The 252716-nt window shown below is 44.0% G+C and overlaps 1 protein-coding gene across 1 annotated transcript; it reads left to right on the top strand.

The window, feature by feature from the left end:
* The first annotated feature begins 10996 nt into the window (after positions 1–10996).
* On the top strand, positions 10997–241473 carry SAMD4A (sterile alpha motif domain containing 4A). The gene is made up of 13 exons (XM_082848456.1): positions 10997–11195; positions 12403–13042; positions 162373–162891; positions 192548–192811; positions 203922–204031; positions 206197–206283; positions 214256–214589; positions 216845–216930; positions 221821–221939; positions 226267–226468; positions 227821–227947; positions 235616–235699; positions 241397–241473. The coding sequence occupies exons 2-13, from the start codon at positions 12847–12849 to the stop codon at positions 241423–241425; spliced, it is 2157 nt and encodes a 718-aa protein (XP_082704582.1). The 5' UTR covers positions 10997–11195; positions 12403–12846; the 3' UTR covers positions 241426–241473.
* The last annotated feature ends 11243 nt before the right edge of the window (positions 241474–252716 follow it).

Below are 252716 nucleotides of genomic sequence, written 5' to 3'. Positions count from 1 at the left end.
CCTGGAAGAAATGGACAAATTCTTAGAAAAGCACAAACTTCTGAGACTGAACCGGGAAGAAATAGAAAATATAAACAGGCCAAGCACTGAAACTGAGACTGTGATTAAAAATCTTCCAACAAACAAAAGACTAGGACCAGATGACTTCAGGCGAATTATATCAAGCATTTAGAGAAGAGCTAACACCTATCCTTCTCAAACTCTTCCAAAATATAGCAGAGGGAGGATCACTCCCAAACTCATTCTATGAGGCCACCATCACCCTGATACCAAAACCAGACAAAGATGTCACAAAGAAAACTACGGGCCAATATCACTGATGAACATAGATGCAAAAATCCCTAACAAAATAGTAGCAAATGGAATCCAACAGCACATTAAAAGGATCATACACCATGATCAAGTGGAGTTTATCCCAGGAATGAAAGGATTCTTCAGTATATGCAAATCAATCAATGTGATAAACCACATTAACAAATTGAAGGAGAAAAACCATATGATCATCTCAACAGATGCAGAAAAAGCTTTTGACAAAATTCAACACCCATTTATGATAAAAACCCTCCAGAAAGTAGGCATAGAGGGAATTTACCTCAACATAATAAAGGCCCTATATGACAAACCCACAGCCAACATCATTCTCAATGGTGAAAAGCGGAAACCTTTTTCTCTAAGATCAGGAACAAGACAAGGATGCCCACTCTCACCACAATTATTCAATATAGTTTTGGAAGTTTTAGCCACAGCAATCAGAGAAGAAAAAGAAATAAAAGGAATGCTAATCGGAAATGAAGAAGTAAAGCTGTCACTGTTTGCAAATGACATGATATTATACACAGAGAATCCTAAAGATGCTACCAGAAAACTACTAGAGATAATCAATGAATTTGGTAAAGTAGCAGGATACAAAATTAATGCACAGAAATCTCTTGCATTCCTATACACTAATGATGAAAAATCTGACAGAGAAATTAAGGAAACACTCCTTAAACACCACTGCAACAAAAATAATAAATACCTAGGAATAAACCTACCTAAGGAGACAAAAGACCTGTATGTAGAAAACTATAGACACTGATGAAAGAAATTAAAGATGATACAAATAGATGGAGAGATATACCATGTTCTTGGATTGGAAGAATCAACATTGTGAAAATGACTCTACTACCCAAAGCAATCTACAGATTCAATGCAATCCCTATCAAACTACCACTGGCATTTTTTCACAGAACTAGAACAAAAAATTTCATAATTTGTACGGAAACACTAAAGACCCCGAATAGCCAAAGCAATCTTGAGAACGAAAAACAGAGCTGGAGGAATCAGGCTCCCTGACTTCAGACTATATGACAAAACTGCAGTAATCAAAACAGTATGGTCCTGGCACAAAAACAGAAATATAGATAAATGGAACAGGATAGAAAGCCCAGGGATAAACCCACGCACATATGGTCACCTTATTTTTGATAAAGGTGGCAAGAATATACAATGGAGCAAAGACAGTCTCTTCAATAAGTGGTGCTGGGTAAACTGGACAGCTACATGTAAAGGAATGAAATTAGAACACTTCCTAACACCATACACAAAAATAAACTCAAAATGGATTAAAGACCTAAATGTAAGGCCAGACACTATAAAACTCTTAGAGGAAAACATAGGCAGAACATTTTATGACATAAATCACAGCAAGATCCTTTTTGACCCACCTCCTAGAGAAATGGAAATAAAAACAAAAATAAACAAATGGGACCTAATGAAACTTAAAAGCTTTTGCACAGTAAAGCAAACATAAACAAGAAGAAAAGACAACCTCAGAATGGAAGAAAATATTTACAAATGAAGCAACTGACAAAGGATCAACCTCCAAAATTTACAAGCAGCTCATGCAGCTCAATATCAAAAAAACAAACAACCCAATCCAAAAATGGGCAGACCTAAATAGACATTTCTCCAAAGAAGATATACAGTTTGCCAACAAACACATGAAAGAATGCTCAACATCACTAATCATTACAGAAATGCAAATCAAAACTATAATGAAGTATCACCTCACACCAGTCAGAATGGCCATCATCAAAAAATCTACAAACCATAAATTTTGGAGAGAGTGTGGAGAAAAAGGAACCCTCTTGCACTGTTGGTGGGAATGTAAATTGATACAGCCACTGTGGAGAACAGTATGGAGATTCCTTAAAAAACTAAAAATAGAACTACCATACGACCCAGCAATCCCACTACTGGGCATATACCCTGAGACAACCATAATTCAGAAAGAGTCACATACCACAATGTTCATTTCAGCTCTATTTACAATAGCCAGGACATGGAAGCAACCTAAGCGTCCATCGACAGATGAATGGATAAAGAAGATGTGGTACATACATACAATGGAATATTAATCAGCCATAAAAAGAAACGAAATTGAGTTATTTGTAGTGAGGTGGATGGACCTAGAGACTGTCATACAGAGTGAAGTAAGTCAGAAAGAGAAAAATACTGTATGCTGACACATATATATGGAATCTAAAAAAAGAAAAAAAATATGGTTCTGAAGAACCTAGGGGCAGGACAGGAATAAAGACGCAGAAGTAGAGAATGAACTTTTGGGACACCGGGAGGGGGAAGGGTAAGCTGGGACGAAGTGAGAGAGTGGCATGGACATATATACACTACCAGATGTAAAACAGATATCTAGTGGGAAGCAGCTGCATAGCACAGGGAGATCAGCTCGATGCTTTGTGACCACCTAGAAGGGTGGGATAGGGAGGGTGGGAGGGAGATGTAAGAGGGAGGAGATATGGGGATATATGTATATGTATAGCTGATTCACTTTGTTATAAAGCAGAAACTAACACACCATTGTAAAGCAATTATACTCCAATAAAGATGTTAAAAAAAAAGAGGCTGGGCACAGCATATTGGATGGAAGGAAGAAAAAGCACAAAATGAAAAAGAGCTTGGGTGGTAGAGGGAGAGAAAAAGCCTATGTGACTTGAAGTGAATAAACGCGAAGGAGCAATGTGGTTGGGTTGGAGAGAGGGCAAGTGTTGTCATGGGCAGGAGTCAGGATAGTCTTTTGTGCAGTGGGAAGACCTTGGAGGGCCAAAGAAGGGAGGTAACCTTGTCCATGTTGCAATTTTCAAAGGCTGAGGGGGAATGCATCTTGGGGAGGGAGGAAGGGGGCAGAACCAGGAGTTCAGTTTTAGTTGTTAGAAGTTTGAGCTGTGTTGTTAAGCCTACCTTATTTGTTTTATTTATTTAGTTGAACCTCCAGGCATTTACTCTCCTCTCTTTTTTTTTTTTTTTAACATCTTTATTGGGGTATAATTGCTTTACAATGGTGTGTTAGTTTCTGCTTTATAACAAAGTGAATCAGTCATACATAAACATATGTTCCCATACGTCTTCCCTCTTGCGTCTCCCTCCCTCCCACCCTCCCTATCCCACCCCTCCAGGCGGTCACAAAGCACCAAGCCAATATCCCTGTGCCATGCGGCTGCTTCCCACTAGCTATCTACCTTACTACGTTTGTTAGTGTGTATATGTCCATGACTCTCTCTCACCCTGTCACAGCTCATCCTTCCCCCTCCCCATAACCTCAAGTCCGTTCTCTAGGAGGTCTGTGTCTTTATTCCTGCCTTACCCCTAGGCTCTTCATGACATTTTTTTCCCTTAAATTCCATATATATGTGTTAGCATACGGTATTTGTCTTTTTCTTTCTGACTTACTTCACTCTGTTTGATAGACTCTAGGTCTATCCACCTCATTACAAATAGCTCAATTTCGTTTCTTTTTATGGCTGAGTAATATTTCATTGTATATATGTGCCACATCTTCTTTATCCATTCATCCGATGATGGGCACTTAGGTTGTTTCCATCTCCGGGCTATTGTAAATAGAGTTGCAATGAACATTTTGGTACATGACTCTTTTTGAATTTTGGTTTTCTCAGGGTATATGCCCAGTAGTGGGATTGCTGGGTCATATGGCAGTTCTATTTGTAGTTTTTTAAGGAACCTCCATACTGTTCTCCATAGTGGCTGAACCAATTCACATTCCCACCAGCAGTGCAAGAGTGTTCCCTTTTCTCCACACCCTCTCCAGCATTTATTGTTTCTAGATTTTTTGATGATGGCCATTCTGACTGGTGTGAGATGATATCTCATTGTAGTTTTGATTTGCATTTCTCTAATGATGAATGATGTTGAGCATTCTTTCATGTGTTTGTTGGCAGTCTGTATATCTTCTTTGGAGAAATGTCTATTTAGGTCTTCTGCCCATTTTTGGATTGGGTTGTTTGTTTTTTTGATATTGAGCTGCATGAGCTGCTTGTAAATTTTGGAGATTAATCCTTTGTCGGTTGCTTCATTTGCAAATATTTTCTCCCATTCTGAGGGTTGTCTTTTGGTCTTGTTTATGGTTTCCTTTGCTGTGCAAAAGCTTTTAAGTTTCATTAGGTCCCATTTGTTTATTTCTCCTCTCTCTTTACTGTAGCTAGGTCTTATGGAAATTCTGCAAATCCGCCCCAGGCATAGGACTGAGTCAGTTAGGTTGGGGGAGGAGGAATAGCTGTCAGATACTTTCCTTGCTCTGAGCGCTTTGTATTTGTGCCAACAGTTAAGCTATTGCGTCTCAGCTGCAAACCCACCCTTCTACAACCGGCTTTGTGATGCTGGGGTAACACTCCGCAAACCACATTTATGCTTTGCCAGTGGGCTCCCTATGAGGCTTTGCAAACTGGAGCAATAGAGGGAAACTGGAAGACAGGAGGAAGGAGGGATTCGCTCCTTCCTGTCTGTTTCCTGTGGGCTTCATGTTGGCTTCCTGTTCCTGTGAGCACCACCGGAGCCTCGCTTCTTTACCTTGGTAATGGTGGTTAATTCCAGGAGCAGCAGTTGAATCCAGATTGCAGTTCTCCCAACATTTGCCAAACCTGTCTCCTCATCCCCACCTCAGGACGCCAGCCCCAGCCTAGCAACACCCCCTCCTCAGAGGGCTGAGCGTTCCAGCTCTGAGGGCCCGTCCTCCAAACTTCTAAGTTTTTATAATTCCAACTTCATTTTGTTTCCCTAGCCCTGTGGATGGTAGCTGCTTCCTGCAGTTGCTACCTGTGAGATACCTTAATGTTTTCCTTTCGACTCTTCAGTTACCAACTCTTTATATTCATGACCTCTGATAAAATAATTGGTGTTGTCTCTCTCCTGGCTACTCTAATTGATAGCAATTAGATCTTACCTCCTATATACCTGGCTCAATTTACTATGGTAGACAGAAAACTGAGACCGACTGAGGTTACATAGCCCGTATCACACATCTCCTACATGGTAGAGTTAGGATTTGAATCCAGTTCTGCTTTGTTTTGTTTTGCTCGAAGCTTGTGCTCTTAATCACTAGTCACCTTCCTACATTGTATGAAAAGCACATGGTTTTTCAACATTGAACTGTGGGTACAATTTTAAATTCTTTCATCATTTTTATTGCTTTTCTTGAACCCATTATCACACCTAGCATTTCCCAAAACATATCCCAGGCAACACTATACTACAAGACCTAGGAAGAATGTGTTCTGGGCTCAAGTAACTTTAGGACCTGCCATATACTGTACTCTCCCGGAGAGCAGAATGAACATTAGCATAATGAAGGCTCTGAGAAATCTTGCAATAAAATTTCAATGTATAACCAGGCAGTTTCTCATAAGCTTTCGGAATGGGGATATTCCAAGGATGTGGAAAAATGTGGGATTAATCAATATTTAACGTATCCTATGCAACAATAGTACCTGGTAAAGAGAAAGTTGTTGGTGCCAGCAGTCTTGGAATATTCTCATCACAGAGGTTGCTTTAAAGAATACTGGAGAAGGGGAGTCTGATCTTTGTTTAGATTATAGAAATATGACTTTAGACTTGTACATTTAAAAACTTCAGCTATTTAAAACTGTGGACACATTTCCATTGCACTTTCAGCTGGAAAAGATACTGGCAATCCTTTAATCAACAACAAAGATCAGAATTAGGATTTGATGATTTCTACAATGAGTAATTTTTACTTTCTTTCTGTCATGCCAATCTGGGACAACTTATCCCTCTAAAAGGTCTAAGCTCCTACTTTTGTAATCCTGACCTATACAAATCCTATAAATAGGAGTAGTTTTGCAGCACTTACATTTAACCTTTTGACCGTATTTATTTGAAAATTTATCTATGACGCCTTATAAGTTGTTTTACTGTAAAAAACCATAATTTAATATTTCACACATTTGCTTATTTTTAAAAAGTGTGAACCCATCTGCATTTGTCTTTGAAATTGTGGTTCAATTCTTGAATTTATATTTTATTTAAGTACCAGTTAATTGGTTTGGATTATACTCTTTAGAAATCAGTCAAAAAGACAGTGTACCTGACTAAATGTTCTAAAAACTGGAGTTCACCTTTCTTATCTAACTCCATGCTAGAGAAAGCTGTCTCAAAAGTTTTCTTCGTGTAATATTAATCAGCCTTAAAAAGGAATAAAATTCCGATACATGCTGTAACATGGATGAACCTTGAAAACGTTATGCTAAGTGAAAGAAGCTAGACGCAAAAGGACAATAAATACTGTACGAGTCCACTTATATGAGGTACCTAGAACAGACAAATTCATAGAGACAAAACGTAGAATAGTGGTTAGCAGAGACTGAGGGGAGGGAAGAATGGGGGTTTATTGTTTAACAAGCCCAGAAGTTCAGTTTGGGAAGATGGAAAAGATCTGGAAATGGACAGTTAGTGATGGTTGCACCAACAATGTGAATGTACTTAATGCAACTGAATTTTAGACTTAAGAGTGGTGAAAAGGGTAAACTTTATGTTATACATATTTTACCAAAATTAAAAAAAAAGACCTTTTCCCTATGGATTCAACATGTCCATCCAATTCATATTCTTGTTTCACTCCTGAAGAGTAACTAATCACACCTGTTATGGCCTTTGGGTAGTGGCATTCTATTTACCTAAAACTGGGTTTAAGAATTCTTTCTTTTCTGGAAAAATTCCCTAAATTGAGGAACTGAAGAAAATTTGAAAACTATCCTTAGAATGGTAAGAACTTCAGTGAAAAGTGAAAGCAGATTCCTCAGGAGTCCCAGTGCTTTCCCTGAGGCTTGCCCAGCCAGGTTTACCCTGGGCCAGTTATCAGTCACGATCCCGTCAGTATAAAAACGTGCTAGGGGTATAGGAAATTGGTGCTAGCCATTAGCACTCTGCCCTGGGCTAACAGAACACCAGCTTCCTATCTGAATGTGTGCCCCTCCCAACACTGAGATATTTCTGAACTTCTTCTAATGAGATCTGAACTCAAGTTTAGTCTCCCTAAGCCATGGCTCCTGGCCCTCACCCAGCTTGCCTTTCACTGTTGCTATCTTAGCAGACCTGACTCCTGATTTACCCTTCCCACATTCCATCTGTCACCAGTTCTGCAGTTTCTTCCTCCACATCTCTCTCTTCATCCCCTTGAATCCTGATTCAAGCCCTGGCAATCCTGTCCTCGGCCTTATTATCTGGCTTTTGAGAGGGCGTGTCTTTGAAGAATGAAACAGCATGCTTCTATGTGAGGCAGACCCAAGATGTAAATTAGGCAAATTAACATACTCTAATTTGTACCTACAAAGAAGGAAAACTAATACTTATCAGGTACCTCCTATGTGCCAAGTAATGTGCCAGTTATTTTCAGACCTTATGAGGGCAGGCATTACAATTATTTTTAAATGATATTCTTAACACAGAAACTACTTTACTGTAGCTGTGCCTGCTCTTCAGGAAGCACACTAGATCCCAGTGGCAAATATTACACAGATAGAGTTCTATCTGATGCAGATGCCAGTTTGGCTCACTTTCAATCAGTCTTCAAATTTCCTCACTCCTGGGCACTTCTGTTCAGTCACCCAAGTCTAATCTTTTCTTTTTTAAAAAAATTAATTAATTAATAGCTGCGTTGGGTCTCCATTGCTGCACGTGGGCTTTCTCTAGTCGCGGTGAGTGGGGGCTACTCTTCGTTGCAGTGCGCAGGCTTCTCATTGCGGTGGCTTCTCTTGTTGCAGAGCACGGGCTCTAGGCACGCAGGCTTCAGTAGTTGTGGCTCGTGGGCTCTAGAGCGCAGGCTCAGTAGTTGTGGCACACGGGCTTAGTTGCTCCGCGGCATACAGCATCTTCCCGGACCAGGGCTCGAACCCGTGTGCCCTGCATTGGCAGGCGGATTCTTAACCACTGCGCCACCAGGGAAGCCCCGAAGTGTAATCTTTTCATAGTCAATTCCTTCTCTACGTCTTGGCCTGAGTAGCCTACTCTTGCCTCCATGCTCATCAGTGGTTTTGCACCTTTCCTGTGTACAGAGTACGGAGAAGCACCTGGGCTTGTCTCCATTAACCAAGAAATGGTTTCCCTGCCTGCCAGCCATGTTTCTAGCTCACCTAAATCCCATTCCTCCCAGATTACCGCCTAATCAACTGTTCTTTGGAAGTTAGAATTTGCTCTAAAACTCCAAGTCATGTGGAAGTTAGAATTTGCTCTAAAACTCCAAGTTTGCTCTAAAACTCCAAGTCATGTTAGTCACTTTTTTTTTACAAAAAAATTTATTGGTTATCCATTTAAAATATAGCAGTGTATACATGTCAATCTCAAAGCCACTTCTTAATTATCCATAAAAACTGGGTAAAGTTTCGAATAGGAAAGTCCATATTTAGACAAAAATATATATTTAGTTGATAGTATTACTTTCCTTCCTTCAGTCCTGACTTCACTCTGTGAGGAATAGTGAAGCAGCATCACTGGGTTTTATCTCCACTCCCTTTCCAGTCAGGGAAAAGGCCCAGAGGTGAGGGAAATCACAAGTATTGTGAACCCACAAAAACAAGGCAGGATGGCAACTCATGAGTCATGCTCCTCTTTGTATTTTTAAAAAAATAGCTCAAAAATTAGCTAAATCAAGATCTTTTCTTAGGTCACAGGCTGCTGTAAGAAGTACACTTTTCCAGTAGGTGGCAGTATTTTCTTTCTTCAGCTTAAGCGGAATTCAATTTGCCTCAAGGTTTTGTTGTTTTTGTTTCTTAGTTTTACTATTCGCTTAGTAAACTGCAGGTGACAATAAATAAGTTAATGAAACTGATTTTTTTCCCACTTTCTTTTAAAAAATCACTCTTGGAGGCTTCTAAAATCCCCAGGTGGGGAACTTCTGCTTTGGCTGCAGTTGATAGCAAGGTATATATTGAGATAGACCATGCTCTAACCATTCTCCCCATTTCTTGATAGAAGTTATTACTAAGTACTAGCTAATGATAATAATGTTTTGGAGAAAATATTTCAAGATTTCCTGCCTCTGTAATAATAAAACAAAACAAAATTAAAACACTGACTCTAGAATTTTTTTAGGACGAAATATTCAATAAATTATGCAGATACCTTTCCTGGCTGGTTAATGATGAGCTTAAGGAAATTATCCATCCACACACCGTCTATTTTAATGGTAACACCTATATTTTTGCAGCTCCACAAGACCTTTCAATACTCCAACAGATGGTTAGGTGCTGTCACATGTTTCACAGGAACTAAGCGGTGCAGTAACTTAGGACGGAAGGAAGAAATGATTGAAAATCCAGGAACATATGCTGGAGTTAAAGAAGGAAGTGGTAAATCAGTGGAATAATATCTCAGATACTTTATCTTCAGAAATCCTGTATTAGCCAGAGTAGGGGAGGCAGGACTTGAAGCATAGGCTTCACTAACTTATCAGAAGTACTCTTATAAAGAAAGCCTCAAGTTGCTGGAGAAATGTTCCAGGGCTCACTGTTTTCACTGAAAACACAGAGACAGCCTGGATTTGGTCATCAAGTCCTCCTGTGAATATTCGATTACTATTAGAAGGCACAGCGATTGTTAGGTTTTAGGTTATTTTAAACCAATCCTCTACTTTCGAGACTACCCGAGGGCACTTTCCCAGCCCTCCCTGAACTGCATGGCCTCGGCGCTGCACCTCCACCCCCATCCTCTTGTGCGCGGCGAGGACCTCTGAAGCCCCCTGCCCGGCCTCGGCCTCGTGCACTCCGCAGGGCCACATAAAGGCTGCCCAGCCCGGCGACTCAGACGCGCTGACAGGTGGCCTCGCCCGCCTCCCAGCCGCCTGGGGCGGCGCTCCTCTCCGCTCCAGGCCCGCAGCCGGAGCCGCAGCCGCAGCCCGAGCGCCAGGTGTAGCTCCCCGGCTGGCCCCAGAAGTCAGGCGGCTTCCCCAGGGGACAGCAAGGCCGGAGAGGGGTGTGGGGCTAGCCGCGAGGCCGCCCACAGGAGCAAAGGGCATCCAAGGTCCGACCCGGGCGAGGGGCGAGCAACCCGGGAACTTCTCGCGCTTCTCGGACCCGGGCCTTCCGGCGTCCAGGCTCTTCCAGCACTGCGTACCGCCCCTCGGCCTCCTCCGCCCTTCGCGTCCTCGACCCCCGGAACCCGTCCACGCCTGCAGCGCCCTTGACCCCAGGTCTCTGTCACCCCCGGGCCCCAGTTGGGCCGAGTGGTCACCCGAGTCGGCGAACCACATTCCCAAGGACGAGCAGCCGGTGGCAGCACCGTCCCCGCTCAAGCGCCCTCTGGGTCCCCTCCGGCCCGCACTCTAGCGTCTCGAGCGCCCCGGCCCCTCCGGAACACGCAAGCAGCAGAAGGCAGGCATTCACTTGGACCCCTCCCCTTCCCCAAACTTCTTCCCTCCGCGAGGCCGTTCCTCCAACCCGACCCCTTTGCGCCATCCGGCTCCTCCCTCTCCGCTCCCCTCCCCTTTTCTGGTCCCCACTTAGGAATCCGCCCCCCCACCCCTGCCGCAGGCCGGGCCCGGGGATCCTCCCCCGACTCCCCCCGCTTGCCGCCGCTGCCGCCGCCGCCCGGGTTCCTCTCCCCCCTTCTCGGGCGCTCCCTGCCAAGCCCATGATGTAATGGTGTATGTTAATCAGTAGCATGTGGGGAGCTCCGGCTCGGGCGGCTCAGTCCTCCGCGAGCCGACACTGGAGGCGGCAGGAGCGGCGGCGGCGGCGGCCCGGATCCGCAGCGCCGCACTCTCTCAGCGCCGCCCGCCCCGACGGCATGGCCTGCAGCCCGCGCTCCGGGCGCCCCCAACCTCGCTGAGAGCCGCTGCGGTCCCGGACCCGCGCTTGGGGCCGCGAGCAGCCAGGATGAGCCGCTCCCAGGTGAGCGCCCTGTCTCTCTTTTGCCCCAGTGGGTCACTGGGTCCCCTTCCCGGAGGGGAGAAGTTCTGGGAGCCGCGAAGTTCTGGGAGCCGGGAAACGGGGTGCTGGGAGCGAGCCGCCCCTCGAGGGCTGGCTGAGTCGCTGGGCTCTCTTCGCCGTCCGCTGGCTGCCACCCGAACAGGGTTAGGACTGGGGGAGCCCCCGAAACCGAACTTTTCTTCTTTGCGGTGCTTCGGGGGCGTGTGCGGGCGACGCGGAGCCGCAGTTCCCGCGGAGCCGCCCTGCCCGCCGGGGGAGGCAGTGCTGTAGGCTCGACTGTCTCCGCGCTCGGCGTTCGCCCATAGCCGTGCTGCCTTCGGCCTGGGACGCGCGGGCGAGGCGGTGGGCCGGACAGACCCGCCCGTAGGCGGCGGCAGCGGGGGCAGGATGCCTACAGCACACACACGCGTACACACTCGCATACACACAGACGCATACGCACGCACACATCTGATCGCTCAGGGCGAAACAGGCCCTCGGAGACCTCCCGGGTGGGCTGGAGCGGCGCGGCGCTGGGTAGCCGGGGCTCCGGCTGCGCCTCCGCCCGCTGGACGCTGAGCTTTGGGTGGGGAGAGTTTATTTTTGTCTCGAGCTGTTGCCGCGGCTGCTCAGGGCCTAAATCCAGAGGGGCGCCTGGCGGTGGAGATGCTGGCTGTTGCTGTAGATGGAGCTGCAGCCGTTCGGCTGCTTCTCCGGGAGGAGGAGGTGGCGGAGGAGGAGGCGGGAGAGGAGGAGGAGGAGGAGGAGGAAGGAACTCGGGCTGCTGCTGCCTCCGCCTCTGCTTTGCATTAGCCCCCACCCCCACCCCCGCGCCCCTCCGCAGCCGCATTGCAAGTTTTCTGCGCGAGAAAGATCTGTTGCTGGTGCGGGCGTTTGCAGGCACAGTCCCCGAGGCCACCCCGGGTGGGGTGTGTGGGGAGCACTAGCCGTTCGCAGCGGCAGCAACAGGAAGCCGGGCGGTCTCCTCACGCACCTGGGAAGGAAGCTTCTTGCCTTTCCCAGAACGGGAATAGCTCCTCTCCAGCATCCGGGTGCGGAGGGGGCGGCCGGAATTTGGGGGACCAAACCCCCCGCGGGGCGCCCCCCTCCACCCCCTCTAATGCACTCGTTTCCCGCGCGCGCTCCCTCGCCGGCCGAGGTCTCACTGCAGCCTTTTCTCTCCTTCCAGTGGTGATCGCCACTCGGGAATGCGGGTGTGAAGGGTCCGAGCTGCCGCCCAGCGGGGGAGAGACCCCGGGACGCCGGAAATCACCATCCCGAAGCTGCGAGAAGAAGGCGGGGGAGGGGGGGAAGAGAGCATTCTTCAGTTTGTGTGCCTTGTGGGGAAAAATTTTTTTTAAATCGTTATTTAAAAACAACAACAACAAACATTTCCGTGCTACTGTCTGTCATCATCTCTGGGGAAATCAGCCAGAACCACCAGAACGTAACTGAAACCAGACGAGAGAGGCAGGAGCCGAGGCAGTACCTGCAGCGTCCGGGCACCAGAGCCACCTTGGAACGGGAACGCGTCTCCGGCGGCCGCTGGGCTGCGGCTCCGCCAAACTTTGGGGCGGGCGGGGCGGGCTGGGGCTCGGAGGGGGCTTTGTAGACCGAGGGCCGCCCCCTAACCATGATGTTTCGCGACCAGGTCGGGGTGCTGGCGGGCTGGTTTAAGGGCTGGAACGAGTGCGAGCAGACTGTTGCACTGCTGTCGCTGCTCAAGCGCGTGAGCCAGACCCAGGCCCGCTTCCTCCAGCTCTGCCTGGAGCACTCGCTGGCCGACTGCACCGAGCTGCACGTCCTAGAAGGCGAGGCCAACAGTCCCGGTAAGTGCGCGGCAGCCGCCGTCCCGCTGTCCTGTCCACGCCCTCCCCCCCTTCCCAGCCTCGGGCCTGGCCCCGCCCCCCGACCGCTGGTCCGCGGCGACAGAACCTCGAGGCCCCTGGGTCCTTGGCGTCTCCCGCCACCGGCCCCCGCCCCAGGCCCTGCCACCCACTAACCTCCGCTGGCCGCTTCGTTTTTTTTGCCCACTGTCAACTCCCTCAGTCCATTCCATGTGGTAGCTACGGTAGCATGAATGATTGATTTTTCTCTCATGCAGTTTCCTGGGAAATAAGTAAGTCAGGTCACGTAGAGTCTGGATTTTCTGGGCTCTTCCCCCCCCCCCTTTCTTCTTTTGGGCAACGTGGCTCTTCGGATTTCAGCAACACATGAAGAAGCCTGGGACTGCCCTTCAGAAGACAAGCTTTGATGAGGCTGTATGAGGAATACATGAAAATCCAATTTTGTGTTCATTTTTCCCCACGGATATTCCAATTTTAGAGCTCTGTCTTCAGAATAATTTGTAGGTGATGCTATAGACTATTAACATATTTGCAGTTAGTATACTACGTGGTTATACTTAACTATCACGACATTATTTATATTGATATACATCTTGTAGAAAGGGTCTCATAGGGAGCAGGCATGAATCAGGGTCATTAATGCTTTTGTCAGGAAACTTTATTGAGCATAACAGAATTGTTTCCTATTACCCTGCTAGTGTATTTACAGACACCTCGACTCGCATAGAAAGTGAATGTACTGAAAGGTTCAGCAGTTTGCTGTTTGCTAGCATGGGTGGTGACAGACTGAAATTATATCCGGGCCTGGGGGTGGGAGGTGAGGATGGGGGATGGGGAAAGGTCTGTTGGTTGTAATGTTGCATGGGGAAAATTCTTTAGTTCATGCTGCAGCAGGAGGGTGAACAGAGCCCCCAGTGTTTACACAGAGAAAAGAATGCAGGGTCCTCTTCCAGCTGTTCCATGTTAGAGCCGCCAGCCTGCAAGACTCAGCAGAGGGCTGGGCTGCCATTTGATGACAGGGTCCAGTCCAGGGCAGCAGGGCCTGGGAGTCACGAAAGTGAGTGTGCCGGCAGCACAGCAAGAGGAGGGCTGGCCTGCTCCTCCCTCCTCCTCCCTGGTGTGGTGCCCCTGGTGCTGGAAACACTAGGATGGGATGTTTCCATATATAGAATCATAGGCTGGCAGTGACTGCTGGAAATCCTCACAGCCCTTTTCCTGACCAGACAGGACTGCACCCAGAGGATCCGGTGCTGCCTAGTGTGGTGGGCCATCCTGAGGGAGATCCCACGGGTCCCACTGGGATTCAGCCTGAGCCGAACAACCCACCCTGTTGGTTACTCACAAGGGTGGCAGTGGCAGGGCCCCCTTCCCTTTCAGTTCTGTGTTTATAAATAGCTGAAAGGCCAGTCTCCTTCATAAGGGTGTGGAAACATAACTAGGGTAACTGATGACCTGCTCTCTTTACTTCCATTATTATTATTATTATTTTTAATATTTATTTATTTGGCTGCGCCGGTCTTAGTTGCCTCACGGGGGATCTTTGTTGCCGTGTGCCGGATCTTATTTAGTTGTGGCATGCGGGATCTAGTTCCCTGACCAGGGATCGAACCCCGGCGCCCTGCACTGGGAGCTTGGAGTCTTAACCCCTGGACCATCAGGAAGTCCCTCTTTACTTCCATTCTTTTTTTTTTTTTTTTTTTTGCGGTACGTGGGCTTCTGACCATTGTGGCCTCTCGCGTTGCTGAGCACAGGCTCCAGACGCGCAGGCTCAGCAGCCACCACTCACGGGCCCAGCCGCTCCGCGACATGTGGGATCTTCCTGGACCAGGGCACGAACCCGTGTCCCCTGCATCGGCAGGTGGACTCTCAACCACTGTGCCACCAGGGAAGCCCTACTTCCGTACTTCCATTCTTAATGTGACAGGGTAGCCTGGATCACCTGCTTGATTTTGCTTTTTCAGGTTTGACAAGCAAGGTTATATAAACTTTTGCGTTTTATAGAATGCACAGAATTTAAGTACAGTGATTTATGTGGATTCTTGACCTCATTGCTTGTAGGGGCTGTTTAAAACAATGATAATTAATCCTTAGGTTACTCAAATGTTAGAGGAACATTTTTTCCCTTTGAGTAAAGGAGAAGACTTTTCCCAGCATAGCAGCCATCCGTTTAGTAAATGAAGCCATTAGATGTATGGAATTAAAAAGAAGTTGCTTAGCTTAAAAATCTTTTACTTTGATAAACCAATAAAAAAATTGAACTTCTATGAGTTTAACAACATAATTTGGTTATTTTTCCCCTCAAAAAATCTTTTTTAACCGTACTTATTTGTGTAAGCTGCCTACCTATTCATGATGCTAAATGCTGTAGATATGTGAAACCATAACCATTATGTAAGATAGGGACCATTTTCCAGTTTCTGGATTAATCTTTCAACCTGGATATTTTGCTTCCTTGGAAACTTTGCACTTATGTGGCCAGGACAGAAGTTTATTAGTGAGGTCATGTGATGGTTTGGTTTACTTCTGCATTAAGGGATCACAAGGAACGTCAAGATTTGTCGTAGAATGCCTGTCTGGAGCACAGCTCTCTTACGTATCTGGAACCTAGCCAAGAACCAGGCACGGGGCAAAAATGCCTACTCAGTATTGGAATAGATGGCATAAAGTCTGGGAGAATGCTTCAGATGCTCTTTCAGAACTTACTCTTATTTTAGATAACAATCCTAACTTTATTTTATTTGAAAAATGATCCATAGAATATATGGGGTAGCACATTTAGAATGGGGTGAGGAGTTGCTGTAACCAATGGTGAAAAGTGACCCCTGACAGCTTGACAACTAGGAAAGAAACAGAAAAATTATAACTTTAGATACGAGAGTTGGGAACAGAAGCCCTGAAGGTTTGGGAATATTAAGGTAGGAACCCTCAATCGGACTTGCAGACATTACTTTGTAATAACATAAATCCATAATTGCTATTTACCATTAATGAGAGTGAACTACCAAAAAAGATAAATTTTTAAATACACTCTTTGAGAAGAGAGGGAAATATGCCATAAAACGTTGGAAATATTAACACTCAAGGTAATTAACCTCCAGAGCTCTTTTGGCATGTGAAGCTATTACCCATTCAGAAAACTAGGCTGTTTAGAATGACTCATTTATTGGCTGGCTGAGGTTTCCTATACCAAAATCATCATGTGTGACTTACTTTATTTTGTAATCATCAACTAAACAAACATGTATTTCTTCTGGTGTTCAGAGATTTTAAAACTTGGTGCATGAGAACGAAATTCATATCTGGGGCTTGACCTCAGTATAACAACCAAAAAATTACTAATAGTGCAAACTTGGCTCTGTTTTCTACAGGACTAACTTTAAATAGATAATCCTTCACATTAAACATGGTTTATTTGAGATCCATGGGATGTATTTTGATACTAACTTTTTGTTCTCTTAAATTTAGCATTTACTGAGATTCTAGTGGTTCACTGGTTCATCCTTTGCCTCAGGTTCATGGTCATCTGAGATCCAAAGAACATGGTTGAGTTAGTCCTTGTGGATTTGTTTGTGTGTTGTGTGTGTGTTTCATTCCGGATTTGGTCGGTGGGTACTGGTCATGCTCAGCTCTGTAAAGTAGAGGCTTGTTTCCAGAACGCTCATAACCTTAGATACGTGCCCTTCAGCCACCAGCCCAGGTTAACATTGAGATTTCTGGCCAGTCTCAGTTTGTAGCTGTCTGTTTTTGGTGCTAAAATGTCATTTGATACCTAAAGATGGAACCCGCTGAGTTTACTTGGAAATCTTCAAAGAAGATTGTGTGGCACTAGTTTAGGACTTTTGTCATTTGAACTTGAAATATTTTTTCCAGTGGAGATAGTATAATAAATGGAGATTCACAAGTGAATCCACAAGTTTATTAATTCACAAAACAGTGCATATTTTGTGGGGAAACTGCGTATGTTTGTAGTAAATAAATGGCAAAGAGATTGTTACCCTACTTATAATTAAATACAAGAGAAAGGATTATCTGAAATGGTAGTGTTAAAGACAGAATTAGTTGTGGAGATTGAAAAGGGCTTGTGGGTGTATTTACTCTCATTAGAGGGCAAAGATGTGGGTCCTATGTTTTTATGGTTTTTGGTTTCCATGGTATAGGTATGCCATACCTTAGTTGATTTTTTAGATCATAAATTGAGTAAAAGGAAAGCAGAAGAGTATAGGCTTTCCTGATGATATTTCCTGGATAAGATCTTGTTTGTAGTTCTTTCTTTCGCTTTTTCTTTTTTCTTTTTTTTTTTTTTAACATCTTTATTGTAGTATAATTGCTTTACAATGGTGTGGTAGTTTCTGCTTTATAACAAAGTGAATCAGCTATACATATACATATATCCCCGTATCTCCTCCCTCTTGCGTCTCCCTCCTACCCTCACTATCCCACCCCTCTAGGTGGTCACAAAGCACCGAGCTGATCTCCCTATGCTATGTGGCTGCTTCCCACGAGCTATCTACTTTACATTTGGTAGTATATATGTCCATGCCACTCTCTCACTTTGTCCCACATTACCCTTCCCCCTCCCCGTGTCCTCAAGTCCATTCTCTATGTCTGCGTCTTTATTCCTCTCCTGCCCCTAGGTTCTACAGAAGTATTTTTTCCCCCTAGATTCCATATGTATGTGTTAGCATACTGTATTTGTTTTTCTTTCTGACATACTTCACTCTGTATGACAGACTCCAGGTCCATCCACCTCACTACAAATAACTCAATTTTGTTTCTTTTTATGGCTGAGTAATATTCCATTGTATATATGTGCCACATCTTCTTTATCCATTCATCTGTCAGTGGAACTTAGGTTGCTTCCATGTCCTGGCTGTTGTAAACAGAGCTGCAGTGAACATTGTGGTACATGACTCTTTTTGAATTATGGTTTTCTTACGGTATATGCCCAGTACTGGGATTGCTGGTCGTATGGTAGTTCTATTTTTAGTTTCTTAAGGAACCTCCATACTGTTCTCCATAGTGGCTGTATCAATTTACATTCTCACCAACAGTGCAAGAAAGTTCCCTTTTCTCCACACCCTCTCCAGCATTTACTGTTTCTAGATTTTTTGATGATGGCCATTCTGACTGGTGTGAGGTGATACCTCATTGTAGTTTTGATTTGCATTTCTGTAATGATTAGTGATGTTGAACATCCTTTCATGTGTTTGTTGGCAATCTGTATATCTTCTTTGGAGAAATGTCTATTTAGGTCTTCTGCCCATTTTTGGATTGGGTTGTTTGTTTTTTTCATATTGAACTGCATGAGCTGTTTGTAAATTTTGGAGATTAATCCTTTGTCAGTGCTTCATTTGCAAATATTTTCTCCCATTCTGAGGGCTGTCTTTTCATCTTGTTTATGTTTTCCTTTGCTGTGCAAAAGCTTTTAAGTTTCATGAGGCCCCATTTGTTTTTTTTTTGTTTTTGAATTTAATTTTATTTATTTCTTTATACAGCAGGTTCTTATCCTGTCATCCATTTTATACACATCAGTGTATACATGTCAATCCCAATCTCCCAATTCATCACACACACCCCCACCCCCCGCTGCTTTCCCCATTTAGTGTCCATACATTTGTTCTCTACATTTCTGTCTCAAGTTCTGTCCTGCATACTGGTTCATCTGTACCTTTTATCTAGGTTCCACATATACGCATTAATATCTGATATTTGTTTTTCTCTTTCTGACTTACTTCACTCCATACGACAGTCTCTAGATCCATCCACGTCTCTACAAATGACCCAATTTCGTTCCTTTTTATGGCTGAGTAATACTCCATTGTATATATGTATCACATCTTCTTTATCCATTCGTCTGCCGATGTAGGCCCCATTTGTTTATTTTTGTTTTTATTTCCATTTCTCTAGGAGGTGGGTCAAAAAGGATCTTGCTGTGATTTATGTCATAGAGTGTTCTGCCTATGTTTTCCTCTAAGAGTTTTATAGTGTCTGGCCTTACAGTTAGGTCTTTAATCCATTTTGGGTTTATTTTTGTGTATGGTGTTAGGGAGTGTTCTAATTTCTTTCTTTTACATGTAGCTGTCCAGTTTTTCCAGCACCACTTATTGAAGAGGCTGTCTTTTCTCCATTGTATATTCTTGCCTCCTTTATCAAAGATAAGGTGACCATATGTGCGTGGGTTTATCTCTGGGCTTTCTATCCTGTTCCATTAATCTATATTTCTGTTTTTGGGCTAGTATCATACTGTCTTGATTACTGTAGCTTTGTATTATAGTCTGAAGTCAGGGAGCCTGATTCCTCCAGCTCCGTTTTTCTTTCTCAGGATTGCTTTGGCTATTCAGTGTCTTTTGTGTTTCCTTACAAATTGTGCAATTTTTTGTTCTAGTTTTGTGAAAAATGCCATTGGTAGTTTGATAGGGATGGCTCTGTATCTGTAGATTGCTTTGGGTAATATAGTCAATTTCACAATGTTGATTCTTCCAATCTAACAACATGGTATATCTCTCCATCTCTTTGTATTATCTTTAATTTCTTTCATCAGTGTCTTATAGTTTTCTGCATACAGGTCTTTTGTCTCCTTAGGTAGGTTCATCTCTAGGTATTTTATTCTTTTTGTTGCAATGGTAAATGGGAGTGTTTCATTAATTTCTCTTTCACATTTTTCATCGTTAGTGTATAGGAATGCAAGAGATTTCTGTGCATTAATTTTGTATCCTGCAACTTTACCAAATTCATTGATTAGCTCTAGTAGTTTTCTGGTAGCATCTTTAGGATTCTCTATGTATAGTATCATGTCATCTGCAAACAGTGACAGCTTTACTTCTTCTTTTCCAATTAGGATTCCTTTTATTTCTTTTTCTTCTCTGATTGCTGTGGCTAAAACTTCCAAAACTATTTTGAATAATAGTGGTGAGAGTGGACAACCTTGTCTTGTTCTTGATCTTAGAGGAAATGGTTTCAATTTTTCATCATTGAGAATGATGTTGGCCGTGGGTTTGTCATATATGGCCTTTATTATGTTGAGGTAAGTTCCATCTATGCCTACTTTCTGGAGGGTTTTTATCATAAATGGGTGTTGAATTTTGTCAGAAGCGTTTTCTGCATCTGTTGAGATAATCATATGGTTTTTCTCCTTCAATTTGTTAATATGGTTTATCACATTGATTGATTTGCATATATTGAAGAATCCTTTCATTCCTGGGATAAACTCCACTTGATCATGATGTATGATCCTTTTACTGTGCTGTTGGATTGTGTTGCTAGTATTTTGTTGAGGATATTTGCATCTATGTTCATCAGTGATATTAGCATTTAGTTATCTTTGTGACCTCTTTGTCTGGTTTTGGTATCAGGATGATGGTGGCCTGATAGAATGAGTTTGGGAGTGTTCCTCCCTCTGCTATATTTTGGAAGAGTTTGAGAAGGATAGGTGTTAGCTCTTCTCTAAATGTTTGATAGAATTCGCCTGTGAAGTCGTCTGGTCCTGGGCTTTTGTTTGTTGGAAGATTTTTAATCACAGTCCCAATTTCAGTGCTTGTGATTGGTCTGTTTATATTTTCTGTTTCTTCCTGGTTCAGTCTCAGAAGGTTGTGCTTTTCTAAGAATTTTTCCATTTCTTCTTGGTTGTCCATTTTATTGGCATATAGTTGCTTGTAGTAATCTCTCATGATCTTTGGTATTTCTACAGTGTCAGTTGTTACTTCTCCTTTTTCATTTCTAATTCTATTGATTTGAGTCTTCTCCTTTGTTTTCCTGATGAGCCTGGTTAATGGTTTATCAATTTTGTTTATCTGATCAAAGAACAAGCTTTCAGTTTTATTGACCTTTGCTATTGTTTCCTTCATTTCTTTTTCACTTATTTCTGGTCTGATCTTTATGGTTTCTTTCATTCAGCTAACTTTGGGGGTTTTTGTTCTTCTTTCTCTAGTTGCTTTAGGTGTAAGATTAGGTTGTTTATTTCAGATGTTTCTTGTTTCGTGAGGTAGGATTGTATTACTATAAACTTCCCTCTTAGAACTGCTTTTGCTGCATCCGGTGGGCTTTAGTTCCTCGTGTTTTCATTTGTCGTTTGTTTCTAGGTGTTTTTTGATTTCCTCTTTGATTTCCTTAGTGATCTCTTGGTTATTTAGTTGTATATTGTTTAGCCTCCATGTGTTTGTATTTTTTACAGATTTTTTTCCTGTAATTGATATCTAGTCTCATAGCGTTGTGGCCGGAAAAGATACTTGATACGATTTCAGTTTTCTTAAATTTACCAAGGCTTGATTTGTGACCCAATATATGATCTATCCTGGAGCACTTGAGAAGAAAGTGTATTCTGTTGTTTTTGGATGGAATGTCCTATAAATATCAATGAAATCCATCTAGTTTAATTTATCATTTAAAGTTTGTGTTTCCTTATTTATATTCATTTTTCATGATCTGTCCATTGGTGAAAGTGGGGGGGGGGTTAAAGTCCCCTACTATGCTTGTGTTACTGTCCATTTCCCCTTTTATGGCTGTTAGTATTTGCCTTATGTATTGAGGTGCTCCTATGTTGGGTGCATAAGTATTTACTTTTGCTATATCTTCTTGGATTGACCCCTTGATCATTATGTAGTGTTCTTCTTTGTCTCTTGTAATAGTCTGTATTTTAAAGTCTATTTTTTCTGATGTGAGAATTGCTACTCCAGCTTTCTTTTGATTTCCATTTGCATGGAATATCTTTTTCCATCCCCTCACTTTCAGTCTGTATGTGTCCCTAGGTCTGAAGTGGGTGCCTTGTAGACAGCATATATACAGATCTTGCTTTTGTGTCCATTCAGACTGTCTATGTTTTTTGGTTGGACCATTTAATCCATTTACATTTAAGGTAATTATCGATATGTATGTTCCTATTCCCATTTTCTTAATTGTTTTGGGTTTGTTATTGTAGGTCTTTTCCTTCTCTTGTGTTTACAGCCTAGAGAAGCTCCTTTAGCCTTTGTCGTAAAGCTGGTTTGGTGGTGCTGAATTCTGTTAGCTTTTGCTTGTCTGTAAAGGTTTTAATTCCTCCATCGAATCTGAATGAGATCCTTGCTGGGTAGAGTAATCTTGGCTGTAGGTTTTTCCCTTTCATCACTTTAAATATGTCCTGCCAGTCCCTTCTGGCTTGCAGAGTTTCTCTGAAAGATCAGCTGTTAACCTTATGGGGATTCCCTGGTATGTTATTTATTGTTTTTCCATTGCTGCTTTTAATATTTTTTCTTTTTATTTAATTTTTGATAGTTTGATATGTGTCTTGGTGTGTTTCTTCTTGGATTTATCCTGTATGGGACTCTCTGTGCTTCCTGGACTAGATTGACTATTTCCTTTCCTATATTAGGGAAGTTTTCAACTATAATCTCTTCAGATATTTTCTCAGTCCATTTCTTTTTCTCTTCTTCTTCTGAGACCCCTGTAAGTTGAATGTTGGTGCATTTAATGTTGTCCCAGAGGTCTCTGAGAGTGTCCTCAATTCTTTTCATTCTTTTTTCTTTATTCTGCTCTGCAGTAGTTATTTCCACTATTTTATCCTCCAGGTCACTTATCCATTCTTCTGCGTCAGTTATTCTGTTATTGATTCCTTCTAGAGAATTTTTAATTTCATATATTGTGTTGTTCATCATTGTTTGTGTGCTCTTTAGTTCTTCTAGGTCCTTGTTAAACGTTTCTTGTATTTTCTCCATTGTGTTTCCAAGATTTTGGATCCTCTTTACTATCATTACTCAGAATTCCTTTTCAGGTAGACTGTCTATTTCCTCTTCATTTTTTTGGTCTGGTGGGTTTTTACATTGCTCTTTCATCTGCTGTGTGTTTCTCTGTCTTCTCATTTTGCTTCACTTACTGTGTTTGGGGTCTCCTTTTCACAGGCTGCAGGTTCATAGTTCCCATTGTTTTTGGTGTCTGCCCCCAGTGGCTAAGGTTGGTTCAGTGAGTTGTGTAGCCTTCCTGGTGGAGGGGACTAGTGTCTGTGTTCTGGTGGATGAGGCTGGATCTTGACTTTCTGGTGGGCAGGACCGCGTCCAGTGGTGTGTTTGGGTGTGTCTGTGACCTTATTATGATTTTAGGCAGCCTTTCTGCTAGTGGGTGCGGTTGTGTTCCTGTCTTGCTAGTTGTTTGGCATAGGGTGCTCAGCACTGTAGCTTGCTGGTTATTGAGTGGAGCTGGGTCTTTGTGTTGAGATGGAGATCTCTGGGAGAGCTTTCGCCGTTTGGTATTACGTGGAGCTGGGAGGTCTCTGTGAGACCAGTGTCCTGAACTCGGCTCTCCCACCTGAGAGGCTCAGGCCTGACACCCAGCCGGAGCAGCAAGACCCTGTCAGCCACACGGCCTTTGCTTTCTTCTGCCAGTTTTCCCCAGGATTCTGCAGGCCTTGGAGTGAGTGGGATGTCCCAGGTGGTCTTATCCTGGCCACCAGAAGGTCATGAAGAGGCAGAAAAGTAGTTTTCCGTCTTCTATTTTTAGTGAGTGCTTGGCCAAGAACCATTTTTCTCTAGGGCACCTCATAAGTTGAAAAGCTTATCCAGGTTAAAAGTTCTTGCAGTGGCCACTGTAATTCACGATTATCTTGGGTAAGGTTAACCTGCTTGTTTGGCCTTAAAACGAAATTTGTTCACCTGATGCCTCACGCTGGGCCCAGTCTAGCTTCAGTCCGGCCCAGTCTCCTTTCACTTTTTCATTCAACAAACATTTACTGACTGCCTACTACTTTCCTGGCCCTGTGTTACGCAGTGGGAATACAAAGGTAATTTACTGTATTCCAATGCCTGGTGCATAGATACCGAGTGTTGAGTAAATGACTAATACCATATCACAGGTACAGAAGCATAGATATAGGAATAAAAAGGGTAGGGGAGAGGTTCTGGGAGCATTGTGAATGTACAGCTAATTGCCTGGAGGAGTCAGGGAAGCCTCCACTGCAGAGGAGATATGTTTGAGTTTTGAAGGGTGAATAGGAGTTGGTTCAGTATGTAGAAAGGATTGTAGAGAGCGGGCTTGAAGGTGTTTTCCAAGCAGAAGAGAGAGCATTTATAAAAACATTGTCTTATGAAAGGGCCTTGTTGTGTGCAAGAAATAATGAGTTCAGAGTGGCTCAAAAGATGTAGAATGCTGGGATCTAAGAAAGAGAAGTTAAAACAGAAGTCATGTGTGTGCAGGACTTTGCCAGCTAAGGAATTTGACTTAATCCTGCAGAGATGATAGAGAACCCAAGAAGACTTTTAGGCAGGGGTGTGCTGAGAATGAGGAGGGAAGAAGAAGAAAGTTAAAAGATGAAAAGGGTGTGTGTGTGTGTGTGTGTGTGTCTGTGTACACTTTTGGGAAAGCTTTGTAATATATGCATGATTCTCTGAGAGGCAAAAATGGGAGAAGTGAGGCAAAGTTTGGTTCAGACAATTTCCATTTTGGCCACATGATGGCATCATCAGCCAAAGGCAGCTTTGTTGCTCTCAGCATTGCTGTATGGGGGAGAAGGAAGGACTGAGATAGGAAAAGAAGGTCTTACCAGGTGACCATTTATTTATATCCGTAGGAGGGGATATGTGTAGAGGATTCTTAGAGTATGGATTTTGAATTGGGCTAGTCACTTAATTCTGAGCCTTAGTTTTCTCGTCTGTAGAACGGGACTAATGAAACCTTGTTATTGGCTGGAAGCTACTTGTTAACAATCCAGTGAGGACCTATTCTGTCCCCCAGGTTTAAATTTGCCTCTAATTAATATGAAATTTATATAAATAATGTTTTCCTAAATGATAGGGCATCTTTTTTTAAAATTTTATTTATTTATTTTTGGTTGCGTTGGGTCTTCGTTGCTGCGCGGGCTTTCTCTAGTTGTGGTGAGTGAGGGCTACTCTTCATTGCGGTGCTCAGGCTTCTCATTGCGGTGGCTTCTCTTGTGGAGCATGGGCTCTAGGCACGTGGGCTTCAGTAGTTGTGGCACGCAGGCTCAGTAGTTGTGGCTCGTGGGCTCTAGAGCACAGGCTCAGTAGTTGTGGCGTACGGGCTTACTTGCTCCATGGCATGTCGTGGATCAGAGCTCGAACCCACGTCCCCTGCATTGGCAGGCGGATTCTTAACCACTGCGCCACCAGGGAAGTCCTGATAGGGCATCTTTTATTTAAAGGATTATCTGGAAGAGATTGAAGATGACTTGGAATCTGAAAAGATATGAGTCTACTTTGCTCCACCTTCTATATTTTAGCTGTATTACTCTATTTTATATCATGTTGAGTCCTAAAAAACACAGCCCTGACCCAGTTTTCCCAAATAACTTGTCAACACTTTTTACCTTCAGTTGGTGAATGTGAAAAAAAGAAATCATTTGAAGGAATGAAATATCTAGGGACTTCGTATCTGAAACACTTTTCACTTTGGGTGTTGTAATTTTCTTTGGGTTGGTCTGGGATGACAGGTAGCAAGTCACACACATTTGTGATCTTTGTTGCAAATAAATTGCATTTGGTTGCTTAGCTTGGATGCTCAAAGGCTTTAGCAACTGAGTACGTGTTATAAATAGGTCCCATCAAAGCAAGTAGAAGGCAGACAAACATAGCAGTCAAATTGGTTTGTTTATGTATAAATAAACAAACTGAGAGTGAAATGAGGGTCAGAAGGGCTGAGAAGTAACTGAAAGCTCCCCAGTATATCCTGCAGAAGCTTAATTCTAATAAGAATTGACAACACCACGGAAGAGAAAATACTCTCCTCCTTGACCTGAGGAAAATTTGGAGGTTTTCAAACACGAGGGAAGTGGCTTACATAAGTCATTTGCTAGGAAAGCTGTGGTGCTCATAAAAATCCTTTTTTTTCTTTTAAAAATATAATTACTACTTTGAATTTTTAGCCTGTTCCTTTCTTTCCATCTTTTCTAATCATTCCTTCCAAGGCATTACTGAGTTCATCCAGTTCACGTAGATTGAGATGCAGAATCAGACGTCTCCTCTGAGCTATTTTTTGCTTCTGTGGAAGCCGCCTGAGGCAGGAATCTCCCAAGGAAAGCAGAACTTTCAGAAGAGGAGCGAAGCTTTCTCTCAAGGTTAGCTAGTCAAGGCTTGGGCTTTGCTCTGAAGCCTGCACTCCAGGAGCCAGCTGGAGTTCAGAGGAACCTGCTGCTTTTATTATATGTAGGAGCATTTCACTCCTTGGGACTTATAAGCTAGTTCTAGGGTTTTGTTCTCACCTAGGTATCATCATTTTAATACAGTTTTCCTTGTCTTGGTTTAGCAGGGAGAAAAAAATCAAACGATTCAGTGGTTTCTTTTATGCAATAGGTAAGACTGTTAAGTGGTACCTGGAGAAGAGTATCTGGTAAGAAACTGTGGGATCAAGTTCCTCACTACTTATTAATTCACCAAGTCCTGCAGCCGAGAGCTGGGAGCTGTGTCCAAAGGCAAAGGAGGTGTGATGATTCCCCTCAAGGAGCTTACACTCGAGTTGTGGAGGTAAAACAGCATATATACAGGTGATCCCTGACTTACGGCAGTTTGCATTAGACAGTTTTTTGACTTTACGATTCCAAAAGCGATATGTATGCTGTAGAAGTCGTTCCTGGAATTCTGAATTTTGATCTTCTCCCAGGTTAGCAGTCTGCCCCACGGTCCTCTCTTGTGATGCTGGGCAGTGGCAGCCCCCAGTCAGCCACACAATCACGAGGGAAAACAACCGATACTCTTAGAAGCATTCGGGACCCATATAACCATTCTGTTTTTTACTTTCAGTACAGTATTCAATAAATTACATGAGGTATTCAACACTTTATTATAAAACAGGCTTTGTGTTGGATGGTTCTGCCCAATTGTAGGCTAATGAAAGTGTTTGAGCACATTTAAGTGGGCAAGGCTAAGCTAGGTGGGTTAAGTGTATTAAATGCATTTTCAACTCATAATGGGTTTATCAGGAGGCAACCCCGTTGTAAGCTAAGGATGATCTGTATGTGTAATAATTAGACTGTAAAAAGTTGCTAAATGCTGTGTTTCCAGTGAGGGAACAAAACTGGACTTGAGTGAAGGGGAGAGAACAGGATGGGTTGGGTTGTCCAAGAAGTAACGAATGGAAGAGGTAAACTTGAGTGGGTCATTTGCAACAAGTGCTTTAGAGCTTACAAGATTCTTGCCTTTTTAGTACCTTTAATGAAAGTTTTGTCAAGAAAACCACACATATAGGGGAGAGTCTGTTGGACCACGTAAGGGGCAGGCTTCCAGGCCCCCCCCCTTTTTAAAAATAAATTTATTTATTTATTTTTGGCTGCGTTGGGTCTTCATTGCTGTGTGCAGACTTTCTCTAGTTGTGGCGAGGGGTGGCTACTCTTCATTGTGGAGCACGGGCTCTAGGCCCGTGGGCTTCAGTAGTTGTGGCTCGCGGGCTCCAGAGCGCGGGCTCGGTAGTTGTGGTGCACGGGCTTAGTTGCTCCAGGACATGTGGGATCTTCGCGGACCAGGGCTCGAACCCGTGTTCCCTGCATTAGCAGGCGGATTCTTAACCACTGCGCCACCAGGGAAGTTCTTCCTGGGTCTTTGAAAGATGAGTACGTTAGAAAGAGGGGAGCATGGTGCATATTGTCCATCAGGAATGAATTCTTGAATGGAAGAAGGAGCAATCCAAACACTCCTCTGATTGCTAACATGTTTAAAGGAGGAAAACAGCATATCAGCTCACGCCAAATTTTTTTCCCTAAAATTACCCATTAAAATTATGAGACTTAGGGCTTCCCTGGTGGCGCAGTGGTTGAGAGTCCGCCTGCCGATGCAGGGGACACGGCTTCGTGCCCCGGTCTGGGAAGATCCCACATGCCGTGGAGCGGCTGGGCCCGTGAGCCATGGCCGCTGAGCCTGCACATCCGGAGACTGTGCTCCGCAACGGGAGAGGCCACAACAGTGAGAGGCCCGCGTACCGCAAAAAAAAAAAAAAATTATGAGACTTAGTAGTAGTTCTCTCTCTTGGTTCCTTTTAGTAGAATACTTTCATGTGTTACTTTGATTAGAACTAGTGTTAAGAAGAAACATGTTAAACACTAACAGCAGGGATCCCCAACCCCTGGGCCACGTACTGATACCAGTCTGAGGTCTGTTGGGAACCGGGCTGCACAGCGGCAGGTTAGCGGAGGGCGAGCCAGTGAAGCTTCATCTGCCGCTCCCCATCGCTCGCATTACCGCCTGAGCCATCCCCCCCCCACTTCCCCTCCCCCAACCCGTCTGTGGATCTTCCACGAAACCGGTCCCTGGTGCCCAAAAGGCTGGGGACCGCTGCCTTACAGAAAAAGATAAAAGTGTCTTAAACTAGTTTTCAAAATTTAATATGCATACAGATCGCTTGGGGATCTTGTTAAACCGAAAATTCTTACTGAGGAGGCCTGTGGGGGGCCCAGAGTTCCTGCATTTCTAATCAATTCCCAGGTGATGCTGCTGCTGCAGGTCTGTGGACCACACTTTGAGTAGAAAGATCATAGGCTATTAGAGGTGGAAGGTAATTTAGAGGTAATTGGTGCATGGATGAGTATCGCAAGGTCTTTGTTTGCAAATGAAAACTTAGATGAAAGCTTATGGTAAGTGGATGGTCCCCCTCCCACCAAACCCCATCTCCACCCCCCAACACTAACTTTCCAAGGAGAGAAGTTTGAAATCTCTGTGATTTCCCCAGGCTTGGAGATCGTCACAGCCTGAATGGAGGCTGGGATTGAGGAAGGCAGATCTGGGCTATGTTGTAGCATTTCCCAAGCTTTTTGGCCTTGCCCCTGCTGGAATTTCCAGGCATTCTAATGATCAGTGTCCCATGGAAAATGAGGTTCCAGGAAAGATTTCTGTGTGTGTGTGTGTGGTGTGCTGACGCTATGGACTGTAAAGTTGAGCTGGGAAGAGCAGGAATGTTAACTCCAGAGACCGGATGGGAGAGATCTCTTCCTACTTCCCCAGCGTCCTCCCATAAAATGCAACATAGGAACTTCTGAAGCAGCTTATCCTGATTTGTCAGTAGAATTCAAGTGTGTGTGTGCAGCACAAATACATATAGAATACGTACTTTCATTGTATACGTTTATATCTGAGTGAGTATGTGCACCAAATATGTGATTTAAATACGTGACTAGAATGGCGATGCGAAACCACTTTTGAATTTCTCAAGAGTTGTGAAGGAATACTAGAGGTACCATCAGAAGCCTCCATAAATAATGATGTCTCTGAGAAGGCAAAAAGGAGGGGAAAAGTAAGTTCTGTCCCTTGTAAGGATATGCGAGGTCACCAGTGATCCTGTGCAAGATACCAGGAGAGTATCTGAAACCTGATATATGAGAATTTGGATGAGGAAGTAGGAAGCAGCCTGGTTTTCCTAAGAATGGGAAGACTGGGTCATGGAGAACTAATGTCATTTCCCTTTTGATGGGGGAATAGGAAAGCAAGGGAGATAGCATTGACGTTTACAGAGAGTCTTCTGTATTCTGGGCAGATTACAGGAATTCTGGTAGGCATTCCATATCTAAGTTTCAGCACAGCCTTTGACAAAGCCTCTTATTTCTTTCTTTTTTTTTTTTTTTTTGCGGTACGCGGGCCTCTCACTGTTGTGGCCTCTCCTGTTGCGGAGCACAGGCTCCGGACACGCAGGCTCAGCGGCCATGGCTCACGGGCGCAGCCGCTCTGCGGCATGTGGGATCTTCCCGGACCGGGGCACGAACCCGTGTCCCCTGCATTGGCAGGCGGACTCTCAACCACTGCACCACCAGGGAAACCCAGCCTCTTATTTCTTGATGAGTAAAATGGAGACATGGGAGGGCTGGGTGAGAGTCACCCACCCGTAAGAGGGCTGGGTGGCGTTAGAGTGACTTCTGCCGCTGTCAGCCTTAAGGGAGGTCTTTGGTGCTGTGCCTTGGGGCTCACACGTCCTACATCATTATTCATGTTGACTGCGACTTAGCCTGGGGTCCCCAAGAAAGCAGAGCGTGAGGCAAGGGCTGGCGTGCAGGCGGTTTATTTTTGGCAGTGATCCTGGGGAAGAGGAAAGGGGGCTGGGGAGGAGAGACACAGGGAAGGAGGGGAGGCCAACACAAGCCGATGTGGTTGAACTGGTCACTGTCGTGGGCACTGGGGCTCAGTCCCATGGGACCCTCTGAGGGGCCATGCAGACTGTGCCTCAGAAGGGATAGACACGGTGGGCATTTATCCACGGGTTCCCCTCTCCTCTTAGTCAAGGGTTGCCCCAGGGTGCTAAGTCCCCATACTTCCAGGTTTGCACATGTGCACGTGCTGCTCCTTTCCACAGTGTCCCAGGCATGGTGTTGGAGAAGCCCCAGGGCAGAGAGCTAGAGAGAAGTGGCGTGATGGAGGTGGGGTGCTGTCAGGTTTCCCCTGCCTGAAGCTGGTGGCCACGGCAAGGAATGGGGTGTAAACTGGACTGAGAAGGTGTAATTATCAAATCTGTGTGTGAACCCAGAGGGACAGCCGAGAGCTTGATGACAGAATCATGATCCAAAATATTTCAATATAACAAGATGACTATTAAACCACTAAAAGTGTAGCCTCTACTTTTGCATCCCCTAGACCTCCTCTGGGGGAGACATGGCTTATTAGTAGTGTGCACGGAAAGGATTTGAGAACCAGGGGGAACATTCAGGCTGGAAAAAAAAATGAGCAGAGAACAGGACAACTGTCATTGGTTCCCTGAAAAGTTAGCTTGGAGTTGAGGGGTTCCATTCCATATCTGTGTAGAGGGCAGTGTGTGGAAGCCAAAGGTCATTTAGCTTAAAGTAAAGAAAAACCTGGCGGGCTTCCTTGGTGGCGCAGTGGTTGAGAGTCCGCCTGCCGATGTAGGGGACACGGGTTCGTGCCCCGGTCCGGGAGGATCCCACATGCCGCGGAGCGGCTGGGCCCGTGAACCATGGCCGCTGGGCCTGCGTGTCCGGAGCCTGTGCTCTGCAACAGGAGAGGCCACAACAGTGAGAGGCCTGCGTACCGCAAAAAAACAAAACAAACAAACAAAAAAAAACCTGGCAATGGTGAGAGCTCCCAAACAACGGCACAGTTGCTTTAGGAGGCAGAGGCTTGAGTTTCACCAGAGGTGGACAAGCATTCAACATCATGCAGGGCACAGAATAACTTCTAAATTAAGGTTGGCCCCTATTTCTTGAGCACCTGCTCTGTGCCAGGCACCTTACTGAATTCTTTGCGTACATTATCATTTGTATATATTCATCCCAGCACCCCTTTGAGATGAGGTAGGAGCTGTCATTTTTCTGTTGGTCCGGGAGGAAACAAGCAGCTCGGCCTCAGAACGCCTCCATGTGCTTCTCCACTGCAGGGAGACAGTATGTATTTCTCTAGGAAAGAAGCGTGACCTCTTAGTGACCTCCAAAGTCCCTTCTAACCTTAAGATTCTATGATTTCTGTGAATCAGGAATAAAGATAAAACTTATCCAGAACTATCCAGAGCAGAGGAGAAAGAACGAGAGAATATGAATAAATGAATGAAGGAGTGAATACATAAGGGCGGGTCTTAAAAGTCTTCTTCAAATTATTTCCAGCGTATTCTTCCTGTGCTTCTTAGCCTGTCTGGGCTACAGATTTGTGGCACTTTGTTTAGGAAATATAAAGTAGAGTGATTTTCTGTGCTTTTTTTGAAGTAGGCAGTGTGGTGAGGTTAAGTCACCATGAAGACTAGGGCCACCACATTTAAGAAGAGATGTAACCAACCGAATGCAACCTTGTTTCTTTTGAGTCACACAATAGCAGTGATAATCTCTGAGTGTATCAGTCATTTATTAGCAAAGGTAAATCATAATTGCTATCTGTGTCTCCAAATCTTTTCTGTTCCCTCTGTGTAGTTCTAAAAGTGACTATAGGGGAGTTCCCTGGTATCCTAGTGGTTAGGATTCTGGGTTTTCACTGCCTTGGCCCTGGTTCAATCCCTGGTCGGGGAACTGAGATCCTGCCAGCCACGTGCTACGGCCAAAAACATAAATAAATAAAAGTGACTATAGGATCTTCTTTATATATGGTAATAGATACCTTTTCTCCCCTCCCCCCTTTTTTAGCGTTTTGTAGTGTCGGGCACTGTGCAGATAGCTACACACACACAACTATCTTCAATTATTGAATAGATGAGTGATACGAAGAGGCAGAACTAATGGTTGTAAAAGTTAATGCAATATATTGCAATAATTAGATAATGTGCTTATTATTACCTAGAGTCTAGCACATAGTACGTTATTAATAACTGGTTTCTGAATTATGTATTTTGTGTGTATATATTATATATGTGTATATAAAGTAAGGTAGCATAATACTATGTAGATAATACAAATAGTATAATAGTATGTGCATAATACAAAGTAGTATAATAAATACTGTGTATATAATAGAAACTATATATTGTCTCCATTTTACAGATGAGGAAACTTAGGTTGAGAGTGGTTGTAAATGTGCTGAGGTCACCGGGGTGTTTGTGATTTAAAGCCCATATTGAATCTTCGTCACTGTAGAATGCTGCAGATCTCTTCCAGTTCTTGGGTAAATAAAATGTTGGTGTTTAAAAGAAAAGTACTTAAGGATATTTAGTGGTAGTTTGAATAACATTTTATAAATTCAATCTTGGAAGAATTCTTTTCAGCTTGTCTATTTTAATGTCCCTCTTATTGATCACATTTTAATCCTATGTAGCTTGACATGGCTTGGCTTCTTTTTTCCTCTGGCATTAAAAAAAATTAAGTGAAAAGCATTGATTCAAACATTTCCCTTCCTATTAGGGAGATTCATGGGACAGGAGGCTTCTGCCGCCTCTGCCTGAACAGGCAGGACTTGGTGAAGGAAACAGGCTCGAGCAAGCTGCAGAGAGGAAAGAATGAGGAATGTGTTATCTAGTAGCTCGTGGTATCCTTGACTTTGACAAACTAGCAATTGATGATCCTGGGTCAGGATCTCCTTAGGATTTGGAATTGGGCAAAGCACCAACTTGAGGGCTGTAAGTTAAAACAAGCTCTCCCGTTGTTTGTAAATGGTGGAAAATTTCTGAAGATTAGTTTAGGAGAACATATAGTTGGTCTAAGAGTGAATTCTACTTATTTCATTTTCTAGCAGCATAAAAATTAAGGAGGTGGAAGAGGGCTTGTCTACTCTAGCCCCTCTTTTGAAGATTTGAGAAGACTGAGATCCACTAAGGGTACCTGCTAGTAGGGAAGGGCTGGTGTTACACCCAGTTGCTTCTCGGCCATCTATGTCCTAGACCTTGATCTCCCACAACTTTCACATGGTTGACTCGGCCACCATGGTCACCACATTGAATGACTGTGCTGGGCATGGGAGATGTTCTGTTTACCTGATTGTCAAAGCGTTCATCAGGATGGTCTCCTTCCTCGAAGTTGTTTCCAGGACCCCCCTCCCCCCTTTACCCACAATAAAGCACAGATCTGTTTTCACTGGAGAATGATTAGCGCTCATATTCTGAAATGACAGAGAGCTATAGCATAGGAGGGTTGGGCTTTATTTTGGCATGTTTTAATCACAGTTCCAGTAATGTCCTCTTGGTTTACGCAGGATCTGACTCAGCCCCTGGAGTTACCCTCAATCCCAGCAGAGAACTGGGTGTCATTCATGACTGCCCCTATGGCCCCCACGGGAGGGATTGCATTCACTGGCTGGTGAAGCAGTTCCTTTGCATGGCGGTGTGGTGGAGCAGCTGAGACTCCTCCTGAGAACGTCCCCTGACCCCTCAGGGCTCGCTGGCACTCTGCAGGCACCTCCTTTACGGCATCTGTCGCAAGACCTTGTCATTGTTCATCTTCCAGACTAGTCTGTGTTTTAGTCACTTTTGTCCTCCAGCACTGAATATTGTGCCTGGACTCAAGTGGTTTTGGTATATTTTTGTTGAAAGAATGGATGAGTGAATACAAAGAAATTTAACTCATGGCTCTTGTCCAGACGGGGCTTACATCTCGGATGTGAGAAAAACCTAACTGCATAAAGACTGAGTAATAAAACAGGACAAGATGATAATCCTAGTGCTGTTACCAAGAGGTATGTGATAAAGGCCAGATGAGAGACATAGATGTGTTACTTTTCAGTCCCTTACAGGAGACGTGGGTGAGCTTAGCATCATCACTTAGACATGTATCACTGTGTGAAAATGATTTAAACTCTCTGAGCCTCAGTTTCCTCATCTGTGAAATGGAGTTACCTCTACAAGAGTCACAGGGCTGTTACCAGGATGAGGTGAGATCACCTATGTGTAAAGTACTTTGTAAGCTGAATCATGTTGTGTAAATGCAGGATGACATTATTTTCAAATGACCAACTGAAACAATGGGATAAAAAGTTCGGGAATGTGGGTGTTTAAGAGGTCCAGGAAAAGATAACCATGGGTTCTTTTTCAGCACTTCTGCTTGTTAGCAAGAGCTGAAATAAACGCACAGTTCTAGTAATGAATACCAGCCACCTCTGGGCCTGGACCAAGGCCTGGATCTGATGATTCAACTGGGACTTGTAGCTAATGGCCCGGAGTCCCCACAGGCTGGCCTGGCTGTAACTTGTCAAAGTTCGATTTGTGTCCACTTTTATCCTTTTAATTGAGTGCATTCTCTTCCAGTTTGAAGGACTTCAGACGTCAGTGCTAAAGAATTTCTTTTGGGGGAAAGTTACATGAAATGCTGTGTGGTGACCACTATATCCCTGCCTGCAAATATTCTGGTATGAGAGTTCATAGAGCCATTGAAAGCATGCCACAGGGATTCTGTACATTAATTGGCAGGTCTGGACTCTTTAAAAACTTGTGACAGTTAAGTTTTTATTTAAGCTTTATTATTAAAGAGGTAACTTTTTCATAAAAGTTATTATCCAGCTTAAAACATGCAGTGGGAAACCTTTGAGTATTTTTGTATACCTCAGCGAAACAAGAAAATAATTACGCTCTGCTTTTTATTCTTTAATATTATCTTCACCTTTACCTTTCACTGAACAAGCGTTAGTTGGAAAAGGAGAACAGTCTTTTGCCGTTGTTCTTGTTTGTTGTTTTTTTTAAACAAAACTTGCTGTTCTCACATTTTTCTTTTAGTGGCAGAATTTCAGTGTTAGCAAATTTTCCAGATTATTGTGGTAGTTGCAGATGATCTGAGCACAGTTAAAATATTGAAACTGTGAGCTGTTAGATCAAAGTTGGATTTCGTGTGTGATTCTGATATTAAGGTGCTGATGAGTTACACAAAAATCACCGCGGTGCATATAGGTTTAGTTGGCAGTATTTTCGGTAGGAATAATCTGGACAAGAATTGCTGCTACTGGCGCTGCTGTTGGTTTTCTTTAAGATGCTCCCCCCTTTTCATTGAGAGAAGGATTCCCAGAGTTAAAATAGGAAATGCTGGAGTGTTTTGTTGAACTCCACAGGAAGTCAAATGGTGAGTGGTGTTCATGAGCTTCTCAGTCCTTGGATAGAGCAGATGTGTGTGTCTGTGTGAAGACAAATCAGGAGGGGACTTGCCGTCCCCGGGGCTCCCACATCCCCCTCTGCACATGACCAGCTTGGCACTTAGCACATTGGGTTGCGATTACTGTGTTAGCTAAGGAACAGTTCCAGGGTAAAGGAAGCTACAAAGAGATGACAATGAAATGCAACATGGGGCTCTGGATTGGATCCTGGATTGGGAAAATAAACATTGCTGTGAAGGACAGTATTAGGACAATTGGTGAAATTTAAACGTGGGCTCTATCTGCTATAGAGGATAATACTATATCAATTTTAATTCTTCTTAATATTATCCTTATGCCTTGGTCACATCAGAAAATGTCCTTATTATTAAGAGATGCATGCTGAAGTCTTTAGGGGTGAAGGGACATGATGTCTGCAACTTATTCTCAAATGGTTGTCATATGTAAGGTGACAAAGGTTAAGAACTGGTGAATCTTGGTGAAATGTATAAAGAACACATTTTTTAAAATAAAAAGTTCAACATGTTTACCTTTCTTAGTTCTTGATATCCTTCACTGAAATGTTGGCTCCAGGAAGGAAGGGCCTGTGTTTTTTTATCACCCTCGTGTAGGTTGCCAGATAAAATACAGGATACCCAGGTAAATCTGACTTGCAGATGCACCATGAATAATGGGACATACTTATAGCACTTATACAGAAAAACAAAAAACAAAAAAAACCTGTTTGGTGTATCTGCAATTCAGAGTTAACTGGGGTTCCTGTATTTTTATCTGCTGATTCTGGCAACCCTGTCCTCAACCAGCAGTGCCCCCAGTAGCAGCAGGGATGTATCTAGGAAATGTCCCCCCTGTTACGGGGAATGAGTGACATGGCTTTTCAGAATCCTGATCTGAAGGCTCCTATGAGGTAAAACCCATCATGTCTGAGCACGGAGCTGGGACTTCACCTGTTTGGACTTGATCTCCTCCCTTCCTACTCCCTGTGATGGATCTTTTCTCTTTGAGCTGATGCGAGCGTTCTCGCATCGAGCTTTCTCATCAGCTTTCTCCGTTTCTCCATTAGTTGGTGGAGTCAGCTGGGTTACATTTTATACTAAGTTACCCACATCCTGACACTCCTGACAGCTTTAAGATCTTCTTCTAACACACTTGAGTAGAATGGATGCTGGAATCTGTTTTGACAGCTGTTGAAAACCTAGACTGTTGCTACAGCAGGTTAAAGAGGTTATTTGTAACACTGGTATGATTGTAACACTGGTATTATTCAGTGAACCTTTTGAAAAGAGGTGCACCCTGTTAAGGCAAATAGTATTTTATAGAATTTAAATGATTTTGATGTTCACGGTTAAATTATCAAATATAATGCTCCTAGGGATTATACACGTAGTAATATTTTCCATTAGTTTTCCCCACCAATGTAGTAATACTACATTACAATGATCTCTATTATCAGTGCCTTTTAAAATGCAGGTGTAGAGTCTTAAAATACAGCTAGTCTATTGCCAGCTGTCCCATTGATAACCTTCCCTTTAAAAGTGACCTTTGAGCAATTTATAAAGAATGAATATTTATAGTATTTTCTTGTTGAGCTGCTAAAAGAGGGGTCTATGCAAGTAACAGGTGGCTTCAGTTGGCCTGTGTTCACTGAAATGTGATTCAAATAAAGCATTGCATTATTTTACCATTGGAATTGTGATTATGTGCTAGACTGACTTCATTTTTGGCAAATCGCATGTCAGTGTTGAGGTTTGGGTTTAGGGTAGGCTGTCTTGCGTGTGCAGGAAAGGGAGAGCTTTGCGGATGAGACATAGCAGCTGAGGGATGCAATATCCAGGATCTTCTTTATGAAGCAGAGGAATTTTTACCAGAGGAGCTGGTGTTCTACTGGGCTGTAGGGGCAACTGTTCAGGTGAACCCTTTCGACTTAAATGTCCTTTGGTCTTAGGAGAGGGCTCTGTCAAATTAATTATCAGTGCAGTGCTTAGCACACAGTAGGCACTCACAGTAAAATTTGTTCAATAGAATGAAATAGTTATGTTTAGGTTGTTATTTAACTTTTTATATGATTTAATTACTTGAATTAGATCTTTCCGTTACTGCCCTTTACTCAATTGCTTGGCAACACACTTGTTAACATGTTTTCTGATTAAAATAAATGTTCCAATCTAAGTTTATTCTAGATAATATTATAATATAAGGAATTAGAGGCATTAAATGGATGAAATGGAATTTGTCACAAAAGCTATTTCTGAGAAGTCTATTTTAGTAAGCGTACTTTCTCCTGTGTCTGAAAAGATTTATCACTTTGTGCAAATCAGGTCCTAGCAAATTGGGTAGAAGGGTTTTTTTTTTTTTACAAAACAACATTCTTATAAGAAGAATTACATTTCTATGGGGAAAAACTGAAAAAGATCACATAAATAACCCCTGTAATATTTTTTTTTTTTTGCGGTACGCGGGCCTCTCACCGTTGTGGCCTCTCCCGTTGCGGAGCACAGGCTCCGGACGCACAGGCTCAGCGGCCATGGCTCACGGGCCCGGCCGCTCCACGGCATGTGGGATCTTCCCGGACCGGGGCACGATCCCGCGTCCCCTGCATCGGCAGGCGGACTCTCAACCACTGCGCCACCAGGGAAGCCCCCCTGTAATCTTATTTCTCATTTTATCGAATATATTTGAGTCTTCTTTCCTACCATCAGTACACAATTTTTTTTACACACATACACAAAATTAGGACCATGTGAACATATTGTAGTGTTTATATGTAGTGTATACATGTGTTTATATGCTGTTCTCTGAAAAAATATATTTAAACTGCCTTTTAAAACTTAATATACCATTCATATTTTAATGCATCACCATTAGTTTTTTTACAACAGTATTTTTAATGACTATAGGATTTCATGGTATGGCTGTGCCATAATTTATTAAACCAAAGCCTTATACTTGGTCATTTAGGTTATTTCCAGTTTTTTATGATGCTGTGATAAGCGGCCTTTAAAGCATGGTTATTACTTTGGGATCCATGCCCAGAAATGCAAGTTCTGGGTCACACATCCTTACAATTTTGTTTATAGTATATTAACCGTATTGTCCTTCTGAAAGTTTGGGCAAATGACTGTTCCTGTGAACATTTAATTATTTAATTCTTGTACACTTTTTTTCTACAATGGATATAATTAAAAGCAAGCAAAAGAAACCTATTTTTGTTAGGTTCTTATTTTCAGGTACATTTCTTTGATGATTTTTTTTATATTTATGGTTCAATTATAGTTTTTATCCTTTCTTTCTATCTCCTTTTCCATCAGGGCATTTGTTTTTACTTACTAATTTATGATCACTATCACATATATTTTTTTTTTCTTTCCAGTTTGTATAACGTGATTTGATGTCTGGAAGTTTAAGATTTTGATGCAGTCAGTCTATTGGTAGGAAAAGGATTTTTGAGAGCAAGTGATATTTCTATCAAAAGCTTATTTTCTCCTCCTGTGTGGTATCATTTAGTTTTCCAGAAGGAAGGAAGAGGTAGCTGCTCAGTTTTAGTTTAATTCCTTCAGAAGAGTTTTAAGTTACTAAAATGTATACAACTTATATATTAAGAATCAAGATATGTCTGTATTTGCATTGTTTGAATAGTATACCCAAAAGCTCAAATTAGTACTTTCATCCTAGAAAGTTCTCATTTTGGAGTTTGGTCCATTTTATATCAAGACACATTAGAGGTGGGACAAGAGTTAAAATGGATAAGTGATTCATTGTGTGTGAAATTTTCTGAAGACAGAGTAATTTACATACTCATCTATCAGGAATGCCCAGACTTGGGGATGGTAACAATGACTGCTATAGGCCTGTCACAGCTGATGACTTTCTGATTCATAGACACCTACTGGGTCAAAAAGCCTCATGCTTTTCACTCCAGGGATGGAATTTTGTAGCCATATGTGGTATGAATACTTTGGTTAGATTTTCCACGTTGATATTTTTCTGTCCATTCTGAATCAGATTTGTGCTGCCATATAAGCAGCAAGACTCAACTCTATGTGAAATTATTTCAGAAGCCAAGCGATATTCACATCAGTTAAGCCAGAGATTCTCAATGTGGGGAGTATGCGTGTCCTTCCAGAAGGTAATCAGGTGACTTGTGTCATTCATTCATTCACTAATTTTATTTTGTGCCTATTCAAAACTATATTTTTGGTAAGAGGCGACACCTGTGGTGTTAGAAGCTGCGATCCCGCAGTGTACGAGACATAGCCCTTTCCTTAATTTGAAAGCAAAGTCCATTGCTTTGATTTGTTTCAATCATGATAGCTTCATTTTAATTTTCAAAGGCAGGGATTCCCTCTTTCCCTAGATGTCTGTGTGGTTCATTTCTTCATTTCCTTCAGGTCTCTGCTCATATGTCTTCTTCTCAGAGAAACCTTCCTGACCACCTTCTCTAAATCTCTTACCCTGGTTTCTTTTATTCGCCATGTTCATCACCATATGACATATTAAATTATGTATCTGTTTATCATCCAAACCCCCCTCTAGAATGTAAAGTCCATGAAAGAAGGGCGTTGTCAGTTTTGTTGACTGCTTTCCCACCCCAGCATCGGAAACAGAATGTGGAATATAGCAGGTGCTCAATAAATATGTGTTGAATAAATTAATTCACTGAGTATTTGCATGGCTGTGATGTGCTGGCACTGTAAGTGGTGATAAATGCTATGAAGAAAAATAAAGCAGGGTAAAGAGACAGAGAGACCTTAAAAATGTCTATCTTAAAAGCGTCTGGGTTATAAGGTAGGAAGACACTGATTAGACAGCCTTATCTTCCCTTTTCTTTCTCCTGAGTGGCTTTGCGTCCTCCCCTCTCCCAGCTGTGTCATGGCCACTCTGTTAGTTGTGCCGAGTCTCTCTAAGGCGTGACGTTACATTCTTTTCATGCCTCATTCCAAGTGGGCCTTCCCACTTGAGTAACATGAAAACCCAAATGTGGTCAGCTCTTGAGTTTGTATTTCCCAGACCCTCAGGTGACATGCTTTCCAGCAGCTAGCTTAGAAGTAGCCAAAGGTTGCCTTAGGATTTGAGAGAAAGTTAAATGTTAGTAAGTGTTCAAGGGTGCTTTTATTATAGTTTTCATTTTTTGCATAATAATCATGTGATTCTGAACCTAAGTTCTTTGAGAGATGCATAATAGAAAGACTTGCAAGTTTTAAGTCACAGTTCCTTATCTCAGGCCTTCCCTTTCCCCAGTTGCTTCTGTAGCTTGTCATTCAAACCTTCTAAGATCTCAGCTAGTGTCTCTCAAAGGCGCAGTGGTAGCACCCAAAGAGGATGGATGAGGGCTGTTCTTTGGTTATCACCATGACAGGATTTTAGCACCCATGATAGGGTTACCCAACATCCTGCAAGACATGAGACAGGAGACAGTTGTGCCCATGAGAAAAATGTCCTGCCCAGGTGCCCCTAGCATAAATGCTGATTCTTTCCCAGTCCTTCTCAACAAGGGTGGTCATGGCCTCTATGGGGCTGTGAAATGGTGTTGGTTTTCACAACATTAGGGGGTGGTACGCTACTGACATTTAATGGGCGTGGCCAAGGAGGCTAGAAGTCCTGCAATGCATGGGTCAGATGTCCACCTTGGAGAATTTCCCTGCTTCCCACTTGACTTTCCAATGTCCCCAGGCAACAGGGAAGTGAAAAACCCTACTGATAATTATCAGAGCCTACAACCAACTCTATAAGCAAAAGGTACTTTTGCACAAATTGGCTGGAGGTCTGTATTTTTTTTTCTTCTGGACTTTACCTAGAGTCACCTTCCACACTGGTTACTTGTGGTTTGTAACTGGCTATCAGTTGGTGTGCATAGCTGTTGCATTCATAGTGATTGTAGGATAGGGGCGAGGATCTGACCACTTCATTTTGTCTTCTGGAGATCTCATGTCTGAAAATGTACATATTGTAATGTATATTATACCATTATAAATTATTTTATGTATTTTATTTATTTTATGTATTTTATGTATAAATTATTTTATGTATATTATACCATTATAAATTATTTTCCTTTTATTTCTCCTTTATATTGCAGCTAGGTCGTAACATTGATTTATTAGAATTGCCTGTGGGTTACATTATATTACCTGTGATTTTCATTACAGATTATAAAGGGGGCATGGGGTCTGATGAGCTTGAAAACCTTCACTCTAACCTGACAGAGGTTATATTTCTTACTACTCCTCTACATGAACCCTGTTTCAGGCAAAGTTATTTGCTCTGAGTCCCACATTTTCTTTCCCTCCACGTGTGCCTCAAACCACCCCTTCTCCTCCAAGTTCCTTCCATCTCCCCTTCTATAAACCGTACCCACCCGTCAGAGCCCAGTTCCCTGGGCAGCCTTGTGAAGTCATCATTCCTCAACTACCACAGCTCAGTGACTTTCTATTTTTCTTAACTACTGTAGCACTTGTAAGAACTCCTCATTCAACGCTTGTCTGCAGCCCAGTGGCATCAGATATCTTTTTATGTTTAAGTTATCTCCTTGAATAGCTTGCAAGCTTCAGATGGTCCACTTGACTCAGTCTTTTCGTCCCATGCAGTGCCTAGAAATGCTTGATGTTTCGCCAGCCCTCGCTCATGGGCTGCACTCTCTTGTCTTCTTTCCTTTCTCAAACATGAATTCTTTCCTGTCTGTCATTTTGCTCGTTACAAAAGTAAAGCACGTTCATTGTTAAGACATTTATGGAAAAGTAAAAGAAGAAAATAATCATTATTGCTAATCTGTCACCCAGAGCCACTCACTGCCTATCATTTTAGAGCATTTCCTTTCAAGCTGTTTTCTCTGTGTATGTCTATGTTTTTAACAAAATTAGAACCATGTACTTTATATGGTTTGTATTTGGCTTACCCCCTGCTTACTTCACTTAATGCTATATCACGAGAATTTTCCTTCGTTACTAAATAGTCTTAGGAAACATATTTATGTAAAACAGGTTTTACTGAAAATTTTAGACATACAAAAAATAGAACAGTAGGATAAATTCCTAGATACCCAGCATTCAGCGTCAGTAACATCAGCATTCTGCCATTCTGAATATGTGGTTTTTAATGAATGCATACCATCCATTGTTTGGATGATACATAATTTATTTAAGCATTTCTCTGTTATTGTAAATTTAGATGATTTCTAGTTTTCTATAATTATAGAGGCTTACGTTTTTATTCTTCTTGTCATAATTATTATTCGTGCTTCCTGGTTAACCTAATTAATTTCTTCATGATTAAGTAACTATGATTATTATTAGTTTTGTATTCTGGGATTTGTATTATATTTCATACTGTGGCTGGTTTCATTGTCATTTTTCTTTTCTCCATCCATCAAATATTTCTTGTTCTAGCCAGAAGGAGTCTAAAATGAATTACAGTAACAAGTTATGTTTCTCTATTCATTTCTTTTTAGAGAAAAAATACTCCTGAAAACTGGCAATGTAAAAGAATGGTATTTACTTTCTAGATAATTTAAGAGACAATCGCAAGAAGGAAAGAGAAAATGGTTTCAGGAGAAACAATGTCTGGTAAATTATAGTCTTTGCCCAATGGAAATTCAGTTTACAAATACTTCATTTTGATTGAAAAATGGCCCCCTCTTATAGGCTGGAATAGTGACCATCTACCTAAACTAAGGTGCACTTGAACCAGTATGTATAAGTGTTTTTATCCAGCTGATTTAAGTTTGTATTTTAACAAGTATATTTGGTATTAATTAAAAAACCCAGCATCTTTAAATGGAGAGGACCTACATACAGCTGCTCTTTAAAAAGGTAGTTTCTCAGGCAGTGGAGAGAGATGGTTTTCTTAGATCTGTGGGAGAAGGAGCAAGTGGGAGACAATTGGATGGGTGGTAGGATTACTAGTTCCCTGTGAAAATGAAGGAAGGATTACTGTTGCCCTAGTTCTGATGGGATTTCTTCTGCAGTATCTGCTGAAATTTCTAGACCAGACCATATACAGGAAGATGACTTATGTACCTACCTACTCTAAGAAGATGACTGTTTCTTGTATTACAAAGTAAAATACGGTTGCTGTAAAACAAAAAGATTTTCAGATTTTTATAATAGATATGTATAACATAGAAAGCAAAAGTCTCCCATAACCCATACGTCTTGCCACTGAATGACCGTGTTAGCAGTACTGAGTATGCTCATCTTGATTTCTCCATGCCCATATTAGCATATATTGTATGAATAATGTACAGAAAAGAAATGCTACCTTTTAAAATGCTTGTGTTAATTTGGTAATCAGTAACTGTCCAGACCTTTGACGTATAGAGACCACATGCAGTTTCTCCTGGTTAGAGGTAAGATACTAAGTTCAAATAACAGGACAGGGGCTTCCCTGGTGGCGCAGAGGTTGAAAGTCCGCCTGCCGATGCAGAGGACACGGGTTCGTGCCCCGGTCCGGGAAGATCCCACATGCCGCGGAGCGGCTGGGCCCGTGAGCCATGGCCACTGAGCCTGCGCGTCCGGAGCCTGTGCTCCGCAATGGGAGAGGCCACAACAGTGAGAGGCCCACATACCGCAAAAAAAACCAAAAAAAAACAAAAAAAAACAAACAAACAGGATAGAACTTGTTAGGTATAGAAAACTATAGCAGAAGGGAGAACTTCAGAAAAGGAAGGAGTTAAGAGCCCAATATTATTATTCAGAGGTTAGATTTTTATTGCTGAATCAGATTTAATTGGTGGTTGTACTTTTTCCCTTGGGAACACATTATAATAGTCACTATGACAAGATGACTAAATCATGAATGAATTGAAAATATTAAGCTAGTCTCAGTCATACTAACACATCAGCAACTTGTTGGAGCTTAATTTTTGCATTGCAGTTTAAGTGACAGGAATGTACATTGCCAACATTAGGACTTTTAATTTTGGGAACACTGCAAATAATGAATTTCTCAAGGTCTATTTCCAGTTTAGGGCCAACCATGAATGATTATATTGCTACTCTAACAGGTGTTTAAATAATGAAAACAGTAGAATTTCTGTATGTGAAATACCACTTTGTTCATTCATTTTAAAAAAAGCCTACTCTGTGCCATGAGCTACACTCAGTATTAGAGAGAGAAACTTGTAAGACTTGCCCCTGTCACTCTTTGGTGTCTTGCACATGCTTTCCCATCCAAAAACCTTCCTCTCTTCCATCTGGCAACATCTCCCTCATCCTTCATGTCCCAACACAGAGGTCACCTATGATGTCCAGCCCTTTTAGCTCTACAGACTGACTTAGCAGATTCCTCATTGATGTTCTCACATTTGGACACATCCTACTAAAGCATTATCTCATTGTCTTGTAAATAACATAGATACTGAGTTCTCTGAGGTCAGGGACCTCATATCTCATAGCCTCAGAGTCAGAATGGATACATAGTTGGTGCTAAATGTATATAGATTAATACATAGTTACTGAATAAATGACTGAAAAGTTCTCTAAAAATGAAATGAAAAACCTAGTAATGTTGACTAAAATCTTTACATTCCTAACTACAATACAAGGAGTCAAGAAACAGTCTTGAGAGGAGTAGTGTCCCTCTTAATGCAGATCTTTAGTGTATGATACTTTTTTAAATTAATTTTTATTGGAGTATAATTGCTTTACAATGTTGTGTTTCTGCTGTACAGCAAAATGAATCAGCTATACATATACATATAGCCCCTCTTTTTTGGCTTTCCTTCCCATTTAGGTCACCACAGTGCATTAAGTAGAGTTCCTTGTGCTATACAGTGTATTCTCATAAGTTGTCTATTTTATACGTAGCATCAATAGTGTATATGTGTCAATCCCAATCTCCCAATTCCTCCCCCCACCCATACATTTGTTCTTTAGTGTATGATATTGATACGTGAATATTAAGATAATTGGATTAAGCATTGCTCGTAAAAGTGTTTTTGGGGGGATCTTGGTTCCCCGACCAGGGATCAAACTGCGCTCCCTGCAGTGGAAGTGCGGAGTCCTAACCACTGGACCACCGGGGAATTCCCTGCTCCTAAAAGTGTTTAATGGGGTTAAATGGGAAGAAAAGGTTCAATATAACATGTCTTAATGACACATCTCTTTCAAAATTATTTAAAAATTATTAACCATCTTATGTGGGCATTTCAAGAAAATATCAGAAAAAGATCTTTGCCCTATGGAGCATATATGATTTATAAACTTTATTTTTAGTGGGAGGATACCATTTTTTGCCTTTCCTGTTACCTGTTCCAGAGTGGGACTGGTAATCTAAGGATTTTAGTAATTCAGAACTGTGATTTAGAAATTAGAGTTCATGTAAGGTTCAAGAATTAATATCTTTTAAAGCTAGAAAAAATAGAGTCAAGGTAGCCTCGCCTCTTTCCCCTGTGGAATCAGACTCGTAGGTGTGGAAGGGAGGGATCTTGATCTTGTCTGTTTAATATCATAAGTACATCATGGTGTGTGATATGGGAAGATGTGCCGGTCAGGTCCTGGCAGGAAAGAGATTGGCTCCCTCAAAAAGGGTAATGGAGGAAATAGAGGGACTCCTAACAAAATCTAGGCAGAGGTCAGGGAGATCAACAAAAATTGGCCAAGCATTCTAGAGTTAACAATAGAAAGCCATTGCCACTCCTTGGTCCTAAGGAGACAAGGACAGAGAGAATCTCTTGTAACTTGTAAGAGGTTTAGCTGTAGGAAAGTGCTGCCTGACAGGAGCTGTGGGCTTTCAGGGGAAGATTGCAGCAGCAGGAACTGGGGGATAAACACCCCAGCCTTTCTCTCTTCCCTCCCTTTGGTTTTCTGCTGGCCATTCCACTGGATGACCCAAGTAAACCCCAGAGATCAGGGAGCCAAGAGGTGTAGTCTGAGGAGGGTGGCCGCCTCGGTCACAGAGCAAGGTAAGAAGGAGGGGGGCGTGGATCTGGAGGGGCAAATGGAGAATATCCAGCCGGAGAGGAAAGTCTTTAAGTTATAAAAAGTAGCCTTCCCTGTTCATAGCATTCCTGTGTTCATTTGAAGGGTTAACTGGTGTGCTTCATTTGTTAGGATTTTATTGCTTGCAGACTAACCTCTAAATCAGATGTCACGAAAGGGAGCCCCATGTGGAAGAGTTTTGTTTGGGTCACAGTATTTTCTTTTAAAAAAAAAAATCTATATTGTCTTTGGGGAGATCCACATCAAAATCTGAGTTTTGTACTTCTTTTGGCAAGTGGAAAATTTGGGAGCATTGAACATGCAGTCCTGTATGGAAACAATCTGCTAAGCCTAGTAGTAGCTACCCCTTTAGACAGGTAGGAACTCTTCACTTTGCCTCAATCCCCACCATTCCCTATTGTGGTCTTAAACCCACATTGCTTCTGCCTGGTCCCTGTAGACATGTGAGTTCATGAACCTGGCTTCAACAAAGCAATTTAGAGAAGGAAGGACAGATGAGTCACACAATCTAGAAAGAGAATGAACTCTGTCTTGGAAGGCACACTTCTCTACAAAGGAAATAGAGAGACAGGGAGAGCAATCTTGTCCCTAGAGACACAGTCTGAGTGTTAGACTAACTAGGAGAAGGTTTTTCATAGATGAATGAAGTTCAGTTTTACTCTTTTAGGTCAGTCTCTAAGTTTTCTTTTAAACTTTTCATTCTTTTCCATAGAGCAACTGTTGTTGAATGCCATGTGTTCCCAGCTCATCCCTTATTTCAGAACAAGGGCATGCTAGGGAAAGAGAAAGGCTGAGGTGGGGCCCAGGGGACCTTGAACCAGAGGGAAGATGAGGAGACTCTGGAAATGGGGAGAGGAGCCTTTTTGCTCTTTGGTCCATTCTTTTCTCCTAACTGCTGCTCTGTCCCTTCACGAGAGCTGGGAACATGCTGGGGCCCGAATGAATGGACTCAGAGTTCCCCTCTCCTTAAGCCTAAAGATTGTCTATGTAATTTTTTAAATTGTGGTAAAATATACAGAACATAAAATTTACCATTTTAACCATTTTTAAGTGTATAGTTCTATGGAATTAAGTACATTCACGTTGTTGTACAACCGTCACCACCAGCCATCTCCAGAACTCTTTGTCTTTCCCAAAGGGAAACTCTGTGTGCATGAAACCCTAACTCCCCAATCCCTCCTCCCCCAGCCCCTGGCAACCAGCATCCTACTTTTGTCTCTATGAATTTGATTACTCTAAGTACCTCATATAAGTTGAATCATCCGATATTTGTTCTTTTGTGTCTGGCTTATTTTATTTAGCACGATATTTTCAAGATGTGTACATGTATCAGGATTTCCTTCCTTTTTAAGGCTGAATAACATTCCATTTGTATGTACATAGCACAGTTTGTTTATCCACCCATCTGTTGATGGACATTTAAGTTGTTTCTACCTTTGGCTATTGTGAATAATGTTGCTATGAACATAGGTGTACATACATCTGTTCAAATCCCTGCCATCAGTTATTTTATTTTTTTAAAAATTTAATTAAATTAATTTATTTATTTGGCCACGCCATGCAGCATGCGGGATCTTAGTTCCATGACCAGGGATCGAACCCGTGCCCCCTCCAGTGGAAGCATGGAGTCTTAACCACTGGACTGCCAGGGAAACCCCAACTATTTGTTATTTTAAACATTACATAAGTAATCCATGTAAAACCCACACAAACTGTAGAAAACTTGGAAGATACAGATAAAATATAAAAGCAACCACGGATGACCCCAGCATCATCAAGGATGATGATGATAGCATGTGTGTGACCCTCACTGTGTGCAAGGCACTCTGCTAAATAAGTGCTTTACCTTTTTATTCCTCATAATGGCCTATGAGGTAGTCATGATTGTTCTTCTCATTACAAATGAGAAAAGTGAAGCACAAAGAAAGTTAAAATGTCTAAGATTATACACGGAAAATGGCACATCCAGTATTCAAACTCAGGCAGTTTGGTTCTGGAGTCTTTGCCTAATATAACCATTATGTTATCCTGTCCACCAAGGCTAATTGCAACATAGCCACAGCCTTCTAAAGTTTTCCTCTGCGAATATACGCATATAGCCATGTGCATACACACAATGAGGTAACACTGTATACATCCTCTTTTATAATTGGCTTTCTGTATTCAGTAATAAAAGCAAACGTCAGCATCTTTAATGACTATGTAATGGCCAATCTTATGAAGATATCATGATTGTTAAATATTGTTATGATAGAAAAAAATTTAGTTTTGTCTCAGTTTTTCACTATTATAAAATACTGTGCTGTACTTTTTTTATGCACATATTTTCAAACACTGATCCTAATCTTTTCCTTAGGAAAAACAGGTTTACTGTGTCAAAACTTATTTTTTATCTCTCTCTCTTTATAAAAATTGCTTTATTTTTCTGATTTTAAAAGAAACACAAGCTCATGGCAAAAAATAAGTAAATCAAGACAAAGCAGAGAAGAAAATAAACAACCTGTATGTTAATATAAACAATACTGTCAGGAACATCCTGTTACTCACACTTTTGTGTACTTACCCTGATTTCTTTAGCATAAATTCCTGGGAGAGGAATTGCTGGGGTAATGCACATTTTTAAAATTTTATTTATTTATTTTTGACTGCGTTGGGTCTTCGTTCCTGCGTGCAGGCTTTCTCTAGTTGTGGTGAGCGGGGGCTACTCTTTGTTGCAGTGCATGTGCTTCTCATCGTTGTGGCTTCTCGTTGCAGATCACGAGCTCTAGGTGTGTGGCCTTCAGTAGTTGTGGCACATGGGCTCAGTAGTTGTGACGCACGGGCTTAGCCGCTCTGCGGCATGTGGGATTTTCCCGGACAAGGGCTCGAACCCATGTCCCCTGCATTGGCAGGCGGATTCTTAACCACTGTGCCACCAGGGAAGCCCCTGGGGTAATGTACATTTACATTTTTGATAGATATTTCCAAATAACATACCTATTTTTAAGGTGTTTAATTTCTATTGTCATATTGACCTATATTTCTGGAGTAATAGCCACTATTCAAAGAAGTGAGGTCTCAGATATGGACATACATAAGCCAACATAAAGTCAACCTGTTACGTAGGTCAACCTGTAGTGTGACAGGAACACACTACATTTTCATCTACTAGTGCCATCATTATAAATAATCTCAGCACCTTAAATTATCTTTTTTAAACTATAGGTGGGAAAATTGGAGCCCATAATTTTTAAAATGTTTAATCTTTATTTTTACAGATTCTTCGAAGTAAAATTTACATGCCATAAAATTCACCCATTTGAAGTGTACAATTCAATGATTTTTAGCAAATTTACAGTTGCATAATCATTACCACAGTCCAATTATAGAACATTTTCATCACCCTGTAAAAGATTCTTTGTGCCCACCCTTAATTCCAGGCAATCACTAGTCTACCTTCTGACTCTATTGTTCTGTTTTTTGTTGTTTTTTTTTTGCGGTACGCGGGCCTCTCACTGTTGTGGCCTCTCCCGTTGTGGAGCACAGGCTCCGGACGCGCAGGCTCAGCGGCCATGGCTCACGGGCCTAGCCGCTCCGCGGCATATGGGATATTTCCGGACCAGGGCACGAACCCCTGTCCCCTGCATCGGCAGGCGGACTCTCAACCACTGCGCCACCAGGGAAGCCCTGTTCTGTTTTTAATATAAATGGAATCCTACAATATGTGGTCTGGTTTGTTTCACTTAGCGTAATGTTTTCAAGGTTCACCCGTGTTGTAGCATGTATCAGTACTCCATTCTTTTTTTAATGGCTGAATAATATCCTGTTGTATGGAAATATCACCTCTTGTTTATCCATTCATCAGTTGATGTGGAGCCCAAAAATTTTGCGTAAAAAAATTTTTTTTCTTTGTAGTACGAGCAGATTTTTTAAAAACATTGTAGAGCTTGGGTTGTATCAAGAGAAATGGGCTCCAATTTCTATGATAAAAGATTTAGAGTTAGAAGATTGAGTTCTAATTCTGGACCAGGTATTTCTCTGTTTATATGATGTTGGACAGGTTACTTGGCTTGTCTTAATTTTCTCCTCTATTCGGTGATGAAGAATGCCATAATTGACTCCCAGTATTATCATAAAAATTAGATGAGTTAATACCTAGGTGAAAATATAGAGTACTTTGTAAACTACAAAGCAATATACAAATATACCGATATCATCAATAACAGCAGTAATACTATTCCTAAATTTTCCGGGTAGCGTTCCTTCTGATTAGTCCTCAAATTACAGGTTAATTAGTTCAGTGGACATCCCATTAAAACTCTGTGCCTCTTTTCTTCTTAAACACTGGGGTTTCTCCATTCGAACTAAAAATTTCAGGGGAATTTATGGACTTGTAGTCTTAGATCTTGGAGAGAAGAGACATGTACTCCTGCATACTCCCAGATCATTAATTCTACTTTTATTCTACTCCAAACCTTGTACCACATCATTTCCTAATGCCAGACTGGAGTGAGTAATAACAACCTTTTGGCAGATCAGATTTCAATGTTAAAATCCAGGAAGCAAAGCCGTGTCCTGGGCCTTTCTTCTTTTTAAATTATAGCCAAATGTTCCTTTTCTGTTTTTAGGCAAGTGAGATGCCTGGTTTCTGGCAGACCAAAGGGGAGCCAGGCCCCTCCTCTGTACACATCACCATCATAAACCCAGGCAGACTGGTGAGGCAGCTACTTATGAAATAATATTGCAGCATGAACTGCCCACACCTGAAATTAGGATCTTTGGAAGACATTTTCCAGGATGTTGTCACTCTTATTACGGGTTTCGTTTTTCTGTTTGTTCCTAAAAAAATCTTTATTAAGTTCACCCGGTACTTACATTGACCTAGCTGCTTGGAATCTGGTGAACTATCAACAGGATGTGATTTCTCTCAGAATTTGTTATTCTGCTGGAACTGTGCTGTGGTGTTGTTGTGACTTGAGTTAGCCACCAGAGAACCCCTGCTCTTTACTTTCTAGACTAATGTGATTTCTCTCTGTTGCCCAGAACTTTGGGCTGGTATCTCTCAAGTAACTGGTTTAGCATGTGAAGCTTATTAAAAGCATGCTACTGACCAATAATATGGGTCTTGCCTGGAGGAGCTATTGTAGAGCCCTTTTCCTGGTAAGATTTCAAGGCAGTGTCCTTCATTTTCTTAGCAGAACATCAGCCATCAGTATCCACACACTGCACTTGAAATGCTCGTCACAACCTTAATCCTTCCTTGAGGAAACAGTCTGCAGGGCAGGTTGGTCATCAGTTACTCCAGTTCTCCAAAAGCTACCATTTTACCATGTTAGCACCAGAGACCAGCTTGCTCAGACTATGCTAACTCAGCTGTGCACAGATCTGGGTTTCAGCATCTGGGCTTTGGCTTCTTCCAACAGTTCAAGGAGGACATGGCCACCTGGCTTCAGCTGAAGTCCCCCTTCCTTATTTTATGGAGGGACTATGCCATAAATTCCTCTTTGAGCTCAGCAGTAGAAAATGGACTGTCCCTTCTAACAAATCCATCTGCTTCCACGTTTACAAAATTGAGAATTCCTAACCTATCATGTTTCCTTTTTAGCTGTGATTTCCTAAGCTGAGAGCCAAAATTAGTGCTTCGTTACAATAACTCTCATCTCTATTTCCTGGTAGTTATCTCCCCTTTCTTCCATGTGGATTAGCTCTTCTTTCCTTTGCTCCAGTTATCCTGTACATGTGTTTATTTTAAGGCATTTAAAATCCTTTATGGAAGTAGGTAGTTCAGATTATAAATAAAATGGCATCGCTCGCATTATTGTCACAGTCACATTATTGATTGGTCTTTGGTGTTAGTCTCCTGCTTCCCTCTGAACTTCTTTATCCTTTTTGGTTCATTCACATTTGGATAGAGATGAAAAACAGGAATAGGGGCAAAAAAGGAATACAATCCTCAACTGAAGCTGGGCAACATTTTTATAGTTTAAAGTATAAAGTTTTAAAGGCTACTGTGCAAATATTTTTATTTTCATGTAAATCAAAGAGCCATCACTTGTCTTAGGTACAGTATAAGGGTTAGAGTAATTGGCTGGTAGACTTTGTTGAGGTTAAATAGTGGATTTCACAGCCCAGGGCTCCCCTGGAGCCTTTAGGGTTAGAATTTATAAAGCATTTTTTAGTTGAATCGCATGTCTGGGTGCAGAGTTGTTGTTTTAAGCAGAAACCAAGGCTGATGACTTGGAGAAAAAACTCAGACCCCCTTATGTTACTTTCCATAAGAACTGTTATGGGTGCTGGGGTTATAAGGCTACAGTCTGGCTAGAGTGACTTAAAGACTTTAGGATAAGATGATGATGCTAGGTCATTGGAAAAAGGAGAAAACTCCAAAGGCATCTGGCAAGAATGATGGAGAGAATATCAAGGAAAACAATATAAAAACAAAGGGGAAACAAGACAAAGACAGCAGGAGCCTGGGGATCCAGGTGGTACCAGAAACTTCTTCCTTCAGAGTCTCAGCTGGACCCAGGGAGGCTTGTGGTTTAGAAGGGGGATGTGAGAGTGAGTGGTCATAGCTTAGGTAACCATGGAATCAGCAACCCCTTTACTTGGAACATCTTTCCAGGTGTGGACCATTCCCTTAGGATTAAGTGGAAAATCGCTGTTCAAAGGGGAAGCACATCCGTGTACTGCTGCGTTATTTTCAACTGGAATAATGTATTTACCTATTGCTAGAAGATGCCCACCCCACAACACCCCCCCCCCTTTTAAACCAGAATGGCACCAACAGTGGCTTCAGGGATGAAGGTACATCCCTTTGTGTCTGTCCTAGTCAAGGCTCCTCTGGTTACATGAAACAGAAGCCAGCGTGAGCTGGCTTGAGGAAATGGGGCTCTATTGCAAGCATACAGATAAGTTCTCAGGGGAGTGGCATGAGACTCCATGAACAGGAACCTTTCCAGCCTCAGAGGGGCTAGAATTGAGATGATCTGGGCCCTCAAGACAGCTACTTGCTGGATTTCTGTCTCAGTGCATCATGTCTGTCAGTCCAAATGTCTAGGTCCTTGTTACTTCAAGTGCAGACTGGGGACCAGCAGTATGGACCTCATCTGTGATCTTGACAGAAGTGCAACCTCCCCATCTGAATATGCATTTTAACAAGACCCCCGGGTGATTTGTTGCCCATTAGAGTTTGAGGAACACTGGCGTAGGTCACTGGCTACTTACAGAGTAGTTTCTTTTCATCGAGTGCCCACCCTAATGTCAGCATCCCAGATGAGGGGCGGGGCAGGGCCATGTGACAAGCATGAACACCACCGGGGCTTGTAGGAGGGAGGGGCCAGGCCAGGCACGTTGTATACAGTGCCCAAGACTCTTGGACTTTCCTTTAACTTGTAGCATCTCTGTCAGGGCCATGGTGGTTCCCAATTGCTAAGACAAAGTTGATAGAGAAATCTAGTGATTTACTGAAAAAGAAATAAAACTGGTTGTAGTGCCATTACTACTTTAAAGTGTCATTGTTTTATTTATCTTACTTTCATTAGCCCAAAGATAATGAAACCTGAGAACACTGTAGAATACATATAATTTAGTTGTACGAATATGAGTTTTGAACTCTGACATAAATGAGCTCTTGGGTAATTTAACAATAGCTACCTTTTGCTTTGAGCTAGCAGAAACTAATCAGTGCTAGTGTTTACAAAGCTGGTGGTGCCTAGCTCTGTCTGGAGTCCAGTGTGCATAGCTTGGCTCCCATAATGCCCGTTAGCCTGTGAAATTGATTTTTTTAATGGTTGTATGGGCATTTGGCCTATAGCCAACTGTATGATGGAGCAAGTGTGTCCTGTTTTAGTATTTCTCTATGAGTAAGTAGTTGGACTCTTCAAGGACTGGTGTATGTGGATTAGTCATTCCTAGGGACACAGGATTCTTTTGTAATTTGGTACATTTGGTACATAGAAGGCATCTTTTAAAAAAGGGAGATCTTTTCTACTTCCATTATTTTATTTTAAAGAATTTTTTGCTTTCTTAAAAATTAATTTTATTTTATTTTTTTATTTTTATTTTTTTTGCAGTACCCAGGCCTCTCACTGTCACGGCCCCTCCTGTTTTAATTTTTTATTAAGACAATTTTTTAAGAGCACTTTAAGGTTCTCAGGAAAATTGAGGGGATGGTACAAAGGTTTTCTGTAGGCCCCCTGCCCATATATACTATTATTATTATTATTATTTTATTTTGAGTGCTTTATTCCCTTAGCTCACCCTTGCTGACCACAGTTGTTTAAGGTATGGTTAGCCGTTTGCTCCTTGCTTGGCTGTTCCAGTTTTTGGTATTTGAAGTTGCTGATTTCTCCCTCTTTAGTAACTGTTTCAGCAAGAATGGCAGATTTCCATAATGCCTTTTAAATAGAATATGTCTCTGTAAGGCACATGGTACATTTCTCTCTGAACTTCTTGAAGACACATAAATTAAATCTGTATCTTTATTGAAGCAATTCAGGTGATGGGAAAGCGTCTCCTGAATCAAGAAGCACAGGAAGAACCAGGGCTGGTGGCAGGTAATGGAGAGACTTAGGCCCCTCTTCTGATGTACAAAGTGAAGTTCCAGTGCTAAGAAAACTCCCAGTTCTCTGAAAATACAGTAAACTATTAATAAAAATCATTTTTCTTAAAAAAACCTCCCAGTTCTGAGTAAGGAGTTTATGGTGTGTCTGCACAAGATGGAATTTTATTTTGGGAACACTGTTGGAAACCCATTAGATTAGGTGGTCTTCAATCTCTTGTAGTCTGAAATTTTATGAACTCTTACAAACGTTGTTTATCAATCCTAAATGAAGAGAAAAAGAGCTCCCTGCCTTAAATTTATATTCTATCTAATATGCACTTTTAAAGTTTGAGTTTCCATTGCACTTCTGATCTTCTTTTAAATCATGAAATCTATCACTCATACAAAAGAGTATATCATATTTATGTGCCGTTAAAGATTAATAACCGCCCCTGCTCCTCAACTGAGAAATAGAGCATCACAGTCTTTGAAGCTGTCTCTGCTAATGTGCATTTCTAGGCCGCTTTACTGTCTCAGACCCGTGTACTGCAGTGTCTTATTTGTGAGCAGTAGCATCAGTGGGTACCCCGTGACAGTGGCCCAGCCATTTGTCCTCATGTCCAGACCTTTTCAGGTTTGCAATCTGTCTGATTCTGGACTTAAGAACAGTTACGTTTTACCACTTAGAAACTGATCTTTAGTAAGCTAAGTAGCCTGCTGAAAAATAATAGCATTGTTTGTGATTTTAATTTTCCTGCTCACATGACAGTTACAGTGGCGGTAGCTTCCCTGAGCACAGGATGAATATCTGTCAGCTTGAGGTTCTGCTGCAAAGAAAGCAAGGAGCCGGGATGCTGAAAATCCACCCCGGAGAAAGCAAAAGACCAGGAGAGCATATCTAATGGAAACTATCTTTAACTCATCAACATTAAATCCAGATAAGTTGGCATTATTTCCTAGGTGCATGCTAGGGGCATTGAAGTCAGTCACGCTTTCATTTGTGACCTGGATTTTCTTTGCCATCTATAATTCCAAGGAGGCAAGATTGGATGCATATATTTAAAAAAAATATGTGCTTTGGTGAAAAGCAGAGTTTTGAAAAAAGGAGAGTGAAGGATATTATTACATTGCAGTGAAGTAGCTATCACGTTGCTATTACATTGCGTCGCTTAAAATAGGAACGAAAGCCCCACAGTGATGCAGATGTCTCACAGGACAGTTCTCAGGAGGCCCTGTGGATTGCCCATCCTGCTGCAGGTTTGGGCCCATGGCCAAACGTGCTGGTTCTTTTTTTTTTCTTTTTTTTTTTTAACTTATTTTATTTATTTTCGGCTGCGTTGGGTCTTTGTTGCTGCGTGTGGCCTTTCTCTAGTTACGGCGAGCGAGGGCTACTCTGTTGTGGTACGTGGGCTTCTCATTGCGGTGGCTTCTCTTGTTGCAGAGTACGAGCTCTAGGTGCATGGGCTTCAGTAGTTGTGGCTTGCGGGCTCTAGAGCGCAGGCTCAGTAGTTGTGGCGCACGGGCTTAGTTGCTCCGCGGCATATGGGATCTTCCGGGACCAGGGCTCGAACCTGTGTCCCCTGCGTTGGCAGGCAAATTCTTTAACCACTGCGCCACCAGGGAAGTCCCTGGTTCTTTTTTAGAAATGACCAGAGCTGACACTAAGTGAGCTTAGTGTGTGAGTGCTTGCCATGTGCCAGGCATCTTGTTCAGCACTGTGTTTACATGTATCATCTCACAACAACTCTGTTGAGGAGGTGCCATTATAAATGAGGAAATTGAGGCCCAGAGAAGCTGCAGCACCTGCCAGGGTTGCATTACTTTAATCAGTGTCCCTGCTAGAGTCTTGTAGAGAGAGCATTGCACGGGGTTACAAGGATGAGTTCTGGGGCAGACCATCTGGGCTCACGCTGCACTCAGCCACTTACTAGCTCTCTGACCTTGGGCAAGTTCATTTAACTGCTGTGTACCTCAATTTCCTCATCTGTAAAACAGGGATAATAGGCTTTCCTTCCTCCTAGGGTGGTGCTTAGGACTAAGAAGTAAAGACTGTAAAGCACTTGGTCAGGCCTGGCATATAGCGCATGCTTAGGAAAGAAGAGCTAATTTGCAGAACACGGAGAGTCAGTGTTGAGCATTTCTTGAAGCCTGAGACTATTCAGCTATTTTAACATTTTAGAAAATAACTCACTTTTTATTATAAGCAATAATGTTTATAATAGAACGGTTAGAAAATATGTAGAAATAAAATAGGGAAAACACTTTATACCACTATCCAAACACAACTTCTGTTAATACTTTGTTTTCTTCTGTGCGGTTTTTAATATCGTTGTGATCATAATCATACTCTATAAACAATTTTGTACCCTTTTACATTTAAAATGATAACATAATGATGATGAGTATTATCATTGTAATATCTTTACAAATCTAATTTTAATGGCTCTGTAACTTCTATACTCCTCCATTGCTTGGTATTTGACTATTATAATTAATTTTTTTCATAAAAATCTTTGTGAATAAACTGTATTTTCCTAAAATAACTACACTTCAGAAAAAAATGGTTAAAAAATAGATTGGGTCATTAAGAACACACATATATATATAACTTTAAAAATCTAATTTTCACAGTAATCACTTTCCACCATGACTGACTTTACAAGTAGACTTCTTAAGGAATTCGTGTCTTTAAAACATCCTTGTTAAATAGTTAAAAGCAAGTTATCCTCATTCTTCTGACTCTCTGGTAGAGAAAGAGTAGAGCTTAACTTAGAATAAAGCAATAATGAACTCAATTCAGTGTTTACTAGGTGCCCATTATTTTTTTTAACATCTTTATTGGAGTATAATTGCTTTACAATGGTGTGTTAGTTTCTGCTTTATAAAAAAGTGAATCAGTTATACATATACATATGTTCCCATATCTCTTCCCTCTTGCGTCTCCCTCCTTCCCACCCTCCCTATCCCACCCCTCCAGGTGGTCACAAAGCACCGAGCTGATCTCCCTGTGTTTTGCGGCTGCTTCCCACTAGCTATCTACCTTACGTTTGGTAGTATATATATGTCCATGCCTCTCTCTCACTTTGTCACAGCTTACCCTTCCCCCTCCCCATATCCTCAAGTCCATTCTCTAGTAGGTCTGTGTCTTTATTCCTGTCTTACCCTTAGGTTCTTCATGACATTTTGTTTCCCTTAAATTCCATATATATGTGTTAGCGTACGGTATTTGTCTTTCTCTTTCTGACTTACTTCACTCTGTATGACAGACTCTAGGTCTATTCACCTCATTACAAATAGCTCAATTTCGTTTCTTTTTATGGCTGAGTAATATCCCATTGTATATATGTGCCATATCTTCTTTATCCATTCATCAATGATGGAAACTTAGGTTGTTTCCATCTCCGGGCCACTGTAAATAGAGCTGCAATGAACATTTTGGTACATGACTCCTTTTGAATTATGGTTTTCTCAGGGTATATGCCCAGTGGTGGGATTGCTGGGTCATATGGTAGTTCTATTTGTAGTTTTTTAAGGAATCTCCATACTATTCTCCATAGTGGCTGTATCAATTTACATTCCCACCAACAGTGCAAGAGGGTTCCCTTTTCTCCACACCCTCTCCAGCATTTATTGTTTCTAGATTTTTTGATCATGGCCATTCTGACAGGTGGGAGATGATATCTCATTGTAGTTTTGATTTGCATTTCTCTAATGATTAATGAAGTTGAAAATTCTTTCATGTGTTTGTTGGCCATCTGTATATCTTCTTTGGAGAAATGTCTATTTAGGTCTTCTGCCCATTTTTGGATTGGGTTGTTTGTTTTTTTGTTATTGAGCTGCATGAGCTGCTTATAAAGTTTGGAGATTAATCCTTTGTCAGTTGCTTCATTTGCAAATATTTTCTCCCATTCTGAGGGTTGTCTTTTGGTTTTGTTTATGGTTTGCTTTGCTGTGCAAAAGCTTTGAAGTTTCATTAGGTCCCATTTGTTTTTGTTTTTATTTCCATTTCTCTAGGAGGTGGATCAAAAAGGATCTTGCTGTGCTTTATGTCATAGAGTGTTCTGCCTATGTTTTCCTCTAAGAGTTTGATAGTTTCTGGCCTTACATTTAGGTCTTTAATCCATTTTGAGCTTATTTTTGTGTATGGTGTTAGGGAGTGATCTAATCTCATACTTTTATATGTACCTGTCCAGTTTTCCAAGCACCACTTATTGAAGAGGCTGTCCTTTATCCACTGTACATTCCTGCCTCCTTTATCAAAGATAAGGTGACCATATGTGCATGGGTTTATCTCTGGACTTTCTATCCTGTTCCATTGATCTATCTTTCTGTTTTTGTGCCAGGACCATACTGTCTTGATTACTGTAGCTTTGTAGTATAGCCTGAAGTCAGGGAGCCTGATTCCTCCAGCTCCGTTTTTCGTTCACAAGATTGCTTTGGCTATTCGGGGTCTTTTGTGTTTCCATACAAATTATGAAATTTTTTGTTCTAGTTCTGTGAAAAATGCCAGTGGTAGTTTGATAGGGATTGCATTGAATCTGTAGATTGCTTTGGGTAGTAAAGTCATTTTCACAATGTTGATTCTTCCTATCCAAGAACATGGTATATCTCTCCATCTATCTGTATCATCTTTAATTTCTTTCATCAGTGTCTTATAATTTTCTGCATACAGGTCTTTTGTCTCCTTAGGTAGGTTTATTCCTAGATATTTTATTCTTTTTGTTGCAATGGTCAATGGGAGTGTTTTCTTGATTTCACTTTCAGATTTTTCATCATTAGTGTATAGGAATGCCAGAGATTTCTATGCATTAATTTTGTATCCTGCTACTTTACCAAATTCATTTATTAGCTCTAGTAGTTTTCTGGTAGCATCTTTAGGATTCTCTATGTATAGTACCATGTCATCTGCAAACAGTGACAGCTTTACTTCTTCTTTTCTGATTTGGATTCCTTTTATTTCCTTTTCTTCTCTGATTGCTGTGGCTAAAGCTTCCAAAACTATGTTGAATAAGTGTGGTGAGAGTGGGCAACCTTCTGTTGTTCCTGATCTTAGTGGAAATGCTTTCAGTTTTTCACCATTGAGGACGATGTTGGCTGTGCATTTGTCATATATGGCCTTTATTATGTTGAGGAAAGTTCCCTCTATGCCTACTTTCTGCAGGGTTTTTATCATAAATGGGTGTTGAATTTTGTCAAAAGCTTTCTCTGCATCTATTGAGATGATCATATGGTTTTTCTCCTTCAATTTGTTAATATGGTTTATCACATTGATTGTTTTGCGTATACTGAAGAATCCTTGCATTCCTGGAATAAACCCCACTTGATCATGGTGTATGATCCCTTTAATGTGCTGTTGGATTCTGTTTGCTAGTATTTTGTTGAGGATTTTTGCATCTATGTCAATCAGTCATATTGGCCTGTAGTTTTGTTTCTTTGTGACATCCTTGTCTGGTTTTGATATCAAGGTGATGGTGGCCTCGTAGAATGAGTTTGGGAGTGTTTCTCCCTCTGCTATATTTTGGAAGAGTTTGAGAAAGTTAGGTGTTAGCTCTTCTCTAAATGTTTGATAGAATTTGCCTGTAAAGCTATCTGGTCCTGGGCTTTCGTTTGTTGGAAGATTTTTAATCACAGTTTCAATTTCAGTGCTTGTGATTGGTCTGTTTATATTTTCTATTTCTTCCTGATTCAGTCTTGGCAGGTTGTGCATTTCTAAGAATTTGTCCATTTCTTCCAGGTTGTCCATTTTAGTGGCATAGAGTTGCTTGTAGTAATCTCTCATGATGTTTTGTATTTCTGCAGTGTCAGTTGTTACTTCTCCTTTTTCATTTCTAATTCTATTGATTTGAGTCTTCTCCCTTTTTTTCTTGATGAGCCTAGCTAATGGTTTATCAATTTTGTTTATCTTCTCAAAGAACCAACTTTTAGTTTTATTGATCTTTGCTATCATTTCCTTCATTTCTTTTTCATTTATTTCTGATCTGATTTTTATGATTTCTTTCATTCTGCTAACTTTGGGGGTTTTTTGTTCTTCTTTCTCTAATTGCTTTAGGTGCAAGGTTAGGTTGTTTATTCGAGATGTTTCCTGTTTCTTAAGGTAGGATTGTATTGCTATAAACTTCCCTCTTAGAACTGCTTTTGCTGCATCCCATAGATTTTGGGTCATCATGTCTCCATTGTCATTTGTTTCTAGGTATTTTTTGATTTCCTCTTTGATCTCTTCAGTGATCACTTCATTATTAAGTAGTGTATTGTTTAGCCTCCATGTGTTTGTACTTTTTAAAGATCTTTTCCTGTAATTGGTATCTAGTCTCATAGCATTGTGGTTGGAAAAGATACTTGAAACAATTTCAATTTTCTTAAATTTAACAAGGCTTGACTTGTGACCCAAGATATGATCTATCCTGGAGAATGTTCCATGAGCACTTGAGAAAAATGTGTATTCTGTTGTTTTTGGATGGAATGTCCTATAAATATCAATTAAGTCCATCTTGTTTAATGTATCATTTAAAGCTTCTGTTTCCTTATTTATTTTCATTTTGGATGATCTGTCCATTGGTGAAAGTGGGGTGTCAAAGTCCCCTACTATGAATGTGCTACTGTCAATTTCCCCTTTTATGGCTGTTAGTTTTTGCCTTATGTATTGAGGTGCTCCTATGTTGGGTGCATAAATATTTACAATTGTTATATCTTCTTCTTGGATCGATCCCTTGATCATTATGTAGTGTCCTTCTTTGTCTCTTCTAATAGTCTTTATTTTAAAGTCTAGTATGTCTGATATGAGAATTGCTACTCCAGCTTTCTTTTGGTTTCCATTTGCATGAAATATCTTTTTCCATCCCCTTAATTTTAGTCTGTATGTGTCTCTAGGTCTGAAGTGGGTCTCTTGCAGACAGCAAATATATGGGTCTTGTTTTTTTATCCATTCAGGCAATCTGTGTCTTTTGGTGGGAGCATTTAGTCCATTTACACTTAAGGTAATTATCGATATGTATGTTCCTATTCCCATTTTCTTAATTGTTTTGGGTTCATTATTGTAGGTCTTTTCCTTCTCTTGTGTTTCTTGCCTAGAGACGTTCCTTTAGCAGTTTTTGTAAAGCTGGTTTGGTGGTGCTGAACTCTCTCAGCTTTTGCTTGTCTGTAAAGGCTTTAATTTCTCCATCAAATCTGAATGAGATCGTTGCTGGGTAGAGTAATCTTGGTTGCATGTTTTTCTCCTTCATCACTTTAAATATGTCCTGCCAGTCCCTTCTGGCTTGCAGAGTTTCTGCTGAAAGATCAGCTGTTAACCTTATGGGGATTCCCTTGTGTGTTATTTGTTGTTTTTCCCTTGCTGCTTTTAATATGTTTTCTTTGTATTTAATTTTTGACAGTTTGATTAATATGTGTCTTGGCGTGTTTCTCCTTGGATTTATCCTGTATGGGACTCTCTGTGCTTCCTGGACTCAATTAACTATTTCCTTTCCCATATTAGGGAAGTTTTCAACTATAATCTCTTCAAATATTTTCTCAGTCCCTTTCTTTTTCTCTTCTTCTTCTGGAAGCCCTATAATTCGAATGTTGGTGCGTTTAATGTTGTCCCAGAGGTCTCTGAGACTGTCCTCAGTTCTTTTCATTCTTTTTTCTTTCTTTATTCTGCTCTGCAGTAGTTATTTCCACTATTTTATCTTCTAGGTCACTTATCCGTTCTTCTGCCTCAGTTATTCTGCTATTGATCCCATCTAGAGTATTTTTAATTTCATTTATTGTGTTGTTCATCGTTGTTTGTTTCATCTTTAGGTCTTCTAGGTCCTTGTTAAATGTTTCTTGCATTTTGTCCATTCTATTTCCAAGATTTTGGATCATCTTTACTATCATTCTGAATTCTTTTTCAGGTAGACTGCCTATTTCCTCTTCATTTGTTCGGTCTGGTGGGTTTTTATCTTGCTCCTTCATCTGCTGTGTGTTTTTCTGTCTTCTCATTTTGCTTATCTTACTGTGTTTGGGGTCTCCTTTTTGCAGGGTATAGGTTCATAGTTCCCGTTGTTTTTGGTGTCTGTCTCCAGTGGCTAAGGTTGGTTCAGTGGGTTGTGTAGGCTTCCTGGTGGAGGGGACTAGTGCCTGTGTTCTGGTGGATGAGGCTGGATCTTGTCTTTCTGGTGGGCAGGTCCACGTCTGGTGGTGTGTTTTGGGGTGTCTGTGGACTTATTATGATCTTAGGCAGCCTCTCAGCTAATGGGTGGGGTTGTATTCCTCTCTTACTAGTTGTTTGGCATAGGGTGTCCAGCACTGTAGCTTGCTGGTCATTGAGTGAAGCTGGGTGCTGGTGTTGAGATGGAGATCTCTGGGAGATTTTTGCCGTTTGATATTATGTGGAGCTGGGAGGTCTCCTGTGGACCAGTGTCCTGAAGTTGGCTCTCCCACCTCAGAGGCACAGCACTGACTCCTGGCTGCAGCACCAAGAGCCTTTCATCCACACGGCTCAGAATAAAAGGGAGAAAAAGTAGAAAGAAAGAATTAGTAGAAGAAGAAAGAAAGAAAGAAAGAAAGAAAGAAAGAAAGGAGGGAGGGAGGAAGGCAGGAAGGAAGGAGGGAAGGAAGAAAAAAGATAATAAAGTAAAATAAAATAAAGTAAGATAAAATATAATAAAGTTATTAAAATAAAAAAATAATTATTAAGAAAAAAACGGACAGATAGAACCCTAGGACAAATGGTGGAAGCAAAGCTATACAGACAAAATCTCACACAGAAGCATACACATACACACTCACAAAAACAGGAAAAGGGGAAAAAAATAAGAAATCTTGCTCTCAAAGTCCACCTCCTCAATTTGGGATGATTCGTTGTCTATTCATGTATTCCACAGATGCAGGGTACATCAAGTTGATTGTGGAGCTTTAATCCGCTGCTTCTGAGGCTGCTGGGAGAGATTTCCCTTTCTCTTCTTTGTTCTCACAGCTCCCAGGGGCTCAGCTTTGGATTTGGCCCCGCCTCTGCGTGTACGTCACAGGAGGGGTCACAGGAGGGCGTCTGTTCTTCGCTCAGACAGGACGGGGTTAAAGGAGCCGCTGATTTGGGGCTCTGGCTCACCCAGGCCGGGGGGGGAGGGAGGGGCACGGAGTGCGGGGCGGGCCTGCGGCGGCAGAGGCCGGCGTGACGTTGCACCAGCCTGAGGCGCGCCGTGCGTTCTCCCGGGGGAGTGGTCCCTGGGTCCCGGGACCCTGGCAGTGGCGGGCTGCACATGCTCCCCGGAAGGGGTGTGGGTATAGTGACCTGTGCTCGCACCCAGGCTTCTTGGTGGCGACAGCAGCAGCCTTAGCGTCTCATACCCGTCTCTGGGGTCCGCGCTTTTGGCCGCGGCTCGCGCCCGTCTCTGGAGCTCCTTTAAGCAGCGCTCTTAATCCCCTCTCCTCGCGCATCAGGAAACAAAGAGGGAAGAAAAAGTCTCTTGCCTCTTCGGCAGGTCCAGACTTTTCCCCGGACTCCCTCCCGGCTGGCCGTGGTGCACTAACCCCTTCAGGCTGTGTTCACGCCGCCAACCCCAGTCCTCTCCCGGCGCTCCGACGGAAGCCCAAGCCTCACTTCCAGCCCCGCCCGCCCCGGCAGGTGAGCAGAGAAGCCTCTCGGACTGGTGAGTGCCGGTCGGCACCGATCCTTTGTGCGGGAATCTCGCCGCTTTGCCCTCCGCACCCCTGTTGCTGCGCTCTCCTCCGCGGCTCCGAAGCTTTCCCCCTCCGCCACCCGCACTCTCCTCCAGCGAAGGGGCTTCCTAGTGTGTGGAAACGTTGCCTCCTTCACGGCTCCCTCCCACTGGTGCAGGTGCCGTCCCTATTCTTTTGTCTCTGTTTCTTCCCTTTTTCCTTTGCCCTACCCAGGTACGTGGGGAGTTTCTTGCCTTTTGGTAGGTCTGAAGTCTTCTGCCAGCGTTCAGTAGGTGTTCTGTAGGAGTTGTTCCACGTGTAGATGTATTTCTGGTGTGTCTGTGGGGAGGAAGGTGATCTCTGCGTCTTACTTTTCCGCCATCTTCCCGGAAGCCTCCATCTTAATCCCTAGGTGCCCATTTTTACCTTAGGACTGTTCTAAGTACTGGGTTGGCCCAAAAGTTCATTCGGGTTTTTCCATAAGATAGTACAAAATTCCGAACGAACTTTTTGGCCAGCCCAGTACTAGGAGGGAGAGGAAATTGTAAAGATAAGTTTAAGAATCAGCCCCACCTTTTAGGAACTAGAAAGCGTGTCCTTTCTACTGTAAGGAAAAGAGCTCAGACCTCTACATGGCTTAGTTCTGGGGTGTGTGTGTGTGTGTGTGCGTGTGTGTGTATGTGTGTGTGTTCGCACGTGCTTTTGCAACATTGCTTCCATGCCTCAGGCAGGCTCACATGTAGTTTCCAATAGTGAGAGCTCAAGACTGGAGAGCACCTTGCAGTCCTGGTTGCCCATCACAGATTGATAGGACATTACTGTTTACAAGCTGCTGGCGGAATGTTGCTTGGTGCTCCTTAACCCGTGGCACGTGTCTGCTTCTAATGTGTCCGTTTGTGGGAGGCAGAGCTGAGCCCTGACAGAGAGTATGGCCCCTGCGTGGTCAGGCTGGCGCAAGGCTGCTTCTCTGAGGCAGGCACGGTAACCTCGGAAAGGTGAAGGGCACAGGCCTGGTTTGGTCTCCGTCCTCTAGAAATCATCATTAGACCGTCAGCATTCATTCAGCACATTTCTTGAGGGTTTTCTGTAAAATGTCTTTTCATAATGTCTGTTTGAAAGGCTGTTTTGAAAGTCCAGAGAGATTTAGTGACTCAGCAAGTTCTTCATTCAAGCTTCATGATACCTGGCACCATGTATTTGATACCCGCCTCTTGTAGTCCTTTAGTTTGGTGGCTGAAGAGAATCTTCAGTTGGGTTTCTTCCTCACTGTGGAAATGGTGAAGAAGGTGTAAGGGTGGTTGACACATCTTCATGTATTTGCCAATGTTGTCTTTGGTGCTACCCAAGAAGAGAGAACATTTGAGCCTACTTTCGGGGGAAATTCCTCTCTGGGCTGTATATTCCTTCTTGCCTGGTGGGACGTGGGGGTCAGAGGGTAGCCTGGCCAGTGGAGATTCCACAGAGTCTGAGGGGATGACTCTTACCCGAGCTGGGTTACCATTGGAGTCATGAGAACACGAGGCCTCGACAGAGCAAGATATAAAGGAGAGACAGGAGTTTAGTGATGTCAGTGGTGGAAATAGGGAATAGAGCTAAGGCCGGGGAATGGAGCAGAGGGCCTGGGTTACGTCATCCCAGTGGACATTCCTGATGGGCAGGTGGAGAGAGCTGGCGGTGGAGCTCGGAGAGCTCTGTGTCAGAGGGAAGTTCCTCACGGGGATAGGCAGTCATGGGAGGTAGACATAGTTTCCATTTACGAAGAGGGGCTGGTTCAGGCTCTGAGAAGAGAAAGGAGTATTGGGCAGTGCCCATGGTAGGAGATGGTAAGAAGTGTGTAGGAAGAAGGAGGGCTTCAAAGTTACGAGAAGCAGTAGGGCATCCTGCAAGCCAGGCAAGGAGAAGGGCTCTCAGTTAATAGCATAAAAATGACAGAGCGCAAATCATTTGAATTAAAACCTGAATCTGAGTCCTGGACTTTGCCATTTACTGTGTGGCCTTAGTCAAGTTACTAAAGCTTTCTGGGGAATTTCACACCAGCCAACTGGGGATGATTAGAACACTTTCCATACCTGACCAAGTCGTAGTGTGGATCAGAGGAGATAATGTATTGGAAAGCACTTAGTATACTGAGGTGTCTCATACAAAACTTAGAAAATCTGCTTTGAGTCCCAGTGTCTCAATCCAGACCTTCACCTGTCATGATAACTATTAATTTTTGTTACACCCTGCCTGATTTTATAGATTCGCATTGCACCTGTGTTTTTATCATATGTTCTCAGATATGTATTGAAAAGAAGTGGGACATAAATAGTAGAAAATAGCTTTCCTCTATATCCCGCCAGCAAATATAGGAAAATGCTAAGCTAAGCCCAGGTAGGGCACGGAGTATGTCTCTTTTGTTTAATACTGGACTTGCTGTGCCTGGCACACAGTAGGTGTTGAGTTAATATATGTGAATGAATGAACAAATGTCTTGCCAAATTCTTTGAGCTGTGAATTTTGCATTTAAGCTAGCTGGAAGAAGAGAATCGTACTCAGAGCCACCCGACGTTGTCTTTTTAGTGGGAGGTGAAGGCTATATTTTATTAGGTGAAAACATGGAAAGAATTGTTAGTCATAGAGTCACAGATTTAGAGGTAGAGGGGACAGCAGGAGAAGCAAGATTTATTATTACCACTTTTTTAAAGGTGAGGTGCCTGTAGAGTAACTCTGGCTGGACAGTTTGTAACAGAAGAGAGGCAGAGGAAGGTAAAATGTTCGTCTTATTCTTTGTGCCTGTAGGAAGCAGAATAACGGCCTCCAGAAAAGGTCCGCGTCCTAATCCCAGGGACGCGTGAAAATCTCATGTTACGTGGCACACATGCAGATGGCATTAAGGTTCTTAGTTTAACCTTAACACTGGAAGATTCTTTTGGACTATCCGAGTGGGCTCCATGTAATCACAAGGGTCCTTAAGGGGAAGTGAGAGGTGGAAGAAAAGTCAATGCCAGAGAGATGTGATGGGAGGAAAAACTGGATCAGCCGCCGCTGACCTTGTGGATGGAAGGGGGCCGTGAACCCAGGAATGTGGGTGGCCTCTGGAAGGTGGAAAAGGCAAGGAAATGGATTCTCCCCCAGAACCTTCAGAAGGAACACAGCCCTGCTAACACCTTGATTTTAGCCTAGTGAGACCCATTTTGGACTTCTGACCTGCAGGACTGTAAGATAGTAAAAGTATCATTTTTTTAAGCCACTAAGTTTATGATGATTTGTTACAGTAGCCAACAGGAAACTCATACAGTTCCAGTATGGTCTGCCCCTAATGTTTCACCTCTGGAGAATAATGTGCTTTTTGGTATTCAGATGCTTTTGTGCAGGGTTAATTTATGCATCTGGAGAGGAAGGTGAATTTAATAGGACCCAGTTTGAGAGAAATAGCTGTAATTGACTAATAAATCATCACAGGTTCCTCTTGGCCACACTGCACTTCTTTTTTTCTGCCACATGATTATTCTGAGTGGACCTTTCTTGGCTGTCAAAGAAAGTGCGGTTAGTTAAGTCCTTCATGAGTCAGACTGACAGCAAAAGTTAGCAAAATCATTCAGAATATCTTCTTGGAGTGTTAAAACTTGCTTGTGGGATCTTGTATTGTTTAGTCTTTGAAATAACAGTAAAATTACCATCTCTTTGTGGATTTCTTTCCCCAGTAAGGAATTTATTTACTCTCTGAAAAATGGGAGCCTATTATGACTTTTAGAAACCGCTTTTATTGGCACCGCTGATTTTTAGTTGGAGTATCACAGGTGATTCGACCTACGTATGGTGTGTTTCTAACTTTCAGCTGGTTAGTGAATTCCTTTTGTCTTTCCATCTTTCCACAACCTGGTTTTTGTTTTTCTCTATAAATATGACCCATCCCTTCCAGAGCTAGATTACTTTCATTCAGTTCTGAATATTTAATAAAAGTTTCAAAAGGAAGCAAGAGTTTTTGTAGCATTTTCTCTTCCGAACAAGCTAGGGCTCAGTTCTTCAAATGAGAATGAAACTTCAATGTGGCCGAATCAGCATCGTCATTTGAAATGATGAGAATGTATTTCTACAAAAATATAAACTGAACTTTACAATGTAAAGAAGGAACAAAGTCATCTATAGAAAAGCAAGTCCAGGCCCCAGAGCTCACAGAGTACCCATTATAATCATTCCAGAAAAGCGTTTTCTTTACCGGAGAACTTACCAGCTAGCTCAGCCTGGCACAGCGACAGGCTGACACCAGCTTTTACTATTCTCTCCACTCGGTGTCTGAAAAGTATTTATTTTTTTAGTACATTTCTCTGGCCTTTGGTTCTGTGCCTCTACAGCTGGATATTGCTTACAGCTAAATGTTTTCTGTGATAAAGTTAATTTCTGAAGCTTTCAATTTTTTTTGAGCCAAGTTGCATGTAGCACTCAGTCTCTGTTGACAAAGTCTTACTACTATAAAAGTCCATTCTGATTTTTTTTAAAAAGTCAGGCAGTTTGATTCTCCTGTGAAATAGCTGATAGTCAACGATATAATAGTTTGACTCTGACACAATCTCACGATAGCTCAGCTCTAGTGCATTTTTTAGGAACGAGTGTGGAAAAAATAAGCTAGGAAAAGCACTCGTAGCCAGATGGAAAAAGAGGAAGTTTTGATTCTTTCTGTCTCTGAGCAGCAGATATGCCCAAATATTCAGAATTAAAATAAGAAGCTGATAGGGCCCATGATAGGCTGAAATTTTTCTAAGGTTTCACCTAATAATAATGATTAAAAACCAGCATGATGATATCTAGAATTTATAGCACATTTAATTTGTACATTAAAAACCATATTAATTGTGATTACTCAAGGCTATATATAATAATGGCACAGAAATATAGTGCTTTAGCCAAAAGGAAGCCTTTGACTCTTGGCTGGGCATACGGGTCTTAAAGAAGAAAAAAAACCTAAAAAACCTAAAAACTAAAGAAGTAATAAGGGGAAATTGATGTTAATAATGTCATAGCTCACTTCCCTTTTTATTCATAAAGCCCCATTTATTAATAGTAACAGCATCAACAATAACGAGCATATTCCTTCTCTGCCCTACAAGTGGCCTTCGAGGTTTCACAGAGCTCTTCATTCTGCTCGGTGAGTGTGCAGTGCTCAGAACACTGGTTGCCTTCCAGAGTGGGCCGAAATTCCCTAGGTAGCCCCAGGTCCCAGCAAACCATTTGATCAAGCTTTACATGGAAATCAGCATAGAGAAGGCATTTGAAGTAGCTCTTCCTTATGTTAGGCTTTTCCCCTCTGGTTTTGTCCCCTGGCTTCCTCTAAGGTCAAAAAGAGAGCCTGACATACTAGATTCTAGTAACATACTGAGTTTGATGGGAAATAAACCAGCAAGAGCTGTTGTTATGGCTAATAATTAGTGTCAACAGATCTCCTCAATCTGGATGGAAACCCCCAGATGGGCCTTCCCTTGATCGACCCCCCCAGATGTGCAGACCCCTTGCTGAGGTCAGCTGGGTAGGTAGTAGTGGGTTCCCTACACGACAGGAACAGGGTTTCTGTTGGTTTCCAAATTGCATCTCTGAATAGCACAGAATTTGAATTATTACTTAAACAGTTGGTTATTTATATTTGGAAAATAACAACTGAAAATTTACCTGGAAAAAATTTTTATTCAGAGAAACTCCTTTCCATTAGATTGCATATAGCTAGTCAGTTTCATCTAATTTTCCTTTTGTTTTAGCCTATCCCTTAATGTCCATATTTTCATGATAGGATACCATCACTTTTGTATTCACTTGAATATGACAGTGTAATCTGCATGTCTCCCAGCCTTCTTTGAGTCATTAGAAGCTCTTTCCTGCTCCATAGAATTTGGACTGTTATTAATTTTACCTCTTATTTAAAAATCTTATCTTTCTTTGAATGTAAATGTCTTCATTTTCCCTAATGTCTATTCCGGCAACTCTAATTGCTGTTTCTTCAGTCTAGGGTCATCTTCATTAGATTAATTACTGTGGAAGCCTGTTTCCTAAATGTGCTAATAGCATGAAAATGACTTATTTCCGTATTCTCTGTTGCACTATGCTAAGAAACAGACAAAAAGAAAAATTTGTACAAGAAGACTGAAAAATATCTGTTTTCTTGAATGGCCCTTTTGAGGGAGCTGCACCCACTCATCTACCTGGGTATCAGGACTTGAGTGTGAGGGGCTAAGACCAGTGTGGAGGTTGGAATGGGGTGCTACCTGAGACAGTCAGTGGTGGAAAGAGACACAGTCCTCCTAAAGAGGAAGAGCCAAGGAAAGCAAATATACTCGCTGATTCTAACAGCAAGAACAGGATGCATACCGGGGGCAGAAGGCTTGGCTTGGGAGCTGGGTGGAGATTGGAGGGAGGTGGGAACAGGTTGGGATGACATGAAGCAGGTAGCAGGCATTGCTATGGCCAGGACTGGGTGTTTTTGGTTTGCCTCTGTTGGTAGTAGGTTATGGTGTATGTATACTAGGCTGGTTTAAAGGTCTGTGGCTGGTTGTGAGCAGTCATGATGCAATAAAAATGTCTTTACAATGTGCCCAAGGGTTCTCACATATTGTTGAAAAGGTCACCCTGTCTGAGATGTTTGGACCATTATGGTGCAACTACTGTTGCTGGGTTCCAGCTGGGGCTCCTGCCTTATAACGCCTGCTTTTCAGTTCCCACGTCCACATGAAGGTGGACCAGGGGTGACTGATTTGTTTGCACTTGATCTTTCTTCCACACTGTGTTCCTTAAGTTTCATATAGTATATCCCTCATTCTACCAGTTACACATCATAAGACAGGTTGTATCTTTAAAGCAGAGGTTCTCAAAGTGTGGTCTGGGGAAGCCTAAGATCCCTAAGACCTTTTCAGAGGATCTGCAAGGCCAAACACATTTTTGCAATAATACTAAGACATTATTTGCCTTTTCACTCTCATTATCTCATGACTATTTAGAGTACAAGTTCATCAATAAAGATTCAGATTCCATGTTGCAAATAACCTTTAAGGAAACGACCAGTTGTGACGTTTCAGTCTTTATCAAAGAAGAATATCACAGTTATCTGAAAAGGCTATTAAAATACTCCTTCCTTTTCCAGCTACATTTCTGTGAGGCTAGATTTTCTTCATATACTTTAACTGAAAGAACATCACAACAGATTGAGTGCAGAAGGAGATATGAAAATCTAGCTGACTTCAGTTAAGACAGACATCAAAGAGATTTGCAAAAATGTAAATACTGTGGCCTTTCTCACTAAATTTTTTTTCTGGAAATCAGTCATTTTTCATAAAAAGATGTTATTTACTTTAATGTATAATGGGTTTACTTATTTTAAAATAAATTAATGAATAAATATTTTTAAAGTTTCTTCATTTCAATTTACAATATAGTTAATCTGGATTTATAATATAGTATATCTGGATAAATATAATCTATATAAACAAAAGTTCTTTGGGGTTTTCAGTAATTTTTAAGAGTGGAGCTGGATCCTAAGACTAAAAAGTTTGAGAACCTCAGCTTTAAAATAAGCATTTTATGGATAATGCAAAAATTTGGTTGTTAAATGACATAAATATATACCATAAAATCAGATATTGATAATAGAAGTGACTTTTAAAAGGCACTTGGTCTGGATCTCTCTTGTCTTCTGTGCCAGTGGTTAGTGTGTTTCCCTCTTCATCCTTCCCCTTACACACCAATTGAATCCCCTTAGCTGTAAAACCTGATGTAGGCCTTGTATAAATACGTGGGAAACAGTTACTATTTATTCTCTTTTCATAAAATGTTTCTAGTTGCAAGTAATACTTTAATAAAAGCAAGCAGTTTTTGCCCTTTTTGCCTAAGGGAGACAGAGCTTTACAACAAAATTTCATTGATTTTTCAGTTATTTATCCATTAAAATAAGAGCCAGAGAACAGCCTCCTAAGAGGAAGACTGGAGAAGCCACATTATTTCCCCCCAATTTAAAGAGAGAGAGCTTGTGAAGTGGGAAGTGGCTGTGTGATTGTCTAACTAAGTCCTAGAGTCAGAGTTGAGGCCAGGGTCGGGACGTGGTTCTCCGGAGTTCAGCTCAGTCATCTCAAAATGTACCATTATTACCGTCACCTTTCTTTGGTACTCTGCCCAGTGTGTGTTCCATAAAGATTAACTGCCAAAAGTGTAAGTTAGATGCCACATGTAGTGCAGAGGGAGATGGACCAGAAGTCAAGGGCCCTGGCTGCTTCTCTAGTCTTCTCACAAGCTCACCTTGCAACCTTGGACAAGTCACCCAGCCTCCCGTGTGCTCTGGGTCATCTGTCAAATGAGGACTTACCTGCCAGGAGAGGAGGGAGGTAGTTTTAGAATGTAATTTTCTGGTAGAATGTAATTTCCTATCTCATTGAATGCTCACAGCAAACCTCTGAAGTAACTAGGGCAGGTGTCATTACTTTCATTTTGCAGTTGAGGAAATACCTGAGATTATGTGATGAGTAAATGATGACACTTTACTCTTTTTCCTAACAATACAAAAACATGAACCAGTCTCTTGACCCTTGAGAAACACCTGTTCAGAGCACAGGAGATGTATTTGACTTTTCAAGTTGGAACTCTGAATTATTTCATATAGAAATATTGTTACCTGTGGTTCTTCAGGACTGGATACTTTAAGTACTACATTTCAGGGACATCCTGGGCTACATAGATATTTGTGGGTTGACCTAGGACCCTCATCACCTCTTATAGCATTGTTTCTTGAAAAAGGTGTTGCAAGTTCTGTATAACCTGTATATAAATAAGCTTTTAGAATACAAAAAAATTCTGCAGCTAGGTACTGTCTGTTCTCTATTTTAATGTTTATCATTTTTATTTTGTGACTTATTTGAAATCACAATATGGTATTACTAATAAGTAAGAATATTTTACCTGAAAGTGATAGTGTTAAGAATATACTATTTCAAAAAGCTTTACTCCATTATTTTATTATATTACATTATTGTTTAATATTACATAAAACAATATTAATAATTACAGGAACTTTTTTGCCCACATGGAAGGCAGATTTAATTATATAATAGAAGTGAGTGGGGAAAAAATTCTCTCATCACAAATTTCCTGTGTAAGAATAAAATTTCATTGTACTCCATCCTCTTTCAAATAAAATTTACGTGTATTTATAGTTGGCTGTACAATTTACAGTATATCCCGTGAGACTCTGTATCAACCACACATTATTTCTAGAGAAGATAACTACCATTAAATAGCTGCCTCTATTTAAGTGTAGAGAATGGAAATATAAACCTTCCCATAGGAAAGGTTATAAACTGCCTTGCTCCCTCTGCTCATGCACATTTTATACCTGTCTTTATTGTTCTCTTTAAAACTATTCAGAGTTACTCCACACTTTCTTATATTCTGGGGAAAAATTTTTTCCATAACTCTATTGAATTATGTCACAAGGCCTAGTTTTTGTTTTTGACTCTTTAGAACTTAAGTCTTTGATGAACAGACCCATCTCCCAGAAAGATTACATACTAATCTATCATGCTGTTTTGCTCTTCTTATCCCATTAGAAGCCTATTCTGCTGGTTAGAGCTTTGTGCCATTGTAGAAAGCTGCATGTCTTGGTGGTTGTGTCAGTACTCTTTAAAGCGTAGGGTCTGCGCGTGGGAAGGCTCTGGTTGAGGTCCCAAGCTTGCTGATTGAGGCAAGGTGATATCTCAAATCATCCAAAACAAATCGCCCCATCCTTACATAACTGGATATAGTCAGCATAATCTCTCTCATTGGCTTATTCCAGAATTTAATAATATGGAAACTTGACTTGTGAATTCCTTTGATGAAACTAAGCTTTTATAGAATTAAACTTACTATTGTTGATTTATTATTGCTAAATTGATGTAATTATTTTGTTTTGACAAATTCAGAGCCTTTTAATGCCTATCTTGTCACCGACCTTGTTTATTTTTCCTGAAGTAACAATGCACACTTCAAGAATTCTGAACTGTCAAAAAAAAGTGAAATTGTATTTTATAAGGTAGCAATAAAGAAATAATTCTCTTTAGTTGAGAAAGGAGAATTTTGAATGTGAGCTAGTGAAAGCTGAAGCCAGACCTGGAATTTGTTTCCAGTCAACTTACCCTTGAGTAAAATTTATCCTTGATTTACTTATGTGTCAAACAAGTTATTCAAAACCCTGGTGAGTAACAAAATATATATTTACAAACCAAAGGGTTTTTTAAAGGTACTGAAGCTATGTACTTAATAAAGTGGAGGTGTTTAAATATGGTACCATTTGTTGCAATTCTCTGAGAATAAAGGAGGGAAGGTGAAAAGGTCATTCATTTCCTTGAGGTAATATATTCCATAGGATATTTCTCCATATGTATTTCTTTCTCAACTGTACATGAAAAGATTGTGGCTCCCCAAACACAGTAGGCTCTTTCAATCGGAAAGAAATAAAACCGTGCATTAAAATACATAAATGATCAGTAAGTTATAATATAAGAACATGCAAATATGAATTACCATATCAGTAATTTTACTGAAAGCAATAAACCATTTTCTTAAAGACATGAGCTCAGGCTTGGTTTGTTAAAATTATGTGAGGGGGCTTCCCTGGTGGCGCAGTGGTTGGGGGTCCGCCTGCCGATGCAGGGGACGCGAGTTCGTGCCCCGGTCCGGGAGGATCCCACATGCCGCGGAGCGGCTGGGCCCGTGAGCCATGGCCGCTGAGCCTGCGCGTCCGGAGCCTGTGCCCCGCAACGGTGAGAGGCCCCCGTACCGCAAAAAAAAAAAAAAATTATGTGAGGAAGAAGAACCTCACAATTCAGAGAAAAGTGGTATAGGAAGATAGTTTAGGTGTAGCCTGTTCCCTGGTGGATTCACATTTTGGTCTTCTTTGAAGTTGAGAAAATGAGCAAATATCTGGTATCCCATACTGCGTGTAGTCATTCTGATGAGCCATTGGATTTCATGATTAGTTTTAAGAAGTCATCCTACCTCTTTTTCCATCAGAGTTGTAACTACCACTACTTGCACATTATCTATAGAATTAATAGTCAGGCATTAATGACAGTAACTTTAAACTGGACCTGGATCACCATTCAGTGAGTGTACCCAAAACAATTCTTTTCTCTGCAACTCATAACTATGCCTCGCTTAGAAACTTCTTGAAAATTGGGTACCTGATTTTTTTTGGGGGGGGGTACCTGATTTTAAGCACCATGTAAACTATGTTTTCACAAGTTTATTGATGACTGCATTGTGTGGGAAAGACATAAAGCCTTCCTGACATCAAGATAGATGATACCTTTTAGGCCTGGCCCTGGGTTATTGGAGGAGATTAGTATGAGAGGATTTGTTCCCTAAGGAGCCATTCCATTCATTACCCTGCTTTTCTTCAAGGGTGTGCAATTGATTGTGCCCCCAAATTATTAGTCTTTTGGTGACAGACATCATAAGAATAAACAATTCAGTGCTTTCAATTTGGATGAGGTGGCTTCTGGTACAACTCAGAATAAACTTGGCCTAGAGCTATATGGTATCGCTGATGTACTTTATTTCCAGTGGTGTACTAGCGTCAGCTCACACCAGCTCCCACGAGCTGATTGAGAACAGCTCTTCCCAACTGCACTTTCAATGACATCACCTAGGTAGTCTGAAATCAACCATGTTGGTAGTCTTAATACCAGGGAAATTGGCACATGCTATAAATCCTGCCTTTCACCCTACAGAGAATCCGTTGTTAAAACATTTACTAACATACTACTGCTTCAAAACCAAGAGATAGTACATTTTGCAGTTTTGAGGTTTTAAACAATATCTACCAAGAATCAATCATAAAGGAAATACCAAATAAGTCTTTTGACATTGAGAAATCACAGATTTAGCCAAACTACCTCCACCCAAGCATTTATCAAATTTATCTCCCTTCAAACTTGAAAATGATCTAGAGATTTTAAGCCTATGTTAGGATAGATAAATATGTCTTCAAATATATTTTTAAATGTTAATTTGATTTAATAGATCTTTCCGGGATCTTTCTCTAGTGTGGAGAGAGCCAGGTACCGTTACTAAGGTATATTCCCTCAGGGCTGCTAATCTTGACTGGTACTCACAGAAGTTGGCCAATCACTAAGATGCTTTCCTTTCCTTTTTTTCCCCTTTTCTTTTGTTTCTTTTATTTTTATTTATTTATTTATTTATTTATTTGTGGTATGCGGGCCTCTCACTGTTGTGGCCTCTCCCGTTGCGGAGCACAGGCTCCGGACGTGCAGGCTCAGCGGCCATGGCACATGGGCCCAGAAGCTCCGCGGCACGTGGGATCCTCCCGGACCGGGGCACGAACCCGTGTTCCCTGCATTGGCAGGCGGACTCTCAACCACTGCGCCACCAGGGAAGCCCTGTTTTATTTTTAAGCTAACACTCGTCCTTTGGAAGATTACTTAGAGGTGTCTTGGGCAGGAAAGAAAAATGTTTTATTTCACTATTTATTGGACCTATATAAAGTAATGTACTTTTTCCTAAGGCTAACTATACAATAGGGCTAGCATTCTATAAAAAAGTCATGTCTTTTTTTAAATGCTGAAAAAATATATAGTTTTCATATAGGAAGATAAGAAAGCACCCCTTTATGGATCAATATGTCACTTTAAATATATTTTGAGAGTAGGTTTGTAGAATATTTTCCAACGTGAATACAACTGCCATCATCTGTTAATGATTTAAAATAGCATGAATTATAAATGGAAAAATTACTAAGAATGATAATCCACTTATTGATATAATTAATAGGTAATTATTTCAAGTCAGAATGTTAATTAGCTAAGATCAGTTTCTGGTATTCAGATATAGTTGTTATCAAGACTTTGAAAATGATAACAACTTTCTTATCACTGCATTCTAAATTATATTTAAAATTATTTAATTCCTTGAAGGCAGGAGAGAGAATCTTGAGATCCTGCCTTCTCATTTACATTTTTCTTTTCTGGCTGTGTCTGTAAGACACACCTTAGCACTCAGTGCATTTAACATAACAGGTGTTCTTTCCCTACATAACATATACTTGGAGAAATGACTCGAACTAATTTAATCTAGAACATGTTAAGAAATCGGGAAGGAGATCATGCTTGTGGCTAGGGATGACCTTTTTTGTTTCAGCTGGAAGACAAAAACAAAGGTAGACAAGTCAATCACTTTTAAAAAATATTGTTCTCCTTTGGACTTGGGAGATGTTTGTCTTTTTTCATTGATCTCAGGAGAACTATCATGTGGATGACCTTAAATTTAGCCACACTAACCACTGACAGCATCTCCCTAATTCAGCCTCACCTGTGATGTGAGGTGATGCGTAGCCATGAGACGGTGGTGAACACCTCTTGCTCCAGGCATCCAACTAATATGGAAGGCTACCACTCAGTGGGTACCATATATACTCCAGGCCAGTGTGGAGAGCCTTCCATACATCATCTCACGAGGTTGACAGTATTATAACCCTCACTTTTCAGATGTTGAAGTGAAGGGTTTGGGAGTTTAACTCATCCTAGGAGTCACAGTTAGCAGCTATCAACCCCAAACTTATCTGTAAAAGGACCTCACATCAGTGCCCATCCCATAGGGTTGTTTGAGGATTAAAATAATTAGCAAATGGAAACTGCTGAGAACAGTGCCTGAAACAAGAATAGGCACTGGTTAAGTGCCGCCTCCTTCATCATCATCATCATCATCATCATCAAAACTAGGTCAATCTGATCCCCAAATTGGGGCTAACAGCCCTGCCTAAAGTGCCAAGTGAATAGAATAGTCAGTGGCATTCTCTCTGCTATGGTGGCTGTGGTCTACCCAGAGGATTCCCAAATGGGGCAACGGATAAGTAGTGCAGATTTGTATGGCATTGGCCCTGCCTTCCCAGTTTAGGAACAGCTTCTCTTGGTATAAGGTGGAGTGATTTTGACTGTTTTTAGATCTGAGCTTGTGTTTTGTTTTGTTTTTTTAATTGGAATTAAACCAGGTAGGAAAGAAGTCTCGAGGAATATGGGCTAAAGCTATGGGGTTTTATGAGCAAACGTAGGAATTGAACCTGGGGGGAAAATCAGTGTTCCATTTCTTTTTCCTTATGTTCAACTGAAGTTTCATATGAGATCAGGTGACAAAGGGAGAAAGGAAGAGCTGAATTTGAGAGCTATTTTGAAGGTGTGACCTCTAGGGGAAGGTTTGGTGCATTTCAACTCCCAGATTTCCTGTTTGAATTTTTAAAATAGCGACTCTTGAACCCAAATGGCACAATCACAGAATAGCCTCCACTTGCTAGCACTCACCAACACAGAGAACCCAAGAAGGCTATCACCAAGCAAGACCCTCAGGGTTAGAAATGCCTGAAGGCTGTTCAATTTGTGTTTATTTTCAGATCTCCTTTTTGAGAGACAGAAGCATCCCCTAGATTCCAGATCAGATTCTTTCTTTCTAGTTTCGTCTACGCAAAAAACCCAAAACAAACAAAAACAAAAAACAAATCTATTCCCTAAAATGTACAGAACATTGACGCTTTCTAACCCATTGTCTAAGAAAAAAAAAGGGGAAATCTTCTGATTTTGAAAGTGCCCAAATACAATCAGACTCACTTTTGATATGTCAGTGAAGCAGAGGAGAGCAATATTTTGGAGGGAATTCTGCAGCAATTAATCTTTTAAGAATTATTTTTATTCATTCATTTAGTTCTTCTGTGTTACTCATAATCTATGAAATTTAGGAATAGAATGATGAGTATTTCTTTTATGAAAATTTTCCTCTGGAGGAAGAGAAATATTTCATTGATTTTTCATGTATAAGAATGTGCTACCTGTGTACAATCTTTGTGATTTTGACTTAGAAAACTAATTTTCCTTAATGGGAATAGTTTTGTGGTAGTGACACTAGGATACAGCTTGTTAGTGGGCAAAAAAAGCTTATTTCTTTATATTAATATTCTGTTGTTTTTGTTTAAATTAGAAGTTAATCATTTAGGGTTAGTTATTTTGTTACATCAATTCTGATGTTTTACTGAGAAAGGAATAGTTATAATGTCTCTCTTCCACTTTGCCTTCTCATTGTCTACTTCTCAGAGAAAAATTTTCTCAAATAACCAGGCAACTGGTGGAGGCACTGTTCAGGGTCTGCCAGGGGAGGTAGGATGTAGGATTATGATGGGCCTCAGATGTGCACTTGTGACGTTCTCTTCAAATGAACTTACACGTAAAGTTGTACTTTGTGTAAAGGCTTTGGCGTGATAAATGTAAACACTCACAATAGGCCACAATTTGGGTAATTCTGCCTTGGCATTAGGAACTTCAAACAATGGAATCAGCTCAGGCCTCTGCAGACAGGCTTTGCTGATTTGCTCTTGAGTGTCAGGCTGTGGGAAGGCTCCTGGCCCTGGACCGGCATCTAGGCCGGTCTGTCTCAGCCTGGGCTGCCCGTGGGATCATCCTGGAGCTTTCAGCATTACTATTCCTGGTCTCAGTCCCCGAGACTCTGATTTCATTGGTCTGTCATGCAGCCTGGCTGTTGGGATTTTTGCTCCTCAAAGCGGGGTTCATAGATCAGCAGCATCTCATCACCTGGGAGCTTGTTACAAATCAGAATCTCAGGCCCAACGCCAGCACTACAGAGTCAGAGCCCGCATCCCAGGTATGTACCGTCAATTCTGAGGAGCACTTTTTACAGCCCTCCTAGGCCGATGGGTCTGAATGGCAGCTGCAAATGGAAGTGGTTTAGTTCTGTAGCTGAATAATGAATTGATTTAGAAACTGTTGGAACCTATTGGATAGTGTCTAGAATAGATTTTGTTGTTTTGAAAACAGAAACATCACGGCTGCTGAGACCATTTCTATAAAGGCAGACTTTGTTGAGGACAGTTGGGATCATTGGGCGTCACATGATTCTACTGTAGACTGAGAACTTGGCAAAGTTAAGTGAAAATATGTCAAGATATTGCCATGAATGAACCACACTCCTGGGTCCAGTCCTTGGTCTGATGTGTCAACATACCTGGAGGAGATCCATCTCTAGGGGCAGACTCGGTCTCCAAACTCATGAGAGTAAAGTGTGAAAACAGGCCATGGAGAATTTACAGTGAGAAGTATGACTGCCACAGGGCAGTGCTTTTTCTCCTTGCAAGCAGACCTAGATGAAAAGGCAGATCATACCAGAAGGTTGCTTGGTGAGTAGGGGATCAGAACAGGGAAATTGGGTGGATGGAAAGGATTATGTTCTAAGTTTGGTTGTTTTCTGTCCCGCCACTAGACTGCGTTCAGCCTAGTGAACGCAGAAACTTGTTCTGTTCACTGCTGTTCTCCCAGCTCCCAGGAGCGTGCTGGCCTTGCATGGCTTCCGTCAGTGCTTCCCCCAGTGACTTTCCATACGCTCTGACCCCGTGGCTGGCCAGCTTCTTTTCTTTTGGCGTCTTGATGGCCTGGTTGCTCTTTAGTCCCATTGGGTGTCTTTGCTCACCTACACGCCTGTCCCAGGTATTGCTCCCATGTTTTGTCTCTCAGAGGCTATCTTACTTCTCCTGTTTCTAGCTTCTCAGCAGGACCTCGGTGTAGTCCTTGTGAACTTTCCAAATTGTTTTTAGTATCATAAAGCCCACTTCCATTTTTTAAAGACCCTGCGCAGGTGGGAGAACATTTACATTCACAGCTAAGTCAAGTCCATATCAGTGAATATTGGAGCGTGGGGCAGGGGGCCCAAATCTGTGGATATTAACTGTTAACTATGATGGCAACTTTGTTCAGAAATAGCTTGGCCATTGGTGAAAAGGGAGGAAATGTGTAAAAGATGGTTCCAAAGTATTAATCACTGGACACTGGGAAAATGATGGCTAATTTCATTGGTGGAAATAGAGAAATCAAGGTGGGGATCTGTTTTGAAGGGAACAAGGATGAACTTGATTTGGACTTGTTGAATTTGAGTTCAACAAGTTCAATTTGAATTTGAGTTCAACTTGTTCAATTTGAGTTCAAGTTAAGCTCAGCTTAACTTGTTGAGTTAAGGGAGGGTATCAATGTGGAAATGTCATGAACACAGTTGGAGACAACATATGGAAGCTCCCAGTTGTTACTGCATTACCTCCTTTAGAATCTCTTGGTGTGGAATATTCTCATTCTTTCTACTCTCCCTGAACTGTTGGAAGGAAATGGACTATGGCTGCCCAGGGCCCTTCTCCTCTAAGTTTGCAACCAGGAAAAATATGAGAAGGATATTTCTGTCTTCATAACAACTTATTGTGAAGAGACAGTCTAGTGGAACTGGTTTGATTTCATCCACTCCTATTTAATTTCTATGATGTCTTCTCTAGTCTCATGGTAACTTACACATCACTGTGCAATGTGAGAAGGACAAAGACATCAAATATTACTGAATGACTCCATACTTCTCTTCCAGAACCACTTCCATTGACTCTTACTACACAAACCCTCACTGAGCCAGGGATCCCAAGCATTACTGATCTAAGACCTTTTGGAGCCCACCTGCTTTGACATCTATTTCAGTGCTAGCAGGAAATTTCAGAAACAGCCAATTTAACTGAGTGCAAATGATGTGCTCACTGAGGTTTGGTAAAAAGCCTACAGTTGAGACCTAGAAAGTAAATGCTGTTTTCCTTCTGAGTCACTTGTGACTTTTAATAGACTGAGAACTGACAGAACTGCTAGGAAAGCAAATAGTTTTATTCATATGACTGTACAATTCCTCTCAATTACTGCATCCAATTGATGAGCACCACAGTTACTTTGTAATATGTAGGACAACCTGGGAAAAGAGATTTTATTTTTGTGGGGGAAAGTGACCACAAATGACTAAAACTTGAAGCATACAGAAAGATATGCAGTAGTTTTTCTTAAAAAGTATCAGAAAAATCGGGCTTCCCTGGTGGCACAGTGGTTGAGAACCCGCCTGCCAGTGCAGGGGACACGGGTTCGAGCCCTGGTCTGGGAGGATCCCACATGCCGCGGAACAGCTAGGCCCGTGAGCCACAACTGCTGAGCCCGCGTGCCACAGCTACTGAAGCCCACACACCTGGAGCCCGTGCTCCACAATGGGAGAGGCCACCGCAATGAGAAGCCCACGCATCGCGACGAGGAGTAGCCCCCGCTCGCCGCAACTAGAGAAAGCCCGCACACAGCAACAAAGACCCAACGCAGCCAAAAATAAATAATTTTTTAAAAAGTATCAGAAAAATAAATACAGCTTTTCAGAGGGCATTCCAAATGTAAGGATTTTGTTGGCTAATCGAAGTCTTTGGAACGCATATCTGGAGTTGACAGCCATCGTCAGTCTGTTTGTTCTTTAGGATGAATAGTGACGTGAGTTTGGGTCCCCATGCTTTTTCTGAACACTACAGTGCTGCGGCAAAAAGCCCAATCATTTCTTTTCTAACACAGCATTTTTTGGTGGGTGGCTTCCCTTGTTCCTCCTTCCCCAACCCTCCATCCCTTGCAAAAAAAAAAAAAAAAGCTTTCAGGCAACCCAAAGAAACTGCCAATGATAGTGTTCTGCTAATCCTATAAATATTTCTGTAAACCTGACTCCAGTGAGACATAATTCGGCAACTGGAATAATGGGCTTTCCTGCTGTTGCAACCAGAGTGCAAGTGCTCCAACTTGCTGAGCAATTACTCCCACGTTTCTGCCTCCCCACACTGTCATTAGTCTTCCCTATGCTAGGTGTGAGATTGTAGGGAAAGTAAGGTAAACACTACCTTCTGTAATTAGCTGGCGCAAAGTTCAGTGGCAAAAATAGCAAGAATACGGTTTCCTTCTAGAACCTGCAAAAGCCATTTTGATTTGTTTGTGAACCCAGGTGGGGCTCGTTTATTGACAGACTGTTACTCTTCTGATCACCAGGTGATGTTTACACAATGAGATGTTAAATCCCTTCACACCTCTTTAAAAATCTGTTTCCACATTTGCAAGTGTTCTTGGAGAAAGGACCCCATAGTTAGGTGGTTGCCAGTTTGAAATGTAAAGTACTCAAGAAGTACTTAAGGAATAGAACTTTATAATAAAACAATTTAAAACATAAATTTGCTGAATTCCGCTGTGCTGCGTTGTTCATTGGGCCTGTTCAGATGATGACTAACGGTCTCCCTGGCCTTCCTTTCTTCATTTTCTTTCCTGCATCATTTCTTTATACATCGCACCTCTAAATGATCCCACTCTGATTTGATCTCTCTTTGAGTTCTGCTTAATAACTTCTAGTTGTTTCTGAAACATGCTAAGCAAAGTCTGTTTCAGACAATACCAAGGTTTGGTATTGTCACACTGGATAGCAGCTCTACTGCTAGGTGTTTGTACACATACGTGTGTGTGTGTGCGCATGTCTGAGTTACTTTGTCCTTTTAAACACAAGTTTCAGGAACTCAGGAAAGGTAGTAGCTCTACTTTAATTAACGTCCTCTTTCAGCACCTGATACAGGGTCGTTAACACACTAAATGTTAGAGTTCATCTCCTTTCCATCAGAATTTAACTTCCCACAGGATACTATATTTCTTTCATGCTAATCTATATTTTAATGGCCTCTAAATTGTTAATTGGAGGGTAATTAGTTCTAATCTAGTGTTAATGCTATGAACGTAGAGTAAGAAGCTAATTGACATGGCAGGCTACCAGCTAGAATTTTATGAACTAAAACTTTTTATCTCTGGCACAACAGTGAGTGAACTCATCACGGAAGTGCCACTCAGGAAAAGAAACTGCTTTGCCTGCGGGTGTTCTGTACCTTGTGGCTGCATCGCTGATTTCTGGGTGATGGCTGACTCCTTTGATTTTCTAAGTAAAACAGCTTACCTTTAAACCAGCTTTGGGGAAGTTGGTCTAAAAAACTATATGCATATTTGGTTGGCATATTTTTGTTTTCAATTGCATTTTTGTCCCCGCTGGATATAAGGAACTCCTGTGGAGGCTGAAGGATGTACAAAGCAGGGGAACATCCAGTAAATCTAGATTCTAGATTATTATTCGAGTCGAAATAATCATACATTCACTGAGCAGTACCTACTAGTTTATAAAAGGATTTCATGTATGTGATTTCATTTGCTCCCCAATTTGAATTATTGAGGTCAAGGCAGGTATTTTTATACCCATTTTATAGTTAAAACAGCCAAGGTTGCGGAAGTTTAACTAACTTGTCTGTGATTATGTGGCTGTTGTTAAGTGATAGAGCCACGCCAGGGACTTGAGTCTGTGACTTCTGCTCCAGAGTTTTTTTCCTGATCACATCCTGCTTTTCTCAGCTGTTTATGCATAAAATCTTATTGTGTAATTCTAAGCAATCGCCATTCCCTTAGAAATTCAGAGAAGTTACATAATCATAACCAAGCTAACTCATCATCTTTTTACCTTCCCACTCCCAGACCCCTGAGTTAACAAATTCTACTCCAGTACTGACTCTGTTCCTCACTCAAGCTCAAAAAAAACCTGTCTTTGAAAAGGAGGTAAAAATGATAGAAAATAAAGGAAATCAGGTCAAGGGGTGCTTCTGACCCTTTTTTCTTTTAAAGAAAATTTTAACTGCTGCCTAAGATGTCAGTTCTCAGTTTAACCCAGAGTAGTTTTTCAAAGACAAAACGTGTTAGTTACATTTGCTGTCCTCTGGCTGGTCCTAGCCTGAGCTAGTGTACCAGAACTTTATTTGGTCGGTTTTTAAATTTTATTGACTTATAAAGATTTATTTATTATTTATTTATTTTGGGCTGCATCGGGTCTTAGTTGCAGCACGCGGGATCTTTCGTTGCGGCGCTCAGATTCTTTGTTGGGGGTGAGCGGGCCTCCCTCTAGTTGTGGCCTGTGGGTTTTCTCTTCTCTCGTTGTGGTGCACAGCCTCCAGAGCGCGTGGGCTCTGTAGTTTGCGGCATATGGGCTCTAGTTGAGGCACGCGAGCTCAGTAGTTGTAGCGCGCAGGCTTAGTTGCCCCACGATATGTGGGATCTTAGTTCCCTGACTAGGGATCGAACCCATGTCTCCTGCATTGTAAGGCAGATTCTTTACCACTGGACCACCAGGGAAGTCACTTTGGTCAAATTTTGATTACTTAGTGCCTGCATATCTGGTACACAATCCGTGGTTTGCGTTCATGTGTGTGTTTGACTGAGATTTACCTTTTCAATCGTTTACTATTCCTTAGAAGCTCCACCAGAATGTAGCCAGGAAAACAAAGACAGGAAAATCTAGTGAGTCAGCTCTGCTGTATGTGAGCGGCTCTGTCACAGCGTGGACAGCATAGAAGTTGCTGGAAGATGAGGTCTCAGCGTCCCAAGGCAGTTTCTTTCATCCTTCTCTGCCCTCCCCCAGCTCCTCTAAACCACTGGGAGATGAGAGGGCCCAAGTTCTATTTGTGTCCCTCTGTTAGTTTATTTGTAAACTGCAGGTCAAAAATAATATTATGTATAAAATCCAGGCTGGACAATTGCTCGTTTCATGCAGAGAGAGAGCTTTAAAGGAAATCAGCTGACTTCCTGACTTGCTGAATGAAGTGTGAGTTTTAGTTTCTATCCTGTTAGGAAATGACATGTGAATAGAATACTTGTATGAGCAGGCTTTTATTTTTGTCAATGGCTGGAAACTTGTAAAAAAAAAAAAAAGAAAGAAAAGAGAGGTCTGTTTATTTTAGCATATCAAGATTCATTTCTGTGAAACAAAGGCAGAAATGGCAGTTTCTGAACCTTTGGTGGTCTCCATCCTGAGATTCCATTTCTTCTCTTCTTCTGGCCAGAGTTGTTGGGTTGCCATAGCAACATGACTCCTCCCCCACAACCCTGTAAGATTAACTGGATACAGATTTAGCAGCAAGTGAGGCCAAGATCAAAATCCAAATTTAGGGCACTGCTCACAGAAAGTGGGAGGTCTGAGGCCAAGGACCACTCTGCATCCCTCTGTGGGCTGCACGTGATGTGATGGGCGTTCTGCCCTGATGGCTTAGGTGGCACTGCTCAGAGACCCTGTCAGCCACGGAGAGCTCAACTGCCACACTGCAGATGGGATCACACCCAGGATGAGAGTTGGATAGCTGTGTGGAGGAGTATTTAGTGCAGTAGTGTAACCCTATATCAAACGAAATTGCTGGAGCTGTGAAGTCAGGCATGACACTCTTGGGCAAGGAATGATGGAGAAGGGCATTCAGTAGGTGCTGCAAAAATAAAGGCACTCTGTGCCCAGGAATGCTTTCTAGGGGTCTTCGAGATCCTATAAATGGTGATAACCATGACAACAATTGCTCACATTCATTGAGCACTTAGGATGCCCTAAACACTTTGTACCTCGTTTAATCCTTCTGACAGTCTGAACTAGATGCTGTTATTTTAAAATAAGGAAACTGAGGCAAGGAGAAGTTAATAAACTTCCCCAAGGTTATGCAGTTTGTAAATGGCTGACTGGGATTCGAGCCTTTGCCGTGTGACTCCTGAATCCAGGCTCTTAATTCTTGAAATACTGCCTCTAAAGTAGGGGTCCCCAACCCCCGGGGACCCATGTTAGGAAGTGGGCTGCACAGCAGGAGGTGAGCGGCAGGCTGGCCAGCGCAGCTTCATCTGCTGGCCCCATCGCTCGCATTACCGCCTGAGCCATCCCCCCTACGCCCCCGCCACCACTGGTCCGTGGAAAAATTGTCTTCCATGAAACAGGTCCCCGGTGCCAAGAAGGTTGGGGACTGCTGCGCTAAAGGATCTTTACTTATCCTCTTGAAGGCTCATAGGTAGAGTGTTCAAGGGAGCTTAACTGTAGTTTTTTTTAAATTAGTTTTTTAAAAAATCTTTTTTAATTGAAGTATAATTAATTTACAGTGTTATATTAGATATGGTATACAGCAAAGTGATTCGGTTATACATATATATACATATTCTTTTCCATTATGGTTTATTACAGGATATTGAATATAGTTCCCTGTGCTATACAGTAAGACCTTGTTGTTTATCCATTTTATATACAGTAGTTTGTATCTGTTAATCCCAAACTCCTAATTTATCCCTCCTGCACCCACTTCCCCTTTGGTAACCATAAATTTGTTTTCTATGTCTGTGAATCTCTTTCTGTTTTGTAAATAAGTCCATTTGTGTCATATTTTAGATTCCACATGTAAGTGATATCATATGATATTTGTCTTTCTCTATCTGGCTTACTTCACTTAGTATGATAATCTCTAGGTCCATCCATGTTGCTACAAATCGCATTATTTCACTGTTTTTTATGGCTGAGTTGTATTCCATTGTGTGTGTGTGTGCGTATACCACATCTTCTTTATCCATTCATCTGTCGATGGACATTTAGGTTGCTTCCATGTCTTGTTGAAAAATGAGCAGAAGACCTAAAGAGACATTTCCCAAAAAAAGACATACAGATGGCAGATAGATACATGAAAAGATTCTCAACATCGCTAATTATCAGAGAAATGCAAATCAAAACTCCAGTGAAGTATCACCTCACACTGGTCAGAATGGCCATCATCAAAAAGTCCACAAACAATAAATGCTGGAGAGGGTGTGGAGGAAAGGGAACCCTCCGACACTGTTGGTGAGAATGTAAATTGGTGTAGCCACTATGGAAAACAGTATGGAGGTTCCTTAAAAACTAAAAATAGAGTTGCCATATGACCCAACAATCCCACTTCTGGGCATATATCTGGAGAAAACTCTAATTAGAAAAAATACATGCACCTCAATGTTCATAGCAGCACTATTTACAATAGCCAAGACATGGAAACAACCTAAATGTCCATTGACAGATGAATGGATAAAGAAGATGTGGTATATATATATATATACATACATACACACACAATATAGTTTATTTAAACACAAATATTATTATAGTTTGAATTGTGTCCCCTCAAAAACATTGAAGTCCTAACCCCCAGTGGCTATGAATGTGAACTTGTTTGGAAATAGGGTCTTTGCAGATGGAATCAAGTTAAGATGAGGTCCTTAAGGTGGGCCCTAATCCAATATGGCTGGTGTCCTTATCAGAAGGGAAAATGCCAAGTAAAGAGAGACACACAGGGTGAACGCTGTATGACGACAGCAGCGGGGCTGGAGTGATTGAGGCTGCAAGCCAAGGAACACCAGGGAAGGATAGACAGACACCACTAGAAACTGGGAAGGGACAAGGAAGGACTCCACCCAGAGTCTCAGAGGGAGTGTGGCCCTGCTGACACATTGATCTCAAACTGCTAGCCTCCAGAACTGGGAGAGAATAAATTTGTTATTTAAGCCACTCAGTTCATTACTGCTGCCGCAGGAAGCTAATACAAATATGTTCTTATTGTACCAGGTTCAGTCAGTACAGAGGCACACACACACACACAGTGATGCACGAACATTCCCATTCTGCTTCATCTCCCCCTTCCCATCTTACTGACAACTGCTGATGACAATTTGTCTCCTTTCTATGCATGTATATTTACGTTCATTTTTATATAATGGGACTGTATTGTATGCATTTTACTGCAACTTTTTCTTTTTAAAGCTTACACATGTATCTTAGAGATCTCTAAGTCTTTAGCTTTTTTATTTAATTGTAAAATACATGTAGCATAAAATTTACCATTTTTAAGTGTGCAGTTCAGTGGTATTAAGTACACTCACATTGTTGTGTAACTATCACCACTAGCCCTCTGCAGTGCTCTTTTCATCTTATAAAACTGAAACTCTGTATCCATTAAACAAAAACTCCCCATCTTCCCCTAACTCCTATTGCTGGGCAACTACCATTCTACTTTCTGTCTCTAGGAGTTTTACTACTCTAGGTACCTCATATAAGTGCAATAATACAGTATTTGTCTTTTTGTGTCTGGCTTATTTCACTTGACGTCTACTCAGGTTTCATCCATGTTGTAGCATGCGTCAGAATTTTCTTCCTTTTAAGGCTGAATAATATTCCATTGTATGTGTATACCACATTTTGTTTATCCATTCATCTGTCAACAGACACTTGGGTTCCTTCCACCTTTTGGCTATTGTGAATAATGTTGCTATGAACATGGGTATACAAATATCTCTCTGAGATACTGCTTTCAGTTCTTTTGGGTGTATACCCAGAAGTGGAATTGCTCGATCATATGGTAATTCTATTTTTAATTTTTTGAGGCCTTGCCATACTGTTTTCCATAGCAGCTGCATCATTTTACATTCCCACCAGCAGTCTACAAGGATTCCAATATCTTCACATCCTTGCCAACACTTGGGGTTTTTTTTATAGTCGCCGTCTTAATGGGTATGAGATGACACCTCATTGTAGTTTTGATTTACCTTTCCCTAATGATTAGTGATGTTGGGCATATTTTCATGTGCATATTAGCCATTTGCATGTCTTTGGAGAAATGTCTATTCAAGTCTTTTGCCCATTTTTTGTAATAGGCTTGTTTAAGGAGCTCCTATGGATGGACATTAAGGTTGTTGGCAGTGCTTGTCTATAAGAAGCAGCACAGCAGTACATAACCCTGCAGTATATATCATTTCACACATGTACAAGTTTATATTTAGAATGAGTTCTTAGAAGTAGAATTGCTGGGTCAAAGGGCTATGTATGTGCCTTTAGGTATTGATGGATATTGCCAGCTGTCTGTCTGAAGAGATTGTATCAATCCACAGTCCTAATTGGAGTATATAAGGGAAAGTATGTGGGGTAGAGGGAGGGGTTACTTTAAATTGAGTGGTCAAGAAAGGTCACTCCTTGGATGTGACATTGAGATTAAATCTTAGATGATAAGACAGAGCCATCCATGTAAGATCTAGGGTCACAACAGCTGGGGCTAAGTTACAAGGCAGAAGTGGCCCTGGTGTGTCCAAGGGCATGAAAGCAGACCAGTGTGGGTGAAGGCTGGCAGGGGAGGAGGAGGGTACCAGGCTGTGAGCTGGACAGGAAGACAAGGTTCGCATAGACTCTACTCAGGAGTGTGTTCTATTGATACATGCAAGGGAAGCCAGTAGAGGGAATAAAGTTTGGTTTTATAAGATCACTCTGGTTGTGGGGTTGAAAGTAGACAGTTGGGGGCAAGTGGAGGGAGGCAGGGATCTTACTTAGGAGCTACTGCAGTGACCCATGTAAGAGAGAGCATGGTGCTTGGATGCCTGGGGTGGTGGTAGAGATGGGGGTGGTGGAGCCTGGGAGCTTTGCTAATGGATTGGACACAAAGGACTAAGGGCTTGGATGTGGGGGGCAGAGGGGAGGAAGACAGGGAGAGAGAAGACTCAGGATGATGGTGGCTTCTTGGTCTGTCACTCACTAGAGGTATGACCTTGGGGAGGTACTCTCACCTCTCTGTACTTCACTGTTCTTTATACAATGAGAGTAATTTCAGCATTCTCATCTGGTGGTTATGAATAAATGACAATATGTGTCAAATGCTTTCAGTCTGGGACATATTGAATTTGAGTTGTTTATTATATCTCCAAGTCCAGTGTTGAATAAGCAGTTGGATATACAAGTCTAGAATTCAAGAGAGTGGTTAAGGGTGGGGATATAAATTTGGAAGTTGTTTGCCTTAAATATCATCTATAGGGCATGAGACTGCATGAGATCACCAAGGGAGAGAGGGAAGATAGAGGAGAGACAGGGACTAAGAATTGAGTCATTTCAGTATCAAGAGTCAGAGAGGGGGCTTCCCTGGTGGCGCAGTGGTTGAGAGTCCGCCTGCCGATGCAGGGGACACAGGTTCGTGCCCCGGTCCGGGAAGACCCCACGTGCCGCGGAGCGGCTGGGCCCGTGAGCCATGGCCGCTGGGCCTGTGCGTCTGGAGCCTGTGCTCCGCAACGGGAGAGGCCGCAACAGTGAGAGGCCCGCGTACCGCAAAAAGAAAAAAAAGGAAAAAAAGAGTCAGAGAGAAGTGTAGGAAGCCAAGGAGGATGAATTGGAGCCAACAGTCAGGTTGGCTGAAAGCCAGGAGAGCATGGAGTCCTAGAAGCCAAATGAAGAAGGATCATCAAGGAAGAGAGAATGATGTGCTGTGTCCAGAGCCGCTCATAGGTCAAGTGAGAGTCTTCCCTTCTTCCACATGGAGTAGAGATCTAGCAGTCAGCACTGTGTGTCAGCATAGAGGAGACTGGGAAGAGACCTAGTGGATGCAGAGCTGTCAACAGCATCCTTAGGAGAAAAGGGAAGCATCTTCCTCCAGCAGTTCTGGCTTCTCAAGAAGAAGGGAAATGAGCAGGGATGGAAGGTAGGTTAGTGATACAGTGATGACTTCTTGACCCTTTTTTGACACTGGTTGTCTTAAATTGGTTCTAAATGGCCCTTTAGAATCCCCAGCAGATGAAATTTATTTCCCTTTTGTTTCATGTGCCACTGAGGATCTCTTGAATTCTTGAAATTTTTATTAAGAATTCCTCATACACCAGTAAACAATGCCCAGACTCAATAGCCTCTCTGCTAACACATTGCGCTTATGTTTACGGAAGGTCTTGGGCAACAGAACAGCTCAGTTATTGCACAGAGACCTAACATTGGTAGCTTTTTGCCAAATGGTCACCATCCATACATCGTTCCTTCCTGAAGGGATGTAAATCCTCAAGGTTATTTTTGCTACAAGGAAAATATGACACAACATATGGAGTCTTCAGTCTCCAGGAGCAGAAGCAAAGCAGAAGCAAAGTCTTGTCTTTGCTTAAGCAGGCCACTTGGTGAATGCCACAGGCTTAGGGCAACTGCGATCCTCGTGACTCATGGGTGACTGTACCAGGGAGCCACATCACAGAGCAGCTGGTCTGAGGAGCATTCTAACCTGATGTTTCCCATAATGTTGTGCATGGAATTTGCCCCATTTGTCATGCTAAGATGGCTGTTAATCCTACCCAAATTTCTGTGTACATTAATATTTTACCTTGAACCTAAGTAATAGAATTCTAGAATATTGCCATTCTGAAGGCTGAATATTTAGTGATGGATATTATAAACTTTCAGTCTTATGGATATTCCCTCTTAAGCAGAATAAACGTGAAAGAAGAAGAGGAGTTATAATAAATTATCAAATAAGCTATTTTTTAAGTTTCCTGATTTAAAAGCAGATCCGTCTATAAGTAAAACAGTTTCTACCAACAAGGACCTACTATATAGCACAGGGAACTATACTCAATATTTTGTATTAACCTATAGGTGAAAAGAATCTGAAAAAGAATATATGTATATATTACTATATATAACTATAACTATATATATATAACCGAATCACTGTGCTGTACACCTGAAACTAACACGACATTGTAAATCAGCTATACTCCAATAAAAAACAACATCAACAACAAAAACAACCAGTTTCCGCTACTATCTTTGAGCAGCAAGAAAGATTTCTCTAGGAGATTAAGCTAGTCACTTACTGTTTCAGCATAGATTATACTTTGAGTTATAATAGAATCCTGAAATTAATTTCTGTTATCATGAAAACTGTAATAATTTCTAGCTAAGCTAGAAATTGAAAAGTTAGTTTTATTACCTGGATCCAGTGTCTACTGATGTTCTAGGAGAGTGGACATGTAGCCAGTTCTCTTATAAATGCTGTCGTTGAAAAACATTCCTCCTTATATTAGACAGGGTTGATTTTGCCTTTTGGCATTTATTATTTGTTAAAATCTGACCAAGTTTAGGTTTATTAACCTTAGAGCACAGAATCCCATTTATCTCTCTAAATGGCTGAGCAAGGTTGGCACGCTAGAGGAAGGGACATGGCTTAGCAGTTCTGTGGACTGTGCCACTTGGTCCTTATTGATCCCAGCAGTGACTTTAACCTCTCTAAGCCTGTTTCTTCATCTCTGTTGTGGGGTAGATAATCTGCCTCACAGAGTTATCGTGAGAACTGGGTTAAATACTTTATGTGAAGTTCTTAGCACAGTGCCTGGTGCGTAGGGGCATGGAATACATGGCAGCTATTATTATTATTGTTGTGATCTCCTCTACCCTGCAGTCTTGAAGATGTAAGAAAAGAAACATGGTGCTTGAGCCTTGGTGGACTATCTCAGCATCTTTGTTTCTCCCGTGTGTGTTACATGCTTGTCTAAAACACCTTGCTCTCATCTAGCCCCACCTTCTCTTCCAATGGAGGCATCAGGGTCGGGAGTGAGGGGACAGAGGAGGAGGTGGGGGGCGGCCAGCCTCACAAGTGGCGGCCGCCCCTCGCAGCCACTACCAGCTGGGCCACATGAAGCAGCAGCAGCCAGGGTGACCTGTGTCAGTGGTGGTGTCAGTGGCTCCTTCCTTGGCCCTCAGACAGGCTCCTCTCGCTCTCAGAATCTCTCAGCATTTCTCTGCAGAGCCTGCTTCCCCATGTTCAGTCCCGCGGTTTTTAGGCTGTTTGTCCTTTGCTTTGGGATTTCAGACAGGCCAGCTCATATCACTGCATCCATTTCCTCAGGATGCTAGTGGTGCCTGCTACTTGCCTACGTTGATTAGATGTTTTGAATGTCAAGTCGGCGTTGATTAGAACACACACGCACACACACTCACACACACATGCTTACATGCTCCCACTTTCTAGTTCTAATACATCTGACTCACTGATGAGGATGTAAAGAGGTCTAACATTCTTCTATTGACAAACTACTCCCTGTTGAAAGTGCCAGTTCCTTGCGATGGTGTTTATTTTCATTGGATCTGTTTGGCCAAAAAGTCTGCGTAAATTGGCTCATTAGAGTAAAGTACTTGTGTCTGATTAAAAAAAATAACCTTGGTATTTTGTTTTCCGTGTGCCTTCAAATCACCAGTGCAAGCCTTTTACCCAAGCAAGTCACGGCAGAGAGTGGCTTCTGTTTCCTTCCCCCAGTTAAACAAGACCAAATACCCTTTCCTCAGAAGTGTTTTCTCTTTCCTTCTCTTCTTTTCTCCCTCCCTCTCTATCTCTCTCTGCCTCTCTGTGTCTCTTTCTCTCTTTCTCATAACAGGATCTGGCAGTTTTTGTGCCATGGATTTCCACGTTTTACTCTGGTTTGTAAATTTGTTTCGTGACCGTAAAGATCTGTAGCTAATCCCTGAAATCTCCTAACCTGTGTTTGGGATGTAAGAGGTCCCAACTGACACAGAATCAATTATTTATTGATTTAGAAGGAGAAAAATACAGAACAGCAAAGACACTGTCAGGATTTATAGATCTCATTTTGGTTGATGGTCTCTAAGCCAAGCCTGTCTGGGGACTCCACTGGGGGAAACTGTTCCCAGCAGAAGGGGCTCCTTTTCTGAATTTAGACTGTTCCGGGTGGTCGTGAAGAAGCTGGAGGTTTTGTTTGCAGACTTTCTGGTTTCCTTAGCAGTCTCGTGGTGACAGCTAGCTCTAGCTGTTTCCCCTTGTCATTGCTCATGGGAATGGTGCTGAATGCTCCGAGGTGGCACTAGGCTTTGGGATGGCAGCAGCTTCATCAGTGTGCCCTCACCCCAGTCCTCAATTGTCACAGCAGCAGGTCGTGCCTCAGAGAATAACACCTGCTAATTAGTGTGCCTGGTGCATTGGGCAGGCCGTGGGGGAAATGCCACAGTCTGGTCTCTGTTGATTTCCCAACAGTTACATTCTCCTCCTTGCTTCCTACTGGCCTTCGCCTTCCAGGCAGACCAGGTTTTGTCTTCCATCATAAAGAATTTCCTTTTGGTCTTTTCCACTAGGTTCCTCCCAGGTTTCTAATCAGGGTCTATAACTTCATTCCACCCCTGCTCTTGAACGTCACCACTCTGGGTTTCAACCTTTCAGTCCTGATGAATAAAAGTCTGCTTTTACTTCCTGATGCTTTTCTCCTCTCATTCAACAGTCTATTGAAAAGAAACATACGTGCTCGGAGAGAATTGCGCTGTGTGATGAATTAAACTCTCTGGGCCTTTGTTTCTTTTCCCATCTGTAAAATGGAGATAATAGTATTACTTACTTCTTAGGGTTATTGTCAGTGTGAACAAGATAGAACATATAAAGTGCTCAGAATAGTGCTATACGTGGTCTTCACTCAGTAAAGGCGTCATCATCATCATCATCTCTTTTTTCATCACCAACCTCACCAGCAACTCTGGGTCTATAGGCAGGTACCCCTTGTAATTTGGATATTATGATTATGTGTTAGGCCGTACAGATCACAACCCAAGTCTCCTCTGGAACTCATTTCATGTGGTACTAATTTCCCCTTCTATCTTATATTTTGGATTTTCAAGGACTAGTCTTCTTGACCCTTCTTTTCTGTTCTGTTTTCACCTCACTCATTCATTTACTACATCAGATTTAACAAAGCTGTTCTATAAATTAAACTGTGTTTAATCAGTATAATAGCACTATGAGATGAGGGCATTACCCTCTCCATTTTACATGTGATAACATTTCAGATCAGAGAGAGTACATCTTTTGCTTACGATAACCAGCCAGTAAAAGGCAGACCCAAGATGCAAACCCGCATCTTCTGACTCCAAGTCCAGTGTAGTTTCCGTATGGAGCCATTTATTGTGTGTGGAGGAGCAAAGACATTTAATTTTCTATCTAGACTTTAGCTAAAAAATCAGTAAATTTTAAGTTGTTGGAAGGTAGCTGTTAGTTCTCAGTCTCTTTCTAAAATGCATATATCTAGTCTTCTCCCAGCACTACGCCTTGAACTTACTTACCAGGTTTCTTTCCTGGCATCACACTGAGGACTGAAGTCATGACACTAGGGATGAGACTTTGTCTAGGCTGGAAAGGTAGTCTTAGTGGAGTATGATACAAGGGCTCTCCATTCAACAAGAGTGGCACCAGGTATACTCTGAGAATTGGAGGTGGATATACTGACACAAAAACAAGATGTCTGCAAACCTGACATAACTGCTGCCCTCAGATTGGCCTGGCATTGGCTGTAGAAGAATCCTTTTCTAATTCATCTGGTGCTGACCTGGCCCCAAATCCAGGAAAATCTTTGCTCCGCTACCTGGGCAGCAATAGATACCAAGTTCATTCATTCATTCAGCAGACATTCACTCAGTACCACCTGTGTGCCTGGTGCTGTGTTAGTCCCTGAAATAACAGGGATGAAAGAGCCTGTGGAGTGGATGATCCAGCTTCCTGGTTCCTGGGTGGGGGGTTGGGGGAAAAGGGGCGGAGGAAGGGCAGAGAGTCAGATGAAGAGAAAAGCTTTCTGAATCAAGGGGGAGGCAAGTCTGCTGTAACCATACCTGCAAACTCTCCATTTCTGAACATGGTGTCATATGCCGGTGAGCACTAATAAATACTAGGAGATATATCACACAGTGTTATTGGCCCGCCAGAACCTCTGAATGATGGAGAACCCAGCAGTGAATCCAACATGCAGTTGGAAAGCCCTGAACTGTAAAGGAAAATAACTTCCTTTCCTCAAAGGTCTCAAGGCAATTTACTGATTCAACTGTATCTTTAGTTCCTCTAATATCTGGGTACGAAGGCATATGTTCAGTAAGAATAAGGTATTGAATCAGCAAGCAACTTGGTAAAAATCATGTAGACAACAGGCAAGAGCAGGGGAGTTAGTTAGAACCTTGCTCCAAGAACTCCATGCCTTAAGGAAGATGTACATATTAAAATGGAGTGTTATTCAACCTTAAGAAAGGAAAGCCTGCCATTTGCAACAACATGGATAGATATTGAGGGCATTATGCTAAGTGAGATAAGTGAGAGAGAGACAAATACAGTATGATCTCATTTATATGTGGAATCTAAAATCAAACAACCAACCAAAGAAAAAACAAACAAACTCAGAAAATGAGATCAGATTTGTGGTTACCAGAGGTGGGGGTGAGGTGGGAGGAGTGGGTAAAATGGGTGAAGGTGGTCAAAAGTTACAAACTTCCAGTTACAAGATAAATGTCTTTACTATGGACTTAAGGGGGGTGTAGTGTACAGCATGGTGACTATAGTTAACAATATTGTATCGTATATCAGAAAGATGCTAAGAGAGTGGATCTTAAAAGTTCTCAGAGCAAGAAAAAATTTGTTACTATGTGTGGTGATGGATATTAACTAAACATATTGTGGTGACTGTTTCCCTGTGTGTGTATGTCAGTTATACTACATACTAAATCATTATGTAGTATAACTGAAACGAATAAAATGTTATATGTCCGTTATATCTTAATTTATAAAAAAGAACTGCATCCCCTGCTCTGTTGACTTTGCTTCTACCCCTCTTCAACAAATCTGATTTTGAGAAAGAAGAACAATAGGAAAGGGAAAAAAGGAATACACCCTTCAGAATTGTTTGCCCTAATTGTGAAACTCACTGAGTAAGCTGTTATTGGTCTAACTCCACGCAAATGAATTGGCTGTGAACCTTCTTCTCAACCCAGTTGTTGGTCACAGCAAGTGCATGCCTCACACCCATGATTGTTTGGTTTCAAAACCCAAAGCTGCTCCTTTGACTTTGTTGCTAAACCAGACGTTGGCAAATGTCTGCCCTTTAATGGAAGTACCAGCCTGGAGCTAAGAAGTCTCCTTAGGCCCGAAGATTTACAGCCGGAGCTCTCAATAGGTTGTTTTTATCATATCCAGTAAGCATTTTAAAATATCCCTGAAATGCCTTGACAATGGGCTTAGAAAGTTTAATTTCCCTTTAAGCCGGTAGGCAGGGATTGGTATGCTGTTTGAAGTTTTGTGGTGTTATAAGACACTCAGAGAAGTCTGTGTGGCAAAGTATTCCAGGTATGTTTAAATTGTCAGTTATTGCTTATTCTGTTGTGCCTTCAAAGAGTGTTTTTGTTAAGGAGGTCACAGGGATTTGACTTCTTCTTTACTGAAGAGAATAGTCGAAAACTGCCTTCTCCAGAATTGAAAAGAAACGAGTCACAGGTTTTTTGTTTGTTTGTTTTTTGTTTTTCACTTTTGGCTTAGAGAAAAGAGCCCTCTCCACCAGTGGGAAGGAGAAAAGAAGCGCTCTAATGGATGGGATGGGGGGTGCCCAGGGAAGAGGCTTCACACAGCGCTGGGAAGGCAGGCAGGCCCACGAGAGACCTATTAGGACAAGCTCTCATTTTGGTGGCGAGCTGGGGACACAGTCAGAGAGACTTGAGAGCAAACCATAATGACCAGCCATGATGCGGGGGTGGCTAAAAACAAAGTATATCTTCTGTTTAGAAAAATTTACCATTCTGTAGAGTTTTCACACATATTTATTAAATTCGAGCTTCTCTGTCCCACTGCTGGGAAGAATGAGACAGGGAGGTGTGCCTTTTCTGAGGTTACTAACTTGTGGTAAACGCAGATCTTCTCAAAGATGAGCACTTATAATCAAATTTGGGGGAAGAGGCTATGGTTGTAATAGATTGAAAACAGGAATTAGTGTGGAAGGTTCTAAATTATACCTAGTTTATGAATTTAAATTTTGAGTGATGATTAACTTTTATTGAGCACCTATTATATACCAGGCATTTGGCTAGGTACTTGACATAAACGATTTCATTTAGTCCTCACAATTCCATTAAGTAGGCAGATATTGTTTTTTGGGGTTTTTTTGCGGTACGCGGGCCTCTCACTGTTGTGGCCTTTCCCGTTGCGGAGCACAGGCTCCGGACGCACAGGCTCAGCAGCCATGGCTCACGGGCCCAGCCGCTTCGCAGCATGTGGGATCTTCCTGGACCGGGGCACGAACCCGTGTCCCCTGCATCCGCAGGCGGACTCTCAACCACTGCGCCACCAGGGAAGCCCGGTAGATACTGTTTTTTATTACGATATTACAGATGAGAAAAAGAAGGCATAAGAGGTGGCATGCAGGGACTTCCCTGGCAGTCCAGTGGTTAAGACTCCACGCTTCCACTGCAGGGGGCACGGGTTCGATTCCTGGTCAGGGAACTAAGAGCCCTCATGCTGCTTGGAGCGGCCAAAAAAAAAAATAAATAAACAAACGAACCATTCATTAAAAAAAAAAAAAGAGGTTACATGCAGTTAGTCACACAGTTAGGAAGTGGAGGAGTCAGATTCAGGCAGAAAACTGCTGAATCCCTGATCTTAAGTCCTCCCATCACTGCCTGCATACAGGTCCTCTGCACAAGGCCATCCTTAAGCTCAGGGTTTAATTGCAGTGTACAACTTTAGTTGTAGAGAAGTTATGCTTTTGTAACACTGTAGTAACTTCATGATTATGATTCAGACCTTCGATTAAGCCATGAGTGGTGCTGTAGAACCTGTGATGGGCAACACGATATGATAAAGAAGGAGCATAAACCAAAAAGCCCAAGAGCTGAGGGTGAGCCTTGCCTCCAGAGTCAGGCAGTTTGAAGCAATGGGCAAATCCTTTAACCTCTCTGGATCTCAGCTTCTTCATTTGCAACTTGACTGAGTTGTACCAGTTGAGAGCCTCTGTCATCTGGTGATCCCATACTCAAATTGTAGGAAAAGTTAGCTGAAAATGCTACCTAGAGTTATTAAGTAACAGTCAGTGAAATGGATACAAAAGGTTAATGGTCCAATAATATGGATTAATTATTTTCAAGTTAACTTATTTGATTTCTAACTAGTACAGTTAAAAGAACTATACAAAATAGGTACAAAAATAAATTTGAATAGGCCTCAAGGATTTAAAGTGAAAAAGTAATAGTCTTTACCAAATGTAAAATAGATAGCTAGTGGGAAGCAGCCGCATAGCACAGGGAGATCAGCTCCGTGCTTTGTGACCACCTAGAGGGGTGGGATAGGGAGGGTGGGAAGGAGAAGCAAGAGGGAGGAGATATGGGGATGTATGTATACATATAGCTGATTCACTTTGTTATAAAGCAGAAACTAACACACCATTGTAAAGCAATTATACTCCAATAAAGATGTTAAAAAGAAATATAAGAAAAAGTAATAGTCTTATTTCTCTGCCTCCCAACCCCCAGTGGAACCCCCAGTTCCACTGCCCAGACATAACTAGCGTTAGAAATTAGCAATATATATACAACTATGCAACTATATTGCATATAAAAGAATACAACTATATTCTTTTATGTGAATTTATAAAAGACTCTGCTAGTTTCTTTAAATTATCTTAATTATAAAAACAATATGTGACTGTATGCACTTGGTAAAAAAAAAATTTCAAACAAAACCTGTTTGTTTGTAAAAAAGCACAAGACTTTAAATTTATGCATATTGAATTTTATTTCCTTCCACTGAAAAGAATAAGGCACTCTGCTGGAAAATATATTATATTAGAATTGAGAAAATATAACTGTCAACATTATGGAAGCATCAAAGTATTAAAATAAGCTTTCCTTTTGTTTTAGGTCTTTTAAAAAATGACAACAAAAGTCATTTAAGGCATTCTTACTCAAAAAAACTTTCTCATGGTGATTCAGGTTTTGAGAATCCAGGATACTTCTCCATTTCCCTCTAAATGAGTTTTGACTGTTAAGAAGTATTATGTTTTGAAAAACCTCTGGAGAGGATTTCCTGTATCTTTTTTGTTTTTCGTATAGCTGGTAGGATTTTGTTACATAATTCTGTGATTCTTTTGTTTTTCACAATGATCAAAAGTAAAGAAGTGTCGGGGGCTTTCCTAAATTACTTGCAGTACTCCATCCTTTGTATTGTTACTCTGTGTCTCATTGTAAATCAGTAACTCTTCCTCTGAAGTCCAAGTAAATTGAATCGTGCGATTTGGGGCTGTATGATTTTGACTCCATTCTCTGTGTAGATAGAATGCACGGTTCCAGGGTTAGCTTCCTCTACATGACCCAGCTTAGCTTGCTGGTGCCTTAGAGCCACAGGAGTCCCTGCTCCCTGGGTTCTGTTCAGTATCATTAATGACTTCATTAATTTTCACATCAGAGAGTCAAGTTTTAGTGAGGGAGGCTGAATCCAAATCCTACAATTATACAGGGGAGAGCTAGTTGAAGACCTTTTAATACTACCTGTCCAAGAGGAGGCCTAATGAAAGGCTTCTCTGCTTGAGCTACCCCACATTCAGGGCCCACATCTGAATTTCAGCTACTGAAGACAGGGAGAGAGATCTTAATGCTCCAAATGCATGGAATGTGTGTACCCACTTTATTTGTTCACTGGGATGATGAACCTTTAAGCACTCAATATAAAATAATACCCACATGTGCTTTCAATTGTAAGTCTTTCTTCTCTCTATTATTGTTTTGTTTTTCAGATTTTTAAAAAGACTAGTATGATTAGTTATATCCTGCCCATTTAACCACTTTCCACATTTCACTTTTAAAATGAAATCATCCTTCTTGCATTAACTAATGGAAAGTTGTTTCACTTGCCAAGCAAGGTTCCACTGTCCCTGAAATAAATTTTCCAAAGAACTGGAAACTCTATGCAGCTTTTATACAAGAAGCAGAATGGAAATGTTCAAATTTATGTTACTCTGATACAGATTTTCCACAGTTTGATATTTAAGTAATATCCATCACATTGTATGTGAAGATATTCATTTGACTCTCTAAGAAGAGCAATTGTATTCAGGATTTCTCTTTCATCTTTCTTCCAACTTCCTCAAGTATTGAAGTTTATTTTGTTTACAACTATTGAAAATAACTGATAGCAGCAGCAGCAGCTGATACAAGCGAGTGGTCGTCATGTATCAGACATTGCTAAGAGATGAACAGGTCTGATCTCATTTGATTATCACAACAACCCTATGAGGAAGACAGTTATTATTTTCTCTATTTTACAGATGCTTAAACCAAGAATGATGAGGGATTAAATAACTTACCCAAGGTCCCTGGCTAGCAAGTGGCAGAAAAGGAACTCCGATGCAGGGTAATTCCAAAGCCTAAGTGCTTTCCCACTATGCTATTACCCTTATTAAAACGTACTTTTTAAAGAGCTCTCTATGCTTGGCATCATTAAATATTGGCCCTGCCCCCAAGAGCATTGAGTCTAAAATAGTAAACCTTATTGAGCAGATAGTAAGGGCGTAACAGCTGAGCAAGCATTGAAAAAGATATAAACTGAATTAATATTCAAGTAATTGAATAACTGTGCTGTTTGACAGGGTACCACCAGTCACATGTGGCCACTGAGCACCTGAACTGTGACTAGCTCAGCTGAGGAGTTAAATTTTTAGTTTTATTAAATTTGAATTAATTGAAACATAAATAGCCACATGTGGCTAGTGGCTATCATACTGGAGAGCATAGGGACAGTAGAAGGCAGTAGAAGGATTAAGTCATAGGAGGCAGGAATTGAGGCTGAGATGCATGGACCTAAACTTGAGTGTAGAGAGAAGCCCTTGTCAGCCCTCTGGAAGGACACTTGTTACAGCAATATGAGGAAGCAAAGGGGCAACTGGAGGAGGTGTGGGATTTCAGACATGAGATGAGTGGGGCAGGCACAAGACTGAACAGAGGGAACAAGAGGGACGGGCCAACCGGGACTTCTGTGGTGGGGAACGTGGCAGGATTTGGCAGCTGACTGATTGTGGGTTGAAGTACAGTGGAGGCTGGCAGCTACTTCAAGGCTTCCAGCCTGGTGATGAAAAAACAGCTCCTTTCTGCACTAATTTCTGTTGGCAGAGGGACATCTAGCTTGAGATGCCTTATAAACAGAGTATGTATCCTGAGGCTATATCTGAGAAGCAGGTTGGTAGATGGATAAATAGATTTAACATTTGCATAGTGATAATATTTAATCCATGTGCATAGAAAACATTCAGAGTTATTGTACAGCATTTAAAAAATAGTAGCAAAATCAGTGACTGGAGTGGAGTGAGTGAGGCAAAGTGTGGTAGGAAATGAAGTTAGAGGCATAGCCTTATAGGCTATGGGGCTACCAGGAGCCGTACGGTCCATGTAAAACTTTGGATTGTATTCTATTCTAAGTGTGATGGGAAGCCTTTGGAAAAGTTTGATAACAATGATTTCATTGGACTTTGTAAATGACCACTCTGAATGTGGTACAGAGATAGACTTTAGTGAAAGAGTAAGTGTGGAACCGGGGAGCTCAGGTAGGTTACTCCAGTATTCCAGGTGAGGGATGCTGATGTCTTGGACCAGCATAACAATGGTGGATGTGGAGACAAGTGGGTGGGTTCCGGAGATAATTTTTCAAGGCAGAATCAACAGAATTTGTTGTTAGAGGAAATATGTGGTGTGAGAGACAGAGAGGAGTTGGGGGTGATTCTAAGCTTTTGCGCTAAGTGAGTGGTACTGTTTATTGAGATGGGGACCATGGAAGGAATACTGGGGGTTTACAACCAAAATCAAGAATTCAGTTCTGGACATATTAAGCTAGAGATGCCTATGAGACATCCTAGTGGGGCTGTCAAGTGGGCAGTTGAACATGTGATCCTGGAGTTGTCTCATGATTTGATGAGTTGTGGTTTATTAAGGTTTTTAGGGGAAGGGAGGAGCCAGAAGAGAGGAAGAGAAGCTGACTGACAAGAGTGGGAGACGTAAACACCCCCCCCAAGTCGTAAACCTGGGTCCCAGATGTAAATCTGGGTGGAAGCTGTAAGCTGGGCCACAGACGCTGGCCGAACCCCCTGATGCTGAGCTGTGGAGCAGAGGAGGCGAGTACCCCAGCACCCCGCATGACTCAGACCTGACACCCGGACCTCAGGCGACTGCACCTGACAGGGAAGCCCCTGACAGGAGGCCGCCCCTCAGGCGTCTCCGGGACCAAGGAGAGGAGCCCCTGACAGGACGCCTGGCCCTCAGGTGACTCCGTGACAGGATGGATGCCCGAGAATTTTAAAAGTTTCTTTGGAGGCTAGAAACCCACACATTTTAAGACTTAACCAGGAGGACCTTCCAGATGGTGGAGGAGTAAGATGTGGAGATCACCTTCCTCCCCACAAATACATGAAAAATACATCTACATGTGGAACAACTCCTACAGAACACCTACTAAACACTGACAGAAGACCGCAGACTTCCCAAAAGGGTCTTGGTGCTCCGGCCAGCTGTCAGGCCTGAGCCTCTGAGGTGGGAGAGCCGAGTTCAGGACATTGGACCACCAGAGTCCTCCCGGCCCCACATAATATCAATCAGTGAGAGCTCTCCCAGACAACTCTGTCTCAACGCTAAGACCCAGCTCCACTCAATTACCAGCAAGCTCCAGTGCTGGACACCCCACGCCAAACAACTAGCAAGACAGGAACACAACCCCACCCATTAGCAGAGAGGCTGCCTAAAATCAGGCTAATATCACAGACACCCCAAAACACACCAGCGGATGCGGTCCTGCCCACCAGAAAGACAAGATCCAGTCTCATCCACCAGAACACAGGCACCAGTCCCTTCCACCAGGAAGCCTACACAACCCACTGAACCAACCTTATCCACTGGGAGCAGACACCAAAAACAACAGGCACTACGAACCTGCAGCCTGCAAAAAGGAGACCCCCAAACACAGTAAGTTAAGCAAAATGAGAAGACAGAGAAATATGCAGCAGATGAAGGAGCAAGGTAAAAACCCAGCAGACTAAACAAATGAAGAAGAAATAGGCAGTCTACCTGAAAAGGAATTCAGAGTAATGATAGTAAAGGTAATCCAAAATCTTGGAAATAGAATGGAGAAAATACAAGAAATGTTTAACAAGGACCTAGAACAACTAAAGAGCAAACAAACAATGATGAACAACACAATAAATGAAATTAAAAATTCTCTAGAAGGAATTAATAGCAGAATACCTGAGGCAGAAGAACGGATAATTGACCTGGAAGATAAAACAGTGGAAATAACTACCACAGAGCAGAATAAAGAAAAAAGGATGAAAAGAGCTGAGGACAGTCACAGAGACCTTTGGGACAACATTAAATGCACCAACATTCAAATTATAGGGGTCCCAGAAGAAGAAGAGAAAAAGAAAGGGACTGAGAAAATATTTGAAGAGATTATAGTTGAAAACTTCCCTAATATGGGAAAGGAGATAGTCAATCAAGTCCAGGAAGAAGAGAGAGTCCCTTACAGGATAAATCCAAGGAGAAAAACGCCAAGACACAAATTAATCAAACTATCAAAAATTAAATACAAAGAAAAAATACTGAAAGCAGCAAGAGGAAAGCAACAAATAACATACAAGGGAATCCCCATAATGTTAACAGCTGATCTTTCAGCAGACTCTACAAGCCAGAAGGGAGTGGCAGGACATATTTTATATAATGAATGGGAAAAACCTACAAGCAAGATTACTCTACCCAGCAAGGATCTCATTCAGATTCGATGGAGAAATTAAAACCTTTACAGACAACCAAAAGCTAAGAGAATTCAGCACCACCAAACCAGCTTTACAACAAATGCTAAAGGAGCTTCTCTAGGCTGGAAACACAAGAGAAGGAAAAGACCTACAATAACAAACCCAAAACAATTAAGAAAATGGGAATAGGAACATACATATCGATAATTACCTTAAATGTAAATGGATTAAATGGTCCAACCAAAAGACATAGACAGGCTGAATGGATACAAAAGCAAGATCTGTATATATGCTGTCTACAAGGCACCCACTTCAGACCTAGGGACACATACAGACTGAAAGTGAGTGGATGGAAAAAGATATTCCATGCAAATGGAAATCAAAAGAAAGCTGGAGTAGCAATTCTCATATCAGAAAAAATAGACTTTAAAATAAAGACTGTTACAAGAGACAAAGAAGGACACTACATAATGATCAAGGGGTCAGTCCAAGAAGAAGATATAACAATTGTAAATATTTATGCACCCAACATAGGAGGACCTCAATACATAAGGTTAACAGCCATAAAAGGGGAAATTGACAATAACACAATCGTAGTAGGGGACTTTAACACCCCACTTTCACCAATGGACAGATCATCCAAAATGAAGATAAATAAGGAAACACAACCTTTAAATGGCACATTCAACAAGATGGATTTACCTGATATTTATAGGACATTCCATCCAAAAACAACAATACGCTTTCTTCTCAAGTGCTCATGGAACATTCTCCAGGATAGATCATACCTTGGGTCACAAATGAAGCCTTGGTAAATTTAAGAAAATTGAAATCATATCAGGTATCCTTTCCCACCTCAACGCCATGAGACTAGGTATCAATCACAGGAAAAAAAACTGTAAAAAATACAAACACATGGAGGCTAAACAATACACTACTAAATAACTAAGAGATCACTTAAGAAATCAAAGAGGAAATCAAAAAATAACTAGAAAAAAATGACAATGAAAACACGACAACCCAAAACCTATGGGATGCAGCCAAAGCAGTTCTAAAAGGGAAGTTTATACCAATAAAATCCTACCTCAAGAAACAAGAGACATCTCAAATAAACAACCTAACCTTACACCTAAATAAATTAGAGAAAGAAGACCAAAAAAATCCAATGTTAGCAGAAGGAAACAAATCATAAAGATCAGGTCAGAAATAAATGAAAAAGAAATGAAGGAAATGATAGCAAATATCAATAAAACTAAAAGCTTGTTCTTTGAGAAGATAAACAAAACTGATAAACCATTAGCCAGACTCATCAAGAAAATAAGGGAGAAGACTCAAACAGAATTAGAAATGAAAAAGGAGAAGTAACGACTGACACTGCAGAAATACAAAGGATCATGAGAGATTACTACAAGCAACTATATGCCAATAAAATGGACAACCTGGAAGAAATGGAAAAATTCTTAGAAAAGCACAACCTTCTGAGACTGAACCAGGAAGAAATAGAAAATATAAACAGACCAATCACAAGCACTGAAATTGAGACTGTGATTAAAAATCTTCCAACAAACAAAAGCCCAGGACCAGATGGCTTCACAGGCGAATTCTATCACACATTTACAGAAGAGCTAACACCAGCAGAGGGAGGAACACTCTCAAACTCATTCTACGAGGCCACCATCACCCTGATACCAAAACCAGACAAAGATGTCACAAAAAATGAGAACTACAGGCCAATATCACTGATGAACATAGATGCAAAAATCCTCCACAAAATACTAGCAACCAGAATCCAAGAGCACATTAAAAGGATCATACACCCTGATCAAGTGAGGTTTATCCCAGGAACGCAAGGATTTTTCAATATACGCAAATTAATAAATGTGATACACCATATTAACAAATTGAAGGAGAAAAACCATATGATCATCTCAATAGACACAGAAAAGCTTTTGAAAAAATTCAACACCCATTTATGATTAAAAACTCTCCAGAAAGTAGGCATAGAGGGAACTTACCTCAACATAATAAAGGCCATATATGACAAACCCACAGCCAACATCATTCTCAGTGGTGAAAAATTGAAACCATTTCCACTAAGATCAGGAACAAGGCAAGGTTGCCCACTCTCACCACTATTATTCAATATAGTTTTGGAAGTTTTAGCCACAGTAATCAGAGAAGAAAAAGAAATAAAAGGAATCCAAATCGGAAAAGAAGAAGTAAAACTGTCAATGTTTGCAGATGACATGATACTATACATAGAGAATCCTGAAGATGCTACCAGAAAACTACTAGAGATAATCAATGAAGTTGATAAAGTAGCAGGATACAAAATTAATGCACAGAAATCTCTTGCATTCCTATACACTAATGATGAAAAATCTGAAAGAGAAATTAAGGGAACACTCCCATTTACCACTGCAATAAAAAGAATACAATACCTAGGAATAAACCTACCTAAGGAGATAAAAGACCTGTATGCAGAAAACTATAAGAGACTGATGAAAGAAATTAAAGTTGATACACAGAGATGGAGAGATATACGATGTTCTTGGATTGGGAAAATCAACATTGTGAAAATGACTGTACTACCCAAAGCAATCTACAGATACAGAGCAATCCCTATCAAACTACCACTGGCATTTTTCACAGAACTAGAACAAAAAATTTCACAATTTGTATGGAAACACAGAAGACCCCTAATAGCCAAAGCAATCTTGAGAAAGAAAAACAGAGCTGGAGGAATCAGGCTCCCTGACTTCAGACTATACTACAAAGCTACAGTAATCAAGACAGTATGGTACTGGCACAAAAACAGAAATATAGATCAGTGGAACAGGATAGAAAGCCCAGGGATAAACCCACGCATATATGGTCACCTTATCTTTTTTTTTTTTTTTTTTTTTTAAACAGCACACGGGCCTCTCACTGTTGTGGTCTCTCCCATTGCAGAGAACAGGCTCCGGACACGCAGGCTCAGTGGCCATGGCTCACGGGCCAAGCCACTCCACGGCATGTGGGATCTTCCCGGACTGGGGCACGAACCCGTGTCCCCTGCATCGGCAGGCAGACTCTCAACCACTGCGCCACCAGGGAAGTCCAGTCACTTTACCTTTGATAAAGGAGGCAAGAATATACAGTGGAGGGGCTTCCCTGGTGGTGCAGTGGTTGAGGGTCCGCCTGCCAATGCAGAGGACACTGGTTCGAGCCCTGACCCGGGAAGATCCCACATGCCTCGCAGCAGCTGGGCCCATCCGCCACAGCTACTGGGCCTGCACTCTTGAGACCATGTGCCACAACTACTGAGCCCGCGAGCCAAAACTGCTGAAGCCCACACGACTAGAGCTGGTGCTCCACAGCAAGAGAAGCCACTGCAATGAGAAGCCCACGCACTGCAACAAAGAGTAGCCCCCTGCTCACGCAACTGGAGAAGGCCCGCACGCAGCAATGAAGACCCAACGCAGCCAAAAATAAATAAATAAAATTATTTTAAAAAAAAGTATACAATGGAGAAAAGACAGCCTCTTCAATAAGTGGTGCTGGGAAAACTGGACAGCTACATGTAAAAGAGTGAAATTAGAACACTCCCTAACACCATACACAAAAATAAACTCAAAATGGATTAAAGACATAACTGTAAGACCAGACACTATCAAACTCCTAGAGGAAAACATAGGCAGAACACTCTATGACATAAATCATAGCAAAATCCTTTTTTTTTTTTGCGGTATGCGGGCCTCTCACTGTTGTGGCCTCTCCCGTTGAGGCGCATAGGCTCCGGACGCGCAGGCTCAGCGGCCATGGCTCACGGGCCCAGCCTCTCCGCGGCATGTGGGATCTTCCCGGACCCGGGCACGAACCCGTGCCCCCTGCATCGGCAGGTAGACTCTCAACCACTGCACCACCAGGGAGGCCTGCAAGATCCTTTTTGACCCATCTCCTAGAGAAATGGAAATAAAGACAAAAATAAACAAATGGGACCTAATGAAACTTAAAAGCTTTTGCGCAGCAAAGGAAACCATAAACAAGATGAAAAGACAACCCTCAGAAGGGGAGAAAATATTTGCAAACAAAGCAACTGACAAAGGGTTAATCTCCAAAATATACAAACAGCTCATGCAGCTCAATATGAAAAAAACAAACAACCCAATCCAAAACTGGGCAGAAGACCTAAATAGACATTTCTCCAAAGTAGATATACTGATTGCCAACAAACACATGAAAGGATGCCCAACATCACTAATCATTAGAGAAATGCAAATGAAAACTGCAATGAGGTATCACAACACACCGGTCAGAATGGCTATCATCAAAAAAATCAACAAACCATAAATGCTGGAGAGGGTATGGAGAAAAGGGAACCCTCTTACACTGTTGGTGGGAATGTAAATTGATACAACCACTATGGAGAACAGTATGGAGGTTCCTTAAAAAACTAAAAATAGAACTACCATACGACCCAGCAATCCCACTACTGGGCATATACCCTGAGAAAACAGTAACTCAAAAAGAGTCGTGTACCACAATGTTCATTGCAGCACTGTTTACAATAGCCAGGACATGGAAACAACCTAAGTGTCCATCGACAGATGAACGGATAAAGAAGATGTGGCACGTATATACAATGGAATATTAGTCATAAAAAGAAACGAAACTGAGTTATTTGTCGTGAGGTGGATGGACCTAGAGACTGGCATACAGAGTGAAGTAAGTCAGAAAGAGAAAAATAAATACCGTACGCTAACACATATATATGGAATCTAAAAAAATAAATGGTTCTGACTCACCTAGGGGCAGGGCAGGAATAAAGACACAGACGTAGAGAATGGACTTGACACAGCAGGGGAAGGGTAAGCTGGGACGAAGTGAGAGAGTGGCATGGACATATATACACTACCAAATGTAAAATAGATAGCTAGTGGGAAGCAGCCGCACAGCACAGGGAGATCAGCTCGGTGCTTTGTGACCACCTAGAGGGGTGGGATAGGGAGGGTGGGAGGGAGACGCAAGAGGGAAGAGATATGGGGATATATGTATATGTATAGCTGATTCACTTTGTTATAAAGCAGAAACTAACACAACAAAGTAAAGCAATTATACTCCAATAAAGATGTTAAAAAAAAAAGAATCAATGAGAAAATGAAGAGTGGGACAGAGGTTTTAGGAATTCGTAGGGTCCTGTTTTGGGATGGAGGTGTTGAGCAGGAGAGGAACGTGTAATTCTGACTGTGATGTTGTTGAAACAGAGAAGGTGTTTTGAAGACACTGGCGTAGTGTGGTGGCGATCACCGCTGGGAGGCTTTGGTATGGTTCTCAGGGAAGGGGGAAGAGAGGGAGAGAGAGTGGGCAAGCGGAACTCAAGGTTAGTTTGGTGCCAGCACAAGGACGGGGTAGAAGTCAGGCTAGAGCTTGACTTTGTCATGGTGCAAGTCAGTTTTTGCCTGCTCCTTGTGCATGAGAGCATTTTTAGGCTATTGAATAAAATTTTTATGCCTCAGGGTAGAATAACAGAGTGGGAAGTGTTGACTTAAATTGTTTTTTGAAGCAAGCATAAATGTCAGAATTTAGGGGAATTGTACTCTGGCAAAAGATTAGTTTAGAAAGGGGAACTTTTTTCTACTTTTTCTCATTTGACTGTGAGTATTTGTCACACATAATCATCTTGCCTGCTTTTATAATGTAGGATTTCCATGTACACGAATATATATATTTCATATTTTTTCCCATTAAAATGGCCAGTGTTGATATACTCGGTATTAGTTCCTAGTCCATTCAGACTTTTAGCCATTGGAAAGAATAGCTATTAAAAAGGAGGAGAAGGTTTTCTGTTATGCTTACTGGCTTATAACGTACAAATAGGGTAATGGGAGGGGTTATTGAGAACTCTTACTGAGGGGATGATTGTTCTAGAGAGAGGTTTCTTGTCTTCCTACTTACCTCCTCTCTAGTAGTTCACTGACAAGTTGACAGAAGTGAATGAAAGTGAATTAAATCTGTCAGACTCACAACTTTTATCAGATAAAAGACTTGGAATAGAGGGTTTACATATTGTTTATAGAGAAACCTTTGCATCCCTTATTGACTCACCAGTCCATCCTGTTCCTAAACCTGTATAAGTAATTAATAGTTGCTTAAATAGATAGAATTCCTTCCCCAAGTCCTGTTGTTAGATGAGGATCCCCCTGTTGCTGGCTGGTGTTTTCCCTTCTTGCATTTGTTGGCACGGTCCCATTGTCAAACTCTTGGGGCACTAATCAGCACTGACTCAATCTTGTCCCCCTTTGTCTCATTATAGTAGCTCCTGCGACTGGATTACAGTTCTGTGTCTTGTGGGTTGGCAGTAGGGAAGAGGACTTCCTTCCGACACTCGCGCTCAAGCAGCTGTTTCTCCCAAAACACCAGTTTCCCCAGGCCCCAGCTGGTTCCTCCCCGCTGAGAAGCCAGAATGCCCATGTCACTGCTAGACCAAGTTCATCCCATGAGAGTGCAAATGACTGCGATGCCTTTTCCCAGCATAAGCTTTTATCCTCTTTGTCAAGAGTTTATTTTGTCATCCTCCTTCCCTTCCCCTATAAATCATCCATTTTCCCCCCACCAGACTCACGGAACAGAGAGAGGCATGCCCATGTCATATGCCTGCACTGAGCATTCTTTCTGTAGTTTTTACTTGCTTGGCCTGTTAGTTCTTTTCTTTCATCCCTATCAGGGTCTCCAGACTGAGGTCGTGGAAGGTCAGAGTTAAAACCGATACCGAGTGCTTTTCATCTGAAAAACTGAGCTCCGTGCTTTCTGGATATCGCAGAAGTTTCCCCCGTCTGCAGCAACCCTTGCCATACTTGTGCTTCACTATTTCCGTTTCAAGGTTTAGAGGCCCTGGTGATAGGGAGGAACTATGAATAAGAACAACCCTGAGCGTGATAGGATGAGCTCAGATGATCCTTAAATTTTTGGCCTTTCTCTTGGTTTAGAATTCCTTAAGACCTATTATAGTGACTTATTTCACTTGACTCAGAATACTCAGAATCCCCTTTAGAGCTCCTACGTCACTTACAGAAAGTGACATATCATGGCTGTGATATCTGTCAACTCACTGCTTATTGAAATGCCTTCTATTATAAGGCTCAAAGTAAAGAGGGGGTGAAGTGGACACTACCTTAATGATATTTTACACACGTACTTAATTGCCCTGAGGAAGTTCAGTTACATGAGTTGTAACATAAAATGACTAAGTTCTCGACTCTTCTTTTGTTTGACAAGTTCAGTTGTCATTTAACAGATTTTCCTTATGGGAGGTAAGCTTATGTTTTCTAAGGATGGATGAATGCCTTGCAACTAAATTGGTATGTTGGAGTTTAAGCATATTAAAGAGTTGATTCTTTTTCAAAACTTCCTAGTAGAAATGCACTACCCACAAAGAGATTTTGTAAATAATCTCTTCTGGATAATTAGTATGTATATGTAGTCATGCTGATAGCTTATTTGAGATATCCATGATATAAATATTGATGTAATATCCTTAAATAAGGAATACCGTACATTATATGTGTATACATATATATTCCAGAGTGGTAATATATTCAACTTAATCTTTATTTGACCTCTGAAGGCCTCCCAGATTTGGAAGGGCCATCGATATTTCCTCATAAACAGAGTCCTAGGACTTGGCTTCTGTATAGACATCGGAGGAAATGCCCAAGGACTTTTGTGTGCTTGTTGTAGTAATTGTCCTCACTGTCCAGAACATTATTCCTTCCGGCTAATTCATCTTGCTCCTTTTTGCCTCCTTCCTTCCATGTGAGGGTTTAGAAGATAAATTATACTCAGGAGTTAAAGTTCTCTGCAAGTTCACACCGCAAATTGTAGAAAGAAAACCAGAAATTTACACTCCTACCCTTTATCTTAATTCCTAGCCTGTGCTAAACTCTTAGGATCCATAACCACCTCATATGATGATCTGGAATTCTCCTGGTTTCAGTGGACCAGAGAGAACTGTGGCAGTCAGACCTCCATTGCATATTTCCTGGCCATACAGTCAAAATGGTAAAAGAATGAAATGGTCAGATCTCTAACCTTTCCATTTCTTTGCTTTATAAGTGAATCACAGTGATCTACGAGTGAAAGAATGTAGCTCACCAGTGTCATTTGGGATCTTCTAAAGTAGTAGGAAACTCTGCATTCTTCAGACCAACTTGTGGCATGCCAGCACATTCCTCTGCGATGAGGTGGAGAAATACTGGTGGCGGTCTGGGATTTGTAGGGCTGGGTCGGAGAGCTGCTGTTTAAAAATACATTTAATTATATTCCTTCTCTGCAGTAATATTGATACCATTTTTAGCCCATTACAAATGCTGTGATTTTCATTTAAATCATGTCCATTATCTTATTGACCTAGTTTTTATTTTGTAATCAAAATGTTCTATTTCTGGATAGCTTAGGCCAGAATCTTTTTTTTTCTTTTTTAAGGCTATGGACCCTTTGTGGACTTTTTCTTCCATATCTGTGTGTGGATGGGCTGCCTCTGCGTGCACTGAATTACAGAAAATGATACTATCTTGTTCTCTTTAAGGGTGCAGCTTTTCTCTACTTAATTTGGCAGGATGCCCTGGGACCTCACATCTGCTGACTTTTTTTGATGAATGGGTGATGGGAGAGTTAAGAAATTCTACTTGTATTCAAAACGAGAGGCAGAGGTCTTGATTATCTTTTTTCCTTCTTTCTTTGCTCTCCCTCTGCTCTTCTGCCCTGTCTGTATTTTCAGCTTTCTCTTCTTTCCTCTCCACTCCTCCCCCATATGCTATCAACCTCTTACAGAGTTGTACTCATCTGTGCTCTCTCCTCACATGCTCTTTGATACTCATAGGATCCCACTTATTTTAGGCCTTTGCCTTTTCTATGTTTCTTTCCCTCCTATTGGCTTCCTGCTCTCTTCCTTACCTTCTCTCTCTTGGTCTCAGCCATACAGGCCCTATTCTTCATTTCTCGGCTCTGATTGGAAGCTTGTTCCGGGGAGAACCCCTCTGGAGGTGTTCCTGGGGCTTATCTTTCATCGGTGTCTGATCAGGGCCTTGAGACCCCTGAGGAACTTGCCACTTTACCTTCAAGGTTTTTTTTCAGTATCATTTCTCACAATCCTTCTTGACACATGAAGGTACTTTGTTCTTTTCTCCAGACAATGAACAGAATCAGGGAATTTTAGGATGCAGAGTGACCAGCCATCTTATTTCGCAGGTGAGGAAGTAGAAGACCTGAGAATGGTTTCTCCTAAGATTCTAAGGCAATCAAACGGCAGAACCACTCAACTACCCCATTTCCTGACTCCTGTTTTGGGGTCTCTTCTCATCACGCTCTTCCTTAGCCAGGAAGTCGTGTAGATGTTTTGTCTGGTTCCTGTTAGCACTCATTTCTCTCAATCACCATTAACCTTCTCAAATATTGTTTGGCTTAAATGACATTTTAGAGTAACTGAGTCTTAAATGTGTCACTTTCTTGTCAAAAGAAGACACAAAAGATGAAGTGCAGTGACAAGTGTCTCTCTCTGAGTTGTTGGGGATTTTCTCAGGAATACTCTTTTGCTCCAGGTCATTTCTGTTGATGTATTCATTCCTAAGAACTGGTAGATGACTATGACATATAATATTCAAGCTTGAACTCCTTCCTGCCTAACTGGAGTCTCTCTGCTAATCAGGAAACCACAGTTAAAGCTGTGTCCTGAACTCTGCCCAGCACATCAGCTTGGCCAGGAAGGATAGGGAAGCCCTATTGGTAGCAGCCACGGGGGACTAAGGGAGTAACTGGAGGTCAGCTAGGAGCTTAGCAGGGAAGACATCAGCACAGGGGACATTCCAGCCACCCAATTGTCTCCTTGTCTTCTAAATTTTCTCTGTGGTTGAGGTCAAGCAAAACCCAGGATGTCAGCCCCCGGGCTAGCAACCCTACACTTTGGTATTTTATGATCTAACAACAATTTTTTTTTTTAAATTTAGGAGCCTCAGTATAGGCTTGTTAGCTTTCATCTTGGGAAGTAAGGATATTAAAAACAGCAGTAGAAAAATTGTCATATAATGTTATAATCTTTTCATAAAAGAAAAGATATTTCAGCACCAGAAGTAGGAAGAATATAATCTCAGAATAAAGGAGAGTCTTCTATACCACACACATAGAGCTTCCAGAAAAACTCATATTGGGTTGTCCAAATTTTTCTTATTAAACCACAGGCCAGTATAAATTTTGTCCTAGAAGCAGTGTTGACCTGTGATGCTTGGGAACCGCCAGCCTTCACTCCATGGCTAGTAGACCCCTGCCCCCTCTCCGGGGAGAGCACAGAAGAATGCACGAGGAAGAACGGCCTGTGAAATAGCTCCTCAGTCATAGGAAGTGTTCAGTAAATGGTGTTTATTTTTATTCTCTCTTGGAGAAGTGAATTAGGCTATTCATTAGAATGACTATTTCAGGTTGGGCTTCGAGGGACACTGCTTTTCTTTGCTTCTTTTCTTTGTAGACTGAGGTCGGATCTTCAGCTTTGTAGATCTGAAGGTTGATTTGATCAGTTACCTCATGGATGATCTGGGAGGACTTACACTTCCCAAGTTCAGAGGAGGCTGATCCATAAACAAAAATGCCGGCTTGTTGCTTTACATGTAGAAGATATGCTTTTTCAGAGACCACATCAATGAATCAGTCTGCCCAAATCCCATGTCCTCCCTACAGTGGGGGTGAGGGGGGATGGATGCTGGTGTGGGAGAGGGCAATCACGGCGTCCACTTTCCTCGGGGACGACAGACTCAGAGTAGCAGGAACTGGTAGACTGAATTTATTCCAGCAATTTAGGGAGCCCATTGTATTCACTGCCGTTGTTTTTTTTTTTTTTTTCTCTCTCCTTTGGACATTCCTCCTCGTTGAGAGACAGTAAAGCAGAGCGGTTAAGTGCAAAGGCTCTGGACCCAAAATGTCTGGAAATCCAGGCTTTCCCTCTTACTAGGTGTGTGACATTGGGTAATTTATTTGACCTCTCTGCTTCAGTGTTGTCATCTGTAAAATGGAGTTATTAATAGAATTTGCCTCATAGGTTTGCTTTGATGAGGAAAGGAGTTGATACATGGAAAGTGCTTAGGACTGTTTGGCATATAATAAATGATCAATACGTACGTATTATTATTATAATGAATATTATTGAGGAAGCTAGTGGACATGGAAAAATGAATACAAATTAGATGGGCAGAATTGGTTAGATTCTTACCCTTTAACTTTCCTTACTGTAGAATTCAACTCTCTGGCAACCTTTGGTTTCGGTTTTTACCCTTCACCATTTCAGTAGATTTTCATATCATGTCACGCTGTCTAGATTGTTTTCCACTGTGTACTGTTCCCTGCTGACATGGAGAGATACTCTGATCTGAAGCTGTCAAGTCTTCTCTTCCCAGCGTGCACTTTTGGAGAGGCTTCTGTTCTCAGTGCGGTGGACTCCTGTCTGGGTCTCTTCCATAGATCACTGTTTCCCGGACTTTCCCCCTTGAGTTTGAACTTGCCTTATCTGGAGGTGGTAGCTCTTGACATACCAGATGGGCATGAACCTGTCTGCTAAGATAGCGAGTGATGCTGAGACACTTGTGTAGATGTGCTTTAAAATAAGTAGCAAAAATAATTGTAAAGCTGATTCTGTGACTAGCTTTTCATGTGCTTCCTCCTATTTTGCTAAGCCCACAGGGCAAGGTGACAAATAACCTGATTATATTCCATTTCTCCATCCCCTGGAGAAACTTAACAACTATTTTCCAGGGGGAGTCAGTGCCAGATTGACTGGTATTCAGCATGCCTTTTATAGGAATGCATGCATTCCATCTAATCTATAGATGTGTTTAGCACCTGTAGTGTGATCATTTTTCAATTTCCTCGCTAAACTTACAGTGATAAATTACAAGTTTTAGCCATTAAAATATTTTACTATAAAATATTCCAGGTACATTGGCCACTGAAGCAAACTAATCCACTTACCACCTATCTGTGGTGTAATGAGAAACTAAAACTGATAATCAGCTAATCCTTCTCTTTTTTTTTTTTGAAGTATAGTTGATTCACAGTGTTGTGTTAGTTTTGGGTGTACAGCACAGTGATTCAGTTGTATATATTCTTTTTCAGATTCTTTTCCCTTATAGGTTATTACAAAATATTGAGTATAGTTCCCTGTGCTATACAGTAGGTCCTTGATGGTTATCTTTTTTTTTTTTTTTTTTCCTGCGGCACGCGGGCCCCTCACTGTTGTGGCCTCTCCCGTTGCGGAGCACAGGCTCCGGACGCGCAGGCTCAGCGGCCATGGCTCACGGGCCCAGCCGCTCCGTGGCACGTGGGATCCTCCTGGACCGGGGCACAAACCCGTGTCCCCTGCATCGGCAGGCGGACTCTCAACCACTGCACCACCAGGGAAGCCCATGGTTATCTATTTTATATACAGTAGTGTATATACGTTAATCCCAACCTGCTAATTTATCCGTCCCCCACCCCTTTCCCCTTTGGTAACCGTAAGTTTGTAAAACTTTCCTTCTGTAAGTAACACTATCAGTTCACGTAGATACTTTTCCTCACTACTCTGTTGTGTTCCCATCCCTGTAAGCACAGATTTTCTCCCTGACCCCTTCCTTATTTTCCAAGGCAGCTAGAATTAGCGATGTGATTGGGCTGTTGGTCTTGCTTGTTCATTGCCAGTTGAGAAGTCAGATGCTAGGTTTTCAGAGGGGGAGAGTTGAGGTCAGCTGGAAGTACTATTTCTAGTTTTGTGGTCAAGATATTTTGTAGAGAGTGTTGCAATCTTGCTGTCAAAGTTGTGCTGGGTTCTCTACTAAGGCATGGGCACCTGTCCATCCTCTGCAGTGGTGCAGCCATGTAAAATGACCACCAGCTCCTTCCTAGGGGCCAGCTGCACCTGTAGGCCAAGTCAGCCATGTGCAGTAAGTGACAATGTCAAGAAACTTCATGTGAAGACTTGAAATCGGGCAATGAAGAGCCAGCCTTTTTCCCATCTATGCCTTGGGCATGCGAATGTCCTCTTTGGGTTCTATTTTACAATTTGGTAGACATGGATAGTCTGAAGACTGTTCCGTTCATCCCAGGAGCTGAGGCTCTGCGCGGTAAAGATACCCTTAACAGCCCAGCTCAGCTTTAGATTCTAGGATCTTGAGGTCAAGAATTTTCTTACATTGAATCCTACAAAATAGATGTGAAAGGTGCTTAAAGGGAAGGTGTAACTATCTGTTTTCTAATTCATTAGAAATTTTAACCTGGAGCTGCAGAGCTCCCAGACCTCTCACAGAGGCTCAGCGACACCCCACATGGTCTGGATCTGGGCTATATTCTCCTGCCAGGCCTTAGCCAGCCCCAAAGTTTCAGCCTTTCTTCTCTGAGCAAATGACTGCCAAGTCCCATCTTTAGATAGCCCCTATCCCAAGCCTCAGACCCACATTTCCAAAAGCTTGTATGACATCCTGCTCTGGGTTGCCATGGCCCTATCACAGCCTGCCCAACAAGAAGAATCTCCTCCTCGCCCAGTATTGCCTGCCCTCTCCGCCATTTGTGATGCTCCCACTGTGGTGTCCACTCAGTCTCCAAATGAGGGTCAGTCCATCTTCACAGGCTTCCTCCAAGGAACTCTTCCCAGCATAATGTCCTTACTTTTCATTTTTGATTCCCACTCTTAATTTTATTCGTTAAGATTAATCTTAACGAATAATCTTTTAAGATGATTCGTTAGAAGAGAGGTCAGATTGGGGAATTAGGTGCAACTCGTGGCTGGGCATGTCCTACACACTGTGCAGGAAGTAGAGAATGAGCAGAACTGGGCCAGTCTGATGCTTTGAAAACGATGGCTCTGGGCAAGTTGCTTGGCTTTTCTGAGGCTCAGTTTGCATACCTGTAAATTGGGGATGCCTTGCTCACAGGGTGCTTGTGAAGGCCTGATATCATAGGTGAGGAATCAGGCAAGTATTAATGACACTTGGGAATGTAGCATCCATCTTATCTCTGGCTCTGTACAAAAGAGAGATGTTTAGGATTGCAGTTCCACACGGCTGTGGCTGGTTCTCAATCCCTTATGTGCCCAGGCATGTGAGAAAGTGCTAACATTTGTTCAGCACGCTGGGGTCACCCAGCTACCCTGGGCCGTCCCTGGCTGCTCGAGGGCTGAGGGGATCGGTATCTCCACAGCCTATGGAGATGCATTTGAGACATGTCATGGTTGAGAACTGTCTCACAGTTCACAAGAGACCTGCCACCTTCCCTGGCGGTATCCATTTTTATCATGGCTATTTAAAAATTTTTGTGTAAGCGTTTATACCATTTAGTCAGAGACGTGACAGAGTGGAGCCAGGGTCAAGGCTTTACCCATTCTCTTGCTTCACACAGAAGGGTGTGTGATCATAGAACATATCGGTGGAGACCCCTACTGGTTGGGACACTTACTGATACCCTACATTCTCACCAGGGAGGATCCTGAAACCACTTTTCTGCTCCCTCCACACAGGATGTGGAGCTGCTGACAACCCTGTGGGTCTCCACACTCCATGCATCCCCCAGAGAGGTTTGGCCACCAAAGGGGATGCCCTGGGAAGTTCGCCCAGGATTTCCTGTGCTGCTGGGGCGGCTTCCTGCACTGGGCAGCAAACCAAAGGTCACAGACTCTGCAAATGCACCGCCTTTGTTGCTCAGTGGAAGGCCCGGACCACAGGGGTCCGAGTTAATTGATCACACTGGGAAAACTACTCATTGAAGTTGGACGTAGCAGTATGACGGAGAAGTGACTGAACTGATTTAGGACGGGCTTAACTGAAGAGCCACGCTGCCTCAAATCCTTCATGGAAGTAGGCAGGATGTAAATAATAAATCATAAATAAATAAAACTCCAGAGCTAAATAAAACCCCTTTAAATATACCATCCCTCACAGCTGCAAGTATTGCAAAGTGGAATTAGCCAGGATGGACGATTAAGGGCTTTCACTCCTCAACACTGAGACTGGATTCAGCCTCAGATACTTTTCATCCAGAATATTTTTATCCAAACCCTGTATAGTAGCAATGATGAGTAAAATGATAGACTGAGATCTGAAGTACTGAACCAAGGCAACTAAGTCGATTTTTCAATCCAGCTGGAATTTTAGGGATTCAAGTTTTCAGTCAAAGGATCTTAAGATACAGTGTGAACCTCCACACCTCATAAAGCACCATCAGATAAGTATACACACACACACATAATGTATATGCCATAGACATCTGTATATGCACTTTTATATATATAACATATACACGTATATAACTAAAAGGCAGTATATTATATATAATATATAGACAGGTATATATACTTTAAAATATATAACATATATACTTTTATATATAACATACTAGATATTTTAAAGTGTGTATATTTTATATAATAGATTATATGTATTTAAAATATATAGCATATATACTTTTATATAAATACAGTAGTTACTTTTAAGTATATAGTATATATTATAGAAAGTATATAGTATACATATACTTTAAAATACATAGTATATGTACTTTTACATATAATATACTATATATTTAAAAGTATATACATACCTGTATAGTATAGACTTATATATTTATATACTTATATAATATATATCCTGTCTTTTCATTTTTCTTTCTGTTTAGCCAAAAGCACAGCTACTTTTTCTTTCTGTCCTGTTTACAGCAGTGTTACTCATTGCATCTTATGAGGAGGCTTATCCAATAGTCTGTAAGATAAAAATTAAGCAAACCAAAAAAAAAAAATACATCTTCCAAATGGCAAAAAAAAAAAAATATTAAGCCCAAATTATCCTTCAAAGTCTTAGGAAGGCATCAAGTTAGAGACCGACCTACAGTTCCTCCCTAGGTCCAACTTGGTCATTTCCCCCCCTCCATTATTGGAATAGATCATTAGCTGTTTCTTTGGTTGAGCCTCTGGTGAGGTACAGAGAAGCCCATTGGATCCATTCGGCCATCAAGCTGTGCTCTTTTCCCTCTGACAAGTGCCAGATGTCTGTGGCATGCTGGGGTAGTCAGCTGCTCTCTTGTGGGCCCTCCTCCTCCTCCAGTCAGTTCAGTTGGAAGCCAGTTGAGAGTTGCTTGTTGCCAAACCTGTTTATGCCAGTTGTACTTTTTCCATTGAGGACATGTAGCTAAATATTATGTAAACAGATATATATGAGTGTGAAAAGGAGCGGTGTTTCTATGAAAACTATACTGTTGTCTTGAACAGACTTGTCAATGATGAATTTGATTTAAAAAAAAAACTGTAGCCAAATTAAGTGTAAACAAGATAATTCTAAAAGATTAGGGGAAAATTTATAGAAATCTAGGCAGCTTCCCCAGTCCGATTGCTTTTCAGTTGTTTGGGGTTGTTTTCTTCTTTAAGAAACTAAACCTGAAAATCATAGTAGATCTCTGGTTTATACAGGAAAGACAATTGGGAATTCCAGACAGTTGGACCCATCATCAAAGACAAGGCATTGCTCCTGTACCAAATTTGTGAATGAGTATACGCTCATATATTTAAATATCTATGAATAAATGTCAGTTGATATATATAACAAGAGTATCATTTTTATGATTCCATGCTTTAACCAGTTTTTTTTTTTAGATTGTCAACCCAATCCAAGCTACTATATGTGTTGGATTAGAGAGTTTCTTTTTTAGTTGCGGCATGTTGTGTAAAATATACATGTCTACTGAGCATATCAAGATGCTTACACTATGGGATTTACAAGAGAGCTGAGCCAGGCTGAGGAGAGAGCAGACACACCTCCTTTAGCACCCTCATCCAAGGACACATGCTAATTGAGGGAAACTGTAGGCTGAACCCTTTGCGCAAGCTCTCTGGAGCACACTCACTTTCTGTCTCCCATCCTCTCTCCACTTCTTCCTCTCTCCCCTCTCTACCACCTCCTGTTCTTCCTTCTACTTCTCTCTCCCTATGCAAATGTAGTTGAGGTCAAAGAACTCTGAAATAAATAGGGGAGAAACCATTTGGAGTTGAACGACAATATATTTCAAAGCACTTGTTCCAAGAAAGATAGGATCTTTGGCTTAAAACGGTTTGAATATATGTTTATTTATGTGAACTCAGCAGAGAGAGAGAGAAGGAGAGGGAATTCCTTTAAATAACGAGCTTTGATTTATTACAATGTGGCTTACGTTAGATGGTTTAGGAATATACCTATTTCTCATGAAGTGAGATCAGGATATAGTGAAAGAAATCTTATTTGAAGTGTCCTAAAATCCAGTGTGTTTTAAGTCATTTTTTATCCTCTTTGGTCTAAAAACATTGTGGAAAGACCTCCCTCTATTTCTGTGCTGTGTCTAGACTCTGTATCAGAGCGCAAACAACTGCAGGAAAAATGTGAGAATGCCTGTGGATTCCGGACATGTTAACAGAGGTATCTGAGAACCTCAGGAAGAATAATATTTTACAGTGAGGTGGTTGTCGTCTTGAACAATAGAAGCCATATGAATGTGCTTTAATTTATGCTAATGTGGAATGCTTAAAATCATAAAACGGGTATGACGATTGGGTTCCTGTTCACCCAGGGAATGCGGCTCCCAAAGATAAGTACGCCAGAATATGAGCTTCATGGGAAAGCATGAATCCACCCACTTCCAACAAGTAAGAGGCCGTCCTTCCTTTCAGTATTAGCTCTTAGCGGTTTGATTTTGATAGATTGTGAGGTATTTTATTCTAGAGCATAAACCAGATGCTTCTCTCAAGGTAATGAGGAACAACTGATGGCTGCCAGATAAACTAGAAAAGAAATGTTTCTCTCTGCAGTTCTGGACAATAATGCAATTTAATGGCATTTCACCTGAGTGGACTTTTAAGATGGATGGAGTTTTCTTTTGCTTCTCAGGGCATAGGTCCAAATTTGGAGCAGATGGCGGAAAAGATGGATGGCCACAGAGATCTCCAGGTGAAATTGGTTGGATTTCCTCAATCCTCAGTAATTCCTGTTTGATCATCGTCCATGTCCATCTCTCTGACCCTACATAATGGGCCCTGGTTTCTGAGGATTTTCTGTGTCCAGAATAACGAGAATGTGCTGACTAAACTCTGAACAGATTGAAAGAACTCCTCACCTGACATTTCAGGCTTTTGGAAGAAAGGGGCTGTCTCAACCTGGAATCTTGTTTTCCTTACTTCGAGTAATAGTGGATTTTCTTTCCTCGCAATAAGAAGACACAACTGGGCAGGGTGTGAACCCTAAAGCTCAGGGAGTGAGTTTAAGAGACAAATTGCTTCCACTGGTGTTCAGGTGAAACCTAGTAAAAGAGAGACTTTTGGCTTCTTAGATTAAGTCTGGTGAGAGACTCGAGGTCCCCCGTAACTAAGCAAGACAGAGAGTTAGAGGTTACCCCAACTGTGGAATAAGGCATAAGAAGCAGCAGATGATTGTGGGAAAACCCCAGAAGTGTTGTTCTGGGCCACTGAGGTCAAGAGGGGACCCTCAAGATCAATGGAAGGAGGGACCTATGGGAAGTACTAGGGACAGCGATGCTTTGTGGATTTAATTAAAAAAGGTCTTTGTGAGGTCCTTGATCGATGGCCTGATATTCTCATTAACTTCCGTGTTAAGGTAGGCCTAATTGACGTAATTGTTTTTGCTCATACTGGAGACTCTCCTGCTAACCCATTTGTATTTATTATTTTTCCTGTGGTTGTAATTAGCCTCCATTCAGAGCCAGATGCCTCTGATTTATAAATCGTGTATATTGTCAAAGGCACTTAACTAGAAGGACAAATGATTCCCACTTAAGATGAGAACTTCTGTGTGATTGACAGAGTGAGCACTAGCCTTTTGGTTGCCATAGGCCTGCAGACACATATGTGCCCCCACATGGTGGAGGAATGGAATATACCAGCAGACTAAAAGCTGGCAAATCACAGGTGCTTAAGACCCTGGAAGAAAGTGCCCCAGAGGTGTACACTTAGTTTTAAGCAAAGGTAAATAAGTGTGACATTTTCGATGGGCCTTCTCTTCACTTGAGCAGAATGACAATATTTTACTAGTCAACCAAGAGATAAATCAAGATTTAAACCAACTTCTCACCTATCACGCAAAGCTTAACCTCAGTAGTTATTAAAAATAAATGGGATTTCAAATAGATGTAGAAGCACCTATTTTATTTCCAATTTCATGCTCTTGTATTTTGCAGTATGGTTTTAGATCTGTTTGTGAAGGCTGAATGGGGTAAAAACAGCCTGAGAAACAGCTGGGAGGGGAACAGGCTTTCAAGTCCAAGACAAAGTCCAGGCTCCGGGTTCAGCTGTTACCAGCTCACCAAGTGACCTCAGCCCAATTTCCTCACCTTGAACATGGAAACAATAATGCTTACTGTCTTCTTATGGGATGCAGTGATATCTGTGACTGGCATCATTAGTGGCTTTGTGCTGAGAGATGAGGGTAGAGCCCCTCATCTCTTCCTCAGGGACCATGTGTGGAGATCAGGGCTCCAGGGCCAGGAAGGGCATTGGCTTTTATCCTCTCCCTAGTCTCCATGGCAACTGCAGTATCGCTACCCCAGGTCATTCTGATTGAAGAGTCAAGGAAAGGTGCATGCCACGCCTCCACATCCTGACATTCTGCTGGATGACCTGCTCTCTTGGTCATCTTCTCCCAGCCCACTGTGCTGGTGACTTGGAGGAAGTCTCCATGGTCCCCCTCTTTCTTGCTGTCACCTGCTATTTGTTTCACCAATAACTGTGACTTCCAGGTGAATAGTAATTCTGCACTGACAGTTTTTCTCACATCCATCACTTTATTTTCTAGGTAACGTTTACTGAGTCCTTACCACGTGTAGGCACTGTGCTTACACTTCACTGCGTTATCATTTTGTTAACATGAGAGAACTGTGGATAAGAGAGGTTAAGAGAGCCCCCCGGACCTGACAGCTGCTCCATGGGGGCCCCCTCTCTCCCGAGGCTGCAGACACCCCTCACCCTGTGTCCTTGTGCCTTCTTGGTGCAGTTGTCCTCCAGCTGTTCTCTCTCCACCCGGCTCCCTCCTGTGGCCACCAGCAGATGGATCTCCCCATACCGTACCATGATCTTCAAAAACTGCCACTTGTTTTTTCACGCACCAGCCCTTCAAAAGCTGACCTCGCGTGTCTTCGCTCCTGCTTTCCCCAAACCAGTTCTCAGCAACAGCTGAAATATTCTCTTTCCTAGTTCCTAAATACTCCTGTGCGCCTGCACGTGCGCCTTCCTCCACCGGAAACAGCCTGCCCTCATCTCCATCTCCCTACTTCCGCCCCATCCTTCAGGGCCGAGCACGGATTGGCAGCCTGTGCTGCCTTCTGTGACTGGCTGGACAAGAAACAGTTTCTCTTCCTTCTGAGTTTTTGTGGTACTGGCTGTGTAATCACTCAGATGACATGAGGCCTGGCTGCATACTATTCCTTTCTCTGCTCAAGATCTCTAGAAGGATCTTGTCCACTGGCGAGAAAGCCATAAAGAAGTTACTGGCAGTGTTAGGGCTGGAGTTCAGTTGCCCCAAATCCCAGACTGGTGATTTTTTTCCTGTGATAACTTTTTACCTTCTGTCCTTCCTTGCAGGGCACAGACTTTATCCTGTCTATATTTAAAGTTCATGTAGCGTCCAGCGTAGAGGCTTGTATCTAGGAGATAGTCAGTAACTATTTGTTGAAAGAAAGCAAATGAAAGAAGATAGGAAGAAAAAAATAATAGCTAACACTGACGTGCACTTCTATTTTAATTTTATTTATTTAAGTTTCTTTTGTTTTCTTTTGTTTGTTTGTTTGTTTGTTTTTTGCGGTACGTGGGCCTCTCACTGTGTGGCCTCTCCCGTTGTGGAGCACAGGCTCCGGACGCGCAGGCTCAGCGGCCATGGCTCACGGGCCCAGCCGCTCCGGGGCACGCACCCGCGTCCCCTGCATTGGCAGGCGGACTCCCAACCACTGCGCCACCAGGGAAGCCCTCTTTTGTTTTCTTTTCTAAAATTTTTATTGGAGTATAGTTATAGTTGATTTACAAAGTTGTGTTAGTTTCAGGTATACAGCCAAGTGAATCAGTTATACATATACAGGTATTTTATTTTAATTTAATCCCCTTTCTAGTTTACTCCCTATAACATCCCTATGAAATAGGTACTGTTATCATCAGCCCCATTTTACAGGCAAGAGAGGTAAGTAACTTGCCCAAGGTCACAGAGCTGGTGAGTGACACTTAGCAGGACCTGAACCCAGGGAGTCTGGCCCCTGAGTCTGTGCGCCTCCCCTACCGTGTTCCCCTGTAGGGTCAGGGAGGACTGACAGACAGGGAAGGATACAGAAAGAAGCAGGGAGCTCAATTCAGTGTCCAAGATGACTGAGCAGAGGAAATTTAGATTAGGCTGCTGTGTTTCATCTTCCTTTAATTTAAACTGAAAAGAGGCACCGCTTACAAGCCAGGGCAGTGGCCAGGCTGCTGAGTCTGTAGCTGCTGCCTGGACCCCTGTTGCAAGGTAATTACTGTGAAACTCCCCAAACACAACTCCACATCTTCTTCCTTATAGTCTCTTCATTATAGGATACTTAGTCCAGGGTCTGTTAAGGAGTCTACATGCCCCCAACTCAGAGTCCCTTAGAGAGGGGAAGGTTGGCACTTTCTCCTCTGAGGCTCCTTCTAGAACAGGGGTCCCCAACCCCTGGGTCCTGGGCTGCTCCCCATCGCTCGCATGACAGCCTGAACCGTCTCCCACCCCTCCAGTCCGTGGAAAAATTGTCTTCCCTGAAACTGGTCCCCGCTGCCAAAAACGTTGGGGACCGCTGCTCTAGAACATGTGCTTTCCGTGGAATGCTTTCTTAAAGAAAAAGTCATAGACTTGAAATCACCACGACTAGAAATGAGTAGCTTATATGTCAAATTCAGCGAAACAAGCAGATGAAGAATATTTAATGGGGGCTTTTATCGTTAGAAGCGACCTTGACTCTTTTATTTAAGCCCACTGTTAATGTGGTTGGTTTTGGGGTTTTTTTTTTAACATCTTTATTGGAGTATAATTGCTTTACAATGGGGTGTTAGTTTCTGCTGTATAACAAAGTGAATCAGCTATACATACGCTTATATCCCCATATCCCCTCCCTCTTGCTTCTCCCTCCCACCCTCCCTATCCCACCCCTCTAGGTGGTCACAAAGCGCAGAGCTGATCTCCCTGTGCTATGCGGCTGCTTCCCACTAGCTATCTATTTTACATTTGGTAGTGTATATATGTCCATGCCACCCTCTCACTTCGTCCCAGCTTACTCTTCCCCCTCCCCGTGTCCTCAAGTCCATTCTCTACATCTGTGTCTTTATTCCTGTCCTGCCCCTAAGTTCGTCAGAACCATTTTTTTTTCTTTAGATTCCATATATATGTGTTAGCATACGGTATTTGTTTTTCTCTTTCTGACTTACTTCACTCTGTATGACAGACTCTAGGTCCATCCACCTCACTACAAATAACTCAATTTCGTTTCTGTTTATGGCTGAGTAATATTCCATTGTATATATGTGCCACATCTTTTTTATCCACTCATCTGTTGATGGACACTTAGGTTGTTTCCATGTCCTGGCTATTGTAAATAGAGCTGCAATGAACATTGTGGTACATGACTCTCTTTGAATTATGGTTTTCTCAGGGTATATGCCCAGTAGTGGGATTGCTGGGTTATATGGTAGTTCTATTTTTAGTTTCTTAAGGAACCTTCATACTGTTCGCCACAGTGGCTGTATAAATTTACATTCCCACCAGCAGTGCAAGAGGGTTCCCTTTTCTCCACACCCTCTCCAGCATTTATTGTTTGTAGATTTTTTTGATGATGGCCATTCTGACTGGTGTGAGGTGATATCTCATTGTAGTTTTGATTTGCATTTCTCTAATGATTAGTGATGTTGAGCATTCTTTCATGTGTTTGTTGGCAATCTGTATATCTTCTTTGGAGAAATGTCTATTTAGGTCTTCTGCCCATTTTTGGATTGGCTTGTTCGGTTTTTTTTGATACTGAGCTGCAACGTGGTTGGTTTTTAACTCGACCCCCAGTAGCTGTTAGTATTTCTGCTTGTGATAGCACCACTTTTTTCTCACACACAGAAAAGTCTAACTTAAACTTGTCATGAGCTTAAGAGCACATTAGGGGAAGTAGCCTATCACTTAGGAGATTGGAAAGCTGATTTCACAAACGTTTAAAGAACATTTTGCACCAAGAATCCTAAAGTGAATTGAATACTATTGCAGATGTGATGAATCAGAGCGGAACCATGTTTAAGTGTGTGCTGTATTTTGAGGGATTCCCTCCTGCCCCGCCCCTGCGAGATGAAAAGCACTGCTCTTCCTATATGAGGAAAAATAGTTGTTTATGCCCCAGACCAGTAACATGATTTTGTGGCGAAGTTCTGAACGCATTGAGTGTTTGTTGTGGCCCAACTAAGACAACTTTATAGGTTAATGAAAAGTGATTTATTCTTTCTTCTGAACAAAACATTTAGTTCTCTCTCTGCCTCTTTGACTCCAAACAAATCTGTCTGGTCCCATCCCTTGCCCCCCGTCCCCACCTGCACCCCCCTCTTGTAGATGTCATGGTACATTTTCGTGACTCTGATCCTGTCTGTTCCTAATAATTAAGGGCTCTCTGAGCAATGTGAAGGTAGGTTACTGTTCGTCCGGTTTCTTGTGAGAACTGCGCATGTGTGAGGGTAGCTTTTCACCTAAAAGACTAAAACACAGAGAGAGTCCAGGAAGCAGGGAATGAACAGGCCAGGTGACTTGCTCTTCTTAGCTCCTACAGGAGCCCAGATCAACCCTGAGGGAAGCAGAGCTGGGTTTACGACTCTGTACTCTATGGTTTACCAGCTTGTAACCTTGGCCAAAAGAGTGAGCCTTTCTGAATCTCGGTTCCCATCTGTAAAATAAGGATGATAAGGCCTAGATGCAGGGTTATTGAAAGGATTGCAAACTCTGGATAGCAAGTTCCTAGCACGGGTATACGATAATTGATAGGAGTTTTTGTTGTTGTTATTGCTGATCTTGCCATCACTGTCATTACCGCTGCCTCTGTAAGCAGCTCTCGTGCGTTTGGGAAGAACAAAGGAGAACTTGACTGCTGATGCCTCGCGTGCACATAGCGCACAGCTTTAGTCTTCAAAACTACCTGCCTTCCCTACTGCAGCAGCTGAAGTTGCTCCAAAAACAACCAAAGTAGGGACTTCCCTGGTGGTCCAGTGGTTAAGATGCCACACTTCCAATGCAGGGGGCGCGAGTTCAATTCCTGGTCAGGGAACTAAAATCCCACGTGCTGCGCGGTGCGGCCAAAAAGGAAAAAAAGAACAACCAAAGTAAACATAAAAATCACAGCCACATAGGGATGAAAACAAAGAATGAGGTGTTTCCTCACTCTAGCAAGGGATCCCTTAGCCGAGTGGGTCCCTTCTTCCCTCCTTGTCTGCTCTCTTCTACCTACAAACATGCAAATGTTGACAGGCACCCACGGAGCATGTGCAGGGTTTGGGGGCGAACTGTAGGGGCCAACGTTGAATCAGACATGGATTCTGTCCTCAAGGAGCTTACCTGCTACCAGGAAAGAGGAAACGCCCATAAACATCTTGAAAGTTAGGAAGAAAATGGTAGGACCATAAGAGAGAGAGCACTAAAGGGCTATGGCATTTAGGAGGAGAGAGAAATTTTAGCTGGAGTTGGGACATGCAGGTTTTATGAAAGAGGCAGCCTAGCATCATCATTAAGAACGCAGATTCTGGAGTTGGATCACCAGGTTTGAACCTTGGCATTTTGCTACGTGGTTGCGGCTCCTTGAGTGCTTGGCTAGGTCACATCTCTGTGCTTCTGCTTCCTCATCTTTAAAATGGGGATAACGATGGTACCTACCTCTCAGGGTTGTGGCAAGGATTAAGTGAGATAGGTAAAGGGCTTAGCACAGCGCCTGGCACACAGCGAGTCCCCTGTTAGTGTTTGTTAAATGAATTTGCCAAAGGACAGCTGTGGATTTACCCTTCAAGGGAAGGTGGGTGGTGTTCTTCCACATGGAGGGTTGCATGAGCCAAGGCAGAGTCCACACTGAGGCACGGGCTTGGGGAAGGTGAGAGAGGGGGAAGGCAGCTTGGGATGAGACCATGGGGGCTCTTGAGTGTCAGGCCAGGAACCTTGGACTTTACCGAAAATGTGAAATGTACTCAGTCTTCCAGAATTCAGTGTGCGTGAAAGCCAGAACCTGAACCTGTCTGAGGGCAGGTCTCCACATCTCAGTTCCAGTGAACCTGGCGATGAACCAGATGCCAGTGGCCGTGAAATCGAAGCTTGGATTATCAGGCCTGAATTGACACCTCAGGGAAGATGTGCAGCAGAGCCCCGGCAGGAAGTTAAAAGTCAGGGACAAAGAGGTGGGAGGTGCAGAGGCATGGCAGGGTTGGGGAGGGGGGTGAGGGCAGGAAACATTACACGTTGCCCCCAACTATTGCTTCCTTTTCGGATTACAGATGTTTTTTCTCTAGCGTATAGTCAGCTGTTTCGTTGTTGTTTTATTTCTTTTAAGCCTTGGGATGCACACGGCCATCTTTACTCTCTTTGCTAGGGTGGCGGGGAGGTGGGAATGATCAAAACCAATCGCAGGGTACTTTGTTTTCAGTCATCTGTGGCTTTTTCGCTGTGTGCGGGCATGGAATCTGTCACGCTCTGCCCCGTCCTCTCCGCACTCATAGCGGAGTCAGTAGGACTTCAGAAAGGGCTGCAGAAAGTCACAGAGCCCCTGAGAGGATGCCTGTCATCTTGGGATTTGTTTTTAAGTGAAAAATTGGAGGGTTGGAATGCCTTAGGTTTGATTTGCTTTCAACTTTAGCTGTGTAAAGGCTACATTCAATTTTTAAGGAATCGTCCAAGTTACAAGAGGATAATACAGTTAGCCCTCTGTGTCCTCGGGTCCCGGAACTGCAGATTCCAATCTGAGGATGCAGAACCTGTGGATAGCGGGGCCGACTGTATTGTTTTTTAAGTGTTATGGGGATGTGGGAGCAGTTCCTAAGACCACATGTAAGTCATTTAAAATTCTTTTTGGAACAAGGTAAAGCATGATAAATCTATATATGTACCAAATCAAGATCAATTTCCATAAAAGTCTGTCTGTAAAGTGGGAACAATGAAATGATAAAGTGCAACTATAAAGTCATCTGTGGTTCTGAAACCTGCTATGCATCTTCCCACAAAGTGACTGAGAGTGAAATATCACCGTATTAACTGTTGGAAGAGAGATCTTCTGGCCCAGGCTGCATCGTGCCTGCAGCCGTGGTGCACCTGAGATCTAGAATGATCTCCAGGGAGGCGCCTGGGGCCATTGCTCAAAGGTTCCCTTGCAAGCTAGGAAGGTAGACATGCACATTCAGGAATGGTGGGGAGTGTTTGCTGATGTGAGCTTTAAAGGCATCTTTTCCATCCTCCTCTGGTGGCTCTTTTTCAGAGCATTGTATTCTGTTCTTGGAAACCACTGCTTATCCATCACATCCTTGATGAAGAGTGAAGTTTGCCCCCAGCTGTCTGAAGGCCAAGTCACATCAACTTCAGTGGGAGTGACACGTGTCCAGAGGCAGAATTTGGCTCTTTCAAACTTAGGCCTAAAGGTCCTGATTAATATATTATGTAAGAAAGAGTGAGGTCATAGAAACATTCAGTCTCCTACCTTGAACCAAAAGTTATCCTTATTTAGTGCTTCCAAAGTTAGAAAACAATACAGGCAATAGACGCTCCCTCAGGATCCGTGAAGAAATAATGGCTGTCTTGTTCTTGACTGTGGGTTTTGTGATGGTGTCAGCAAAGCAGGCTGCCTGTTGCTTTTAGCACTTGAAGTTTGGACTGGTTTCATTAACCCTCATAGCCTGCTTAGAAGGAACATTTGGGAAGTCCATTGAATCCCCACCTGCTGTCAGGGTGCCCAGGCATCACTGGGGGAAGCTCTACAGTGGGGCCCTGGACCCTGGGGTGAGGGTGGGTGGCTCTGTGGCCCTTGGGAAGAAGCAGCGGCCTCTCGCCTGGCAGCCCTGCCACTGTGCGGGCCCTTCAGCAGCTGAGTCTAAGAAGAAATAGAGTAACGCTTCTCTCGGATCATCATTTTGGCTGGGCTAAAGGTAGATCAAATTTCACCCTTAAATAACTGTCTTCTGTCTGTGTAAACAGTCACAGCCATTACTGTTAAACTTCAAACCTCAGCCCATGGATCTGGATTGCTTTCTTTTTCAGACCTTAACTCCGGGGACCACTCTTCCCTGCGTTCTGAAGCCTCCGATGCTATCTGAGCAGGCAACCTACTCTCTGAGTCTTAAAAAGCCATGCTTAGGGCACATGCAGTTAAGGAGGGGAGGCGTGTGAAAAATTCATTCACTTCTCCCCACTGGGACCTAAATCCATTTTAGCATTCCACTTGCATCCAAAAAGAAATGCCAAAATGTTAAAGCATGGCGTTCTCATTCTTTTCAATGGGAAGAAGAGGTTATGCAAAGGAAGCTTATGTCCCTGCAGAAAGAGTGAGAAGAACCTGGAAAGAGGTTTGCCTCGTTTAAGAAGTTAATATATTCAGTGGCAGCAAAGATGCTGCCAAGTCAATCTAGTCCATGTTTAGGGAGAGAAGGGCAGGAGTTTTGCTGCTCTTCTAAGTTGCTTTTTGGATATAAATTCTCTAAACAAGTAAGAATGCAACCGCAGCTTGCTTAAAACTTGAGAAACAAAAGAAAAGGCAGTGGGTAATTGATTCTGTTCTCCAAAGGCCCGTTTAACACTGAGTGGATCCTGACTTGGTTTCTACCATACAGGTGTTTAGTCTCTGCCAGCAGGAGGACACAGATGGAGTCTACCTTTCTGCAGATGCCTTTAAATGAGAAGGAAATCCATTGACACATTGTCGTAGTGACAGTGCGGTATATCCCTTAGCATCGATGTAGCCATGCCCCAAATGACACCCAAATCAATGGGATGGGAAGAGATTTTAAAAGAAGGCACAGCGTCCTCTACCATGGAGAGCAGCTTACTGTATACCCAGGAAGCCACAGAATATTTCTGAAGTGTTTGCTTGAGGGCCAAACTTTAAACTTATTCCTTAGCCACGCATTAGGTCTGATTAGCAACAGGGTGAGAACATGCGAATTCATGTTTCAGCAGTGAAGAGCTTCAAAATCTTGAGTTTGTTACCAACTGTAAGATTTAGGAACTCTGTGGTTTAATCACAGTGATTGCTTCTGGTAGCAATTCAATCAAGCTGTCATATCGAATGCAGTTTTATCAGCTTTTGTCTGGCAGGGATATTTACCAGCCAGGATTCCCCAACACAGTGTGTGCTCACTGCATTTATGAAAACGAGGCTAGAGTCACCCCGTAATATCAGTGAGGTCACCTTAATTGGCCTGTTTTAAGGCTCTGTGGCTATGGGGACATCAGAGCCCAGGGAACAAGCGAGTCGTCTATTAGGAAGATCTCATAAAAGCATTTCCTCCCTTGCACGGTTTAGAAAATTCAGCCCTTCAGTTAGCGTCTTGCTCAGGCACAAACCTTAACCTAAATATAGAGGGCGAAAAAAGAATCCTTCCCTGGTAGGGCTCCCTTAAATTAGCTCAGCTAATCTATTCATCTGTGTACTGACTCGTGCCTAAACATTGGAGGCCAAATCCAAAAAAAGAGAAAGCAAGCCTGTGGCTCAGTCCTAGGAAAGATGTAGAACAACTGAGTCTAATCCTGGACCAAGGAGCCCCTGAACACTGCAGCAGGTCCTTATTAGAAAAGAGATAGGCCGGCTCTTCGTAATCACCCTTGTGCGTTAACTGCTCATTTTGGCTTTACAAGTGCTTTTGGCGTATTCACAATTCTCCATTTATTGTGATTCTTCTCAGTTTCAATATTTCTACCTCGCTGGGCTTCCCAAAATACGCTCAAATAAAAATTTTCTTATTAGATAGCCAGGATGACAGTGTTCCAGGTCTTCACCTCTTAAACCTAGGAAGCTATTCTTAAGACAGAGGACAGCTAAAGACATCTGGACTCCAATTTCCTTAGCTAGAATGGCAAGAGGGAGCATGCCAGGATGCAGAAGAGGTCCCCGTGGTCTAGAGCCTTGCGTTATGCATTTTGCTTCCCACTGAAGCCAGAGGCCTGTGTGTACCTGCTGAAACACTGCCCATGACCTGCTTGAATTCTGGCCATTTTGTTATCCAACTTGTTATCTTCTAGCAACTTCCCATTTCTCTGTGAAAGCCGGCTAGTGGAAGACACCTGAAGAAGAAAAAGTCAGGACAAGAGAAGGTGTTTGGAAGTGGTCAGAAGGTAGTGCAGTGTGTGTGAGAGGGGCTGTGGAATTGTCCTTGAGGAGCTATCACTGGTCCTAGCAGTTTTACCACACTGCGTAGTGTTTGGGTAACTAACGGGTCAGGGTGTTAGAATCCTTGTAATTGGATGGATCTATGCTTTGGGCAATCTTTGGAGAAATACATTTTATGAATGCTTCTATTTAAAGAGAACAAAACAATAACCAAAACACGCCATTCTTCTTACCCTACCTCCCCACGCACATAGCATTCTGATGTGGTTTATTCCTGAAACTGACTCATTCAGCTTTTCTCCTGGAAATTGTCAGTATGTACGCCTGGTTAATGGAGAAAATCAGTGCACTGCCCAGGCACAATGCCATGACTCATTCCTGGCATTTCAGGGGCTTTGTAATGGAAATCATAGCTCCAAGCTACAGTTCTGACCAAGTGGATGTGTGAATATTAATGAAACAAAGCAAGGTCTCTGGTCCTACTGCGTAACTCTTGCCATAGATTCAGTGTCTGCTCGTGAAGTGGAGGTTCTTCTCCATAACCCATGCTTGCTTGAATACCACAATGTTGTTTTAATTAGTCTTTTAAAGCACAGTAAAATATTTGGCTTTGGTGAAAGGAGGAAATTCTCTCATATGTTGGAACTATTTGGTTGAAAGGGCATTTTTGTCTACTGAATTAGTCTCCTGGGGTTTATACTAGTATCTGAATTCTTTTTAAATTGTCTCTAATGACTTGCAGCCAAATATCATTCATTTATTCTCTCTATCCCTCTATCTCTCTGTCTACCTGCCTATCTATAACTGTGTGTGCATGTGGCACATTTATTTACATATATATAATATACAGTCTACTGGGAGAGCATGGATGATTGAAACCCTGGATAATCCCAACCTTTTATTTTACCTTCTGCTTGACCCAAACTTGTGCCCAAACATTTTTCAAGTGTCATTCCCCGTTCTTTGTGCTATGTAACATTTAAAAGTAGTTAAAAATACAAAAAACAGGCAGCAGGAAGAAGTGGGGGAAACAAGGAAGACGGATACTCAAACGCTTATTTTTTACTGACTTGGGTTTGAATTTTGGGTTTGACAGACTGGTAGGACTTTGTGGAAACTCACAGATGAGCCAGCTGCCCATCATTCTTGGAGATTGGGACTGAAGGTCAATTTTTTTTTTTTTTTTTTTTTTTTTTTTCGGGACGCGGGCCTCTCACTGTTGTGGCCTTTCCCGTTGCGGAGCACAGGCTCCGGACGCGCAGGCTCCGCGGCCATGGCTCACGGGCTCAGCCGCTCCGCGGCACGTGGGATCTTCCCGGACCGGGGCACGAACCCGTGTCCCCTGCTTTGGCAGGTGGACTCTCAACCACTGCGCCACCAGGGAAGCCCTGAAGGTCAAATATTTAAAGTTGGCCTTTGGTGATTCTTATATGTCTACAGTCCATTGGACTAGGAATATTTGGGCGCTGCTAATTGGAAAGTAGACATTGAGGAGATATTTTCAGCAACAGAAGAGAATGAGCAATATACCTGATAACTCAGCCATTTTATTCTAATCTTGTCTTCTCTAACAATAGGTCCCTGCTATATGCTCTTAAAATACAAGTGCTAATATTATGAGAAATGAATTACATGAAAAATTACAGTCTAATCTTTTCTAAGTGTGCTAAAAATACCAATGTGCAACGAAGAACATTTAAACTTTCTTCCCTTTCCAGATGATGCAGGGTCCGAGGCAAAGGCTGGATTTCAGAGTATGCCCTGAGGCCTGAGCCTGAGTGAAGCTTTTAGCTCGTAGGAGTAAAGATCTTTAGACAAGGACTTTCAGAGCAAATGCCTTATCATTCCACTTCATGCTGCCTTTAGATGCACAAATCATGTTTGCCATGTCATTCTTTGGAAGTGGCTGGTGATGGAAGGGTATTTTTGTCCTTATGAGGAAACTGAGGCACAAGAGATTACATTCCTAGGCTGAATACCTAAGGCTATGACCCTGAGACCCCGTGTGCAGTTGGGAAACAACTTTCAAGCAAGCTGTTTCGTGTTGCTGGTTTCCACACGGTAACTCTTCCACCTGTTTCTCCTTACCGGATCCACCCTTCTCTCAGAATGTGTGAGGGGAAGTACTGCTTTCTGTTTGATAGCCTTCAGGATTTGACAAGAGGATCTTGTCTGCCACCTGAGGTAGAGAGGACAGGATGGGATAGTGACCTGGAGGATTTGGAGGCAGAGATGGAGGGACAGGTGTGTGTGTGTCCAGAGAAGATACAGTGTGTGTGTTCAGAGTCCCGCTGGGCCACGTTCCCTTGTGTGTGTACGGTTCCACAGTCCTTCACCATCACTCATTCCCATGTTGTTTGGTGGGAAACCTCACCAGCATGTCTGCCATCACTGTGTATTTCTTTAGACAGAAATCTTTTCTTAGGCTTTATGGAGCTGTAGAATAAGAATTGTGCTAGTGAAAGAGTAACAGTCTTAATACAACTGCCAGCTTTTCAGTTTGACAAAAAATAGTTACTTCTGAGAAAAGAAAACTTAATAAGGCAATGCGTGGAGAATGGGGCCTTAATAACTACCACTCGCTTCTGAATGCTTCTGCCGTGGAGTTGCATCTTACCAAGGTGGTGTCGTTTTGAGGTCTGTGGCTGAGAGACTTGGGTTGTGTTTGTCCCCGGCCTGTGAGCAGAGGTGATATTTAGGGTTGTCATGCGGGTATTGAGGCCTTTTTAGTGTATGATTACTTTTTGATAGGGTTATTTTAAGGGAAACTTAACTAAATTAAGTTACTTAAATTTAGCCACATTTGTTAAATATCCTTTTCTGGCAAATTGAAAAGTGATTGAGTTGAAACAAGATCCAGAAACTTCCGTTCCAACACATTTTTCAGTTCATCATGTTAAAGTTCGAAGAAAACCCAATCAAAGTACCCAGCATCACTGAGACCTAATGAAGCAGTTTATATTTTTACTTTATGTTTTTGACTTCAGAAGCTTGTGGCCATGTAGAGTAAAAGAAACCTCATGCTCTTAATCTTTTCAGTGGACACTGCCAGTGAGAGTGTTGTTATTGTTAGATAATCATAATGGTATGTTCTGGAGGCTCTTTCCCCTCACCCGACACACCCAACTCACTCACACCCCGCCAGCAGAGCCAGAGAAAGGAGAATAAAGCAGTGTCTTATTTGCTTTTAGAATCTGATTCTCCATTGCTTTGGAGACGTGCTGGGATGTGCGCTTAAACTATTATTAAATTTCTGATGTCCGTCCAGGACATTTAGAGTCATTCGTAAGAAGAACTAACAAAACAGTGAACAGGTCAGGCCTAGCGGTGCAGACCTTCTTCCAGCAAGCCTTAGCCTAGCCTCACAGCGAGAGGCCAGAGGACAGCAGCGCCGGGCTGGGGAGCGGGGATTAAGCCTGCACAGAGGGCCTGGGGCGCATTGCTTCACCTCCACCAGCCTCAGCTTCTCTCCGCCTGCCTAGTCACACTTGTCTTGAAAATTAGATGTGATAATGTTTAGATAGAGATTTTTCCAACTTTTAAAGAAAGTCCTCCACAGATGTTAGATATTCATAACCAGAGGTTGAGGAGGTAAATGTAATTATGTGTGCATGTTGATCATTATGTGTGTGGGGCACCGCTGATTTTGGAAAAGTTTTTAGTCACTTTTTGATGGAACCCCAAGTGAAAAATATTCAGGGAGACCAGTTCAGCAGTTCCCTTACGTTTAAACAAAGTGGAATTGGAAATCTCCCCAACGACAAGCAGTAGAAGTAAGTTGTGATGGACCACTGCTCCAGATGATGGGAAAAGATTTATGACTGGTGCAATACCCCACTTGAAGAAGAAATGCAGAGCTCTCGAAGAGAGCTATCATGACATCCAGTGTCGGTCACAGGACTGGCCTTACAGGGAGTGCAGGGGCGAATATTATGAATACCCCTGAGGTGGGTATTCCATTAAAGGGGCGTGTGGTTCAGGAATCCCTGGGTGAAGAAGGAGCCCTGTTCTCATCCCCCAACATGGGCTTTAATGTCTGAGGTCGTAGGGAGCCTGCTGCGTGCATGGAAGAATCTTGAGGTATGAGTTTATAGGCAGAGACGTCTGTAAGTTCTGCCTGTTCCCAGGACTCAGACAGCAGCAGAAGTAGCTGGGGCTTGCTCAGTTCCCTGTCGGCCTCCTGTCTACTGTTTCAGTCCATTTGCTCTCTTCTGTGACCTCTTCACTTCCCAGGCCAGGTCTGTACAGGAGAGAGTCACAGAAAAATAGAATAAGGTGGTTTCCTGAGGGCTGTTGAGTGCTGGTGCCCATGGTGCCCAAGGGACACACACCGTATGTGGACCCCTAGCTCTCATCCAGTGCCCATCCCAGCACACATCCCACGGAAGGCTCATCTTGTGAATCTCTCTGACATTTCCCAACTCCTGGTAACCCTGTTGATATTAATGCTTACTGATCATCACTTGTATTTTAAGCATTTACTTTCGTTCCAAAAAGTATTGAAGATGGAGTTTCTCAGCACACAGTCAACATCCCATGATGTTCTCTTCCGGATCTGTACTCTGACTGTGGCTGCATTCTTCAAAAGATAAATACGAAAGATAATGCAATGGAGAATAAATGTGTGCCAAATTAAAGCATAAAAGGAAATAAAGGAAGAGCCAATTTCCACTCTACTCACAGGATAGGCCAGCCCTGTTTTTCAGGCATTCGGTGACTTCTGTTTAAGCCAGGCTACCTAGTACATAGGCCTGTTGGAAAGAAAGGAAACGAATGAACAAGGAAAAACCCCGTTTTCAGCATTGCCGGCTACCTGGATCACCAAGCCTGTGTTCTTGGCAGCCAGCATATCGTTTTCTTCCGTCGCCAGCCGCTGTGCACTGCTGTTAAAGGTGGGCCCTGCGGGGGGAAGCTGTGTACCCAAGCGAGCACCCTGCCTGGAGGCTCAGGCTCCAGAACACTGGGGGAGAGCTGTCGTCTCTCGGAGTCACAGCCATCTCCCTCCCGGGGTACCCCTGATGGGGATGGAATAGCAGGTAGATGGCATCTGATTCTAGGATACTGTAGGGTTGGCCTAAAACCCGGGCACAAGTGGTTGTGAGGTAGAACACAGTCGGAGGCGCAGGACCACGCCAGGGTTCAGGCAGGGTCACAGAAACCCCCATTTCTGTCTAGGAAGGCCCCTGAGGGTGGCGGCGGTGATGCCTGAGCCCAACCCAGTCACATATGGATCCTAAATTCGTTACTAAAAGGGCTCATTCTGAGAGAGGTTGACGAGTGCTGGCGGGAGGCTGAGCATGAGATTGGGAATCCAGAGTGACCTTTTCTCTATCAGCTTCGTAAACTTCTATGATTCTTCCACTGAGAATCGCTTCTCAGTTTGCTTTATTCCTACCTCAGAGGCCACCACACACACACTCGTCTTCCAGCAGAGCTCCAAAAACACTCCTCTGTCTGCATAGTTTTAATCAGAAAATTTCGATTACTTCCTGCAGGTTGCCTGTTTCATGAAACGTGAGGCACAGGAGTCTTTGAGAGGACTGTTTAAGTCATCATTTGAGCCAAAAAGAAATCACCTTTTTTATTCTTCAACGCAAAAGGCTTTTCCAAGCCACCTGATTAAAGTTTAAATTGTTCCACACAGGAGCATGGGAGGCATGTCTCCAGGTATATCCAGAGGCGCACAGTCTTTGAATAAGTGGGGATGTAGGAGATCTGTATGGAATCCCCGAGGCCACTAGACTCACAGAGAAGGGATTTTTCAAATCCTGTCATTTGAAACTCCAGGCAAATTATTGGCAGAGAAAACAGAGTTTTCCAAAGTCAACCCATCACTGGCTCAGATTTTAATAGAAAATCAGGAGTCGAGAAAAGTTAGAAGGTAGAGACTTGAAAGTCAGGCCTGGTTTTAATTTATATGTGGTTATTCTAAGCAGTCAGAGAAGCACCCTTCCCCCAATACCCCGTCCCAGGCATAAACTGCTCACCCATTATAAAAGACAAATTAACTTTTTTTAAGGGTGCCACCTTAAGGGTCATTAATTTAGTAAATTAACTGACATTCCTAGAAAAGCTCCATGGCTTGTGTCAGTAAATATTTACCCAGCTAGCGACACTTCAAATGGCACCCCAAAATCTCTGGTCCACTTCCAAAGGGTGAGCAGTTTACTTTCAGGAAATGGATTACTCACTTGTGGAATCAGACCAACACCCAGGCTGCTCAGTTTCAACATCGTTTAAAATGCAAAAGGGAACTTTCCCTGCCTCAAACTTTCAAACCTTTTCCAGATGGTCCGATAGGGGCGAGTGCTTCAAGCCCAGCGAGGCTGGTCTAGCCGGGGTGGCTGAGCCCCCGGTGAGGCTGGCCACAGGCTGCTGGTGTGTTCTGGTGGGTGGCTGACAAGAGGCATCCCCGAGTGCCTGGAGAGAAATGCCTCCTGTGCCTGCCCCGTTTCCATCTGCCAGACACCCACAGAAACGAGGGAGATCTGTGTAAAGGCCAGAGCGTGCTCAGCTGGTATACTGCCCCCACTCCCACCCCTCCGCCAGTTGCCTCTGCTGGTTTCACTTCTCAGCCGCAGCTGCCCACAGCTGTCTGGGAAATGGATCTGGGCCTGGGGAAGCAGCCGCAAGGTGGGTGGGATGGGATAGGTCATGTGTTTTGAACCTAGACCTTTCTGTCCTGGTAGCCAAAACAGGCAGGCCTTGGGCCCGTTCTGTGAGCCTTTCGATTGGCGGTTAAGCTGGGTGCCTCTGAAGGAGACCCTGGGGAGACACTGAGGACCCTGGACCAAGAGGATGGTGGCCAGGAGGCCGTGGGGTCTAGAAATCATATTATCTAAAGATGATGGGACTTTCCCGGCGGTCCAGTGGCTGAGACTCTGCACTTCTACAGCAGGGACGCAGGTTCGATCCCTGGTTGGGGAACTAAGATCCCACGTGCCATGCGGCCCAAAAAAAAAGCTTATTAGAAGGAACTGGGGAGTTTTAGCCTGAAAAAGAAAATCTAGGGGGATGGCTATCTTGTGAAAGAGGAAGTCGATTTTTTATTGTATATTTTTCATTGTAATAAAATAGACATTACATAAAATGTGCCATTTTAAAAGTTATGTGTGCCGTTCTATTACCTGAATTATATTTATAATATTGTGCTACCATCACTACTCTCCATTTCCAGAACTTTTTCATCATCCCAAACAGAAACTCTTTACAGTTGAAACAGTAGCATCCTTCCTCCCTCCCCTGAACCCCTGGTAACCACTATTCTGCTTTCTGTCTTTATGATTTTGCCTATTCTAGGTACCTCATCTCAGTGGAATCATACAATATTTGTCTACTGTATGGGGCTTCTTACACTTAGCATAATGTTTTCAAGATTCATTCATGTTGTAGCATGTGTCAGAATTTTCTTCCTTTTAGAGGCTGAATGATATTCCATTGTATGTATGGCCCACATTTTGTTTATCCATCCTCTATTCTCTATTGATGGATTCTGGGGTTGCTTTTGGTCATTGTGAATAACGCTGCTATGAACACGAGCGTACAAGTATCTGTAGATTTATTCTCTGTAGTTTCAGAAAAACTGACCTTTGTTGAATGGAAAGAAGTTGCAGAGAGATGGATTAGGGCTTCGATAATTCTAGCTCTCTTTGATGGTCGAAGTGGGCTCCCCGTGGCTAGGCTCAGCCCAGGTGACCATCAGGGAGGAACAAAGGTGGGAGGACCACAACTAGTAAAGGAAGGGCCAAAGAATCTCTGAGGGCCCTTCCATCTCCAGAATTCTGTGATTCTCAGGCAGATGGCATGTGCATCCTAAGGGAACCATCTGGAGGAGAAGAAAGTGGTGTCTGACCAACTTTCCCCTGGAAAAAAAGGGAAAGTGAAATGGTAAATTATTTATCAGTCAGGGGAGGTGACTTGCTGAACTACCTCTGGCTGGACTTGAGATCAGAGGCTGATGATGCTGTGAAGCTCAGAAAAAGGCTCTGTTTAGTCTTGGGGAGAGCTCCCCAGAGCTCCTAAGAAAGCTCCCTTGCACACTAGCATCTGGGGGTGGTGAGTGGGGCTGAGAGGGCCAGGGTTCTCAGCACAATCCCCTGATGTCTTCCCAGAAAGGAGGGCTGCCCCTGGGAGACCGGAGCCCCATCTTCATGTAGGCTGTGTTGGTCCAGGTCAGGGCTGAGGGAAGGTGGAGAAAGCTGGATTGGGGAATATCCGACAGTGAATGTCAGCTGAGGTGGGGATGCCCTGGGATCCAGCACAATTAGCTTCATTCTGTTACAGTTGGGGGTTTTCTTATCATTAATTGGGGAGGCCTAGCCAGAGAATTCCAGTATTCCACAGTGAGTTTAATTGTGGGTGATTTCTTTCTGCCCTTTTTATGTTGAAGCCAGGGGCTTGCGTCATATAACAGTGAATTCAGGGAGATTTTTATTTGCATGTGAATCATCGCTTTTCCAGCTGAATGTCACTTACTTGGAATTTTCATCTGATTTTGTTTTTGTTTTTGCTCTTGGTGTTTTTCCATCAGGCTCTTTGGCTAACCAGAAAAAAAAAAAAAAAATAGAGGAAGGGCTCAATCTGACTGGAACAGGGTTTGAGTTGGCAACTCCAAAAGGAGAGTATTATGAATGTGAAAAAAAGAAAACGGATGCTTTATTTTGCTTTGAGGGAGGGACCGAGGCCAAGTCAAATTGAGAGCTCTAATTTGGGAATGGTGTTATTACAGGTCATTGGGAGTTGGTTACGCTCTAAATTGGGAGGCCGGTCACATGAGGAGGCAGCAAAGACAGATCACATGGGGGACATTGGGGCTCTTTTACAATGAAGTTTTATTTTATTTACTACACAGTTAAAATGCGCTTCTGTCATGTTGAGAAACCAAGTCACCTTATTGGCTGGTGAGCGCTCCCTGTCTTGGCCCATCAGTTGTTTTATAAATGAGCTAGTTCTTCCCATATGTGTGCTTTCTGAGGCTTTATTTAGGTACTGGAATCTGTTCAGTGATGAGTAGAGCAAGCCATGTACTGAAGGTTATATATCTGTTCTTCACCTTCACATGCAGATCTTATTCTGAGGGTCTTGCTTCCTTTTCTTCCAAAGGCTCTACCCATTTTAGATCTCAATCAAGACATTCTGGTAACTTTAAAATACATATATGTGTGTTTCTGTGTGCGTGTATGTGTACATATATATTTATTAGATTATCTGTTTATTAGATTATCTTTCATTTTATCAGTACTGTTACTGTTAGCTTGCAAAATAAAAACAAATACTTGTTAGTTGGGTCCTGCCTCACCATGGGCCATTAGGAACAAAGTATTCTTCCTACCCTCAAACTGCAAACTCCTGACATTCTTGGCACCTTGGGGATGACCAAGAACAGTTGTGTGTGGTAAAACTGCTCATTTTTCTTGGAGAATTAAGTCAGCGTTCTTGATATATAAAAGGCCTGAGTAGTTAGCCGTGTTTGAAATAAAAACAAAAAAGCAGTCCAGGAAGAATATCAGGAATTCAGTGTCCCGTGCAAACAAGTTGTGCTCATGGTCCTAAATGAGACACGTTACTAAGGCTGTGACACAGAGTCTGCTGGTGCTTCCGAGGCATGCGGACTGGCGATGGTTGTGATCGGAGTTAGGAATAGAAGGTGTGTGGAAACTTTCTATAAAAGGCAGCCGGGTCCCCTGGACTGGTGTGGACAAGCGGTCAGGAAGCTCTGGCACTGTTCATGGCCATACTAGGGTATGGCTGCCTGACCTTGGGTGAGCTTCTCTGTGCCTCAGTTTCCCCGAAGCACCATATTGGTTTTGGGAGGGGAGGATAAGGACTTCCGGAGATGTAGGAGATGTGAGATGTGATCAGGTAGATGGAGGGAGCTTGGTGTCACGGGAGCTCACATCAGGCCTGTGTCCCCAAACAGGGTGGGGCTGCTAGTCTCCTCAGGCATCATCCACTCTGGGTGACATCACAATACCCAGCTGGACACTCAATAGTGCTGATCTGTGCCCAGTGGACACCAGAGGAGGAAAGAAAAGGCAGAGGACAAAGTGGAGAGGGAGGAGTTGAAGCAAACCCTTATGTGATCATCCCATCAACTCACTACTTTTTCACCTGACATCTGGTTCAAGTGTAACGTGTTCAGCCCCATACAACCTGTACAGCGTCTGCGCCCTCCCTCCCCAACTCAGCAAAATATCATCGTCCTCTAATCAAGAGAATTTTGCTCCTCTTGCTGCATGTGTCTCGTGGTTCATTGTCAGACCCGTGAGTTGATAACTTCTTCACTAAACGGCTCTCCGGTAAGCAACCGTTTAGAGGTAATGCCCTGGCTTTGTGGTCCAGGCTCCTCTGGGTCTCCTGCAGACCCCTCTCCACCCTCCTCCTTGGGACTGCACAGAACTCTGGGAAGATGAGGGGGTGGCTTGTGAAGGCGTGATTCTATGGTAACAATGCTTTAAAACAGGAATTTTCACCTTCTTTGTATTCAGGGGCCATCCCAGGCCTGGTCAGACTTTGTTTCTTGTTCTGACAACACTTTTAAAACCCACATGGGCCAAATCGTGGCTCCCCCATGTAGCCTTAGAAGGCGCTCTCACTCCTTTTATCTGGCTAGATGGCTATGAATAGAAAACTTGAGAGATCAGCCCTGTCCTGGAAATATTATGGCATTTTGCTGGCTTATTTGTTGGTTAATTTTTTAATCCAGCAACTTCCTCTTAAAAATAGATTCCTGGGCTTCCCTGGTGGCGCAGTGGTTGAGAGTCCGCCTGCCGATGCAGGGGACACGGGTTCGTGCCCGGGTCCGGGAAGATCCCACATGCTGTGGAGCGGCTGGGCCGGTGAGCCATGGCCGCTGAGCCTGCGCGTCCGGAGCCTGTGCTCCGCAACGGGAGAGGCCACAACAGTGAGAGGCCCGTGTACCGCAAAAAAAAAAAAAAAAAAAGATTCCTTTTGCCCTTTGAATTGATTCCTCTCAGCCCTCCTGCTGGTAAGAAATTAGTCTTCCCACCTGGTTTCACACCAGCCTTAACTTGCTGGTCATCCCAGAGCTGGAAATTAATTGGAGCTGCCTTAACCAAGGAGGCTACGATTTTCTCTTAGTTCCTTTGACCAGGGGTTCTAAAACTTAAGCCCAGAGGGGTTTTTAATCACAAAGTTTTCGATTCATTTCTAACAAGTTCCCAGGTGTGCAGCCTCCTACATTCGGAGAACCAGTGTGTTAGGGCTTTTTGGCTCTCCTGTTCTCCCCTCCTCCCCCTTCCCCAGCCTGTAGGGGAGGGGCCCATGGAGGCTTAGCCTCATTTCTCAGATAATGGGGACTGGTGCTAACAATTAGAGAAGATTCACAATGAGCCAGACAGTGGTCTCCATGCTTTACACAGATTAAGTAATTCAAACAGCACAGCAATCGTATGAAGTGTTCCATCTTCCAGATGAGGCCCTGAAGTGTACACAATTGCCCCAGGTCACACAGCTAACTAAATGGAAGGTCAAGATCCAGACCGAAACAATACAGCTGGAATCTGTGCTCTCAATGCTTTATTATCTTTCTTTTCCTTTTCCTCAAGTTACTTAGAGCACCTGGTACTCCTACAGTTCTTGGAAGTGAATACCTCAGAAAGGAGCCCCAAGACAACTGAGCCCATCTTAGGTACTTGTAATCTGCATCCTGGGGTCCGAGTCTCCAGGCAGCTCGGCTTCCCCACGTGTGTGTGTGTGTGTGTGGAGGTGGGTGGGTGGGAAGGGCTCTCAGTGGATAGGACCTCGGGAGGAGGCTGATGTGAAGACGCCGGGGGGCGTCCACTTGTGAAGAGAGGCCAGACCTCCCCTTCTGTTGGGGCCCAGTGTCCTCTCACCGTTCAGCCTTGGTCCGGAGATTTCTGCTATGACCCTAACCAGAGACAGATGAAGCCAAGAAGGAACAGATCTGTGTCATCCACTGTGATAGAAAAGTGCGTGTGTCTCTTCTCCAGTCTGGTCCAGCAAGCATGTGTGATCAACACTGTCCTTGGCAAACAAACAGTAGAGACTTAAGTGGGAGGCACTGGCCCTGCCCTCAAGGAGCCCACGGTCTAATGGAGGAGAAAGAGTATCGTATGTCACTGAGGTAGACAGTGTGGTAGAGAAGCAGTGAGGGCCAGAGTAGATCAACGGGATTCAAGGAAGGAGGTAGATTCCTAAACCATGTCACAGATAATGGCGGGGGCAGGAGGGAGTGAGTGTGGATGTATACGGGGCATATCTACAGCAAAGAATATTTAATGATAAATAATAGTCTCTTAGGATTTGAGCAGCCAAGGTTAAGTCTCTATTGGTATAGTTGTCACTGATTAAGCTCTGCATGTTTTTCTAGTAAATAATGTGTCAGATGCTGGCTGGAGGTCTGCTGGAGGTTCTGGAGTTACTTTAGAAGATAGATTCTACTCCTTACGGAGTTGCCTGTTCTATAAATGGAGAGCTCTTTAAAGTATTTCTCTACCCCTCTGGTCTGATTCTTTCCAAATTCTTTGTATTACAGACTTCTCTGTGGGGTACAAAACTTTTCCCATGGCTATCTCTGACCCTGCACACCCCATTGAAAAAGAGGGATCCTAGAACCAGGCCATATACATTGATAGGGACCAAAGATGAATATCCAGTAGATAAATACATCCACCTCCAAAGGTGGTGGCATAAAGCCAGATTGAAACCAAACAGGCCGTTGCTGTCACTCCCTGCTCTAGACGAGTGTGGCCTAAGTCCTTTCACTGTTCTCGTGTCTTCCTTTGGTTTAGAATTCTAGACGGTGTGTTTGAGACTCAGGAAGCATGAGCAAGAGGCCCTTGTCCACAGACATTATAACTATGGGCTCTGAGCTCTTGTCTTCTCCTGCAGCATTCCCACAAAGTCTCCTAAAGCAGAGTGCCCTCACCCGGTCAGTCCTGCCGATTCCGGCCCAGCCACTGGCCTGTGGGTCTGTTTGATTTCACAGTGAGCTGAAGGAGGGAGATGGCCTCTCATTTCTGATTAGAGAATTACATCCTTTACCATCCTTTTCTCCTTCAGACCCCACTGCCCGGGAGAACTTCAGAAATTAAAAAGTAGCCCTCCTTCTCAAAAAATCCGAAACGTCTTATTCTGTGTGATTGCCTCGACAGGCCTAGTAACCTGAAAATGAGTTCAGTGCACAAGTAAGAGGGGAAAATAACCTGCCTTTTCTGCGTGCCTTTGCATAAATTCCTGGAGTTGGCTAATAGCTCAAGAGATCCAGTAAGGGAGGTGTGCTTCTAACTCCCAGTAAGGGAGGTGTGCTTCTAACTCCCTCTGCAGGGCTGTAGGTAGTGAGGACCAGAGGGTGGGATTGGCTCCGTCCTAGGGTTAGTCGCCCAACTCTGTCCTTGGGCGGTTAACCAGGCCCTTCTTTTCAAATACATTAACAGTTAATTTGTGACCATGGATTCAAATATCCTGCTTTCACAAATTTGTCCATTGTATCCTCTGCCAAATAACTTGTACATGTATTTAAGAATTCCTGCCTAAGGGAGTGATGCAAACATGTTACTATCAACTTTTCCAACATGGGTATTTTGGGCATATGTGTGTGCTGTTCCTTGGTGACAGTATTTACACGCATCCCAGGGTTCTCACATTCACACTCACACTTTGGATTCCCATCTCTCAAGACGGGAAATTTTGTCGAGCAACTTCCTCATTATTTTAGAAAGTGTGGGACCTGGTGACTCAATAGTCCAGACTCATTTCAAGACATAGTACGTCTCCACGTGGTCAGAGGTGGTTCACTCTGGCCCTTGCCAGACTTGTGAGGTTTACAAACCTATTGTGTGAAGTGGCTGTTTTACAGCTGGGTCTGCTGGATGGAGCACAGACTATTATTCCTTTGTGATTTGGCCTTGTTTATATTCCTCCTGACACTTCTTGGTTGACTCTGTCTGGACATTGCCAGGGATTTTGGTCCTGGAGTTCTTCGGTAACAAATCTCATTGCGGTTAGGCTCCCTGGACCACAGTGCGCTTCTTTTCACGCTCTCATTTCCAGTGCTGCTTATAGAGCAAGGCCTGAATCTAAGCGCAGGAGCGCAAAGCCTGTTTTTCTCTTCTGCAAGGTCAGCGTGAGGATTGCTAATTCATTATTTTGAAATACGATTGGAGAGTCATTTTGTGGTATGTGGGGTTTGTCAGTGGTGGTCTGGGAGGGCGAGAGGGGCACTGAAGATTAGCGACTGGGAAAGCTTCCCGCTTTGGGAACATTTAACGCCGCTCCTCGGAGGGGTTTTGGGTATAAAAAAACTAGCCGAATGTGGTTTGCAAAGATTTGTCTTGCATTTGTCAAGAGTAAGGTAACATTTTCTTCATCTCTAATTTATATGACTCTTAGGAGGCCCATTCCTATGAGGTTTTATTAGAATATAATCACTTATGGCCAAAAAAATTTGGACACGCCACAGCCTTAACACAGCGCTATTGGCATTGGTTTTGTCTCTTTCTTCAACAGATGTTTGTGAAAGAGTCGTATTAAATGCATTTAATTCTGCTGTCTCAGCCTAACAAATCTTTATCATGAAGATTACTTTAATTGGTGTCAGTTACAAGCAGGAAAAGCTCCCATTAAGCTTTTGTTTTCTAGCACTTGGGGAAATTTTCCATCCTAAATAGAATATTGAAATGGGGGATGTAGTAAAGATTTTGAAAACTGAGCTAATCATTTTATTTTCCTTTTTTACATATTCCTGTTTCTATTTGACGTTAAAGCTAAAATTAATCAGAATTCCACAGTCAAACAAGAAAGAGGTGACTGAACAGTTTTGGGGTGACAGTTGGTACCTTCTGTTGCTTGCAGGTCACCCAGTCCATCAGTCTTTGTTTAAAGGAAATTTCTAGGAAGAACCTCAGATTTTGAGTAAGAAATCCCGACGTCTAATAAACTATCAAACAAAATGCCTGGGGACAATTTTATATAGCCATTTTAAAACGTGATTAATAAGGAAATGGTAATGCAAGGGAAAATGGAGACAAATCACTACCCTCATGAAGCTTATATTCTAGTACAGAAAGATGGAAACTGAGTGTGGTACACAGCAGGTCACATGATAAGTGCTGTGGAGAACAATAAGGACAGGGAGATAGGGAGTGTAGGGTGAGGGGGCGATGTGGGCAGTTTTAGAGTATGTACAGAGAAGGTCTCACTAAGAAGGCAACATGTGAGCAAAGACGGAACTGAGGGAGGCTGGATGTGGGTCTGGGGGAAGAGCGTTCCAAGCAGGTGCAAATGTTGGGAGGTAGGCCCAGGTCTGGCATGTAAAGGAACAGCAAGGGAGCCAGGATGGACTGACATGAATGAGGGACAGTAGTAAGGGGTGGGCTAGGTCACAGAGGGGCTAATAGTCTGTTCTATGGCTTTTACCATTGGAATGTTTGATCAGAGAAGTGACATGACCTGTCTTATGGTATAAAAAGATCACACTGCTTATTATATTGATAGTTAGATTCTGGATATATGTTGAAGATCCAGCACATAGGATTTGCTGACAGATGAAAGTAGTCAAGGATACTCCAAGGTTTCCACCTGAACTACTGGGAAGATGGAAAAGCCATTTGCTGAGATAGAAAAGAAGACCAAAGGCGCAGGTCTAGTGAGAGTGAAAGCAAGAGTTCAGTTTGGGACTTGTTAACCTGTGTTGGAGATAACAGCTGTAGGAGTTGTCTGCATACTCGTCAGGCCAGAGGTCAGAACTGAGGCAAGTGGTAGGGGGAGTTGGCCTGTCTTATGTGCCCTCAGGAGTGGGGCAGCCTCAGACCCATGAGAGTTAGCAATTGCCAGGAGGAGGTCAGAAGCCTGAAGGTGAATCCCAACCCTAACTTGAGATTTCAGGACTAGTTACTGCTGACCTGGGTCCTTCAGGAGCAAAGGAGACCTCCCGGATTGCCCAGCCATGCTGGTACCCAGGAGAAAAGGGACCAAAACGAAAGTCCCCATTGAAGAGATGACAAGATCACTTGGAAGCAGTAAGGGATTATTACAGGTATCTGTTGGGGCCAGAGGTGTCTGGTTCTTGCTCTCTGAGGACGGTGAGGTGCCTAGGAATGACCAGCCCCTGACCACCGTCGTACATTCAGAGAAATCGCTGGTGGTTATAATGGTCTATGGAGCCCACTACGTAGATCCCTGCCTTTTCTAGTGAATTCAAGGGGCAGTAGCATTTTTGAGTGATTCTTTTTACCAAGTAACTTGAAGCTCCCTGTACTAGTTAACTATTGCTATATGACAAATTACCCCAAAACGTAACGGCTTCACATAATAACGTTTATCTCACAGTTTTCTGAGGGTCAGAAATTTGAGATGGTCTCGCTGGGTGGCTCTGGCTTAAAGTCTCTGGCAAGGTTGCAATCAAGATACTGACTAGAGCTGGAGAATCCACTTCCAAGGTGGCTTACTCACATGGCTGGCAAGTTGGTGCTGACTGTTAGCAGGAGGCCTGGGTTCCTCCCCATATGGCGGCCTCTCCTGGGGCTGCCTGAGTGTCTTCATAATTGGAGTGGCTATAGCTTCCGCCAGAGGGAGTGAACCAAGAGAGTGAGGTGCAAGCTGCAGTGCCTTTTATGACCTAATCTCAGAACACCTCCCTCACATTCTGTTGGTCACATACAACTGTTCAGATTCGGTGTTGGGGGAGAGTACACAAGGGCATGAAGGCCAGGAAGCAAGGATCCGTGGGGACCGCCAGCCAGCAATCACCCTCCTTGAAAATAGGGAGGAGGTTTCTATCTTCTAAATCCTTTGTATCTGCTCAAAGCACCGCTTGCAGCGCCACTTCCATGTTATCTGGGGTCCCCCATCACAACTGGTCTAATCCACATCTCTTGCAGGGCTCCACCAAATTACTGGGATGTTTCTTTAGCCATCTCTAGCTCAAGAGGATCCCTTGGGAGACAGTAGGCAAATGCAGGTGCCAACACAGGAATCCCATTGTTTGCCGTGTTGGTTTTTGCTATTTTCCCCCTGAATTTTTAGGTGCCCTCTCCACTCCCATCCCTACCAAATGCATGACATGTGGTATTCCCACTGTCCTCGGCCCCTGATTTGTGCAAAGATGCACTACAGTTTAGAAGCCTTTATTACATGACGTGTCTAGGATTGAGTTTGTAATACAAATTGTTCCAGGGAGCTTTTGACCATTTAAGACCCACTGTATTCCTGCCTTTTAGCACATTTATTGAACCAGTACTTCTTGTACGTGTGCATTTAATTTCCAGCCATGTCTCGCATGAGCAAATTGCCTAAATACACTTGTGAGAAACTCTTTTATGGTAAATGTTATTAAACTGAAAACAAGGGTATAATAAAATAACAATTTAAAGGTAATTTACTAACAACTGGAGCGCTTAAACATTGTCATACCATTGTGTAGTATTAATACCAGACTTGGTGGGTTTTTTTGGGTTTGGGAGGGTTTTTTTGTTTTTTTGCGGTGCGCGGGCCTCTCACTGCTGTGGCCTCTCCCGTTGCGGAGCACAGGCTCCGGACGCGCAGGCCCAGCGGCCATGGCTCACGGGCCCAGCCGCTCCGCGGCATGTGGGATCTTCCCGGACCGGGGCACGAACCCATGTCCCCTGCATCGGCAGGCGGACTCTCAACCACTGCGCCACCAGGGAAGCCCCCAGACTTGGTATTTAAACACATTCTTTGTCACTCCAAGAATCACTGGGACAGCTTCCTAATCCTCATGGTCTTTAATTATAGCTCTTTCAAGATTTTTTTTACTACTCCTATGTCACTGGTTTATAAATTATAAATCATTAGCTTTTACCCACATAAAACATCCAGAAAACTCTTATCTCTGCTGCTTATCCAGAGAAATAATAAAGAAAATATTCAGAGAAAGTAATAGGGGTGAGTTGGCATCATTGAACCTTATTGTTCTTGGACTTCCGTTCTCTAGACTGTCTACCGACTAGAGTGATATTGGGGTGGATAATAATAGAAACTGCATCACAAAAGTGATCGATTAGTTGACCATTTTGAGGTTTCCTGGGTCTTCCCCAGTGAGGAGAATTCTTTGAATACACATCTCAGTAAAGGCTCCTTCTGCCTGGAAGGTGGTGTGGATGACACAAAGAAGGCCAGTGAGCAGCTGGGCGGGACCTGCCATTCCTATACCAAGTCCCTACATGCAGAGCCTGGCTTCTGTTTTAACATGGAGATTCTCACTCTCGTCAGTGCTCTGCGGATACTCCCTTTGAGAGATTGATTCAGCCAATCAGTGCTGGCTGATTAATTTGCCATAAGGAGGGACCTTCTATACTCAAAGGAGCCAGAGAGACTAGATGTTCTCAAAGTCCCTAATCAGCACAGGAAGGCCTCCCCAGGAAGCCATCATCAGAGACCATTTATTAAGTTGTCCTGAAAAATCATCATCACAGAATCTAGAAATCCCTTGTCTGTATGGTCAGTCCATCCTCTCCCTAAAGGTACCTGGGGAGCTAAATCATAGTCCAGAGGTTGTTTGGTGAGTGGATAACCAGGATGAGGGAAGCTAAGTGAGGGGAATGTTCAGTGGCAACAGGTTAGCTTCATGAGTCCAGCTCAGAATGGGAATGACCTTGCACTAAGGACTGAATTACTAGAAGCCAAAGGGCTAAAACTTCCTCTTTCCTAGAGGGGTACTTAGATAGGTGTATCAGTTATCTTTACCCCAAACGTAGAAGCTTAATACAACAATAAACATGCTATCACACACAGTTTCTCTGGCTCAGGAATACAACGCAGTGCCCCTCAAGATGCCCTCTGGAGTGTAGTCACCCGAAGGCTTCACGGAGGCTAAGAGTTCTGCTTCCAAGTTGGTGCTGCAGGCAGCAGGGCTTAGTTCCTTACTGTCCCTACTGGGTGGCTTGAGAGTCCTCACAGCATGGCAGCTGGCTTCCCCCCGAGTGAGTAACCCAAGAGAGAGCAAGATAAAAGCTGCAGTGCCTCTTCTAATCCATGAAGTTACGCACTGTCACTTCTGCTACATTCTATTTGATAGAAGTGACTCATTAACCCCAGCCTGCTCTCAGAGGGAGTTGATTGGCTCCACCTTTTGGAGAGGACTGACAAAGACATAGTGGACATATTTTAAAACCACAAAAGGTACATTATCCTCTGTACCTTCTTTTTTTCTACACTTCCATAGCCGACCCAACTCTTCTGCTGATCCATGTATTCTTAAAATTTTTTACATTATTATATTTGTAAATATAATGTACATATAAACATTTTAGGGACTTCTCCGGCAGTCCAGTGGTTAAGACTCCACCTTCCAATGCAGGGGGTGCGGGGTGGATCCCTGGTTGGGGAGCTAAGATCCCACATGCCATGGGATGTGGCCAAAATTTTTCTTTTTTAATTAAAAAAATTTTTTTAAATTGTATGTGTAATTATATATTATATAATTATATTTTAATGTATTATATAATTACATGTGTAGTATATAATTATATATGTAGTATATAATTATAAATATTAATATATTTATAATTATGTATGCCTTATAAATATTAATATATTTAGCTTATAGCCAAGATCTTCTAGTGTGATAGTCATTGTGTATCTTTATGCTAATTTGCATACCCCCATTCTGCCACCTCCCTAGCTGGGGGACCTGGGGCAAGTTACTTGACCCCTCTGTGCCTCTGTGTCCCCATCCGTAAAGTAAGGCTGTAATAGGACCTGTGTCATAAGCTTCGTGTGAGGATTAAACGAGGAATTACATGCACAGAGCTTAGAAGAGTCCCTGGCACACAGAAAACATTCAGTACTCTTAGCTCTCAGCATGGCAGCTGGAGCAGTGGGAGAAACAGTTTGATCCAGTAGGTGTAGTTAGCCCTCAGAAGGCCATCGTATTTCCATGTTCCCAGAAGCAGTGAACAAAAGTCATAGTTGTCTTTGTGGCTGTGCCACAGCCCTACAGCATCCAAGCCCTGTCCCGAGGATAGAGAAAAAACCTTTTCAGGCCTGGAAGGGACCAAGGGTCAGCAGCCTCTTTGCTGTACTTGTTCCTCCTCTGGATCCCAGGTTAATCCCTGCCAGAGAGGGCTTACCTGGAGATAACATGTTTAGTTTGTACTCTGAGTCCTAATTATTGATAAATTTTGTTTTTGTTCTTAAACTTTTTTTAGGCTGACCTTTCGTGAAAGGGTAGAATATCCAAACAGGGAAGTAACCTGGCAAAAAGCTAGGGAGTTCCTCAGCCTCAAGGATTTGTATTAAAGGTTGTTCCCAGTTTTATTTTGTTTTTTTTTTTTGTGGTACGCGGGCCTCCCACTGCTGTGGCCTCTCTCGCTGCGGAGCACAGGCTCCGGACGCGCAGGCTCAGCGGCCATGGCTCACGGGCCCAGCTGCTCCGCGGCATGTGGGATCTTCCCGGACCGGGGCACGAACCCGTGTCCCCTGCATCGGCAGGCGGACTTTCAACCACTGCGCCACCAGGGAAGCCCCCAGATTTCATTTTTAAACATACATTTTTCAGGGTATACGCTGGCTACGTGTGATCAGTGTTGGCGTTGGACATAGATCCATCTTCACTTCAGGCCCTTTCGCTTCTTGCCAGTGCCTCTTTAGTTCCTTGGGCTTAATGAATAGATTTTATATTCATCCTAAGCATGTTCATAATTTAAAACATGCCCGGTGTTTGCTGAAAAGGTGTTGATGAGAAACTTAGCACTGGTTCTTTCTTCATCTCCCAGAGCAACTTTAAAAGAAAGGCTGTATACCTAGTGGAATGCATGAGGGTTGTCTTGTGTCAGGTGGCAATTTGCTAAATATAGGGAGCTTGGAGGGACCTGCTGAGGTCATCTGTGCCCTCCCACCCGCCTTCCGCATCTGAATGTCTCCAGCCCTGTGCTAGCCAGTTCAGTAGTCACCAGCCACACATGGCCTCTGAGCATTTCAGCTGTGGCTAGTCCAAGTTGAGATGTGCTGTCAGTGGTAAAGTACACCCTGGATTTAAAAAAAAAAAAAAATTATTGAAGTATAGTTGATGTATAATATTGTGTATGTTACAGGTGTACAGTATAGTGATTCACAATTTTTAAAGGTTATACTCCATTTATAGTTATTACAAAATATTGGCTACATTCCATGTGTTGTACAAGATATTCTTGTAGCTTATTTTATACATAATAGTTTGTACCTCTTAATTCCTTACCCCTGTACTGCCACTTCTCCTTCCCTCTCCCCACTGGTAACTACTAGTTTGTTCCCCATATCTGAGTCTGCTTCTTTTTAAAAATTTTATTTATTTACTATTATTTTTTGGCTGCATTGGGTCTTCGTTGCTGTGAGGAGGTTTTCTCTAGTTGCAGCGAGCACAGGCTACTCTTCGTTGCGATGCGCGGGCTTCTCATTGCGGTGGCTTCTCTTGTTGCGGAGCATGGGCTCTAGGCGCATGGGCTTCAGTAGTTGTGGCTCATGGGCTCTAAAGCGCAGGCTCAGTAGTTGTGGTGCATGGGCTTAGTTGCTCCGCAGCATGTGGGATCTTCCCGGACCAGGGCTTGAACTCGTGTCCCTTGCATTGGCAGGTGGATTCTTAACCACTGCACCACCAGGGAAGCCCTGTTTCTTTTTTATTATAGTCACTCGTTTGTTGTATTTTTTAGATTCCACATAGAAGTAATATCATATAGTATTTCTTTCTCTGACTTATTTCACTTAGCATAGTACCCTCCAAGTCCATCCATGTTATTGCAAAATTTCATTCTTTTTTATGGCTGAGTAGTATTCCATTGTATATATGTACCACATCTTCTTTATCCATTCCTCTGTTGATGAACACTTAGGTTACTTCCATACCTTGGCAATCGTAAATAATGCTTCTGTGAACATTGGGGTGCATGTATCTTTTCAAATTAGCATTTTTGTTTTTTTCAGATGTATACCCAGCAGTGGAATTTCTGGGTCATATAGTAGTTCTATTTTTAGTTTTTGAGAACGCTCCATACTGTTTTCCACAGTGGCTGCACCAATTTACATTCCCACCAACAGAGGGTTCCCTTTACTCCACATCTTCACCAACATTTGTTATTTGTGTTATTTTTGATGATAGCCATTCTGACAGGTGTGAGGTGATATCTCATGGTGGCTTTGATTTGCATTTCCCTGATGATTAGCAATGTTGAGCATCTTTTCATGTGCCTGTTGGCCATCTGCATTTCCTCTTTGGAAAAATGTTGCCAATTCTTTAATCAGATTGTTCTTTTGATGTTGAGTTGTATGAGCTGTTTATATATGTTGGAAATTAACCCCTTATTGGTCATATCATTTGCAAATATTTTCTCCCATTCAGTAGGTTGTCTTTTCATTTTGTCAGTGGTTTTCTTTGCTCTGCAAAATCTTTTAAGTTTAATTAGGTCCTATTTATTTATTTTCACTTTTATTTCCTTTGCTTTAGGGGATGGATCCAAAAAAGTATTGCTGTGATTTATGTCAAAGAGCGTTCTGCCTATGTTTTCTTCTAGGAGTTTTATCATCTCTGGTCTTATATTTGGTCTTTAATCCATTTTGAGTTTATTTTCGTATATGGCATTAAAGAATGTTGTAATTTCATTCTTTCACATGTAGCTGTCCAGTTTTCCCAGCACCACTTATTGAAGAGACTGTCTTTTCTGCATTGTATATTCTTGCCTCCTTTGTTGTATATTAATTGACCATATGTGTGTGGGTTTATTTCTGGACTCTATTCTGATCCATTGATCTATGCGTCTGTTTTTGTGCCAGTACCATGCTGTTTTGATTACTGTATCTTTGTAGTATAGTCTGAAGTCAGGGGGCATGACTCTTCCAGCTCTGTTCTTCTTTCTCAAGATTGATTTGTCCATTTGGGGTTTTCTTTGTTTCCATACAAATTTTTTAATTATTTGTTCTAGTTCTGTGAAAAATGCCATTAGTATTTTGATATAGATTACACTGAATCTGTAGCTTGCCTCGGGTAGTCTGAAGTGCAGTGCACCCTGTATTTCGAAGACTTAATACAAAGAAAATGTAAAATGTTTCATCAGTAATTTTTACTGCTTACAAGTTGAAATAATAATATAATTATATAATGGATTAAATAAAATATATCATTAAAATTAATTTTACCTCCTTTTTACTTTTCTTTTAATACTAGAAAATTTTAAATTGCATATGCTCGCATTATATTTCTAGCTGACAGTGCTTCTCTGGACCATCTATCTCTATTCTTCAAGCCCCAAGGTTGGAGGTTGTAGAGACTTCCTTGGTGACTCCTTCGAGTCTTTTGTCATTCTGGCACTTCACACTCAAATCTTATTCTCTCATGCTTCAATTTGAACACTTCTGCTTCAAGTAGTTGACTGTCCATCTCCTTATGAAATCCCTACTTGAAAAAAGTCAAGTATCTCTTCATATTGTTCAGTTATAAGCCCATTATTTTTTACCTTTGACTTTCTACCTCTTTTCCAACTCTGATAATATTTTAAAATTTTATTTTATTGAAGTATAGTTGATTTATTAATGCAGTGTTGTGTTAACTTGCACTGTACAGCAAAGTGTTCAGTTATACATACACATACACACACACACATGCACACATATATATACTTTTTCATATTCTTTTCAATTATGGCTTATCACAGGATATTGAATAAAGTTCCCTATGCTATACAGTAGGACCTTGTTGTTTATCCATTCTATATATAATAGTTTGCATCTGCTAATCCCAAACTCCCAGTCCATGCCCCCCCCCCACCCTTGGCAACCACAAGTCTGTTCTCTATGTCTGTGACTCTGTTTCTGTTTTGTAGATAAGTTCATTTGTGTCATATTTTAGATTCCACATATAAATGATATCATATGGTATTTGTCTTTCTCTTTCTGACTTACTTCACTTAGTATCATAATCTCTAGGTCCATCCATGTTGCTGCAAATGGCATTATTCCATTCTTTTTTGTGGCTGAGTAGTATTCTATTGTATATATGTCCCACATCTTTATCCGTTCATCTGTCAATGGACATTTAGGTTGTTTCCTTGTCTTGCCTGTTGTGAATAGTGCTGCTGTGCATAGAGTTGCATGTATCTGTTTGAATTACAGTTTTGTCCAGATATATGCCCAGGAGTGGGATTGCTGGATCACATGGCAACTCTATTTTTAGTTTTCTGAGGAACCTCCATATGGTTTTCCATAGTGGCTGCACCAATTTACATTCCCACCAACAGTGTAGGAGGGTTCCCTTTTCTCTACACCCTCTCTAGCATTTGTTATTTGTAGACTTTTTTATGATGATGATTCTAACTGGTGTGAGGTGGTACCTCTTTGTAGTTTTAAATTTTTTTTTTAATTTATTTATTTTATCTATTTATTTTTGGCTGTGTTGGGTCTTTGTTGCTGTGCACAGGTTTTCTCTAGTTGCGGCTAGTGGGGGCTACTCTTCATTGAGGTATGCAGGCTTCTCATTGCAGTGGCTTCTCTTGTTGAGGAGCACGGGCTCTAGGTGCATGGGCTTCAGTAGTTGTGGCATGCAGGTTCAGTAGTTGTGGCTTGCGGGTTCTCGAGCGCAGGCTCAGTAGTTACGGTACACAGGCTTAGTTGCTCCACAGCATGTGGAATCTTCCCAGACCAGGGCTTGAACCTGTGTGCCTTGCATTGTCAGGCAGATTCTTAACCACTGCACCACCAGGGAAGCCCCCTCATTGTAGTTTTGATTCACACTTCTCTAATAATTAGCGATGTTGAACATCTTTTCATGTGCCTGTTAGCCATCTGTATGTCTTCTTTGGAGAAATGTCTATTTAGGTCTTCTGCCCATTTTTCGATTGGGTTGTTTGTTTTTTTTCGTAATTGAGTTGTATGTGCTGCTTGTATATTTTGGAAATTAAGCCCTTGTCGGTCACATCACTTGCAAATATTTCTCCCAGCCTGTAGGTTGTCTTTTCGTTTTGTTTATGGTTTCCTTTGCTGTACAAAAGCTTGCAAGTTTGATTAGGTTCCATTTGTTTATTTTTGCTTTTATTTCTATTGCCTTGGGAGACTGACCTAAGAAAACATTGGTATGATTTATGTCAGAGAATGTTTTGCCTGTGTTCTCTTCTAGGAGTTTTATGGTATCATGTTTTATATTTAAGTCTTTAAGCCATTTTAAGTTTATTTTTGTGTATGGTGTGCTGGTGTGTTCTAACTTCATTGATTTATTTACATCTGGCTGGCTATCCAACTTCCCAACACCACTTGCTGAAGAGACTGTCTTTTCTCCATTTTATATTCTTACCTCCTTCCTTGAAGATTAATTGACCATAGGTGTGTGGGTTTATTTCTGGGGTCTCTGTTCTGTTCCACTGATCCACGTGTCTGTTTTTGTGCCAGTACCATGCTGTCTTGATTACTGTAGCTTTGTATCAACTCTGATAATTTTTAATGACCTTCCCTGGGTCATCTCTGGTCTCTGTTTTTTTTAATAGATCTTTATTGGAGTATCTGGCCTCTATTATTTTAAAAACTTGGTATCTGAAACCACCCAGCACGGCTCTAACATGGGCCTGACTAATGCAGAGACAAATAGAAGGAATTATTTCCACTATCAAGTACTTGACTGGTCCTTTTGATATATTACCTCATTTAATCCTATAACACAAGGAGGGACAGGTGCTCTTGGTAGCACTCTTCACTGATGAGGGAGTTGAGGCTCAGAGAGGTTGAGTAACTTACCGAAGTTCCATTGCCAATTAGGTGCCAGAGCTGGGATTCATGCCCATGTGTGCCTGAGTCTGAAGCCACATTCTTTCATTACCTACCATGTCTTTCTCGCCTGACACTTTTCATTGAATACACCCCTTCGTCTTGAGAGGCCTTATCCTACACAGCTGGTGCACTTGTAGCTTATGGTCAACACTGACTCTGGAGCTTGTTCTGGTATGTTTGTGCCTCACTAGAATTGTGAAGCCCTTCTGCTAAATTCCAGAAATGCCTTTTCAACCCTGCAGATACTTTGTGAAAGCCCTAGCCCTTCTACAGTCATCACTGGGCCAGAGTTGAGGTGTTCAGGTGTTCGGAATGACTTTTCTGGAGGGAGCTTTCTTTCCTATCATCCCAGGCCCCATGGATAACTATCAGTCTCCAAAACAAGCTACTTTTCAAAGGCCAGTTAAGGCAATTAATCTATGTTTACCTGACGGCAAAAGATTTGTGTTTTGAATAGTAGGGAATAGGAGGGGTTCCTTGGGAGAGTGTTAAAAACAAATCTTTTCATGGATGAACCTTGAAGACATTATGCTAAGTGCAATAAGCTTGTCACAAAAGGGCAAATACTAGAGGGCTTCCCTGGTGGTGCAGTGGTTGGGAGTCCGCCTGCCAATGCAGGGGACATGGGTTCGTGCCCCGGTCCGGGAAGATCCCACATGCCGCGGAGCGGCTGGGCCCGTGAGCCATGGCCGCTGGGCCTGAGCGTCTGGAGCCTGTGCTCCAGAACGGGAGAGGCCACAACAGTGAGAGGCCCGCGTACCGCAAAAAAAACAAAACAAACAAACAAAGGGCACATACTATATAATTCCACTTAAATACAGTAACTAGAGTAGTCAAATATATAGAGACAGAAAGTAGAATGATGGTCATCAGGGGATGGGAGAGGGAATGAGGAATCAGTGTTTCATGGGTACAGAGTTTCAGTTTGGGAAGATAAAGATCAGGAGGTGGATAGTGGCAATGGCTGCACAACAGTGTGAATGTGCTTAATGCCACGGAACTGTACACTTCAACATGGTTAAAATGGCCAATATTATGTATATTTTATCATAATAAAAATAACCAAACAGATCTTCTATATTTAAAGAAAAATAGCTTGCTTAGCATGTGTGATCAGAGGTGCCCCTGGAGCTAAGTCTTGGGTCTATTGTTCATTCTAGCTTTGAGATCACAGTCATTTTCTGGGTCAGTTTCTCATGAGGAAGGTGCAGGCGTACTTCACCGAGCTGAGGGGTGTCCTTTTTTCCCTGACAGATTTCTCCATCTAGGAAGTTTTACCAACTTCAAACCAATGCCCTTGCCAGGGGTTCAGCCACTTTCCACAAATGTCTAGGGAAGGGAAAGCAGCCATACCTTCGCGGACTCCACTATATGAACCCTTGATTATACTCACTTTTCCATGGAGATTTTCTAATTCCTTCTTCACCTATCTGAGGGTATGCCTAGACTTTCCTAAGAAATAAAATGGCTGTAAATTGTATTTGTTTGTACCGAAGTGGTCATAGCCTCTTTGGAGACCTGCATGAGAATTAGATTGAGCACCCAAACATCTCAGAGCGTTTTGTTCCATGTTTCATTGAAGTCATTGTCCCCTGACAACCTGAGGTCAGTTATCCAACTCAATGCAGAGGCTGTTTTGAGAAAATTTATGCAGGGTACATAGATTGAGACTCTAATCCCCAGGAATTTTCTTTACAGTGTGGTGCTTGGTGCCACTGTGGGTGTAATTGCTTATTTGCCCTGCATATTTTCTTTTCAGGAATCATTAACCAATGGCAACAGGAATCCAAGGATAAAGTGATTTCCCTCCTGTTAACTCACCTGCCTTTGCTGAAGCCAGGAAACCTCGACGCAAAAGTAGAGTATATGAAACTGCTGCCCCAAATCCTGGCGCACTCCATTGAGCACAACCAGCACATCGAGGAGAGCAGGCAGCTGCTGTCCTATGCTTTGATCCATCCGGCCACTTCGTTGGAAGACCGCAGTGCTTTGGCCATGTGGCTGAACCACTTGGAGGACCGCACGTCGACCAGCTTTGGCGGCCAGAACCGAGGCCGCTCGGACTCTGTGGATTATGGGCAGACGCACTACTATCACCAAAGACAGAACTCCGACGACAAGCTTAATGGGTGGCAGAACTCTCGGGATTCTGGGATTTGCATCAACGCCTCCAACTGGCAGGACAAAAGCCTGGGGTGTGAGAATGGCCACGTGCCCCTCTACTCCTCTTCATCCGTCCCCACCACAATCAATACGATTGGAACCAGCACAAGTACAAGTAAGTCCCCGAGAAGCCCTTTAGTGCAGTCTGGTTTGGCGACTTGCTGTGTGTGGCATGTCCCACTGGGAATGTCTGCTCTGAGTACCCTGTAACCCTGGGAGAGAAGGGCTGATTGGAATTGGCTGTGGGAAAGGGCTCTTTGGACCCCATCTTTGTTGTTCTTTCAACTCTGGAAAGAGAAAAATGCTGGGCAGCTAAAAATGATTGATGGTCCAAATTCGGGTTACAAATAGACCAAAAAAAAAAAGAAAAAATTAAATGAGACAGATTAAGTGGTGAAAGAAGGAAACTTCCTGTTTCCACAAACAGAACGCCTTTCACCCGCTATCTTTCACCTGGGGTTTTTGGATTTGCTGAGACACTGAGTTCCCGTGTGATTCTCTAAACGTGATTCTAACCCATGGTTAACCAGACAGCCTCATGGGCTTTGTGCATTTTCCTTTCTTTTCACTTCTTTTGTTTCTTTTCCTTTCTTTTTTTTCTTTCTTTCTTTCTTTCTTTTTTTTTTTTAAATTTCACCCTGGAATGTTCCCTCCCTTGCATCTCCTGGTTTTAATCCCCAGTTGTCAGGGTCACTTTTCCTCCTGACCAGGGGGAGCAGGTTTGCTAACTGAGAATGCTGCTCTGTGCTGTGGCCTGGTGTGGATGCTGTGGCCTTCTCTTGCTCAGTCTAACCCCTTAGGAGAGGTGGGGCGGGAATGGCTTTGTGGGAGGGGAGAGCAGAGGACACCCTCCTCCTCTTTTGACCACTAAAGCAAAGTACTCTGTCCACAGCTGGGACCAGGGCCAGGAGTCCTCCTCTCTATGGCTCCCCACTTAGGCTGAGCAAAGTGACAAACATGCCACTGGTGCTTCTGTAAAGTGGCAATGTGGGAGAGTGGCCTGCCATTAAACAGAGTTCCCTGATGCTAGTTTGCATGTGTCCCTGAAGACAGCGTCAGTGCATAGATAACTTTCTTGGGGAAAAGCTTTTGCGGTTAGACCTCATGTGCCTGTTAACATGCAGGAACCCCCAATTAAAAGATCTGAGAGGATTAAGGATTGTCAGTGACAGTTTCTTGGCCTCTACCTCCACTCGGATCTTTTGGCTAATGGGCCTTTTTAAATGGCTTTCTCAGATACGTAAGAGTGTTGAATTTTTACTACATTGATTGAAACAGTACTTTAGTGGAATAATCAATCAAAGAAGTACTTAAGATACCGCATTGATAATGCCACAACATGAGAGTTTAAAATTCTTTCGTCCAGTTGTATATTTAGATATTGATAATTTTCAAATTTGGGGAATTAGGTGATTATTGCATCATTAGTTTATTGTGTAAGAGGTTCTGGTGACAGTTTTTTTCACAGACTAGTAATCCAGGGAACAGTTTCACTAACCTCTGTGTGACAGGGAGTGATGGCTTGAACTATTCAAGCAGACACATGCAGGCTGGGATGACAGAGCTTCTTGGCCGGAGTTTCCTGGGTCGGTGACAGAATCCAGTAATTGTTACAAAACTCTTTGATAGCTGGGAGAGATGCGGGCTCTGAGCTTCCTACCCTCTCAAAACTTGGTCTTTTGTATTTTAAGGGGTTGAGTTTTATGTCATTTGTCTTGAAATTAGTCTTGGGTCATCACATTTCCATCTCTGCTGATTTACACATTCCGGGGTCTTGATAAGATTAGTACAATTTGAGATGGTTATCAGATTGTAGTCAACAGGCACTTTTATATTTCACTGTGGCTACCTCACCCAACAGAGGGGAAGAAATGCTTAGATGATTGTCACGGCCTCCTAGGCCTTTGAGCCCAGTGTAGTACTTGAGCTGAAAAGGACTTGGAGGTTTAACAAGGTAACTATGTTATGTATCTTGAGAAGAAAGGGGTTAGAGCCCCTTTTCGGAGAATCAGTAAAGAAGATAAGAGCTCAGATCTCTCCTCCAGAAAGTTTCATTCAAACACTTAGGTCATGTCAGCACTTGTATTTCAAGAACATCCCTTTAACAAAACATTAATGTCATTGCTTTATCCCTCTGCATTGTCGATGGTGGTTAAATTGTGCTTATCAGAACTGCAATCCTTTGGGTCATTCATTCGCTTGTGCTTCTATCAAATATCTCCTCAGCACCTGGGAGGCAGCTTGACAAAGTGGGCAGGACAAGGACTTTGGTGTCACTGCTTCCTGCATCCAAATCTCAGACCTGAAATTAGCTAACTGCAACTTGGCTGAGTTACTTCACCTCTCTGAGCAAGGTCCCCACTTGTAAAATGGGAACATTCATGATACCTGCCTGCGAGGGTTGTGGTGAGGGTAAATGAGATTATGTACGTAAATGCCCAGCTCTGGCCAGGGCTGGCAACAGTAAGCACTCAGTAAGTGTCTGCTTAATGAATGAGAGAGACTGGGCAAGACAGTGAGAAGCGAAGTGCTAGCACTAACCCCCAGACTCTGTGCCCTCATTTGCATTGTATCTTTCCTGAGCCCAGACCATGCAGCATGGTCTAGGGGGACTTGAGTCTGCTGTGGCCATTTCACTGCAACAGAAAATGGTTTGGCCTTAAGTCTTCAGATGCCAAGTTAGAAGAGTACCAGCTTGTTTGAGGAAAAGCAAAGAAGGTTGCTGGCTGAAAAAGAGTGAGTGAGGTAGACAGCAGTGGGAGAGGTTGCAGAGGTAAGAGGGAGGGAGACATCCTACAGGGTATTGTGGGCCATTGCAAGAACTTTGACTTTTGCTCTCAGCAATCCCATTGGAGGATTTTTGGCAAACGAGTGATGTGATCTGACTCATGTTTTAAAGGGATTGTTTTGGCTGCTGTGTTAAGTAAGAATAGATTGTACCAGGACAAGGACAGAAACATGAAGACTGGTTAAGAGACTATTGCAGTAATCCAGGCAAGACATTGATGACTTGCACCAGAATGGCTGCAGTAGAAGGGGGGAGAAGTGGTCAAGTCTAGATGTATTTTTGAAAGTACAGCCAAAAGGATTTCCTGACAGAATAAATGAGTTGTGAGGGGAAAAATTCAAGAATGACTTCAGGGTTTTTGCTTACACAACTTGGAAGGATGGTACTGCCATCAGTTGAAATGAGGAAGTCTGTATTATTGAGGAGGTTTGGGGGTAAGATTGGGAGTTCAGTTTCATATATGGTGAGTTTATACATCTGTTAGACAATCAGAGATGTCTAGTAAGCAATTGGATATATGAGCATGCAGTTTGGGAGAGAAGACTGACCTAAGATAGACATCTGGGAGTTCAGCACATGGGTGATATTTAAAGCTATGAAACTATGAGATGAGATTACCATAGTAGAGATGCAGATAGAGAAGAGAACCAAGGGCTGAGCCTGAGTACATCAATATGAAGGCTGGGAAAAAGCAGAGGAAGCAGCAAACCAAGGAGAAACCATTGAAGTTGGAGAAAACTCAAGTGTATATATGTGTGTGTGTGTCAAGGCAAATGAAGAAAAGGTTTCAAGAAGGAAAAAGTGATCAACTGAGTCAAATGCTACTGATAAGTCCAATAAGATGAGGAACAAGAAGTGACCATTGGATTTATCAAAGAGAGATCTTAGAGATCAGTTGGAAGTGCTTCACACATGATAGGCATTTAAGGGATGAAGAAAGTTGAGTTAGTGATTCCAAAGAGATAAGAAACAAGAGAGGGAGAGAAACTAGCTATAAGCTTGATTTTGGATGTATATTGACTTTGAGAAGGTGCTGGCACATTGAGATGGAGAAAATGATACAGTAAAAAATAGATGATGGAACCACACAGATTTTTTGAAGGAAGGGATTAAGATGAGGCTAAGAGTAGAGGGCAAAACCTATGTCCTAATCTAACAAGAATCAACCAATTTTCATCCATTTAGACAGAGGAGAGAGTACCTTTTATTGATTACAGAAGTTAAATCAAATGAGATCTCATAGGATCTTTGAGCTGGGGCTTTTCTTCCATGAGATAAGAGAAGAATGGGTTGGGACAATTGAGAGTCTATGAAGCGTCATTTTGGAGAGCATCAAGGTGTTCCAGACGAGAGGGGAGAATCTATTTTCAGTACCTAGCTCTCCTTTTAAGGCTACTCAGGGGTCTGATGACTGAGAGCAAGAATGTGCAGATTCTTCATCATGAGCCTGTGAGACCAGAAAGGACCAAGGTATTGGCTGTCACAAATCATGGCCTTTGTATTGACCATCACAAGCAATTCCAAATACAACATGCCTAGAACCTGGCTTAGCACCTTTAGGTTTGCTTTCTGTCTCAAGTGTTCCATAGAAAAAGGAAACTGTCCAGGAAAAGAACCATCCAGGTTTTCTTAAGAGCCCACAGAATTTCAGTGTGGAGAGGTCAGTGCCACCTGCATTGCCCCAGACTGACTTTCTAACCATTTTCTACTCTTCACTGGCAGAACTTGACCTGGGAGAAAACTATGTGCTGTAGTTACAAATGAAAGGAACTTGTTTCTGTTCAAATCATTGCCAATACATGATTTTTCTTAGCATTCTTTACATTTGGATTTGAAAACGTGCCAACCTTTGCTAGCCTAGACTGAGGCAAGAACTCAGGAACTTTGCGTTACGGAAATTATTCCAAAGTGCTCCATTTGAACTGCCCGGTTCTTCTACAGTCTCGTGGTGTAGCTTGGAACCTTAATATTTCTTTTATTAATCTAAATTGATTTTTCTGATGATAAAAGCAATACATTAAAATTTGGGGGGTACCATAGATCATGAAAAGTCAACAGTAATCACTGCATCGTGCTTACTACATGGGGTATTCTTCAAAACGCTTTACATAAATATTAGTTCATTTAATTCTTATAATCCCACAATGTGGCTATTATTGTTATTCCCATTTGACAGATAAGGAAACCGAGGCACAGAGAGGCCAAGCAACTTGACCAGTGTCACAGACCATCCAAGTCTTGTACCCCAAGTATGCTTGCTTTGCACTGACTCATATACTGAGCATTCTGTGTCCCAGTTCTTGGTTGACATATTTGCCTCCCCTTCCTGATGATGAACTCTTTGGGGACAGGGGTTTTGTCTTCTTTATCCCTCTTTCCCAGCACCTTGAACACCCTCAAAAAGTCACAGAAATGTTGGAGATGGCAAATCCCTGGCACGTGTTCAGCTGCCACTCTCCTGTGGTAGAGCATCTCTTAGATAATGGCTGTCTCCTGCTAAGCCCAGATGTGGCCTCTGCGTCCTCCTCAATATGCCCCTCAAGGCAGCCACTATAATTCAATAAGAGATGGCATGTGAGCTGAAGCCTGTCTGCCCGCCCTGCCAGAAACGTTTGCTGAACAGTAGGGACTTAATAAATTCCTGGGCTCACTAGGCAGATGTTCATGAAATTAATGAATTTCCAAAATAAATAAGAAAGTGTCCTTGGGAATTCACTAAATATTTGGCGATAATATTGATCACTTAGCATTCTGTCATCATCCTGACTTACGTTACCAACTTGGTCTCAATACTAACAGACTTTTAGTAACATACTGTGATCTTGATTGTGGAGGTAGTTATATGAATTTATATAGGTAATAAGATGTGCAAATATATACCAAAAAAAACAGTGTGTACAAAAACTGCTGAGATCTGAGTAAGGTCTATAGTCTTGTTAAGGGTGTCGTGTTAATGTCAGTTTCCTAGTTTTGGTAATACACTACAGTTGTGTAAGATGTCATCTTGGGCGATGCTGGGGGGATGGGTACATGAGACCTCTCTATGTAGTATTTTTGCAATTTCTTGTAGATCTGTAATTATTTCAAATTGAAAGTTAAAATGTAAAAACTACTGGGGCATCCTGTGCCTTGATATTTCTTGGACTTTGTTCCTTGTTTCTCAGCCTTCCTGCAGGGTGGAGGGTCCATCCCTTCGTGGAAAGGATGGCTGCTGGGCCCCAGAGAGCCAACACCTGAAACAAAACTACTTCAGCAGGGCAAGGTGAAAAGGAGGAATGTTGTGGGTCTCAGGAAATGGGGCTTCTTTGGGAACCCTGAATCTGCAACTGAAAAAAAAAAAAAAAACCAATTCCATCAGCCCCTTAGGCAGCCAAGGCCAGCTCTTTCAAAGATACCCGTTTGGCGCAAGAAGTCCTTTTCTCTCTGCCCTTCACATTTTCTTACAAGGCTGCCAGCTACTTCGAGCTCATTCCAGCCATCCTGTAAAAAACCATTAGAACACAAATATTCAAGGGGAGGAGAGAGAACACTCAACTTTGGGCAGGCCTGATAAGAAGAGGTCTTGGCAAGTGGTCTCCTGGAAACTGAAGAGAGGGGCAAGGCTTGGAGACCTTGCTTCTGTCTTGCAGGCTGCAGGTCATCCCCATCCTAAGCCTTGGGAGCCACTGGTGTCCTCTGGAGTTCCTTTAAAGTTTTCATGGAATTATTTTGTCTTTTACCAACAGACTTTCTTTCTTGGTGGAAAATTTCTTCCTCCCCAAAATGTAGCCAACCTGGCATGTAACTGAAAAATTCCCTTAGATCCTTAACCCCTCATTTGCTCTTCAAAGAGGTAACTCTAGTTGCTTTGCTTCCTTTGAGAAGCATTTATAACAGCTGGCATGATATATTTTTAGCTTCAGCTTCCTTCCCCTTTGGCGGAACCTTTTTTTAAATATGGCCCTGGCCTTCCTGATATGACATTGTGAAGATGGCTCAGTGATATCTCAGAGGACCCAATATTGCCACTGCCTGATCCTTCTCCTGTTTCCAAGAGTCCAAAGGTTTTACAGGACGGTACTTTTCCTCACTGTGTCTAGTATTTGTTTTCTGGGGCTTGGGGAAGAACAATCAGAAAAAACACTATAGTAAGCAAGAAGCCTGCTAGTTTATTATGCATCGGAAATCCCACTGCTTGGGAAAAGTCAAAGACCTCCATGGTACACATGCCTTGGGTCATGAGGCTGTACCATCCGGCCCCTATCCAGGAGGAGTTTTTTAGACTCTAATGACAGTGAGGGTTATTAAACACTAGATGAGCTCCAGAGGAAGGCAGTAGTGTTTCTAATTCCCCACTGTACTTCAAAAATAGGATGGATTCTGGCTGGAATAAATGGCTTAAATTGGACTAGCCTGGAAGAGGGCAGGAAGAAGATGAACAGCCTGGCTCCTTTAAGACTTTTTCTGAGCCCTGTAGTCTTAGAATTTCTATTATTTCACAAGATTTATAGTCTAACAGTGGCACTCCACGAACAATGGGACAAAAAAGTCTTCTAATCTTGCATTTACTTATTTTTTTTCTTTTCTCACTTTTAAGACTTCTGGGGACAAACTCAGGTTACACTGAGGCAAGATGTATCATGAGCGTAGTTTATCTTTGATGTTGTTAACATTAAGCAAATTAAACCCTTGAATTTCATGGTGACAGGTGAGGATAAATTTTAGTAGAAGCAATTACTATTAATCTGAGGTATATTTCCTAACTCTTGAACACTGTAGGTATCATTCCTGCCATCACCTACCCCCACCCCAGTCCTCGACATTCTGTTAGGTAAAATACAGTCTTAGAAAATCTCAGGTGTAAGTCAAGTAAGAGAAGGGATATGCAGATGGGGAAGTGAGGTAGGCAGGGGGCTTCCAAAATCTGGAAAGTGCTATAAAGGATTTTCGTGGATTGGAGAAAGGCTAAAACTCCCAACGTACCCTGGGATAATCATTCTTTGCCAAAAGTCTGGACCATTCTCATAGACAAATTCCGTGGCTACAATTAGAGAGTAGAGCCAATGAGAGCACAGGGTTTGCTTTAGAGATTTGTTTCACAGCCAACCTTGCTGAGATGCATCCTTTTGGAAAAGCCCAGCAAAACCCATATGGAGCTAAAAATTTATAACAGATTATTTTATACTTTAGCCTTCTCCTTTGCACAGTAAGACATTGCAATGCAAAGGGAATTATAAGGCTATAAGTGGCATTTTAGATATTCAAGTTTGGGGTATAAATGATGAGGCAGTCTTGATCAAAATCAAGAACTTGGCTTTGAAGTCAGATGTCTTGGTTTTAAATTCCAGCCCCACCAATAACTGGGTATGTGACCATGGACAAGTTACTTGACCTCTAAACCTCCTTTCCTCATCCATAAAATGGGAATACATTTCGGTAGGAGATCTCTTAATTGGCTTGATAGGGTGGATGGTTGATGTGTTCATTGCAATAGCTGTTTAAAGCAGGAAATCATAAAAAAGGCTTAAGACCTTAAACATTATTTTAACTTGAAGTGTACATACATTCATGTGCCGTCTTTTGTATCGTGAGATGGTCCTTTCTCTGAGGGTAGGGCTCCTGACTGAGGCTGCTATTTGTTTTTCCTGTATAAATCACACGCTTGATGCACTATTGTCTATTTTCCTTAAAATGGAAGCGGAATTTGCAGACATTTGCAAACACAGAGCACAGAATCTTTCTAGATTCTGGTTTTTCTCTTCTTATAATTTAGCTTCTACTTTCCTCACTAACACTGAATTCAACAGTAGATTTTTTTTTAAGTAAAACAATGGATATTTCTAAAGCTTGTAACAGAGTTTTTAAGCAGTTAACTTTATTTATAATTCATATGTTATTTCTGTTACACTTTTTAAAGTGATACATGTACAATAGTAAGTACAACTGGCATAAATAGATTTGGTGACAAATTCAACCTTCTCTTGGGACACCAATAAGTCAGCTGATGGGAGCAGAAGTGCACAAGTAAATTCTAGTTTGTAAAGAGTCCGTGAGCCACGGGCATCTGTGAATAGTTGGAAGGGAATGGAAAGTACCGGTTGGTCCGGTAAGTTGGTTAAGTGAAGATGAGTTAAGAGAGCTTCTTAGGGTTGTGAGGATTAAATGAAAAATGCATGTAAAGCACTTGCCAATAGGAGATACTTAACAGATAATAGCCCTCATTATTATTATTCATGCACTGGTTGTTAATGCTGATACAAGTAAGGGGTGGTTCATCCACCAGCCCAGGCTCTGTGGTAAACTAGGGTGGAATAGGCTTCCTAGGGCAGCTCTATGACACGGCTCTATGACACTCAAGATACTTTGAGTCAGCTCTGTAGAGAGCTGCCTTCCCCAAATACCTATATCCCCATAAGGACTGTTGCAGTGATGTATCTTACTAAATAGCTTAAAATGGACCAGAAGCAAAAGAAAGAATAAGAATAGGTAAAATTTTGTTGTTGCTTCTTTGGGATCCACTACTAACAGGAATAACTTTTTAAATTGGCAATAAGTGTAAGGATATTGTTCGCATTTATTAAAATGATCCTTAAGTAACGGAATAAGATTTAATAGAGATAAATGAGGCTATGCACATAGCTGCAGGCTAGGGAAGTGTGGCCAATCCCGAGAGAGCAGAGTGTTTGGAAGGAAAAAATAGTGGCCTGGGAAAGTCACTCTATCTCCAACTCAGTGTGGGATCCTGCACTCTCAGGAGCTCTTCTTTATCAAGGCATGAGGTTGGATGACCCCTAAGGATCCTGTATGGTGCTTTCATTCTATGCTTCCAGACTTAGTGGGCAGGTGGCTCTAATTCCCACCTCAGGCTGCATTTCTAAACACAGAGGATGTGGCCTTCCCAAATACTTTCAGGAGCTGGAGAGAGAACTTGCTGAGAAAAGATGTGGATGTGAGGGCCTGGCTAGAATGGTGCCTGGTCTGCATCCACTGGGTGCGTTGGGAGGAAGCTCAGGACTGCAGCATGTTTGGAAAGTTGGAAGAATTCTGGAGTAGTCATTAGGCCTCAGGGAGATAGTTTGTGAGAAAGGGGATTATTCACCCATGTTCATCGTTATCCAAGAAATTGGTGCCTGCAATATTGTTATTAACTCTGACACGCTTAGCAGGATAATTTCAATATCCCGACTGCATGTTATGTATAAATATTGTTGTAAAAGTCAGAGCTCACTGCAAGTACAATAATGGCATCTTTGGCTAAAAATGACCGTTTGTTACATTTTGGCAAGGTAGCTCCAAATTCACCTGGAATCTCAAAGCATTGTGGGCTCCCCTACAAAGCCTGAGAGGTTTTGATTCCCAAGAGTGTCTCTAATTTGGTTATAAGGCTGACAGTGTGACTGAGGTCAGCCAGTCCCTGAATCGGGATCTGAGCTGCAGACCCTAAATTCAAGGTAAGCTTGTCATATAGCTCACGGCTGTTCAGGAATGAGTTTTGTCAATAGTCAGCGAGGGTGGATGTCTTGCAAGCAAAGATGTGTTGCTTGAATGCTTTCTTTTTAATCTGTGCGATTTGTGAGAAAGAATTTAAAGCTTTGTGTGGTCACAGTTCTTTCCCTAATTTTCTGTTGGTGATGATCTCTCTCTAGCTGGAGACAGCTGCATAATTTTTATTTGCTTCTAGAGTTATTCTCTTGATCCTCTTCCCCAGCCACTCCATCTGTATGCGGTTCAGAGAGCAGGCTAATTATGGGGTACTGGAGAAGCAGTTGCTCAGAGAAAAGCTCTTTAAGTGCTCGACTCGGGTAGCTCAACGCCAGGGTCATGCTCGTGACCATCTCCTCATTCACGTCCACACGTCTGCCTGTGAGCTGCCTTCCATCCTTTTGCAGTTGCATGAACAAACTTTTTAGAAAGGTCAACATGAGAAACAAGTGCTTTTTCTTAAAGGACAGAGCAAGTAAAGGATTTCATGTTTACTTCTTAGGTCTTCACACTGGAAAAATAGCCACCAAGTGGCCGAGAACAAAGATATGTTCCTATACTTAACACAGGTTATGTATTTTTGGCTGCCCCTGCACTGGCTTAGGAGCAAGATGCTTCATACACTCAGGGGTCAAACTCTCAAACTGGTGTGACTCCAAGCAAAAGGGCTGCTGAAATTCCTTGACCCAGGAGATTGCTTTGCCCGCAGGTCAGTTTTTTCAACTCCACTTCATCGTATCGGGTAATTGATTTACTTCTGGAGATGTTGACCCTATGAGACCTCTCTGCCACCTAAATGGCATGGGCTGAGAGATACAAAACACTTAAGAATCCTGACTTTGGGAAGAGGGTACAGAGAAATACCTTTCCCCTCTGCCCCTCCCTCTTTTAAATCAATCAGCTTAGATTCTGTTGGAATCATCTAGACTGGCAAAGACTTGGGGCCCTTGGTTGAGCTGTTAGAACTCTAGAAGAAGCCTGCTTGAAAGCCAGATTTGTCTTTGATGTAAAGAATCTATAGACTCCCACTAATTATTAGAGAAATGCAAATCAAAACTACAATGAGGGGCTTCCCTGGTGGCGCAGTGGTTGAGAGTCCACCTGCCAATGCAGGGGACATGGGTTCGTGCCCCGGTCCGGGAAGATCCCACATGCCGTGGAGCGGCTGGGCCCGTAAGCCATGGCCTCTGAGCCTGCGTGTCCGGAGCCTGTGCTCCGCAACGGGAGAGGCCACAACAGTGAGGGGCCCGCGTACTGCAAAAAAAAAAAAAAACTACAGTGAGGTATCACCTCACACCAGTTAGAATGGGCATCGTCAGAAAATCTACAAAAAACAAACGCTGGAGAGGGTGTGGAGAAAAGGGAACCGGCTTGCACTGTTGGTGGGAATGTAAATTGATACAGCCACTATGTAGAACAGTATGGAGGTTCCTTAAAAAACTAAAAATAGAATTACCATATGACCCAGCAATCCCACTACTGGGCATATACCCTGAGAAAACCATAATTCAAAAACACACATGCACCCCAATGTTCATTGCAGCACTGTTTACAATAGCCAGGTCATGGAAGCAACCTAAATGCCCATCGACAGACAAATGGATAAAGAAGATGTGGTACATATATACAATGGAATATTACTCAGCCATAAAAAGGAACAAAATTGGGTCGTTTGTAGAGATGTGGATGGACCTAGAGACTGTCATACAGAGTGAAGTAAGTCAGAAAGAGAAAAACAAATATTGTATATTAACGGAACCTAGAAAAATGGTACAGATGAACCAGTTTGCAGGGCAGAAATAGAGACACAGGTGTAGAGAACAAACATATGGGCACCAAGGAGGGGAAGTGGTAGGAAGGGTGGTGATGGTGGTGGGATGAACTGGGAGATTGGGATTGACATGTATACACTAATATGTATAAAATGGATAACTAATAAGAACCTGCTGTATAAAATAAATAAAATTAAAATTTAAAAAAAAATCTATAGACTCCCAACACCACATCATTCCAATGGGAACTTTGATGAAATTTCTACCTCAAACAAATCCGTGATGGTCATAAGGATCCCATTGGGAACCTGATCTCTAAGCCCATCACAAGTAGAGTTGGGTCTTCCTTTGGTGCTGGAGAAGTTTGCTTTTCCTCAAGTCCCACAGTTCAAATATGAGTCTGACTCTCCTGAATTGCCCCGGTTTGCATCACCACCCAAATCTATCCATGGAGGTGGCCTAGTTTTTACGATTGAAGGGAGAGTTTGGGCAAATAATCCCATATTTCTCAACGTTCCCTCCTCTGTTATACTTTGGCTAATTCAAGAACACATGCTGGTAGAATGGATCTGGCAGAGTTGCTAATTTACACTGATGGCAGAATCAGAGTCCAGAAAGGTCTCAGGCAATATCCACTTGTGGTTCAGAGCACATGCTTTGGAGTCAGACCAACCTGGGTCTGACTGAATCCACTGATTCCCAGTTCCACTGATGACTAGCTGTGTGACCTTGGAGAGATGCCTTAAGCTCTCTTGGCCTTTATTTTCTCATATTTAAGAAGGGGATAATAATCCCCACCCATGAGTGATTGTGAAATTCCTCTCTGAGCCTAAGTACAGTCCTTTTTTTTTTGAAGACAAAGATTTTACACCAACCCTCCTGATCTTAAAACTTGTGCCCCTTCAGTTCGAGGAAATTTTCTCAAATTTTAAAAATAATTCTCTCTGATTTTAATCAGATAATAGCTTTTCTCTTTTGATCATCTAATTTCCTTAACTTTCCCTTTCTTGTCTTCAATCTTTTTGCTATACTTTTAGTCTTCCTGTTCTACTTTCTGGTTGATATCTTTATCTTCTACACCTACTATATAATTTTTAATTTTTGCTATTATATTTTCAAATGACAAGTTTTCTTGTTCTTTGAATGTTCCTTTTCGTATTGCATTCTGTTCTTGTTTCATGAGTGCAAACCTTTTCTAATATCTCTAAAGATGTTACAGTTGAGTTTTGGAGTCTTTTTCAGCTCCCAACATTGTCTGTGCTTCCTTGAGTTAATTTTTCTGTTTGTTTTGGACCCTGTATCTCAAGCAAATGTCCTTTCATTTAAAAGGAAGGCACTAGAACTTGTGTGTATGAATTTCACCATGAAGAGATCTGTTTGGGCCTGGCCAGGATGATTCCTGGGGACTCACAGCTGTAATTCTTTTCTCATGAACTAGTCCATTTCCCCTAGAGGAATCCTTTTCTCCTTCTGGAAGATACAGGCCTGGCTGCCTGGGTCCTGGGGGCTGTCAGGAGAAAGATGCTAAGAAGATAGGATAGTTGCCTGATTTTGTGGGGTGGGAGAGAGTATCTGAGGTTGTCCCTGTACCTTAGACATACTTTCTACCAAACCTCCTGTCTTCAGCCCCTCCCAGCACCCCTGCCTTCAGAGGTACCTGATCTTGGAGTCCTAATCTTCTTGGGAATTCTGCAGCATAAACTGTCATGCTTCCACTCCTGTGGGCGTATGTGTCCCCTTTCTTTGGTCTACTGAGTCAGTTACCTTCATGTCCTTCTGTTTCCCAGCTTCCAAAATTTTGTTGATTTCAGTGGTCTACTGATACCCATTGTCATCTCCTGTCATTTCTCTGTGTCCTTTTCCTTGTGCATTTATGCCTTTGCTGTCTTTTTAATGAGTTTCCCGAAGGAACGGTAACATCTCCATATGTTGGAAGTCTATTTTAGCTTGTTGATTTGTTTATTATCTATCTCTCCCACTTGATTATAAATTCCAAGAGGCCAGGGACCTGGCCTTGTTCACTATAGTATTCCTACTGTCCAAAACACTCCCTGGCGTATCATGGGTGTTGAATAAATACTTAATGAATGTATGCATGAATGAATGACATGTAATATAGATCTCTTTGTACAATGCTTACAGCCCAATAAATGATAACTATCTTAAGCATAATTATTTCTATCTTTGAAGATTAAGTATTGAAACCAAACTTTATGCTACTCACAGCCATTGATTTTAAGTGGGGACAAATCTATCTCTTAAGTTAAAATCTTTAATGAGAAGCATCTGAAATATCTTACCTCCCCTAGAGCACCTTCTTCAAGCCCAAACTTTTCCTGATAGTGATCTTCCCACCATAACTCTCTTTACTACTAGGATGTCACCTGTTTCTGTTAAATTAAGGTCTGCATTTGAAAGGTAAGAGACTGCCTGAAGATCCCATTTCCAAGTAGAAGCACTCCTGGAACTAGTTCCCCTCGTTCATAATGTGACCTTCTGCCTGTCACCTACCTTCCTTCAGATTCCATTGTCTTATCTGGAAAGTAGGCTGGGGAGAACAGAAAGATTGATTAAATGATCCCTGAAGCTTTTGCAGGCTCTAAAATGACAGATTCTGTGGTTCTGATAATTACCAAGTGTCAATAAATAACCATCTCTAGGGCCCAGGTGTTACGATAGTGACATCCCTGTGAAACTGCCCAGTCTTTTCAAATGGCAGATTGGTCAATTCATCAGATAATTAGGTATATAAATGATGGCTTCCAGGTATACATATAGATATCCCAGTTTTAAACATCTGCATAAATATATTGTCACAATAAAAACCACAGAATTAAATAAATACAACCCAAACTGATTAATAGGATTAACTGTAGTAGAGAAACCAGCCTTCCACTGGTGAAGATTCTGGCCGAAGGAGGTGTTGCTTTTTCCAATCTGCAGACAATCCCTGACTTCACATCAGTGCTGGCAATCTCTCTGACCACTTTGGCAAAAACAAGAGCGTCCTGTGGCAGGTCTTGAGTGGCGGATGGCTGAACAGTGGTGGGCAGCCAGTATGAGAAAAACAGGTGCACTGAGTGCCCAGAACTGGAAAATGCCAACCCACTGTGAAGATGCGACAGCCCTGCTTCTGGAAAAACCCAACGGCATACTGTTGTTTTTGGAGACCCTAGACCCTGCTGTGTTTGGGTTACATTGTTTATGACATTGTACATAGGCCTCAACGTTGGGGCTGCAGTGTGTTGCTCTGGTGTTAAACGAGGGATTATCTGTTTTAAATCGCAGATCTATTCATCTCCCCCTCTCTGTCAATGACATTGATATAAAGACTAATGACCATTGATATAATTTCAGTGATAAAGACCAAAAACATAGGGGCTCTAGTATTAGCTTCAATATCAATTTTGTTGAGTGACCTTGGCAATTGCTGTTATCTCTTTCAGCCTCTGGTTCCTTAAGTGATAAAATGGCAAGGGGGTAGACTGGATGATTTCTAAATCATATTCTTAAAGAAGTCCTTTCCTCTTCTAAAGTTCTGGAATTCTGAGATAGTTGGGGAGTAAATAAATGAGGAAAACAAATTGTGGTGCTCCTGACACCTTCCAGTCTTCTGAAAATAATATTCTTGGAGGAAGGGCCTAATAAATGCAACACCATCTTTAAAACCCCATCAGGACCAACTCCATTGGGTATCTAAACAACAACAACGACTTTTCAATAAAACATAGGGGGACTTCCCTGGCGGTCCAGTGGTTAAGACTTCGCCTTCCAATGCAGGGGGTGCAGGTTTGATCCCTGGTCAGGGAGCTAAGATCCCACATGCCTCATGGCCAAAAAAACAAAACATAAAAGAACAGAAGCAATATTGTAACAGATTCAATGAAGACTTTAAAAACCAATTCTCTTAAGGGCTTGACTCAGGAATGAGGAGCTCTATACCCACCCTATTGGACACCTGGTGAGTCAGTGTTCATTTTATGGGGATGCTTCTTGAAGCACAGCTTTCTGTTTAGGGAAACTTCATGGTTATCTTACATCTTTAAAGGGGGAATAAAAACTAGGTTGTTTCTCTTAAGTCTGCTGCTCCTCTAGCATTTAATTTTTTTGTTGTTTGTTTGTTTTGGCCATGCTGTGCAGCATGCAGGATCTTAGTTCCCAGACCAGGGGTCGAACATGTGCCCCCTGCAGTGGAAGCATGAAGTCCTAACCTCTGGACTGCCAGGGAATTCCCTCTAGCCTTTAATTTAAAATGAAAGGATCTTGGTTTGGCTTTTTGATGCAAATGCTCATCTGACTCTGCCCTCAGAACGCCCACACAAGACCAAAACCATAAGCTCTGTGAGCTAGTCAGGGAAAGCCCGAGTGGAAAAGAGATGCTTCCCAGGCAGCTGAGCAGGTGATTTCTAATTCAGTTATAGGGAATCTTCGTGCTACTGAGAGCCGCGGATTTTAAGTGACTGCATGGAATAGCCAAAGAAACAACATGCACATTTACCATAGAAGCAAGAGAGAAGAGAAGAGCTTTTCTGATTTTTATGCATTTCTCCTGACACTGTCATTCTCAAATGGAGAGCCAGGATTCAGAGAGGCGTCTTGGTCCTGGTGCATTACCACCTCCTCAAAATCTCTGATTAGTCCTTGAGATACTGTAGCAAATTAATTGAAATTGAAATCACCTAAAATTTTTACTTCCTTCAGCAATTCTTCACCTTCATGCAAAGTGTTACTTAAAATATTAACAATGCCTTACAGCTCGTAGCAGCTGTGTGCTTCTGAATGATAGAAGGTGATGGCTTAATAAGTGATAGAAGATACTGTTTGCATCTGTGCTGCCCTGTCTTTTATTATTCTCTTTTTTGGCACCTGTAGCCCTAGTCACTAGCATAGTGCCCTGTGCATAGAAATGTTAGCTAAGTGTTTGTTGGATGAGTGAGTGAATAAGGCAGTTAGCTTAAAGGTAAAAAATGTATTTCAAAAGGATCTTGCATACATCATCTTAGAAGGCCTTCGTCATCCTTCCTAATACCCAGCATATGCCCAACACAGAGCAGATGCTCAGCGAGTATTGGATTGATGGATAGATGGATGGATGGACGGATGGATAATACGGACAGCATGTGATCCCACTGCAACCCTGGGAGGTATGTAGGAGAGGTATTATCACTGTTATAACTATTTTCCAGATGAGTACTATGAGACCCTGAATGAGGAGGCAGTGGACCTGCCCGGGGTTTTGGATATTGAGTGTTCAGTGTCAAGGCCCAGTGTCAGGGCTGGAGTTCTTTCTTCCATGAGAAACAGTGTGGAGTTGGGCTGAAGAACACAGGTGAAGCTTGCAAGTCAGAGAAGCTTGGGTTTTGAAACCTGACCCTCGCCCCTTCCTAGCTGTGTTGATCTTTGCCAAGCCCCTTACCCTCTGCACCTCAGCTTCCTCTCGGTGAAACGTGTGTTTGTACGTACGTGGGGGAGGAGTAATGATAGAACCCACCGCATAAGGCATTAAATGAGGAGTGACTGGAACAATGTGAGGGCACATTTGGCAGTGCCCGACACTCGGCCGGCCTTAGTGATGGTAGCTGGTGCTGCGGTTGTGCTCACCCTCGTGTGGCCTCCTCTTCAGGGAGAAGGTTCAGGAAAGGTGATCCTAAGGATGTGCTTTTGGGTTGTGTTTGGGGAAAGGACAGTACAGTATCCCCAGCCTAGGGCCGGGAAGAAAGAAAGAGACTAAAGAGACAGAGCATTCATTCGTTCAGTCACCCTTCCATGAAAGCCTAAAATGTGCGGGAGAAAGGAGAGCATTGGGATGAGCCAGGAAGGGGAGGGATGAGATCAGTTAGTGCCTTCCCTGGTGCAGAATGTAGTCTGCGGTGAGCAGCTGGCAGCTCCTTTACCCTGACACCCTCGCTGGATGTCCTATCAATCAGTGTTACAAGGCAGACTTTTTTAAAAATAAGGGGAAATAAACAATGCGAGGAAAATGTCTTGTCCAAATGAGAATGGCACTGCATAAACATGCTAATAGTGTCATAGCAGATTGGCTTAGGGAGGGGCTGAGAGATCATCCTCGGGGCTGTAATGGCTTTTTCAGTGTTGTGCCCTCAGCTTGTAGAGCTTGACACACGGGCACCCAACAAATGTCTGATGAATGAATGAAGGAAGGAGTTCATCTAGTCCAACCTCCTTGTTTTGCATATGAGGAACCCAGTGTCACCTAGCTGTGTTATACGTTCTTAGCTTGAATTTCTAAGTATAATGGAAGTACTTAGAATCTTCAATAAGGACTTCTGGCAATTGGTGTTGCTTACCACTATCAGGACAAAGAGAAGATCTCGAGAGGGTTTCTTTTCTTTTCTTTTTTTTTTTTTGCGGTACGCGGGCCTCTCACTGTTGTGGCCTCTCCCGTTGCAGAGCGCAGTCTCAGCGGCCATGGCTCACGGGCCCAGCCGCTCCGCAGCATGTGGGATCTTCCCAGACCGGGGCACGAACCCGTGTCCCCTGCATCAGTAGGCAGGCTCTCAACCACTGCGCCACCAGGGAAGCCCGAGGGGTTCTTTTCTTTAATGGAAAAGAAGGTGATTCACATGCCCTGACCCTCCAAAATGGAAATGAAACGCGAACACTTAAAATGAGTGGGAGGAAAGGAAAGACCAGGTTGAGTCTGAATCAAAGGAACGTTATTCTGATTGGGGCAGAGAAAAGATTGTCTGTAGATAAGAATTCTGAAAGAACAAGGAAGACACTTCTTTTGGTATGACAGGCCATGGTAGAAAATTCATCCCTTGTAAATCTGTGAAACACTATCAAGCAATCAGAGATATTTTTCATACTGCACGTAATACACTGAAAATGCTCTGTGAATATCATTAGACTGGCTAGTACTTTGAGTTGATCTTTCAGTTAGCAATGTTGGTTTATATTGGGTTATTCTTACTCTGACGACTAATAACTAATATTTCTGTAGGACTTCACAGTTTAAAAAACACTTTCATGTACAGTAAATGATTTAATTTTTCAGCAATCTTATGATGGAGCCTTTGATAGCTACTGCTGGAGAAAACTGAGGCACAGAATGGCCACATGTCTTCCAACCCAAATCCCAAATTCTTATTCAGCAGGCTGCATTTGCCGTAGATGATGCCTCCCCCAGTGTCAACAGAACAGGTGTCAAGCCAGTAAGTCAGAGCTGGGTGTGTAGCCAGTACATCTTAACCTTGAATGTGCACACAAATCTCCTGGGATCTTAAAATGCAGGTCCTAATTCTGGGTCTGGGGTGAGGCCTGAGAGTCCAGCCTTTCTAACAAGTTCCCAGATGTTGCTGATGCTGCCGGTTCATGGATCTAGAACACATTTTTTGCTGCTTGTGAATCAGTTACGCTCTCACCTACCGAATTTCCAGACCAGGAGAGAATGTACTCAGAGCTTTCTGCAGCTGATTCATGTCCAGAGAGAGCCTGAGGCTGACCCCTGACCCTCTCTTCCTGCCTAGCAAGGATGAAATGGCCACAGCAAGAGGCAGGCACTATTGCCCAGGAGTCAAAACATTGTATAGGGAGTCTTTAGAAATTTCTGCCCAGATATCATTCACGTTGGAATTCTGGTTCCAAAATATCTATTTTACCTGGAGGGCAGGACAAGAGTGATAAAATCCTGGACTGAAGAGCCTGAACAGAATTCTGCATGTGAAGCCAAAGCGATGATGTGTATGTTTTCTTTTGAAGTGACTTAAAGAGTAAAAAAGTGCCCATTCTCTGGGGGCATTTTATTAAGACCAGGCGGCCGACCTGGGGAGGTTTGCAATGTCCAGGATGTGGGCAGAGTTTGAGGGGAACACTGAGGTAAGAAGACAGCCCAGGACGGTGGTTCTCAGCCTAGCTAGCCATTAAAACCACTCACATGCATCAGAAAGTATGAACGCTCTGACTGCACTACAGGGCTTTTCAGTTACTTGGTCTGGGCTGGGATCTGGGCATTGGGCTTACTTTTAAGGCTCCAGAGGGGTTGAATGTGCAGCCAAGGTTGAGAACTGCTAGCCTAAGACAAAAATGCTCCAGGATGGAAGACGGAATGAAGAATTGGATCCGTAACTATATTAGTCAGCTCTCATTATTTGCAGTGCCGATGTTCTGTGAAGTCCCTGTGAACACTGACTTAGCAAACACTGAACCCCCCTGCTGCTAGGGGAAATACTAGACTAGGTTCCTGCAAACCTCATGACATTTTCATTAACCTATCAATACATAACATTATTTTATGTATGTTTAAAGACATCTTATTTAATACATATTGTTGATTCATTAATATCTGCATTCAAGGCCAACAGCACTCTTACTCATGCTGAACAAAACTTGTCCAACACATGTGTTTTCTCCCTAAAGCACATCACAGCCTCTTGCACTGAGCAACACTAGCCAGCACACCAGCCCTACACTTGGGGGCGATTTTAAACAGTAAATCACCAACGAAAAGCACCAAAGTTAGAAAAACATGGCGCTAAACAACCTTGTAAAGGACACTGGTTTACAATATGAGAACTGACATGGGAAGGCTGAGCAACAAGGCCTGTTTGACTCCAGCCAGGAACACGTGCTCCAAGGACTCATTTTTTGCCAGTCTGCACAGGTCCGTGAATGACGATGAGAATGCTGCGAATGTTGATTTTTGGTTACAAGAAATTTTTAGCAAGTAGGTGAATTCGCAAATACAGAATCTGTGAATACGGAGGATCAGTGATATATAAGACATAATAAAGGAACACACACTGTATAGTTTGTATGCAGGTCAAGGTGGACATAGAAGTAGACAAGCAAAGAGACCTATGGATCTGAGCTGGTTATCTGGGGTCAGCCCAGCCCCCCTGATCGTCCTACAGCCTGTTCTCTTTGCTGCCCAGATCTTAAGGCTCCAGACAGCCCTCCCCATCTCATATCCAATAAGAAGTGAATGCTGTTCAATTCCTGTCCTTAAACTAGAACAGTCCTGGGGCCTGAATTATGCCAGGAACCTCATGCTTGCAGTGTCTCTGGAAGTCTTTTATTGCAGGACTGATTTATAATACCCCAGTCGATGAGTTGAGAGCAATTACGTAAACGCTGTTTCTCTGGGATAGAGAATAACGGTCCGGTTTAAATGAAAAATGCAGTGCCAAGTGAAAAATTCAAATCGTTATGTGTAATTACAGACCGCAGTAAATCAATTTTACAAACACAGTACCAATCTCACTGTGTCCCAACACCCACAGGGTCAGGTTGTGACAGTTTAAATTTGAGAAGAGGCTGAAGGTGAAGAGAAGGTGGGAATTGGGATGCGTGAAGCCTCAATAGCTTGTCTTGAATCACATGGTGATTCAATCAAATATAATTAAGAAACCAGGAGAACCCAAACCATCCAATTTCTCTTAATTAACACCCCCCCCAAATAATCTAATTAGCAGTGTAAGCTCAAATTGGGGTTTTTTTTTTTTGAATGGTCATTTATGTGTATTGTTACACTTGACATTTAGATTGAATGCTTTAATGAAAACAAGAACCAATTCCCTCATCAGTAAATTGCTGGCCGAAATGCTGAGAATCTCCAGTTCTCATTCTTCTATCAAGGAACTAAGTTAAGAATTAGTCAGGACTGCATAATACATTTCTAATTATTTATAACCCGTCTCCTAACACTAGAAAGAAAAGAAAAAAGATTGCTGCTTAATCAAGGCCAAGTTCAGAGTTTCACACTCTGAAATCCTGGCACTGGTCCTGCGTTTGGCTGGTGCTGAGTTGAGACCCTGATGGCAGTAGGATTTTGGCATCTTCTAATGATGCCAGTCCTTGCCTAATCAGTGCTGCTGCATTTAAGAGCCACCTTGCCCTCTTATCTGGGAGCCTTTTAAGCTCCACTGGCAGTGAAGACTTTGCCAGTAGTTCAGCTCAGCTCAAGACAGGAGTTAGTAGACAAGACTCCAAAATATCCTTTGTAAGCCCCTTTTAAGTGCGACCCCCTTCTCCTCTGGACAACTGCTGCTGATGGTGTCAAGATGCAAAAGGATACCCTGATGATTTGTTCAGTGACTCTGGTAGTGGCCCTGGGATTGATGCTCTGAGGCGGGGCTTGGTTGCTCAATCATGAAACCCTGGCTATTGCAGTTCCAAATTTGGATTGCTTTGCTGGTACCCGCATTCAGTCAGCGGCCGGGGAGTGTTAAACACAGGATGGACAGTGCATTTTGTAAACCTAAGAAGCACTTCCTGGATAGACATGTGAGCTAACAGTGATTACAGTTTGAGAGTTATCTTTTAAGAAAGGGGTAGGAGGGTAGTTTTGTCATCAAACACCTAACTTTCTGAGTTTCTCCACTCTCTTCCTTAAACACAGTGACTGGAGCATTTTTATGGACACACTGGTAAACAAAAAAGGAAATAGCTGCTTCAGTCCACTCGTGGCCACTTGCTTGACTCAAATATTTTCTTTACTTGGTGTCCTAATCAAAATGATTCAAATTCTGCAACTCTGTCTAAGCTCTTCACTCACCACATGGGTAGAAATTCCACGGACAAACCTAAGGTCTAAGAAGCCTAAGGGTTAAGCACATATAGGTATAACTATAGATATGAAAAGGAACATAATTCAGGAAAGTAGAAGTGAACCCAATATACAGGAACCTTAGAAATGGCTGGGTTGATTCCACAGTCCCTCGAATTGGCTGAAACATCTGCTTCAGTGGTGTCAAGTTACTTCCATAGTTGGTGTCATTGGTTTTGATAGAATGGAATGAGAGGATTTGGGCAGTTTCCTTTTAGGACTGATTGATTTGAAGTTCTACTTGTAACATTCTACTGATTTCTATAAAATGTATATATTGGCTTCTTGTCTAACTTATAAATAATGACAATGTAAAGTCAAACAGCAGTTTTCTAAAATAGATTTTCTACTGGATGACACCCAGTTTTGCCATTATAGAAACTGACAAAAGAGGACAAATGAAATGTACAAAAGATTAATGCAGCAATAAAAGTCTGCCAGAAACATTCTAATTTACTTCTTAAAAGCCTAAATGTTTAAGTGATAATGTGAAGGCAGAAACATACATCTTTGCTCTGCCCAAAGGCCGAGCCTTCTGTGGAGTCATAAGGGCTGACACCAGTGACAAGGACTCACATCATGGAAAATCCTCTCCAGGTGCTTTTCCCTGCGTCAGAACGTGTTCACTTCAATATGGTATGAAAATGAGACTGAACGGGGAGAAAGAGATTTGGCAGTGTGTATCTGTCAGCCCTGTTGGCATGTTCTTTGCGGCTCTGTCTTCTTCTGGAGTCTCCGTTTGTTTTGTTTTGTTGCATAGGCGAGTGTATACTTTCTCTTCAGAGAGCGGGTGGCTTCCTCCCTGGGCTTGTCGGGAACACCCGGTCCGCCCCCTACGTCTTTGCTTTGTAGCATGCTCTTTCTTCTTCCCCCAGGATGAGGTGGAGTCTAAAGCTGTTTGGGGGAATCATCTTCTGGTGTCCAGATGTTGTGAGCACTGGTTTTCCAAACTTTTGGACAAGAAGCAGAGCACAAGCATGCAGAGTTGAGGCATATAACCTTTCAGATTTGCTTTTAATCTATTCCCTGAAGCAATGAGACGGAGCATGTTAATTTTAACCGTAATAATTAATACTCCCTTCCCCCTCCAACCCCCGACACAAATCTGTTCTTGGCCATGAATGTGACTGGTGTTGTCTTTTTTTTGCATGATGTCACTGATTAAATACCCAAGTTTTGTTTTCTTTTAATGTATTCTTGCAGTACTATTAATCTTTTCTTCCCCAAAGATTCCCACCACAGGGCCTCAGATTACTGGTTGTGGCACCACAAAACCAACTAAAGAAGAGGAATCCAGGGTCTAATGTCGTTTCGCCACTGAGCCTTACTCAAAGATGTTGGCTTTTTTAAAAAGCAAATGCCTAGAATTATGCATAGGTGTTAGTGGTGTTAGCAGAACTCTACTCTTTGAAAATGCAAAGCCTTTAGTAACAGTTCCTTAGATGCTCTGAAATCAGTGTTCTCAGAAGAAACTCTTGGGATGGTACCCGAAAGATGCCTTTTAGGCCTAAACTAAGGGAATGGACAGAAACACTCTCCCCAGTAACTTTGAAACAATAGCCATAGCTATTTTATAGCTGGCAGTGGCTTGAGCTTTTTCTCCTTCAAACTTGACAAGTATCAAACCACCTCCTGCAGCAAAACTCTCAAATCGGTGTATTCAGCAAAGGTTCTACTGATACTTCTGAATGTCTTTTGGGAGTAGGTCTAAAAAATATTGTTAAAGTACACCATTAACAACACGTAAGTAGAATATTCCCCGTGCTCTTTCATAGCCTGTTGACACACGTAACATGTATCACCCGAGTAGGGAATTGACCTGGACCTTTTCATTTGGGAAAGAAATTCTAAGTTAATGTTTAAAAAATAATATGCAAATGTTTGATTTCCTCATTCTACTTTTTAAAATCCCTAAATTAGAATGAGTTGTTTTTGTAAAGTTTAGTCAGACTAGCAATTAGATTGAGTTCTGTCACATGAGCGTCTAGAATTTGAAAAATTAACAAAGCATTAAGTTTTTCTGTGAAGGCCAACTTCTTGAATTAGAAATGGAGAGACTGGCTTAAGAAGAAAGAAGAGTGAAATTGCAAATCGTGTCTATGTGGCTGAACTCATGAGGGCCCGATGAGGTTGCAGAGCCCAGCCTTGGGTTGAGAAGACAGGTTATTGGGTCTGATGAAAGAGAATGACATTAGGAGTATGGGTGTACTTAATGCCCTTATTCAAAAGGAAATCAGCTTCAGCAGTCTAGATTTTAGACTCCAGGGCAAAATGCTGAGCCTGGAGATAGGTGGAAACTCACAGTGGTAGCAATGAGACCTGGTGGTGGAGTGAACTTGAGGAGGTAGTATAACTGTGAAAGGCACCAGAGGACTTTAAGCATACGAGTTCCCGAGGCCACTAGGTGCCCGTGGAACTCAGCAAACACAGCAGAGAATAGCAGTCATCTCTGTCATTTATTGAGTTTGGGCCTCAGTTTTTAACAAAAAACTGGGATCCCTGTAAAACAATAATTGTACTTCAAATCTGATGATGAAAAAAATGACAAAAAGAGCTATGAATTCAGCAAATATAAATGAATTTTATTAATTTGAATACTCTCTACATACGTATAAAAACCACGTATAGCACAGCGTCTCATCTACTAACCGGTACACGTAGGGATTCCCAGGTCCTTCCACTACCCAGGGGCCCCCAGCCCACAACATAGGGATTATTGGATTACATTGCCTTTCAGGGCGTTGCAGCTCTGAAATGTTATTAATCTATGCTCATAATACTAATTTTAAAGCATTACTTGCATTCACTGTATAAAGTTAAGGAGAACAGAGAAGTATGCAATGTATCTTCGAAAGATCTCCATTACCGTTTGTTAGGATAAAGTTTCAGTGTAAGAGTTGAGCTTCAGTCGTCCGAACTGTTTGTGTATGAGGATCACTTCACTTGACAGTGGGGTACAATTCTTAACCTAACAGTGGACCAAGGAAAAGCTGGGCCCGTATCCCAAACCTTCCTCTTTCCACAAACCCCATTATTTGTCATATTAGAAGGCAGGAGAAGTAGTTACACCTAATTTTCTTAAAAGAGTCTATCTTGAAAAGTCTTTTCCTGAACCTTATTTCAGTAGCTAAAAATCAAGGCAAAGTTAAGTTTGGTCAAAGGAAAGGGGAAAGAAATCTGATTTCCAGGCTTTCAAGAAAAGACTTAAAAGAACAGAACCCAGCGCCAGGTATCGTATTTTCCCCTAAAAATGTGTTGAAAGTAGTCTCATGAAAGATGCTTGGAGATGAAAAAGAAATCATAAGGTTAAAGGAGGTCAGAGACGGCGGCTGGCCCCGAATGGTATGACAGAGTTTATTGCCGGATTATAAGACCCTCTGTCCTCACATCATACTGCTCCACTGCTGAAGCAAGATTATTTTTAGCTGCTTTTCCCATATTTCAACTAGACTTGCTCAATATTTATTATTTATTTTTAGTTCACTTGAAGTTATAAATGTCCCAACTATTATAGTACTCTACTGTCATGTGTACACATACATACATATATATGTGTACATACCTGAGATTTCCTATTCCTAAAAATATAAGCGATATGGGCTCTATCCTCTACACAGTGTTAAGTTCTAGCTTCAGTTTTTTCAAGAGCAAGAGTCACAACTTTGCCCCCCTGGGCAATCGTTAGAATGAATCCCCCCTGAAATATGCTGTCCCTCCAACGCTCATTATTATAAAGTCACAAAATTCAGGACCTCGGTTCAGCTGGAACTTGCCAACTTCTCATCAATAGTGAGATTTTTTTTGCAAGGTGTGCTTAATTCTGCATCATTTGAATATCACTCTGGGGCAGCTTAAGTCTGAATGGAGCGCTGCTGTTGTCTGGCCTGCAGCGGTCAGCAAGCGAGAACATTCAGAAGGTCTGCCTCTAGCTAGAGTTATTCTGGGGCAGCGAACACAGTGTGAAGAGCTTCTCAGAAGCCTCACTTCACTGCTCTCCCCTCCCTACTCAGAGGGAAAGGAATTTTATTTATTTATTTTTGCCTGAATATCCATTCTTCCTCTATTTACCACCACTTCAGGTGAGTTCTTTTGGTTGAAAAGAAAAAGGAGCCATGGGACAGCCATCCACCCTTTGCCCCGGGCCGCCTCATTCATTCCACCGCTGTGTGGCCTGTTTTCTCACACCCTTTCTGTCCATGGCGTTTATTCTTTCCTCGGCTATTTTATGCCAAACAAAGTACTCCAGCACCTGACGTAATACCAAATTCGGCTCCGCGGTCACCATTACCTCTACCTGAAGGTTTGTCTTCACGCCAAAGTGGCCTTGTTGGCAGGTGACCTGTCACCTGCTCCAGTCTCCTTCCCACAGGAAGGTGAGCCTGTATTGCCTCCAGGCCTCAGTTCCCTTTGGAGAAATGAGGTGTTTGCCCCGCACAACTTGGCTTTCATGTAGGTGTGGGCCCCGCTGGCTCTCAATCCACGGCCCTCTCTGCAAACCAAACCAGAAGCTTAACGAGAGGCATTGTGCTTGGTTGCTATGGCAGGTTCGCTCCTAAGGGGACATCTCTGAGTTTGGTGCCAGCTGTGGGAATCTCTATGATACAGACAGGGTGGGGCCTTAAGTAGAAAGTCCCTGGGAAAAGGTCCTGGTACCTCAGGTATAATTGATTTTTATTGGAGACAGAGACCAACCAAGTTTGTGCCATAATCCCTGTAGCTTCGGTCAAGCTCAGGGATATATGAAGAAATGGATGTAGGTTTCTATGAACAAATCCCTATAAGTCCTGGGAAGTTAGGTAAACATTTAGTAGATTCCTTGGACACTGACAGCCTCCCCAAGGACACCCATCGGTGGGGAGGTAGCATGGATTTTAAGAAAACTTTCGGTGGAAAGAAGCAAATTGGCTTCATCTAATAACAGAATTCAGCTGCTACCTGTGTGTGGTATTGTTCTCCACATCCAAAAACGGGGACTCTCTTAGCAGTGTTACCACTCATGGTTATGGATTCAGTTATAGCCTCTAACCAGGTGGAATGCTAAGGGTTCCAGCAGCTCTGAGCTGTGTGTCTCTCTTTGGCAAGGCCTGTTTTTATGGTTTCGGGCTCACTCTGATCCTGGCTGTGAAGAGGAGCCCCCGTTTCCACTCTGGGCACACCTGGCTGGCACCGTTCAGAGCATCTACCAGATATTCTGAAATGGTTGCAGAGGTACCAGGAAGCAAAGACATCTAAGCTGGAAAGTCCCAGCACTTGGGGCAGCCCTGAACAAGTCTGCCCAATTTTGTATAAATACTTAGACAGGCATGAAATGAATTTTCTGGATGTCTGGCTTTTCTTCCTATTGGCTTCTCTCTTCATTTTTGCTGCTGCTTCCTTTTTCTTTTTCTGCTTTTTCTTTTTTCTTTTTCTTTTTCTCTTGCTAATTCGGATCCAATCAGGTAGCAATGCATTTTCCAGGCAGCCTTTTTAAATAGTTTCTTCCATAGTCTATTTAGTGGAAATGCAAGCTGTTTCAGCCTGTTAGGATCCAAAAAAATTTTTAACAGTGTTCCCTTTGCATATTTTGAAGTTAGATGATAATTCCTTGCCTTTGATAGAATCGACCCAAATTAGACATATTTCTCAGGTTACAGATACTAAACTCGGCAGCTCCCTTTTTCCCTCCCTTTTTTGTTAATAAGGAAGTTTCTAGCCCTTCTGATTGTCCCTCTTGCACACACAAGACTGCCCTTCTGGCCACATGAAGCCAAACGGAAACACTGACGGCAGAGGTGTGAGCCCCATGGCTCTCAGGGCCTGGTTAATGCCAGCTGACCAGGAGCAGCCTGCCCTCACCTCTACTGCCCCAAACACACTTTTTGCAAACACGCAGACTTTTGGCTCTGGTCTTTATCTTTTTAAGTGGGCGGCAAGGGAGCCTGCTGTTCAGGTCTCTATGTGGGTGCTGCCGCACCAGAATGCGGTTGAACAGAAAGCAGAACTTCTTACATTGGGATGTCAGGTCTGCTGACTGAAAAACGCACAAAGATGAACGCCAGCAAAGCATTGCTAGTCCGTACTTGGGAGAGTAAATACCTCATCGGAGGGGATAGAGCCTGAGATGGAACTTAATGGCTTCCCTGAAAAATGTTTAAAAATGCATGTGGCTCAGTTCCATGTTAACACTGCAGCAGTCAAAATAAACTGGACCTGTCAGTAGCCAGCGCAGAGAGAAAGTTATGAATAGGCTTATTTTGTAAGGTTGTCACTTTACACGCCCAGAAAAACCAACCAAGGGTAACGTCGGCTCCCTCGGCGTTGATTTTGGTTAAATCCCTCCCTTGAATGACCTCAATTTAATTTGGCTAGTTATATGTGAGTTGTTGCTTTTTCCTGGTTTTCTGGAAAAGAAATTAAAAATGGGGGCTACACAGATGTTGCCCACTGCACGGAAGGGCTGAGCACGCTGGTAGAAACCATTCCCGGATTACTGAGAGCACCCCCCTGGCTTCTGAATGAACGCCTTGTTACCTGGAAGTGTTTTCAATATAAAGTTTGGCAATTAACCTGCGAAGCCAAGAGAAAGAATCGGCCCTTTCACGCACAGCTGCTGTGTCCCGTACCCCTGGTAGTGTTGGGCCCCTCGCTGAGCCTGCACCCCCTTCAGAGGTGATGGTTCCCCCGATTCCTGGTTGGAAGGACTAGTCCACTTCGTCTAGCTCAGCCCAGCAAAGATCCCCAACGATGATGACCGGCCTGCCTGCCCTTCCAGAAGTCCACCCTTAACGACATGGGTAATGTCGGGTTTTGTGTGTTTCCTCCCCTGCAAACAAATTATCCAGGACATGTTCTTTTCAGTCTTGGCAGATGGCCACTTAGCCAGGCTGTCAAGCCTCACCTGATTTATGCAGTAGTAGCCCACTACTCCAAATCCTGATTTCTAGAGTCGGAACTAAACCCAGATCCCAACCCACAAAAGCACAGGTCTGGGCACTATAGATGTAGCCTCCCTGGAGAAGCCCAACCCACCCAGAGGTACAGACAGCATCCTTTTTAATCACCCCGAAGGGAAGGGCCACCCCATGCCCACTGATGCAGTAATAAGACAGCGCCATCTCTCAGGGTGAGGAGGTACTGTGGGTTCTTCTGCGGCCCAGGCTAAAGGGGGGGGAATAACCTATTTCATTTTATTTTTTTTTTCCAGTTCTCTCAGGCCAGGCACACCACAGCCCTTTGAAACGATCTGTGTCCCTTACCCCACCCATGAATGTGCCAAACCAGCCTCTAGGACATGGATGGATGTCTCATGAGGACTTACGAGCTAGAGGACCCCAGTGCCTCCCATCCGATCATGCCCCCCTGTCACCACAAAGCAGTGTAGCCTCTTCAGGAAGTGGTGGGAGTGAACACTTAGAAGATCAGACCACTGCTCGTAACACATTCCAAGAAGAAGGTAGTGGTATGAAAGGTGAGTGACGACCACTGGCAACAGAGTCCATCCCTTTATTTGGAATCAGGAGGGTGAGAAGAGAGGTAGGCAGTGAGGAGGAAGGAGCCCGCCCCTCCCCAGGCTGATGGAGTTGACCGTGGAGGAAAGGGCTCGGATTCCCCTTCCAGGGCTTCTTACCAAAACCTGGGAAGAGCAAGAGAGGTCAACACCCTCTTTTTTTTTTTTTGAATGCAGTGACTTGCAGACAATTAAATGTGTCACAGCTGGCGGTGATAGCATCTACTGTTTGCACGTACGTTCCTGGTCTGCCCTGTTTGTAAAGACGCTGAGCTGCTCCAGCCTTCTACCTCACTGCTTTGGCCAGGGAACCGTCAATAATTTAGCAAAACAAACCGCAGGATCTTTTTTCAAATCTCTCTCAGTGTACAATCGTAGTGTTGCTTTCTTTCCTCTCTCCCTTTTCCTTTGATATCCAAAGAAGCTTGCAAACCCTTTTTCTCTGCATCTGTTTAAGGGACATGAAAAAAATACCACTGAGACTCTCTGACAGTGTTTTAAGCCTGATAGCAGATTTGCATACAGGTGATAAAGGCCTTTTGTGCAGCATAAACAAATGTTCCTACACTGCCCTGTAACTCTCTCCTCTTCTAAAGATACTCATCGGGAGATAGAGATTTCCAAATTACCCATGGTAGGTTCAGAGAGGATACGCACATTCTGTATTTTTAGATGCAAGTTGTTCAAGGGCTGGGAAGCCCTTAGGGAAAGATGCTCATCAGAGACACATTAATAACAATTTTAGATGGAGAAACAAGAGCTAGTCGTGCTCCTGGGACTACGATGCTGAGGGGAGGCTCTGAGGGTGCCCTCGTTGCTGGCATGCATAGTCCTGAGGTTGTGCTGTTTCTGATCGTACCCTTGAGAAGAGCTAGTGTTGACATAGGAGGCTGTGTACTGAGTTTCCTCCCCACCACAGAAGCGTGGCACAGGGAGATGCCCGCCATTGCCCAGGTGCTGGTTGTAAGTGAGCGCCAGGCTGAAAACTGGAGCTTGCCCACCAGGGGACATGAATCGGACACAAAGACACTTCCCTGGAGCATTCCTCCCTCCCAGCTGCTCAGGCCAGCATCCTCCCATCCCACCACAATCTGTGGTGGATACTGTGCTGAGTGCCCAGAGCGGGTGGGACACATCTTGATGTTTTCCTCTCTCTGGTGATAACAAATGGATCATTAAAGGTGTTTAACAGGCAGCAAAAGCCATGGCTCCTTTTGGCACGGTGGGGATGTGTGTCCTCTTTTCTTTCTCTTTCACAGTTCTCAGGGAAATGTGTCATAATTTTGGAGACCTACCAAAACCCATTTTGGAGTTTATGCTACATGGTTCTGTGTTCAAGCAGCTGAGCCCCGGGGGATGAGTAGCAGGGGAGGCTCAGCCATGCTTGGCCCAAGACGGGCAGAAGCCATGGTTACCCAGGACTAGCTTCTTGCCGGGCGAAGTGGAGCATCTGGACAAGTGGAGTGTCTGGACAGATGGTTTCCAAGAAAGCTACGCGAGGTTCTAATTGGTGACTGTGGGAAGGACGCCTGGCCTTTACGTTGAAGGGCTTGCAGGGTCTTGCAGGAAGCCTGTTGTTCTCCAGGACACAGGCCTCGCCCAGAGGCATGCTGGGTCTGCTGTCTGCTTATAGGAGCTTCGTTATCTTTTCTTTCTTTTTTCCTTTTGCTTTCTTTTCTTGGTTTTCTTTCTTTGTTTTTGGTTGTGAAGCCCTCTGTATACCTTAGGCATTCTCCCAAAGCAGGTAAATGTTTGTTCATTGCATGCTGGCCTCTTGAGGTGAGAAATGAGTAATGAGAGCAGGCTTTTAAAGAGAAATGAATGAGAGAAAAATGGAATAAATGTCCTATCCCTGTTTTAGAATCAAAGCCGAAATATTCCAAAGTTCAAGGAACATCCCATCTATCCGCTTCTTTGATTCCTTCTTTTAGAATTGGTGAGAATTGTCCCCTCAGAGCTTCTTCGATCGGAAAATGATGCAGATAAGATCTGATAGCCAAGATTTTCTGTATAGGCCCAAGGCATGTGATCAGAAAACAGGCTCTTTGGTGACAGGACTAAACAGAGGACCCTCTTCTGTGTATATCCACCTTCTGCTGACCTATTGAATGGTCCTTCTCCCAACGTATACAGTCCTTAGTGAATGAAATGGCAAAACCTATTTGAAGGAAGGAACATGATAGACGATGAGGGTTCTGTGTGTGGGAAAAGTATACTTGCAGTTCAGCTGGTAGGTCAAGCCGTAGGAACATCCACACCTGAAAACAGCATCATTCCAGAGTGTCGGGGCCAGTGTTTATGCCACACGAATGCCCCTCCCCCGCTGCACCTGGCAACAGCTTCCCTCGAAGGCCACCCCTGAGGACTCCCACCATCAAGCGCTGCTCAGGATGGCCTCCCAGGAGAGCGCAGAAGCAGCCCTTAACAAGCCTGTCCTAAGAGTGTGTCATACGATTCCCCTGTCCAAGAGCAGGCACCGGTTTAAATGTCCAAATTAATTTGTATTTTTCTGAGAAATGAAATCTGAAATCAAATGAAGTGCTTTTAAAGAGAGCTAGCTCTTCCTCTTGGATCCACGCCTCTTCCTTTCAGTGACCTGGCCCTTTGGCAGGAGCGTCAGCCTTTTAAAGCTACTTTCTGGTCCACTTCAGGATGCCATCATCTAATTGCTATTTTCCTACTTTTTAGACACCCAGTTTACGAGAACAACAAGGAATCTGTAGTAGAATTTGGAGGAGTTCCAAATCTCCAGGGGACGCATGTCAGCCCTCACCCCACACCTTGGGAAAAGAATAAAAATTCCCGTAATTGAGCTTAATTTAGTGTGAATTCATCTTTCTTGACAGCAGCTGTGCGTACTTTGCCGAAACGCTGTGTTCATCCGAGGCTTCCTTTTCATCCAGACAGATGAGCCAGGTTTGGCTACACATCGTCCCTTAGGAATGTGCCTCTTGGGTCCAGAGTGGGAAATAAAGCTCACAGCCCAGCATTCTTGCCCTTTTTTTTTTTTTTTTTTTTCACAAACATCCATCTCTCCCTCTTTTCGTCTTGGTGTCAGCGTTCCCTGCCAGGGATTGTCACTAAGTTCCCTCCCAAGTAGACCAGCTCCTGCTCTCAGAGGATTAACATCATCTGCCTGCTTTGCTGTGTTTTTCCTTTTATAGTAAACACACATCCTGAAGGTTTAAGTCAGCTCTGAAGCACTGAGTGGATGTCCCTGGCAGTAGGGATCTCAAACTAACATCTCAGGCTCAGGGAAGCGTGGGATCAGCTACTCAACTAGAAATTAATGAACAGAAGTGGGACACTGAATGGTAATATGGAAGTTTCCCCTTCAACATGCCCTGTGGAGGCTACCGGTTACACACGTTTGGACTGAATAGACTGATTGCGGTTTCTAAATTCAGTGGTCCTTCTTCCTTGCAAAAGCTTCACTGTGACTTATGCCAGGGGAAAGATTCTCGATTCTAAGTTGACACTCAGTCAGTCCTATTCTTCTCCCCTCCATATCACATGAGTAGAATGTGCTCTCTTACCCCTTCGCTCATACAAAGCCTCCAGGTGGCCAAGAGGGGAAAAAATGACATTCCCATAAATTCCTGAAAGGAAAAGAAAATAGAGAACAGAATTTCATTGGTGGGAGAAGTACATTTGCCCCTCCTATTAGCATCACGTCTTCAGAAATTTTGTATAAACCCAACACCTAAAGACTTATCCGAAGGCAAGGGCTGTTCGTGAGTGATATGGCTGTTCTATGGGAACAGAGACGAGGGAAGAAAGACTGATTAACAGGTTTCATTTTTGTCCTCAGCAAGTCAGCTGCCTTTCCTGAGCACTTGCTGAGAGAGGCTTTGGACTGGTTATTGGGGAGACAGAGGTGAAGGAGATGGTCCCTGCCTCAAGGGACTCACTATCATGCGAGCCACAAACAGAGACCTGATGCATGTGCACATCTGTGAAAATACCTTGTCTCAGAGACTTGCCCTGGGTCGAGGCAGGCAGCAAGGAGGGCCCTAATTCAAAGTGGAGGGAAGTCAAGGAAAGTTCCTGGAGGGGGAGAGGCCTGGAGCTTCAGCTCGGAGCAGGACTACAGATTAGCCAAATATATAAGGTGAGGGAAGGGCATTCTATGCAGAGGGAATGTTACTCGTGAAAGCATGGTTATGAGACAGCTTGACCAAGTGCATCATCCGATGGCTTGTGTGTTAGGGGCACGTGGGAACAGTGTCTGGAGAGGGACGAGCCGGATGCTAGGCATTGCAAAAGATTGGAGCTTTTATCCTGACATGGAAGGAATTTAGCAGCAGAATGACCTGCTTAGATTTACATATCAGAAATAGGACCTGAACGGAAGAGTGGGAGACATACCAAAGTAGGGGCGGGGCAGGGGATTCTGGATTTGGAGGCCAGCTGGGCGGGGGGGGGGGGGGGGGGGGGCATGTTTCAGTACCTGAGGAGGAAAATGAATTTGGACCAAGCCGGACAAAGGAGACAAGGTAGTGTGTTCGTGGGGTCTTCGTAAGATAGACCTGAGAGAGCTCTGAATTGAATTGCACTGATTGAATGTAGACAGGGATGGAGCATGAGGAATTTAGGACGATGCCCAGCTTTTTGCCTGGGACATCTGGGTAGCCCATGATGTCATCGACAGCAAAGAGTAAATCGGAAAAGAAACAGACTGGGAGGACAGCGTGCGGCAGGCTGAGTGCGGGCACCTGTAGAAGATTCCAGTGGAGGCGCGCCAGCCAGGCCCACAGTGCACCATGCTCTCCCCGGCTCAGCCTCCCCAGCATTCTGCCTCGCTGTGGTGAAGTTCATGTGGGGAATTCACTAGACTTCTGGCTAGTAAGGCCCATAGATTTAGTCTCCTAAGACTGAGAAGCTCCATGATTTTCTCATTGCAGTTGTCGGTGTGAGAGGGGTAGAGATGGGGCGTGGGGTCTGTTTCTCTTGAGATGAGCTTCATCCTCACCATTTTGAATTAACATTGGATAGTATACTTATGAGGTATGGAACTATGTTAGTATAAAAATATAGGGGTAATTTAAACTTACATTGCTTGCATAGAGACATGATAAAGGTAAAAAAGAAACCTTTGGGTCCAGTAACCTTGATAGAAACATAGCGATTGAGAGCGGAGGGAACCATGAAAATAGGCTCAGGTTTTCTTTTCTAAAGAATCTTTCTTAGATGAAACTTACGTAAACTTTTTTCCTCCATGGCAAAGGAAATATATTGCCTATTCTGAAATAGCTGGTTTGGGCTTTTGAGTTGTAGACCTTTGAACTTCTGCCTGTCTTAGAATGAGATGAGGGAAAAAAAATATTGAGAAGTGTTATTTTTGTAAGACAAAGGAACCCATCAGAAACCTTTGTAAGAAAGGTTGTGAATACAGCATTTCTGAGGGTCGTAAGGGTGTGAATGATGGAAAGGGAGTGACACAGCCCCTTGTGTGGCTGGGACACTTTTCAGCATGGCTGTCGTGGGAACAAGTTCCTATTTTCTGAATGCTGACTTTCTAGATGCTGTCTCGAATTCATCTAACTTAAAGGCCAGGATTTAGTAAACTTACTTCACTTTCTTTATTCCCAAATGCCAACATACGACCTGTGTGGATGGGTCCTAATGGGCTCAGACTTGTGCTCCCTCTTTTCAGATAGGCTGAGAGGCCCTGATATCTTTGAAAAGTAAATCCCCAGGATTCCCCCAAATTCTAAAGGTCGTGAGACTTACAGCTGCTATTTCTTACAAAGTGTGTGTCTTCAGCTAAAGTGCTTTAAGGACAGCTGTCAATGTGGAGCCCAGCTGCTGTTGACGCAAAGCAGGCTAAGAGTAGAACAGCACTTACGGGTGTCATAGCCGATGGAAACTGGCAGAAATTTAGTCCTTCTGTTTGTATCAAACACTTCACAGAGGGTATTTTACCCAAACTCGACCATCTCTGTGCCTTCCAAGACCCACACATGCTCCCCACAAGCGTGGAAGCCGGAGGCCACCATGGACACGTCCCAGGATGGCGGAGCCTGCTCCAGCCCCACAGGGACCCGAGACCAAGGCACCTTCTTTCTTTTGCTCAGAGGCTGGTACAGAATGGGGCTGTTCATTCCGCTCTGGCCAAAAATAGGCTTCAGTTATCTTAATGGTGCTGCTAGACTTCTTCATTTTCGAAAGACATGTTTTCCTTCTTTGCTTCAACCCTGAAGAGTTAGTCCCTTCTTGCTCCTACGTTGGCTCTTCTCCCTCCAAGACCAAGGATGCAGTCGTGTCTTGGAGAGAGAGAGGGAGTTGTTTGAGATTAGCCTGGCTCTCCGTGGCGAATGGGAGTTGCTCTTCCATTTGCAGGTACCAGGACCACCACAGTGAAGCCTCTTGTGGAAAAGGCGGCTGTTCGTGGTTCTGTCTTCCAGGGATGCCTTACTCCCTACCCATTACATCGTTCCCCATATTGAGCTGTTCTGCAGTATTGGTTCCATCTTTCTCTCGTGTGGGGCCTCCTTGTTTGGGGGGCAGGTGCTGCATGGCCTGTTGACCTCAATGATATTTGCAGCCGTTCCAGCAGCAGGCATTTGAGCAAAGCAGCCCAGGTTCTAACTGGAGCCCAGCTTCTGTATGAGCTGTAATATGCACCACAAAGCCTCTCGGTGGCTGATTTATCCGAACTCTAAAAGGTAAATAGAAAGCGTAATTGGAAATTTGACCCACTGGTAAAGACCAACAGGTGGACATACCAGCGTATAAAACGTGGGTGAAGCACTATTATCAAAAACGCCCATGAGAAGATGAACCACCGTGGACCGCAGCAAGATGTAGAGGAGCTTCATAAGGATGGACACTGTGGCATGGGAGCCCACTGTCCACACAGGGATGGTGCTGCTTTCTCCCAAGAAACTTCCTACCCTTTGCCCTTGTCAGTTTCCTTCATGGGCTTCTCTTCCCTCACCTTCCCCTAAAAGCCTGGTGCTCCCAGGGCTCCACCTTGGCTCTCCCCTCTTCCCTGAGTAATCTCACCCACTTCTGTGGCTAAAACAACTACCATGTGCTACTGACAAGGAAAGTGTTTCTCCAGCTCAGCCCCCTCTTCAGAGGTCTTGACCAGTTGACTTCTCCACCTGGATGGCTCAAAGGTGATGACACTCAGCTGACCTAAAGTGGAGTTCACCATCTCTCTCCTCTCACCCCAAATCTGATGCTCCCCTGTACTTTCCTACCAAACCTACTCAGAGGACCCATTTTAGGCTCCTTTCTCTCCCTTATTCCCTGTACTTCCTTAATCTTCAAGTGCTGTGGATTTACATACTTTCCTTCTCCTCTGCCACTGCCCTCCTGGGCTTGGATTCATCTCCTGGCCTCCACTCCCACTGCATCCAGACCAGCCTTTACATCGACAGCCATCATCATTCTTACATACTCATCTGATTGTGCCTCTACTGCTCAGATTTCAACAGTTTCTCATCACCCAAGCCAAGGTTGACTCTCCTTGGTTCGGCGTTAGAAATCCCAATCATGTGACCCTTGCCTATTTGTCCCGTCTTATGTCTAAGCTCTTCTCTAGAATTCGCCCAAGCCTTTGCTTGGCCTGGAATGCTCTCCTGCATCTTTGCTTTGCTTATGCACTGCTCCTGCTTCCTGAGACGGCTTCCTCATTATGATCTGCCCAGCGACTCCCGGACCAATGCTACTGTGACGCTATCCCACTCCCCAAGGCAAACCCAAATGCCCATTGTTCTGTGCCCATCCCCCCCCCCGCCCCCCCCGCAGAACTTTGAGTAGACTTAGCACTTGTCCTGCAACTTTGATCATTTTTTTGTGAGTTACCTGTTTTTTTGTATTAAAAATTCCTTGATGGCAGGGACATGCCTAGCCCCCGTAATAGGCATTCAACAAATGTTGAGTCAGCAAATACCAGGATCCCCACACTTGGCAAGGAAGTCAGTCCCAGCCTGTAGTAAAATCATCTTTATCTTTCTCACACTGCATAAGAGAATAACTTTCTAGTCTGAGACCTCCATTGGCATATCCGTCAGAAACAGCCCAGATGAAGTTAAATGGCTGTGCACCAGCCAGAGGCAGGAGCCCAGGCGGCAGGCATGCTTTCAATCACGTATCAGCCACTCCAGGAGACACCCCTGTTGGTCTGTGTCTTCCAACCATAGGCCTGAGGTTATGTTAGCTGGTTCTCGGCTTTGCATCCAACCATGTAGTATCTGGACCATGGGAAAGGAACTGAGCTTTTAGTTAGAGTTTGTCCCTGGCCAACATCTTACAGAATCTAGCCTCCAAGTCATTGGAGTTCCTGGCTTCAGAGGAGTGAAATGGTCAAGGCACTCAGTTCTCTGGTGTGTTTCCCTCTTAATGGAGTTTTGTTTTAATCCCTGGCAAAGGAAGGTGCCTCATCGCCAACCAAGGGGTGAAAGGTTAGTAAACTACATTCTTAAGAACTGGGATTTCCTCTTCTCTGTTCATCAGTTCACGTTGCAGGAGGAGATGGCACATGGCACTGAGCTAGGAACTGACCCTCTAGGAGCAGGTTCAGCCTGCCTACCCAAGGCACATATGGCCAAGAAGAGCTTGCATTTCCCCAGGACATAGCCAGAAATAACTCTTCAGGAAGGCCTAACTCACCATGTTCTGAAGCTGTGTAGGAACCTTTTCTGGGGAAACGACTCCCGGTGACCTACATTTTGATTAAATGAGTGAGGCAGGCTCTTCATCCCTCTAACCAGGGAAATTCTAGTTGTCAAAATACTTTTATAAAGGAATGAGTACTGATTGGACTGAGACTTGCCAAGCCAAGATTTGCACCCCACTCTCCCCGACCCTTAAAACACCGTATTGTCACCTCGGCTTATAAAGCACCCAGTTTGCATCATGATTTAGTAGCTTGGGATTCTATTTGTTTTATCATCAGTGGATTTTGCATGATCAAGCTGTAGGGCACCCAGTGAAAATTTAGCCCATGAAGTTGCTCTATATTCTTTTATGACAGACTGTACCCAAGCGTGGCATTGGGTTACCCAGACTTCTCTGACTCACTATCACTGAGTTTTCTGAGCAGCTACTTGGGGCCTTTCAAAGATGTAAACAACAAACGTGAAACCTGGTGACAAAGCAGTAACATGTCAGTGGCCTAAAAGCCAGAGATATATCTATTTGCTGCTCACTCTGTGGAAGTATTAGCATTGTTTTAACAGCAACAGAAGCATGACGGAGAATCAAGTCTGGTCGAATAGTTCCAGGATATCACCAGAGGGAAGCAGATGTCCTGAACTCTTGATCCAACCACAACTTGAGTTGGGGAGGATGTGAGGATTGGTACTATGTGGCTGGGGAAGCCCTGTCTCTTGTGGTTAACAATGGTCCCAGAAGGACTCTCCACTTGTCGCTGTAGAATGAAGGGCCTGCAAGCACAGAGTCAAGTGACATCTCGCCTGAGATGACTGAGTCTGTTCTTAAAATGCCATCGGCTATCCAATTCTGTTTCTCCAGAAATTCCTCCTCTTCGGTCTTCACATTACTGCAAATCAAGAAGTAACCTCACCAGGCCCACTCTCCCCTGCTATATTTTTGAGTTTCAGGTGATCATCCCGTACCCACATTCCCTGAAACTAGGTTGGGTTCACCCAGGTGGCAGGGCCTGATATCAGAGTAGGCCAGGCCTCTTTAATCAATCCCAGTTAGCTACTCTAAACATTAAAAAATGAGAAGTTTCCTACTTATTTTGTAGTGTTTGTGGATTCTGTCAGCACCTCAGAATAAAGCACTTAACGGTAGATAGTATCTTGCAATCAACATGGTTAGTAATGGATAATAGTTCATAGAAAGCATGAATAACGTTTATCCAATGCTTCAGCATTTCAAAGACTTTACAGTCACTGTTTATTCAGCCTTCCCACTGATGGGCTATTTGGTCCTCATTCTACAAAAAGTTGATACAATGTAGGAAAAACCTGGGAATCTGGCAACCTGTCTCTAGTCCCTATTTCACCACATACTTGCCCTGTGATCTAGATTTAATGACTTAATTTTGCCATCTGTAGAATGAGCTGGGGTGGGGGAAGATGATTCTAGAGGCTTCTCAAAGATCCTATCAGCTCAAAACCCCTGACTTTAGAGCATGGGCAAGTGCTTTGTTTTGGTTGTACTTAGCAAGGTAATAATTCTCCTGTGGATTTTCAATACAGTTACTGTTTAATTTTCCTAAATCTAGAATCCCAAATGTAGGAATTATTTCAGATGTGCTTTGGAATTCCCATTATCCCATAGTCTGGGCAATCTTTGGACCTTTCAAGTCCTGATTTGTGGTTGACATTCGAGGAGAAGGTCAAAGACACATCCAGATACGTGACTTAGCTAGGGGAAATGGTCAGCAGACACACACACACACACACACACAGAGACTATGTGGTAGTTTTAGAGTGCAGGATGCCCTTATTCCCACTGGGGTATAGGAAGTCAGAAGAAAAATCAGGCTAAGAATGACAGCAGCTCCACCCATGGGGAAAGTGCTGCTGCCTGGATTTTTTCCTATCACTGTGGAAGTGGCAGAAACAGCATATGGGGATCTGCACTAAACCTAGAAAGAAATTATCTGGAGGATGAAGACTCATCATATGTAGTTGACGTTCTAAGTCATTTCTTTCGAAATCAAAAATGAAGTCGTCTGGCTAAAGCAGTGAATCCCTGACATTTTGGGGGCCATGAATCCCTCTGAGAATCTTATAGAAGCTGTGGATGACCCTCTGCCCAGGAAAGCACCCATATATTCACAAATTGGGATGAAATTTTAGAGAATTGCTGTATGTTCTGAAGCCCACGGACCCCAAGTTAGCCACCCCCTGGTGTAAAGAGTAAGGGAGCCCAACAGTGGGAATATGAGAACTAGATCAAGGCTTCAAAGTCTGTAATTTGCTGACAAAATTAAACAAGTAGTAACATAAAGGTTTTTTTTTTCTTTCGTTTTTTTCCCTCTGACCACCACCTTCTTTTCCTTTCTCTCTTCCCACATCTCTTGTCATCTCTTCTCTTTCCCTCTGAATTTCTCTCCCCATCTCCTGTGCGTCTCGCACCACAGATGTTCCAGCCTGGTTAAAAAGCCTCCGCCTGCACAAGTATGCCGCGCTCTTCTCCCAGATGACCTACGAGGAGATGATGGCCCTCACTGAGTGCCAGCTGGAGGCTCAGGTATGTGCTTGGCTGGCTATCCCCGAGAAGGTAACCCGGGTGGAATCTGACGTTCAAGTCCAAGGCAGACCTTGTTTGAACCCGTACCTGTACCCACCTGGTAGCTTGCCTTGTTCTAGGAACTGCCAGGTGCTGGCCAGCATGCCATGGTGAGTAGGGCTGGGTTCTTGCCTTCAGGGTCCACTAGGAGATGGGAAGATGAACAGGTAACCACAGAGTAAATGAGGGTGAGAAAGAATGTTATGAAAAAGAAATAACCTGGGTCCACACTTCTGGGCTGCTAGGGAGGAATCAGAAGAAGTAACATTGACCAAGACCTCAAAGAGTCTGTGTCCCTGCTTTTGTTTTCCTGGGCCCCTCCCTCTGTCTGCCCAGCCAGGGCTGGTTTGGAGGATGACAGGTTGGTTGTGTATTGTCCAGTCCAGTTATAAATCACCTGACTTCTAGTAGTTAGGAAGTAGAAGCATCAGCTCCTGTCTCAGACCTTCCCCAACACTTGTCCGAAAACACATTCAGACTGATCTTAGTTGGAATGGAGAAAGTTGTACAAAATATTTTCTTCTAAGCACCCTAAATAACATAGGACAGCCATCGAGCATGGGATTACCCCAGGTCTCAGATGTCAGTTCCCTCTGTGTGCTATAAAAGGACAAAGTTCCTCCTTCCCTCTGTGGATACCGAAGCCCAGGCCAGTCAGCAGAGCCCCTGAAACTAAGCATGTTTCCTACCATGCTGTGCTCGGGCAAATAGATCTGACCAATGTCTTTGTTTCCCTTGTTTAAAATGCTATTTGCATGTTTCAAATTGACCTCAGTTTCCTTTGAGCGGTGATTTGAGAGAATTAATGGTCTGAATGGGCTAATAGTATTTCCCCTGCAGGAAGAGGAGATTATACCATTTGGGGCATGGCTGGTCTGGACGGGGACCTCCCAGCAGATCCTGGTTTCCCACTGCATATTCAGTATCCACAGTTAACCTCTGCAGGCCTGGCTGAATACCAGTATTGAGTTGTAAGACAAAGCCCAGAGTCACTGCACATTCTCAGAGAATGAAAGGCCCTAATTTCAGCTTCCTAACACTTCTCCCACTGCTTTTTTATCTCGATCACTCCTTGAGATCCCCAGGACTGATGAGAACTTCTTCTAAGAGCATTCTTGTGTTTGGGTCAGAGTTGAGAAAAAAATCTCAGTCATCAGTTGTTCGACTTGAGAAAAAACAAGAAATAATTGACACAGAGGGCAAAGCCAGAGGCCAGCACAGACTTTTCAGAGTAAAAATTCACTTGAACCCAAAGTCAAGGCTAAACAGAAATATGCCCCCAGTGCTTTATCTTAAAGAGTGGGTTTAGACATGATTTGAGTCTTAATTTTCCTCAGTAAAGGCAATACCTCTGGTGTTCCCATCTTTAAGAGAAATTTGATGAATATTTGCGAGAGTCATCAGAAGTTTATATTAGAGACCTGATTTGAGAAAGAACCTTCTGTTTGGAAATTTGCAGTCTCTCTAGTCAACAAATGTTTAACCGAATCCTTGGGCTCACCACTGATGCACAGTTACGCAGATAAAATCCATAATCCTAACTGTGAATCCTAATCCTCTATCTAAAGTGATGACTGAAATATAGGTTTAAGTTCTCTATTCTAGTTTTCCTTATGGAGAACCAAGAGGGGCTGCAAACTGACAAAAACTAGCCTGTGTTGTCTGACAGCAGGTGAGAACTGCACTGGATTTCACGTCTCCTCGAGATGGGTAAAGATAGGAAAGCTTTGAGAAAGCAATGTGTATCTCTGTATGGGGTTGGAACCTTCAGGAAAACTGGAAGGGACCGAAATGATAAAACCTGGACACAAGGAGTGAGTGTATGACCTAAAAGTCATCTTTTAAGACTATGAAGAAATTTCATGCTGGATGGGATAATTGGCTATTTCTCGTTCTCCTAAAGGCCACAGCCAAAGGACACAGGCAAATATGTAGCCAGATGGAGTTAAAGTATTTAGTAAGAAGAGGTTGATGACAGTGGATGTTGAAGAGAGAGACAAATGGATATTTACTAGTCTGCACACACGTGGGAACCAAGAAGACAGTAAAGTACTAAATAGCTTCCAAGAATCTCTAAGCTGATGCTTAAAAATACGTTTTTAAATATAACTTTTACTTCATTACAGAATGTTACCAAAGGTGCAAGACACAAAATTGTCATCAGTATTCAGAAGCTCAAAGAGAGACAAAACCTCCTGAAGTCTTTGGAAAGGGTAAGTTACTACCGGGTGATGGGCCACTTCCACCTTCATCGTGGGAAAATGGGCCAAGGGAGAATCTCAGTTGAAAGTGTCATCGGCAGATCTTGTAGAGAGTATCATGCTGTTTCCTTACCCAAGTCAGAAAAACATGAAATGATTTTGAAGTGAAGTTGCCTGGTTATACATGCTTCTATGTAATTTAACCGCTGAAATGGACTTATTCCCTGCATCCAGGCATCCCACAACTGGCCATCCCAGAGCTCTGTGGAAATGTTTTACATATATTCCCTTCTGCCTTTTATACATTTGTAGAGATGCAGGAGTGTTCAGCCCACAGTCAGAGGCTGCAATCTTGACACATGAGTGTAGCGAACATACAGATGTGCTTCATCCCTGCTGTCCACCCAGGGAAGGATCTTATTTTGAGAAAAGCTGCCCCCAGAGAGGCAAACACCAAGTAAACCCCAGGCTTCAACAGAGAGGATCAAAATCATTTGACAGGCAGGCATGGTAGGCTCTCCAGAGAAAAATTTCAGACATTAACCTACCAGAATGGGTCCCTGTGACTCTGATAGGAACCATCTCAAAAGCGCACGGTGCTGAAAAAGAGTTTATTCCATTGTTAAAAGCAGTTTATTCGCTGCTACCATCCCTTTTTGTGTGCTGCCTAAGCATGTTCTCTTCCTGTCATTGTATCTGGATGTCGCCACAGTAAGGATGTCATTTTTAGGGCTTGGTGACTTTATGAGTTCATCTAAGGTCCAAAAGAGAGCAGGCCTTGTGAGTCAGTGCTGCTAGGCCGCAGTGTGGAGATCCTTGTATATTGCTGTCGGGAGGCAGCAGCTGGGAGGCAGCTGGGAGTGGTGGGTGGGAAGGTACTGATATTTGCTGCCTTCAGAGCTTGGGTTGTAATCTCTTCCAGTAATCCCAGGGTGCCTTTGGAAGGGAGCAAAGTATTGAGGTAGGTGAGGCGAAAGCAAGTTTTGTAAGCACATAAACATTTTAATGTCATGGGAATTTTTTTTTTACCTTATTCACAAAGATGTGTGACAACATATAAAATTATGCTTAATGCATATCTTATAAAATATAAAGTAATATGTAGTTACAGAATATACATCTTTATAAGGAAGGTGGGTTTTTAAACCTCTGGATGGATAGATAGAGGCTACTCATAGGCACCTCCTTGATGAAAGGCCTGTTCTTAATTAAACTGAATCACCAATGACAAGTAACCTATCCAAGTGAACTTGAAGTTGTTGTTGTTGTTCTTAATTTTATATCAACTCCTCTCCCAGGCAGTTTGCCTAACAGAGTGATTACTGCCGTTTTTATATAACTGTTCTTTTTGGGGGAACATTCAACAGGCCAGTTTTCTCCTTATCTGTTAAAAAGCACAGAAAACATTTTACATAAGGATTAGATTGCTAAGCATTATGGTAAAAGAGCGATGTTTTCCGCACTATTTCTGGAGCATCCTTCAAGAGCTCATTCATATCCTCTTGTCACTGAGGATATGCACCCACCTGGGGGACAGAGAGATGGAGTTGCTGTTGGCTCCACTCCATGCAACGTTGGACCAAATCAGCACGTGGAAACACGAGGGCAGCAAGGTGGCTTGGGCCGCCCTCACGTGCCACTGACTTTCTATCTAGCCTGTCATAAGTCGGTGACACTTTCTGTGTCCTATATTTCACACCTAGAATAACGTTGACTCCACAAAAAGACCTTCTCCCTGGGTCACTGGACTGGGAATGTTAAAAAGAAGACAGGGCTTCCCTGGTGGCGCAGTGGTTGAGCGTCCGCCTGCCGATGCAGGGGACACGGGTTCGTGCCCCAGTCCGAGAAGATCCCACACGCCGCGGAGCGGCTGGGCCCGTGAGCCATGGCCGCTGAGGCTGCGCGTCCGGAGCCTGTGCTCCGCAGTGGGAGAGGCCACAACAGTGAGAGGCCCGCGTACCGCAAAAAAAAAAAAGATGACAGATGTAATACAGAGTCTGAAAGCAGCTACTGGCCAAGCAGAAAGCATGATGAGTTTACTCGGTGTGACTTCTTTGAGGAGGGAAGCTGTGGACAACCACGTTGGGCTTGCTTGAGAACACCCGAGTCCAGACACCTGCGAGCTTGTCCCTTCGGGAGCTGATGGCCTGGGGGTGGGAGCGCAGCTCTCCTCCGCATCCACTGAGGACTCAGCCCCTGGCTCTGTTCTCTCTTCTCTGGGAGCCGCGCCTGTCCCGCTCTGCCAGGGAGAGGGCTGTCGGTAACCCGTTCCCACACGGGCCACCAGCGACAGGCTCCGATCAGCCATTTCTCTGACATTCCCAGACATCCTCAGCTGATTACGCCGTTGGAAACGCTGTCATGATGCCCTTGCCTCCTATGGCATTCTTACGTCACACAGAACCCAGAGATTTCTAAGGAGATGGCCGGGACCCCGCCCGTGGCTGAGTTCATAACCAGCAGCCGCTGCAGATAAGCTCTAGGTCCAGAGCGCTTCCACTCAGCTACTGAACACTTACTAAGCAGCTGCCTTGGACTAGATTTCCCCTGTCCACTGGAGGCTCACCGTGAGGAACTGGTGGTTCCCACCCTCGGGGAGCTCGGGACACGAGGTACCACAGATAGATGTGTAGTAGTGCGCTCAGAATCCAGCGCGATCCGCGTCATCACTGAGGCTGGTGGGGACGTCTTCCTGGGATGAAACAGGCCACTCCACCGCGATGAGGATGGAAAGCAGAGGGGAGCCAGTGCTGGCGGGAGGACTCGCTGGGAGCCCGTGGCCAGTGGTGGGCCCCTGAGCCAGGGCGGGGGCCGTGACGGTGGAGAAGGATGAGAGGGTCAGTTAGCGGGAGTCCGGGCATTGGCAGGAGGTGTGGGCTTGGGTGTCCTGCGATTTGGGAACTGAAAATAGAGGAGGAGCTATAGCGTGGGAGAAATGGAGTTGAGTCTGGCGGATGCAGTCTGAAGTGCCTGTGGGACACCCAGGCAGAAACAGCAAGTCAGTGTCCAGGAGAACAAGTCTAGAGTCCACAAGGCTCTGAAAGGCTCAGCTGTGGGTCGTTTGTGTGTGAGTGGTGGTTGGTACCCCCAGAAGTGTGTGGCGAGTGACGAGAGCCGAGAAGAGACCCTGGGTGGGGGGCAGCAGAGGACATGGAGGGACCAAACAGCGACAGACCCCTGAGGGTCAGAGAGCGAAGGAGGGACCATGGAGGAGTCACATCTCATGAGGACTGTCACTGCCCCCTGGAAGTGGCCACCAGCAGCTCACTGGTAGCCATGATGAGTAGGGTTTCAGAGAGATGGGAGGGGAAGCAGAAACCCAAGAACCGGCGAGCGTGAAAGGATATCGAAGCTGTGGGGTCAGGCAGTGTAGACTTCTCAAGGTATTTGGTAGAAAAGGAAAAGGGAAGATTAGAATGGTCACTAGGGCAGATTTTCCAGCATTTATCTTTAATAATGAAAATGTTTCCATGTGCTTATATTTACTGTCTTTTTTCAACTGACTCCCAAATGATGAAGCTGAACCATTCTCTGAGCCTGGGAACCTGGCCTGGAGAAAGGAGACACACACACACACACACACACACACACATACACTCGCACGCACACACTCACAATCTCACACACACTCACACACATACACTTCTGTGTTGCCACTGCTCCCTGTCCTGGCAGTATCCTCACGCTGCATGGGTCCCGGTAACCGTAAGCATCTTAGGGCAAAGATTCTCTCATATTTGTTTTTACACCCCCAGTGTCTGACAGTGCCCGGCCCGTAGGGAGAATACAGTTAAGTAGATGCAGGAGTGCTATCTGTTGGGTGAGGAGTCCAGTTCTTCTCACACAGAGAGAAGGATAGAGCCACGGGAAGTTACGTAAGTGCCGGGGCCGCCACTGGCAGCCAAAGCTCTCGCTTCCAGATGATGTGCCCCTTGTGGCTGTTACATGCCCCTAGAGAGGCTCTGAACCAGTCTTCCTCCAAGACCTAAGAAAGCCAGGCCAGGAAGGCTGAGACAGTCAGATTGTAGCCTCCTTCCCACTTGTCGGCCCTGAGCTGTGCCTGCCTGAGTGGACTGCTGTGCAGGAAGGACCAGCCTTCCCACTTCTGCTCTCACATGAGCTCCTTGGCTCTGCACGGGAGTTAACAGGCAGCTTTGCTTCTTTTTGTGTTCATAACACAGGATTATATTTATGGCATGAAGGATCAGTGGAGACTTGGGCTGATTCCCTCTTTTTGTCAACATGGAGAATTCATTCCCACAGCCCCTCGAGGGTACAGGATTGAGCTAGCTTCCTTCTCAACTTGGGCCCTCAGTGCTAAGTTCCGGACTTCACTCTGAAGTGTCAGGAATGTAACCGGATGATCATAGTGCCACCCCACGGAGGCTGGCATAAGCAGGAGTATTGCCAGCTGGTCACAAGCCAGGTGTTGTCTTTGAGACAGTGGCTTTGAAGTCAAAACAGAAGTCAAAGCATGATTCCTGATTGTGATATTTTCAGAAAGTGTCCAGCGTTATTCATTATGTTTATGCTTTCCTTGTTGGTGTAGTTGTCCCCAATAGAATAAGATCTGAACTTGGGACAAGTATATGCTTCCTGTTTGAAGGAGTTCGGCTCTTAGCATAACCCAGATCTCCTTCCCCATCACTGAGTAACTACAGAAGCCTTCACGCCACGTGACGAGAGCAGACAAGGTTTCAGTGGCAGTCGACAGAGTATCACAAGTGTGCATTAGCTCCCCTCAGTGGTAGCTGCCACGCGGGATGGCACAGCAGGGGTACATGTGGTCACCCAGAGGGGCCTGCCAGCTCCGCCTGCCCAGCCCCCTTTCATGGGGAAGCCTCATCCCTTCTCTCTCCTCTCCCTTCCCCTCCTCAGTCAGGGCTGACCTTCCACACCCAGGTGCTGGCTGGGCGGTTGGCAGAAACTGGAGGACCTCGAGGCAGGGGTTGCCCAGTTGGCGCACAGTTTGGTCAGAAAAGGCGGCAGGGGCTCTTCTGGCATAGGTCAGCTAGCTTGCCTCCCTGTGTCACGCCCTGATAGATCACCAGGTCCAAAGTCGAGGAACCAGTCACGTGACAGCATCAGACTCTGGGAAAGGGCTGGTCCAGCTTGGGCAGTGGGAAAACTGGGAATGACCAGGAGCGTCCTGCCTCACGCATCAGGCTGGCAGACACAGGCTGCAGGCTGGTCTCACCACACACGGCCCTCTCCGCCAGGTTTAGAAGGAAGAGGGTAGACTCTCTGAAGCCTGCCTCTTTAAAAGGAAAATGGGATTCTCTCCCCTGAAGTAGGCGGGATAGTGGCCCTGGCCAGGTTTGAGACAGTTCTGGTGGCTACTTAACATTTCACTTCCCTCCGAATCCCTGCGTGCCAACTAGGCTGAGGCACCATTCAGGCTCTGCTTCCAACCCGCGAACAAAGCAGGTTCCCGCCAGCGACGGGGCGGGCTGTCGGTGTTCTGCTGCCCAGAACTGAAACATGCCTGTCCAAGGCTACGTCCTCAGATTTCCTCTTTCTAACTGATTGATGGGCGGTCCGGGTGTAGAAATGATCACGTTCCATGAGCTTGTGTTCCTTGACATCATCAAGCAATTTTTCTTGGTAAGAGAGGATCCCAGGAACGGGTTGGTACTCATACTTCAGGCTTTTAAAATTATGTCCTTGCTATTCTGGGCTCTCAGAAGATCAAATACTTCATTAGTAATCAGGGCCCTGGTAGTCACGGTCCTTCCCGGGTCCCGGGCAGAGGTCTCCTGCCTAAGCATTGGGCAGCACTGTGGCAGGGCAGGTCCACCCACCACACCACGGAAGACCCCCCAACCCCTGACCTCCAGCCCCAAGCATCTGAGCCTGTTCTGTGCCTCTGCGAGCATTGGGCAAACAGATAGATGTCTACCAGAATCAACTTTCACTCCTTTTTCTAATAAATAATGCCCAGGATATAAAACTCTATGTATAGGAGGATCTAATTTTATTATATAAAGGCATGTGTGTAGTACAGACGATTATATACATTACAGGCATACCTCGCTTTATTGCACTTCGCACATACTGCCTTTTGCTTTTTTCTTTTTAACAAATTGAAGGTTTGTGGCAGCTCTGAGTTGAGCAAGGCTTTTGGAGACCTTTTTCCAACAGCATTTGCTTATTACCTCATGTCTCTATGTCACATTTTGGTAATTCTCACAATATTTCAAACTTTTTCATTATTATTATATTTGTTATGGTGATCTGTGATCTTTGATGTTACTATTGCAAAAAAATTATGACTCATTAAAGGCTCCAGTCATGACTAGCATTATTTAGCAATGAAGTCTTTTTTTTTTTTTTTTTAAAGGCTTCTGTTTTATTTATTTATTTCTTGGCTGCGTTGGGTCTTCGTTGCTGCATGCGGGCTTTCTCTAGTTGCGGTGAGCGGGGGCTACTCTTCGTTGTGGTGCGCGGGCTTCTTATTGCGGTGGCTTCTCTTGCTGCGGAGCACGGGCTCTAGGCGCGCGGACTCAGTAGTTGTGGCTCGTGGGCTCTAGAGCGCAGGCTCAGTAGTTGTGGCGCACGGGCTTAGTTGCTGCACGGCATGTGGGATCTTCCCGGACCAGGGCTCGAACCCGTGTCCCCTGCATTAGCAGGCAGATTCCTAACCACTGTGCCACCAGGGAAGCCCCAATAAGTATTTTTTAATTAAGGTATGTACATTGTCTTTTTTAGACATAATGCTATCGAATATTTAATAGACTATAGTGTAGTGTAAACATAACTTTTATATACACCAGAAAACAAAAAACATTTGTGTGACTTGCTTTATTGAGATAACTGGTTTATTGAGGTGGTTGGGAACCAAACCCGGAATATGTCCAAGGTCTGCCTGTATAGTATATACAGTTCTCATCTCATGTAGAAGAAATTCTTGCATCCCTGCCCCAGACTGCTGACTCCTACACTCAGGCCCCCATGGCTCCTTGGACCTCATTTTCCACCCCCTCCCCTCCCCCACCCTGTTCTACCCCAGCCCTCCTTGCTGTTCCTCACACACTCCAGGCTCCCACCTCAGTGCCTGTGCCCTCTGCCTGGAGCACTCCCGGGAACCTGCAGCTCAGGCTCAACTGGGTTCCTGCTCCAATGTCACCCCGTCGCGGAGCCTCCCCTCCCAGCAGCCCTGCCCTGTGCCTTAGTCTCTAGCATGACGAATGTTCATCTCATGGCAGGATGTAAACTCCCTGAGGGAATCCTACTGGCTTTCTCGCCATATCCCCATGCCTAGCCCAGTGCACAGCAGGTCAGAACACCCAAAACATACTTATAGATTTAACAAAGAAGCACATAACACTGAAACCTGCAGCTTTACAAATATTAACATCATCACAACCACCTGATGAGGCAGGTCCTACTGTTACCTTCATTGTATCCACAGGGAAACTGAGGCACAAAGAGGTTAAGTCATTTACCCAAGGTCACACAGCAGTGTCAGAATTCAAACCCAGGCATCTGTCCTAGAGTCTGTGCCTTTAACCACCGCCTGTGTTGCTTGTATCATGCGCTGAATGAAGGTGTGAATGAGCACGTTCCTTCATCTACAACAAATCACACGCAGGTCAGGAAGCCACCGTGTGACCCTGTATAACTTTGTTATACAGCTTCTAAAGTGTGTGAATGTAAACTAAATAAATGCATTTTAAAGAAAGGCATTGAGGAAGCCAGGGAAGGAAATGTACCAAAATCATTTTAGTGATCATCACTAGATAGTGGGATTTTAAAGTGATCATATTTTCCTTGCCATACCTGTATGTATTTTCCAAGTTTTCTGCCTGGGCTAACAAGAGAATGATTCAGTTTTCAATGGTTGCTCTTCCAAAGAACACTCTAACGAAGGGGTCAGCAGCCCTGAGCCCTGCGTGGGAACAGCTCGGGGAAGAGGTGGGGCGGCATGGAGGAGGGTCACCCAGTTCCTGACCCTCATGGAGGTCTTCTCCCTCCGTCCATCCAGGACATCATCGAGGGGGGCAACCTGCGCATCCCCCTCCAGGAGCTGCACCAAATGATCCTGACTCCCATCAAGGCCTACAGCTCCCCAGGCGCCACCCCCGAGGCTCGCCGCCGGGAGTCCCAGGCCTCACACCCTCCTTCGCTGATGGGCCCGGAGAGCCAGAGCCCCGACTGCAAAGAGAGCGCCGCGGCCGCGGGAGCCACGGCCACTGCCTCGGCTGGGGCCAGTGGCGGGCTCCAACCGCACCAGCTGAGCAGCTGTGACGGGGAGCTGGCTGTCACCCCCCTGCCAGAGGGGGATCTCCCTGGGCAGTTCACACGTGTCATGGGGAAAGGTAGGACCCGATTCTCCCGCCTCCCCTTTCCTCTTCTCGACACCACTGACCAGAGCTCCCAGTTCCTGAGAACCTTCCCCAGGGTGCTAGGCAAACTACCAGAGTACATGTCATTAGCCCATTTTACAGATGAGGAAAGTGTGGCCCAGAGAGGTTAAGGTATTTGGATCTGAATTTCAAGCTCTCTGATCCCCAAAGGCGTCTTCCTTCACCCTGGCTCCCTTCTCTCCCACTTCCTCAGACCAGGGCCTCCTGGGCCCTGCTGGCGGAGCGCTCATTGGGCCTTTGGATGCTCAGGCTGAAGGCAGCCTTCCCACGGGCCACAGAAGGTACCACAGCCACACTGTGTGTGTCTGTAAGGCAGCATAGAATTCCCACGTGGTCCTTTGGGTAAGAGCGCCCCTTCTGCCTGTGACTGCCCTGTGCCCGGCCCTTATGCACATATCCTTGACCCTGTCTGACACTAGAATAATTTGTGCTTGATGGGGTATTTCTCAAAAAATCTCGTTTATTTAAAAAATGTAGTGAATACCAGTACTTTTCCTTTGGGAAGGGGAAACAAGTTTTTTCTCTTCCATTGTGCAATATTTCAGACCATTTAAAACTGGGTTCTAACGAAAAGGACAGCTGAATCTTACAGGCGCAGTGAGACACTTCCTATGGTACATGTCCTTAAAAAGACTGAAATCTGTAGAAATCTGGCTCAGAGGAGATGGTTTGTAGCATCCCTTGGAGCTGAAATGCTGGTAGCTTCCTGGTCCGGGTAGGTCCCGCCACCTTCTCACTCTCCCCCACCCCCAAGTGGGCTCTTTGCTGTGTGGATTAGAGCAGACGGCCCCATGGGTGGAGGTACAGGTGGGCGTGGTTATCTGAGAGTGTGGTACATCACCCCCCTTCCCTGTGACAAGACCCATGTGGGCTCTGCCCTCAGGGGACTCGCAGTCCTCTGACATGGTGTCTTTTTAAAATTTAACTACTTTCAAATAAATTATAAAATTAATTCATGCTCTACATAAAAAATCAAAGCTAAACAAAATAGTGAAAGGTGAAAAATAACGCCCACCTACACCCCAGGCCCTGCCATCTTCGTCCTCAGAGGTAACCACTCTAAACGGTGCGGAATATCCCTTCAGAAACATTATAATCATATACAAGCTCATGAGCATCCTTTTTACACACACACGGGTCTTGCTTACATGTTTCTCTGCAGCTTGTTTTTTTTCACATTATATGCTTTCAGTATTTCTAGCAATACAAAAGCACCACCTCATTCTTTTTTAAAGGCTGCGTACTATTCCCCTGTATGCATAAACCATAATTTAACAGGGCCACAATGAATGGGCATTGAGATGGCTTCCATGTTTTGTTATTACCAACAATGCTATACTGAAAATCTACGTGAAATGGTATAAATGGGATTCTGTGACAGATTGGTTATGCAGGATTAGGGAGAGAAAGGAATCCTGATGCCCCGTTTCAAGCTTCATGGCGAGGCATTTTTACTTCTCACTGACGTCTTTGTCAAACCATCTCCACCTGGCCTTCTAAACATTCCCATCAAAATCAGAGCATCAGGACCTCTAGGATGAGAATAGAATGGGCTACACTAGTGTGGCCATGACCTGTCCAGGGGGGTTGTGTCCTCCACCTGCAGACTAGCTCTGCTCTGTCTCTACGAGAACTTCCTTGAGTGTGTAGGTGAATGTGAGCCTGTGCACGTATAAATGTGGGTACCGCTTTGAGAAAATCACCCTCCTGTGACTGAGTAGCAGGCTCCCTGCTCATGTGCGTGCCCACACACCTCACATCCTAAAAGGCGTGCCAGCCTCACTCCTCTGGATGAGATGTGCGGCTCATTCACAAAATTACAGCTCTTGCTCTCTGATAAGGGCTGATGGTCTTAATGCCTTTGAACTCCCTCTCAAAAGGAACCTCTTTCAAAGACAGGGCTCCGGACGCTGCTGCATTCTTCCTCTTCCAGAGTGGGCAGGGTTGCAGAAGGCTTAATATAGAATGGTATGCGTGGAATTAACCAAAGGGGCTTCTGGAGGCAAGGGCTCCTGTGGTAACCAAGCCTTTGACTTCAGTGGAATGAGGAGCCTCCTGGCCTTTTTTGTGAACGTGACATAAAGCCACAGTCACACATACCTCTCAAAATATTGGTCCTGAAAGGAAATCAGAGGCAGATCTCAGAGGTTAGGATGGGTGTACATTTCTCTAATTCACCTTCCCTTTTTTATTTTTTTAATTCCCAGTGTGCACACAGCTCTTGGTCTCCAGACCCGATGAGGAGAATATAAGTTCCTATTTACAGCTCATAGACAAGTGTCTAATCCATGAGGTGAGTAGTGACAGGTTTCACGAAACTGCTTTTTCTCATTGCTTAAAAGTGGTTCTCAGAGTTTCTGTGGTGTGATCATTTGGGTCTCCAACACCTTGTGTTTGAGTCGGGGGGTCATTAATAATAGCTCGGGCAGAACTTGGCTGTGGTGGCTTCAAGCCTAAACGCAGCTTGCGTATTACTCTGGGGTCCAGAGATTCACCTGGACTGAGCTCTGACTTGGGGGCAAATACCTGAGCGAAACGTCCGGCTCCGGAAGCCTGCCCGAGGGACCGAGCCTGGGGAGGCTGACCACAGTCCTGCCACCTAGCCCCGGGGGTGTGGAAACATTTTCCCTTTGAGCTCAGGAAAATTGGAGGAGAGCGGGGAGAAAAGGAAAGCGTTCAGAAGAAATAACGTGTGTCTGTGTGTATGTGGTTTGGTGGTTATTCTGCTGTATTTTGACTTGTGATTCTTATAAGAATTGGTTTTATTTTTTTTAATTTTTATTGGAGTAGAGCTGATTTACAATGTTGCATTAGTTTCTGCTGTACAGCAAAGTGAATCAGCTATACGTATACATATATCCACTCTTTTTTAGATTCTTTTCCCATAGACGTCATTACAGAGTATTGCATAGAGTTCCCTGTGCTATGCAGCAGGTCTTTATTAGTCATCTATTTTATATAAAGTAGTGTGTCTATGTCTGTCCCAATATCTCCCAATTTATCCCTCCCCCCACCCCGCTTTCTCCCTCGGTAACCGTAAGTTTTTTTTTTTTTACATCTGTGACTCTGTTTCTGTTTTGTAAATAAGTTCATCTGTACCATTTTTTTAGATTCCACATATAAGTGACAACATATGATATTTGTCTTTCTCTCTCTGACTTACTTCACTCAGTGTGACAATCTCTAGGTAGCCTCCACCCAAAGTCCCACTCACCCTTTTCAATGTCCAATCCTGACACTGCTGTCATTTGGGCCAGCAGAAAATCAATAGGAAGGAGAGAAGGCAAGAACAGGGGATGGGTTTTAGAGCTCATTCATTCTGTAGATATTTATTAAGTACCTAGATCCTGCCCCTGGCTAGGGAGCTTCCCATGGGAGGGGAGTGGGTGAGACAAAAAGAAAACAGGTCACCACACATATGACAATAAGGCCACCTCCGAGGAACTGGAGCCCAGGAGGCGGGTACCTACCCAGAGCCCAGAGGCACTCCGTCCAAGCCAGACCTGAAAGGCGAGCAGAATCTTAGTGGGAAAGTCTTGGTCCACGAGGAAGCGGAAGAGAGCAGTCAGGCAGAGGGAGCAGCGCTCGGAGGGGCCGAGGATGCTTGGATTCGGCTTCAGCGGGGTCTGATCAGGGGAGCATTTACATTTCTGAAAAAGCACACCGGAACCCTGCTTCCTCTCCCACGCCCACACTCAGCACTGAGCCTTGAAGATACTGCAGGACAAGTTCCCTCCCACCTCGCCTCCAGTCTGCTGAGCCCAGGAGACAAAGTAACGAGTCCTCCAGCTGCCTCCGTTGGATGGTGCACTAGCTTCCTAATTGGTCCACGCCAGCCCCGACGCTGTGGCCTGGTATTTCTCCCTTTCCTGCCGTCGTGCATGCCCTCCCTGGGCGTCCTGGCTCTCCTTTCTGTGTCTTTCCCCTTTTCCTCCCTGGAGCTCCAAGTGACAGGTGCCAAGGTGGCCCCGTGTGGGCTCATCTCCCCTGACTGCAGGGGAGGGGGGCACGTCACTGACGGGAGTCACAGGCAGAAAGGAGCTTGTGTCCTGTCCGCTTGCCTGCATCCGTGTCAGGATGGAGGGGCCAGCTCTCTGCTTCGGGAGGGAAAATGGTGTTTGAAGCTTTTTATGATTTGAGTTTGAGTAGAGGGAACACGTTTGAATAATTTTCCACAGCCTCGGGTTATTCTGTGTGTGCAGAACCCACCCTCCCCGCGAGGCCCTGTCGAGGCACAGTCTCCAACCGGGCTGGAGACTCGCCGGGGCTCTGAGACACAGGGCTCCCTTTCACAGCCCGATCTTGCTGTTCTTTAGCCAGTGGATGGGACGGTGTTGACTGCCGAGACCCCTTCCTTCCTCCCCAGGGACAAAGGAGCCAAATCCCTAGAAGAGTAAAAGGACAGGAAAGTTCTGAATCTTACTTCTGAGACCAGTCACTTCATCTCCTGGATTATAAGCCCAGGCTTCTCGCCTCCTTGCCGTCTTGAGAAGGTTCTGGGAAGACGAGCTCTTGCCCCCTTTATGACCCTTGTAATCCAGCCACAAGAGCTGTAGGACACATCTTCATCCAGACAGACATATGGGTCTGGGCCTGACAGGGACAGAGAACTCAGAAGTGGCTGACCGGCTGTGTCTGGGCATTCTGGAGTCTGGAGTCTTCCTTCCCCTCCAGCCCCCGAGGAGGCTGCTGCCAGCGCAACCCAGAGCTGCCTGGAGCCGGCTGAGATGAGGCGCTGGCATCCCAGCTGATAGCAGAGCTCCCACAACCGAGTGCTATTTGCAGGCACACACGGGAAGCAGCTCTCAGAAATCACTCATTACCAGCCATGGTCTAGCTCCTCTCCAGGCCTCCCAGCCGCAGCTCCCAGGACTGAGAACAGCCACACACTCAGCACTCCTGAGGGGCCCGTTCCCATCTGCAGCCCCAACTACGTGAGCCTGTTGCCCCGCTGCTGAGTGGATGAGCTGACCTCTCTGAGGGGGCGTAAACATTTCCATCTTCTTGGGTGCTCCTTGCCGCCATGGGAGATGTCACATATGAACCAGTGTCCCTGGAAGTGCTTTGAATGCACATCTGTAAAGTGAGCCATTTACTCCTTTGTCACTTGGAAACTCAGGTGGGCTCCAGACCAGCTCAGTGCTGTAGTTTTGAGACCTCGAAGTCATTGGTTGGAGTTTAAGGCCAGGGTTGAAGACCAAAGCTTATGGATGTGATGGACATTCATATGCTGCCACCAGAGGGCTGGTCCGTGCAGCCGAAAAACCTAGTCAGTGTCTGTGGGCAGCACACAGTGACCCATGACGAAGAGCCAGGCATGTTCTGAGTATCCTAAGTGCCCTTCGTGTGTGAATTTCATTTAGTCCTTACAAGAGCCCTTTGATGAGGTATTATTAACCTGAGTTTTTAGAAGGAGCAGAGTCTCAGGTAGAGGAACTTGCATAAAGATGTGCAGGGATTCAAGCCCTGCCCATTTGCATCCAGAGGCTTCCACTGACCCACTGGGCTGGACTCTCCTCTCCTCCCCAAGTCGTCTTGACCAGCGCACCTGCATCTTGTGTCCTCGCTCAACATTTGGCTGAATAAGCTGGTCAGAAGCAGAATCTACCCATCCCTTTATTAGTCTAGCAGAAATGCTTGCCTTTTGCAGTTTTTGAAGCTATTCCTGTATAGCTGGACACTCGCTGAACATCACCAGCAAATGAGAGGGACCACAGAGGAGAACCACATCCTCACCTTTTAGCCGTGAGACCATCCACCATGCACCTTAAGGCGTGTCAGCACATTTATCTCTAACGGGGCACTGAGTGCCTGCTGGGGAAGTCCACCTTGATGACTGTGCTCAGTGGCATCTGGCTAAGGTCAGCCAGGAGGAAGGGGTTTGCAAGTCGTCAGTACCTTTTCCACAATATGACTAACGTCTTCTTGCTTTTGTTCACATAGCTCTCCTGTGTTCAGGTCCTTAAAGATGAAATGTCATTGGAAGAAAATAAAACTGTCATTTTTTTCTGTCTGTTTAAGGAATCTGTTTCCTTTATGGGAAACAGACATATAGTCTGTTACTCTAAGTATTCATTTATTTCCACTTAAAGTATTTCATGCTTTATTGACAAAACTACTTGGGTATGGTATTTCCATCACTGTTACTGCTAGTCAGTCAGATCCAGTGTATTTATGACAGTGCGTGGACCACAGTTCTAGGCACTTGACAGGGGTTTCCTATATTGCATGCGTGGTCCTCACCATCTAGAACACTGCATGGCCATGGCTTATCTGCAGCAGAATTCCCAGGGCACTTGCTGCAAACACAAACCCCCTAGACTTCTCTCCATATCTATGAAATCAGGCTCTGGTGGGGAGAAGGGGTTCAGAAATCTGCATTTTAACAGTCTCCTGGGGGGATCCTAATATATCATGAATTTGAGAGTCCCTGCCTTGGGGTCTCATAGCCCCTGTGAAGTCCTTCCCTGGGCTTCGCTTGAGTACATAGGCTGTACACACAAAGACACATGATATAGGTGAGAGTGCGTTACGTATGGGGCAGTAGGCAAAGCATCCCCAAACACCAATTTTACTAGAAAAGACTTGAGAAGGCATCAGATCTACCCATTTTCCTAAACCTTAGACAAAATTTAGGTGAGGAATGGCGCACTGGGGTTGTGTAGAGCATGGGGCCCTTTAACTGGAGATTTCTCAGCAGAGGCCAGACACGCCGAGAGTACATTCCCTTTTCCGAAGCCCCACAGACCACTCCAGGGTGAACACACACCGTCAAGCAGATTGATTTTTTGGAGTGGTTTAGCATTTCCATGGATTATGAAAATGCCTGTAAAAGCCCGAGTAGTCAACAATCAATTTTGCAATTCATTCTTGGTTAATAAACAGAGTCCAGAGTGGAGTCAGGGGAAAGTGGAAAGAGGGTATGGATCTGCCAGGAATGCAACCAAAATCGAGGGTTGTCAAAAGCTTAATACATGTACCTTACCAGTCACCTCCAATGTCAAATAACTTGAATTTTCAGTACAGGCAGCTCCCAAATAAAACGGACTGCTGTTTGGAGCAGGTTGGAAACAAGGTGAAGAAAAGGCAGCTGCAGGACTCCGATGTTTCCCCGATTAATTGCGTGTTTCTCCCTCTAATGCCAGGCTGCGTCACCCATTAAAAAGTCCTGTTTGTTTTGCAGGCATTTACAGAGACACAGAAAAAACGATTGTTGTCATGGAAACAGCAGGTGCAGAAGCTCTTTCGGTCTTTCCCTCGGAAAACCCTTCTAGACATATCAGGATATCGACAGCAAAGAAAGTATGTTGGGATTTCAGTCTTTGTACTGCATGGTGGTTCCAGTACCTCACTGTCTGCTTAGGTTCCAGGGGCAGGACTACGCAGGGCATCATTCCTTGTTTATCAGGGCGCCCTATGACAAGTCCAGATCACATTCCTTAAACAGGTGGGGTTGGGAAAAAGCTGTAGAGGGAAAGAATTCCCAGAGGAAGAGCTGAATGTGATCTTGGGCAACTCAACTGACATGGTCAAAATGACGGCATTGGTCTGGATGGGCATCGAGTGGGGAGTGGGTACGAGCTAACGAACGCCCACAAAACACTTGGTGGTTTACCCACAACAGGGGGCTCTGAAAGGACAAAAACGGGTTGTTCTCTCCACACCTTAAGTGGTAGTGTAATTTTTTCTCCCTTCTGGCTGCAGACAAGCTAATTATAGTTGGTGGCAGGGTGAAGAGCCCAGTGCTAGTCTATTTTGGTCTGAGCTGCAATCTAAGAGTGGAGCAGTGCCATTCTTGATTTTTCATAGTACTTCAACTTCTTGGATGCAGTTAAAAATAAGCCTCGTTGTACTTTAGAACCCATTACCTTAATCTGGTTTTAAGTTGAGGAATCTAATTGCATATTAAAGGTGAATTACAGTGACAATCTGGGGGAGGAATCACGGGGAGGGGTAGAGGGAAGCCTTGAACAATGACAGGGAGTTTTGGGGAGACAAGGGAATGACAATGATGCAGATATGCTGAAAAATCAACATTCTGTTTTACTTTTTTCAGCATGAGCAGATAAATACTCATTTTTTTCGCTTGCACCTAGCAAGTTCTGAACTCATTTCTCAGTGCATATGTAGAAGCTCTGTCTGTGTTAAAAGGTTGGGCATTTATTTGCATAAGTGTGCCGTGAAACATCACTGTTTTATAAATTACTTCAGGGAGATAAGGCCAGTTGGAACTTGTGAAAAGTCTTCATTGAAGATTAATGTAAAAATTGACGTGTTATCATATTCCAGCATATATAACACAGTTATTTATTAAACAAACATTTAGCATGTACTTTGTGCCAAGTGGGTATCCAAGCACTTAAGAATATTAATACATTTAATCCTTGCAACAGCCATATGAGGTAGAGGTGCTATTATCAACCCCAATTTACAGAAGAGTTGGGAGGCAGTGGCATCCGGGATTTGGACCAGGCAGGCCAGCGTCAGCTCCAGAGTCAGTGCTCTTAACCACTGTGGTTGCCGGGCAGCTCTCCTGGTCCCCGGATGATGTGCAGAAAAGAGAGTCAGAAAAAACAATACTCTGTTGCCAGCTCCTTGGCCCCAAGCCTCCCTGGAGGGTTGGGCGGACCACCTGTGCACCCTGAGGATTCCTGGGGGCCCAGGTGAAAGGCGAGGCCTGCTGCTTAGCCTTCTTCCCTGGGGCTGCCCCCTTCCCAGGCTCTCCCTCTTCTCGACCCCCAAGAAAGGGGAGGAAGATCCGGACCCCTCTTGCAACACCAGGCCCTTGGGAGACAAGTTCCAAGAGGAAGAAGGAATTCAGAAGTTGAAGATGAAAACAGAGCTTTCAGGCTCTTTTGTCTTCCTCCCCAAAGTGCCATCCGCTGCTTCCGTCTGCCCTGCTCTGTCCTCGGTCCACATCACTGTTCCCCTTAACCTTGACTCCTCTACAGTGTTATTAACTGACGCTTGAATTGGGCTAACCCAAGGTTTGCCAGATTGGTCCTCCTTTTATTGATTAGGTCAGGATGAATGCAGTCATCAGTTATGGATGTTCAACTGGAAGTTGCTGAAGCTCCAGAAAATAATTCATTCTCATAAATATGACCTCTGGGATCTTTTTATGCTATTAATTTGCTTTGAAGACCTGTTTCTCCCATAATACAAAGGTAACTGCAGCCCAGCCCCTCCTCGAATTATCCCAAATCCCAAATTAATTGGTTCTTATTAATGTTATTTTATCAGTCATTTCAAGGAAATGAACTCAGTTGGTTAGATGTAGGAAAGCACAGAAAGACACAGATGGGCAGAGCAAGAGGATGAGAAATGGAAACTGACGTTTGTCACTTTGCTCTCTCCCGAGAAAGAATGATTCTTTCATTAAGCCTTAGTGATCTAAAGTGACTTAAGCTTTCACTCTGGTTACCAGCAGTGGCAACCCTCAATAAGCCTAACTTTTTCATAACCAAGTTTAGGACACCACGGTGAGATCCACCGTCATTCGACGGCCTAACCAAATTCTCCCCTCCATCCAGCCTATCCCCCAAATGTTCTGGGCTCTACCAGCTCTGTGAATGCTAACTTCAGGAGTCCACGTTTCTCCCGTGACTAAATGTCCCATTACAGAATCCTCTGCCTACATTATATTGCTTAAGAATATAGTCTTGCCTGCCTGGAAGCACAAATCATTTTAGCATCACTCGCTGACTGCTCTGTTTTGCATATGAAATAACTTTTTAAAAATCCAACCAAAAAGGAAGATGAGCAAAAAAGCTGTCTGCACTAAATAAGGAAAAATCTTAGGAGAATACTAAATCATCATACCAGGTGGCCAAAATTCTGGCTCCAAAAACCAAAGGACTAGTTTTCATAGTTTAAAAAACAAAAACAACCCCCCACCCCTCAAAACAGCCACTTGATCCTTGTCTCCACCTGTCACATGTTGTCCATACTCCAGAGGAGGTCTCTTCCATCACTTGAGATTACTTCTGCTCCTCTGGGCCTGAATTTCTTCTTTCAAACCAAACATTTTAAACCTTAGTAAAAGAAGGAAGAAAGGGGGAGAATGGGAGAAAGAATGAGATAAACCAAGAGACCTAGAACCCGTGAGTGTCCTTCTCACCACGTGTACATGAGCCTCTGACTGGAATTGGGAACCATTCTTTTGGGTCACAAAAGCCTAGAAGTGGAAAAACACAGCCCAGAAATCAGTTGCCACCAGCTCACCGTGGCATTCTCTTCCCTGCTCCCGCCTCCCCCAGGAAATTTAGGAATTCTAAGGAAGAAACACTTTCTGAGATCAACTGTGCTGATGACTTAGATGCTGCACCCCACCACACACACACACACACACACACACACACACACACACACACACACACACACACACACACACACACACACACACAAACACACACCCCTCTCTCCCTCAGGAAATAACTGTTTTGCAGCACCTCCCCTCCCCATCATCTGGTTAAACTACGTCAGCTCTGCCTCCTGGAGTCTCCACACAGGCTTGGTACAAACCTCCCCTGTGTGGCTGGGAAAGCAAGTCTATTCCATCTTGTGGCCATCGGAGGTAAAGCATTTTGACTGAAACATCAGTGAATGACTAAAGCTGACTCTTCTTGGAAAGAATGTGCTGGTTCCTGAAACCCTGCTGGCTGCCGTGCACCCTCCCAGAACTTGAGGCCTGCTGGAGAGGATGAGTTCTTCAGTACTGAGGTCACCAGACCAATGGAAGCACGGTGTCCGAGCATGATGCCATGGGTCCGCGGCTGCCTCCCTGCGTGGACCCAGGCGAAGCCTGTGACCTCCGGGTCTTTCTCTGGGGAGGGCCTGAGGAGTGGGGAACAGTCGGTGTCCTAGGTCCAGAGCGATTGCAAACATCATCATCTACATTCTCATATCCCTCCTCTTCACCTGGAGTCAGAGCCCCAGACGTGGGGTCAGCTCTCCCATTTGGAGAGGTGATTATAATGCCAGAGACTCATTCATTCATTCACTCAGCCTGCATTTACCGCCAGGAGCTGATCCAGGCAGGAGGGACCTGCAGGGTTGATGAGGACAGTCGCCATCTTTTTTCTCATGGAGCTTACATCCTAGTGGGGCTCAGAGGCCACTCCTTCCAAGTCTGCTGTACAGACAGACATCAGAACCGGACTGTGGTCTGAAGGAAGGGGCACAGATCCTGGCTCTGCCGCTTTCTTACCATGTGGCCCCTTGACGGGAACGTGAGTGCTCAGGGCCCGTGACACAGTGGAAGAAGGCTGTAGAGCATACGGGTTAACCTTCTGGGCTCATAGTCCAGCACTGCCCCCCAATGGCTGTGTGACCTTTGAGAAATTATTAAGCGCTCTGTTTTACTTCTCCAGCTGTAAATGGAGATAGAGTGCCTACTTCATAGGATTGTCGTGAGGATTGAAGAATCAACATCAAAGTCCCAGGGCGGTGCACGTGATGTTAGCTCTCAGATGTTAGCTGTCATTTAGTCATAGAACCCTGACCCCCGTAGACCTCATAACGGTCAAAATGTGAGCAGACCCCAAGGAGGCATCCTGCTGGCAGCCCGGGGGTTGGGAAGGGCTGAGGGTGACTGATGGCCTCTGTTCTTCCCTCTTGGCTCTCACAGCCGCGGCTTCGGGCAGTCCAACTCCCTCCCGACGGCTGGCTCTGTGGGCGGTGGCATGGGCAGGCGGAACCCACGCCAGTACCAGATCCCCTCCCGGAACGTCCCTTCCGCCCGCCTTGGCCTCCTGGGCACCAGCGGATTCGTCAGCTCCACCCAGCGCAACACCGCAGCCAACCCCACCATCATGAAACAAGGAAGACAGGTCTGCTCGGCCCCGGGGAGGAGGGTGAGCAGGCCCAGCTCAGGGCCTGAGGCTCCGGACATCCCCCCAGACAACCCCAAGGCGAGAGGAGAGGCCCGGGGGGGCTAGACTGAGGACGGTTGTCCCTGTGGCTCAGAGGTTGTTTGCACGGTTTCTCGGGAAGACAAAGCGAGGCCACGGCAGCAACTGGCTTTGTGGGGATTTTGTTTAGGCTGCCCCACGACCGCTTTAACCTTGGGGGCCCTGCACACAGGGGGCCTTAAGGAAGAAATGCAAGACCTATTTCTTCTTTGCCTTGATCCTTGACCTGCCCCAGCAGATCCCACTGCCTTCCCAATTTGGCTTCCAGAGCATCTGAGGGCTTCTTAGCCTTTTTATCTGAGGCAAATAGCTCCTTTGTCATGGTCCCAGCTGTGGTGGAGAACCCACAGGAAGGAGCCTGAGAAAGGCTGTCAGAGGGAGAATTGAAACATTCTCAGGCGGTCAAGGCCAGGCTGGCCAGAGATTCTCGCCATGGGATATAGAGCCACAACCTCTGTCCCCTGGGTCCTCGTCCCAGTACTCCCACCCTCCCACCCAGCGCCTCCCACCTGTGTAGCCCCTGCTTTGTGGGGACTCTGCAGGTCGGGGCTGGGGTTAGAGGGACACCAAGTGAGTCTGAGGTTCTGGGTTGTCATGAGAAACTAAGGGATGAGAGCTTGATTTACAAAACAGGAAACAGTTCCTGGCAAGACAGGCAGGATTCACTCCCCCCAGGGAAACAGCACAGGGTAGGAAAAAGCCCCACTCTCTGACCATTGTGGGAAGCCCCCAGATGGGCCCAAGAGGAAATCACTGCTAGGACACCCGCGTAATAATAAACACGCAAGCTGAGTTGTGCCAGCTCTTTGCCAGCTGAGAGGTTCTTTTTTCTCCTCCTTGCTTTGTAGTAAATTGTAAGAATCTCAGAGAGAAAATCAACTGAGAGCCCTGAAATAGTTTGTGCTCTTCGTTGCAGACATTTATAGAACTCCCCCCATTTCCTAGAAAAGTGATAGGAAAAGCAAAGGCAACAGAAGGGATAAAAAGAGTTTTGGAGCTAGCAAGGGAGATTGGTGTCCAGATTAAGTTGAGGCTTAGAGAGGAGCCTGAGGCTAAGGACGTTTCGCCGGGGGTGGGGGTGGGGGGGAAGCGGGGGACTGAACGGAATCTAAAGCCCCTCTCTCTGAATAAGCAGATGGATCGTGCTGGCCTATAAGCCCTTTCCCAGAAGTTAGCAGAGAGTCCTCCCAGGGTACTTGCCTTCCGGATTCTGGCTGGGGGCCCCCCCAGGTGTCCGGACTAACGGGTTCTGCTTTCGTGTTTCTCCCTAGAACCTCTGGTTCGCCAACCCCGGGGGCAGCAACAGCATGCCAAGCCGCACCCACAGCTCAGTCCAAAGGACCCGCTCGCTGCCCGTGCACACTTCACCGCAGAATATGCTGATGTTCCAACAGCCAGGTAGGGCCCAGCCCTCCATCCTTCGCTCTCCTCTCGGGGAGGCCAGGTCACCAAAATAGATGCCCCAGTGAACCCAGGCAGAAAGTGCTTAGCCTCAACTGTCACCGTGCATTCTTTTGAGCTTATAGAAGCCTTTCCTTTTTTAAACCGTGTCTTGCCAGCATGAATAGCGGCTGGTTGGCTGGGAGCCAGCACACGGAGCTTGAGTTGGTTGTGATCTGTTGGGGGTATTTTTGATCCTAGTTATATTTCTGGATGGATGAACCCAGGGATATTACTGGGGAGGTTTCAGGGCGGAGTTGGGAGGGGTTTCACGTGTAGTGTGTGTGTCGTTGGTATATACGTGGGGGAATGTGTAGATAGTGAGACAGAGAAGAAAACTTGACAGTGCGGATGCTGAGAGACCTCCCACTGGTTTGGGAGTTCCTTGCACACGTGACCGCTGATCCAGCCATCTTCCCTTTACTTGGGTAAAGAGCAGCCCGGTGCACCTCATGTCAATTTCACCTTTGACCACGCCTCCCCAAACAGAGTAGCCAGAATTACATACAGCCAACAGATGCCTGCACCTTCTTCTGTGCAGACAGTGACCTCTTAGACTCCATGAGTAATGCAAAGCCCCGCAAGCAATTACTACATGGGTCGCACCTGGAAGAAGGTCCTCACCCTGGGTAGACATGCTCTGTACCATGTCTTACAGGAGTTTGAGGGGAAATGTCACTGTGGCCTGGGTGGGCAAAGAAGCTTCTCAGAGTCATAGGTGAGCTTCAGGGAGCAGAGGGTGAAGAGGTGGAAAGAGGAGGGTGGAGTTGCAAGCAGAAGGAGCCAAGAGAGCAAGACTGCAAGGGTATCGAGTCCCACGGCGGCTCGGCAGAGGGGTCAGGCTGAAGTAGCGGCAAGGAGACCAAGGGAGCTGGAAAGACTGCAGCCAAAGGTGGGACGCTGAATCCAAGGCCGAGGAGCTCAGACTCCAGCTGCTCTCAGTGAGGAATCGATAAACGATTTTGAGCAGGGGCGTCAGACAGGGCTAAGCATGGAGGAGTGAAGGGAAGGCAGGCTGGAGGAGGAGAGGCCACCGAGGAGAAGGGCGGGAGCCACCAGGGCATAATGTATGTCAGGAAAGGACGGGACGTCCACAGAGTCCAGACGCTGGTTTAAAATTGCTTCTTGATGGGCTTCCCTGGTGGCGCAGTGGTTGAGAGTCCACCTGCCGATGCAGGGGACACGGGTTCGTGCCCCGGTCCGGGAAGATCCCACATGCCGCGGAGCGGCTGGGCCCGTGAGCCATGGCCGCTGAGCCTGCGCGTCCAGAGCCTGTGCTCCCCAACGGGAGAGGCACTTTGGTTTTAAAGCTCCTTTTCTTCATTTTGATACTTGCTATTTTTCTTCCCAGGAAGAAATACTTAATAAAATTTGGGGGGTTGTGAAGGCCTTCTCCCTGGGTCATTCAGTCCCAGCCTCTGTTTTCATGTAGAATTATGTCTAATCCATTCCCAGTAAAAAGAGAACCTGGACAAGATTTGAAGACATCCTGGGCACGAGACCTTTCACCTTAAATGAATAGTTCACCCTGACCGCAGCCCCAGGACTGCAGCCCAGCCACCGTGCAACCTCACGGGAGCCCTCGCGTAGCCGACCGCTCTCTTCCAATCCTAACATACTTGTAGACTTCTCCATTCTTTCCTACCTCTTTTTTCCTCCCTGCAGCTCTCTTCCAAGTCCTCAGTCACCCTCTTTGTCCCCCATCTTAATTGGGCAGACCAGGCCCACCAGGAAGAGCTGGGCCATCCCTGGGAGAAGAACCGTTTGGGTCTGTTGATCCGAATCCTCCACCTGCACTATGTTTCCCCTCTGCTCTTATACAGCAACGCTGAACAGTTGGCTTATGCTCAGGTCAGCTATGACCCTAACATTGTCTCCACCCTCTTCCCGTGAAGCCTCTTGTTCCCATAGTTAAAGAATCAAATGCTACCAAACAGCTTGTAAGAGAAAATGACTCCCCCTGCCCTCCCCTCCCAGCCCATGGTCCCATCTCCAGAAGCAGCACTTCCAGCTGTTTTCAGTTTTCCTGGTAGTTATCTGCAAGTCTCTCAATAATGTTCTTCACATACTGGACTTAGAACCCTTGGGTTATTGTTGTTGTTTTAATTAACCTCTCACCCGAACATGACAAACCCACTTCCAGCAAGGCCCTGATGAGGCAAGGCATTTCTGGTAACCACGGCCCGGGGACAGGACTGCTCCGTATTTCCTGACTGCAAATACCCTTGTTAGGGCTCAGCAGAAGCCACTCCTAAGTCCTGCCCGGCACCCTTGGCCCATGTGGGGTGGCTCTTCCTGAGACATGGCCATGAAGGGCGAGGCAGGGCACAGCTGTGACCCAGGATCCCTGGCTAAAGGGAAAGCAGGCTGCAGAAAGTCCCCCCATGGGCGCAGAAAGTTCCTCCTCAGCTTTTGCATCTAGGGCCTGAGGGCCAGGGGCTGGGACTAGACCATAAGCCTCACATCAGGTAGGCAGATATCAGGACGGCAGAAAGCGGCTCTCATCTTTACACAAGCAGTAGTAATTGTGAACGCAAAGTGGAATAGAGATGTGCGACCAACCCAAAATTGAATACTCAGAAAACTGTGCTACATTCCAACATAGTGGTTTCCTCCTGGCCATTAGATGTCTTCAAAGCACCCATTTTGACCCATCTGAGCAAATCTTGAAGACTACACTACATTCTAAGGAAGTTTGGATTCTATAAACTTAAAATAATCCCATCAAGATGATGGAATGTCTCCAAAGAATAAAGAAAAGCCTGGGGGCTAGAACCAGCCTCCAAGCTGTATATCAATTCATCAGTCACCTTGCTTGAATTTGCGAGACACTTCTTTCTTTCCTGGACCTACAGAATCCATGGGCCCCTTGGAGGCCGGGGCAGGAGGGGTGGTTCTCCACTTCATTCCCATGTGGACAGATTTAAAATGTTTCCCAGGACAAGCCAGGAGAGCCATCGGTGATTGTTGCCTCTTGCTGGCCTGTGGGATGAGTAAGAAACATGAAGCTGGTCCTCCCAGAGAGGAGGACAGGGTCTGATACCATCACCGGGGGGTGACGAGCTCAAAATCAGGATGGCGCCTGGCGAGAGGGGTCATGTTTCTCCGAGAGGTAGGGTGTTTTCCCAACTGGAAAATTAGTTTGGAAACTGCTCGCAGAATGACACCTTATCTTGGAAGCAGACCCTGCTGACCCGGGCTCCGCCACCCTTGGGATCAGAGAGGATCTCAGAGCAGCCCTGGCGTGACACTAGGAGGCCACGGAAGCTCCTCGCCACCTAGAGGGCCTGACGGGAAAGGGCAGAGGGGGCCAGCAGCTGACTTCAAAGGAAAAGCATGGAGAAAGGTAGACGGGGCAGCCTCACAGGGGACCTCATCCTTCCCTTGCACAAAACCATGTGCAAACTACCTTTGGTGCTGGACCACCCAGATGTGAGATGGGTAAAGCCGTGCCTTACCTGGCAGCATTTCATGATGTGACATATCTGTTCTCCATCGCAGACCTCCCCTACGCAGCGGCTCACGACTGGAATCCTTCCATCATTAGAACACCTGGGAGCATAGTGCACAAAGCTGTTATCATTCCTTTCTCCTTAGTGTGAGTGAGTTTCAGACTGCTGCCAGAGAACTGCCTTTAGAAAGAGAGGGGAGAGGGGGAGTGCCGTCAGAGCACTGGCTCCGCTGAGGGGATGGAAGGGGCTGCCCTGCAGAAGCAGAGGCCAGAGCAGGGACCCACTTAGAGTACCTGATCAACATTTGCTCCCTCCTTCTAGTAATCCAAAGCAAACAGCCCTGCTCAGGACTGACGGAGGATGGGCAGGGAGGTTGGCAAATGAATCAGTTCTATCACAGCCAAGAACCCAGCTGGGTCTGTGCCCCGCTGCTTCTGAGAGCCAAATTCAGAGAGACCGACTTGAGGCAAGATGGTACAATAGTGTCGTGTACCATAGTCTGCTCATCATTTTTTGTGAAAATGTGGGTCCCATAGGATTTCCGCAGCACTTAGTTCTGCAGGTCTAGGAGTGAGGTCCCCAGAGAAGAGCTCCGTTCCCCACAGCAGATTCAGGGAGCGACTGCGTACCTGTGTTCCCTGCCACCTGCCCACCACTACCAGCTCTGCACGGCCGCATGGGCCCATTTCCCTGCCGGCACTGATCTCTTTTCCTTTTGACACCATTCTCCCCCTTTCCTCTTGGTTCCTGCCTTCCCTTTATCTTCCTTCCTCCCCTCATCACAGTTGTGTAGCTCCCACTTCTGCATTCCCTGCCCCTTCCTCAAGAGACTGACTTTCCTCATTTCTCGCCTTCCAGCAACCCACTTCTCACTCAACCAGACTCAAAGCCCTCCTGTTTTACTCAGCAGAGTGGCCTCAGCTGTCATTGGCAAAGTGGGATTCTCAAGGTTTTTCCTAGAATGCCCCAACCTGCTGCTTATTCTAAAGTCCTAAAAACATTGGCCTCTTTACCTCAGCCTCAGGGACTTGGAGAGAGAGGCAGAAGGACACTTCAGGCCAGGTGGACCCTGCAGCAACACCTCATTAGGGATGGGCGCTGCTTCCTTCCGGAATCCTCTTGACCCTGGGCCTGAACAGCAGTCCCTGTTCTTGTGGGACTTCTGAAAAGGCACAATTTGAAAGTCCCACATCAGCCTAGACTTTGGGCATCCTAGAACTGGGGATCCTCAAATACATCCTAAATACTGGAAGGGTCTGATGGGGAGGGGAAGAATCCCTCGTACTTAGAGATGCCATCTGAGCTAAGGAAACAGGCCTGCTCGGGCAACAGGACAGAAGGCCCAGAGTCTATCCTTTTTGCCCTCCCGAAGACTCGAAACTACACCTGCCTGGTCTGTTACAGCTGGGGGCCCAGGATAAACGCGATGAGCCCCAGGCTGAGCAGAAGAAAGGACAAGAGTTGGTCTGTGGTCCAAGTGGACCTGTGGGCAGGAGCTGCCCACTCGCTTAGTCGGGGCATGGAGAGCTCTGCCCACCAAGCCACCCGTGGCTGAGGGCTTCCAGCCGAGATGGAAGCTGCTCTTCACCCATCTGGTCTCCCTCTGTCTCCTGTGTGCAGGGAGATGCCACGGATCTGTTTTTATCAAATACACAATTAAAAAGTCACACTATTAGGAAACTCTGGAGTGTGAACATACGGGCTTCTCCCAAGACTTAGAATTTTTCAAAGCTGCTCTGAGAGTGGTTAGGAGTCACGACTCCCCCGTGCAACAGAGGGAAGAGCTGGAGGATAAAAAGCAAGCATGCCGACTTTCAACCTAAAAGAGCAGCCACTAGGGTTTGGAGATTCTGGAGCAGAGAGCCCCACATTTCTCAGCCCCCCTTTTTTTGGAACACGCAATCCCAGGCTTGGAAAATGCCATTTTGTTGCGTGTTGGCAAGAAATCCTGCAGCTGAAACACTTCTCTCCAAATGTCGAGCATCTTTATTTATCCAAATCTCTCCACAGTGTTTGTTTAAAGGGGAGTGCTAGAGAGTAAACTAAATTTTACAATGAGCATATGGATGGCTGTAACTGCTGGGGTTTTTTTTTTTTTTATTTGCTAACTGGCTATATATAAAATTGTGTTTCTATTTTATAGATTTCACACCCTGAAGGCTGCTAATTTTTGCATGCATATGATTTTCACATGAATGGATGAAAATACTAAAATACTCTTCCCTCTGGGTTGTTTAATTGCCCGACCCTACTCAGAGCAGTGGTGGATGGGGGTGTGGGGAAACCAGCTTCCCTAGAAGCCCAGTTGTCCTCTGTCTGCTCATGAACTGGCACAGTTGTCTTTCAGACCCATCGATGCTGGAACTGGTGTCAGAAAGAATCTTATCTGCTCCCCAGCGTTCATATCGATCGCTTTTGCCAACCTTCTCTTTGAGAATTTTAAATAACGGAAACGACATCTGCCTCTGAATTAGCTGGTAATGGGGAACACAGATTGCAGGGAAGGCTGAAATATATAGCTCCTCGAGGAAAACAAATACTTTGGTTTAGCCATTCGTTTCAACTTCCCCTCCCACCAAACCATCAACCTCATTTTTCATTCCCTCCCCGCTCCGGCCCCAAGCGCCCCCTAGTGGACATGCGAAGGAGCCAGGAAATGGCCTGCAGTTTGGGCCTCAGGATCCTTTCCCCACTTTACAGATAGAAGAGCTAAGGCCCAAAGAAGGGAACAGCTTCCCAGGGTCACACAGGAAGGCAGTGGCAACGCTGAGACTCCCCCAGGCACTCAGAACATATCCCACTGCTGATTTTTTCTGCCCTCCCCCATAGGATTTCACCGTTCTGTCCGAGTTTCACAGTAGCTGTCCGTTTCCTTCTATTTCCATCTTTTTCATCACTCCATAGACAGGTAATGAGGTGTGCAGAAGGCCATGGCTGGGTATCATGGGAGAGTCAGAGAAATCTGAGAGCATCGTCGCTGTCTGCAAGGCACTTCCAAACTAGTTAAGGATGTTCAAGAGTTCCACAGGATAGGGAGGTTGGGGGAGGTGCTGACGGTGAGCCCTAGCACGACAGAGGAGGCTCAGGGGTGCCTCCCCCTTGGAGGAGAGATAGGGAGGGTCCACATGGTAGAGGGGGCTTTGTGGTTAGAATGCACAGTATTGTCCTGGGTAGCGGGAACCCTCAGAACAGACGGCTCAGCCCTTGCTTCCCAGTGCTTGGAGTTGGAGAGTGTTGACAGGCATGGCAGGCATGCAGTGTGCAGTGGAACAGCAGCTCTGGGTGAGACCCATGTGGCTTCCTGTCCCAGCTCCGTGTCGGCTGGCTAGCCTTGACAAGTCACTTAGCCTCTGGGAGCCCCACTGGAGAACTGGACACCCAGCAGGGTCTTGGACTCAGAAGAGGCTCTTGCCAGGCTGTGGTTTCCGTTTCCTGCTCCTTGTAATGAAGCAGAAATGCATCAGGCCCCAGTTCTAGGCACAGGGAGCAAAGCCAAGTCCTGCTCCAATGAAGCAAACACTCAACTGGGAGGAGGTGACAAATACACACATGTCAGGCGTTGGCGATGGCGATGAAGAAAAATAAAGCAGAGAAAAGGGATGGGGTGGAAAAATTCTGTTCACATACAATGAACAGAAAGTCCTTTCCAAGGAGACGGTAGAGCCAGAGACGTGACAGCAGGCAGAGAGTGAGCCATGGAAATGTCCAGGGACCAGCATTCTGGGCAGAGGGAACAGCAGTGCAAAGACCCTGGGGTAGAAAAGGGCCTGGGAGGGAGTGAAGGAAGGGGTTGCTGTACGAAGGCAGAGAGGTAACAAGAGGCCAGGTCTTCGGGGCCTTGCAGGCCACGGCAAGGGGTTGGCTTTTACTCCGATGGGAAGCCGCTGGAGGGGTCTGAGCAGAGGCCTGGCAGACTGTGACCATGACAGCTATTTTTAGGCACCAATTTTCTTCCAGCTGCAGTGGCCTCAGTGTGTCTAACAGACTCAGAGGTTGGTTGAACCCGAGTCCGGCTCACCCTCCACGCCGGCCCTGTTGGTCTCTCCCGCCCCCCGAGTCCTCCCAGGGAGGCACTCCAAACCCTCACCCTGGCAGGTGGAGCCAGTGACACCATGCCTACTTCCTCCTTGCTCTCAGAGCCCCTGTCACCAGCGGAACCCTTTGTCCCTTGCAGAATTCCAGCTTCCCGTGACTGAACCTGACATCAACAACAGGCTGGAGTCCTTGTGCCTCAGTATGACCGAGCACGCCCTGGGAGGTGAGTGCATCCTCCCCGCATGGCACTGCACGCCTGGGAGAACCCCCAGCCACGTGCCATCCTCCACAGCTCGGGAGAGAGGGAAGGGCACAGGCCGAGGAGGCAGGGGACAGGGAGGGAGAGGGAGAGTGGCTGCAGCGCGCTGTCGGACCCTCGTCAAGCCTTGCCATACACAGGGGCCGCCAGCGCCCTTGCTCCTCCTTCTCTGGGAGGTGCCTCGGAGCCCCGGAGACCGAGGCTGCCCTCTTTCCCCAGAGGCTCCACCCCCCGGGGCACACTGGAGTCCCAGCCCCGCAGCTGTCCTAGCCCAGTGCGGGCGCTGGAGGAGCCAGGAGCACAAGACGTGGCTTTTAGTGGAAACATTCCCCCACAGCACTGGATTCCTTCCTTCTCGGCACTAGATCCCCCAGTCCGGTCCAAGCGTATCCCAACTTGCTCTAAAAATAGAATTTCTGAAACCAAAATCCCTCCTTGTTTTTACATCTCCCTGTTCCAATGGCTTCCACGACCCCCAGAGCCCCAGGCAGTCCGAGGCGTCCTTCGCAGCGTGACAGGGACGGTCTAGTTGGATGCGCCAGGGGTGTGCAGGGCCGCAGCCCCTGGAGGAGCTCCCAGAAGCAGCTGGGTCGTCCCACTGTGTGTTTGGTCTGCAGCTCTGCATCGTCACAACAGCCCTGGCAGGCCTTCAGTGCCCTCCTGGTACTAAACGGGTGCCTTCCTCTGGCCTGGACTCACTGCCAGCCCTGGGGATGTTTGGCAGACAGAGGAGAGACGTCCGCCCCTTCCTGCCAACCTCCAGGGAGGCTGTGAGTCATGGAGATTGAGACAGGCCTCCTGTGACCCTTCCCGACAGCCCTGTCCGGTCTGGACGTGCTCACCCACCGCAGAGCCAGAGACGGGTACACGGAGAGGCACAATTTGTGCTAGCCCAGCAGCAGCAGAAAGAAAGGCTGTCATAAGCCACTGCTCCAGAGAGCTTTGTCCTCCTGACCAGGGGTGTTTAGATTTTCAGTCTCTACAAACACAGGCTTATCCTGAAACCAAATAGGACAAAGGTAAATGCTCTGTGTGGAGCAGAGTACAGGCCGGGACTGCACCCACCTGACCTCACCCATGCAAGGGTCTCTATAGCCTGGAGAAAGCCTCCGCTCCGTGCCAGAAGGGAGCTAGCTGAAGGCCTCCCAGGGCTGCAGAGCAGACAGACGGTGGGGTGCACAGCTCCCTCCGTGACCCCCCGCGGGGGTTCCGGGGAACCCCACTTGCAAACACCACTCTCTCCCTTGGCCACTCAGTTCAGATCTTAGAAGCTTTGCGGCACCACTGGTTCACTCCCGGTACGTCCGCGTGTGGTGCCACCAGCTCCTCTTCTCCAGGTAACCGAGGAGGTTGGGTCAGCACCCTGACAGCCCCTGAGGAGTAATGGGAAACAACCCAAAGGTCCGTCGGCAGATGAATATGGATGGACGAGATGCACTGTAGCCACACAGTGGAATGCCATTCAGCCTCGGAAAGGAACGAAGTACTGTTACATGGCTGATCTGTGAAAGCATTATGCTAATGGGTGAAAAAGCCAGACACAAAACGCCACACCGTGTGTGATTCCCTTAACGTGACACGTCCAGAATAGGCAAACCTACAGAGACAGAAGGCAGATCAGTGGCTGCCAGGGTTTGGAGGGCGGTGGGAGTGGAGAGTGGCTGCTAACGGGCACCAGATTTCTCTCGGGGGTGACAAAATAGCCTGGAATTAGATGGTGGTGATGGCTGCGCAACTCTCGTGAATATGCTCAAAACCACCGAGTTGTACACTTTAAAAGGGTGACATTTGTGGTGTGCAAATTATATCTCAATTTTGTCCTAAACGGAAGGCCTCCGGACCTGAGCCTTCAGCCCGAGCTCAGCCCCCTGTAGGCAGCCCAGGTGCCCTCCCACCTGACACCTGACGGGCGCTGGCTTGCAGGGCGACTCCACTGAGTCCTGCATTGCCTGTGAGAGTCAGCCAGGAGGACTGACCTCCCCCCGGGCTTGACAGATCTCAGGTAATTGGTGTGTTGGAAGCTCTTATCAATCTGCTAAGTGCTAACATCATCATCATCGTTAAAAGCAGTAATGCCAAATGCTCTTTATTAAAGGGAGGTCTTCATTGAAAGACTCCATTTTTAGCCTGTTCTTCTATTTTTACAGGAAACATCTGTGAACTGGTTTTTTTGCTAATGTTTTCATCTCGTTAATCTCCTAAGCCTTTTTATTGCTGTGTTTTTTCTCAATAATCCTCTCTGGTGGGAAGCCTCATAAGCAGTTTCCTGAGCAGGGAATGCAAATTAGGTTCAGGGTGGCCCAGTTGGGTGCGGTGGCAGCGGTGTGCCCTCCCACTGTGACAGCACCTTTCTGCTGGCCGACCCCCGCCAGGTGCCAACGGAGATGACTTTGCTGGGAACAGAACTTCTGCCAGTGAGTGAAGTTATCTTACACGAAGACGAATGACCAGGGAGAGGAAAGCAGAGTAGTAAAAGATGCTCCTCTGCTTGTATCTCGAGGAAAGAGGGGGAGGGCTTCCCTGGTGGCGCAGTGGTTGAGAGTCCGCCTGCCGATGCAGGGGACACGGGTTCGTGCCCCGGTCCGGGAGGGTCTGCATGCTGCGGAGCGGCTGGGCCCGTGAGCCGTGGCCGCTGGGCCTGCACGTCCGGAGCCTGTGCTCCGCAGCGGGAGAGGCCACAACAGCGAGAGGCCCGCGTACCGAAAAAAAGAAAAGAAAAGAAGGGGAGAGGTGTCCAAGTTCCTAGGACACCACATCCCAGGATGGCCATTCTAACGGGGCTGCTCCCCGGGCCCCAAGCCTTGGGGCCCATCCTTTTGTGCTGGCATCTCTGCTTTTTCAGTCTCCTCCAGTAACTGCTGCCCTCTGGGTGTTGGTCGAAGCTACTTCCTATCCATCTTCCTATCCTAGCCTTCCCTATCCATCTCTTCTTTTCTCTCCCCAGGCCCCTCCGACAGAACCGGTGAGGAAGCCCAGGGGGTGGGTTGCCTCTGCCATCTTGGTTTGTGAGTCTTTATTTAAGGCTTTCATCTGGCTCTGCTGGGCTTGCTCCTGACTGGTGGCCCCAGGTGTTCAGGGAGACTCAGTACCAGCAGAATGAGTCTGCGAGGCTCCGCCCGGCAGAATGGCATCCATAGTGAATCAAACCATAAAGAGGAATGCACGGTCCATCCTCGGATGTTCTGGGGTTTGTGCTTCACCTGATCCCGTTGTCATTCCTTCCCACCTTCTCTCCTCACTCCTTCTTGGGACTTAAAACTCCACTTATAGCTGATATAAGTGCAAATCGGGAAAAGGTTCCACTTTCTCAAGACATTATTCTGCCTTTCATTTGAAATTTGCCATAGTAATTATAAAACCTATGATGGTTGCATGTGAATGGTGCCCCTTTGAGTTGTGCAGTGCACGACCCGCACAACTGTAAATAGTGAGTCTGGACTTAACCTACTGGTCATTTCCCTGCAGGTGAATACCAACCATCACCCTTGGAGGATGAGGTATAGGGTGAGAATTCTGTGAAAATGCAACTTGGGGCTGGGTTAGTTGAGATTTTCTTGTTTACAGCTCCTCACTTCAACAGCTATGAAAGGTTGACATTAATAAATGGACGAGTTGAGGCCCAACAAGGGTGTGCACTGCGCTTCTACAGACGAGGGAGTGGCCTCTGCACCCTCACCCCACCCACACATGTGTGTGTGCACATATACACACACTCACTGTTCTCCCACAGCCAGTTACCACTGCTGGGCCACCACTTAAGAGGCTACGGTTGACATGCGTAGAAGGCAGGAAGAGGTGATACGTTCACATCTGGGGACCTCTAGGATTGATAATCTGAAACAACAGATGCTCTCAGGGGCCATTTGCTTCCCTTCTTTAAAATCTCTCAAAAAATCATGTAGAACTTTACACACACGCACACACACACACACACACACACACACACACGAGTACAAGTAAAACTGGGAAAATCTGTAAGATGGGTAGATTACATCAATGTCACTATCTTGGTGGTAATACTATACTATACTTTTGCAAAATGTTACCTTAGGGGCAAACTCAGAAACAGGGTGCTCTTTCTTATGTGGACCGACAGTGATCTCATTAAAAATCTGAATGAAAGAAACATTCTCCCTCCAAGTCCCTGCTGGCAAGATGCCAGCCTGGCACCACCCATGAGGCGGCCAGGAGACCCCTGCAGTGGGCTCAGTGCTCCCCTGTATCACTTAGGTCCTCCAGCTTTCCCTGGAACAGTTGGCCCACGCCCCTCTCACACCTGAGCTCTGCTCACTGCATCTAGACGCACCTCTGCGAGACGGGCCTTGTGATGCGGAGGTTTAGACCAAGACACATCTACTGACATGTGGACGTCAGCGAAACCAGGGAGGCATCCTGCATCCCATCCTGGCCTTCATTTAGTGGTCACTGAACATAGTCATTTCTACCTCCTATGACTAATCCATGCCTCTCTCTGCTCACTGGAGAAACTCTAGCATGGACCATTGTAGGGACCTCTTAACTGGCTCACCTACCACCAGCCATGCCAGAGAAACCATTCTGAAGTCAAATCTGGTTACTCTACCACTTATAAATCCCCAATTACCTATGTCCAAGCTCCTGTTAATAGTACACAAGACCCTTATGGTCTGATTCTGGGGACTTGCCCACAGTCCCGTGTGAAAAGGGGTTGGGCAGCCGTCGGCTCCCTCTGTGGTCTGGCTCACTCATGGCCTCTCCTCTCTGACAGGCATGTCCCCCACTTTCTCTATAGCCTGGTTTCACCGATTCTCCATAACACCGACATGGCATATGCTGGGCGGCCTCAGCACTCTTCCATGTCCACTGGATATTTCAGTTCCAGGTGCCAAAAAAAAATCTCACCCTGGTGTCTCTGCCCCCGATCAGATTCTTGAGACAGAGAATCTGGATCAGGTTGGGTCAGCTGCATCCCCCTGGTCTGCTCAGCTGTGATCAGAGATCACAGTCACCACCACTCATCCCTGGCCTTTCAGCAGGAGATGCTCCCAAAGAAAGGGACATGAGCTGGACAGGTCCACCTGCATGTGTATTGCAAAACCTAGCTGGCTCTCTGCCATATCTCCTGCCACTCCTCCTGTCCTTCATCCTAAACCTCCAGCCCGCCCCCAGGCCCACCATTTGATGAGCAGCATCACGCCTGTACGTGAGCTGTATGCCCTCCCCACCCTAATACTCTCCTGCCTCCTCTTTTCTTCTCCTACCAGACCATCTACAAAGTCATTTTCTTTCTCTGTGAAACCATCCTTGACTTCCAAGGGCAACCTAAACACACCTTCCCCCTTGTTCCTGCTGTGCCTGGTACATACTCCATTACAGCAACCATCCCTCATGTGTCATTGTCAGTTTACATGTCTGTGCCCTGTCTAGGATATATATATACTTGGATAAGTGTGAGGATTAGGTCTTTTCGTCTTGGTTTCCAGGCTCAGTATGGCTCCTGGCAAAAATAGCTATGTTGAGTGGGTGGGTATGTGAAGAATGAGTGAATGGATGGATGGATGAATTTAACCCTTATCTGTCCTCAGAGACTGGGAGGTCCAACATGCATGACGCTGGAACCGGTGGGCATGAATGGAATTGCTTTGCTCACCTGTGCCCATTGTGTCCTCCTTTCTCTCCCAGACGGGGTTGACCGGACCTCCACAATCTAGAGCTGAAGATGAGAGTGACCGCGCTGGCCGTGAAATCGACTGCTGCGGGTCCAGTGTTAGCCATCTTCAGGGTTGCACAGAATCCTCCAAGATACTTTGCAGCCATTTCTTTTCCCCTGGTCCCTCTCCCATTTTGATTTTGTGAGAGCGTAGGTCGTCCTTGTAAACATATCAGTAGACCTGGGACTGGTTATTTCGTCATTTGTTTCTGTCGTGGGATGGCTTGGTGTGGGGCATGGGGAGGGATCTCTAAGGGAAACATAGGACTGGGAACGGGTGGAGGGAATGCAAGTGGCTTCTTGGATGGAAATGAGGGGGAAAATAAAGAGGGTACCGCTTGGAAAGAGATGAGAGACTTGGGAGGGAGGCAGAAGCCCCAGCCCTTGGGAGTCTTCTCAGAAGCCTGCCTTCAGAGTCAGGCCCCGGGAGGAAAGCACGGATGCCTGCGACCAAAGCACAACGGCGGCTCGCTCTTTTATGTCTCCCCTGATTGGATTCCCTGAGGCCCCTGCTTGAAATCCAGCCGCAGAAGAAGTCCACATGGCAACGGGGGCAGGAAGGGAGAAATTCCCTCCAACAAAATTTCAGATAAACTTTGATTTGTGTATTGTTTACATAACAATTTCAAAGGGTACATAATGTGTAAAGAGTTGGGCTAGAACTTTTCTTCATACTATGGTTTTTGTAAAGGATTTGTTGCTATGGATTCATTTTTTCCTCTATTTTTATAATAGCAGCAGGGTTGTCTTTTTAAATGGCTGCCAAGCTCTGCTTCTCGGGAAGGCGGAGCTGTCACGTAGGCCAGAGTTGTGTCTCCCACCTGTGGGTGGGAGAAGTGTGTAGGTGGAGTTGAGGATGTGGCTGGAGTGGGCGGAGCACTGGGCCGGGCGCCACCATGTGATCGGTTATGGGATTGCGCGCAGTCACCTAGGGAGTCTAAAGGAATCCTGCTGCCCTTTCTACGCTGGATTTGCTTCTCACCCGGAGAACCTCTTTCTCCCCACCCTACCATGGGGTGTCATCCTATCAGTCCTGGCCTCGCTCCACACACACACACACACACACGTGGGTACAAGTTTCACTGGAGGAGAAAAGGCAAGGATGGATATTTTTCCCTAGCAAGAGGCCTTAATACCCAGATAATAAGCTCAAAAGGCCACTTTTGGGGGGCGTTGCTCGCAGGAACCCCAGCCTGGGGGCTGCAGCCCCTTGGCTCACTCACCGCTGAGGAAGAGGAGGAAAAGAGCAAGGTCCGGCAACAGTGTATAAACGGTCAGTCAGCAAGTGGCAGAGAGAGCTGCGGGGAGACGTCCCAGGTGGGCAGTGGAAGAAGATGTGAGAAAGGTCGACTGCATGATGGAAATGATGATTCTATCACGTACGTCAGGGATTTGCTGTGTTGTCGGCTGATTTATCCACCCGCATGGAAGGGAGACAAAACTACTACTTAACATGGTGAGAGATTAACAAACTACGCTACCAAAAAGTAATAGCTCTATTTCTTAAGGGCAAGAAAGACTACGTTTGGAATTTGATGCAATAGAGGGTATTAGAGGAAATCCAAGAGGAGCTGTGCTCTGCGCTGGAAAATTGGGTTGTGTAAATGATGGTGTGACAGCTCAGCCAGAGGCGAGATCAGGGAGATGGTAGGAGGCCTGTTTATTGAATGGGTGTCTGGTACCATTTTGGGGGTTTGTTTTTTTAGCAAAGTCAGAGTCGAAATTAAAGAGATCAGACCATGAAAATCACTGCGTTTGCTTGGGGTTATGTTTTAAAATAATGAAGTAAATACAATTTAAAAGGCCTTAATGAAATCCAAACAGTTTTCTTCTACCTTCAAGATTGAAAATGTACACCCAACACAGCCTTGGATGTTGTGAAGCTTGCAAAGTCTTCTTAAGGTCTAAAATGTGGGAACATCTTAACCACAGAGAGCCTTTAGCAAGCAAAGAACATTGAATCCACAACATCCTGCACCGCATTTTATAAAAAAGGGGGGCTCTCCATGGGTGACTATGTTCTAAAGATGCAAATTCATTTGCAGAAAGAGGCAGCATTTTTTAGTTGATATGTTTTAACCAAGTGCCATTAACATTCATCCTCCACTCCCCTTTTCTAAGCAAGCTTAGGGTTACTTGGGGAATGTGTTGGGATGGACAATCGTGTGAGCCAGGAAGGACAAGTCAAAGATGTTGAAGGCCAAAGGCAAGACCAGAGGGTTTGCGAAGGTGTTTTTTGGATGCTAAGAACGTTAATGGAAGAAAAAAAACAATGGTGTAACACATCTTGTGGAGAAATTAAAAAGCATTCAGATCTGCTGCAAAACACGTATATCCATAAACACTCGGGTTGTTCAGAAAACAGATTGTGAACACAATCACATGAGCATGAATCCTTTAAAAGGATGAAGACCTTAAAGTATTTGCAAATCTGAATTTCTATTTATTCCTTCACTGAATATAGAAACAATGGTTATCTGATTATTAGAGATATTATTTTGGATATGTTACTTATTAACTTGCTATGGCTGGTAACCATGATAAAGTCTGTTATTAATAACAACATAATTCTTTTTTTAAAAGAAAAGCTTATTTTTCATTGACTGTGTATAGATTTATCTACTTAGTTGTGTTCTGCTCTTAGTGTTTTAATTTTTTTTTTAAGTTGACTGTTATGATAAATTTTAGGCGCCTGTCCCCACCTTGTTTTGAGTCCTGTGTTGACTGCAGGTATACAGCTCAATCTAAAAATCCTAAAGCAAAAGAACTTTATTTATAAAAAAAAAAAAAAAATCAAACAGTTGCATGCATAGAAGGCTGTGAAGTCGGATATTTAGTAATAAAGCGGCAGTGCCTTTTTTTGTATTTACCCATTGACCCCCAAATGCAACTGTTTTATATTAAGTAAATAGTAAACATTAAAAATCTCAGAGTAAAATCTATTTCACTACATGGGTTTTTTTTCTCCCCTTGTTCTGATTTAAGCAGTGTGTATTTGACATCTCTACATTGTCCCAGGGACAGTGGTGTTCTACGATATTGTTATCATGTATGATGTTTTATTGGTGCTTTTTATTCATAGTGGTTTCTTACCAGAAACAGTAGGAAGACACACATGAACTGTGTACAAGAAATGAAACATTGCTGCTGATATGTTTTGTTTTGTTTTCCACATGCTTTTTGAGTTTCACTTTTTAAACCAAGGGCCAGCAAGCAAAATCAGTGCCCTGAAGAGGGCGGCTGTTTGCACCAAGCTCTCCAATGCTGTGTATTGACGGTCCCTTTTTGGTACTCAGGATTGGAGCTAGAGCTGGGCCCCCTCTCCCATTCATTTGAAGAGACACTGAGGGAAACAAGGTTTTCTTTTGAGGTGTCGTTGGCTGCCTTTTACGGAATGGGAGCCTTCTCCGGGTCTTCTGTTCTTCTGCCCCTCTTGTAGCTACTGCCAGTGCAAGGTTTGTAGATGCACGTTCCCCCTCTGGAACCGGGATCTCCCTGAGAGCCTGGCCTGGGGGCTGAGCTGGGTTGAATGCATAGGCGCACAACCAGAAGGGCAGCGAGGGGAGGAGAAAGCAGCCCCCATCTCGGTGGCCCTCTGGGGATGTCTTGGGCAGGTGGCCCCAGCTTGGGTGCAGGGAAACAGCCTAACCAAGGCGTTCAGGTGTGCCTGTTACAAGAAGGCCCTGGGGAAGGATAATTTGCACATGGGGCTGTGATAACACTAATGTTGATTTTTTGTTTTACAAGTCATCAGAGATGTTTGCAAAGTGAGTTTTATTTTTTTGTAATTCCTTTATCTTTACTTAAAGGTGAATGTGTATTCCTCTGGGAGGAATAGGAAGAAAACAGGAATGTTAATAATGTCAAACAGAAGACTTCCTCCCTTATTAATATATAACCCTCATGTATTTATGCCTAATGTAAGCTGACTTTTAAAAAGCTTTCTTTTGTTGCATGCCCCATGCAGACATCCCTATTGTACATGCATGCCTTTCGTCCTGTTTTCCTGTATAAAGTTAGTGAACAAAGAACTATTTTTGCCTAGTTCATGTTGCCAAGCAATGCATATTTTTTAAATTTGTCATATATGGAAATAGCATGTTTGTTACATGTAAAAGCTTTACTGATATACAGATATACTAATGTTTGAAGAAGCTGTTCTTTGCAAGTGTACAGTTTTCAAATGTTACCAGTGAAACACCCTTGTGGTTTAAACTTGCTACAATGTATTTATTACTCATTTCCTCCCATGTAACTAAGAATCATGGCTATATTTCATATCAACGTTATATTGAAAGTGAAGGGAAATGATTAATACAAGGTTTTGTAACACTGGTGTGTGTCTTTTTTCATTTTTGTCAATATGATCGATTAGAAAACAAGAACTGAATCTTAGAAATAAGCCAGCCAGGAAGAATAAGCCTGACATCCCTGTAAACTGTTCCCCCCTGACCATTCTATGAAAACTGTGTCTTCCAACCATGAGCTACTTCTTTTTAACAGAAAGGTAGGAAGAGGGGTGTAAAATTTTATGCAGCTTGATCTGTGCCCAGAGTAACCAATAAATGTATCACCTGACTTAGGGGCATGTTTCTAAATAAAAACTAACCTTGCAGGTGGTACTGTTTATAGCTTGCTCTCCACTCTCAGTGCCTCTGAAATCCTATTTTACCCCTTAACCACAGCATGAACAGTAGCCTCCTTGGAGCCTTGAGGTTTTCAATACACATGGCTTGAATCTTATTTTAATACTTCTAATTCCAGTAAGATATATAATATACATTAATATAAATTCTACATAATGTGTCAGTTAAGCATATGGTTGGAGAGACAAACCTGGGTTTGAATTCGGCTCCAGCCTTCTCTGGCTGTGTGATCTTGAGCAAGTTACTTAACCTCTCTGAGCCTTGGGTTTGGTTTGGGTTTTGGCCTATGACACTCAAGGTTTGTGTAGTTAAAACTCTAGTCCAAAAAATAAAAGAAAGAAGGAAAGGTAAAGACAAAATAAAACATAGGATACAGAGGTTATTACCACCAAAACCTAGCAGCCTGAGATTTCTCTGAGGCAACCACGGCTTAACACTGTGACAGGGACCATCCGGTGACTGCCTTTCCACCAGGCTCAAGCTGCTGAAGAGACTGACAAGATCCAAAATGATCCCTGGAAATGTGAAGAAATGCCTCGTAAGCTGAGACATTCAATGAAATCCCTCCTGCAGTTAAACTCCCATAACCCAGGTGAGCTCTATCTCGGTATTCTGAGAGGAGAGGTTAGTGTACAAGAGACAAGTTGAGCCTCACTTTTGAAATGTGTGGAATGGGGGGAGATAAGAGAGTTGTGAGATTAGAGGGACCATAAAGGGCTCAGCACGGTGCCCAAAACGGGGTTAGTTAGCAATTTTTTTTTTTTTTTTTTGCGGTACGCGGGCCTCTCACTGCTGTGGCCTCTCCCGTGGCGAAGCACAGGCTCCGGACGCGCAGGCTCCGCGGCCATGGCTCACGGGCGCAGCCGCTCCGCGGCACGTGGGATCCTCCCGGACCGGGGCACGGACCCGCGTCCCCTGCATCGGCAGGCAGACTCTCAACCACTACGCCACCAGGGAAGCCCTGCAGTTTTTATCAGTAGAGCTGTAGCTCTTTGTCAGCCACCTTTGTAATGGAATGTTCAATCCTAGAGAAAAGGTTACTCCTGTAGTAAAGTTTTCAGGACTCCCCCTAGCAGTCCCTCCCAAAAAGAGATTTAATTGCATTTATTGAAGGGGGGCGAATATCTATATAGCGTACTGGCTCGGAAGAGGCTGCAATGGGTTTGAGCCAGGAACCCAGAAGGAGCACAGATGGGGACAATCAACTCATGCTCTCCGAGCTAATGAGAATGGCGGCCCAGGGGAGCAGAAAAAGGGACCAAACTCCTGCGGACGCACCTTGGTTTTGTCCCTTGAACAGTCACTACATCTGTAGGTAGCCCTGACTCCTGATCCGCCCAAGACCTCTTGTCCCCAGGGGTTGAGGGGAGGGCCTGGGGGTATCGAAAATCTCATCCAGAACCAGAACCTAATCCTCTAAGAAAGAAGACCAGTCAGGGTGGGTCTGGTCCCCACTGAAGCACAGTGTGTCAGCCCACACTTTGTCCAGGCCCCGTTTCCCAGTGAGCTGTGCTAGCACGTCAAACTCAGGCACTGATCTCACAGATCCCGTTCCACAGGCTTCTACAAGCACGCTCCTTTTCTACCTTCCATCCACACATCACAAAACTTGAAAACTACCCCTTCCCTGGGCATTTCAGCCTCTAGATGCTTAACTGTGGCTCTAGGATGGCCTAGCTCACTCGGTGCTTCTCAAACCATCTGTGAATTTTAGTTGTAGGGGGTGGCTGTTTATTTCCAACCCACATAGTCTAATTCTTTTTTAAAATACAAGAAAAATAAAAGAAAAAAAATCACCATCCCCCAGTCTCATGCTAGATTCAAAAGACAAAATTATTTTGTCAAATTGCTAAAAAGTAGTCCTGTTCTGGCTCCCTAAGTTCTGGGATCAGACTGGGAGATTGCCCTGAGGATGAGATGGTGGAAATCCTGACGTCAACATCTCCCTCCCCTGGGCTAACAATGCCTGCAATACAGCAGAGGAGTAACCATCACATCACATCTGAGAGATGCATAGACATTGGCTCAAGAACGGCAGGTGCTGGGACTTCCCTGGCGGTCCAGTGGTTAAGACTTCGCCTTCCAATGCCCGGGGTATGGGTTCGATCTCTGGCCAGGGAACTAAGATCCCACATGGCTCACGGCCAAAAAACCAAAACATAAAACAGAAGCAATATTGTAACAAATTCAAGAAAAGATTTTAAAAATGGCCCACATCAAAAAAAAATCTTTTAAAAAAGTGGCAAGGGCTTTGTTCACTGGGCATTTCTAAGAGCTAAAAGAGCAATCCTTGAGAAAGGGGACATGTCAGCAGGGAAGGAAAAGGAGGGTCCATACGGTAATGGGACCGGTGGTGGGAGGTTAGAGCCCAAACCTAAAGGGCTTGGAAATGGGTCATGTGAAAGAGCACCGTTTCCATGGTAACTTTGAGCAGTGGTCTTCATGCTCCTCCTCTCAGTTTCTGGCCCAGTGTCTTGAGACTGGAGGGTGGCCCCTCTGTGGGGGGGGGGGGGGCGGGGGGGTGTCTGCCCACACATTTGGGACACAGGTACATAAAGTAGGAAATGCGGGTGCCTGGGAAGTTGCAAACTTTGGCAAACATCAGCACGACATCTCAGTTATGACCAAGGGGCTCTGCTGGAGCGCGTGATCTTTCCCTGTCCTCCCGGGTGTCAGCCCACCAGCCTTGCCCAAGGGGCCCTTGTGCACAGACAGTGACTTCTCTGTGATATGAACCTGGCCATTTGATGACTGAGAATTTCCTCCAAGGAATATTTTTCATTCTTCAGTGGTTTCTACTTCAACTTTTAAAACCCACGGAGAAATATTTTGGCAACGTTATAAAGCTCAGACTTTATAAAAAGACAGCTTTGTGTTGACATTTGACTCAGAGCGCATGTTTTTAAATAGTGTGTTCCACAGTTTTTTGAGGTTTTATGTTTTTAAGTCCAATCCAGGAGAAACAAAATCGGAGCTTTGGTGAGTGAAACGGTCCCACCAGAGCTATTGGAACTCAAGACAGCTGAAAGGTTCCAGTTAAACCTCCCTGTGGGGACCACAGCCGGGACTGGGTGTCCCTGTTTGTGCCAACATCCTTGGGAGATAGTTCCAGTTTTCCATGCCATAAAATTCTAAGAGGCTTGGAGTGAAGTCAGACGAACCTACAAAACCCCAAGATCAAATCTGTCCAATTGGACCTCTCCACTTTGCTTTCTGTTAAGCTTATCCCAGATCTGTTCACTGGGAAAAAGCTAAACATGGATTTCCAGTACCTCTACCTGACTGAGTCCCTTTTGGCATTGACCTATAACTGTGTTACTCATCCAAGATGGAATATGTCCAAAGACAGCAAATTGTGGATGAGAGAAATAAAATGCATACATGACATCATTTCCCTCCCTCCATTACCAAATGCGCATATCCAACCCGGGGCAGAGAAAACACACCCTATATGCTTTCTCCCGTTCTGTGCTTTGGGGTCTAGATGGCTTCATCTCCTAACTGACTCCACTTTGCTCTCCTAAGACACAGAACCCAAGCCCTCGTTCACCTGCGGTCACTGCATTTATCCAGAGGTGCTTCCAAAGTGTTCAGATCCAACCCATCTCCCAGAAAAGGCTTCAGGAAACAGACCCCAGTTTTGCTGTCTTCCTCCTACAACAGGATTTCCTGGGGACCAGGTGCTGACCAGCTGCATGTCTGGAAACAGAGGATACTTTGCAGGGGACAAGCACCAAGGTCTTTCTGGACCCAGTAGGTAAAGTCCAGTGACAGTGAGCCATCTGTCCTGTGCCACTCAGAGAAAACCTGAGATGCCCCATCAGGACCCCTGGGGGGTCTTTTTAGTCTTTTAGCCTGAATGATATGAGCCCCCCACAAGGGGGCAGCAGGGGTATAAGGGTTGCTGCTCTCTTCCCAGCAGAGGGAAGTCAAACACCCACCAAGCCTCCCAGCTTCCTCTGAAGACAGGAAGCAACCCCCATGAAAAGTAGTTCTTGGAGAGAGCCTGGGAGCATTCCAGATCTGGAGGCAAGAGAGAGCTTGTGAATCTGAGGAAAAGAAATAAGTAAACAGACGACTGGAACGGAGAATGGGGAGTGGTGGGTTTAGGGGCTGGGGACTAGCTGGCGCCAGTGGCAGAGTCATAAAGGGCCTTGTTAACCGTGGTGAAAAGTGCAGACTCCACCTTAACTACCGTAGCTGCCCTTGCTTGCCAGCAATGTGATCACATATGAGGTTTTTGGTTTTGTAGAACAAAGAACCTAAGTGAAAAGACTCCCTCCTGCCCCAGGCCCTCAGCACACCCCACCCCCAGGCATTCAGAGTTAGTTTCTTCTGTAGCCACCAAGAGATATTTATACATTTACAAACACTGATATATTTTCTCTCTTTTTACACACAAAAGAGCACAATGTGCCCAGTGTTTGTCATTGTGTGCTATTTTTCTTCCCCCCCCCCACCCCCCCACCCCTTAGATCAGTTTTGCAAACCACTCTCTATCATTGCCTTATACTTTCTGATGACTGCTCAGGGCTCGACTCTCTGGGCTAGTGGGATTTCACCAGTCCTGTGCTGATGGGCACTCACGCTGCCTTCATTCTTTCTGTTACAGGCACTGCTATGATGAAATACATTGTACATGGGTCGTTTCACATGTGTACAAGTGTTCCCACAAGTGGGAAAGTGGAATTGCTAGATTAAAGGGTATTATATCAGCGTTCTCCAGAGAAACACCAGTCAGAAAGATAAATTACAGATAGATAGATGATAGATAGATAGATAGATATGGGGGACTTATTGTAAGCAGTTACTCATTTGTAGGGGCTGGTAAGTCTGAAATCTGTAGGGAAGGCCAGAAGACTGGAAACTCAGGCAGGAACTCATGCTTCAGTCTTGAGGCAGAATTTCTCCTCCTAGAAACTTCAGTTTTTGCTCTTAAGACATTTAACTGATTGCATGAGGCCCACCTACGTCATCAAGGGCACTCTCCTTTACTTGATGTCACCTGACTATAGGTGCTGTTAACCACATCTACAAAATACCTTCACAGCAACACCTAGATGAGTGTTTGATTAAATAACTGGTACTAGAGCCTCGCCAAGCTGATAACAATCAGGTTTATCATCTGTCATTTGGCTAACTCTTCCCAGGTTGTCTTCCATAGATTTATACATCTGGCAGCAATGGATGACAGCGCTTTATTTCTTACCCTCAGCAATTCCTATGTCACCAACTTAAAGAATAGTTTCCAATCTAATAGGTGAAAAATAATGTATGTCCTTTTCATCTGCATTTCACTTATTTGAGAGGGTGAGCATATTTTTATATGCTTAATAGTCGTTCGTAATTTCCTTTGAACTCTCTGTCCATATATTTGCCCATTTTCTATCAGGTTGTTGGTCTTTTACTAATAATTGGTAGAAGCTCTTTTTATATTGTGGAAATTACCTTTGGTCTGTGATATGAGTTAAAATACTTTTCCCAGTTTGTCTTTTGATTTTGCCTATAGTGATTGTTTCCATTGAGAACTTTTTTAATGTACTTGAATTTCTTGATCCTTTCTTTTTTGGCTTCTGTATTTTGAGTCTTATTTTAAAAGGCCCTTTTTGCTTTGAGATATACTATGTTTTCCTCTAGTACTTTTATGGATTCACTTTTTTACATTTATACATTTGAACCGTTCCTTGTGTAAAGTATGAGGTAAGGATCCAATTTTATTTCTATGCAAAGATGGCTACCCAGTTGTGCCTATGCTGTTTATTGAATAATCTATCTTTCCTCCACTGATTTGAAATGTCACTTTTGTAATATACTAACTTCCTCTGTGCTATTTCTAGACTTACTTTTTTTCTTTCCATTGATAAGTTTGTCTATTCATCTACCAGCATCCCCACTGTTTTAATTATTACAACTTAAAAATTTGCTTTCATATCTAATAGGCAGGTTTATATTTTAGAAAGATCACTCTGACTACATTCTGGGAAATGGATTTGAGGAGAGGCAGAGTGACGCTGGGGAGACCCACCAGGGGCTACTGCATTATTCAGACAATGCACAAGCTTGAGTGAGTGGCGGGAGGGATAGGGAGAACTGGATGGATCTATGAGATTCTTAGCGGGCAGCAGCATCATGGTTAATGACGGACTGGATGTGGGGATTGAAAGAGAAATTGAAGAGTCCAGAATCCTCCCCAGTTTCTGACTAGGGCAGCTGGGGAGTCGAGGTTCCATTCACCACTGAAGGAGTGAGCTACAGGTAAGGGCAGCAGATGGAATTTGTTATACTACTGGACCTACCTCATCATTCAAGAAAAGTCACCTGGGAGAAATAATAACTAGCTGGTAGTTATGCAGAGAAAATTGTGCTAAGCCAGTTAGGTTGGTATTAGCTTATCCCCACACTGAAGCCGAGGAAACTGGTGCTCAGAGATGTCAAGCAACTTGTCCGAGGTCACAGAACTGTTATGGGGAAGAGCAGGGCAGGGGTTCAAGTCCAGGTCTGTCTACTCTCAAATCCTGCTAGGAGGGGACCATGGCTGGCTGTCAGGCTCCGAGATCTCCCCATGTGAGCACTTGCACTTAGGAGACTGCGGTGAATCTCCAGGCCTTTTCCTTCCAACATCTGTCGCAGCCTGAGACACGGGCCA

This window comes from Leucopleurus acutus (assembly GCF_964270905.1).
Source record: "Leucopleurus acutus genome assembly, chromosome: 1".
In the NCBI taxonomy this organism is placed as follows: domain Eukaryota; kingdom Metazoa; phylum Chordata; class Mammalia; order Artiodactyla; family Delphinidae; genus Leucopleurus; species Leucopleurus acutus.
Note: the sequence above shows the minus strand (reverse complement) of the source record. Positions and strands in the feature narration are given on the sequence as shown.

Excerpts from the sequence above, each read along its gene's own strand:
- SAMD4A (XM_082848456.1), top strand. The coding sequence starts at position 12,847 with ATGATGTTTCGCGACCAGGTCGGGGTGCTGGCGGGCTGGTTTAAGGGC. Across the intron at positions 162,892-192,547 it reads TGGAACCAGCACAAGTACAA|TTCTCTCAGGCCAGGCACAC; the intron begins GTAAGTCCCCGA and ends TTTTTTTTCCAG. Across the intron at positions 226,469-227,820 it reads TCATGAAACAAGGAAGACAG|AACCTCTGGTTCGCCAACCC; the intron begins GTCTGCTCGGCC and ends GTTTCTCCCTAG.